General features: G+C 37.7%; 36 protein-coding genes, 5 long non-coding RNA genes, 3 other non-coding genes and 6 pseudogenes across 80 annotated transcripts; 17 read left to right on the forward strand and 33 right to left on the reverse strand.

Moving 5' to 3' along the window:
* Window positions 1-7,160: 7,160 nt before the first annotated feature.
* LOC104742982 (putative LRR receptor-like serine/threonine-protein kinase At1g56140) lies at window positions 7,161-11,844 on the reverse strand. Of its 3 annotated transcripts, XM_087484028.1 has the most exons (8): window positions 11,638-11,844; window positions 11,346-11,532; window positions 11,158-11,229; window positions 11,005-11,076; window positions 9,230-10,903; window positions 8,969-9,154; window positions 8,348-8,889; window positions 7,161-8,255 (listed from the first exon to the last, which is right to left on the reverse strand). In XM_087484028.1, the coding sequence occupies exons 1-5, from the start codon at window positions 11,750-11,752 to the stop codon at window positions 10,840-10,842; spliced, it is 510 nt and encodes a 169-aa protein (XP_087340154.1). In that variant the 5' UTR covers window positions 11,753-11,844; the 3' UTR covers window positions 7,161-8,255; window positions 8,348-8,889; window positions 8,969-9,154; window positions 9,230-10,839. The 3 variants fall into 3 exon arrangements, with proteins under 3 accessions (XP_087340154.1, XP_087340153.1, XP_087340152.1); XM_087484027.1 differs by having other exon boundaries at window positions 11,005-11,229; XM_087484026.1 differs by lacking the exons at window positions 11,005-11,076; window positions 11,158-11,229; window positions 11,346-11,532; window positions 11,638-11,844 and having other exon boundaries at window positions 9,230-9,827.
* Window positions 11,845-19,548: 7,704 nt separating this feature from the next.
* On the reverse strand, window positions 19,549-19,655 carry LOC147928972 (small nucleolar RNA R71). The gene has a single exon (XR_015581054.1). It is a non-coding gene; the product is annotated as a small nucleolar RNA R71 (small nucleolar RNA).
* Window positions 19,656-28,959: 9,304 nt separating this feature from the next.
* LOC147928973 (uncharacterized) lies at window positions 28,960-30,029 on the reverse strand (annotated as a pseudogene).
* A 2,200-nt stretch (window positions 30,030-32,229) lies between these two features.
* LOC104742983 (uncharacterized) lies at window positions 32,230-34,523 on the reverse strand. The gene has a single exon (XM_010464090.3). The coding sequence runs from the start codon at window positions 34,398-34,400 to the stop codon at window positions 32,346-32,348; it is 2,055 nt and encodes a 684-aa protein (XP_010462392.1). The 5' UTR covers window positions 34,401-34,523; the 3' UTR covers window positions 32,230-32,345.
* A 3,725-nt stretch (window positions 34,524-38,248) lies between these two features.
* LOC104742985 (KIN17-like protein) lies at window positions 38,249-39,946 on the forward strand. Its single transcript, XM_010464092.3, has one exon. The coding sequence runs from the start codon at window positions 38,489-38,491 to the stop codon at window positions 39,734-39,736; it is 1,248 nt and encodes a 415-aa protein (XP_010462394.1). The 5' UTR covers window positions 38,249-38,488; the 3' UTR covers window positions 39,737-39,946.
* Window positions 39,947-40,209: 263 nt separating this feature from the next.
* Window positions 40,210-43,156, forward strand: LOC104742984 (uncharacterized). 2 transcript variants are annotated; one of them, XR_015579863.1, is made up of 4 exons: window positions 40,383-40,972; window positions 41,075-41,330; window positions 41,476-41,620; window positions 42,517-43,156. XR_015579863.1 is itself a non-coding variant. In XM_010464091.3 (3 exons), the coding sequence occupies exons 1-3, from the start codon at window positions 40,921-40,923 to the stop codon at window positions 41,531-41,533; spliced, it is 366 nt and encodes a 121-aa protein (XP_010462393.1). In that variant the 5' UTR covers window positions 40,210-40,920; the 3' UTR covers window positions 41,534-41,808. The 2 variants fall into 2 exon arrangements, 1 of the variants encoding a protein (XP_010462393.1); XM_010464091.3 differs by lacking the exon at window positions 42,517-43,156 and having other exon boundaries at window positions 40,210-40,972; window positions 41,476-41,808.
* Window positions 42,517-44,489, forward strand: LOC104742986 (protein MET1, chloroplastic). The gene is made up of 7 exons (XM_010464096.3): window positions 42,517-43,254; window positions 43,343-43,449; window positions 43,563-43,657; window positions 43,756-43,832; window positions 43,909-44,029; window positions 44,098-44,157; window positions 44,254-44,489. Exons 1-7 carry the CDS (start codon window positions 42,839-42,841, stop codon window positions 44,392-44,394), a joined length of 1,017 nt encoding a protein of 338 aa, XP_010462398.1. The 5' UTR covers window positions 42,517-42,838; the 3' UTR covers window positions 44,395-44,489.
* Window positions 44,490-44,626: 137 nt separating this feature from the next.
* On the reverse strand, window positions 44,627-49,185 carry LOC104742987 (chaperonin 60 subunit beta 1, chloroplastic). Of its 2 annotated transcripts, XM_010464097.2 has the most exons (15): window positions 48,092-49,185; window positions 47,511-47,733; window positions 47,271-47,396; window positions 47,053-47,190; window positions 46,872-46,967; window positions 46,541-46,783; window positions 46,209-46,443; window positions 45,946-46,115; window positions 45,773-45,850; window positions 45,614-45,685; window positions 45,427-45,531; window positions 45,254-45,346; window positions 45,074-45,166; window positions 44,857-44,980; window positions 44,627-44,765 (listed from the first exon to the last, which is right to left on the reverse strand). In XM_010464097.2, exons 2-15 carry the CDS (start codon window positions 47,724-47,726, stop codon window positions 44,752-44,754), a joined length of 1,803 nt encoding a protein of 600 aa, XP_010462399.1. In that variant the 5' UTR covers window positions 47,727-47,733; window positions 48,092-49,185; the 3' UTR covers window positions 44,627-44,751. The 2 variants fall into 2 exon arrangements, 1 of the variants encoding a protein (XP_010462399.1); XR_015579862.1 differs by lacking the exon at window positions 45,773-45,850 and having other exon boundaries at window positions 45,614-45,722; window positions 45,925-46,115; window positions 48,092-48,227.
* A 4,399-nt stretch (window positions 49,186-53,584) lies between these two features.
* On the forward strand, window positions 53,585-56,010 carry LOC104742988 (2-oxoisovalerate dehydrogenase subunit beta 1, mitochondrial). Its single transcript, XM_087484030.1, has 12 exons — window positions 53,585-54,002; window positions 54,100-54,211; window positions 54,301-54,336; window positions 54,422-54,481; window positions 54,561-54,618; window positions 54,697-54,884; window positions 54,964-55,032; window positions 55,123-55,209; window positions 55,282-55,377; window positions 55,464-55,541; window positions 55,623-55,709; window positions 55,789-56,010. Exons 1-12 carry the CDS (start codon window positions 53,848-53,850, stop codon window positions 55,822-55,824), a joined length of 1,062 nt encoding a protein of 353 aa, XP_087340156.1. The 5' UTR covers window positions 53,585-53,847; the 3' UTR covers window positions 55,825-56,010.
* Window positions 56,011-56,146: 136 nt separating this feature from the next.
* LOC104742989 (TATA-box-binding protein 2) lies at window positions 56,147-58,621 on the reverse strand. Of its 3 annotated transcripts, none has more exons than XM_010464100.2 (10): window positions 58,290-58,621; window positions 57,919-57,998; window positions 57,744-57,831; window positions 57,472-57,543; window positions 57,320-57,370; window positions 57,153-57,197; window positions 56,915-57,007; window positions 56,721-56,822; window positions 56,551-56,631; window positions 56,147-56,459 (listed from the first exon to the last, which is right to left on the reverse strand). In XM_010464100.2, exons 2-9 carry the CDS (start codon window positions 57,993-57,995, stop codon window positions 56,557-56,559), a joined length of 603 nt encoding a protein of 200 aa, XP_010462402.1. In that variant the 5' UTR covers window positions 57,996-57,998; window positions 58,290-58,621; the 3' UTR covers window positions 56,147-56,459; window positions 56,551-56,556. The 3 variants fall into 3 exon arrangements, with proteins under 3 accessions (XP_010462402.1, XP_010462404.1, XP_010462403.1); XM_010464102.2 differs by having other exon boundaries at window positions 56,147-56,404; window positions 58,290-58,609; XM_010464101.2 differs by having other exon boundaries at window positions 56,147-56,413; window positions 58,290-58,609.
* A 1,637-nt stretch (window positions 58,622-60,258) lies between these two features.
* On the forward strand, window positions 60,259-63,098 carry LOC109128825 (uncharacterized). Its single transcript, XR_015580761.1, has 9 exons — window positions 60,259-60,839; window positions 61,082-61,150; window positions 61,294-61,467; window positions 61,600-61,645; window positions 61,860-61,896; window positions 62,005-62,310; window positions 62,444-62,509; window positions 62,602-62,670; window positions 62,761-63,098. It is a non-coding gene; the product is annotated as an uncharacterized LOC109128825 (long non-coding RNA).
* A 12,012-nt stretch (window positions 63,099-75,110) lies between these two features.
* Window positions 75,111-75,735, reverse strand: LOC104742991 (uncharacterized). The gene is made up of 2 exons (XR_760593.2): window positions 75,512-75,735; window positions 75,111-75,393 (listed from the first exon to the last, which is right to left on the reverse strand). It is a non-coding gene; the product is annotated as an uncharacterized LOC104742991 (long non-coding RNA).
* Window positions 75,736-75,974: 239 nt separating this feature from the next.
* On the reverse strand, window positions 75,975-76,712 carry LOC104742992 (uncharacterized). Its single transcript, XR_760594.3, has 2 exons — window positions 76,405-76,712; window positions 75,975-76,280 (listed from the first exon to the last, which is right to left on the reverse strand). It is a non-coding gene; the product is annotated as an uncharacterized LOC104742992 (long non-coding RNA).
* Window positions 76,713-76,966: 254 nt separating this feature from the next.
* Window positions 76,967-79,064, reverse strand: LOC104742993 (E3 ubiquitin-protein ligase SIRP1). The gene is made up of 2 exons (XM_010464104.3): window positions 78,733-79,064; window positions 76,967-78,322 (listed from the first exon to the last, which is right to left on the reverse strand). The coding sequence occupies exon 2, from the start codon at window positions 78,304-78,306 to the stop codon at window positions 77,254-77,256; it is 1,053 nt and encodes a 350-aa protein (XP_010462406.1). The 5' UTR covers window positions 78,307-78,322; window positions 78,733-79,064; the 3' UTR covers window positions 76,967-77,253.
* Window positions 79,065-79,349: 285 nt separating this feature from the next.
* LOC104742994 (uncharacterized) lies at window positions 79,350-81,756 on the reverse strand. Of its 2 annotated transcripts, XM_010464105.3 has the most exons (6): window positions 81,230-81,756; window positions 80,924-81,117; window positions 80,490-80,820; window positions 80,029-80,124; window positions 79,895-79,918; window positions 79,350-79,785 (listed from the first exon to the last, which is right to left on the reverse strand). In XM_010464105.3, exons 1-6 carry the CDS (start codon window positions 81,323-81,325, stop codon window positions 79,756-79,758), a joined length of 771 nt encoding a protein of 256 aa, XP_010462407.1. In that variant the 5' UTR covers window positions 81,326-81,756; the 3' UTR covers window positions 79,350-79,755. The 2 variants fall into 2 exon arrangements, with proteins under 2 accessions (XP_010462407.1, XP_087340157.1); XM_087484031.1 differs by lacking the exon at window positions 79,350-79,785 and having other exon boundaries at window positions 79,851-79,918; window positions 81,230-81,710.
* Window positions 81,757-81,911: 155 nt separating this feature from the next.
* LOC104744174 (nuclear pore complex protein NUP214-like) lies at window positions 81,912-90,350 on the reverse strand (annotated as a pseudogene). The gene is made up of 18 exons (XR_015579864.1): window positions 89,969-90,350; window positions 89,682-89,890; window positions 89,398-89,572; window positions 89,155-89,301; window positions 88,690-88,811; window positions 88,447-88,559; window positions 87,932-88,071; window positions 87,683-87,848; window positions 86,655-87,600; window positions 86,337-86,488; window positions 86,123-86,180; window positions 85,664-85,797; window positions 85,449-85,573; window positions 84,987-85,329; window positions 84,633-84,816; window positions 83,877-84,509; window positions 82,261-83,766; window positions 81,912-82,173 (listed from the first exon to the last, which is right to left on the reverse strand). The product of XR_015579864.1 is annotated as a nuclear pore complex protein NUP214-like (transcript).
* A 120-nt stretch (window positions 90,351-90,470) lies between these two features.
* Window positions 90,471-92,925, forward strand: LOC104742995 (uncharacterized). Of its 2 annotated transcripts, none has more exons than XM_010464106.2 (9): window positions 90,471-90,581; window positions 90,760-90,875; window positions 91,095-91,191; window positions 91,293-91,355; window positions 91,591-91,653; window positions 91,756-91,956; window positions 92,073-92,184; window positions 92,276-92,487; window positions 92,592-92,925. In XM_010464106.2, the coding sequence occupies exons 2-9, from the start codon at window positions 90,760-90,762 to the stop codon at window positions 92,682-92,684; spliced, it is 957 nt and encodes a 318-aa protein (XP_010462408.2). In that variant the 5' UTR covers window positions 90,471-90,581; the 3' UTR covers window positions 92,685-92,925. The 2 variants fall into 2 exon arrangements, with proteins under 2 accessions (XP_010462408.2, XP_010462409.2); XM_010464107.3 differs by having other exon boundaries at window positions 90,479-90,660.
* Window positions 92,926-96,956: 4,031 nt separating this feature from the next.
* On the forward strand, window positions 96,957-101,691 carry LOC104742996 (kinesin-like protein KIN-14T). Its single transcript, XM_010464108.3, has 11 exons — window positions 96,957-97,663; window positions 98,235-98,318; window positions 98,410-98,568; window positions 98,689-98,795; window positions 98,884-99,062; window positions 99,173-99,334; window positions 99,423-99,638; window positions 99,716-99,753; window positions 99,837-99,964; window positions 100,060-101,254; window positions 101,350-101,691. The coding sequence occupies exons 1-11, from the start codon at window positions 97,453-97,455 to the stop codon at window positions 101,463-101,465; spliced, it is 2,595 nt and encodes an 864-aa protein (XP_010462410.2). The 5' UTR covers window positions 96,957-97,452; the 3' UTR covers window positions 101,466-101,691.
* Window positions 99,211-100,140, reverse strand: LOC147928974 (uncharacterized). Its single transcript, XR_015579865.1, has 2 exons — window positions 100,004-100,140; window positions 99,211-99,889 (listed from the first exon to the last, which is right to left on the reverse strand). It is a non-coding gene; the product is annotated as an uncharacterized LOC147928974 (long non-coding RNA).
* A 2,527-nt stretch (window positions 101,692-104,218) lies between the features above and the next one.
* On the forward strand, window positions 104,219-105,367 carry LOC147928975 (uncharacterized). 3 transcript variants are annotated; one of them, XR_015580430.1, is made up of 5 exons: window positions 104,219-104,358; window positions 104,454-104,546; window positions 104,649-104,697; window positions 104,843-104,993; window positions 105,099-105,367. It is a non-coding gene; the product is annotated as an uncharacterized LOC147928975 (long non-coding RNA). The 3 variants fall into 3 exon arrangements; XR_015580429.1 differs by lacking the exon at window positions 105,099-105,367 and having other exon boundaries at window positions 104,656-104,697; window positions 104,843-105,021; XR_015580428.1 differs by lacking the exons at window positions 104,843-104,993; window positions 105,099-105,367 and having other exon boundaries at window positions 104,656-104,790.
* A 57-nt stretch (window positions 105,368-105,424) lies between these two features.
* On the reverse strand, window positions 105,425-107,753 carry LOC104742997 (protein SKU5 SIMILAR 14-like). Its single transcript, XM_010464109.3, has 3 exons — window positions 107,247-107,753; window positions 105,954-107,060; window positions 105,425-105,852 (listed from the first exon to the last, which is right to left on the reverse strand). Exons 1-3 carry the CDS (start codon window positions 107,489-107,491, stop codon window positions 105,555-105,557), a joined length of 1,650 nt encoding a protein of 549 aa, XP_010462411.1. The 5' UTR covers window positions 107,492-107,753; the 3' UTR covers window positions 105,425-105,554.
* Window positions 107,754-108,692: 939 nt separating this feature from the next.
* On the forward strand, window positions 108,693-110,914 carry LOC104742998 (L-ascorbate oxidase homolog). The gene is made up of 3 exons (XM_010464110.2): window positions 108,693-109,122; window positions 109,249-110,358; window positions 110,452-110,914. The coding sequence occupies exons 1-3, from the start codon at window positions 108,869-108,871 to the stop codon at window positions 110,753-110,755; spliced, it is 1,668 nt and encodes a 555-aa protein (XP_010462412.2). The 5' UTR covers window positions 108,693-108,868; the 3' UTR covers window positions 110,756-110,914.
* A 3,752-nt stretch (window positions 110,915-114,666) lies between these two features.
* Window positions 114,667-116,579, forward strand: LOC147928976 (scarecrow-like protein 18). The gene has a single exon (XM_087483449.1). The coding sequence runs from the start codon at window positions 114,777-114,779 to the stop codon at window positions 116,136-116,138; it is 1,362 nt and encodes a 453-aa protein (XP_087339575.1). The 5' UTR covers window positions 114,667-114,776; the 3' UTR covers window positions 116,139-116,579.
* Window positions 116,580-137,756: 21,177 nt separating this feature from the next.
* On the reverse strand, window positions 137,757-139,063 carry LOC104744178 (uncharacterized). The gene is made up of 4 exons (XM_087486346.1): window positions 138,989-139,063; window positions 138,777-138,884; window positions 138,231-138,725; window positions 137,757-138,119 (listed from the first exon to the last, which is right to left on the reverse strand). The coding sequence occupies exons 1-4, from the start codon at window positions 139,061-139,063 to the stop codon at window positions 137,757-137,759; spliced, it is 1,041 nt and encodes a 346-aa protein (XP_087342472.1).
* A 341-nt stretch (window positions 139,064-139,404) lies between these two features.
* On the forward strand, window positions 139,405-139,511 carry LOC147928977 (small nucleolar RNA R71). Its single transcript, XR_015581176.1, has one exon. It is a non-coding gene; the product is annotated as a small nucleolar RNA R71 (small nucleolar RNA).
* A 2,304-nt stretch (window positions 139,512-141,815) lies between these two features.
* LOC104742999 (F-box protein At-B-like) lies at window positions 141,816-144,406 on the reverse strand. Of its 6 annotated transcripts, none has more exons than XM_087485879.1 (4): window positions 144,097-144,401; window positions 143,803-144,008; window positions 143,459-143,549; window positions 141,816-143,093 (listed from the first exon to the last, which is right to left on the reverse strand). In XM_087485879.1, exon 4 carries the CDS (start codon window positions 142,912-142,914, stop codon window positions 141,991-141,993), a length of 924 nt encoding a protein of 307 aa, XP_087342005.1. In that variant the 5' UTR covers window positions 142,915-143,093; window positions 143,459-143,549; window positions 143,803-144,008; window positions 144,097-144,401; the 3' UTR covers window positions 141,816-141,990. The 6 variants fall into 5 exon arrangements, with proteins under 6 accessions (XP_087342007.1, XP_087342005.1, XP_087342008.1 ...); XM_087485881.1 differs by having other exon boundaries at window positions 141,816-143,364; window positions 144,097-144,406; XM_087485877.1 differs by having other exon boundaries at window positions 141,816-143,364.
* A 2,383-nt stretch (window positions 144,407-146,789) lies between these two features.
* On the reverse strand, window positions 146,790-149,522 carry LOC104744179 (putative WRKY transcription factor 10). The gene is made up of 6 exons (XM_087486613.1): window positions 149,468-149,522; window positions 148,967-149,347; window positions 148,311-148,449; window positions 147,813-148,218; window positions 147,571-147,726; window positions 146,790-147,358 (listed from the first exon to the last, which is right to left on the reverse strand). The coding sequence occupies exons 2-6, from the start codon at window positions 149,333-149,335 to the stop codon at window positions 146,899-146,901; spliced, it is 1,530 nt and encodes a 509-aa protein (XP_087342739.1). The 5' UTR covers window positions 149,336-149,347; window positions 149,468-149,522; the 3' UTR covers window positions 146,790-146,898.
* Window positions 149,523-154,580: 5,058 nt separating this feature from the next.
* LOC104743000 (serine/threonine-protein kinase BRI1-like 1) lies at window positions 154,581-159,078 on the reverse strand. The gene is made up of 2 exons (XM_010464112.2): window positions 158,686-159,078; window positions 154,581-158,579 (listed from the first exon to the last, which is right to left on the reverse strand). Exon 2 carries the CDS (start codon window positions 158,433-158,435, stop codon window positions 154,926-154,928), a length of 3,510 nt encoding a protein of 1,169 aa, XP_010462414.1. The 5' UTR covers window positions 158,436-158,579; window positions 158,686-159,078; the 3' UTR covers window positions 154,581-154,925.
* Window positions 159,079-162,114: 3,036 nt separating this feature from the next.
* On the reverse strand, window positions 162,115-166,355 carry LOC104743001 (chloride channel protein CLC-f). 3 transcript variants are annotated; one of them, XR_015579686.1, is made up of 8 exons: window positions 165,631-166,311; window positions 165,123-165,525; window positions 164,393-164,587; window positions 163,761-164,177; window positions 163,493-163,597; window positions 162,762-163,187; window positions 162,438-162,670; window positions 162,115-162,327 (listed from the first exon to the last, which is right to left on the reverse strand). XR_015579686.1 is itself a non-coding variant. In XM_010464113.2 (8 exons), exons 1-8 carry the CDS (start codon window positions 166,090-166,092, stop codon window positions 162,255-162,257), a joined length of 2,352 nt encoding a protein of 783 aa, XP_010462415.1. In that variant the 5' UTR covers window positions 166,093-166,355; the 3' UTR covers window positions 162,115-162,254. The 3 variants fall into 3 exon arrangements, 2 of the variants coding, with proteins under 2 accessions (XP_010462415.1, XP_010462416.1); XM_010464113.2 differs by having other exon boundaries at window positions 163,723-164,177; window positions 165,631-166,355; XM_010464114.2 differs by having other exon boundaries at window positions 163,723-164,177; window positions 165,123-165,538; window positions 165,631-166,347.
* A 49-nt stretch (window positions 166,356-166,404) lies between these two features.
* On the forward strand, window positions 166,405-166,486 carry TRNAS-UGA (transfer RNA serine (anticodon UGA)). Its single transcript has one exon. It is a non-coding gene; the product is annotated as a tRNA-Ser (tRNA).
* A 127-nt stretch (window positions 166,487-166,613) lies between these two features.
* On the reverse strand, window positions 166,614-168,566 carry LOC104743002 (pentatricopeptide repeat-containing protein At1g55630). Its single transcript, XM_010464115.3, has 2 exons — window positions 168,454-168,566; window positions 166,614-168,361 (listed from the first exon to the last, which is right to left on the reverse strand). The coding sequence occupies exon 2, from the start codon at window positions 168,211-168,213 to the stop codon at window positions 166,771-166,773; it is 1,443 nt and encodes a 480-aa protein (XP_010462417.1). The 5' UTR covers window positions 168,214-168,361; window positions 168,454-168,566; the 3' UTR covers window positions 166,614-166,770.
* A 561-nt stretch (window positions 168,567-169,127) lies between these two features.
* Window positions 169,128-169,954, forward strand: LOC104743003 (PRA1 family protein G1 pseudogene; annotated as a pseudogene).
* A 4,062-nt stretch (window positions 169,955-174,016) lies between these two features.
* On the forward strand, window positions 174,017-176,637 carry LOC104743004 (putative high mobility group B protein 11). Of its 2 annotated transcripts, none has more exons than XM_010464116.3 (6): window positions 174,017-174,352; window positions 175,157-175,235; window positions 175,332-175,485; window positions 175,575-175,628; window positions 175,762-176,075; window positions 176,209-176,637. In XM_010464116.3, the coding sequence occupies exons 1-6, from the start codon at window positions 174,183-174,185 to the stop codon at window positions 176,482-176,484; spliced, it is 1,047 nt and encodes a 348-aa protein (XP_010462418.1). In that variant the 5' UTR covers window positions 174,017-174,182; the 3' UTR covers window positions 176,485-176,637. The 2 variants fall into 2 exon arrangements, with proteins under 2 accessions (XP_010462418.1, XP_087339522.1); XM_087483396.1 differs by lacking the exon at window positions 174,017-174,352 and adding an exon at window positions 174,752-174,845.
* A 691-nt stretch (window positions 176,638-177,328) lies between these two features.
* On the forward strand, window positions 177,329-180,131 carry LOC104760039 (putative F-box/FBD/LRR-repeat protein At4g00315). The gene is made up of 4 exons (XM_087483685.1): window positions 177,329-177,747; window positions 178,309-179,292; window positions 179,393-179,533; window positions 179,626-180,131. The coding sequence occupies exons 2-4, from the start codon at window positions 178,399-178,401 to the stop codon at window positions 179,911-179,913; spliced, it is 1,323 nt and encodes a 440-aa protein (XP_087339811.1). The 5' UTR covers window positions 177,329-177,747; window positions 178,309-178,398; the 3' UTR covers window positions 179,914-180,131.
* Window positions 180,132-180,284: 153 nt separating this feature from the next.
* Window positions 180,285-181,400, reverse strand: LOC104743006 (photosystem I reaction center subunit V, chloroplastic pseudogene; annotated as a pseudogene). Its single transcript, XR_015579687.1, has one exon. The product of XR_015579687.1 is annotated as a photosystem I reaction center subunit V, chloroplastic pseudogene (transcript).
* A 6,206-nt stretch (window positions 181,401-187,606) lies between these two features.
* Window positions 187,607-191,040, reverse strand: LOC104743008 (putative WD repeat-containing protein C2A9.03). Of its 2 annotated transcripts, none has more exons than XM_087483681.1 (10): window positions 190,706-191,040; window positions 190,148-190,323; window positions 189,884-190,051; window positions 189,722-189,808; window positions 189,369-189,503; window positions 189,161-189,271; window positions 188,972-189,063; window positions 188,776-188,881; window positions 188,504-188,590; window positions 187,607-188,428 (listed from the first exon to the last, which is right to left on the reverse strand). In XM_087483681.1, exons 2-10 carry the CDS (start codon window positions 190,289-190,291, stop codon window positions 188,015-188,017), a joined length of 1,344 nt encoding a protein of 447 aa, XP_087339807.1. In that variant the 5' UTR covers window positions 190,292-190,323; window positions 190,706-191,040; the 3' UTR covers window positions 187,607-188,014. The 2 variants fall into 2 exon arrangements, with proteins under 2 accessions (XP_087339807.1, XP_087339808.1); XM_087483682.1 differs by having other exon boundaries at window positions 190,687-190,961.
* A 487-nt stretch (window positions 191,041-191,527) lies between these two features.
* LOC104743009 (phosphatidylinositol/phosphatidylcholine transfer protein SFH13) lies at window positions 191,528-196,642 on the reverse strand. 3 transcript variants are annotated; one of them, XM_087483676.1, is made up of 16 exons: window positions 196,060-196,642; window positions 195,619-195,733; window positions 195,217-195,327; window positions 194,742-195,045; window positions 194,504-194,603; window positions 194,022-194,288; window positions 193,824-193,901; window positions 193,635-193,739; window positions 193,510-193,559; window positions 193,317-193,419; window positions 193,084-193,182; window positions 192,886-192,999; window positions 192,646-192,805; window positions 192,166-192,554; window positions 192,010-192,084; window positions 191,528-191,934 (listed from the first exon to the last, which is right to left on the reverse strand). In XM_087483676.1, the coding sequence occupies exons 3-16, from the start codon at window positions 195,221-195,223 to the stop codon at window positions 191,911-191,913; spliced, it is 1,875 nt and encodes a 624-aa protein (XP_087339802.1). In that variant the 5' UTR covers window positions 195,224-195,327; window positions 195,619-195,733; window positions 196,060-196,642; the 3' UTR covers window positions 191,528-191,910. The 3 variants fall into 3 exon arrangements, with proteins under 3 accessions (XP_087339802.1, XP_087339803.1, XP_010462424.2); XM_087483677.1 differs by having other exon boundaries at window positions 195,614-195,733; window positions 196,060-196,602; XM_010464122.2 differs by lacking the exon at window positions 195,217-195,327 and having other exon boundaries at window positions 196,060-196,415.
* Window positions 196,643-203,627: 6,985 nt separating this feature from the next.
* On the forward strand, window positions 203,628-207,550 carry LOC109128852 (uncharacterized; annotated as a pseudogene).
* Window positions 207,551-207,789: 239 nt separating this feature from the next.
* On the reverse strand, window positions 207,790-210,490 carry LOC104743010 (putative vacuolar cation/proton exchanger 6). 3 transcript variants are annotated; one of them, XM_087483680.1, is made up of 11 exons: window positions 210,277-210,490; window positions 209,959-210,192; window positions 209,800-209,867; window positions 209,698-209,726; window positions 209,543-209,619; window positions 209,132-209,335; window positions 208,775-208,909; window positions 208,487-208,603; window positions 208,353-208,406; window positions 208,153-208,269; window positions 207,790-208,038 (listed from the first exon to the last, which is right to left on the reverse strand). In XM_087483680.1, exons 1-11 carry the CDS (start codon window positions 210,379-210,381, stop codon window positions 207,940-207,942), a joined length of 1,239 nt encoding a protein of 412 aa, XP_087339806.1. In that variant the 5' UTR covers window positions 210,382-210,490; the 3' UTR covers window positions 207,790-207,939. The 3 variants fall into 3 exon arrangements, with proteins under 3 accessions (XP_087339806.1, XP_019091356.1, XP_087339805.1); XM_019235811.2 differs by having other exon boundaries at window positions 209,423-209,619; window positions 210,277-210,431; XM_087483679.1 differs by having other exon boundaries at window positions 209,132-209,619; window positions 210,277-210,431.
* Window positions 210,491-210,804: 314 nt separating this feature from the next.
* LOC104743012 (vacuolar cation/proton exchanger 5) lies at window positions 210,805-214,489 on the reverse strand. 2 transcript variants are annotated; one of them, XM_087483683.1, is made up of 13 exons: window positions 213,976-214,489; window positions 213,644-213,761; window positions 213,305-213,550; window positions 213,150-213,217; window positions 213,034-213,062; window positions 212,752-212,948; window positions 212,443-212,655; window positions 212,042-212,176; window positions 211,753-211,869; window positions 211,621-211,674; window positions 211,428-211,544; window positions 211,246-211,339; window positions 210,805-211,134 (listed from the first exon to the last, which is right to left on the reverse strand). In XM_087483683.1, the coding sequence occupies exons 2-13, from the start codon at window positions 213,686-213,688 to the stop codon at window positions 211,124-211,126; spliced, it is 1,326 nt and encodes a 441-aa protein (XP_087339809.1). In that variant the 5' UTR covers window positions 213,689-213,761; window positions 213,976-214,489; the 3' UTR covers window positions 210,805-211,123. The 2 variants fall into 2 exon arrangements, with proteins under 2 accessions (XP_087339809.1, XP_087339810.1); XM_087483684.1 differs by lacking the exon at window positions 210,805-211,134 and having other exon boundaries at window positions 211,241-211,339; window positions 213,976-214,375.
* Window positions 214,490-214,763: 274 nt separating this feature from the next.
* Window positions 214,764-218,739, reverse strand: LOC104743014 (putative galactinol--sucrose galactosyltransferase 1). Its single transcript, XM_010464131.3, has 12 exons — window positions 218,214-218,739; window positions 217,844-218,097; window positions 217,646-217,736; window positions 217,502-217,550; window positions 217,322-217,413; window positions 217,088-217,195; window positions 216,427-216,972; window positions 216,188-216,329; window positions 216,038-216,105; window positions 215,813-215,947; window positions 215,511-215,728; window positions 214,764-215,422 (listed from the first exon to the last, which is right to left on the reverse strand). The coding sequence occupies exons 1-12, from the start codon at window positions 218,402-218,404 to the stop codon at window positions 215,031-215,033; spliced, it is 2,286 nt and encodes a 761-aa protein (XP_010462433.1). The 5' UTR covers window positions 218,405-218,739; the 3' UTR covers window positions 214,764-215,030.
* A 5,205-nt stretch (window positions 218,740-223,944) lies between these two features.
* On the reverse strand, window positions 223,945-229,604 carry LOC104744181 (general transcription and DNA repair factor IIH subunit TFB1-1-like). Of its 7 annotated transcripts, none has more exons than XM_087483690.1 (20): window positions 228,783-229,604; window positions 228,612-228,687; window positions 228,407-228,468; window positions 228,241-228,310; window positions 228,013-228,124; window positions 227,832-227,907; window positions 227,660-227,755; window positions 227,423-227,467; window positions 226,995-227,051; window positions 226,741-226,912; window positions 226,580-226,645; window positions 225,933-226,056; window positions 225,719-225,775; window positions 225,482-225,609; window positions 225,223-225,396; window positions 225,008-225,121; window positions 224,817-224,894; window positions 224,606-224,653; window positions 224,336-224,404; window positions 223,945-224,184 (listed from the first exon to the last, which is right to left on the reverse strand). In XM_087483690.1, exons 10-20 carry the CDS (start codon window positions 226,894-226,896, stop codon window positions 224,092-224,094), a joined length of 1,107 nt encoding a protein of 368 aa, XP_087339816.1. In that variant the 5' UTR covers window positions 226,897-226,912; window positions 226,995-227,051; window positions 227,423-227,467; window positions 227,660-227,755; window positions 227,832-227,907; window positions 228,013-228,124; window positions 228,241-228,310; window positions 228,407-228,468; window positions 228,612-228,687; window positions 228,783-229,604; the 3' UTR covers window positions 223,945-224,091. The 7 variants fall into 7 exon arrangements, with proteins under 7 accessions (XP_087339816.1, XP_087339814.1, XP_087339813.1 ...); XM_087483688.1 differs by having other exon boundaries at window positions 226,741-226,896; window positions 228,241-228,304; window positions 228,783-228,990; XM_087483687.1 differs by having other exon boundaries at window positions 226,741-226,896; window positions 228,783-228,990.
* Window positions 229,605-235,857: 6,253 nt separating this feature from the next.
* On the forward strand, window positions 235,858-236,430 carry LOC147928978 (uncharacterized). The gene has a single exon (XM_087486347.1). It carries the CDS (start codon window positions 235,912-235,914, stop codon window positions 236,428-236,430), a length of 519 nt encoding a protein of 172 aa, XP_087342473.1. The 5' UTR covers window positions 235,858-235,911.
* Window positions 236,431-239,946: 3,516 nt separating this feature from the next.
* Window positions 239,947-242,117, reverse strand: LOC104743015 (BTB/POZ domain-containing protein At1g55760). Its single transcript, XM_010464133.3, has 5 exons — window positions 241,409-242,117; window positions 241,077-241,225; window positions 240,824-240,942; window positions 240,133-240,750; window positions 239,947-240,031 (listed from the first exon to the last, which is right to left on the reverse strand). Exons 1-4 carry the CDS (start codon window positions 241,525-241,527, stop codon window positions 240,148-240,150), a joined length of 990 nt encoding a protein of 329 aa, XP_010462435.1. The 5' UTR covers window positions 241,528-242,117; the 3' UTR covers window positions 239,947-240,031; window positions 240,133-240,147.
* A 6,529-nt stretch (window positions 242,118-248,646) lies between these two features.
* On the reverse strand, window positions 248,647-249,447 carry LOC104743016 (pectinesterase inhibitor-like). Its single transcript, XM_010464134.3, has one exon. It carries the CDS (start codon window positions 249,237-249,239, stop codon window positions 248,712-248,714), a length of 528 nt encoding a protein of 175 aa, XP_010462436.1. The 5' UTR covers window positions 249,240-249,447; the 3' UTR covers window positions 248,647-248,711.
* Window positions 249,448-250,356: 909 nt separating this feature from the next.
* On the reverse strand, window positions 250,357-251,652 carry LOC109128818 (heavy metal-associated isoprenylated plant protein 41-like). The gene is made up of 3 exons (XM_019235883.2): window positions 251,228-251,652; window positions 251,031-251,112; window positions 250,357-250,919 (listed from the first exon to the last, which is right to left on the reverse strand). The coding sequence occupies exons 1-3, from the start codon at window positions 251,234-251,236 to the stop codon at window positions 250,576-250,578; spliced, it is 435 nt and encodes a 144-aa protein (XP_019091428.1). The 5' UTR covers window positions 251,237-251,652; the 3' UTR covers window positions 250,357-250,575.
* Window positions 251,653-251,917: 265 nt separating this feature from the next.
* On the reverse strand, window positions 251,918-254,270 carry LOC104743017 (heavy metal-associated isoprenylated plant protein 41-like). 5 transcript variants are annotated; one of them, XM_010464137.3, is made up of 5 exons: window positions 253,962-254,101; window positions 253,735-253,861; window positions 253,448-253,646; window positions 252,310-253,332; window positions 251,918-252,234 (listed from the first exon to the last, which is right to left on the reverse strand). In XM_010464137.3, the coding sequence occupies exons 2-5, from the start codon at window positions 253,760-253,762 to the stop codon at window positions 252,225-252,227; spliced, it is 1,260 nt and encodes a 419-aa protein (XP_010462439.2). In that variant the 5' UTR covers window positions 253,763-253,861; window positions 253,962-254,101; the 3' UTR covers window positions 251,918-252,224. The 5 variants fall into 5 exon arrangements, with proteins under 5 accessions (XP_010462439.2, XP_010462437.2, XP_019091334.2 ...); XM_010464135.3 differs by lacking the exon at window positions 253,735-253,861 and having other exon boundaries at window positions 253,962-254,270; XM_019235789.2 differs by lacking the exon at window positions 253,735-253,861 and having other exon boundaries at window positions 252,310-253,348; window positions 253,962-254,264.
* A 315-nt stretch (window positions 254,271-254,585) lies between these two features.
* Window positions 254,586-255,784, reverse strand: LOC147928979 (uncharacterized; annotated as a pseudogene).
* A 130-nt stretch (window positions 255,785-255,914) lies between these two features.
* On the reverse strand, window positions 255,915-257,012 carry LOC104758869 (heavy metal-associated isoprenylated plant protein 41). The gene is made up of 2 exons (XM_087486627.1): window positions 256,326-257,012; window positions 255,915-256,117 (listed from the first exon to the last, which is right to left on the reverse strand). The coding sequence occupies exons 1-2, from the start codon at window positions 256,504-256,506 to the stop codon at window positions 255,915-255,917; spliced, it is 384 nt and encodes a 127-aa protein (XP_087342753.1). The 5' UTR covers window positions 256,507-257,012.
* Window positions 257,013-257,165: 153 nt separating this feature from the next.
* On the reverse strand, window positions 257,166-257,901 carry LOC104743019 (protein BOLA1, chloroplastic). Its single transcript, XM_010464139.2, has one exon. The coding sequence runs from the start codon at window positions 257,820-257,822 to the stop codon at window positions 257,340-257,342; it is 483 nt and encodes a 160-aa protein (XP_010462441.1). The 5' UTR covers window positions 257,823-257,901; the 3' UTR covers window positions 257,166-257,339.
* Window positions 257,902-263,444: the final 5,543 nt, after the last annotated feature.

Genomic DNA, 263,444 nt, shown 5'->3' on the forward strand with positions numbered 1-263,444 from the left:
TTGCTCAACTCAAATCTTTTACTAGACATGTAAACTTTGAAAACACATCCCCCTCCTTAAGACTTTCTACCCTTTACTTTTCTGCACAAATCCATACCCAATACCTAAAATCGAGTTCTCACCTAGTCCTACTAGTCCGGATAACGCGAACTAGAACTACACAGGATCCTACTCTTGTCGGTTATAACCTAACACTTTCTAACAAGCTCAACTCGGAGAAGGCCTAACACTCAAAAAATACAATTGGCTTGAAAGAACGGTTGGTTAAAGGTGCGGGGAACTGTTCCAAAAATGGGAATCAGCTACTTGGATTAACAAGGGTGGTAAAAATGTGAAATACAATCTAAGTATGTATATGGTATCCATGAGTTCAACTTCAATGCATAACAAGATAATTGCAAGTCAGGATTAGGTTCAGATAGATAGGGAATAACGTCAATTCAAAACATGCTTCAATCAAGACTAGGATGCAATTTCGAGAATTCAAAATCTGGTTCAGTCTTACATTACAAGTTCAATCAATAAGCATCAAAGAACTAATAACAAGATAAAATGCAGGAAATGGAAGCAATGTTCCAAAGAGCAATGAGCAAAGCACCAGAGGTAGACCTCATGCTGGAAGCGACACAACGAACACCATTCTCCAAAAGGCTGGCGACGACGCCGGTACGGCTATTATGATGGTACCGCCAACCCGCGAGACTTTTTGCGCACTTTTGGGGTATCCCTCGGCCCTCTGCAATTTAGCCCGGAAGAGTACGACACCGGAGCATGTCAGAACTTTGCCGAGCACCTAACTGGCACCGCCCTCAGTTGGTTTTCGCGGCTCCCGTCTGGGTCAACTGATAGCATAAAGGACCTAATAACCGAATTTCTGAAGCAGTTCTCGGTTTTGATGGAAAACAAGAACTTTCACGCCAACCTTTATGCCATGACACAGGAACGTCAGGAATCGCTTCGGTCTTTCATAGGACGGTTCAAAGAGGTCATCAACAACGTTTCGATCCCGTATGCCGCGGCAATCATCACGTTCCGAAATGCCCTATGGTACGAGTCCCGTTTTAAGGAAGAACTATCCTTGACACACGTAGAAACCATAGCCGACGCATTGCTCCGAGCAGCGAAGCATATTGAGCTCAAAGAGGAAAAGGTTGTCAACGCTAAGAAGCACGCAGCGACGAAAACAGCCGCGACTAAGGAGCCAACGATCGTAGCTCCAAAAGTTGAACACACTGAGCCTCGGCAACATTTCACTCGGAATAAAGATCGGACCTGCTGAACCTTCGCGATCGGCGACAACGTCAAACAGAAACAACCATGGAACGTTTACGTCAGAAGAGAAGGAGGGGAAAGCAGTACGACCAAGAACTGCGATTACCACCAAAGCTCCACTCACGCGACCGAGGAGTGCCGCTATCTCCAAATGATCTTGATGGAACAATATAAAAAGGGCGCAATAGTCATGGACTCTGGCAGAAACAAGACGCCCCGGCCCGGGAGAAACAATCCTAAGCGAGGAGAAATTGCTACCCAGAAGTTCGAAAGCAAAGATTCCAAGATTCTTGACGACCAGAGTGAGGACGAACTAGGGATACCAAACGACGTCATCCACGAGAAGCGACCTCGCACCAATCGAAAGCTCGATCAAAACCCACCACAACCCAGGCGATGGATAAATATGATTATGGGTGGGTTAGCCGGATGCAACGACTCGGTTAGGTCAATTAGGGATTACACCAAGAAAGCCGAGATGAACAAGTCTTGGCCATCAAGAGTTGATTCCCCGAATATGTTGATAACCTTCGACAATAGCGATCTAGAAGGGTTAGATCTGCTGCACAACGACCCACTGGTTGTCGAGCTCCTCATAAGCGAAAGCCAAGTCACAAGAATCCTGATCAACACCGGCAGCTCGGTGAACGTCATCATCAGAAACGTCTTGGCTCAAATGGAAGTAAGTGAAAGCGACATCATACCGGAGTGCCACTCGTTGACAGGATTCGATGGGGATTCCCTTATGACAATCGGCAACATAAGCATGCCGATCTTTGTTGGGGGGACAGCTCGGTATTTTCGGTTTGCCGTCATTGATAAGCCCACCATCTATAACGTAATCCTGGGAACCCCGTGGTTCCACAAGATGCGCGCAGTTCCATCGACGTACCATCAGTGCGTCAAGTTCCCAACCCCAAAGGGCGTATATACACTGCATGGTAACCAACAGAGCGCAAGGGCGTGCTTTCTGATTGAACACAAGATGCGCACGGCGAAAAAAATTATGGCAATCAAAGCAGCAGGTCGGCGATGATAGCCCGTCACCGACCGATGGAAAGCCGACTCTGATCCAACAGGGCATCGCTGCAACAGAAGAAATAAACCTCGCTGAAACCGGTACAAAGCACTGCGTTAATTTCGGGACGGAGATAACTTCGGCCATGCGAGACAAACTGATCCTTTTCCTCAAAACCAACATTGCAACGTTCGCATGGAAAATGGCCGATATGAAGGGAATCGACCCAACTATTATGACTCACGAGCTCAACGTCGACCTAACGCACAAACCGATCAAGCAGAAACGACGCAGGCTAGGACCAGAGAGGTCACAAGCGGTAAACGACGAAGTAGATAAGCTCCTCGGTGCCGGATCCATAACAGAAGTAAAATATCCAGAATGGCTAGCCAACCCATTGGTCGTCAAAAAGAAAAACGGAAAGTGGCGAGTTTGCGTGGACTTTACCGACCTAAACAAAGCCTGCCCAAATGACAGCTTTCCATTACCACAGATCGATTAACTCGTTGAAGCAACTGCGGGCAACGAACTGCTAACTTTCATGGACGCCTTTTCGAGGTATAACCAAATCCTGATGCACAAGGATGACCGAGAAAAAACGTCGTTTATCACTGACAGGGGAACCTATTGCTATAAGGTTATGCCCTTCGGCTTAAAGATCGCAGGAGCAACTTACCAGCGGCTGGTCAACAAGATGTTCACCGAGAAACTCGGTAGAACCATGGAGGTATACATAGACGACATGCTCGTCAAGTCGCAACGTGCCAGGGATCACATAACCCATCTCCGACAATGCTTCGACACCTTGAACAAGTACGGAATGAAGTTAAACCCGGCAAAATGCACCTTCGCAGTCAAGTCAGGAGAATTTCTCGGATACCTAGTAACTCGCGAGGAATTGAGGCAAATCCGAAAAAAAATCAAGGCGATCATAGACCTACCGACACCAAGAAATGCAAGGGAAGTACAGCGGCTGACTAGACGCATCGCCGCTCTAAACCGCTTTATATCCAGGTCGACGGACAAGTGTCTCCCGTTTTACAATCTCCTCAAGGCCAAAGGAAAGTTCGAGTGGAACGAAGCTTTCCACGACGCGTTCAACCAATTGAAAAGTTACTTGTCAACACCCCCGATACTCGCCAAACCGGAACTCGGCGAGGTCTTACTCCTATACATCGCGGTCTCAGCATCAGCCATTAGCGGAGTACTCGTCAAAGACGACCGCGGAGAACAATGAACTATCTTCTATATAAGCAAATCACTTGACGACGCCGAGACTCGCTACCCGACGGTCGAGATGGTCGCCCTAGCAGTCGTCACCGCGGCAAGAAAACTCCGACCGTACTTCCAATCACACACCATTGTCGTCCTGTCCAACCAACCTTTACGGTCTATCCTGCATAGTCTGAGCCAGTCTGGAAGATTAACCAAGGGGGCGATCAAACTCAGCGAGTATGGTAACGAATTCCGCACCTGCCCAGCAGCTAAGTCCCAAGTGTTGGCCGACTTCCTAATCCAACTACCATTGGAAGGAACTGACCCTGCACATACCAATCCAGCATACGGGCAGTGGACCCTGCACGTCGACGGAGCATCCTCTCATCTAGGCTCCGGAGTAGGAATTCGACTAACGTCCCCAACTGGGGAAATCCTGGAACAGTCCTTTCGTCTCCGTTTCTAGGCAACCAATAAGTTGCCGAATATGAGGCTCTCATCGTCGGGCTCAAAATCGCCAGCGGAATGCAAATCAAGCGCATTCGAGCTTTCTGTGACTCTCAACCCGTCGCCAACAAGTTTAGCGGTGAATACGAAGCTAAAAGCGAGCCAATGGCTGCCTACCTCGACGTTGTAAGGATATTGTCCAAACAATTCGACGAGTTCAAACTCGTCAAAATACCCATAGGAGACAACGCTCTGGCCGACGCTCTTGCAGCACTCGCATCAACATCAGACCCAGACCTACGCCGAATTATCCCAGTGGAGAGTATCGATGCGCCTAGCATCAAAGGAACTCATACAGAAGCCTGCCTCGCCCTTCATCAGCCAAACAAAATCAGGACTACTTGGAAAGCCGCAACCTCGCGACGACAGTTCGAGCCTCCTTCGCCCAACGACGAGACAGACTGGCGAGTCGAGATTCGCTCATACCTCACTGACGGCAATGTCCCAACGGATAAGTGGGCTAAGCGACGATTAAAAACAAAAGCTTCCCATTACTCTCTGATGAAGGAGCACTTGCTGTTGTGTCTGCACGGCAACGATACGGAGCGGGTCATGATGGAAACCCACGAAGGGGCCGGAGGCAACCATTCAGGTGGATGAGCCTTAGCACCACGAATCAAGAAGCACGGACATTACTGGCCAACAATGATCTCTGACTGCGAAAGATTCGTGGCCAAATGCGAGAAGTGTCAACGTCACGCGCCCATTATCCATCAACCGACCGAACTTCTACGAGCCGGCATAGCTCCATACCCATTCATGCGCTGGGCAACGGACATTATCGGCCCGCTACCCGCGTCGAGACAGAAACGTTATATTCTCGTCCTCACCGACTACTTTACTAAGTGGGTCGAAGCCGAGTCCTACGCCAACATTAGAGCCAAAGACTTCCAGTTTTTCGTATGGAAATATATCATATGCCGCCATGGCCTACCTTATGAAATAGTCACCAATAACGTCTCGCAATTCATTTCCTTGCAATTAAAAGACTTCTGTGCAAAGTGGAGAATCAAATTAAGGAAATCAACGCCGAGATACCCGCAAGAAAATGGGCAAGCAGAAGCGACGAACAAAACCATACTCGACGGCCTAAAAAAGAGGATGGACGCCAAGAAGGGTGCAAGGGCCGACGAACTCGACGGGGTGCTTTGGTCCTATCGTACAACACCACGACAAGCTACGAACCAAACCCCGTTCTCCCTAGCCTATGGAATGGAAGCAATGGCACCAGCTGAGGTCGGCAGCACAAACCTTCGTCGAACAATGCTCGTCCAAGATACAGCACTCAACAGCCAGATGATCCTGGATAGGCTAGACGAGCTGGAGGAAGAATGCGACAAGGCGCTTCTACGAATTCAGAACTACAAACTCGCCGCGGCCAAGTACTACAACAAGAAAGTCCACAATCGGCACTTCGACGAGGGAGATCTTGTCTTACGAAAGGTCTTCGAAAACACTGCCGAGCCCAATGCCGGAAAAATGGGAGCTAATTGGGAAGGTCCATATCAAGTATCCAAAGTCGTCCACCCTGGAGTTTACGAGCTCCTAACAATGAGCGGAGAGCCAGTACCCCGCTCTTGGAACGCCATGCATCTAAAGCGCTACTATTACTATAAAAAAAACAAAGAGGGGCGACAGTCGACCGCACCTAGCCCGTCCTCTACAGTTTTAATTAATATGTAATGTGAACTACGAGCGGCTTGATCCCTCCTGATCGGGGGGTACGTAGGCAGTCTCGTTTACGAGACACAACTGCCAATAATATAACTTTCTTATGCTTGTCAGCAATTTATGTCGGTAACGACCCGTCGACGATTTTTTGACATTTTAATTAAGCCGAGTCGCAACTCGCGAATCAAGGGTAAGCCGGTCCGCGAATCGCACCCGAATTAAAAGGACAATTTGCCGAGTCATTAATGACTTGACATCCAGCGTTTCACTTAAGCCGAGTCGCAACTCGCGAATCAGGGATAAGCCGATCCGCGAATCGCACCCGATTTAAATGGACAATTCGCCGAGTCATTAATGACTCGACGTCCAGAGTTTCACTTAAGCCGAGTCCCAACTCGCAAATCAGGGGTAAGCCGATCCTCACGAGTCGCACTTGATCAATAAAAAAAAGAGAAGAGAAAAGAGAGATCGCGTCGAGTCAAGTTGTAAGCCGACCATCGCGCGTTGCACCAAAGTAACAACAAAAACATAAATATAAAAGCTGGTTTAAAACATAAAAAAAGGAGGGGGAGCCGATCCCCAACCCGGCTAGGTTTAAAACGGGAGCCGACCCCAATACGGCACAAACCAAAAACAAAAAAGAGAGGGGGGAGTAAAGAGAGATTAAAATCACTACTATCAAGAACTCCGCACAAGGCTCCACTACTCAATCCCCAGGTCAGCGTTCGAGGGTTCGTCAAACTCCAGTCCACCGATGGTCATCTGCAAGAAACGGCACGAATCCTTCAATTCTTTTTGCTTGTCCATTTGTACGATAGTACCCCTGGAGACCATCCTCTCGAGGTAGGAGCAAGCCCCCTCAACACGACTACTCTCGCAGAAGTAATGATCTGTACTTTCAAGCTGATTAATGTATCGCTGCAACACGTCGACCCGAGTTCGACACGCGTCGAGTTCCACATGGTCTTCGTACGGCCTCCTACCAATAGGTCCAAGGTCGTCCTCTTCAAGATCGGGAACCCCCGCCTCGGCCAATAACGCCTCGTAGCGAGAACGCTCCTTGAGCAGTCGATCCCATCTCCATTTAGGGACGAACAGCCCGTCGTTGATTAAAAGTTCGAGATGCTCCACAGTCCCATCTACACGGAAAAATTGGAAACGACGCTCGAACTGTCGACGCATTGCCATGATATAATCCCGCAGCCGCTGAATCCGAGCATGGTAGTACTCTAGCTCCGAACGAATCACGTCATCAGGTCGAACAACGAGCCGTTCCCGTGCCCTCCTCAGCCACGCCGACCTCGTTGTTACAGGCATCGCAACGTGCTCTCTCGAAACAAACAGAGGAAAATAAAAGGAGGTGGAGATCAGATGGGCAATTTATAGATTGCAAAGTGCGTTTCCCGAGGGGAGAAATAAATTAAGTCTCGAAAAATGCATCCATTAAATGACCAGTGCGTTTCATAGGCCAAAAGCATTGACTAACAACCATCATCAATTAAGAGAGTCAAAAAACACAACAAGGACGGGGGAATCCCAAGGGTTCAAAAAGGGGCGCCGACCCCCAAAAAAAAAAAACAACGACGACATACATAAATTAAAAGGAAGGGAGCCGACCCCAGAACACGGCAGTTCATGATTCACAACAATTCAGTGATCTAGGGAGCCGACCCCCAACACGGCTACGATCTTCTCACATCAAACCGGCAACCGGAGAGTCTCCTTGCTCCTGGGCAGCGACTTGCTCTGTCTGCTCCTCACCCGCCTGCTCTGGATTAGCAACGACCACCACGTTCTCCTCCTGGTCGCCAACTTCCTGCACGTCCACTCGTTCACTCGCTGGAGCTCCCATCGCCAAGGTAGACGCTTGTGGCCCAGTCGACTGCTCTTCTTCTTCGCACTCGTGCCGACCTTCTTCGTAGCCCGGTGCCCTAACCCATTCTACTTCTGGGAAGGGTGAAGCAAAACACGACGACATATTGAAGTCATTTTCCCTGATATCTGGAATGAAGAACTGCTCAACTTCTTCCTTAAGCTGAGTGACCATGTTATTAACCCTCTCCATAACCCCATCAGTGAGAAGAGCAATCTGACCATCAGCGACGAGTGCCTCCAGCATATGCTTATTCCCGACGGCCTAGTTGAACTCTAGAAACTTCAAACGAGAACCCTCGTACGCATCCGCGTAACTCTTATGTTTCGACAGGAGCCTCTGAGCACGACCGACAAGATGGTGATAGGCAGCAATCTTCATGTAGTTGCCGTACTCGTCTAGCCGATCCCGCAATTGTTAAGTCTCCGACTCCAGCGCTACCTTCAGCTCTTCGTGCGACGACTCAGGGATCTCAAGTTTGGTGCAAAGATCATCCCTCTCGGCTGCCAGCACGCTGTAACTGCGCTCAAAATTCATAGCCTATTCCTTCAGCTTTTGATTCGAGCTTAGGACCGCTGCCAGTTGCTCTGTGAGCCAATTAACTTTGTCAGCAGAAGAATCGGGACGCTTAGTCGCAGCCTCCAGCTCGCGGATGTCGCGCTTATAACGAGAAACCTCCCAATTCATTGTTGCAATAAGCTGCCAAACAAAAAAAAAGAGGGAGGGGGATCAAATGACCAAACAGCTGAGGTCGTATGATAACCTGATAACCAAGGAACAAATAAGCAAACCTCAAAGAACGTCCTCGGAACGTCAATGACCGAGTCCTTCTCCTTCAGTCGATCAACCGGCATAAGACTCCCAGTACCAAAGTGAATTTTGCGAAATAGCTCGGTACAGGAGGCGGAGTTGGTTGGGAAAGCACGAGTTGCGGTGGAGTAGCAGAAATCCCACTCGTAGCCTCCCTGTTTCTGCCTCTTCGCCGACTCTGGAGCAGACGACCTTGTCACACCCATCCTTTTCTGAGTACTCGCTCCAGCCCGTTCCACCGCATCTGGACGACCAGAAATTTCCCGTCCTTTCTCAGTTTCAATTGGTTCAACCTAATGTTTCGACAACGGAGACGGGACTACGGCTTTCTTCCCCGCGCGTGCCTTGGCAAGACGGGCGTCCTGCGACGAACCAGCCTTATTCCCTGCCAAAGGTTCGGGCAATGGATCATCAGAGCGCTCGTGCAGAGGTTGAGGGACGGAAGGCGGAGTGGACGATGCCCCGGCAGGTCATCGCAGACGAGCAGAAACGTCGAGAACTTCCAAGTTTAAACGTCCCATCCCTGTTAGTCATGCAGATCGTCAAAAGAAAAAAGAAAAAAAAAAAGAGATCGGCCACTCATAGCTCGATCAAATACTTACTCGTCGGCACTGAATTTTTCACTCTAGGTTTTGAAACTTTTGCGTTGGACAACGAAGTGCCCCTCGCTGATATCTTCCTAGTCTCCTGACTCGACCCCGGCCAAACGTAAGGACCAACCGACCTGATCTTATCTATCTCGGCACGAAAAGCAGGAGGGTATGGAAGTAGACACCTCGGCACAGAAACTGCAAAAAGAAAGAAAGGTTAAGTACCAAACTAAAGAAACCGAAGACAAGGGAGCTACAGAACAGGTCGGATACCGGGTGAAAGATTCCAGCCAGAGTGTAAGGGAATTGAAGGGTCTTCGACGACCCCCGGAACTTTCTTCATGATGAAGTACGAGCCGGCCCAGTTGTAAGTCTTTCCCTTTGTCCCCTCGACGAGTATCGGCCTCCTCGAACCAACGTAATAGATACCCGACGATTTTTGCTTATTCGTGGGAATAAACCGAGTAAGCTCCTCGAAGTGTTCCACCGAAAGATTGATCCCCAGTACCTCGACCAAGATAGAGATACCGACTATATTCCGGAAGGTCACCATTGCGAACTGGGATATCGCCATCTCGCGATTCGCTAAGTACGACATCAAAAAGGCAGGGAGGGGAAAGGTGATCACGCACTCGGTGAAAAGCTTCTCCGAGAGACAGATATAACCGTCTGGAACATCCCAGGGACGCTGTTTCTCATCCGGAATAATGATGGGCGGAAGAGGATGCATAAGAGAGAATATGCCTCCTAGAGCCGTGAGTAATAACCGGCAACAAACCACGAACGACGATATGATCCTCGGGAACGGTCGAATCGTCTAAGTTCTCGTCAATTAGAGAGGGGATCGCACAAGGAAGGCGAGACAAATTCGTAGTCGTCGCATGAGAAAAAGCTTGACGTTGAAGATCAACGAGCGAGGTAGAGTCGGAAGATGTGTCGGAGAGAGAACTCGTCGACGATCTCCGACCACCGCTATTCGATCTATTAACGTCATCAGAATCTGAAGAGGTCGCTTGCCTGATATGACTTGCGGCAGAGGAATCGGAGGAGACAGATCCGAGGGAAGACATCGAAGACGAGTAAAAGAGAACAACGACCTTAAGAAAGGGGAGAGAAATATACCTGATGACTCGGAAGCAGGAGATGACTCATAGATAAGATGAAGAAAATGAAAGGGAAGGCAAGTATTTATAGGAGTGGAGGGGAGTCCCCCAAAGCGTAATCATTACAGTACACATTTGGTGATAGTACGACTTTCGGATTTCACGCTCTGGGAAACCGCTCGCAGCGATTCGACCTCCAGCGTCGAAAACCAAAAAATCCCACGCGCGACCTTTCGTTTCTTCCTCAGATCTCATCCGAGGTTATCGCCCCAATAACCGGTTCAAGATCTAAAGAACCCACGGACGAGTTAAACTCCAACGCCGAACCACCAAGAAGAAGACGACTTCTTCAGACAGTTCTCCACCTAAAGACTACGAACTGAGGGTGAGGGGGGAATACTGTTAGGGGTAGATCCATACTCCTTACCAAAGAGCTCGGCCCATTAAAGGCCCAAATAAACCTCCAAGGAAAAAGGGTATTTTGGTCTTCTCAAGAGGACGAACCGACACAGTTCCCCATAAATACGGACGTACAATGTCCGTAAATGGGGTGGGCAGAAATTAGGAAGAGAGAAGAGTCATAAGTATTAATCCCTTCACTCAAAAACCTTGAATCGATGAGCTCGCAGCTCGTCCTTCACTCGAAACCTTGAATCGACGAGCTTGCAGCTCGTCCTTCATCTTACCTTTCACTATCTTAGCTCGTCTTGTTCACTTTGTAGTCTGTCTTTTTTGTGCCCCGACACCGATTAATAAAGAGCTTTTCCACCCCCATTTTGCCTAACTAAACATTCTAATTGTGACCGATCCTAGCATCAACAACAAGGCATTGATCCCAAAAGTCCTACAGTAGTTGAGAGAACAGTTGGAGCGTGAGAGACAAGAAAGAGAGATTAATAAAAGCTAAGGAAGAAGAAGAGAAGAAATGGAGCCTTATATAATTACATCCATTCCATTTGAGTCAAGTTTCCAATTGCAGGAGAAATGGAGCCTGTGAGATAATTTCGACCCAGGTTCCTCAAAGAAAAATGCATTATTATTATTTTTTTTTGACGATGATAAGAATTCAAGAAAACGCTAAAGTGTATGTCAATATACAGATTTTTGAGGTGTATCAAAGTCCAAAGCTGTGAAGGTATAGGTCCTCTAACATCTTTCTCAGAAACCTTGCTGTGAAAGCAGTGAAACAACAATTAATATGGCAACATCGATCCAGTGGGTAAATGCACAAAGATTAACAAAAAAATAATAATAAATAAAGAGAAAGATATGTAAACTGTACGTACAGGGCTGTGATGCGGCAGACTGTGGAGCTGTCGAAATTGTAGTCGCATTTGATAAAAGGGTTGTAGTTTTCGTCGTCGATGGTGATACTATCCTCGATTGCGGTGCCGGAGCAAAGTTCGCCGCTGATGTTCCATTCCTTCGGAGCCTGGATCTTCCAAGTCGCGAAGATGGAGTTCAAAGTTCGCGCTGTTTGCAGTTTATCCCACAACAAACCGTCAGTCTTTTTTATATTTATTTTAAACCAAAAAAGTTGTAATTTAATGATTTCAAAGTACGTAGCATATATATCACCTTCGTCCGGATGAGTAGTGGGAGTGGCTCCGGTTCGGGTTTGAGCTCGAACTAGGTGAACCGAACCGGAGATACGCAAGAGGAACCAGACGGTGAGTAGCAGACACGTGTGCATCGTCGTCGATCGGAGGTTTGTTTACTCTCTTTTTTGGTTCACAACAACGGTTTTTTTTTGGTATGTGTCAATCGTCTCCTTTTATATATGTTGTCTTAAAATTTATTATCATTATTATGAAATTAGTTTTATTGACTTGTATACATTGACTTATTGACTTATATATGTACCAATCAAAACATGATAAGATTATTATGATGATGGTCCAATTACAATTCATCCGAAATTTACCGTCGGCCACTGTTTCGTTGATGTTTGTCATTTTCCGTCGCTCTTTCCTCCAGGCAGATCGATGATAAGTTTGGGAATATCCACTTAATTATCAAGATAGAGACATGTGAATATGCACAAATTGTTTTTGTAGGGAAGAAAAGACTTTTGATGTAAAGACTTTTGACAACTTGTTATTCGTTTTATCTCCGAAAGTTCCTTCCCTTCACCCATGTTTACTGTAAAAAAAAAAAAAAAAAATTGTCAGTCAGGATCTTCTTTTTATTTTACGGTTCACAGACAAACAAAAAAGCGTTTATGATTTAGTATGTTTGTATTTCTATTTTTTGTATTAGGGCCTATTTGTAAAATGCATACATAGTATTCTTTTTTTCGTTCACCAAGTTACATAGTTATAACGTACGATACATTTCCAAGTCTTTTCGTTTTCAAACGAGGGCTAAAGAGAAGGTGAAAACATCATCTTAAAACGTAAAAAGGTTAATTTGAACCTTTGTGGGTGTTTCATGTTTTGTGTAAGAGATGGTTTCCGCGAGGTGAACAAATTCTCATATCGTATTCTACTTTTTCTTTATTGAATGGTAGTCTCTGTTTTGAATTCATCAACACAAAGTCAAAGACAAGGATTTGCAAAACCTATGCATATTCAATAGACAAAAGTAGAATACGATGATTTTAAAACCACCATAGTGATAGTGTCATAAACTTCGGTTTCCCTACTAACTTCCATGTTTCCCACATTTTTTTTTTTGGGTCGGAAAAAGGGGTTATCCCCCTGAATTTATTAGACTAAGAAAGAAAACAAACAATTTATACTCGCAACAAACATGGGAACGCAGTCCCGCGAGCATCATCAAAAAGCACAGAAGAAACCACATCAACTGGGGACTCAAACAAATGAAAGCCCGAAGATAATGTGAACGCATAGTTAGCCAAACCATCCGTCAAACGGTTCGCTTCCCTATACACATGAGAAACGCGGACTATCCAGTCACGCGACAGCAAGCCATAGCACAAACGTACTAGGAAGGACAGGGGATGTGAATCATTAATTCCTGTTGTTAAAAAGCCCACCACTATCTTGGAGTCTATCTCCAGTTCCACCCTCAAACACCGTCTCTCCCAAGCCACATACAACCCATAATACGCCCCCCATAGCTCTGCTAGTGGTGCTGAGCAGATTCCGATGTTCAAGGAGAAACCCACACACCAAGTCCCATCTTTATCCCGTACAACCCCGCCTGCCGCAGCTAACCCCGGGTTCCCACGAGACGCACCATCCGTATTCAGCTTTACCCAACCCTCCCCAGGTGGTATCTACTTAATCAATCTCTCTTCCCTCCCAACTGGATTCTGATTGCCCAACAACGCTACATGTGCTCGAGTAACCTCATGACCCAAGTCTGTTAAAAACGTCACTTTGTCCCGGCACCCCCTGGCGTGTCAAAAATTGTAGCACAGCGCCACTTCCATCCCCACCAAATACTTAATGCAAACATCGTCGACCATGAGCAGACAGCAGGCCCTGTAGTCTGGCTTAAGTTATCATACAACCATTCAAGAATTGATTGAGAACTAAACCGCTGAAACCTTCCCGGGGGCACCAATCTAGACCAAACCCCCATCATTACTGGACAATCACGGAGGATGTGTAACAAAGACCCCTCACTACCACGACAAACCGAACATAACCTTGTCTCGCTTATATGGCGCCTACACCTCTCCACATTGGTCAGGACTACTTGATGTGCGACCAACCAAAGAAACACTCGAACTCTCTCAGGAGCTACCACTGTCCACACACGAGTGAAGAAAGTCTCCATCTGCGGTCGGGGTGCCTCATTCCTAGTAAGGATCCAATATGCGGATTTTACTGTAAAGTTGCCATTTGCACTCGGTCCCCATGAGATTCTATCCTTAGCACCTATGACATCATCTAAGACCACTGCTGTCATTCTCATCTTTATATCTTCTGGCACAAACTGATCCACATAAACCCAGTTCCATCCTGCACCATTCACCCAAACATCACGTACTGTAACAGATCCATACCCATCCGGCAAACCATTCGAAACCAGTTCACATAAGGTGTCCCTAACAACCACTTATCCTCCCAAAACTTGATCATTCGACCATCCCCAATCACCCAACTCAACCCTGGGATCACACCCTCACGCAACCCAACGCCCACACTTCTCCAGGTAGAGGACCAGTTGCTCTTTACCACCAGCCAGGACGGGTCATGGATGTCACCAACCCGGTACTTACTTCGCAACACTTGTGCCCATAAACTTTTCGTGTCATGTAATATTCTCCACCCTATCTTTGCAAGTAGAGCTTTATTCATATTCTTTGACTGCCTGATCCCCAGCCCTCTGTCCAATTTAGGGAGACAAACCCGATCCCAAGAGAGCAAGTGAATTCTCCGTTTTTCAATTGTACTTCCCCACAAAAAAGATCGTGAAAGACTATCTAATTTTGCGAGAGTACTTGCTGGCAACAAGATCGTGCTCATGGAGTGGACAGGAATCGATGATAGCACTGCCTTGGTGAGGGTAATTCTTCCTGCCATGCTAAGAAAGCGACTTCTCCAGCATGATAATCGGGACGATACTCTTTCCACAACATCACTAAATGTCTCTTTATTAATACGTTTATGAAGTATTAGCATCCCTAAGTACTTCCCAAGCTCTTTAGTAGCTTTTATCCCACTCCTTGCTAATACGGTGAACCAGGTCTCGATGAACATTGTCTGAAAAATAAATTTTAGACTTCTCCAAACTAACCTTCTGTCCAGACGCAGAACAAAACCTCTCCAAGACCTTTCTTATCACTCGCACCTGAGCCAGGGACGCCTCCGCAAAGAGAATAAGGTCGTCAGCAAAACATATGTGAGACAAAGCTGGTCCTCCACGGGACATATGGATCGGTTTCCATTCTTTAGAAGCGATAGACAACTCAATCATATGGCATAATCTCTCCAGGCAAAGTACAAAAAGATAAGGGGACAAAGGGTCCCCCTGTCTTAGTCCCCGCGAAGGCTTAAAAGGCTCTGTTTTTTCTCCATTCCACAGCAAAGTCATTGATGGACCAGTAACACACTGCATTATATATCTGATCCAAACCTCTGGGAGCTTCGCTGCATATAAGGTGTCCTCCAGGAAGTCCCAGCGGATACGATCATATGCCTTCTCCCAATCGAGCTTGAGTAACATCCAACCTTTCTTCCCTTTCTTTCGTCTCATCGAGTGCACAGCCTCTTGGACCACAATGATGTTATCCGTACTCAACCTTCCCATAATGAAACTGGCTTGAGCAGGTCCAATCAATTGTGGCATCACCGCCTTAAGTCGCATAACCATAGTTTTGGTAATTATCTTGAATAAGACATTACACAAACTAATGGGACGAAACTGCATAATCCTCTCCGGTTGAACTACTTTTGCTATTAAAACAAGCAGTGCATCATTTGTACCTACCGGCAAACAACCCGTCTCGAAAAACTCTAGTGCAAAGCGGTTCACTGATTCCCCAACGGTCTCCCAACATTGTTGGTAGAATATTGGCTGGTATCCGTCTAACCCAGGAGCTTTTTAACTCCCCATAGTTCTAACCGACTTCTCTATCTCCAATGGCACAACAGCTTGATTCAACTGAGTCAACTCCTCCCTCGTTAAAGCTATGAAACCAAGCTGTGGCAATTTCGGGGCTACTGATTCAACATCATCCATAGAGTACAATCTCTTGTAGTAAGCCACAGCTAAGTCTTCTAACTCCTGTTTATCTGTGATCCAGACACCCTCATCATTCTTCAACATCTCAATTCTATTTCTCCGCCTTCTAATGATGGTAGAGGTATGGAAGTATGTCGTATTCCGGTCCCCCAGAGCTATCCACTTCTCTCTTGATTTCTGAAACCAAAGCAATTCCTCCTGCTCCATCACCATCTCTAACTCTTTGACCAGTACATCCTCCTGTTGTAAAAGAGCATATGTCTGATGAGTATCTAACAAATCTTGGACTACTTTAATTTCTGCCACAAGATTGTCTTTTCTCATTTGGACATCACTAAAAACCTCTTTGTTCCATTTTTTTAACTTCCTCTGCAGTTCAAACAATGCTTCCGGGGTCCGCAACGCACCATTCCAAGACGTCAGGACCAACTCTTTAAAACCCGCGTGTTTGAGCCAGGCAGCCTGAAAACGGAACGATCGCCTACCTGGTTCGTAATCCATTCCAGGAGATAACTGTAAGTAGATGGGTGCATGATCAGACGCTAAAACCGGCAAATGAGTCACCACCGCCTCTTGCCACTTCAGACGTACGTGAGCACAACACAATATCATGTCCAAACGCTTAGCAACATACGTATTCTCAGCCCGACCCCGACTCCACGTGAACAGGTTTCCCTTGAATCCCATATCCACTAACGACAACTCGTTAATCCATTCTCCAAATGCCAGTGAGTCAGGAGATAAACGGCCGCTTCCACCAGTTCGCTCATCAATACGCAAGATAGTGTTAAAATCCCCTCCGATGATAAGTGGTCCCTGCACATCGGCTATTACATCTTTCAAGCCACCCCATAACCCACTTCTCTGTGAGACAAGCGGGGCTGCATACACAACAATGACATTAACTTTCTCAACTCCATCATCAACCAGGGCGTGAATAAATTGATCCGAAGATGCAACTATAGTCACCAGCTCTATCTCCACCAGCATGAGTCTCAAACAAAGCGAGAATGTCCGTTTTGAATTTCTTCAGTAGATATCGAATTGATCTCCAAAAATTGGGTTTATTCGCCCCCCCCCCCCTCCCGGCAATTCCAGAATAAGCAATTCATCTTAAATCGATAATCAATGATAAGAATTATCGGGGCATCCCATTACGCCACCATCACTGCCGCCTCCTCCCCCGGCGGACTAAGCTGCACAGCAGTATCTTGAGTCGGTTCACTTGTCGCCAAGACATTCTGGGGGATGATGTTCATATATTTTACCTTGTTTTCTCTTAGTTTATTTATAATTTTTATATTTTTTGTTATTTATTTAGGCCATTATTGTGTAGCTTTAGGACTAATCATACATTAGAGTATAGTTGCATTGCATTTGCATCTTTTCATGCATAAACAGGTGATTTTGGAGCTTAAGGAGCATGGAAGCAATGCTGAGGAGAAGTGAAGCAATCCTGAGGAGAAAACAAGAGAGTTAAGGCTGTAGAATCAAGGTCCGGAGTCCAACTCGACCGCACCACTCGACCGTGTGCTGAGAAGGACTCGACCGAGTGGAGAATGCACGAGAGAAGCCAGCTCGACCAGCCACTCGACCGAGCACTGGTCGAGTTGACCGAGCCGTTAACTACTTTGACTTTTTGCATTTTTAGGGCTTCCACCTCACCTCCTATATAAGGCCCTTGTACCTGCAGCCACCAAAGAGTCCAGCTTTTTAGAGAGTCTAAAACCTAGTTTTTACCTTTTTAGATTTTATTCCTTTTGCACTTTCTTTTATTTTAGATTTTGTACTTGTTTAAGAAAGAAAGACTAGATCCTTGCATTTTGTTTGTTTCATAACTTTCAAAATATTAAGATTTCGAGTTTTATTTCTTCATCAACATTGTAGATCTCTGTTTCATCTTTCTAATGATGCAAGTTTCATTATTTTCTGGGTTTTTGACTTATTTCACCATGTGTTCTTGTGAGTAGTTTGTTTAGGACCATGAGGATGGGTTAGGCTGGGTTGATCTTGTGGTTTATTTGATTTGGTCAAGCTTGATTGTTGTAGATCTCTTCTAGGCTAGATTATCTTAATGCTGATCCTATATCTGAGAAGGTAGGGTTTGATTTCAAGCATCTTAGCATCACACCAATGTTTAAGGAGCATAGATAAGGCTAGATCTAGAGCTTACCATTAGACTTGCTAAGAGATTAGAGGTCTTGTTTGGTTTGAGATGTATTGCTTAATGCCTGCTTGTGTAGATTCTTTACTTTGTGAGAACAAGTCTAGAAATGCATAGGTTTGATTGTTTCTTGCCATGAGAGTGGATTAAACATGTCTTAGAATAGTATGTCTAGAGATCAGCTCAAAGTTTGCTTGAGATTTGTTGACCAAGTTAGATAACCACAATGATTAGCTCAGCCCATGAATCCCTCCTCAAGGCCTTCTTTGTTTATTGAAATCCTAGCCTAAATATCATTGCTTGCTTGTTGTTTGATTAGTTTTTGCATTGCTCTGTTTTTCTTGTGTTACTCTGTTTTCACATTTAGGCTAGCTCGACCACGTACTCGACCTACACTCGGTCGAGTGCTGCTCGAGTTCATCCCCAGAACTTGTGTTTATGATTTGTGATTGTCTTGTTTCATTCCTGTTTCATTTCCATTGCATTCACTTAGTTTTCTGTTCATTACTTGTCTTGCATTAGTTCATTAGCATAGAGTCTATCTCTGTTCTAGTTTCATTATAGCTTTAATTTGTCTGTTCTGTTTGCATTTAGTATCCTGTTCTAGTTGTTTTTACTTTCTGCATTTCATATCTCATTTTAGGATTGTTAGTGACAAACAATCTTTACAATTGGCTTGACTTAGACTCATATGCACATCTTAATTGTTCACAATTACTCAGATAGGATTGACACCTCTTATACTGCAACTGCATAAGGGGAATTGAAACACCCTGACTTCTATTCATTCCATACATCATCATTCCATACATCATTCATTCACCACACCACAAAGAAAGTCAGTTTCAATTTGGCGCTGTTGCCCATTTGAGTGTGTTTTGTGACATTTAGGATCAGTATTAGTCTAAGATTAAGTTGGTTTAAACACTTGTGAAGTTACTGAACTCGAATCTTCCTTTGCTTGGCTGTTTTGTGTTTCAGGTACCCACTCGACCACCTACTCGACCACCACTCGACCAAGCTGTGATCGAGCACTTGATCGAGCTAGAAGCCGGATCCACTTAGCCATTACTTCCCAGTCGACTCGACCACCCACTCGAGCCTGCACTCGACCGTGTACCTGTTCGAGTCTGTAGTAGAGTTTGTTGATGCACACAAGGTCCAAAGGCAAAGACAGTCTTCAACAGCCTATTGACAACATTCACAGGCTACAAAAGGGTTTTAGACATAAGCAAGGAGGAGTAGTTCAACAACAACAAGGTCAAGACATCATGGAGCAACAAGCTATCCATGAGCAAAGACCAATGCACATTGGTGCAGGAGATGCACCCAATACCCACAACCAAAGGACTGGAATTGTGCCACCTTCAGTAGCAAACAATAACTTTGAGATCAAGAGTGGATTGATCTCAATGATACAAGCCAACAAATTTCATGGGTTGCCAATGGAGGATCCACTAGATCACCTTGATGAGTTTGACAGAATATGTGGACTCACAAAGATCAATGGAGTGAGTGAAGATGGATTCAAATTAAGGCTCTTCCCATTTTCTCTTGGAGACAAAGCTCACCTTTGGGAGAAGACTCTTCCTACTGGAGCTATCACCACATGGGATGCATGCAAGAAAGCTTTTCTGGCCAAGTTCTTCTCCAATGCAAGGACTGCTAGGTTGAGGAATGAAATTTCTGGGTTTGCTCAAAGGAATAATGAGAGCTTTTGTGAAGCTTGGGAGAGGTTTAAAGGATTCCAAACTCAGTGTCCTCACCATGGCTTCAGCAATGAGTCACTTCTAAGCACCTTGTATAGAGGAGTGCTTCCCAAGATAAGAGTGCTTCTTGCTACAGCATCTAATGGCAACTTCCTCAACAAGAATGTGGAAGAAGGATGGGAATTAGTTGAGAATCTTGCTCAATCTGATGGCAATTATAATGAGGACTATGATAGGACCATAAGGGGCTCCTCAACTGATCAAGAGGACAAGTATAAGAAGGATTTGAAGATGGTCAATGAGAAGCTTGACAAGATACTCCTAAGCCAGTCCAAGTCCATTCACTTCATTGGTGAAGAAGAAGCTCCAGTTCAAGAGGGGGAGCCTGAGTTTGCTGAGTTGTGCTACATGCAAAACCAGGGAGGATTCAAAGGCTACAACCAAGGAGGTTTCAAAAACAACAATCTCTCTTATAGGAGCACCAATGTGGCCAACCCTCAAGACCAAGTCTATCCACCTCAACAACCTCAACAGCAACAAAACTACATCCCCAAGCAACAACACCAAGTGTTCCAGCCCCAATTGTGTCCTCCACCAGGGTTTCAGACTAACCAAGGCCAGGAACAAGACTTAAGAGCAATGATGCAACAGTTGTTGATTGGGCAAACACAAGGCAAGATTGAGACAACAAACAGGATTGCTGAGCTGAACAAGAGGATAGATGATATTTACAGTGAACTTCATGCCAAGTTTGACACACTAACATCCAGGATTGTGACTATGGAGAACCACCAAGCTTCTGCCTCAAAGAATGACCATCACAAGGGCACAGCCATTGTACAAACTACTGAATTTGCCAATGCTATCAATCTTCGCAGTGGAAGAGTCTTACCAACAAGGCTAGGAGCACATCCCAACACTGAGGACAGTGGAATTCAGGAAGGGGAGGGTTTCCAACAAGAAGAAACTCAGGATGAACACACCATTGAATTCGACGTACCACTCGACCACTCACTCGACCGAGTACGTGGTCGAGTACCCGATCGAGCTGATTCTCAGGAGAAAATCAATCCAGTTACCTCTAAAGAAAAAGAAGTCTGGTTCATTCCTCCTCCTTACAAGCCTCCACTACCTTTCCCAGGAAGATTTAAGAAACAGATGGTTGAAAAATACAAGGCATTGTTTAACAAACAAGTTAGAGAGATTGAGCTTAGGATGCCTCTAATAGATGCCTTTGTGATGATTCCTCCTTACCAAAAATTCTTGAAAGATGCTGTGATGGAAAGGATCAAGGAAGTTCAAGGGATGGTGATTCTCAGCCATGAGTGTAGTGCCATAATCCAAAAGCAAGTGAACCCTCAAAAGCTAAGATATCTTGGTTCCTTTACTCTACCTTGCTCTATAGGGCCCTTAACCTTCACTAGGTGCCTTTGTGATTTGGGAGCCTCAGTAAGCCTAATGCCTCTATCAGTTGCTAAGCACCTAGGGTTTACAAGGTATAAGCCATGCAACATCTCCCTAATCCTAGCTGATAGATCAATAAGATTACCACATGGTGTTTTGGAAGATCTACCAGTTAGAGTTGGAGCAGTGGAAGTCCCAACAGACTTTGTAGTCTTGGAAATGGATGAAGAACCAAAAGATCCTTTGATCTTGGGGAGACCTTTCCTAGCTACAGCAGGACCAATAATTGATGTGAGACAAGGGAAGATTGATCTCAACTTGGGAGAAGACCTCAAAATGACATTTGACATTGTAGAGGCTATGAAGAAACCAACAATTGGAGGACAAGTCTTTTGGGTTGAAGAGTTGGACAACTTATCAGGAGAATTGATGGAAGAGCTAGCAGAACAAGATCACCTTAGAACTGTTTTGACCAAAAGTGGAGAAGAAGGGTTTATCCATGAAGAAACTAAGGCCTATGAAGATATATTGGACTCCTGTGAAGAATCACACCATCCAGAGGTTTTTGAGGGGTTACCAGCATTAAGAGAGGAAGTTTGGGCAGTTCAAACAGCAGATACGGATAGCTCGACCACCCACTCGAGCACACACTCGGCCGAGCGCCAACACTACTCGACCGAGTGCACTGCCGAATCCCACACAGACGACTGGTCTGAACTGAACGCACCAAAAGTAGAGCTAAAACCTCTCCCTTCTGGGCTAAGGTACGTCTTTTTAGGTGAGAACTCTACTTATCCTGTGATAGTAAATGCTAACTTGAGTAGGAAAGAGCTTGATTTGCTAGTTGTTGAGCTAAGGAAGTTTAGAAAAGCTATTGGTTATACTTTGGATGACATTAAAGGAATTTCACCTAGTCTCTAATTGCATAGAATCCACCTTGAAAATGAATCCTACTCTAGTATTGAACCTCAAAGAAGGCTTAATCCCAACCTAAAGGAAGTAGTCAAAAAGGAGATTCTAAAATTGCTTGGAGCTGGTGTGATCTATCCTATTTCTGATAGTACTTGGGTCTCACCAGTCCACTGTGTCCCTAAAAAAGGAGGAATCATTGTAGTAAAGAATGATCATGATGAGTTAATTCCCACTAGAACCATAACAGGACATAGAATGTGCATTGACTATAGGAAGCTTAATTCTGCTACTAGGAAAGATCATTTTCCTCTTCCATTTATTGATCAAATGTTGGAAAGATTAGCCAATCATACTCATTACTGTTTCTTGGATGGATATTCTGGATTTTTCCAAATTCCTATTCATCCCAATGATCAAGAGAAGACAACATTCACATGTCCATATGGTACCTTTGCATATAGGAGGATGTCATTTGGATTATGTAATGCTCTAGCTACCTTTCAAAGGTGCATGATGTCAATCTTCTCTGATCTTATTGAGGATGTGGTTGAAGTTTTTATGGATGACTTCTCTGTCTATGGGGATTCCTTTTCTTCTTTTCTTACTAATCTATGTAGAGTTTTAAAGAGATGTGAGGAGACAAATCTAGTCTTAAATTGGGAAAAATGTCACTTCATGGTTGAAGAAGGGATAGTTCTTGGTCATAAGATTTCAGAGAAGGGTATTGAGGTTGACAAAGCAAAAATTGAAGTCATGGTTCAACTTCAACCACCAAAAACAGTTAAGGACATAAGAAGCTTTCTTGGTCATGCTGGATTTTATAGAAGGTTCATCAAGGATTTCTCAAAGATAGCTAGGCCATTGACAAGGTTGCTTTGCAAGGAGACTGAGTTCAACTTTGATGAAGACTGCTTGAAGGCTTTCAAGGAGATCAAGGCTGCTTTGATATCAGCCCCAATAGTCCAAGCTCCAAACTGGGATCTTCCATTTGAGATTATGTGTGATGCTTCAGATTTTGCAGTAGGAGCAGTTCTGGGACAGAAGAAAGATAAGAAGCTGCATGTTATTCACTATGCAAGCAGGACCTTGGATGAAACTCAAGGAAGATATTCAACAATAGAGAAAGAGCTTCTAGCAGTGGTCTTTGCCTTTGAAAAATTCAGAAGCTACTTAGTAGGGTCCAAAGTAATTGTGTACACCGATCATGCTGCTTTGAGGCACATCTACTCAAAGAAGGACACAAAACCAAGGTTGTTAAGATGGATTCTGCTTCTCCAAGAGTTTGACATGGAAATAGTTGATAAAAAAGGGATAGAGAATGGAGTAGCTGATCATTTGTCCAGAATGAGAATAGAGGAGGAGATTCCAATCGATGATTCAATGCCTGAGGAGAAGCTGATGCAGATAGGGACAACTCGGCCTCCAACTCGACCGCCTACTCGAGCATGCACTCGATCGAGTATGTTTGGGCACACGATCGAGCAGGATGAGATGGAGGAGTGGATGGCACTTGAAAGTGAAGATCTACCTTGGTATGCTGACATAGTCAATTACAAGGTGTGTGAAGAAGTCCCAGCAGATATGGACCCTTATAAGAAGAAAAAGCTCCTCAAGAACATCAATAGGTACTATTGGGATGAACCTTACTTATACAAAAAGGGATCAGATGGGTTGTTTAGAAGGTGCATAGCAGAAAATGAAGTTGAAGGAGTGCTAGGGCATTGTCATGGTTCTACTTATGGAGGCCATTTTGCAACTTTCAAGACTGTCCAGAAAGTCTTACAAGCTGGTCTATGGTGGCCTACACTATTCAAAGACACTCACAAGTTCATCACAAGGTGTGATGCTTGCCAAAGAATGGGAAATATCACAAGAAGGAATGAAATGCCCCAAAACCCAATTCTGGAAGTTGAGATATTTGATGTGTGGGGAATTGATTTCATGGGACCTTTTAATCCTCCTTCAAATGGGAATGTCTACATATTAGTGGCAGTGGATTATGTCTCCAAGTGGGTAGAGGCTATTGCCAGCCCTACTAATGATCACAAAGTGGTACTTAAACTTTTTAAGACCATAATCTTCCCAAGGTATGGGATTCCAAGAGCTGTGATTAGTGATGGAGGAACACACTTCATCAACAAGATCTTTGAAGGAATGCTAAGGAAGTATGGAGTCAAACACAAAATGTCTACAGCCTACCACCCCCAAACAAGTGGACAAGTTGAAGTGTCAAACAAACAAATCAAGGCCATTCTATCAAGAATAGTAGGAGCAACAAGAAAGGATTGGTCTAGTAAACTTGATGAAACACTTTGGGCCTATAGAACAGCTTTCAAGACACCTATAGGAAGAACCCCATTCCAACTGGTCTATGGCAAGTCTTGCCATCTCCCAGTTGAAGTTGAGTACAAAGCCCTATGGGCAATCAAACTTTTGAACTTGGATCTAGAAACAGCACAAGCTAAGAGAAGCCTTGAATTGCATGAGCTTGAGGAAATCAGATTGGAAGCTTATGAAAACTCCAAAATCTACAAGGAAAGAACTAAAGCCTTCCATGATAAGAAGATTCTCATCAAAGACTTACAGGCTGGAGACCAAGCTTTGCTTTACAATTCAAGACTCAAGTTATTCCCTGGGAAGTTGAAAAGTAGATGGGGAGGCCCTTTTAAGATAAAGGAGATCTTACCATATGGGGCTGTCACACTTCTCAACAAGGATGGTAGTGAGTTCATAGTCAATGGTCAGAGAGTTAAGAAGTATTTGGGAGAAAAGGAAACACCTGAGAAGTTCACAATGCTTCTCCAAGATGCTCCACAAGCCTAAAAAGGACACAAAAGTCAAGCTTAGTGACTTTAAACAAGCTCACTAGGGAGGAAGTCCCTAAGGTATCCATGTACATATTGTTTAAGGTTTTTGGTATTTTGATTTTGTTTTGGTATTTTCACGATCAGGGAAGCAAGAGAGACCAGATAGAAGAGGTAAAGAAGACTCGTGGTCCAGCTCGACCCCCCCACTCGAGCACGTACTCGACCGAGTCCCGGTCGATTCCCATCGTCGAGCTGCCCCAATCTCCACCTCCAAGCCATCAACAAGACCCCAACTACTCCTATGACAGCATGCAGATGGATGTGGACAACTACTTCCACAATCCCTAAGGTACCACTATCACCTTCACTTGTAGATATCATTGTATTTGACATTGTGTTTTGTTTTTTGTTTTTCATCTTGAATCCTCAATCAAATTTCTTTCACGCAGGGACTGTGTGATTTAAGTTTGGGGGAGGGTTTGAGATAGCATTTGACATTGTGTTTTGTGATTCTTATTTCAAATTTTTAGCATCATCATGTTAATACTTGCATAGCATCTAAGGCATAGAAAAACCCTAAAAATTTGAAATTTTTTACAAAAATCTTTATAAAAAAAGAGTGTTCATGTAGTTTGCACTGCACATAAGGATCTTGTTTAGCATGTTTCATGTAGGATTGTATAGTATTTGCATTAGGGATCTATGATGAGTATTCCCTTGTTAGCTTGTTTATTCACTAGACTAGGATCAATGCCCAAGTTAATAGTACTTTGATGCTAGTTGAGTGGTTAGAAGCATAAGATTGAACCAAGCCTTGAATTCCTACATTGCATTTGGTCTAAATTGAAGCATGTTGAGATTTGAAACCATTTCCTATTTATAAGAACCTAATATTGACTTTCAATTATCAATGTGTGCATTGTTTTAAACTCATGGATAGCATATACATATTTGGATCATCTTCTTCCTTTTTACCACTCTTGTTGATCCAAGTAGCTGATTTCCTCATTAAGAATCAGTTCCCCTACCCCTAAACCAAACCTTCTTTCAAGCCATGTTTATTCTTGTGTGTGTGAGGCCTATTTTTGGGATTGAGTTTGGTAGAAAGTGTTAGGTTTGAACTGACAAGAGTAAAGCCTTGTGTAGTTCTGGTTTGCATTTTTCAAACTAGATAGGACTAGGTGGTTCACTTGTTGGGTTTGGGACTTGGCTGTTATGAAAAGAAAAGAGGAAAAAGAGAAAGAAAAGGTTAGAGTCTTTAGGAGGGGAATGTGTTTAAGAAAATTTAAAGTCTAGTGAAAGAATGGGAAGAATAAGGTTGTTTAAAGATGGTTCTAGTTAAAGAAAAGAAAGAAAGAAAAGAGAAGTCTAGCAAAATGCTTATATGTCTTAAGAATAAGAAGAAAAGAGAACCATAGCAAATAAGTAAGAATCCCCCATTCCACTAGAAAGATCAAATAAGAAACCTCTCCTAAGATTTTAAAATCAAAAGAGAAAAGGGTGAAAGAGAAGAGAAGAAGTTAAAGGGTAGCACTAGGATGAATTGGATTTAGATTGATAGGATAAACACTTTGGGTGCCTTTGGGTAGACAAGGTTTTGTTCTTGTATGTGTCTAACTGTTCTTACCTTTAGCATTCTTCTAAAGCTAAATCCATTTTTTATGAGAGAACCTTGATATTGATAAACCCCACTCTAAAGAAAGACCATCATTGTCTCTAAACCTTTTACTGCCAAGCCAAATGAGTTTAAGCATTGCATAGAATTGATTCATGTTCTTGATTAATGAATGTTAAAGGAAATGGTTGATTTGAATGCATGTGGACATCTAAGGCTCAAATCAGTAAAGGTTGTGATATGCTTGTCTAAAGTCTTTAAGTATAGCTCATTCAATTTGCATCATAGTACTAGTAACTTGGACATTGATTCTAGATAGTCTATTTGCAAGCTTTAGGAGCTGAGATCCCACTTTTAAACCTCACCTACCTTCTTTTGTCTTGATTATTTGCTTGAGGGCAAGCAAAGACTAAGTTTGGGGGTGTTGATGTTCATATATTTTACCTTGTTTTCCCTTAGTTTATTTATAATTTTTATATTTTTTGTTATTTATTTAGGCCATTATTGCGTAGCTTTAGGACTAATCATGCATTAGAGTATAGTTGCATTGCATTTGCATCTTTTCATGCATAAACAGGTGATTTTGGAGTTTAAGGAGCATGTAAGCAATGCTGAGGAGAAGTGAAGCAATCCTGAGGAGAAAACAAGAGAGTTAAGGCTGTAGAATCAAGGTCCGGAGTCCAACTCGACCGCACCACTCGACCACCACTCGACCGTGTGCTGAGAAGGACTCGACCGAGTGGAGAATGCACGAGAGAAGCCAGCTCGACCAGCCACTCGACCGAGCACTGGTCGAGTTGACCGAGCCGTTGAGTGCTTTGACTTTTTGTATTTTTAGGGCTTCCACCTCATCTCCTATATAAAGCCCTTGTACCTGCAGCCACCAAAGAGTCCAGCTTTTTAGAGAGTCTAAAACCTAGTTTTTACCTTTTTTAGATTTTATTCCTTTTGCACTTTCTTTTATTTTAGATTTTGTACTTGTTTAAGAAAGAAAGACTAGATCCTTGTATTTTGTTTGTTTCATAACTTTCAAAATATTAAGATTTCAAGTTTTATTTCTTCATCAACATTGTAGATCTCTGTTTCATCTTTCTAATGATGCAAGTTTCAATATTTTCTGGATTTTTGACTTATTTCACCATGTGTTCTTGTGAGTAGTTTGTTTAGGACCTTGAGGATGGGTTAGGCTGGGTTGATCTTGTGGTTTATTTGATTTGGTCAAGCTTGATTGTTGTAGATCTCTTCTAGGCTAGATGATCTTCATGCTGATCCTATATCTGAGAAGGTAGGGTTTGATTTCAAGCATCTTAGCATCACACCAATGTTTAAGGAGCATAGATAAGGCTAGATCTAGAGGTTACCATTAGACTTGCTAAAAGATTAGAGGTCTTGTTTGGTTTGAGATGTATTGCTTAATGCGTGCTTGTGTAGATTCTTTACTTTGTGAGAACAAGTCTAGAAATGCATAGGTTTGATTGTTTCTTGCCATGAGAGTGGATTAAACATGTCTTAGAATAGTATGTCTAGAGATCAGCTCAAAGTTTGCTTGAGATTTGTTGACCAAGTTAGATAACCACAATGATTAGCTCAGCCCATGAATCCCTCCTCAAGGCCTTCTTTGTTTATTAATATCTTAGTCTAAATATCATTGCTTGCTTGTTGTTTGATTAGTTTTTGCATTGCTCTGTTTTTCTTGTGTTACTCTGTTTTCACGTTTAGGCTAGCTCGACCACGTACTCGACCTACACTCGGTCGAGTGCTGCTCGAGTTCATCCCTAGAACTTGTGTTTATGATTTGTGATTGTCTTGTTTCATTCCTGTTTCATTTCCATTGCATTCACTTAGTTTTCTGTTCATTACTTGTCTTGCATTAGTTCATTAGCATAGAGTCTATCTCTGTTCTAGTTTCATTATAGCTTTAATTTGTCTGTTCTGTTTGCATTTAGTATCCTGTTCTAGTTGTTTTTACTTTCTGCATTTCATATCTCATTTTAGGATTGTTAGTGACAAACAATCTTTACAATTGGCTTGACTTAGACTCATATGCACATCTTAATTGTTCACAATCACTCAGATAGGATTGACACCTCTTATACTGCAACTGCATAAGGGGAATTGAAACACCCTGACTTCTATTCATTCCATACATCATCATTCCATACATCATTCATTCACCACACCACAAAGAAAGTCAGTTTCAGGGGATTATTGACCCGCCGTCTGAACATCGGGAAACCGATGCAAGCTCCGCCTTCCCGTCAGTCCCCGTGGCAAAACACCCTTCTGACCGCCCGACTACCTCCGACTCCACTCTCAATCTCTTTCCCGAGTCTGACAATTCAATCACCTTCCTTATCGGGCCATACACTAACCCTCTCGTGGGCCGTGTAACTTTCGTAGCTTTAAATTCTGGCCCATTAATCATAATGGGCTTGCTTCCCCCTCATCGCCTAACATTTGTTCCCTCGTGGAACCTACCTTTCCCCTCCCCCACGTCATCTGCCAATACCAAACCCTTACCATTCTTCAAACCCACATCAACGATAGGAATATTCGAGGATATTGCATTTTCCTTATCCTCAGCCAATGATAGCACAACTTCCCTTAAATCTGTTGCCAACATCTCATTTTCTAGCCCCCCGAATCTATTAGATACCGCAATATCTCTAGATTCCTTCCGTGTTCCGCTTGCGACCCACCCGCCGTGGAATTAACCCTTCTCATCGGTGGTGACCCGGTCCGCCTTCCGGAACCCCTGGCCGGTGTAAACCCGTCCTCGGAAACGTTGCTCGCATTCATTTTGGCCGGAACACTTGATTCACTCCTACTAACCCTGCCATCAACAACATGCTTAGCCCGATTCTCAACCATCTTCTGAGGACATGCATGAACCATGTGCCCGTACAAACCACAAGCGGAACAAATCTCCGCTAGCCCTTCATAGGAGACAAATTACCGCTCCCCATTGACCAGTATAGTCCCTTTTAATGGTTTCCGCAGATTCACTTCAACACAGACCCTGGCAAACCGACCTCTTTCAAGATTTAGCGTAGTACCATCAACGCGAAGTGGTTTACCCAATCCTCCGGCTATCCCCATCAGAATCGCTTCATGGTAAAAATTAAAAGGTAGATTCGAGAACCTAATCCACACCGGAGTTGTCACAATCTCATCCCGTAAGGGATCAAGGTCTGGAGCCCAATCTCTTACCATAAGATTACTACCAAAAGCTCTCCACGGACCCTCTGTCAACGCCGCCATATATTCCTCCTCCAACTCAAAATGTATCATGAAAAACTGACGGGGAAGTTCCATCACATACATCGCCCCACTTGGTCTCCATAACTCCTTGAGCTTGCGAGTCAACACCGGAAGAGCAACATTCCGTCCCAGTACTTTCACGATCATACACCTTTTCCACAACCCATTCATCGCATCCAAGACTTCCTCCGCAATTGACACCATGGGCTCTCCATCCTCACCATCAGGAAAGTCCAATCGTACTCTCTCTGAAACAAACGAGTATTCCAGCACACTCTCCGGTTTCAACATCTCCCTGCGTTACTGCCTTTCACATTTTGTACCCACCGGCCAGGACCATCAGGAGGATCACCCGGTGGTTGCCCTCTGTCCCCCACATCGACCATCGTCACATCCGGTTCATCCTGAGTTAAAACCCTAGAATCGCCCATCCGGTTCATTATCGCCCTGAGTTTCCACCAAACAGTTAGGATCTCTATTTTGCTTATGTTTCCCACATTTTACCAACTGTATATATAGACTAATTTGCAATGAAACTGTAAGTTTTAATTAAATTTTCAACTACGCATTTCAAATTTGTGACTATTTTTGCCACTAAAGCTAGAGACTAAAAAAACAGAGTTTCTAAGACGTCACAATTTGCGACCAAAATGATATAGTCGTCTCGTCTATTGGTATCAAAACTATCGCGAATATGGAACATGGCTTTTATGATTTCAGTATTTGTTATCCTATTATATTAATTGGGAAGTACAAATATGAAACTAACCTTAAAATGTGTAAAAAATTACATTTAATTGCCATTAGAAAAAATTAATTAAGCTTAATTAACTAATTTAAATAAATATAATTAAGTAAAAATAAAAAAACACTCACAAATCAAATATTTAAAAAAATTTAAAAAAATCTAAAAAATCTTAAAAAAAATATTTTCTCTCTCTAATAAATTATGGACGAAATTATTAATTATTTTTTTAAAAATATATAAACCAATCACAATTTTTAAAAACTAAGATTTTATATCCAAATATACAATACAATTATTTTTAATAACTAAATTCGAAGATTTTGTTAAGATTTCAAATTATGATTCTTCTATCATCTTTATTTTATTTTATTTACAAATTGTTTGGAATTTTCATATATTACTTATAATAAATAAAATGCATATTTATTTTTTTCTGTATATGTTGTGATTTGAATTTTTTAAAACGAATATATATTATTCAATGTATGAAAATTTGTGTTTTAATTTCCACATTGGCGGGTTGGTAAAACTAAATTTATATAGATGATAAATTAATAATTTTTATTTGCTCACAATTATAATATTAAAATTACTATTTTATATTTCACAAAATAATTATGCAAATACAACAAACAAACAATATAAAACTGTAATAATACGTCAAAATAAAATACTATAATATTCTAAAATAATTAGTATTCAAATAGACTAATAGATTTACATAACAATTAAAAATATATATTATCTCAAATAAAATAACTTTTTAAAAAAAAAAACAATAATTTTTCTTATTATATTATAAATGTTTTTAAAAATGTTGATTTGTGCTTTAAGCACGGGATATCTCCTAGTTTACGGTTTATTTGCGAAATAGTTATGCAAAATAGTTATATATGGTTGACCAATTAATCATCCACCCTGTTATGTAACCGTAACCTTTGTTGAACAAAAGAAAAAACATTCGACAGAAAAAAAATTGTCATCTACAAACAAAAAGATGAGATATTGGGGACTAGTTGTAGACATCCTGATTCCAGTGATAAACTTATCAGCCTCCGTTTTCTTAATATTCACAATTAGCACCACTGTACACAAAATGGATAAAAAAGGATACAATGGATCACCTTGCCTGAGACCCCTCTTCGGTATGATTATCCTCTGGATTGAGCATTTAGTAACACCTTATAATTAATACACACCACATTATGCAGAAAATTCACGTCTCACAAAAATCCATCTTCCTAAACAAGTGTTCAATAAATGGACATTTAACCCGATCATATTCTTTACTCATATCTATTTTAATAACTATGACCCTTTACATGACGGATTCGTCCGAAGGTTGTCAAAAATTTTCTGTGCTATCAAAATATTCTCTGAAATTAGTCTCCCTTCCACAAACGCCGATTGTATTTATGAGATGAGCTTTGGCAAGAACATTTGTAACAGCTGACATAGCACCTTTGAAATAACCTTATACCCAATATTACAGAGACTGATAGGTCGTAATTCGGTCATGCAAGTCGGCCTACCAGTCTTTGGGATTAAAAAACTGTTAATCATATTTAACCATTTATTAAAAAAAAAAAAAAAACCCTTCCTCTAAGAAAGAATTTACCAACAAGACTAAATCACCTTTAATTGTACCCCACATCTTTTGGTAAAACAAAGCCGTCATACCATCATGATCCGGAGTCTTTTCCGCATGCATCATAAACAAAAGCTACATTAATTTCCTTCTATGTGGCTGGTTTGGACAAAAAACTGTTAGTATCAGCAAAGATAGAAGGTTAAACTTTTTCAGTGAGTCCTCAGTTATGAAAACTTATGCAATCTTATTTTAATTCTGGAATAGTTTTATTTTATTGTATTAGTAAACAAAAACTTGAACATAACCGAGAAACCAAAAGACTTTGATTAAATTCTAAAACATATGAAAATACACGAAATTGAAATTCTTTTTCAGTGCCTCATTTCATACTCAGACTTTGTATCATCCATCATCATTTTAATAGAATTCTAGCATAAGCCGATCTCCCAAACATTTAAGAGTACAATAACTTTGGTGTCTACCTATCCTCTTGTATAGTAAAGTCTGCATACAATGACGTTTACATTTAGTGCAAAACAGCCGAGAGTTACCATCATTGCGAGCAATTTCAACTTCACGACGACGATGACCTATTTTGAAGATGTATGGAAGCTTCATGTACATATCTTTCCCCATTAAACAGTCGACATGGAGAGTGATCCTACAACAGTCACATGTAAAAAACCATGTTTTTGGATCTAATTCTGATTCACATATCTCACACCAGTATTGGCCACTTGTTTTATCTTCTTCACCGCAGCAGAGAGTGAGTGGATGTCTATCGTGTTTGTAGTGTGCCTCACACGGCAAAGAGGCACATTTTATACCCAAAAAAGAGTTGCATTTAATACATTCTAGGAAAAAGGATGAACACTTATCAGAACCACACCCCATGCAATTACCTTTGGTCAAGTTGAAGAATAGATCATGTGGATGACAGCCATGACTTAAAGGATCTGGAAGGGAGGCGCACCTGACATCTAGTCGAAAACCACAAATTTTTTCACTGCATCTGTACATGAACCCACAACCTAGTCGGTGGCAACCATCACATTCAAATATGCCTTTGGCAGAAATATTATCCACGATCTTGGAGAACTCATGAGTAGGGAAGGGGCGGAGGGTAAGATTGTGTTTATGTAGTGGATGGTATACTTTGAGAGGAAGAGATGCACATGATTCGTCGAGAACAAAATCACACTCCATACAACCATAAAATCTCTGAGAGATTATAATTGGGATAGTACATGCCTCGCAAAGCTTATCTTTCTCGCAAATGGTATTCATTTCATGGAGCTTCAGATGATGCTCATGACTGAAATGTTTAATCGTCTCTTCATCAATCCTCACAAATGGCTCGACATCTTCATCGGGTTCTTCAGGCACTCCTTCAAGATCTTGTCCATCCCACACATCTTCCCTCGTTGCACATTTCGAGTGGACAGCATAGTTGCATCCCTTGTTACAAGAGTATTGCCCGTAGTTGATGTTGACGGTTTGGCGACAAACTCCGCAAGCGAAATCACCAGGTTGAAGGGAGGAAGTGAGGGAGAGACGGTGTCGGTGTCGGGTAATCTGAATGACACGAGGTAAATAGATACATGATCTGTGGACCATGTGGCTGCAAGGGAGACAAGCGTAGATGTGATCTTTGGTGTTGCTTAAAGACAAGCCACAAACATCACATGGCGAAGGGAGTCGTATAGGGAACAGGGTGAAAGTGTGCTCGTGACTTTTCAAGTGTGAGATAGCTGGAGGTGGTGGTCTCAACGAGCAACTCATGTTAAGATTGAACTTGCAGATAGAACAATGATAATGTACCTCTTTTAAAGGATCTTGACAACATTTGCATTTGCGGTCATCATTTCCGCCAGATAAAGAGACATAGGCAGCATTATAGTGATAATCATAATTATGACAATAATATCCAGCAACACGAGTATAACGATCAGGTCCAAAATCATAATCATCATCGTCATCACCATCATTGCCACCATCAATATAATCATTACCATCACTGTCACCATCGCCATCACCATTATTATCATTAGCAATAATAACATCATCCTCATTCAAATTGTTGTCGTCATCATCATGGCCACCGTCTTCAGAGTCAACATCAAATTCGTGTATCGATCCTTCTGAAGCCCTTGAGGAGCCGTCCCAGAAATTGGGGGGTACTTTAGAAACATCAAAATCAGGTGGTAAGGAGACGAGGGTGAGAGGGTGAGAGGGGTGAAAAGGGTGTCTTATCTCCGGCGGATAGAGGTGACAGCCTCTGTGAAACTCTAAATTGCAAGTAGCACAATAGTAATAGTACTTTCTACCCTCTATATGCTTGCCTTTGCACGTATAGCAGTTAGAAAGTGGACCATTAAATCGCCGTTGCCGTCGACAAAGCTTGTGCGGGTGAGCCGGATCCGACAGACGACATTGGGGTTTAGCTCTAGAATAATAACGAGGTGGTTCCATATGGGTTTCTTTGGAATGAAAAAAGAAGCAAATGAAAGATTATGTAAATAAAGGTTTCAGTTCATAAATTTTTCTGCCTCTATATTTGTCATTATATAAGATCTTTCCCAGACTAGTTTCGCTATTAAGTCTGACTTACTCAAGTCTTTTTTTTTTTCCCCCTCTCTTAATCCAGCTGTAGTTAGAACAAAACTAGTTCCAGCTATACTCGATGATGACGATGATGAGGATGATGACGATTTATGTAATCGTACTTTGGAAAACGTTCTTGCCAGCTCGTAGTAATACTATTATTAACATGACTTTTAATAATTTCAAAATCTGAAGCATACTAAAATATTAGCGACAGTTGGAAAATTTCTTACTATTCTTTTAATATAATGACGGCATGTGGTTTCTTTCAATAAGCATTTATTTGAGTCAACTAAAGTATACTAGTATTCAATAAGACCAGATCTCCCTTCAAGTATTTTTTTTTTTTTTTAACAAACATCTCTTTCAAGTCTATTTTGTGCTTTAATCGGGACCACGTTTAAACGAGGCGATTAGAAAATTTTGTGCGGTTAAAAAGAGAGCAGTTAAAAATAGCAAATAGAAAAGATGGTATGGTAGAAGAGAATGGTTGAGTATTTTGCTTGATTGGTAGCATTATAGCGGTTGAATAGTATATATTATATTAAATTATAAAAAATAAATTAATTTAGTTCAATAATAAAATGTGGAAGAACATATAAATATATAACATGAAAACTTAATAACCAATAAATTATCACTTCCAACCACTTACTCCTTCCATCGACTCCAACCGCTCATCCCAAACACCATCTCCAACCAACATGATGTTTGGTAGCCATTTGAACATTTCGTTTTCACGATTGAGTGCTACCAATCAAAGCCTGTATTTTCTCTAATACAAAGGGACGACGAACTACTTAATCATCTTTTTTTTTTTCAGTTAAACAAAGACAAGGAGGATTTTTCTTCTTTCTCCTTATCTCTAGTTTCACGAAATGCAAATGTAAGTGCGGATTCTTTAGCACGCCAAACGTATACATCTCCGCATAATGTTTTGTATGTAAACCGTTTTCCTTCTAATTGGTTCACATGAACTGATCTTTTTGTTGTAAAAAAAAAAAAGTTAAACCAAGACAATTTCATTAGCTTTTACTTTTTAGTAATATCTCACATCAGAAAGTGACTAGTATACAGTAAAAGATATGAACTAGTTCATTTACTCATTGTCATTTAATTTGGAATCGGAAATTCACAATCTAATATTAGAACTCGATCATTCGATGTCCAATCCAATATAAAATCAGTTCAACTTAAATTTGGTACGTCCATCTTTTTCCGAAAATAACTTAATTGATAGATAAGAACACCATTATACTAAAAATACATATTGGAAATAATAATATTTCTCACTGCAAAATGAGAAAAGTTTTGACTAATATATAAGAAACTAGATTTTAACCCGCAGTACACCGCGGGACAATTTTTTTAAAAATAATAACATTTTAATTTTTTTTGTTTTTTTATATTTAGTTTGTTTTGCTTACTTAAATAATAATTTTGTTTGGATTGTCAATTATTAGAACAATAATAGGAGAAATAAATACATAAATATGTAATTTATAAGCTATTGTCGGATTAAGTCACAATTTTATCAATGATTTAATTGTTTTACAAAATTTTAGTTAAATTACCCTGATTTAATATGTCTAATATTCTTATATTAGTGATATTGACCAAATAATTAAAGAAAGATTTAACCCGTGATTCAAAACCGAATTAATAATATTTTATATTTATATTAATGTTAATTCAAACCGTCATGTTAATAATATGTCCTGCTATATAACAACAAACCGTCATATTAGTGGTTTAACCCGTGTTTCAAAACCGTCATAGTGGTTTTGGTTGTATGTTGTGTTTCGTTTGTGAAGTTGATATTTATACATGGAAAATGCTTGATGAGCAAGGAGTTTACGATCCGTAGCAATAATAGAGAAATTTTAGTGTTTTCCTATTTGAGTTGATAACATTATCGCAGAATAATATTCAGTTTCTTAACACGGTATATATTATATTAAATATTTTTCTTGATGCTAAAATTAAATATACCTGGTTATTGAGTTTCTAAAGTTGGGTTCTCGTTTTTATGAACTTTATTAACGTTATAATAATTATTGCGATTGTAATCATTTGTTACTCAAACTCGGTTGTGTCATTTAAATTTAAGAGATCATACAATCTCTAAAGATCTATTAAAATAGGTTTAGAGATTTTTATGGGATTAAAAATTTAATGCGTAGAGTTGTTTTTGGAAAAATCAAAATGTATAGATGTTGTCAAACTATTTATGGCAATAAATGTATCAAATTAGGTCGATTTAAATAGTTCCATTAAATGAGTTTCCAGAAATTGTTATTTTTGGAAAATAGTTAGGGGTTAATGTTGTAAATAAAACAAATTAAATAACCAAAACTTCAAGGGTATAACACAAAATGTACTTCAAAAATAATAATATAGATATATATGGTATGGACATACAGTATTGATATGTTTATTGACATATGATATCCCCTTTATAATAAAACGGAAGTACACAACGTTGTTTTGTACACTATATAATTTTAATAAGTTGGTTAAAAATAAGTTATACATTAACTGATAGATTAATTGGTTAGAAATGGTTTATACCGAAAATCTTAAAGAGAATATTCTAAAGAATCATATCATCTAACTTACCATATTAATTTTCTTTATTAAATTATTCATCAAATAAAATCTTTTGATATCTAACTTAACATATTAATTTGTTAATTATCATTATACTTCACCTCTCACTTTTATATATGAGTCTATTTTGTGAAACAAATAAATTATCATATTATTTATTATAATTAAAAAATAGTTTTATTTCTGGATATACCATAAGTTGAATTTTAAAAACAAATATAAATTGTTCAATCTATAAAATATTCAAGCTCTAGTAATATTATTTTTGAGAAATAATATCTATTAAATTAAAAAATTTACTGAGTAACGGGTCAAAATTTGAATATTTAAATTTAAATTTACAAATATGTCTTATAATGACATTCAAGTCATGATGTAGAATATACATTGTTGAAATAACTTCACATATATAATATAATACAACATATTAAAATTTTATTTTAAAATAGAAAATATACAAAATTTTGTATAAAATAAAATTTAATCATTGTTATAGCACGGATACTTATCTAGAATCATTAACAATATAAAACTTACAAAATAAATGTCTTTTTTCAAGCCATCATAGCATATAATTTTATTGCATAATGTTTTATCTAAAAAAAAAATTAAAAACAATCACATAAATTATATTTTATATAAAAATTACAATATAAATAAAATAAATCTCTAGCACGGATCTTAATCTAGTTGTATAGTATTTGTGTTGTTTGAAATTTACTTTTATAGGCATTAATTTTTTTAAACTAATACGTGGTTTTTGGTGAATTGTATACTGTAAACTACGCCACTAGACGGCGAATTAAAATGCTGTGGACCTTAAAAAATTCAAATGAAAAACACAAACCCATAAATTTACCGTTGAAAACAATCGAGTATTTTATACATACCCATAGGTGCCAATTGCATTTAAACCAGCTTGCTAACTACTGTAATGGGGACTATTCTTAAAAATAATGAGAGTAATCTTCGTGTATTAATATCTTGCGATCTTGTTCATTGACATTCTAATATCTGATCGTATAGCTTCATAAATTGTGCATTAAAATATCTTACAAATCAAGTGTTATATGGGCTTTAATTTATGGGCCTTAATTAAAGGGCCTTATTTAGGATTTTATTTGATATGAGTTTCGCTTCTCGCCGACTCCTTCAACTTGAATCATCAAGAAAAGAAAAAAAAACTCATCTCAGAGACTCGATTTTTCTCGCGAACCTTCTTCAATCAATCCTTTCCGATTGAAGTCAGATCAGATCTCTGCTCTCCTGATCTGAATTGATCAGTTGCGTTACCTAAAACCCTAGATTTCAATTCCCCAAAAGACCGTAATTTTTTGTCCGAATCGATGGGTAAGAACGATTTCCTAACCCCGAAGGCGATTGCGAATCGAATCAAAGCCAAAGGTCTTCAAAAGCTTCGATGGTATTGTCAGATGTGTCAGAAGCAATGCCGAGACGAGAACGGATTCAAGTGTCATTGTATGAGCGAATCTCACCAGAGGCAGATGCAAGTCTTTGGCCAGAATCCGACTCGCGTCGTCGATGGTTACTCCGAGGAATTCGAGCAGACGTTTCTCGATCTGATGCGGCGGAGCCACCGTTTCTCTCGTATCGCAGCCACTGTTGTCTACAATGAGTATATCAACGATAGGCACCACGTTCATATGAATTCGACTGAGTGGGCGACGTTGACTGAGTTCATCAAGTATCTTGGCAAGACGGGTAAGTGTAAGGTTGAAGAGACTCCTAAAGGTTGGTTTATTACTTACATCGATAGAGACTCAGAGACTATGTTTAAGGAGAGGTTGAAGAACAAGAGAGTTAAGAGTGATTTAGCTGAGGAGGAGAAACAAGAGAGGGAGATTCAGAGGCAGATTGAGAGAGCTGCTGAGAAATTGAATGCTGCTGGTGGTAGTGAAGGTGAGAGCAGTGGTAAAGAAGTTGTTGAGGATAATGATGTTGATGATGAGAAGAAGAAGAAGAAAGATGAAGAATTGAAGCTAAAGAGTGGAGTTAAGGTTGGGTTTGCTCTTGGTGGAGTGGTTAAACAGGTTGCTACGGGTAAAGAGAGAGTGGAGAGCTCCAAAATCGTGTTTGAGGATGAAGAGAATGACAAGGTTGGGAGAGGGGATAAGAGGAAGAGAAGTGGGGACTCGGGAAGGAGCGAGAAGGAGAAGAGATCAGCTTTGGATGATTTGATGAAGGAGGAAGAGTATAAGAAGGAGAGGATGAATCGTAAAGATTACTGGTTGTTCGAAGGGATTATTGTGAAGGTGATGAGTAAAGCTTTGGCTAAGAAAGGGTACTATAAGCAAAAAGGTGTTGTGAAGAAAGTGATTGATAAGTATGTTGGTGAGATCGAAATGCTTGATTCTAAGCATGTGCTGAGAGTTGATCAGGAGGAGCTAGAGACGGTGATTCCGCAGATAGGAGGGACAGTGAAGATAGTGAATGGTGCATACCGTGGTTCCAATGCAAGGTTGTTGGGTTTGGATACTGAGAAGTTCTGTGCTAAAGTGCAGATCGAGAAAGGTGTTTACGATGGAAGAGTCATCAAGTCCATCGACTACGAGGACATATGCAAACTTGCTTAGTTATTATATCTTTAGACCATGTTGTGTTTAGCGCGATGCCTTGTATTTCTGGTTGAACCTTTTTTTTTTTAATCTGCAAGTGAAGCATTATGATCCATGATGGATAGCCTCATGACAGATGATTCCTTTTCAGACATGTTATGTTATTGACTGGATTATCTGGATTGGTCATTGGTCTACTACTTCAATATAGATGGTATCTTTGAAAAATCTTGTGATGTTTTGCTCAAAGCTAAAGGCATGAAGTTGACACATATATCTTTGAAGTATTGTATGTTCTTCCATGTTTCCATTCTCTTCTTCTTCTTCTCTGTTCTCTTCGTCCATGTCAAATGCATCATCATCCTTATCAAGTTATTATATACTCTTATATGTTGCATCCATCTTCAATATGATAAGAAGTGAATGTGAAAAACGTTTTAGTCAAATAAGTTCATAAATCTTGTATGGAGACTGCAAACAACAAAAATATTGAAACTTGAAAGTGGTAACTGGGGAAAGATTAACTGGGCAGGAGGAGGGTAATTTATCCACAAGTCTTTAAAAAAAAAAAGCAAACCTTTAGAAAGCACTGAAAAAGCAAACCTTTTCTTTTTCCTGGTTGGTCTACTGTAATATAATAATAAAGTTTGGGTTTATAGTTCTTGACTTTTTTGTCAAAATCCTGAATTCCCAAATATATTAAAGAGAGAAAAAGGGGAGAGAATATTAACGACACTAGTACGAGAGAGTCTACAAGTCCACGACTCTGATCAATTTGTTCTTCATCTATTTCCTTATTCTCAGGGAAATCGAGGGTTTTTAAATTCATAGTCTCTCTCTCTCTTTAGGTTCGTTGTCCCTCTCAAATCAGAAAAGTATCAACCTTTTTTAAATTCATTCCCCTTGGATCGTACTTTTTTTCATCGCTGATTTGTTCTCAAAAGGGAATCTCTACTTTTTCATTACCATTGCCTTTGGTCTTTCTCCGTTTCCTCAATCTATGCTTCTATTGATTCTCTTTAAGAGGATTTTGTATTACTTTTATTCTGAGGAAACCCTTTTCTCTGGAGTTTGTCTTTCTTATAATCCAGAAAGAAACCAAACTAGTTCTCTGCGCTCAAAGTTTGTAGCTTTTATCCCATCTGGGCACACACCAAATGGGATAAATCGAGACAAAGAGGTGTAAAGCAATTCTCCATTTGATGATCAACTGTTTCAAAGACTCAATACATGTTTTGATGACTGTTTTGCTATGTAAGATTTTAAGTGCTCTTTTTTATCTGTTTATGTATCCCCCCACATTATCTCACTTATACGTGGCAAGTTCGCTGAAGTTGAAAACTCTGTTGGTTTCAGCCACTAATGACGATGATGATGATCATGAAGAGGCTGATAATCATGTGGATGGTCATAGGAATCATGAGGTTAGAGAAGAAGTAGATGCAAAGGAATACGAAGGTCAAATTGGTGGTGTCACCACTCTCTCTCTGAAAAGTAGTCTTAGAAAGGCGGATTCAAATTCAACAGAAGCTGGGAAGAAGGTGAAGAAGAAGGTACAATGGTTGGATGTCACAGGGAAGGAACTCGCTGAGATTCGAGAATTCGAACCTAGGTTAGTCTTCTTTTCTTGAGAATTCAGATTCTCAAATTTAGAGACAATGCTTAGTTTGGTCGTAATGACTCTTTTTATGTACATGTTATTATGGAGAATTTGATTGATTTTGGAATGATGGTGTGATTCTTTCATTTTCTTGCAGTGAAGAAGATGATATTGATTCTGATCGGGGAAAAACCTGTGTTTGTGTAATCCTGTGATCCCTCCACTTTAGTTTAACTGGGAGATCTAAGGCAAAAAAAAGACAAAGTTGGTGGCTTCAGCATTAAAATTTCATATACATGGAGGTACATATAGAATCTGCATTTGTGTTCTGAAGCCAATCTTAAGTTTGTGCGGTTGAAGCCATATGATGATTCCTGATTTAACACGGACGGAAGCATTCTTTTTCTTCTTCTTCTGTAGAAGTGTTTAAAGTATAGGTCTTTAACTTCATTTGTTTCTTCAATCATTTAATGAAGTTCTTTCTCATTCATATTGTGGAGCAAGTAAATTTAACAATCGCTATGTGCATCCATATCTCGTTCTGTGGTTTAGTTCAAATGAATCTGACATCACTATGTTGGATCAATGTCTAAGTTACAACTTGCTTCAATCTGAGAGAAAACTGCGGCTTGTTGTCTTACACACAGCCCTTATTTGTACGTTCATTATAAGAATTTGTGCATAGATGTCGCTGGTGGTGTGTTAGCATTTTTTTATATCCAAGTCTCCTACTCATAACTTTGCAAGCTTGGATCAAATGTTACCATGGTTGGATGATAAACAACAAGTTTGATAGGTCTAGTTCCAGTATTGCAGAGTATATCTCAAGGCTTAGACTTTGGAGCTTCTGTTTCGGGTTTCTTCTAGCCTACCAAAAGCTCATTAAATTCCATACAGAATGTGAATATATTTGTGGTCCACAAGTAGGTTCTTGAAGGGAGTTTGTAACACCCGATAAATGTAACTCATATGTTGCAAAACTCGCCGCTCAATCTGTTAGACAAAAAACTCATAGGTGAGACATTCTTGATTTGGAGGATCTCTCAGTATCTTTCCTGAGTTATTGTTTGCAGCCAAGAAAAGAATCATGAGACTAGAGTCTCCTCTGTTTCTCCGGAAAGATTGTTTCTTTAGATAGTCAATGACACTTTCTCTGAACATTACCCCCTTGTGTCCATGTTGTCTTGTCTTGTTGCAGAATTGGTCATTGTTTAGAGTCAAAACTCAACTGTTTGTAATAAACGAATCCAAGTGAAGGGAGATGCGAATTTATGGAGAAGAAAAAGGATCAAACCAATCGTACCATTACAAGATGACACGTGGCGAAACACCAAGACTGAAGCATAGCCACTAAAATCATGCAAACTTTGTAATCCGAAACTTTGAAGTTTTTGAGAAGAAGAAACAGCCTCCGTCACATAATCGGGTCTTCCAACTGGCAAAATCCAAGTAAATCATCCTCTGTCTCTCTGGCTCTGGATTGTGTCTGAGCTCGAACCGATAGACTAAAGAATCTCACCATGTCTTTAGCTCCGAGCAGTTATCCATCTCTGTATTCTTCACCTTCACTGCCAAGAACCCAGCAAACCAAGCAAAACCCTAGTTTGATCACTCAATCCAGTTTCATTTCCGCCAAAAGCCTCTTCCTTTCAAGCAATTCGACTTCCTTATGCAATACCCATGTGGCCAAACGCCGGAATTTGGCTTTGAAGGCGTCGGAGACAGAGTCTACGGCGAAAACTGAAGCAGGAGATGGAGGAGAAGGAGAAGGAGAAGAAGAGAAGTATGAAACATATGAAATTGAAGTGGAGCAGCCTTATGGTTTGAAATTCAGGAAAGGAAGAGATGGTGGGACTTACATTGACGCTATCTTACCCGGTGGATCAGCTGACAAAACCGGAAAATTCACAGTTGGTGATAGGGTCATTGCCACAAGGTTTGTTCTTTCTCTATTCTTGTTCCAATGGGATTAGCTTTGAAAGGCTGAATTTTTTTGACTAGAGCTTTGAAAATTGAGAGTGCAGTGCAGTGTTTGGGACAGAGATTTGGCCTGCAGCTGAGTATGGTAGGACAATGTACACAATCCGTCAGAGAATTGGTCCGTTGCTTATGCAAATGGAGAAAAGAAATGGTTTGTTGAAATTCCTCTGTTTTGTGTTGTTGCCTATTCTCTCTGCAAGACTAAATTTGGGTTTGGTTATGTTCAATCACACTTTGTGTTGTGTCCATGTTCTTCTCTTGCAGGTAAAGTGGATGATTCTGGTGAGTTAACAGAGAAGGAAATCATAAGAGCTGAGAGGAACGCCGGATACATTAGCAGTAGATTGAGGGAAATTCAGGTGAGCTCATCTTGTTTAAAAGTATTGTTTATGCGACACCAAAAGTGATACATTTGGCTTGTGTGAGTGAGCTTTGGATTTGGGATTTAAAACTGTAGATGCAAAACTATTTGCGGAAGAAAGAACTGAAAGCTCAACGGGAGAAGGATCTTCGTGAAGGGCTTCAATTTTCCAAGTAAATCCTCAGTGAGTCACCAAAGGTTTTTATAGAAACCGGAGAGTGAGCATTGACATGTGTGTGATTGATGTAGGAATGGTAAATATGAGGAAGCATTGGAGAGGTTTGAGTCAGTGTTAGGTTCTAAACCAACACCAGAAGAATCATCAGTTGCAAGTTACAATGTTGCTTGTTGCTACTCAAAGCTTAATCAGGTAGAAAAGCTTATAAACTTTCAGATATTGCAGTTTGACTTGCAGAGCTAATAGAGTTATTTTGATAGGTTCAAGCTGGCCTCTCGGCTCTGGAAGAAGCGTTGAAGTCAGGATATGAAGATTTTAAGGTAAAGTCCTAGAAGTTGTGAATTGTGATGTTTCAGTTGAAAGAGTGAGACAGATGGTGTTGTTTGTTGAAGCTGTGAAATTTGTTTTGTTTGCAGAGAATCAGAACAGATCCAGATCTAGAAAATGTGAGGAAGTCGAAGGATTTCGATCCACTCCTGAAGCAATTCGATGAATCTTTCATCAACGAGAGTGCCATAAACGCGATCAAGTCCTTGTTTGGCTTTAACAAGAAATAGTTCTCCTAAAGTTTGTCTTTTGATGTGATCTGTTCATAGATTCGCTACTCTTCTTGGCTATACAGAGATTGATTCAAAAATTTATTTGATCTAAAGGTGTTATTTTTTTTTACTTGTAAGATTTTTTAACCGTTTCAGCCAATTTATACATCTTCATATGAAATGACCAAAACATCTTTAAATCTTTGGAACCAAAGTTTCTTGTTCGACGATTTCAGGATATTTCTAAACATTGAGGAATCATGATTTATTCATATGATTGGTTCAAAATTTCAGTTTCACATTACAAATTCTCTTGTTCAAAATCATTACACTCGCAAGCTAAAGTAATCCGTTTCAATTTTAGCCTATCTCCTCTCAGTATCCATATCCTGAAACAAGAGAGGCAAACAGATTCATTAATGAAACATGAATGCAGTGGATCTTTACCAAAGATTCAAGTATTTGAATGTCTAAACAAACCTGAGTTGTCCATTGGGTTGCCAACGGGAACTGGTTCAGGTTCCTTGATCTCAACAACAACACAGTCCGACATCAAGAAAGTCTTTGCAACCGAAGCTGCGTGTTCCAAGCAACATCTCACAACCTAAAAGCAAGATAAAGCCACTCAGGTTCATGGATCTTTGATAACCAATGTAGTTCGGAAAGACAATTTATGTACATCCAAAAAAAAACTGACCTTTGTTGGATCAATGATTCCTGCAGCCATTAAATCCTCGTACTTGCCGGTTGCAGCATTGTAACCGAATTTAACATTATCGTTCGAAAGCACCTGCCAATGAATAAAGACATCTCTTCAAGCATTTGACTTGAAAGCTAATGGTGAAAAAGTGAGGAAGTAGTTATCTGTGGTTATTACCTTCTCGCTAACTACGCTTCCATTAACACCAGCATTCTTGGCGATCAGTTTTAGGGGATAACTCAGTGCTCTTTTAACAATATCAGCTCCAACCTGAAGTAAAGCAATCATCAGCAAAAGTTAGAAAAACCAAAGGTTCAGGAGTGAAAAAACTGAATGCTTGATTAATTTACCTTTTCTTCATCATTGTCAAGAGTGGCCTTAATGGCATCGACCTTGGAAGCAAGACGAAGCAGAGTGCAACCACCACCAACAACAATACCTTCCTCGACAGCGGCCTGAAGAATCAAAAACCTGATTAGTTATAGTTCACGAGTATGCAAATAACACACTTCTAAAGCCTCAGAAAAACAAAATCACCTTTGTTGCATTAAGAGCATCTTCAACTCTCAACTTTTTCTCTTTGAGTTCTGTCTCAGTTTGTGCTCCAACCTTTAACCAAATACATAACGAGCTTAACTTAATATCTCTGGAACAAATCTTAATCAGACAAAGGAAACCAATGGGTTTGTAAATTACCTGAATCACAGCAACTCCACCAGAGAGCTTTGCAATTCTCTCATTCAGCTTCTCCTTCTCATAATCTTGCTCCGCTTGCTGCACAAAGTAATTACCATTTTACTGTAACTACACTCTTCATAAAATGTAATAGGATCCCATATTAGCTCAACTCTTCAACTCTTTTACTATACCTCAATAAGATTTTTAATCTGCGTAACACGCTTTAGCACTGCATCCTGTGTGCTCCCATCACCCACTATGGTAGAAGTCTCCTTTGTGAGGACGACCTTTGAGGCATTACCAAGAACTTCTTTTCCAGCTTTGTCAAGTGAAAGACCAACTTCCTCTCGGATCACAGTTGCTGCAAGCAAAGATAGAAAATTAGGACAAGATTAAATCTACAAAGATTTGCCTAAACATATGGGCTCATCAATGCAATGCACACAGAACTTACCTCCAGTTAGAATGGCAATATCATCAAGGTATTGGCTCTTGCGCTCTCCAAATCCTGGAGCTCTGAGAGCTGCAATCTTCAATGTACCTCTAAGCTTGTTTACAACAAGAGTCGCTAAAGCTTCTTGTTCAATGTCTTCTGCAATTATCAATATTGGGTATCCGCCTCTAATTGCGTCCTCCAAAACACCAACAAGATCCCTTGCGTTGGTAATTTTTTTGTCAACGAGAAGTAACTGCAATCATACAACACAGTAGATCCTTGTTATACTCTATCTTTAGAATTGTCTGCCCATAAAATTCATCTTATACTCAGATTCAAGAAACGTCTACCTTGCAATTGTCGAACTCGACGGACATTTTCTCGCTGTCCGTCACAAAGTAAGGGGAGATGTAACCACGATCAAATTGCATTCCTTCAACGACGTAGAGGTTGTTCTCGGCACTTTTACCCTCCTCAAGGGTCACCACACCTTTCCTGCCTACTTTGCTCATTGCTTCAGCAATCATATTTCCAATTTCTTCGTTGTTACCCGCACTAACAGCTGCAACATCTGCAAGTTCACTGTCTTCAACCTACATCGACATGACTTACTTTCAGAACCTTTTGATAAAGACTCTTCACATATTAAGATTGAGAGAGAGAATTCTATAAAGTTGTAACCTCCTTAGACATTTTCTGGAGCTCGGTAACCAAAGCTTTTGCTGTCTTCTCAATACCTCTGGTGATCAAAACAGGGTTTGCACCAGCAGCTACCACCTAAATGATATAATCTTAAAATTAGTTAAAACAATTTTTTGAAGTTTCACAAAAAGAAAGCTGAAAGAAAAAAAGTTACACAGACCTTGACACCCTCAGCAATAAAACCTTGTGCAAGAACAACAGATGTTGTTGTACCATCACCAGCCAAGTCATTGGTTTTGGCAGCTGCTTGCCTCACAAGCTTAGCGCCAATGTTCTCAACCGGGTCTTCCAGCTCAACCTACAGGAGAAAGATTGCAATTATAAGACACATCTGATTGAAAATAAAATATCATTATGAGAAGGGTAACATTTCCATACCTCTCTTGCAACAGTCACACCATCATTAACAATTCTTGGTGATCCATACTTGCTCTCAAGAACAACATTTCGTCCTTTGGGTCCAAGTGTAACACCGACAAGGTCTGCAAGCTTGTTGACACCAGCCTAACACAACACAAAAAGTAGAAACCAGAGAAAATGCAAACCTTTAGTGCCAGCGGTAAAAGTCTAGGAATAAATGTTTCCATTAAGAAGAGAACAAATAGAACAGGCACTCACTTGAAGTCTCCTTATGGTAGTCCCATCTTTGTTGAAATGCAATTCCTTGGCTGCACATACAATAGCAGAACTGGATCTCCTGGGTCTAGGACACACACTTTGTCTCCTTCCAAATGAGCTTGAAGACAACTTGCTGATAAGTTTCTTATCCGATTTGTGACCATTTGGAGCAACCATGGAACCAATGGAAGACGTGGCAGTGAATGTTGATGCCATTTTTTCACTTCAAACACAGACAAAATTCAACAGTTAGATAACAATTTCAAAGATACATAAATGGTCCACAAAATCACCATAGCCAAAGGAAACAACAACCCGGTAAAGCTAAACTAGTAAATTCTCTCACAACAAAACAGAAGAAAGGCGACAACTTTCAAAGCAGAGCTCAGTAAGAACACAATTGACAATCTAAAGAAACATTCACACATACATATTCATAAGAAAATACCCAAAAGAAAAACATCGGAGAAATGAATTATCACTTTCCAGAAAGAGTTTTAGACAAGACAGAGTAAACTGAGCCACTGAAAATGCAGAGGATGAACTGTGTCATTAAAAGAGATAAGGATTAAGGAACTAACAGAAGTAGCAGAGAGGAGGTGTTTTTTTCACCGGAAGAGGTTTTGTTTCCGGATAAGAAAAACTGGAGCTGAAAGCAGAAGGAAGGAAATAGGTTTATCTCCTTACTCTCTCGCTTGGAAGGCTGCTTTTAACGTTACCTCTTTGAAGCTCTTTGAGTTAATCTCGACCGTTGGATTCAACGCTCCCGATCCTGATCCGATTTCAATTGGGCCTATTTGGGCCTTACTCCCTTGCTCCATTTTTTTTAAAACAGATAGAACAACAATTTTAAAACAGATAGAACAACAACAGAAGGAAGGAAGGAAAACTCTTCCGGTGAAATCTCTTGGGACTTACTCCCTTGCTCTATTTCTAGCCGTTTCGCTTTAATTTGATTCATATATAGTTTAACAATGTCATTTCCATCTCTTGTGTTTGTTTGAATTTTGATTGTTCCTTCCTGCAGCTACCAAATTGATTGGAAAAATCATTTCTTTTTTAGTCTTGTTTCCTTAATTTACCTTGTTTTTTTCAGAAGCTGCTGATCTATTGCAGAATCTGTTTTTAGATTCAAAGGAAAGGGCTTTGGAGACCCCTGAGCCAACTAAGAAGGTAAAGAAACATTTTTGAACTTTTTGTGTTCAGCTTTTGATCGTTACACTCAATCCACTGTAAAGGACGAATCAATCAGATCTTGAGCTGTTACCGTTTAGAAAACATAAAGTTGTCATTTTAAAAAAAAATACAAACCTCTATGTCTCTCTAAGTAATTCATGTAAATTAAAACTTGAGATAGTAATATAATGATATCAAATTTGGTAACATCTTCACAACACGTCTTCCGCCAACTCTCGCTTGACAACCGTATTGTGCAAAAAAAAAACCCACACGAATGATTCGATCCCTGAATCCCTCGTCCCTGGAATTCAAACTCAGTCGTATTTGAGAGAGATGCGTGATTGGGTAAGGTTATAACAGAGAAAAGAAGGTGAGGAGAGAACTTTTAAAGAAAAATATTAACAGATGACATGTGAAGTGGTTAAAGAAGAAGAGATGCGTTACGAAGCAATTATGGGGGAAGAGCGAGCGACCGATCACAGATGGTTTTATGGTTAACTTATGCAACGTGGCCGAGTTTTTGAGTTTTCCTTTGTGAAGAAAAGAAAGATGACGTGTTATTTTCACATAGATTTGTAATTTTGCTGATGTGGATGGAGCCTCAAATTGTCCATTTTGTTACTAGTAATGTTGAAGACGGTAAATGTTGCTTCATTTTCTCTATTATCATCCTACAGCAAACTGCCTATTTCAGAGAGCATATTGGATCCGTTTCCATTGTTGATATTATTAGTCGAGCCAAGCATATTCTTCTGCTCTCAAAGTGAAATAATCAACACAATGAAAGACATCTACAAAAAAAAGTAATTAAAATGAATGAGTCTGGTTTAGATGAATTTTTTTGGGCTGAAGCAGCGGCTATAACTGTGTATATCATCAATAGATCTCCATCCTCGGCTATTGATTAATCACAATGTCCCTGAAGAACTATGGTTGAACAGAAAACCGGGTTACAAACATTTAAGAAAATTTGGATCGATAGCATACGTTCATCACGATCAAGGAAAGCTGAAGCCAAGAGCTTTAAAAGGTGTTTTCTTAGGTTATCCTACAGGCACCAAGGGTTACAAGATTTGGTTGTTGGATGAAGAAAAATGTGTGATTAGTAGGAACGTGGTGTTTCAGGAAGAAACAATGTTTAAGGACTTGAAGGAAAATTCATATGACAAAACTCAAGAAGTTACAGAAGCTCCAACTTCACATTCTGATATTATTACAAAATCAATCCAAGAACAAGGAAGTTCTAAGCAAGGTGGAGTTATCTCTGAACCTGAAGTTGTAAGCGAAGAATCTGATGAAAAATGTGGTGAAGAAACAGAGAAAGTTCAGTCACCAGAAAGAAGTGGGTTGACAAACTATCAATTAGTGAGAGACAGACCTTGCAGGCAGATAGTGGCTCCAGTCAAACTGAAGGATTGTACTCAATTTGCTTTTGCATTGATGGCATATGAGGTTCTGAATGCTGAAGAAGAACCTCAGTGTCTCCATGATGCTCAAAAGGATAAAGACTGGATTATGTGGAATGGTGCTATGGGAGAAGAGATGAACTCATTACTCAAGAATGGAACCTGGATTTTAGTAGATAGACCCACAGACAAGAAGGTAATAGGGTGTAGGTGGATATACAAGCTGAAGCCTAGAATACCTGGTGTTGAATCCAAAAGATACAAAGCTAGACTTGTTGTAAGAGGATTCACACAAAGAGAAGGAATAGACTACCAAGTGATCTTTGCTCTTGTGGTGAAGCTATATGGATTAAAAATCTGTTGGAGGATCTTGGTTTGAAGCAGAAAAAGGCACAAGTTTGGTGTGATTCTCAGTCTGCAGTTTGCTTGTCCAAGAACAGTGTTTATCACAAGAGGACCAAGCATATGGCAATCAAGAGATCTTTTCTCAGTGACGTTATTGAGAAAGGTGAAATAGAAGTGTCCAATACTCACACTTCAGAGAATCCTGCGGATATACTAACAAAAGGTATCCCTATTAACAAGTTTGATTCAGCTTTGGATGTTTTGAAGCTAATCAAATGGGAGTAAGTGTTAAAGCTTACAATGCTGGAGGTTAAACCCAAGTATGGCAGTTCACTATGGAGGAGAAGAATTGTATCAAGGTGGAGAATGTTATGGTGTGATCCAGTTCAACCGGTTAGCTTGATGTCGACTTGGTTAGCTGGTTTAATGATGGTTCATTATTCTTTGGCATCGGTTTTGGAAGTCCAAGAAGGAAAAGGATTTGGTTTCGAAGAAATCAAAATTGCAGAAGGATTAGGATTTATCCTTTTGTGTTGATATATATACACCTTTTTATTCTCTCCTATTGTATCTCTATTCATCTCTATCTTGTAATCTCTCTGAAGTTCTGTTCTTGAGCTTGAGAGAAACACTTGAAACATTATAGTGAATTGCTGAGTTGAATCCAGCTCCAGACGTAGATTCATCACATTGGTGAATCAAACTGGGTAAACAATTCCTTGTGTCCTTGCTTTCTTATTTCGATTTAACTTTTCTTTGATTTTAAGATTATGTGTTGGTTGAGCTAATTTGTGTTGAGTTCTTGAGAGGTTATCGCCGTTAAAACTCAACAACTATTGTTATTGTTTTGGATTTTTTTTTTAATGTCACGTAAGTTTTTTTTAGAAACCCACAAAACTTGGTTTTTGGATTCTATGAACAAATAAGAAAAATCACTTGAAATCTGGTTTTTCTAATTTTTAGGAAATCTATTTTTTTGGAATCATGAATGGCTAATTAACTAGTTTTTGCAAAATCAAAAACCAAAAACTGGTTCAAAATCTGCCAATCTAAAAACTACCAACCATTCATGACCTTTATCTGTATCATCCTTACGACTCAGGCAACAATTGTCTATAAGCTGGGTGAACCGTTAACCAAAGATGTCACACAAGCTCCAGTCTATATAAGCATTTTTCTCGCTGTAAAAACAAATGAATATCTCTAAAAAAACCTACCAGAAGTATTTCTCTCTATATTTAAATGGGGCGTTTGTCCATATGGGCCTTTGTGGCACCAAAAATTACAGATTGGGGCTTTATGTCCGTTCTTCTGGATATAGGCTTTTCATACCAGCGAAATGACGTATATACCCTCTTTCCTCTGAAAACTTGATCAACATCCTCTCTTTCGCTTCCGCCGACTCAAAAAAACATCTCCACCACCAACATCTCCTCTCATAAATCTAACAGATTCAATTGATTTTTTTTTGATTAAAGGAATCTAAACCCTAAGGAGATAGTGTATAGTGAACCCAAGGGCTCTAATTTTAGACATTGATTGAATCAATTAAGAACTATTTTTATCTCAAATTTTTTACACAAACTCAAATTTTTGATGTTATTGTTTACAAAGTAAATCAAAACCTCGAATTCACCTTCAAATCTAAACCAAATGTGAAAAATACAATGTTTGTGATTGACAATTCATCACCATTGTAGTTGTCGTTCATATGTAGACCAGAGATTGACAATCCATCTGGAATCGAGATTATTCGTCATCTCCTCATTGGAGAGAGAGAGAGAGAGAGTGAGAATTGCGAGAGAGAGAATTCCAAGAGAGAGAGAGAGAGAGTTGCAGTAGATAGAGAGAGAGATGCAGTAGAGAGAGAGAGTTGCACTAGAAACGAGTTATAGATAGAACAAAGGCTGGGAAAAAACTATATTCTGTAAAGATTTTTGGTGTGGGCAAAGCTACAAAAGATGATTTTCTTTCTCTATTAGCTCAAGATCTAAAATGTTTTGTTTGATGTTGGATGAGGCGAGAGAGACGAGATGACGAAGCGAGAGAGAAACATAATTTGCTTTTGTGAGCGGGGAAGTTTGGTTATTTCATTTTTTTAGAAAGCCTAAATCTATAATCATGGACAAAAAGTCCTAATTGAACAATACTCTTCAAAATAAATACTTATCTCATAAATAACTCATATTTAAACTCTATAAACTCCATGGAAAGGGATCGGTCCCAACGATACCAAGTTTTTTTTAATAAAGTGATCAAAACCGTATTTTTGAGGTGATACACTCCATCTTTCCCCTTTCGTTGTTGTAGTTTAAAGCGAGATTCATCTTCATGACCATGAAATATTCTAAAGGATTTTGAACCATAAACTCTTGTCAATTTTTATTCAAGATGTGGATTCCTTGTAAAGTCAGACCAAGAGTACAAGCAGAGGAAGCTTGTGCTTGCAGCCGTAAATGAGTTATATAATATTTCGGCCGATATTTTTGCAACAATGTCGTTAGTCTAGTGGTAAAGTTGTTGTGTACGTGGTCATATGGAATAGTATAGGGTTCGATGCATATATCCACTTTCTTTTTTATTTTTAAAACTAGCCTTAAATTTTTTAACCAGCCTTTTAAATCCAGAGTGTCGGCTCTGATTCCTTCGATCAGTTTCTAACAATGACCCCCACATAAGTATTTTTTGACGATTCACCAAGTTCGTTTGTCGAGTTAGTGTCGGCAAAAGTGAAGTAAGTGATTTCAACCTCACTCCCGCATAAGTACTTTAGAACCACTCTCCTTGCTTTTTCCTCTTCGACTTATTTTACAATCAACAGATTTACAAGATTAAGTTTGACTCTCAAGTAATACCCATTTCAATTCAAGACCTAAAATTGCAATTGCAATCTTGAAACACGAAGGGAGAAAATGTTCAAGAGACATTAAGGAGTATGTTGAATTCGTGATTTTCTTCAACATTTTGCTATCTTCTTTCCCCTCTTTATATTGACTGTTTTATCCTTAAACAAAACAAAAATGATCAAAAAGCTGATTGGATCAAATTGAGATGATCAAAGGGACAACAATCTTTGTTAATTCATAATAAGTAAATAAAAGAAAATCTTTGTTAATTCTTGTTTATAATAAACCTTAGAATTATGCTCACAACCTTTGTATTAAATAAAGTTGCAACTTGCAAGATAAAAAGATTGTGATAAACGTGTCGGATCCGACGTGGCAGGAGTATCATATTTTGTTGTAAACCCGTGATTATCCCAAAGTTGCAAAACTTGTGCCACCTAAAAACATCTTACCAACTGGGCAGGTATAGCCCAAAATAGAGAGTTACCTCCTCTCCTCGTTGTCGCAATCTTCTATTTTCTAGAGAGAGAGAGAGAGTGATTTGTTCGTGGGTTTGCGTAAATGGCCGCTCTTTTAGGAAGATCTTGCCGGAAATTGGGTTTTCTGAGCTCAGGTCACGGAGCTAGGAGGAGTGTATCGACGGAAACTGGGAAATCGTTGAATCTATACTCTGCTATTAACCAAGCGCTTCACATCGCTTTGGACTCCGATCCTCGGTGAGCTCGCTCGCTCGCAGTAGCAAAGTTTGTTTATTTTACTTGAAATCATTTGATCTAGGTTTTAAGAGTCTGACTTATTAAGTTGTTGTGGAAGCTCTTTTGTGTTTGGGGAAGATGTTGGCTTTGGTGGAGTCTTCCGCTGCACAACAGGTTTAGCTGAACGATTCGGTAAAAACCGCGTCTTCAATACTCCTCTTTGCGAGCAGGTATCAAATCCTTGACCACTGTTTTTCACTTCTTAAAGGTTAGTGTTGTTGTTGCTGTGTTTCTTGATGTAAGTTGTTGATGGATTCAGGGCATTGTTGGATTTGGCATTGGTCTTGCAGCAATGGTGAGTTCTTTTCTGCGTTTGTTTTGGCTTTCTGTTCTTGTTTTTGCACGGATTTTGACAATTTAACTGTGTTTGATTTTGACAGGGAAATCGAGCTATTGTTGAAATCCAGTTTGCGGATTATATATATCCTGCGTTTGATCAGGTAAAGGTTCTCTCTCTTTACACAACAAGCATATATATGATTTTCCCCACCGGATTCTCAAGGATTTTGTGATTCATAGATTGTTAATGAAGCCGCAAAGTTCAGATACCGAAGTGGTAACCAATTCAACTGTGGAGGTACATCTTTACATTTCTTCTTGACTTCACATCAGTAATCTCTTTGATTCATTAGGGATTTTATATGGATATTGGTAGGACTTACAATAAGAGCACCGTATGGAGCAGTTGGTCATGGTGGACATTACCATTCACAATCCCCTGAAGCTTTCTTTTGCCATGTTCCTGGTATTAAGGTTGTCATCCCTCGGAGTCCACGGGAAGCAAAGGGACTCTTGTTGTCATGCATCCGTGATCCAAATCCTGTTGTCTTCTTCGAACCAAAGGTACTTCCTTTTCTCTTACACCAACCAAATCAGCTTTTTAGCACCTCTTTGAAGTCTTGAAACTATCATCTTCATACAGTGGCTGTATCGTCAAGCAGTAGAAGAAGTCCCTGAGCATGACTATATGATACCTTTATCAGAAGCTGAGGTATATAATAAGTTCATTCTCACCGTATCTTTTAGAAGATGACGATGTCATAGTCGAGCGAGAGACTAACTAAGAGGAGTTTATGGTCAGGTTATAAGAGAAGGGAATGACATAACACTTGTTGGATGGGGAGCTCAGCTTACCATTATGGAACAAGCTTGTCTAGAGGCGGAAAAGGTTTTGTAGCTTATTTTTCAACTCAATGGTGATTGGTTCGCAGTTATTGATGCCGGTCATGAGTTTATGCAGGAAGGAATATCATGTGAACTGATAGATCTCAAGACTCTACTGCCTTGGGACAAAGAAACTGTTGAGGCCTCGGTTAAAAAGACTGGCAGACTTCTTGTAAGCTCTCTAACTTAAATCATAATGGCGGGTTTTGTTTTGTCTGGTCGATCTTATAAACTGTTTTGCTTTTGCTTGGATTGCAGATAAGCCATGAGGCTCCAATAACAGGAGGTTTTGGAGCAGAGATCTCTGCAACAATCCTTGAACGTTGTTTCTTGAAGGTAAGTAAATATTGCTCTTAATTAATTCACCTACATATTTACTCTTCATTGGTTTTTTTTAACTACCATTTCGTCTTGCAGTTAGAAGCTCCAGTAAGCAGAATTTGTGGTCTGGATACTCCGTTTCCACTTGTGTTTGAGCCATTCTACATGCCCACCAAGAACAAGGCAAGTTCCTTTTCTCTTATCACTTTGCTCCGACCCAAAGAGCAGTTTCTAACAAATCATGTGTTCTTGTTTGATACAGATATTGGACGCAATCAAAACAACTGTGAATTACTAGCTGTTCTATCTGTTTCTTTAGAAAACTAAGAACTGTGGTTTACTGTTTATACTAGGACTCTACCCCGCGGTGTGGGAGGAATATATAATCGCATGTCTTTCTTATCGATTCGTCAATGTAACCAATTCTACAAATGTAAACCCTTTCTACTTAAAATATTTAAATAAGTCCGTTAATTTTCCACCAGATTTTGTCTTTGAGATTCGGCCGTTGTTAACAGGACTCAATTGTATATGAAGAACAACAATACATAATCCAACTTTTCTTACAAGACAAGAGACAAAAGAAGACTTTTTAATAGGACTATATTTTTTCAGTCTGCTAATATGAACAAAAGATTATTATTAATAGAAACATGAAGCTGATAATTCAAACATTTGACAAACTAGAGCTACGAATTGCTTGAAAGAGTATATTGAAGGGAAAACAGACTTGGTGTCTTATTACAACTGTTAGTAAAGAACTAGTTAACTCTTTAATGTTGGGTATTGCTCATCTCCGTTCTATATTTACAATTTCTGGTTGAATCAAACCATGTTCTTGTCCAAAGATAATAACCTCACCAATCGCTTGCCACCACCTGAGATCCCTAGTTCAATCCAAATGTGAGCATGGTTATTTTGCATTTGTAGGCTCTGCTTGAATCGAAAGGCCATAATTAAACCATTGATTGATTAAGTGGTATGAAACTATGCAAATAGAGATAGAGAAAGTTGGGACACTTACATACTATTATTGCTGGACTTTCCGGAACTCTGTCAGAACTGGGTAGATATTCTCAAATGCAGTGTAAGTCTCTTCTCTCATCTGATAATGTAAACTCCGGATTTCATCAGAAGACATACATTTTCATGGAAAAATTTGTAATCATTTGAGAGAGAAAGCATAATTATTACCTTGGCTCCAGTTATAACAATCTTTCCGGACACAAAAATAAGCAGAACAATCTTTGGTTGTTTCATCCTATATATCAATCCTGGAAATAGCTCAGGCTCATACTGGACATCAATGATGAGAGAGGTACGAATCATCAGACCGATTTAAATCCATCTTACAAGTATATATGATCACAATGCTTGAGATCACTTACACTTGAGAAAGCACTATGAGAGTGTGAAAGACCTTCAAGCCTAATCGGGAATTTGACGTCACATGAGCCTACAATGTTCTGTATCTTGAAATCCTGCAAATTGAAATCAGCTAATGTTATTACTAGACTGTATACATAGTTTGTCCTTCCAATAAGAAACCAAACGAATTGCTGACTGAGATAGAAAAGTATAATACAGTGTATGTTGGATCAGGGACAGAAATAGACATATGAGTACCTTAAACCTTGCAGGAAAGCCAAGCTTCTGAACAATCCGAGCATACTGAACAACAAAAAGGAATTCTTTAGTATAACAGAGAAGAAACACCTACTAGAATAATATCAAGTTTCTAACTAACAGTGCTGCTAGAAGAACTTCAGACCGCACTGAGAGAAGCTAGTTACCTTTCTTGCAGCCAGCTTTGAAAGATGTTCACTTTTAGCTCCGGTACACACCTAAAATTGAACATAGATGCCCGTTAGAAAACAAAGAACATGGTAGATCAAGGCATATGAGAAAAAAGTGACGAAACAAGCTGTAAGTCCATAAAGCATACCATTTTCCCAGATGCAAAGATCAACGCTGTAGTCTTTGGCTCTCTAATCCTCATAATTACAGCAGCAAAACGCTGGAACACGAATCACTTAAGATTAAACCAAATCTGAGGATATAAACCAAACTAGTATAACTTGCAATAGCCAATCAGATTTCACAATCAATAAATAACTATTGGATAAGTGTAAACGTTATTGCATATCATTTACAAATGCAGACCTTCAATTCAGATTTACTAAAATAAAAAGTAACACAAAAGAAAAAGAACCAAACCTTAGGATTGTATTCAGCATTCCTCGCCTGCAAGGCAATGGCTTTAAGATCAAGCTTGCAGTCTAAGTTCACTGTTGAGACAATATTTCTGAAACAAACAAAAGATAAAATCTTGTCATTCACACAGAACCTAAAACGAGGAAATAAAGACAAGAGACACAAAAAGAGAACTCACTGAAGAGTTGGAACAATCCCAGAAGGATGCTTAGTAAGGTCAACTGGTTGGCTCCCTTCCATTCCTTGATCAGCCATTCTCTATCATAATCGTAAACACACATCAGCTAAATCACATCTTAAACAAGAACATGTCGATCTAAAACCCAACAAGCATCCACGATAAAGATTCTCTTTTTTTTTTAAGACAAAATCAGTGTTTTGATTATAGAATCCTAGAAACGTTGTCTCACAATCAAACAAGGAAAAAGCTACGAAACACAACTTGAGAACATGAGATCTCAAAATTCGAAACAAAGCGAACTCAAAATTCAAATCAAATCCGAGGAACCGAAACCAATTAGGAACAAAGGGTAAGAAGCAAATTCAAACCTTTCGCTAGTTAAATAATCCGGAATTTCAAAAGAAAAATCTAGGGTTTTCGTAACCCTATATAAAGATTGGATGAAATTCCCCAAAAAAATGGCGAAAGGAAGGTGAAAAGATTCAAAAGAACAAAAAAAGGCGAAGGGCTTTTTATACGAAGATGAAATAAAAATTTAGAGGGAAAGAGATTTGTAAATTTGGAGTTTATATAAAGGAGAGAGCTTTTGATTTTCAATATCGCTCTCTGGGGGAAGGGATGAGATTTGTGATCTGAGGGGAGAGAGAGAGAGAAAGAGGCTCACAATATCGGGTTTTGGGATCTCGAGGACCTTATGGTCAACATTATTACCTTTATATACTTTCCTTAACTACCCTTGGTCTCTCTTGTTGGGTGAGGGTAATTCGGGGAAATCAGCTTGTTAGATCTTAATGTTACGGTCTTTGTTGGAATCTTAAGAGAAGGTCCACTCTTTGTCTGCCACGTATTCGATATTACACGATGTGTTGTGCAAGTTTCGTTTTTTTTTGGTCTTTTATAATATACATACTTAAGTTACAACACAACGACGGCCTTTAGTTATTACAAACCAGTGGTAGACTAGAGACTGTCAAATTATTGCATGGTTTCATCATCATGAAGGTCCAAAACTTGTAAAAGATTATTCACGTCAGTCCCCTGGCCCTCTCTGACGAGTTCGTGGCGATTTACTTCGTGTGACACCAGCTTTTACATTTTCAAATTGTTGTGCTCCATTTCCTTCCCCTTCATAATTTTTATTTTTTAAAAAAAAGAGAAATAATATACAGATGAGATAAAGAAGAACTGAATATGAGTTTGATAATTATTGTATGATCAAGATTCTTGATTCAAGAAGACGGTCACACTTACTTGGCAAGGTTCGGCTCATAGCTGCGTTGTACGCGGAGAGTAATAAGAGAATAATCAAAGTGACTAGGAATATAACCTGACGATTCATTGCTTCTTTTTGTTTTGGGTTTAGACTACTAATCTCTGAGGTAATATGTAATAAGTTGATGTCCATGCTACAATACTTATATATATACAAGGAGGTTTGGTGGAAGCGTCAATATATACTGTATTAGTATATAGTATTAAAGTTAAGTTCGTTTTATACCGCATCTTGGTCGTAAGTCGTAACTTCGGTTATTATTACACTTGTGAACTCTAGCTTTTAAGAATTCTAACTAATTTCTCTGGACGCGTAAACAAAAGTTTATCATTAATTAAGACCAGGAATCGTTATTTCTGTAAGTAAAGTTAAGGAAAAGGTACATTATAAAGTTCAAACGAATCAACTCTATTTTGAATTTTTGGTGATGGATGATCCGCAAGATATTAGCTATGAATTCTAAACTATGTTCTTACAGCTTGGATTTCTAAACCGTTTAATGATAAAAGATGTTGGCAAACAACAAAATAGCGGTGATGAATTTTGTAAAAAATAATAATTTTCTTACCACTATTTATGTTATTTGGCCATTAACTTACCAATATTTAATCTTAACATATTAAATTGAAGCTACATATTAAATTCTGCAAAAGATAGATCCAAACAATAGCAACACACAAACTGAAATAAATCCTTTCAAAAAATGTGTAAAATTTATTCGAAAAAAATTATTTTTACATCAAAGTGCAGTTTATAACTTTGTCAAATCATTTGGTCATAAAACTCAAAGAAAGAAATAGTTTCGTTAGACCATCTCCACTGGAGATTGCTTTAGGGATTACTTAATATTTTATGGCTTAAAAATAGATTAAAAAAAAAACCCAAAATATGGATCATTTATCAGAAAATCGTTTCTAATAAAGGAATCGGAAACCATCTATAAGACATGATATGTGTCAATTGTTGATTTGGTAATGAGTAAATAGAAAAGACCATTTTTTATTCTTCTTATTTTTTTCTTTCCTTTCTCCCGAATTTATATCTCCCTTCTCTCGATGGAACCCAACATTCACACCTCAAATCCATCTTCTCTCTTTCTTTTCCGGTCATCGATTCTTATAGGCCTAGGCGTTCGGATATTCAGATCGGATATTTCGGATTCGGATTTTTCGAATTTATAATTCTAAAATCCATTTAGATATTTTCAAATTTTAGATTCGGATCGGATTTTTCAGGTTTGGATTCGGTTATCCAAAGTACTCAAAAATCTAAAATATTGTGTCCAAATCTATTCAAACTGTTTGAAAATAATCAAATATCTATAAATTACTTGTATTTTTTACCTAAATATACTCAAAAATAGTTGTAATACATGAAAATATTTAAAATATACAAAATTTAAACTTTTAGACACTTGTTATTACAACTTGTAAGCATTACTAAGATATCCATTCGGATTTCGGTTCGGATCGGGTTTGGATTCGGATTTTCGGATTTTGAAATTTAGAATCCGTTCGGATATTTCTAAATTTTCGGTTTGGATCGGATCAGATTTTAAAAATCTGATTCGGATTAGTTTTTTCGGATTCAGATATTATGCCCAGGTGTAGATTCTCATCTCCACATCTCGGCTTCTCCTCAAGAGGTCCTACTCTTACACTTGAATGTTATTCGAATCTTCCCAATCTTTTGTTCTTAGGCTATGCGGTTTATAGAATTTAGGTTATGTATTAAGCTCTCCAATTGTTGAAATTTGGATCACTAAGTTAAGCAATTGAAGCAATGAGGATACTTTTTTGGAACTGAAATTGATTATAGTGAGATGATTATGATTTGATTAAGTAATCTTATGAACGGTCCCCAAATTTTTTTTTCTTTTTTAAACAGGCAGCGACATATCCTTATTTTCCCGGCCAATAACCTACTTTGACTGGTGATGTCGATTTCTTGCTCAAGGTTTTTAAGCTCAGCTCTGGCAGTTACTCAAACTATGATGGGTTTTTGAGAAAAAAAAAATAGAAAAAGTTTCATTCTTTGATGCTTGTTATGCTATTCCTCCTCTGCTTACTGTTTTGATGTTGTTTGTTGTCTTAATTTAGAACATGGAATAAGCAAGAGTAGATGGAGCTCTCATTGTGCAACCCATCAATCACAAGTTTGATCATTCGAGAGAGAAGGAACGGCCCACTGCTGCAGATGTCTCTCTTCTCTCATTGTCACTTTGTTATTAGATACTTGTTTATTTCAAGAACAGTTTCGGACTATCACTACTGGTGAGTTTTATTTGATGAATCAGTACTTAGAGCATTCATTATCTTATTATGAATCAAGTTTGATAGATTCTCAAGGAGATGAACACCTATAACAATTCTTGAATAGCCACTTATATGTGATGTATCCTTCAGATTCCAAACAAAAGAGCCTGCAAAAAAAAAGAACGACCATGCATTGGTATGTATATGCTTGTTTGTGGTATTGTTCTTGGCTAAAAGCTTTGTCAAATTTGAAATGTTATATGGCTAATTTTATCCGTCAAACAACGGAAGCTTGCATATTAACCGAGTTGTTGTCTCATTCTCAGGTTTTCTTGACGAACTTGTAGTAAAAGTTTGCATTTTTCTCTTTTCTCTTGCTTGCTTCTTGATGGATTGTTTCCTTTATGCAGATTGACATATTCCTTCAGGTTCTACAAGCTGATGGAGGTAAGAGTAACTTACTAATTCTCTGTATTTCAGGAACAAGATCATGTTTTGTATTGCACCATAAGTTATTATTATCAGGTTAAGACCTTTTGGGGTTTTATTTAATAGGGTTTTGAGAAGTGATGTCAGGAATGTATCTGGGTGACATTGTTCGTCGAGTATTACCTACAACGTGCACTCCAAATGCAAAATTTAAATCTGGGAACAACATTGTTTGTTGGTGGATTGAATGTTTCCTACTCTCTCTCTCTCTCTCTCTCTCTCTCTCTCTCTCTCTCCTCTTTTTAATTTTGATTAAACTAAAGCGTTACTGTTGTTTGTTGGATTTTTGTTTTTTACAGGACGATGAAAAAACAAAATGTTTAGGCTAAGCAAAGACATTGATTCAGCATTTCAAGGTGTTGGAACCAAAAGGTATGACTTTGTTTTACTCGTTTATGAGAGAGATCTATGGACATTTTGTTTGTTTTTGTTTCTCTTTATGTTTAAACCTTGTTTGTTTGGGGGTTTTAGTGGCTTAGAGATTTGGTGTGTTTATAATAACCAGGTCGTTTCTATCCCAAAATCTTCTTTTGGAAAATTCCACTTTGGAAATGCATACCTTGTTCTCAGAGTGAGTACGCTGTTTCTCTCACTTTTGTGTGACAAATATAGCCCATTTTGAAGTAATGTGGTTAGTTTTAGCTCTTGCTCCATGATGTGTAGACTGTTTTGCCCAAGATCGGATCTCCCCAGTATGACATTCACTATTGGCCTTGAAATGACGCAAATGAGGTTTGTCTAATCACCTAGTGTTAATTTTATATGCTGACTATGAAATCTGGTAACATATTGAGTTTTTTTTCAACCCTTTTTTATCTGAAGGTGGACTCAGTTTTGGCATCTGACAAAGCTGAGAAGGTGCAATACCGTGAAGATAAGGTGCAGAACTTGGATGTTGTACGGTGCAATACCGTGAAGTTCAAGGTCAAGAGACTGAGAAGTTTCTCTCTTACTTTAAACCTTGTATTATACCTGTTGAAGGGAATTATTCACCAAAAAATGGATTGGCTGGCGATACATACCAAGTCACCTTGTTAAGCTGCAAAGGAGATCATGTTGTTCGTGTTAAAGAGGTAATATACTAATATGTGTTTGGAATAGGAATCTTTGAACATTGTCCAATTTATAATATATGATGTCGTATAATTTTCGTTGTCTAATTTGATCTCACCTCAAGTATCTTCGATTTTGTTCGTATTATTTTCCGATTTTGTAATATATGTTTAATATTTCCGAACTATGGAAAATATTTTTGTTTTCTTTTTAATATAAGATAAGTAATTGAAATAATTGTTTTGTCATTTTGGATTATTAAATAATTTACTAAAATTTGATAAATAATAAACAATTGTATAAAAATTATTATTTTAATCTATATTATTATTTTTGAAGTACATTTTGGTTTATGCTCTTCAAGTTTTGCTTATTTAATATGTTTTATTTACAACATTAACCCTTAACAATTTTTCTAACATAACATTTCGTAGAAAGTCAGTTAATGGAACTATTTAAATCTACCTAATTTGATACGTTTATTGCCATAAATAGCTGGACAACATCTATACATTTCAATTTTTCCATAAACAACTCTACACATTAAATTTTTAATCCCATAAAAATCTTCAAACCTGTTTTAATAGATTTTTAAAGAAAAAATATGTTAGTTTCCTTATATTATCTCGGCTTAATTAATAGTTTTCATTTAATATTTTATACATTTATTGAAGAAATATACATAATATTAGCTTAAAATCGAGAATAGAAACAAACAATATCTCCAATTTCCTAAACAAGGATAACAAAGAGAACTAGTAAATGCTAACAATAAAGCGTGCAATCAAAATCAAATCTTTATGTTAAAAACTTAAAATAGTTATACCAAAAAAAATTGTTCGACGAATGATTCTACAAATATGACTATCATATTTAAAATATATATATTTAGCACATTTTAGATTGCAAAAAGATTTGATTACCACAATACATATGTTAATTTTTATATACATTTAACACATAAAATAACTATTACTTTTCACATATCTCTATATCTATATATACATTTTTAAAAACATTTATGAAATAAATCCTGAAGTTCATACCTATTTACAAGGAATGCCATTGCCATTAAATTTTATAATTATTTTTTGCTTTAAATAATATTAAATTTGGAATCTAATTGAAGAAGATTTTCTCTTAATCAAATTTCCAAAAGTATTGGTCCAACACCCATTAGCATTAAATATTATATATTTAATTAATCTATTCTCTAAAAAAACTGTACTAAACATTAAACACAATTGATTTACCGTAGACAATAATAACAGCGGAGATTTCCGATTAAACTTCATGTAAACAATGAAAATTATACACTACATGTAGACATCGGAAATTATACACTACATAATATATTGATGTAAAACTATAGTAAATTTAAAAAATACAAAAGATATCATTTACATATATAGTTAATATAATAAATATTTTTTTTTTACCTTTCTAAACAAAAAATATAGCCCTGCGGTGTACCGCGGGTGAATATCTAGTTATTCTACATTAAAAGACACAATCAAGCGGTGTACCGCGGGTCAAAACTTAGATAACATAGTAACATCTATATTAAAAAGCAAGAAAAAAACTTAACCATTTTATTTAAAATCATATATGAACATTAAAATCATCTCGTAAATTCAATAAATAGTTATAAGTATATAATTTAAGAATTAATAAAACAACAGCAAAATAACAAACAAATATAATATACGTATTTTAAATATTTAAAAATTAAAAAATATAGTTCCGCAGTATACCGCAGATTAAAATCTTAGTAACTAAACAATGTTGATGGAGGTTAAGGGTGATTTTTCTAAAAGTTTAAGTGGTTTGCTTTCATTAGTTTAATATTAATTATATAATTAATTTAATTATGAGCTCTAGTGGATATGGTTTTAGTGTGTGGCAAACCAGACCTCCATGCATTTATCGTAGTCTCCATCTCCTTGCTCTCTTATGGAACATTTAACCAAGATAATTCTCTTATGTAGCTCAGGTAACATGTTTAAATTTCGAATTCGTTGATACATGCTATTGTGGGACGACGAGAACAAGGTGCTAAAAAGGCCACGTACGATATCAAGAAGCTGCTTCTGTTATACACTAAAACAATCCGATCCGTTTTTTTTAATAATAAATACTCTACAACTAACAGTCTCATACCCACTAGTCACCTAACCACAAACACAGCCAACAACGGAAATAACAATACCAATAAATATCCAATAATCAATAAATAATAACCAGTAATAATTCCAATCAATATAAACTAGAGAACCAGCAATCCTAAACAACATTCTAGGACTCAACTCTAGCAACCTAGCAAGCCAGACAACATCCAATCGAGTCCCTAAAACATCCTCCTCTTCATTGCCTTGATTCCACAATCACACTTTACTTTTACATGCACCACAAACACAAATTACAATGCACGAATATTTAATAAACACTCAGTAAGACAACCCTCTCATCCACTAGGCTATAAACACAAGCAATAGAGACATCTCTAACCATCAACCAACAATCAACAAACATCAACAACAAACCAGGACTCTGCATCGACCAACACCAACCATGCATCGACCGACACCTATTGGGGTTGCATCGACCGACACAAAGCTTGCATCGATCGTCACGCACACTGCATCGACGACGCATGCTTGACATAGCACGAAAACCCTAGGTTTAACGCGTCGTTCTCGTATTTGCATCGACCGACGCACAAAGTGCATCGACCGACGCACATGCCGAGCATCGTTTTTTCCCGAAACTTCTCGCTGGATCTTCGTTCCTATCCCAAGCCACAAGAAAGCCTCACAAAGTCCCAAACAACATTCTAATAAGCCACACAACACATAAACAAACAGATCAGAGAAATCTCCAGGTTAGATAAGCCATGGTTATGCACTTACCTTTGCCAAGACGATTCTGAACCTCAAACAAGCAAGAAAACACTTCCAGGAAGCTCCTACAACGATCCCAACTACAGATCTCTACAGGAACAGCTTCCAATCTCCCAAACTCCTCAGGAACACTCAAGAACACTTAGGAACACCTTTTCTCTCTTTTCTTTCTCTCAAAAGTGGCTAAACACGACTAATGAGACAGAAACTCGTGTTAAAGGTTTTTCCTAACCCAAAATGCAGCGTTTAACTTAAACTCGTCCGCTCATAACCGGCCTTGCATCGACCGATACACCCTCTAAACCGGGATTCTGGTTCGCGGATGTTACAATTCTCCCCCACCAACATAGATTCGTCATCGAATCTCGAACAACTATCAATCAAGGACTCCCGTGCAACCGTCTCCACGGCCCGCACTCCTCCGACCGATCTACGAAATATCACCTCTAGGCGATAGACTCACGTTCCAGACATTATTTGCTCTCGACTTTTGGACTTTCCTTTACTCATAGGCCTAAACCTTGAGTTTTTATTGGCTCCTCATCAGACCTAAGTCTGCATGCCATAATGTTGGCTCCTCATCGGGCCTAAGCCTGCATGTCCTATATATAAGGAAGTCCAATATTCGTTTCTCGGGTTGCCACCCTACAACGCGCCCCCGAATCGTCATCCGAAGTCGATATACCAATCATACTTCCAAGCCACAAAGTCTTCGAATATGGTAGTACTAGGAGAACTAAAGTCCTCCAAGAGTCGCGAGCAAACAATTCTGAGCACGTATCCAGGTTTCCTTCCCGTGGCTCGCGTAAAACAACACAATGTCCTACCAACCACATATCCCCTCACTAGAATACCTCATGACCACACATGGATCATCTCGCTGCCGCTAGGGCCGCCACAAAGGCCAAACAAATGTCCTAAATAGGACCGCCACTGTAACATCCGCGAACCGAAATCCCGGTTTAGGGATTTGCATCGCTCGATGCAAGGTTGTTTTCTGCGGACGAGTTTATGTGAAACGCTGCATTTTGGGCAAAGGAAAAGGGGAAAAACCCTGAAGCCGTTTCTTTTGTCTCATTAGTTGTTTTGGCCGCTTTTGAGAGAGGGAAAAGAGAGAAAGAGTGTTCTTGGTGTTCTTGGAGATTTTCTGGAGATTTGAGGCTGTTTCCTGTAGAGATCTGTAGCTGGGATCGTTGTAGGAGCTTCCTAGGAGCGTTGTTTTGCTTGTTTGAGGTTCAGATTCGTCTTGGCAAAGGTAAGTGCATGACCATGTCTTATCTAAGCTGGAGATTTCTCTGATCTGCTTGCTATGTGTTGTTAGACTTGTTAGATTGTTATTTGGGACGTTAGGAAGTTTTCTTGTGGCTTGGGATCAAGTTTTCTGGTTGTAGGAACAAAGATACGGCGAGAAGCTTCGGGGGAAAACGATGCTCGGCATTGCATCGGTCGATGCAAATGCGAGGACGGCGCGTAAACTCTAGGGTTTTCGTGTTATGTCGAGCATGCGTCGGTCGATGCAATGGGAGCATCGGTCGATGCAAGTTAACCTTGCAAAGGTCGATGCAGATCTTGCGTCGGTCGACACAACCTCCAACTGGTGTCGGCCGATACATGTTGGTGTCGGTCGATGCTGAGTCCTGGTTTGTTATTGTTGATTGTTTATTGATGGTTGGAGATGTCTATATTGCTTATGTGTATAGCCCAGAAGATGGGAGGATTGCCTTACTGAGTGTTTATAAAATACTCATTCATTGCAATATGTGTTTGTGGTGCAGGTAAAGGCAAAGTTTGATCGTGGAATCAAGTCAATGAAGAGGAGGATATTCTAGGGACTCGATTGGATGTTGTCTGGCATTGCTAGGTTGTTAGAGTTGGATCTTTAGAACTTGCTAGGTTGATGGTTCCTTTTTTCCTGTTGTTTGATATTGGAGTATTGTTATATTCGATTATTGGTTATTAGTTCTTGGATTATTGTTTGGATATTGGTATCTGTTATTTCCGCTGTTGGTTGTGCTTGTGGTTAGGTGGCTAGTGGGTATGGGACCACTAGTTGTAGTTTATTATTATTATTATTATTTACTATTTATTATTTAAAAAAAAAACGGGTCAGGTTGTTTCATCCACAAAGGCCAAACAAATGTCCTAAACAGGACCACCACCAAGGCCAAACAAATGTCCTAAACAAGACCGCCACCAAGGCCAAACAAATGTCATTAACAGGACCGTCACAAAGACCACTTGTCTCGAAGGACCGTTACGAATACCACCCGTCCCGAAGGACCGTCATAAAGACCACTTGTCTCAAAGGACCGTTACGAAGACCATACATCCTGAAGGATCGCCATAACAGGCCACACGTCCCGAAGGACCGCCTAAACAGGCACATTGGCTAAACAGCCTGCCACAAAGGCCACGCAATTGGCTAAACAGCCCGCCACAAAGGCCACACAATTAGCTAAACAGCCCGCCACAAAGGCCGCACAATGTCTCACAAGACCGCCACACACAGGCACAATGACTCAAAAGTCCGCCACGAAGGCCAAACAAGCCTCTCCAAGGCCCACAACCACTAAAAAAATGGTCAAATTCTAACTCACATAAAACTTACCATTTTTAGAACTTTCCACTTTTGGGAACTTTCCACTCTTGCAAATTCCATTTCAGGAAACTTTCTTTTTCCGATATCAGCTTCGCGGAACTTCATATCCCGAACACCACCTCATCTTGTTATTTAGTTGCACAACCAACCACCGCTAAGCGACCAAGTAAACAAGAGAGATGGGCTGGAATACTCCATACCCGCTCCAGCCACGGACTACAACTGGGACCAGGTTAGACAAGTTCAAGTCGCGACCTGCTTCTCGAACCACTTCTTAAACCTTGCCTTCATCCTCGCCACTGGCTCCCAAGTCTGCTCCTCAACACCATCACAGTCCCAAAGGACTCTCATCAAAGGAATCTTCTTCCTCTGAAGTTCCTTGATCTTCCTCTTGAGCATTCTCACTGGTCTCGCCTCCAAAGTCATGTTAGGCTGAAGATCCTCATGAATCTTAGCTAACAACTGATCATCCTCATGGAGACACTTCCGCAACATAGACACATGGAAAATCTTGTGGAAAGCACCCATAACCTCAGGTAACTCCTGTCTATATGCCGCCGATCCCACCCGCTCAATCACTCTGAACGGACCCATATACCTTGGACTCAACTTAGTCTCAGTCAATGACCTGTTCGGACCCCGCAATATGGCCATCTTGAGGTACACTCTGTCTCCTATCTGAAACTCAAGATCTCTCCTCCTCCTATCGGCATAACTCCTCTGCCGATCCTAAGCTTCCTTCATGTTCAGCTTGAGAACCCGAATCTTCTCTGAGGTCTCCTGAACTAAATCTGCATCGTAAATGCTCCTCTCTCCCACCTGAGTCCAGCATAACGGTGTATGACACGGCCGCCCATACAAAACCTCATAAGGAGCCATCCCAATACTCGCCTGGTAACTATTGTTGTAAGCAAACTCTACCAAACTCAAGTGGTCTGCCCAATGGCCTCCCCAATCCAACACACACATCCTCAGCAAATCCTCCAGCGTCTAGATAGTCCTCTCCGACTTTCCATCTGTTTGGGGATGATAAGTTGTACTCATATGCACCTTATTGCCCATCTCTGCCTGAAGCGCTCTCCAGAACACCAAAGTGAACTTAGAATACCTATCAGACGCAATGCTCGCTGGAACCCCATGCAACCTGACTATCTCCTTCACATACTTCTTAGCCAAGACCGCTGCTCCATCAGTCTTCTTAACGGCCAGAAAATATGCCGACTTAGTCACCCGGTCCACAATGACCCAAATAGCATCAAATGTCCTGGACACTGGCAAACCCACCATGAAGTCCATAGTAATCATATCCCACTTCCACTCTGGAATGGGAAGACTCTTCAGTAACCCTCATGGAACCTGATGCTCAACTTTCACTAGCTGACACACATCGAACCTCACGACCCAACTAGCTACATCCTTCTTCATCCTGACCCAGTGATAATACCTCTTTAGATCACGATATATCTTAGTCGCTCCTGGATGAATAGAGAACTTGCTCGCATGAGCCTCCCTCAAGATCTCCTGTCTCAGCTCCTCATCTTGGGCACACAAATCCGCTCATGCATCAAAATAGTACCATTAGCCGAAACCTGATACTCAAAACCAACATCCTTTAAGGCATCCACCAGCCCCAAATCCCCTTCCTGTGCTAACCGCACTCTACTCAGAAGATCTGCTCAGTCAGCCGCCTCCAAACCCAACGGCTCTTGCGACACCGCACACAAACTCAACGCACTGAACTCTCCTATGAGAGACTCCATCCTCCTCCTGAGCCTAAGCTACCCTCTTCCGAATCAGAGCATCAGCAACCGAGTTAGCCTTACCAGGGTGATAAACTATCTCCAAATCATAATCTGTCACAAGCTCCATCCACCGCCTCTGCCTCAAATTCAGCTGGGGCTGAGTGAATATATACTTCAGGCTCTTATGATCTGTAAACACCTGTACCTTTGCACCATAAAGATAAGATCTCCAAATCTACAGGGTAAAAACTACAGCAGCCATCTCCAAGTCATGAGTCGGATAGTTGCCCTCATGCTTCCGCAACTGCCGCGAAGCATAGGCAATCACCTTCCCATGCTGTATCAACACACACCCCAAACCGACTCTAGATGCATCAATATAAACCACATAGGGTTCTCCCTACTCAGGCAAAGCCAACACTGGCGTAGTAATCAACATCTCCTTCAGGCTTGCAAAGCCATCCTCACACTCTTGTGACTAAACAAAAGAAACATCCTTCCCTGTTAACTTATTCATAGGACGTGCTCTGCTCGCAAACCCCTACACAAACCTCCTGTAGTAACCTGCAAAACCGAAGAAACTCCTGATCTCTGTGGCATTCTGCGGTCTAGGCCAATCTCTGATAGTTTGAATCTTCTCCGGATCTACAGAAACCCCCTCTGCAGAAACAATATGACCTAGAAAACCCATCTCACGCTGCCAAAAACTGCACTTGCTCAACTTAGCAAACAATCTCTGCTTCTGCAGCTTCTCAAGAATTTCCTTCAAATGCACTGCATTTTCTTCAGGATTCTTAGAATATACCAGGATATCGTCGATGAAAATGATGACAGACACGTCCAGAAACTCCTGAAACACACTGTTCATCAATCTAATAAACGCTGCTGGCACGTTAGTCAAACCAAAAGGCATCACCACGAACTCAAAATGCCCATACCTAGTCCTGAATGCAGTCTTCCTCACATCTGCCTCATTTATCAAGATCTGATGATAACCCGACGCTAGAACTATCTTGGAGAACCAAGTAGCACCTCTCAACTGATCCAACAACTCATCGATCCTAGGAAGAGGGTAGTTGTTCTTCACAGTGACCCGGTTCATACCCCTGTAGCCAATACACAAGCAGAAACTTCCATCCTTCTTCTTAACGAATAACACCGGCGCTCCCCACGGTGATACACTAGGACGGATGAATCTCTTGTTCAACAGATCCTCTAACTGCTTCTTCAGCTCTGCCATCTCTGCTGGAGCCATTCTGTAAGGAGCCTTGGATAACGGTGTCGTTCCCGATTTCGGTTCAATCGTAAAAGGAACAGACCAAGAATGTGGTAACCCCTGCAACGACTAGAACATATCCTCAAACTCCTCCACAACCTGAATATCGCTAACCGTAGACTGCCCTACTAACTCTGGCATCGATATAGTAACCAAATAGGCCTCACGGCCCTTCTCGATCATCTTCCCAGCCTGCATGGCCGAGATCACGAGACTCCCCGAAGTCGGTCTAATACCCTGAAAAACCAACTACCCTCCTGGACGCTCAAACTCCACCCTACCCCAATGATAATCAAGATGGACCATATGCCGATGCAACCAATCCATCCCCAAGATAACGTCATACAACTCCACTGGACTGATAAGCAAATCTGCTGGCCACGACTCTCCTGCGACCTGAATATCAACTCTCCTAGCTCGTCCAATGACCCTCAGAAGCTTGCCTCCCGCAACTCTGACAACTCCTGTACGCTCTCCGGAATAATGAAGCTATGAGAAGCTCCAAAATCAAACATAACATGGGACTTAAACCCGCCCACCAAAAAGGTCCCTATACAAACCTCATGTGTTGAGAACCTAACACTTTATCACAGGCAAACATATAATCTGAACTTACTAAGAATTCACAAAGACAGAGTACCAGAAATTATACCTGTGATCGCCCGGGCACTGGTTCCACCAGGCTTTGCAGTTGTGTAAACCTGTGACGCCCGCTCAATCCGTGCCACCTGCTGCCCTTCCGGCTGCACCTGATGCAACGCTGCCACTGCCACCGGCTGCAACTTGGGGCACAAGTGTCTGATGTGCCCTGCCTCCCTACAATGATAGCATACACGAGCCGCTGCCGTCGGAGCACTCCTCTTGGGACAGCTATCAACCTTGTGATCCTTTCTCTCACAACCGAAGCAACTCGCACCACTCGGCCTCTGCATAGCCTCCCACATCCTCTTGGTTCCCTGCACAAGCTTGCTGCCCTTGTTAGAACCTCCATGATGTTGAGCCTTACTAGGCTGAACTGCTGGACTAACCGCCACTATCTGTGCTCGGATGTCCTCCTCGATCTCTACCGCAATCTCAACCAGCTCTGCACGCGTAACATAACTCCGCCCTCTACAGTGAACCCTCAAATCGTCACGTAGGGCCCTCAAAAACCTCCTGATCTAAGCCTCCTTAGACTCCATAGGCCGACCCCCATACCTCAGGAGTCGACTGAACTCCAAGTCAAGCTCCCGCACTGATCGAGTCCCTTGAGCTAGCTGAAAGAACTGCACCTCCAACCTATCTAGAGCCTCCCTAGGAAAATACTTGCGGTTGAACTCCAAGATGAAGTTAGCCTAAGATAACTCCCTCTGCATCCTCCTAGCAGCCACAGAAATCCACTACAACTGAGATTCCCCAGTAAGGTTGTGAACCGCTATATCAACCCAAAACTCCTCAGGACATCTGAGAGACTAGAAGTTACGTTCCACACTTGTCCTCCACGCATCAGCAACCGTAGGATCAATACCTCCTAAAAACCGCTCGGTACCAATATGGTTCATCTCTTTCAATATACTGACATAACGAGAGTGAACCCCTACATCCGCAGCCACTAGCTGTTGCACCCCTGCCGCAACTGGCGGCACTACCGGTGCCTGAGCCGGTACCACTCCCGGTAACCACTCTATCAACTGTGTTAACAAGCCCGCAAGATCGACACCAGGGACTCCACCCGCTGGAACTCCCACACCCGGGACCCTAGCATCACCGACCACTGGAGCATCAACACCGCCCCCTCCGACCACACTCATGGAATCCTCCTAGACACCCTGCGACTCGCCAACACCCTCAGCTGTCACACTCTGGTCCGCAGTCTCACTAACCGCTGGGACTCTGCCCCTACCACGACCACGTCCGCGTCCACGACCACGTCCACGTCCTCGACCACGACCAGCAACAGCACCCTCTCTAACCATCTGCACTACCATGAACAGAAGGCTAAGCACACAATTAACATAACACAAAAACATAAACTCACCGTGGAATCACACTGTAGGCTCGAAGAGGATGTTCTAGGACTCCATGCCACACACAATTGACTAACTCACATAATCAATCAAGACATGCAATCCCAAACATCTACAGAACAAAGTCTAGTGAACCCAAACCTAGAACCGTAAGGGCTCTGATACCAAACTGAAACGACCCGACCCGTTTTTTATTTTAATAATAATAATATTAAATACTCTACAACTAGTGGTCCCATACCCACTAGCCATCTAAACACAAACACACCCAACACCGGAAATAACAATACCAATAAATATCCAATAATCAATAAATAATAACCAGTAATAATTCCAATCAACATAAACTAGAGAACCAGCAATCCTAAACAACATTCTAGGACTCAACTCTAGAAACCTAGCAAGCCAGACAGCATCCAATCGAGTCCCTGGAACATCCTCCTCTTCATTGTCTTGATTCCACGATTACACTTTACTTTTACATGCACCACAAACACAAATTGCAATGCATGAGTTTTTAATAAACACTCAGTAAGGCAATCCTCCTATCCACTAGGCTATACACACAAGCAATAGAGACATCTCTAACCATCAACCAACAATCAACAAACATCAACAACAAACCAAGACTCTGCATCGACCGACACCAACCATGCATCGACCGACACCTATTGGGGTTGCATCGACCGACACAAAGCTTGCATCGACCGATGCAAGTTACACTTGCATCGATCGTCACGCACACTGCATCGACCGACGCATGCTCGACATAGCACAAAAATCCTAGGTTTAACGCGTCGTCCTTGCATTTGCATCGACCGACGCATATGCCGAACATCGTTTTTCCCCGAAGCTTCTCGCCGGATCTTCGTTCCTACAAGCAACAAACTCGATCCCAAGCCACAAGAAAGCCTCACAAAGTCCCAAACAACGTTCTGACAAGCCACACAACACATAAACAAACAGATCAGTGAAATCTCCAGCTTAGATAAGCCATGGTCATGCACTTACCTTTGCCAAGACGATTCTGAACCTCAAACAAGCAAGAAAACATTTCCAGGAAGCTCCTACAACGATCCCAGCTACAGATCTCTACAGGAAGAGCTTCCAATCTCCCAAACTCCTCAGGAACACTCAAGAACACTTACGAACACCTTTTCTCTCTTTTATTTCTCTCAAAAGCGGCTAAACACGACTAATGAGACAAAAACTCGTGTTAAGGGTTTTCCCTAATCCAAAGCGCATCGTTTAACTTAAACTCGTCCACTCATAATTGGCCTTGCATCGACGGATGCATCCTCACATATACCGTCGTTGTTCTCCAATCTCCGATCATCCTCTTCTTCTTCTTATTAATTCTGCGAGGTTTAATAAATATATATATATATAGTTTCTTAAAGTTACACACCTTAAGTCTTTATATCGGACAAGATAGTTCGGGGAAATCTTAACATTAATCTGATAATCTAATGTATACATCATACTGTGGATGTGCGTGTTTTATTTATTTTAAATGTAGCAACGCTGAGTTTTTGTTGTTTTCAACAACTCAGACACCTGTTTTCGGGTTTAAATTGGGGTTTTGCCATAACGATATAACCGGTACAAACTAGTACGATATAAATTTTGGTATACATCTCCATATTAGTTTTGAAAGAAAAAGTACACGCATGAGTAAAACTACAGATAGAGAGGAAAAAAAAAAATAGGCTGTTTCATGAATCGCTGCAATGTATTGATGAATAGTGATACAAATCATAAATGTTATCAATATTGGTTTCATGAAGGTCTCAAGGTCCATGCCCTTTCCCACGTTGCGATATACTTCCTGTAACACCAGCTTTTATATTTCCAAATTGTAATGCTCCATTCCCTTCGCCTTATAATGATTTTAAAAGCCAGGAGTACATATGAGATAAAGACTTCAATATGAACTTTGTTACGAGTGAAAGTGTGAAACTATATATATATATATAAGATCAAGATGGTCAACTTACTTGGCAACGTTCGTCCCATAGTTGTGTTGTACGCAGAGAGTAAGAGAATGATCGAAATGATTAAGGATAAAACCTGACGATTCATTTTTTTTTTTCTTTTTGTTTCTTTTGGTTAAGACTAATGTTATGTAAGAAGAGGTTGTGTAACTACTAACTTGTGTTATTAAGTTTGATGCAACACTACTTACTTATAAAGAAAAAGAGAGTTGGTGAAGCGTTAACATAGTACTATAAAATTTAAGTTCATTAATATCGCATCTTGTTTATTTTCACACATGTGAACACTTTGTTTGTTTTTTCTTTTCTTATTTTGTCAAAAAAAACTCTTTGATTTCTCTGGACGCATTTTACACATGTGATTATGAATTCCAACTAATCTTTACGCGTAAACAGATCGATTACGTAGTGATGCCATCAAGGATTAAGCAAGGAAAACGCATTTCTTTAAGTAAAGTTAAGAAAAAGACAACATATGTTTTTTTCCCTTGAAGAAGGCATATTTAACGACTCGGTCTGGGCAAATGACCTGCCTAGACCATAAATGTATAAATTCCTTGAATAAAACAATAAAAGGTTGTTTCATGAATCGCTGCACTGTAATGATGAATTGTGATACAAATCATAAATATTATCAATATTTGTTTCATGAACCAGCCCCTTTCCCACGTCCAGCCCCTTTCCCACGTCCAGCCCCTTTCCCACGTGGCGATGTACTTCGCGTAACACCAGCTTTTATATTTCCAAATTGTAATGCTCCATTTCCTTCACCCTAATGGTTTTAAAAGCCAGGAATTAATACATATGAGATAAAGACTTCAGTATGAACTTTGTTATGAGTGAAACTATATAATTATATGAACTTGATTACTATAAGATCGAGATGGTCAACTTACTTGGCAAGGTTCGGCCCATAGTTGTGTTGTACGCAGAGAGTAAGAGAATAATCAAAGTGATTAAGGATAAAACCTGACGATTCATTTTTTTCTTTTTGTTTCTTTTGGTAAACTAAGACTAATGTTATGTAAGAAGAGGTTGTGTAACTTGTGTTATTAAGTTTTTTTTTTTTTTTTTTTTTTCCACTTGTGTTATTAAGTTTGAGCTACGCTCACTACTTATATAGAAAAGGAGAGTTGGTGAAGCGTTAATATAGTATTATAAAAAATGAAGTTCCTTAATATCGCATCTTGTTTATTTTCCACACATGTGAACTCTTTGTTTTCTCTGGACGCATTTTATTTTATACATGTGAACCTTAGCTTTTATAAATCCCAACTAATCTTTACGCGTAACAAAAAGATTACGTAGTAATGCGAAGGAAAAAGCATTTCTTCAAGTAAAGTTTAGAAAAAGACAACAAAGACAACATATGTCTTGAAAAAGACATATTTAAACTACTCGGTCTTTATGATTACTGTTAAATTACTTTTTTTATGTTTTAAATTCTTAAAACCACCATTCAGTGTTAATTCACCATTAAGGCATTATTAACTTACCGATAACAAACTAAGTTTAAGATGTGCCTTAGTTGACAACAAAAAACACATCAACGGCTTACAGAATCCGACAAATATTTGTTCAAAACAACCAAAACGAACACCAAAATGAAAGATTTATGTTTTCCAAAGATGTAGCTTTCAACCAAATCTGAGAAACTTATGTACAGACAAAAGATCAGATTTAGGTTGAACCGAAGTTTCATGATCACACCAAAAAAAGCTTATGGTTGCTTCAGGGGACATACTTTAACGCGAGTCAGTTGATGCATTGCTATCTTGGGACGAGGAGAACAAGGTGCTAAACGGCCACGGGATAGAGAATCCGCTATCGTTATTATCCTCGCTCCCATCCTCCTCCTCTTCTTCTTCTCGGCGGTTTCCATCGCTGTTCCCAGCTCCATGGCTGCTGCTTGTAGCAGAAGCACTACTGCCTCCATTGTTATCACTTGTTGTTGTTGTTGCTGAATCAGGCTTTGGTTCATCTGCGGGTAACTGAAATCTACAAACAGGGCATGAACTGTGAAGCTCAAGCCATGGGAGCAAGCAGTCAGCATGAAACTTGTGCTTACACGGCATGAGCTTCGCCTCAGTACCAATCTCAAAATCATCTAAACAAACCGAACATTGCAGCGTCTCTTCAATTTTCACAGTGGACAAAGCCTCAACAGCTTCTTTTTTAGCAGGAGGTGTTCCATATCTGTTGGGATCATTCTCAGCTAGACGCTGAAGCAACATCTCGAATCCAGGACCGATGAAATAGTCGCCTAAAGAACCAGCAGGCACAGAATCCCTATCGGCAGAGGTTTGAACCGTGATCGTCTGATTGAAAGGATTGATCAAGATCACCCGTTCTGGATTGTTATTATCAAGAGTATTATTATTATGATCTCCATTACCAGTAGACTCAGATTCGAGTGACAAGCCAGCTCGTATCCCCTGAAGCAACTGCAAAACAGCAGCGGAATGTCTTCTCCTTCTCCTAAGAATCTCTTGAAGCTGCGAATCCAAATCGGTGTTGTTGTTGTTGTTCTCTCCAGTCTCGTTTTGAGTGTCTTCGACAGACTCAACACTCTGGTTCCTTCTGCGACGCACAGGATCAGTCATGAGTTCCATCAAGATAGGAGCCCAGAGAGAGTTGTTAGCTCTGGCATCAGAAGAATCGTCGTGAACATCGTCGTCTGCCATCTCTTCAACAAACCCACTATGACAAAAGGGGCATTTGATCTCAGCTTCCATAACTGGATCCACGGTTTGAGAACACATGTGACACCAATACCTCGTAGCAACTGCTTCTTCCATGGCCAATTCCTTCTACCTATTCATATCCAAAAAAAAAAAAAAAAAAAACCGATTTTTCACAGGGAATAAGAACATATAATTTGCCAAATGAGTAAATCTGGTAGGAAAACTAAATTTAATAAGAGACTTGAACAAAACCAAAACCCTAGAATCAGTTTCGATAAAACCCAAATCATCAACACAGAAAAAAAAAAGAAGAAATTTTGAAATCGCAATCGCAACAATAAATATACATACACCCAGCAGAAATAAATAAATAAATAAATAAAAAGACGAAATCGTTCGTTCGTTCGCGTAGCTGTATGAAATACATACAAAGGTCATCGATCATAGAATCTGTGATTCATTTTTGAAAACCCTAACCATAAATAAATAAATAAAATAACGAGAATCATTCCTAGGAGAAATTACAGAAAAATAGCAAACCTTTTCGGAGTCTTTGTTGTTCGACAGCTGAAAATGTAGCGATGAGGATGACGAATTGTTTCGAGTTTTGAAATTCGAACCAGAAGATGAAGATGAAGGAAAAAAAAAAAGGGTTTTTTTTTTTGTTTATATACGAAAGGATGAGAATTGTCGTCTGAGAGAGAAAATTAGAAAATAAAAGTTAAAAAAGAAAAGAAAGGATCGCTCTTCTGCTTCTTCTTGTTTCTTTCTTCCAGATCCTTCTGGGTTTGTCTCTCTGTGTGGGTCTTTTTATTTAATTTTGCTGCTCACAGTAGACTTTTCTACAAACATCAACCACGTGGATTTGATTTGGATTTTTTTTTTTTATTAAGCCCGTGGGCTTATATCTATTACACAGTTTACACTGGGCTCTTTGGATAATGGGGTTTCTATTTTATTTTTACGACTGATTTCACCCAAGCTTTTGTCAAACAATGTAGCGACCAGGATTTTGATACTAGTAGGTGGGCAATGTCGCGACGGTATCTCACTACAAACTAAACCATTTTGGCTACTTATTTGCATGGTCGTTTTTTTTTTATAGCAAGGACGAAACATAATACCCACGCTTGAATCTTCTTTTTTTACTATCTACATTTGCAAACCAAATTTTTTTAAATAAGAACGTATCTCCATTTACACACAAGTAATAAAAAAACTCGGAAAGAATCATATTGATGGATCCATCCACTCTAGTATAGATTTCTCACTCTACCATTCTAACCATGAAGATTCCCAAAAAATAACATATTTTCAGACGGATTAAATTATGAAAAATCAAAAGTAAAAAAAAAAAACAGAGCTTACTTGTCCTCAAACATATATAAATCTCATTGCTCTACTTTGTATGGACACTGCGACTCTTCGTGATTCCCCCTCGCTTACGGAAAAAAACTGGTGCATAACATTTTGTATCGGCTTCAAAACCCCCGATAACCAAACCTCAACAGATAACTCAGTTTGTTTAGATGCCCAAATAGCGGTTACTCTACCGTTCTTGAATCATATTGAAGCCATCCCCGTCTTCTCTTCCTACAAAATTAAGTTGATAACCAGATTTATCTTATTATTCGTGACTAACAGTGATCAGATATTGTGCAATACGACCCACGAACAAGTGTCAAAACTAATAGAGACTCACCGGTTGCTTCAATCCCTTCTCTTCCTACATGAAATTTGGAACCAGATTTTTCTTATTATTTGTGATAACATAACACAACAGTAAGTGTTAATTAATACCACCAAGAATAAATTGTCGAATCAATGGAGACTAACATCAATTGAATGCAAGGATCTAGACATGGGAGACTTAAAATGAGACGCTTCTCCAGCAGATGGTGATCCATTGTTCCCAGCTGAATAATGATTTACCTACAAGGATATGACAACATTTGCATCGCGTGAGTAACTTCTTCATTGCTGTTACATGAAACTTGCCATTATTATAACTATGTACTGTCTTACGTATATCCTAAAGTCGTAAAAAATCATTGCTAGGGGATCTTGTTCTTTGCCATCTACCATAAAAAAAAAATAAAGAGCTAAAAGGCAGAGAAGGATCATCCTAGTTTCCACCTAGCTAGTTTATCCCAGACTCAGTATCATTTCTTAGATGCTTGGTAGAGTAATGAGGAATCTTGAAAAACAGTCTCACTGATAAAGTCACAAAAACCCGATTGAAACATATAAACTGCAAACAAGCGGAAGGCAAAGCGAGTGGCAATTAGAAAAACAACCTGTGCTGCCTTAGGTGAACTTAAATTGGTTTGGCTCTCTTCAAATAGAGAGGTGTAGTAGGCTGGATCGTAGATAGAACCACCCAAGATTTCTTCAGCACCAGAACATTGTCTAGCTATAGCAGGAGTCGGTGGATTCAAGAAGCTATTTCGTAAATCCGAATCCGTTTCACGAGGAAGTGAAGTGTCGACGATAGAAGCCCCCAGTCTATAAATCTGAAACCATAAGAGAGAGGAAGACAGCCTCACAAAGAAGCCAATCATTTCCATGGCCATAGTCAGTTTCACTGAAAATATGAAAAAGGTTCCATACGTCTCAGCTGAAATGCTCCTGCAATCAACAATAATAATATGATCAAAATCAATTGAAGCAAAAGCTTAGTGCAGATTTAGAGAAACAAGGCTTAGAAGAGTTGATAAGAGAAATCAAATACCAAATCTCTTGGGTGAAGAGTATGAACCAAGAGATGTCAAGAAGAAGAGCGCAGAAAAGAAGAACGGCGTAGGTGCGGCCGAGACTTTGGCTATTGCTCTCGATTGCAACAAGCGCGAACAACGCAATCGCCAAATTTATCAACAAAACTCCATTGTATAATGCTCCTAATGATCCGATTAGAGCGCACCCAATCTGTATGATAAATCGACCAATTCAAATTGATGAAACCCTAGACCCCAAACAGATTTTTGATTAATCAGACGACGAGAGTGATTAAGAAGAAAAAATGGGGAAAAAACCAAACCTGAGCGTAAATAAGGAAGACGGCGAGAGATTGGAGCCTAACATAGTCGCGAAGCCAAGGCTGTATTCGATCTCGTAAAGAAGCACAAAGCATCATAAATCTCTGTGTCCCTTCATATAAAAAGAGAAAGAAATATTCACGAAGCTTCTTCTAATGTCGAGATTTTTCCGGCGACACCGGAGAGGAGAAGGAATCAACGGTGGAGAAGAAAAATTCGTGAGGAGGTGGAGAGAGTAAAGAGTCTTGTTTGGCGGGATCACATCGAATCCAAGATTGAGCCCAATTTTACATGAAAAAAATTATTAGTAATTTCTCCGCACAAATTAAAATTATAATCTCTTTAATCAAACAATTCAAAGACTGTCTGGAATCAACGCCTCCTCTGCTCTCTCTTCCAACTATGCCCACTCCTTTTTTCTCCTTTTTTTTTTTTTATAGTAACTCTCCAAATCGAAAGTAAACTTTTTAATAAGCAAGATGGGATTTATAAATTATTCACTAGTATACTATTAGTATTACAGTATTACATAAGAAAATATCTCTAAGGTTGTTTATAATAATGAAACCAAACTAGCTTTCTGAAAAAGCTCAACTGTATGACCACCATCAAGGCATAAGCCACGTGAGAGGATTAAGTCAGCAATTTACTTAACATTTTGGAGGTTAGTTGACTTTAAATCCATTTGAAGCCTAAAGCACACACAACATATATATATATATATAGAATGATAAGACTAGTGTAAAGGTGGTAAGACCAAAATTTCTAGACACAACAAGCGTAAGTCCTAGGCAACGATAATATTGAATATATTGGTTTCACTTTCTCATCTGTGTGAAGAGTTCCGATGGCTTTCCTGTTGCCCCTGAGTTGCCACCAAAGGCTGAGAACCCACCACCACCGCTTTGGCCTTGTCCTTGGCCGGCGAAACCACCAAAACCACCACCTGTTTATTAATACAACAAGACAATGGTCAAAATGAATGAACATGACCTTGATTGTGTATTTATTTATTTGTCAAACCAATATTTACCTCCTGCTGCACCCGCGAAACCTCCACTACTAGGAGGAGCAAAGCCTCCGAAACCTCCGGAGCCTGAACCAAGTCCACCAAATCCACCGCCTCCTCCTCCTGGAGCAGCACCAGCAAAGCCTCCACTACCTGAGGCTAAGGCCGCGAAGCCACCCGTGGGAGTAGAAGAAGCACCCGCAAAGCCTCTACCAGCTGAAGCCATGTCCGCGAACCCACCTGTGGCACTAGAACCAGCAGCAGCACAACCACCGGATGCTGGTGCATTTGGCAGACCACTTCCTGGGTTAGAGCCACCAAATCCAGTAGGAGAACCAAACGTAGCTCCTGGGAGACCAGCACCAATCTGTCTCGACTGCCCAAAGGAGCCAAGAACCGACCCTAGAGCTTGTTGTCCCCCACCAATCTGTGACGGTTGGCCAAATCCGCTCTGAGCAGGTGTCTGAGAAGGTGTTACAGAAAACGTACCAAAACCTGCCGGTTGAGATGGTTGAGGATTTTGAAAACTGAACGATGCAGGTTTGAATAGCTCGCCACTAGGGACTGTCATATTGAATGGATTACTTGTTGTTGTTGTAGCATTACCAAAGGGACCACCAAATGGATTTGCTTTGGGGGCAGCCGGGTTTGGAGTTGACCCAAGCCCGAAACCTCCAAAACTTCCCATACTAAGTTCAGTTGTCTGGCTAGCCTCTGAAGCTTCTTCGTCCATTTCATCTTCCTGTGTATCTACAGTATCTTTTTTCTCACCAAATGGACTTGCATAAGTTGGTGAGGACACAGGGAAAGGGACATGTGTAGATAGCTGTTGTGGCTGAGAACTACCTGGCCAACTGAATGAAGGAGGCGCCATGCTTGCAAGACTAGACTGTGTTCCTGATGAAAATCCAGACAAGAACCCAGATGAACTGCCAGGAATTTCTGTAGTCTCTGGTTTTGAATTCTCACTTTTCACCGGTAGCGGCTCAATCTGTGTTTTTGTTGCATTTGCTACAGAATCTACAGTACTTTCCGTACTTGGAATTGACGAACTTTGAGCCTCTGGTTTAGATTCTGAGACTGGCTCTGTAATGGATACGGCGGAAGACGGTGTGGAAACTTGAGGAGACTGCAACGCATCAGGAGCGGTTGAGGTACTAAGGGGAGTCAAAGATGAGGAAGTTGATGAAAGCAAACGATTACTATCCGTTTGGAAGCTGCGTGCAGAGACCAGATTAGATGACACTTGCGATGCTGTAGAAGATGGAGGAAATAATGAAGATTGGCCTGTTGAGGATGAGATTATTTCAGGGGACGATGGAGACAAAGCTGGTAAGTTAAGAGTGAAACCAGTTGTGGGGCCAGGTGATGAAGAAAGTGTTGCTGTAGCTGCTTGATTGAGATCTAAATTGGCACTGGTCAACGATTTACCAAATGGAACACTGAAACCAGTAGCTGAAAATGTAGATGTAGACGTGAGAGAAAACGTCTGTGGTGCTGGTTTTGAGCTGGTGGGAATAGATGCTGGAACTGAAACTCATAATAACGTTGAGCAGTGTCATTGACCAGATATTTAAAGGTTCCTATAGTTGACTATTATGTGAATCAAATAAAAAACACAGAGGTTAACGTAAACATACCTAAATCTTGTGTAGAGGATGACACTGGAGGTGATGATGGTGTAGATAAGGTGGAAACGGAATCAAGCAGTGTGCTAGGCAAAGGTGAAGAAGAAACTGATACCGTTTCAGCAGGAAAAGTAACTTTATCGCTAGGGATACTGCCACTGGTTTTGAAACCAAACAACGATTTTGAAGGGAAACTAGATGCACCAGCACCAGTAGACATTGGTGAAAGCTGAGCGCCAAAACCTTTGCTTGATTCAAAATCAGATCCGGATGATGAGGTAGAAAGCCGCTGCACACTTCCAGCAGCTGTTTCAACAAACGCATTGGCCTTAGCTTCAGAAGATTTGAATCCTCCAGCCTTTTTTTCTGTCTGTTCAAATACAGTCGAGGCCATTGGTAGTTTCAGAGGAAAATTTGATCCTCCTGGTTGTGAAACTGTCCTTGTATCCTTACTCTGTGGTGGGGCAGACTGCTCAGTATAAGAAGTTGTACTGCTAGAATTATTTCCGGACCAATTGAAACTTGGTTTTGATGCAGAGATTGGAGAGATGGTAAAGGGACTGTTGGATTGTGGCATAGGTGGCCTCGTTTTAAATGGGGTTGATTGAGCTTCCAATGTGTCTTGTTGAAATGACTCCATAATACCTGCACAAAGTAATTACACAATCAAATCCCAGAAGCGATAGATTACAAATAAAAAACAAATGAAACATAGAAGACATTCTTCCGAGAACAAATTAATGCACTCCACAGTATATCTTAGCTCACCCTTATTCGAGGAGACTACAGGCGATGCATGATCTTTCAGGCGAAGCAGTGATCGCTCTTGTAAATTATTCGCAGACCGTAGTTTCTCACTCAAGACTGTCTGTTGGTTCATACCTGTCTTCTGTTGCTCATGCAGAAGCATCCTTTTGACAGTTGTTTTTGGAGGCTCAAAAGCAGCCCAATTCTGTAAAAAGATCACAAAATATAGAGCCAGACGTCAGGATACTCCATATATTAAAGAGCGCATAGAAATTCTTCACAGTTCAAAATACTACAGCATCACAGAACATAATAAGTGCATATATCGTAACCGCTACTACTGTCTACTGAGTCAAATATTTCCAGCAAAATTACCCTGTCTAGTGATTCTCTTCTCCTCCTGGCAGTCTCAGGGTCAGAACTTTTCATAGCAGATGACTGACGTTGTCTTGACTGTGCATTTATACTTGCAGGAATAGACGAGAGTAATAAGTTTTTTGATGAAGATGCATTTTTAGCTTTTACCGCATCTGGTGAACTGAAAGAAGCGTCATAAGGGATCCCAATTGTCTCAAACAACTCCTGCTTCACATTCTTTTTGACAGGTGAATCGATTTTCAAAAGTGTCATTTGTTTTGAGAGACACTCAGAGAGTTGCTCAGCAGCTGCCAATTGGGAACTCATTGTATTATGAAGGCTGTGAAGGGATTGCACACGTCTGCACAAAGAATCACCCCAGTTTGAGTTACCAAAAAGAGGACATTATAACCAACTTAAAAAATTTCTTGTGATGTTTTTTTCTTCCTTAAAACTTTCACAACTAATCCACAAGAATACCTGGAAGGAGCAGATCTATTTGGCACGCCTCTTCGTGCCACAGGAAGTCCACCATCCTCATGGTAGCGATCGAGTTCAAGCCGATTAAAATATCTCTCTAGTTCAATTAGTTGATGGGTCAAATCCTAGAATGGGAAAAGTAGAAGATATATGACAACAGCGAGCTTAACGTAGTAACAGATAAAATTAGGGAGATATATCAACACATAAACAACCTTATTTAGTTTCATAATATGCTGCCGCTTGGCCTCAAGCTCAGGATTCAACTTCTGGCGGTTCCAAAGTTGCCAGTACTGGTTATCAGCAGTTTGCTTATACATACCTTCCATGTATGTCTTCTTTGCCAAAACTGAAATCCCCATATGAAACAATAATAAGAAAACAAGACAACAGCCTGTTAATTTGCAGCCTAGATTCCAGTGTAAGATATTAAACAATAACGAATATAATAGGAAGACGGAAAGAATGAGAACAAAGGGACTTCCAGAGAAACATGTTGCAAGTTAGACTTGCCTCAATTTCTAAATATCACTGAGCAATATAAATTGACTATATTCCTAGTTTGCCTACTGCGGGCCTCGCGGCTTTAAAATACCTTTTCAAGTAAAAACATAATTACACCTGCTAACTATTTTTTTCCGTTACATAGGGAGTTTATAAAATAAACAGATCACCTTGAATTGTTTTGTCAAGAAGATGTTGGATCTCTGCTTGCTGCTCGTGGATTGTGCTCTGAAGGCCACCAAACCAAATGAGTTTAGCAATATAGAAAAAAAGACCAGAGTCACTAACAGTATTTGTTTATTGGAAGGGGGTTTGGTCAAATATAAAAGAGGTAACCCAAAAATAACGACCCAATAACAAAACATATGAACTTTTTATACACACCTTCCATGTTTGGCACTTGCCAGCAAGATTTTCAAGTCCTTGCTCCAGTTCTTCAACATGACTTTTCAGTAAAAAAGCACAAGAATCCTTGAAACCACCCGGTCCTTCAATGGACTATAAAGCGTATCCATTTCTCTGGCCATCTCATTTATCTGGTACAGAAAGGAATGAGTCAGTTACACCAATGGTATAAGTCCAGTAAGTAAAATACTACAGGAAGGCATGGATGCGAAAGCATCAATGTAAGATGACCCTGTCGTAGAATACATATTCACATAAATAAAATCGTACAGAAATTAATATCATGAGTAATATTACATTACTGGGTTGCTTCATGCTATGGTCGAGTCTCAGAGGCCCAGTACTGAGCGGAGTTTTGTGCTGCTGATTACTAGCGGATTTTTCGAAGGAAGATTTCACCTGCTGTGACAATTGAGAGGCATGGATAGAAGGTATTGGCTCAATTTTCTCTACTTCGTCATTAGCGTTCCGGTTTTGGCCTAGCGGAGGACTTAAATTGCTCAGAGCTGATGCTCTACCAGTCTCAATGATTTGTACAGGTTTCTCTTTGATGCTCATAGGAGGATTCACAATACCAGTTCCAGACTGTACAGATTGCTTATGCTGAGAATCTTTCACAGAAGGAAAGGGACTGGATACAAAATCTGGCGGTGAGACGCCTTGCCCACTTGACCATGGCTGAGATGGTGTATTTTGTGGTGACTGAAAAAATGTGTTCTTCAGGCCAGGAGATCCAAATAAAGCTGGTGTACTCTTTGACTTAACATTGGCCTGTAAATGCATAGACTTAGACTGCGCAGATGTGTCATTTTGAAGCTTTTCGGGAACACGGACGACAGGACCGAATCCTGCAAATTTGTTGGTGTCATATCCTAAGGGCAAAGGTGGTTGCCCAAAACTTGTTCCGAACTGCTTAGAAATCATGTTTTGTTGACCATCTTCAACTTTCACTGGTGTTTCAGCATACGGTTCTTGCTTATGGTTGTCCCCAGACACTGAACTTTTTACAGACTCAAATTCCTTACTAAATATGTTATCGTTTGGGAACCTTTTTTCGATAGAGAAGTCCTCTGAGTTGAGGCGTTTCTGTTCATTTTGTACTGAAACACTCAACTTTTGATGTTGTTCAGGCTCTTCAGAAGATTGTTTAGAAAGATCATCTTCAACCGAAGAGGTATATGCATCTTCTATATCAGAAGAAGAGGCCAAATCAACGTCAGATGAAGCTGGGGGTCCTGCAACACTGTCGAGGAACACAATTTAATGGTTCAAGTAATGTTGTCAACATCAATGAGTTAAAACCATTGTGATGAAATGAAGCCTACCTAGCAACATTAAACATGATCAGTTTTCCTTCCAAAGTGAGGCACACAAGAACAAAATATGGCAGGAGTTCTTTAAGTTCATCATCAGCCGAACGGACACTAACAGTTCCCTCCACAGAAACCGTATCGATACAGAGTCCCATAATCATATTGTCATCGCCATTCTCTGAAAAAAATTATCTTCTTTAAATTGAACGTGCGACTGCAGGAAAACGTACACATACAATACAGCAACTTTAGACTGCGTACCTTGGAGCCCAATCCTTGGCAAAAAGGTCTCTCGATCAATATCAACAACAGATACTGCACTTTTGTTATCACCAGGTGACCAATCAAGTACAACAATATGCTCATCTATGCTCTTTCTGTTTGCTGTGATCGCCAGTTTGCTGTACGGTGAAAACACAGCAACAGTTACCATCTTCACATTGAAAATAATGGTAGTTTACATAGTCCACGATAATTAATTCAAAAAGAGGAAATGTCAGAAATAATTAAACTGACTTTTTTGCATCTCCAAACGAAAATGGTAAAATGGAAATGGTGGGAACATGTGTCGTAGTAAGTTGTAATTGAAAACCATTCTCATTAGAACATTCTTGGTGATTTATAGCTCTTCCAAGTTGGTTATGTCAAAACTTTAAGATAGATCCAGAGTGGGAAATATTGACAAAGGGCTTATAAAGAGCAAGAAAACTGGAGTATGAAAAAGTCCAAACAAAATAAAAAGAATAGAAAGAATGGTAAAATTAACTTAAAAGTACCATTGGTCTATGTAGCTAAAGAGCAAATGAGGTCCAACACCAACCGGAAGAAGATCATCCATAGAACACGGAAACAAATCGGAGAATGATAAAGCAGTTAGACTGGACGAACCCTACAAAAAAGTTCAAAAAACCACAAAATCAGATAAATATACAAGTAGAGTTACAGATCATATCGTTTCATACCCCTAAGTAGAAACTACGCCTTAGCACCAAAATCATTGCAAAAGAAATGATACTCACATCAGAAATCTTCCCATCAGGACTCCTGATAACCTGAACAAAGTAATTTTCTTCCCTGCCTTCAATCAGCTGAAAGCATCCAAGAAGAATACAGTTGTTGCGTACCCATCTGATAGAATCAACTGTTGCAGAGTATCGTAGGTTAACAGTCATTCACTGAGAGAATTTAACTTATGAGCCATCTATGAAACTTTGTAATGGAAGTCTGCACAGAACCAGGGAAGTTTCAACACTAATCTAAGAGATACAGAACGATAGGGATTTTACTTAGATATAGATGGGAGATAGCAAGAAACGAGAATTTTCAACAGGATCAGTTTGTATATATATATCATGTCCAAGCAGCAGAATAAAGTACGTCTCAGTCCATAAGAAAACATCTCAAACACCATAGAGAAACAAAGCAATATGAAACAAAACGGAAAATACTGATAAGATATAAGAAGGCCAAAACATGCAACATACCTTTGACTAAACAGTCTTCATCGGAATCACCAAACCAGGCGTCAAATGAGAGTGCTATGCACCGTTTCTCCTTGAATTTTGACGACAAAATCCGCAGGCTGTCATCTTGGGCTACAGCGATATAACTCCCTTTTGAACTCCATTCAACTGACAACAACAAAGTTTACAAGTAAATTCCTACAGAGTATTGCCAACAATAACATAGTTTATTGCTGAAGAAGTAGGAAAAGAAATGAAACAAACCGGCGTCAACACCATCCATGACATGTCTAGGGGGTGCATTGTCAACTCCATGAAAGAGCTTCCCAGAACTAGAAAGAACAAGATACGAATGCTTATCTTTCCTTGTCCATCGAAAATCCTTAACAAAGCCTCCTGACTCATCATCAGGTGAATGAGAAAAAGAAGGTTTTGCATCCTGCACCAAAGGAACAGATAAAGTAACTAAACTAGCAATCAACATAGACTCTACATCCTAGCAAAGGGATTATAGACAAAAGCAATCCAAGCTTCTAAGATGTATATACCTTCTTAAGAAGTGAATCCACAGAGAAGAAATGAATATCAGCAGCGACGGAGACAGCAAGAATCGAATCATCCGATGAGAGAGACAATATACGAACATCTCCAACAGGAACATCGACGAGGCTCAAATCCTCGATATAAACCTTTTCATCTTTCTCCTTACTGTTCTTCGATGCAGAGATTACATCCTTAGTCTTCCCAACGAAAAACCCTAATTTCCACACAAAACGGTCACAATACAGAGCAAAAACCTGAACCATGGTCGCCGATTATTAAAAAACAAACTAACCGGAGGAATGGGCGACGAAAACGACGCCGCGGCGTTCGGAGATAGCGAGAGGCTGTGACGGAGGGTTTTCGAGATCGAATTGAGCATCATCCTCTTTGATACTGATAGGTTCGCCGATTCTCTCGAAGTAGAAATCGTTCGTTGGGATACGATCTCCTTCCACATCTTCTTCAATCTCAAATTGACTCATCTTTCGAACTCAGGTTGTCTCAATGGCTGAATCCGAATAAGCTGAAGATTTTTGGGCGGGAATTAAAGAGGGGGCGAAGTACGACGAAACCAGCAGCGCTCGTCGAGAGTGTGATTGATTACAAGTGCCGGTGATATTTAGTCCGATGAATCGATCGATGACGGTTCAGGGTTCATCAATTTAAATTGGTGTGGGCCGTAATGTGTTAAAGGTCCAATCTCATTCACCAGACCGGTGCTCTTCGCTAAACCAATTTCAGATTTTGGGTTATCAATTAGAAACCGACCGTTAAATGCAGACCGGTTCTCCTCGCTTCAACCAGATTTAATTTGTCGGGTAATTTAATCGTTAAACGGCGTCGTGTTTACCTCTGCTCCAGTTTTGGCCGTCTTCGTGACCAGAGATTTGAGAAGAAGATCGGAGGTGATGAATCTGTTTTGTTGTTAGTTTCTTCTTGGAGAGAGTTGGTTTTGCGTTTTCGATTGAAATCTCGAATTTCTAGGTTTGCTGCGGTTGACCAGTTGTTTAAATTTCTTTTTTTGTTCGGCGCTTTTTGTGTTGTTGTTTGATCCCCCCCCCCCCCCCCCCCACAACTCTGAAGATGATGATGAGGATGCGAATGATTCAAGTGACGTTATTAGTAGTAGCTCTCGTCGATTTTGGATTGGCTTCTCCTCCTTCTACCGTTCCTGCTTTCCTCTGGTCTCCGCATCTCCAGTTAGGCCCCTCTCTCTCTGTTTGATCCTTGTCTTTATCGCTTTCGATGGTTACATGTGTAAATTTACCAACTTTATAATTGCTTTTGAATGTGTTTCTCCGATTTGTGTTCGGATTTTTCTTGTAAGATTTCAAATTTCTCGATTTGGGACTTAGATTTCGAGGTGTTATATTAATCGGCTGATACGGAGGATGTCCACATTTGGTGAATTTTTGCAGGTCTGACAATGGTGAAATGGATGTAAATTATCAGGTCATTTCTGCAAAAGATCTAGTAGATTCTGTTTTCACTCGAGGAGGCTGGTCTAACTTTTTGGTATGTTCGTCTTTAGTAGTCCTCAAGCGAAATGCTTTCGATTCTCCATTTGTCAACGATATAGTTTTCTCACTCTCATATATATTTCTCCTTTGGTTTAGTGCTCAGAGGAAAAGCTTCAGCAACCTGTTGTTGATGTCGCACTTGTGTTCATTGGCAGAGAGGTAAGAGTTTCTGTATCTATGAACTGGCTACTCTGTATGAGCTTTAACAAATACAAGAACTTTTTCTTTGGTTTAGATTAGTATTTAGGCTTTGAGTTTGTTGATTTTCTATTTTCGGATATGTTTAAGAAACTTTGTGCTCAAAGCATCGTTCTTTCTAATATTTACATGTCCTAAACATTGCCTGCTGTGATTTTTTACTGCTTCTTTGCTTAGTACTCTCTTTCGTTTACAGTTACGGTCTTCGGATGTTTCTTCACGTCGGAACTCGGATCCTGCCCTTGTTAACACTTTGAAGGTAAGGTAGTTTTACTTATATTGTGGAATCATGGGTGTGTTGCATATTGACGTTCTTTTGTCTGCACGATATTTAACATTCAATTCTTTGTTGTTTTATCAGAATCTGTATACAGCTTCCAATTTCTCATTGGCATTTCCGTATATTGCTGCACCAGAGGAGGAAAGGATGGAAAACTTGTTGCTTTCAGGGCTTAAAGAAGCTTGTACTCACAATGTAGGAGTCAGCAATATCGTGTTCTCAGATTCGTGTTTTGTTGAAGATGGAACAATTCAGAGGCTATCGAACGTGCAGGCTTTCAAAGTAAATCCGTTTATGCTTTCTTTAATCCGGGAATGCATTGGTCAATGATATTTCACATTCCTATTTACCCACTCTTTCTCTTGAACCTTCTAATGTTTCTTTTAAATAAACGACAGGATCATTTGGTTGCTAGAAAAGAAATGAGAAAAGAAGGAGAAACCGACTTGGTTGTGCTCTGCTCTGAGGGATCTGAATCATCAAGTCAATCTGACCAGTCACATTCAGACCGTAAGTGGACAGATCATGGTTACAAAAGAAGTGTAGCATTAAAATACTAAAGTTCTAAGTTAACTAAGTTTGCTTTGAACCACTGCTGCAGGTGAAATCATCTCTGAGATTGTTAGCTCAGTGGAGCAATCTGGAACTAAATACGCAGCTCTTTATGTTTCTGATCCTTATTGGTACACTTCATACCAAACTCTCCAAAGGTTTTTGGCTGAAACCGCAACAGGAAACGCCACAGTTAATGCTACTACAACCTGTGATGAACTCTGCAAATTTAAGTCATCACTCTTGGAGGGTATCTTAGTGGTAAAGTCATCATCAGCCTTTAAAGCTTAATTTCGCTAGCTTGCAGCTTGTGATTCCTTATATATATATATTGTCTTTGATAAGGACTGTTTCTTTTTTTTCAGGGAATCGTTTTTCTTCTCATCTTGATAAGTGGACTTTGTTGTATGGCGGGCATCGACACGCCGACTAGATTTGAGACTCCTCAAGATTCTTAAAACGCAAGACTTGAGCAATCACGCCTCTCTCTTATCTTTGCCTTCTTGTGCTGATTTTTGCATTTTGTGAAGGTTTCCAAATGTGGATTGTTACATTACTTGAATATATGTGTGTGCATGTGATAAAAATCTCCTTTTTGTATTATTTTCTCTATTCACTTATTTGTGTTTTGTATTTATCGAAAAGGTTTATAGTACTTCTAATAATTGAGAACGTTGAAGACGACCGAGAGTTTTACCAGATTTTTTTGTCTACTGGTGTTTTTAGACCTTCTCCCATCATGTTTTTTTACTTTTACCATTACTGTTTTTTTTTTGGTCATTGAATCAGGCATATACATCAAAAACCCCAATATGCAAATTATAATGAGCCCCACAAAAAATGTATTTATTGTTGCAGCGTCTTAATAACGAAGACCCATTATGTCTTGCGAGTTGCGACCCATCATCCATCACTCTTCCTCACCAACAATCCCAGGCAGTGAAACAACATAACAACACTTTTTGGATGTATGCACATATATGTGCCTCAAATTAGCTTCTTACCTATCTTGTTTCCCATGCTTGTTATAATTAATCAAATGTGGTCACATATTAATCTTGAACTCATCATGTTAACAAAGTAATTCGTTATTGGACCGAAACATGTAGAGACTGATTTTATTCAAAGGACAGTTGAGCCGGGTCTGTTCAATGTTTGGTTGTAGCAAATCTTATATTCAGTTAATAGTTTTAATAGATGTGTTCTTGTTGTTGTAAAAGCTAACGAATGAAGAGTCGCATGACGGCATGAGAGAGTTGTTTTTTTTTTGTGGTTGAGATACTTGATCTTGTAAAATAGTGAATATATACTACAGTTTTTTTTTTTTTTTCAAAAGACATACCTTGTTCCATTTATTTTGAACTGAAATACACGGTGCCTCCTATAATGAGATACACCTAAAAGGGAGAATACAAGAGTGGATTAGTCCTGAAATAAATCAAACCAAGTTCCTAAATAAGTGAGTTCTGGGAGCGTGATCTTCTGAGTTCTTGAGAGAGGATTAATCCTGAATATATACTACAATATACTCTTTCCGTCTCATAATATATGATGTTTTAGAGGTTTTTGCTTGTTTCATAATATAAGATGTTTTTAATTTTTGAGGCAACATTTAGACTAATTTTATATTTTTTTTATTATTTATTTTATGCAGTCTTGTTTCTGATTAGTTAAACTTTTTAAAAGTTAACATTTGTTATTATGCATGCTTTGGCTAAAACATCTTATATTTTGAAACGGAGGGAATATTATATCGTTGTAGAAGAACCAAAATGAGGCGTAAATCCTTCAAATGGATGGACCAAACTTGTAGAAGTCTTGGCATGCATTGTTATGTTTATGATCTACTTGCATCAAATGTGTAAAATGTTATACCATCCAAAAGACACGCAAATTATGATTTAGCTTGATAAAACAAACTATAATACATGACTTTTTTTTCTTCTTATCTTCTTTTCTGCTTTTCGATTTAAGTGTTCCTGATTAATCGAGATTTTGAGTTTAAACTTATAAGATTGTTGTGGATGTTCCCAACTTTAACAAGTAATATCAGCGTCATATGTGTTGGAACTGAATTTTCAAAAATAAATTTCAGAAAAATTGCGCTCCTAACTATATGTTGGTGCAATGTGCATGCAGTGTTGAACACATGCATCGCAGTAGAAAGATGCGACGGAGGTTTCTCATTATGGAAGGCATACATGCTCGCAAATTTTGGACTGTATAAGGATGTCTTGACCGATGAGATTCTGGTGATGAATTCTCGTTCACTGATTAGTTTTCTCTATGTATGGAAAATCATTCAAGGAAAAAAAAACATTTAATAACTGATAGAATATAAAACTGATTTCGAAACAAAACATCTAATAACTTAAACCTAATTAAGCCAATCAGAAAGTTTTTGGCAAGCCCTGCTGAATTTGAATTCAAAGGTCTGTTTGAAGAGAAATTTTTCTTCTACAAATTTCACTATGGTACTTTGGTCGGTTATACAAACCAAAAAAAACATATACTTGTTCCCCTACTGAAGATCAAATATATACACCTAGATTCTAAAACTATTAGTTTATCGGAGATGCTTAATTTCTGGTATAAAAATGTGTTCTTAGATTTTTCAATGTTAAGATAATCAATCGAGAGAATAAATAACTTGTATAAAGATGTTACAAAATGTATTTTTCGAATATATATGTATATTTATGGAAAGTAACACTATTCAATGTTCAAATATTCATTGGAAATAAAAATTATTTGACAGTACTAAGTCACATAGATGTTTGGGTCAACCTATATTGGGAAAAAATAACAAATCTTCTGTTCATCTATTGGTCTATGTAGGCGTATTTCTCCAAAACATGATAATATTGTTATAGCATTACTTTCTTTATTTTGCATTTCTCTCTCTCTCTTTTTTTTAATCTCTCTCTCTCTCTTTTTGGTAATGAAATTTTGATAGATTGTAAGAAAGAGACATTGAAGAGACTTTTACTCTAACCATAGACGATAGCAAGTGAGATTGCGTTATCCGTTGATGGATCCATCATGACAGGTGAACTCTTCATTGCATTTATACAATTTAAGCTGGAAAGTATTTTTTTTTTTTTTTTTTGACGATGTGGAAAGTATTTATTTCTTTGAAAAACATGTTGTGATATCATTTTGATTACGAAAAAAAAAACTCATTTTGATTGTGAAGGCATTTTTATAGTACGTAGCACAATGTTATTTATATTTGTTTTTTTTTTTTGTAAACATTTATATTTGAATCTAACAATAACATTTACATTATTTTCTCTAACTAATAAGTCAAAAACATTTTTCTAACCGTTAGTGTTATTTACGTTTTGGATGGAAATGATTCAAAAAAAAGATTGATCTTAAAATTTTCCAAATTATACTCTTGCATGTTAAAATAACTATCAAGAAAATTGCAATGTAAATTTGGAAGCGAAATTCCAAAAACAGAGAACATGCTAACTCGTAATTTATAATTATGCTTTAAAAAGTATAAGACAATGTATTATTATCATCATGAAGTGTTATGCTTCATGTTGTTGTCACATGGGAGTTTTGTCACGAGTGTTACATTTGATTGATTCTTTTGTATGTGCCAACAAAACTAAAGGAAAATTTAATCTAAAAATCTAGGAAACAGATTCTCTTCGGACCAATTTCGTTTTTTTTCCCCTCTCATTTTCGAGTTTACAACCATCACCTGATAGACGTTGTCTTCAGACCAATATAACTCCATTACCTTTGTTAGGGTATATTATATTTGGTTGATTTTTCTTCTAACAACATTAATTCAGTATGTGCGTTTAAATGCAGATAGTGACGAAACAACAAAACTAATACAAATCATCATGCTACATGTTAATGTCAATTATATTCATTGTTCAAACTATTTTTATTTGTGTTAATCTTGATATTTCATGCTTAGACTCATATATCAAAACCGAAATCAACTTTTTTAAAAATTCACCCTTCTAGTTATAGCAGAAATCCAATTCATGTCTTTTTAAATGCTTACATTTCAGTTTACATAGGTACAACCGCTATAGTCCAATCCCTTTTTTTTTTTTGAACTTTTAAAAAAAAAATCATATTATTGATAATTAGACAATTAGAACATAAATATGTTTGTGTCTTTCACTTTTCTTTTTTTCTCTTTCATTGAATTGAATCAAAAATCATATTTTTGACAGCATATATTTTGTTCTTATAATAATTTATGTAAATTATAATAATGTCTAATAATCAGTATTTTATTAAAAACATACATTTCTTTCTTTATAATAAATTTTGTAGACTATAATACAGAAAAATATTTGGTATCGTAATTAGTAACATACATTTCCTTTTGAATAATAATTTTTATAGATTATAATACAGACTATTAGTCGGTATTCGTCATTAATAGATATCTTTTATATAGTAAAATATAAAATAGTAAATAATATAAAATCACTACTTGTTTTTTTTTTGGTCAAACAAATCACTACTTTTTATCATTTTCCATTTGATAAATTTATTGATATCAAGACTAAAAGTTAAAGTTTTTAATATATGGATTAAAGCAAAAACTCTAAATTTAGCTCTAAGTAAATTATTTAAGAAATAAATAAAATACAAAACTGTAAATAACAAAATATTGGTAGTTTGGATGAACTCATCCACAGCCGTTAAACCTGATTTGGTTATATATATGAAAAAAAAAATAATAATCATATGAACACTTTACAAGTATGATTTTATTCTCAATATTGTTTTAGTATAAAAATGGGGAATAGTAATTATTATTATGCTAATAATAGTTTAGTTATATGTAATTATATTTCCATTTGGTGATATTGACCAGTGACAAGTGTTAAAAAGCAGCTACAATTATCTCTTCTTCAAGACAAATCATATTTTTGTATTTAAAGGCTCTCTCTCTCTACATCTTACATGTAAATGGGCACATCTTACATGTAAATGGGCACACCCTGCAGAGAGACTTTGATCTTGAAGAACATTCTCTTCAGTTTTTTTTTTTTTTTTCTCATCATCTTCACAAAAAAAAACTAATCTCTAACTTTTACTATTGATGAGCTCTGACTCCAATTTCACTAAATCCCTCTCTCTTTCTCCTTTCACTTTTCTCGGCAAAGGTTCAGTGAAATCACAATCCGATTCCTCTGTTTTTCTAACACCAAAGATTCAAGATTTGGTTAACAGAGAAAAGAAATGGAGAGAACAAGATCGAAACCGGTTCGTAATCTGCCGGATACAATTCATTCGTTGCTCGGTTTGAAATCTCGTCTGAATTCAGCTTGGGTTAAATCTGTATGCAACATCGTCAACAATGTTCCTTCTTCTTCTGAGATTTCTTCGACGCCAAAGAAAAAAGAAGATGACGATGACTCTGTTTCCTCTGCGGAATTACAGAGCATTAGAGGTACAACAACACTACCTTCGGATTCCTCTCTTTTTTTTTATTTCTGAGATTTTTGTGTTTCTTTGGAACTTTGTTCATAATTTTTTTTTCTTATTTCGTTCTGTATAAAAAAATTATTGTCTTCTTGTAAGAAATTAAAAACCTTTGGAGGAGAGATTACCTACTACATGCAAATCATATCAACCGTTGGATCAGCTGCTCTCGTACTGTATTGAATTACGTGTCAGTCATCCAACGGCTGTTCGGTTTTTATGTAGTCAGCTCATGGGATTGAAATTGTTTGCTACTGTATGTTGCTCTTGTCTTTTATGAACAAGTCTGCTTCTGTTACTGTTTTTTGGAGCGGTTTTATTTATATTTTTTTTGGGGTTTAACACTTAAAATATAGCAGTAGTCAACAGAGATTTACATATGTCAGGCTAGAATTTACTATATTAATATATAATTAAACATGAGAATCTATGTTTATTCAGATGATTTTTTTGTTAATATTTTTATTCCTTATTTATTTATATGCTATGTAACTTTAAGGTTCTTTTGCTCTGTTTCTTCTGTTATATATTGGTTGCAGATCAACTCTCTGCACTGACAGTTCATGTGAATGATCAGAACAAACGGAGAAGACAGATTCTTGATGAGTTCTTGGACCTTAAAGGTTAGTCTAATGCATTAAAACACTATGATTTTTCAACTGTATATTCCAATTTGATAGTGTAATATTCTTATCGATTGGAAAATTTTGTCAGGGAACATTCGTGTGTTTTGTCGAGTCAAACCCTTAGGAGCCTCCGACAAACGGAAACCACCAGTTGCTTCGGACACAAGAAATGTGATCATCAAGTTAACAGAAACCAAGAGAAAGACCTACAACTTCGACAGAGTTTTCCAACCTGATTCATCCCAAGGTAGCCTTGGCTGTGATCTCGTTTGAGAATTTTGCGTTACGAAGTCGTTTCATATTTCAGTTTCCTATTTAGATCATGCATACATGAAAGTGTTCTTGATATGTATTCAAAATTTTGCAGATGATGTTTTCTTGGAGATCGAACCTGTAATCAAATCGGTTATTGATGGCTACAACGCTTGCATTTTCGCATACGGGCAAACCGGTACTGGAAAGACTTACACAATGGTAAGAAAGATCAATCAAAACATCTCAGTGATTCCATTGTTGTTTCTTCTAAGTCGATATATCAAATATGGATGAATCATTTTTGTAGGAGGGTCTTCCGAACTCTCCAGGTATTGTTCCACGAGCAATCAAGGGATTGTTCAAACAAGTCGAGGAAAGTAATCATAGGTTTGAGATCACCTTTAGCATGCTTGAGATCTACATGGGGAATCTTAAAGACTTGCTTCTTTCTCAAGCAAATAAACCCATTTCTCCAATACCTCCAAGGTAATAATACTCATAACATATGCAGAGAATCTCTGCCAGAGATAGGTCTCCGCTGAAAGGATCAGACTATATATATCTCAATGAGTTTTTTTTTTCGTTGTGTGTTACAGCCTTTCGATTCATACTGATGGAAAGGGAGAGATAGAGATTGAGAACTTGGTGAATATAAAAGTGAATGACTTTAATGAAGTCTTCAAGTTATACAAAGCAGGTTGTCGGAACAGAGCTACTGCCTCCACAAACTCTAACTCTGTTTCCAGCAGATCTCACTGGTAAGAAGTGAAAATTTTGATCTCTTTTTTTGCTATTACATAATGTTATTTGATCTCTCATATATGGATGGGAAAACCAATGAAACAGTATGATCCGTGTATCCATCACTTGTCATGGAGCTCCTGAGAGACGGCGTGAAACAAACAAGATTTGGCTAGTGGATCTTGGAGGAAGTGAGCGTGTGTTGAAAACAAAAGCCATTGGTCGTCGTTTTGATGAAGGCAAAGCCATTAATCTCTCTTTATCTGCTCTTGGAGATGTAATCAACTCTCTTCAACATAAGAATTCTCACATTCCTTACAGGTAAACATATCTTCTTCTTTTTTGTAACCTTTGAGGTCTCAAATTCTGAAACTTTTGAGTTTCTTTCTGTGTTTCAGGAACAGCAAGCTCACACAGGTTCTGAAAGACTCTCTCGGTAAGTAAGATCTTCCAAAACTATCTTGGTTTTCACTGAAAAGATGTTTCTCTTTTATAAAAATGAAGTTCTTGATTATTCAGGGCAAGACTCAAAGACGTTGATGATGGTTCATATCAGCCCTAAAGAAGATGATCTGTGTGAAACAATATGTTCTTTAAACTTCGCAACAAGGGCAAAGAACATCCATTTAGGGCAGGATGAATCAACGGTAACTGAATTAATAACTAGCATAAAGTCATCAACTTACTTTAATGAGGTACACACTTTCTGATGGGTTAAAGATTCTTTTTGACGTACGTGTAGGAAGAACAAGTGAAAAAAGAGGCTCTGATGATGACCCTGCAGAAGAATATGGAAAAGATCGAACAAGAGCGTGAGATAGCATTAAGGGAGATGAGAAATCTAAACCAGACACTAGAGAAATTCTCTGGTAAGCCTCATGTTATTGAAGAAGAAGAAGAAGAAGAGGATGTGATTAGAGAAGAGATCCTAGTGACTCCAAAGAAACGAAAGAACAAATCAAGACGTGCTTCAGATGTTTTTCCTAGCTTCATGAGACCAACAGCTAATAGCAACAGAAGATTATCAGGAGCAGATTTTAGCGAAATCCCTAATGGTTCAGGCCTCAAGTCGAGAAGGGACTCGATGGTATCTGTCCGAGCTGAATCTGTGTGTCTTCCTCTGAGTAAGAGCGGATTTGGGTCTGCCTGTGACTCATCAGACAGGAGCGTTTCGAAATCGACTTGGGTAATGCGTCAAAATACAGCAGATGATGCAACAGTGTATAGTCAGGATATATCTGAGTGTGACATTAAGTTGGTTGTGTCTGAGCACAAGCCAAAAGTACTGCAGATGGGGACTGGATCTGGGACAAAACCCCGTTCCAGGATTGGTAACTTGGAGAAAGATGTGAGGCAGAAGATGGGTGGAAGAGAGTTTTCTAGGATTAACAGTTGGCTTGACAAGTCTCAACTTCCCAGGACTCCTTGCCCTGAACAACTAGACATATTGTTGGATAAGTCATCAACACAGAGTTTTACAACGGAGAAGATCACTGGAAATGAGTTCTTGGAAAAACTGGAAGATATAGGAGAGTCTAACGGAGGTGAGACGACAGTGGTTAAACCTACACCGATGCTTAAAAATCTGTTTGAGCTGCAGTGTCTCTGTTCTTCCGAAGAAGAGGATCAGATTTTGTCCAGATTCCCAAATCCTAGTGATGAAGATGATAACGAGTCTCTCTGTCCTCCAACTTTAGAAAACGATGGTTTTAGCCAACACATAGACAATGAATGGTTTGGAGTCAACAACAGAGCGGATTTGGAGCGAGATTCACCAGCCTCGGTCTCGCTGTTAGAACGTGAACGGGATCTGAAACAGCTCTTACCGCAATTGGGTTTGGATCGATCACTCAAACCGAACTCTCAGAGGGGTTTGGCGTTCGCGGATGATGTAGCTTCACCATTGCTTAGAGAACAAGAAACCCTGGGAGAAAAAGGTAAACAAAATTTTGGACCCACGTTTGTGTTCTGGCGAAGAATGTTTTGACAAACGCAAACGCTTTTCTAAGATTCTGTTTTTGGTTTGGTGCAGGATTCGCTCCAAGGTTCATGCAGAAACTTCAGGCTTTATGCTTCCGTATCCTTCTGGGATTAGGGTTTATCGATGTGGGATATGACAATGACTTCTTCAACGGGTTAATGAAGTAATAACAAGAAACAGATCATTGATTGAGATCCCCAAATTTTTCAGTAGAAATTTAAGTGTGGATTCTTTTTCTGGAAAAACTCTTAAGTTTTGTTTAGAGTTTAATGACTCAGTTTTTGAGTAGAAGCCAATTTATTTTAGTTTTTGTTTAAAAACCTGTCATGTCTTATTTTCTTTGTTAGACACAAAAAGGTCTTTTTAGAGTCTTTAAAGTCTTTTTAGATAAAATTTGTCTTTTTTTATTATAAGTTTTTATAAAACAAAACAAAAAAGAAAGAGGTGTTATTGGATTCTAATTAATAAAGTATTTTGAAGACTTTTAAGGATTGCTAGAGAGTATGATGTAGTTTTGCTGATTAATTTTTTAAAATCTTGTAAAGTAGTCCAAATAATCTCTGTATTTTTTTGATACTTTGCATGACTTGATATTGGATTATAATTTATGAAGATTTTTGAAGAGTTCAACAAAATCATTAAAAATGAATAAGTGAAAGATTGTTAAAGATTGATAGAGAGTTTTGTTGATTAGTTTTCTAAAATCTTGTAGAGTCCTCTAAACAATCCATGTATTTTTGTGATACTTTCCATGACTTTATTTTGTAAAAAAAATTGTCTAAAATCATGAACCAATAACATAATAATTGAACTCATAATAGTTGAAGTTGAGCCCAAAAAAATAAATAATAATAACATAATAATTGAACTCATTAACAATCATAGATTCTTTTGTTTTAATTGAATAACACAAAACTTTTAATGACTTTATAAAAGACTGAATCTAATAATCCAAATTTGTTAAGATTTTAAATGATTTTTTACAAATAACAAACTAATAACACTAAACTTTAACAGAGTTTAACAAAATCTTGATCTAATAACAACAGATTTTAAATGTATATCTAATAACAACAGATTTTACATAACATTTAAAATCTTTAAAACTCTATTCAAATCTCAAACCAATAACCCCCACTTATTTTGTGAAGAAAATGTATAAAATCATGAACCAATAACATAAGAATTGATTTCATTAAGAGTCTTTTGTTTTAACTAAATAACAAAAAACTTTTTTTAACTTTATATAAGTCTGAATCCAATAACCCAAATTTGTTAAGATTTTAAATGACTTTTTACAAATCCAAATTAATAACAGTATAAATTTTAACAGAGTTTAACAAAATCTTAATCTAAAATCAACATATTTTACAAAACATTTAAACTCTTTAAAATTCTATTGAAATCATAAATAGAGAAGATACAAAAATTTGGGGCTTAAAGACTCTAATGTAATTATACATATATCAGATCAGATTTTTTTTTCTCTCTCTCAGGCACAAATATCGAGAAGCTCCAAAGCGATTTCTGCTCCGACGCCGGCGAAGCTCCGGCTTGCCGGCGTCGGGTCCCTCGTTCTCTTTCCGTTGTTGTTACTTGTCTTGCTCATTTTTAGTCCTTTGGTGGTGCTTATCTCAATCAATCCAGATCGCTCAGAATCATCCTCTAACCCCTACTTCCCCGTTGGAAAGCTTTGTTGTCTGATCCTCTTCCAGAGACAATCGTCGAGGAAGCTCTCTATTGAACCTCCGCCCGACTCAATCCCTATCTCCAAGCCCCCTGATGAGTCAAGAAAACCCGACGCCTCTCCACATGCACAGATCTGAAATCCTCGCTCTGCCTGAATCACTCTGCCCGGTGTGTAAGACGACGATCCTTGGTGGTGTCGCTCTCTGGCTAAGAAATTCATGTCCGCGAGAAGTTGAGGTGACGAGGTTACCTATACATTCCTTCAAACCCCTTTCCGTCTTGAAGCCTTGGTATCCCAAATCTTCGCTGATCCTGTTCCTGCCGGGGTCTAATGGGTCCAGTCGGAATGGCTACTCGACAGTACACCGCCAGTCCGTCGCCACCCCCTGCTCAGCGGATGATTTCCTAGGGTTTCCGGTAATGGACCTGTCTCCATTTTTAGGCCCAGTAACCACCTTTCAGCCCATTACCAAAACCAATGATCCATGTCTTCATCTTTTGAGGCCCAGGTCTGTGTACTCATCTTCCTCACGAATGTTTTTCCTTGGGTTACATCCGTTCATATATCTTGAATTCCTGCCGCCGATTTCTGTTTGGTCATTGCTTTATGAGTATGTGAAGTTGCTGATCCATTGTCGACAATGCTTGTCTAGCGTTAGAACTTATCCACCTAGATCGTTTCTTAAGAGTTTTAAGTCAAGTTCAACTTCTTTAGTATCAATAACCTCTGCTTGGTCAAGTCGAGGAACCCTCGGTAGCAGAGTTTTGATGTCTTCAGAGTTACTTGATAATTATGTTTGTCGAGGTCAGCTTATTAGCTCTGTCCGGATGCTTGTTGTGAGTAACTATACTTATGAATTTGACCCGACAGCTTGCTTGAATACTTTGGTTAAACCCTTTGATCCCCTGTATCACCTAGTGCCATTAGATCGATAGCTTGGGTCTGCTGACACTTTCCAGGACCAAACTGATTTCAAGCTTTGTGTGGAATTCATTTACCTCCATTGCCATGTGAGGGATGACCCACCTGCTTCGTTACGGTTTGAAACCCTTTCCCTGCGATCCCCGATAATAGCTTCATCTACAACCATGAGGTTTGCCCTTAAAAGCTTTAAGTATCCCATGCTTTTGAACCCTCTCAGGTTGGCGAAAAAACCCACAAGCGTTTCCCCCATGGAACACCCTCTTACAAGCTCAAATGCGTCACCCGCTAGAGCCACTTATGATCACCCGTTGGTCGAGGATTTCGTGAAGTCTGACTTCAAATACGAATCCGCCTTGGTCCCAATAGACTTCTCAAAACTTTTTCAGTATGAAAATCCTTTTGTTAAGCTCATGGAGCCCCTATCTCTAGCTATTTATGTTTATCTTGTAAGAACTCCCCTCCTTGTGAGATTTAATTTGAATGAAAATTCATGGTTGTTTAAAAAAAAAAAAAAAAACTCTAATGTAATTAATGTAATTAGGGCTTATAGGCCCAATTTAGGGGAATAAAAAACATCAATTTGGTGAGAGGAGATAAGGAGAGGGCGAAGTTTACTGTGGTAGTGTGGACTTTGGTAAGCTATTCACTACCATCGTCTTCTCCTTTATAAACCCTAAATTCCGTAATTCCTTAATTTGTGGTTAAATATTCCGTGTTGATTACACTTTTATTCTAGTTTTCAGGGTTTTTTTTCCTCCGATAAGAAAAAAGATCGCTTATTGAAGGTATCAACTTTTTTAGTTATGTGAATTGAACGTTAAGGGGTTCTAAATTTACAAGCTTGAAAGATTTTAACATTTTCAAATTGTGTAGCATCAGAGATTTAACTCTGATAGTCTCTACTTTTTTTTTATTGGGTTGATCCATTAGAATAAACCCTCTGTTTCTTCCCTTGTCGTTATGATATCTTTTGGAGACCATCAACCCGGAATTCAGATTTCTTTGTTACTGGGGGAAAATGTAAGGGACAGTGTCTGAACTATGATCTGATGTAACTAAAAGTATCTTGAATCTTCATAAGGTGATCAAAAGCGATTCTTCCTACTTAACTCTTGGATATTTGGTTGGCATGTCTCATATATATTATATCTTCATGGTTTAACCTTTCTGAATACATGAACTATAGATCGCCGGTTCTGATAGGTTCTTCGCATCCGTACAAGCATTTTCACTTGGTCAATTTGTGCTCTATACTCAGTTGCTTTTGTTCTGGTTTGTTTCACTTCATCATGCCCCAATATCTTCTTGACTTTATATCTCAATTATATGCAGCTAGTCAGCTACTTGGCCATATTTGTTGGCAGCTATATGCGTTATATTTGTTTGTGCTAATTAATTCAAAAAATCAAAGTTGTGGTGCTCTAATCAACTTATTATAATACCCTGGTTTTAGAATGTTGTTGATTTTTTATTTTATTTTGCCACTGTTTGTGTGAGCAAAGGAAGCAAAACTTTGTTTTTGATTGTGGTTTAAGGATATAGTATATGAAAGAAGTGGATCCGGTAGTTTACAAATTACAGACTTAAATTAGGAAAGGGTTAATTAGTTAATTAATGATGCACCCCACTTTGTAGAGTTGATTTAGGTGTAGACTGTAGGCAATGGCAAGCCCTTGACGATGCCACAGAGGTTAGTGTTGAGGGGGATGTTGTACTCGTCCCTTAGCGACTTCTCGGGTGATTGAACGCTGACATACAATTGCTCGCCTAGGTATCTCCTCTCCCAGTTCTCAGCCCTGATGTTCCACATACCGGCGTTATCGAATGTCAATAGGATAGCTGACCAAGACTTGGGGTATACTTGCACGGTGTGTCTGCTAACCGCATCGAGCAAGTTGTAGTTCTTTCTGCTTTCAGGTGTCCACTTCCCTGGCTCAGAGCTGGCAATGTCCATGGAACAACACAAAGTTATTACAAGATATAATGATAAACGAAAGAAAGAAAAAGAAAGTGAAGAGAGAAAAGGGACCAAGGAGCTTACGCGACAGCGAAGAAGGAGTAACCATCCAAATGGAATGACTGCATGCTCTTCTCGTGGTTCTCGAAAATGATCTCCACAAAGGTACGGAAAGTGATGTTGAGAACATTAGGCTCTACGGTCAACGTTGTGATTTTGGCTGCAGGCTCGTCCTTGATCACATTGTACTTGAACACCTTCTCTGCCATCTGGAAGTACTCAGCGAGCTTCAAAGGAGTCTCGGGGTCAACGTGTGATACACCGTTTAAACCAAACCTGAGTTTACCGTCAACCATGCTCTTAGTGTTGACAAGCTTGATGCTACGAGTGATGTTGATCTTTCCGTAATGGTATGAGCCCTGTGGGTTAGGCCTGGCAGCACTAGCGGTGAGGTTCCACCTGAATGACCTAAACTGGTTTAAAGACCAAGCCCATCCAACGGGAGCCTTGGGGAGCTCAGTTGAAGCCTGAACGTTGCTTCCCTCATATCGGATCACACCTACGGTGCTCAACTCCTTCTTGAGGAACCTAGTCGATGCAACCATGTAGTAATCCTTAGCTGCCTGGTTAGCAGTCACGAGAACTGAAAAGCACTGGCCGACGTGGACATCGAGAGAGTCATAGTCGTTTTGAAGAACATGGGATCCTTCCATCTCCACGAGCTTCATCATGTGGTTCTGGATCCTGAAGTTAAGGGTAGACTTGAACCCCACATTGCAGAGCCTGTACTTGTAAGTCTTCCTAGGCTTCATGGTGAACAAAGGCTCGTTATTTCCTCCCACCTTTCCAGACTTTCCATTGATCAAAACACCATTGGGCAATCCAAGGGTGCGTCCACTGTCAAGGAGGTTCTTGAGAGCAGTGTGGCCAGTTGTGTACCAGTCACCGAGAAGGACAGTGTATTCATCCTCGGGATCAGCATAAGGAACGGGAATAAGGAGACGACTGTTGACGCGAAGACCACCAAAACCACCAGCAAAGCGGTGGAGAGAAGTGGTGGGGTAATAGAAGTAGGAACCGATCTGGTCCTTAGGTTGAAAATGGTAAGTAAAGTTCTGTCCAGCTGGGATGGGGCATGAAGTCCCAGCCACACCATCTTGCCAGCTGTTCTTCCTGTGCTGAATCCCGCTCCTGCATCCACAGTCCATCATTGATTAATACTCATATCACAAGAATGTTAAAATGCGTCAAACAAAAAATGTACACATTTTAAAAGAATGTTAAAGTCTTTGCATCCACAGTCAGGTCTATATGTACCCGTAACAACAAACCTTTTAATAGATTATCAAAAGATAAATAAACAATGTGGATTAGTACCAGGTCAAGAGGAAAGGCTCATCGAGGTTGTTGAAGACATTGATGACAACGTTGTTGTTAGAGGTTGAGTTAAGGTTAGGACCAGGGAATTGACCGTTGATGAGAATCACCTTTTGAGGAACACCGAGAGGTGAGGCAGTTCCGTATGTCACGTTCCATGTATAGAAGAAGTAAGGATCACCAGCGTTCACAATCGCCACCGTAGAGACGAGGCAGACCAACACCGTCAATAACTTCCCCTCCATTTTTTCTCTTTTTTCTTAGAGGAAAAAGAGAATAATTTTGGTTTCTGTGTTACGTCTAATTAACCCTTTCCTACCAAAAAAAAAAAAAAAAAATCAAAGCAAAACTATGTTTTTGGTTTATTCTCAGTTTTGCTCTTGGTGAATCAATCATCTGGTAACTTTGTGATATTTATGTAGGAGAAACATAACTTCTTCTGAAAGGTAACGTCACCAATTTTTACGCTATATCTCTAATTCATTTTCTTATGGTGATGTAACAAACAGATTTCTCTCTCTCTTTCTTTCTGGTTTTAAGATTCGAGAAACTTTGAATGAGTACAACTCAGATCGTATTCTAATATTGGAAATGCCCCTAACGATGTCAATAATTAAGTGGTTTCTACGTCAAAAGAATGTTTCCAGGAAAAAAATGTCATGACAAAACTATGACCAAGATAAAATGTATCAATTAACAAAATGTAAACCCAAGATAGAAGTAGCTGTAATATTTAGATTAACATTTTCTGAAAAAATCTGAGGCTATTTTTTTTCCTCTCGATAGCTTGGTTTCTTTGTAGCAACTTTTATCTTTCAAGTTCCGTACTTATCACGTCAAACTTAGTCACTATAGTACTATAGTACTAGAGATATAACTGACTTATATTTTTCATAATGTATACACAGCACAATGGTGATGAATTATGAATAACATATCACTTTTAACGTTTTTTTGTTATCGTTCTTTTATCATTCAACATCTCATGTCTTCATGTTTGTAACGAGTTACAATACAACAGTCAAAATATTAATAGAAGAAAGCTGAAACGTCGTCATTAATCTTCCAAACCCATACTTTTAGCGTTTTTATGACTATTTCTTTTTCCTATTCGATTATTTGACTATTATTTTACTATTAGTCATCTGATGTACGAGTCAAATTTGATTTGCCATCAAATCATAACCAAAATTGATTTACATAGGAAATACATTTTAGTCTCATAAGTTAGTAATAAACTAATAACTCATGTATATATAAATGAATAGGCTCACAAATATTGTCCAAAATTAGAATTATTCTGAAAGAACAAGCTTGGAAAAAAAAAACAAATTCTAAGAAAAATTTGAACCAAAAATAGCGAGAGGTCAAATTGAATATTCCTAATATGGACGACAGGAAGAGCGTAATGAAAGGGACCTAAAGAAACAAGGAAAATCGGAAACTGTATATTCGATTAAACTATAAAAACGTCATTTAACATTTGAAGGAAAAAAATCGAAATTTAAACCCTTACAAAAACATTATAAAACCAAAAAGAAAAAAAAAAACAACCCCATCTTTTTTTCCAACATTTGAAAAGAAAAAATCAGAAACTTTACTAGTAATAAAGTTTATTATTAATGAAGGGAGGGGTTAAACTCTTGACCGTGTGCCTTTGCGTGGCCACGGCGACCGTCATGATGGTCCAAGCCGAGGACCCTTACTTTCACCACGTGTGGAACGTGACGTACGGAACCGCATCTCCCCTCGGAGTTCCACAACAAGTCATCCTCATTAACGGTCAATTTCCTGGTCCTAACATCAACTCAACGACCAACAACAACATCATCATTAATGTCTTCAACAACCTCGACGAGCCTTTCCTCCTAACCTGGTACGTATAATATAGACCACGACCTTCACTTTCTGACCATTCTAATACTTGTATACTATTCATCATATAATCCGGTTCAATTAAAAACGCTACAAATAGCTTCTGATTGGCAAAATCTACATATAGGAACGGAATCCAGCATAGAAAGAACTCATGGCAAGATGGAACAGCTGGAACAATGTGTCCGATCCCTCCGGGTCAGAACTTCACATACCATTTCCAGCCAAAGGATCAGATCGGTAGCTACTTCTACTACCCGACCACAGCCATGCATCGTGCCGCTGGTGCCTTTGGTGGCCTTCGTGTTAACAGCCGTCTCTTGATCCCGGTCCCTTACGCTGACCCTGAAGATGATTACACTGTCCTTATCAACGACTGGTACACCAAAAGTCACACTCAGCTCAAGAAGTTCCTCGACAGTGGTCGCACTCTTGGTCGTCCAGATGGTATTCTCATCAACGGTAAATCCGGGAAAACCGATGGGTCTGACAAGCCTCTTTTCACCTTGAAGCCAGGAAAAACCTACAGAGTCCGGATCTGCAACGTGGGTCTCAAGGCATCTCTCAACTTCAGGATCCAGAACCACAAAATGAAGCTTGTCGAGATGGAAGGCTCACACGTTCTACAAAACGACTATGACTCACTTGACATCCATGTCGGTCAGTGCTTCGGTGTGATCGTCACAGCAAACCAGGAACCTAAAGATTACTACATGGTGGCTTCCACAAGGTTCTTAAAGAAGCCTTTGACAACCACAGGGTTGCTCCGCTACGAGGGAGGCAAAGGTCCTGCCTCTTCTCAGCTACCCGCAGCCCCCGTCGGCTGGGCTTGGTCTTTGAACCAGTTCCGTTCTTTCAGGTGGAATTTGACAGCCAGCGCCGCTAGACCTAACCCACAAGGCTCGTACCACTACGGAAAGATTAACATCACTCGCACCATCAAGCTCGTGAACACTCAGGGAAAGGTTGATGGCAAGCTTAGATACGCATTGAGCGGGGTCTCGCACACAGACCCCGAGACACCTCTCAAGCTTGCTGAGTACTTCGGCGTTACTGATAAGGTTTTCAAGTACGACAGCATCTCAGACAACCCTAATCCCGATCAGATCAAGACTATCAAGATTGAACCCAATGTTCTTAACATCACTCACCGCACCTTTATCGAAGTCGTGTTGGAGAACCACGAGAAGAGTGTCCAATCTTGGCACTTGGACGGTTATTCCTTCTTCGCTGTAGCGTAAGTAACACTTTACATACTCTTCTTGCATTACAAGCTAATTAAGTAAACATTCTCTAAACCCTAATTTTAATATCTTTCATCGTACGAAAGGGTTGAGCCAGGGACATGGACACCAGAGAAGAGAAAGAACTACAACCTTCTAGACGCAGTGAGCCGACACACAGTCCAGGTCTTCCCCAAGTGTTGGGCAGCAATTTTGCTCACATTTGACAATTGTGGAATGTGGAACATTAGATCGGAGAATTCAGAGAGACGTTACTTGGGACAGCAGCTCTATGCTAGCGTCTTGTCGCCAGAAAAATCTCTTCGGGACGAATACAACATGCCGGAGTCAAGCCTCCAATGTGGTCTCGTCAAGGGCAAACCTAAGATTAACCCTTACGCCGGAGCCTAATTTTTTCTTTCGGACTTTTAATTTATTTAACAAAACAGACAAACAAAAAAAGGAGTTTGGTTTTTCTTTTGTTGAGACCAATTTGTAACCGAACAGATTAACTTTATGTTTTTTTGGGTCTTTTAATTATTTAATTCAAGTTCTTAATTTGACTTAAAACAATATTGTTATTCATATATGTACATGATTTGAGATGTATGTATGTTAATTCCCTAAGGTTTTTTTCTTTTTCTAACCGATTGGTTAATTAATCCATGTTACTAGTATACATTTCACTTTTCTTTTCTTCTATTTCTTTTGATTAAGTAGTGTGTATAGAGGTTGATTTTTTTGGGTTTCACTCCGAACGTGATACCACGTAAAGGTCGATATTTGGAAACATCGGACCTCCTACAACGGCTCCACTATGCTGAAGAACGGCTCGGAGATCCGCAATTGCAGAGTCATATTTGGAAGCATCTATGGCTGGCATAGGTTCCTTTTTAGCGGTTAAATGCATGCTAGTAATGTTTCTCATGACAAACAAATTTAAAGTATGATGGTTAATTAACGAAAATGCTCATAAAATGGTATAAGTTTGACATTGATATCAAGAAGAAAAAAAAACAAATACGCGCCAATAATATATAGTAAAATATAGTATTTATAAAGATTATATATTATCATAACTAAAACATCATTTTTCCTTTACTAAAAGAACTAAAAACATGATTTTTATTACTTTTTTATCTTGACATAACTAAATTTTTCATTTTAAGCATGTGATTTCAGTTACTACAAAAAAAAAAAAAAAAAAAAATTGTAATTGACAAGAATTCGTAACTTCGTAATAGTTCTGGTGATTAAGACTTTCATTCTCTTATATTGTATGTTGTTGATGAAAAAATTAAAACAAAAATTTACACGTAATGATGATATCGGCCCGATATAAATTGGGCCTAGAGTATGATCACAAACTATATAACTAACACAAAAGCTGAAAACCTCGTAACATCATATTCACACTGATATAATTCAAGGGTCAATCATATTCATATATACAAAAATTGTTTGAAATTGAAGATGTGACAAGAGAAAGAGATAAAATTACACAGGAATTGCATGAGATTATCGTGTATGAAATAAATGGATATAAACATAATAGCGTGATCTGCTATAAAGAGAAAAACAAAAAGAAAGAAGAAGAAAAAAACAAATAATCTGCCGGGAAACTATATGCAAATAGCAAAATAGGCTAGGGACATATTGATTATGTAAGAGTTGAGAGTGGAGCTGACAAGGATCTTGACGTGTACGTGCCTTTCATGTGCTACACAGAGTCACGTATACTACTTCTACTGCTCGCCTTGATCTTATAACCATAGAGAGATATCACACACATATATATATATATATATACATATCTCAACTTCGAGCTAACACAAAAGAATTATTTCCGCATCTTTTACCTTTTTTATTGAATGATATGTTTTGTAAACTCATAGTAGCTAGATGTTCAAGGTTTTTGCCTTATAGTAAAATGGACTTTAGGGATGGTTTGTTGAGATACAAGCATCTTTCTCAACGCTAATTGTTTTAAGTCGAAAAAAAAAAAATCACTGATTAGGAACAGAAAGAATGTTCGTACGAGTGATAATAATTATAGAAATGGCAGAGGAGGGGGAGGGTAGGAAGGAAAGGTCTCATTCCAATATGTCCCATCCAACGTATCAGCAAAAAAAAATAAACACGAAATTATAACAAAACATTAAAATAAAATAATATAAGAGATATAATCGTATATGAAAAAAAAAAAAAAAATAAAGAGACCAAAGTGAGAAAGGCAAAAAAGTGTGTCAGCCTTTCGTCCAATCTTTTGGGTTAAACTTCCTGCCCTCTCCCTTCCTTCATTTATTTCGTTGCGTGCTTCTTCTCTTTTCTTTTCTTTCTTTCTTTCTTTTTATTAATTTCTTTATATATATTACTACATGTTACGTTTAAACAATTATTATTGATGGTTACAAATTGATTAACGTAGAATGATTTGATGGTTTTGTTTAGTCAAATTACAAATATCATAATCGATCGAAAGGACTTGTCAAAAAAGAAAAGTGCCTTAATTTTTAGTGCAAACAAATACGTATGGGATCGCTATGTGTTATCCAGGCTAAAAGGCACATCCATCTCCTTTGTCCTTTTCGATCGACGACTACTCTCTTCTACCGGCTCTCCTAATTATTATTCATTTTAATGTTGACACTTATTTATTTTCATTACTTATATAATTGTCGTCTTATAAGTTGATTTGACTTGGATCCAACTTGAGATTTCTCAAACCTTTATAATATATAATTCCCCAGCGAATTCAATGCACATAAACATACAACTTCAGAATTGATCTTGTGTTATAACTCGAGCTTTAATATGATAGTGTATATGTCGGCGAATGAGTTGTAAACGACAAAAAAATGATATACTACAAATTAAAAACTCGTGTATATAGCAAATTAGGGGAATGAAAATTTCATTGTAGAGCTATAAACATAATTTATCAATGGATAATAAATTCACGTACTTATTGGACAACTCACCAAACGGTTACATGAACCCCAAAGAAAGGACTCACCAAACGGTTTAAAATCTTGAAAATTGAAAGCATCTTTCTCGTTGATGGAAGTATGTATGTAAGATTTTATATTAAAAAGGTATGTAAATGCATTAATCATGCGATAAGATGCTTCGTATTTATAGCACAAGAAGAAACGAGAAACTGAGAGCAATAAAGAGTCTCCAATCCAATTAAAGATGCTCTAATTGTAGGCACTCCCATACACAATATAGTGAGTGCAAGAGAGAGAGAAAGATAGAGAATCCTTTCACTTGAAGGGTTCAAGTGAAGGAGAGATCTTTTTGCAGCATTACCACTTTGGTAAATTCAATAAGTGTAATAATTAGCAATTTCGGGGTTAGCTTTTTCGATTTTGCAAGCAAAGCTACTTCTCTTTCTTCTTTTTTTTTTTTTTTGTACATCCCGAGATTTTCAGATTCCTTCATCGAATACTCTACTAGTATTAGTTTGTCTTATTTTATTTGTTAAGCAAAATTATTGTCTAAAGATTTCTTTATAAATCTCGTAAATTGGCATCCTCGGCATCAGAATCTCAACGAGAATTCCCAATTTACGCATCTAATATTGGAACCTATGAGCATAATTCCTGCAAACCCCATATATAAATCAATAAGCATACTAGCATAGTGGGCCATCTCCCACGATCCACCGCACAAATTTATAAAATATATATATAATCATATCCTGTCGACGAAGACGTGTGAATGCAGAAATATGTATTATACGACTGATGTAGAACTGGTGAAATTTTTTCTTAAAATTTAATATCTACTGTTTGTGGGAAAATACAGTAACTGATTTGTTTTATTTATTAGTGCACGTCCACGAACAAATGAAAGATTCCTTGGCTGCAAATACATAAATAAAGAGAAGAGGATGCCTAAACATATTAACCGAATTGGAAACCAAAACGGTCTCAATTTAGATAGAACATGAGATGATAATATATTAGAATATTTATGCAATGATTTTTGTTTTTTGACTATGTAACCTTTTTATAAAAAACAGCTCAGATATCTTTACTGGAGAGTTTGTGAACCAAAATACAAAATTTTTCTAAAAGCTATTCATCAAATACAAAAAAAAATATTAAGCTACGTGGGATAGTAGTAAACATTTTTTAAAATATACTATAATTAACCCTAAAACGAGCTTGAGGATTCTCATGGACCCTTGAATTGCTTGGTCGGTCCATCTTCATCTCTATCCATAAATTATGTGTTATATATATATGTGTGTGTACACATGCGATAGCTAGTGTGGATTATATATAACATTAAAAAAATAAAAGCAATATACCTTCAGGTAAAGTGGAAATAATATTTATTATTACCATTGAAAAAGACTCATTTGATCGAGAGAGGAAACGAATCATTTGAGCCAAAAGCATCTTTTCTTTAGCTATCTTTTCAAATGCTTACTTCTTTCAAATCCTCTAGCTCCTCCTCCGAAGATGCCACCGCCACCACCACCACTGAGAATCCTCCTCCTTTTTGTCAGCTGGCCTCTTCCTCCTCCTCCGCCTCAACCTCCGCCTCCCATCACCTCCGTCGTCTACTTTTCACCGCTGCTGATTTCGTCTCCCAGTCAAACTTCACCGCCGCTCAGAACTTACTCTCAATCCTCTCCCTCAACTCTTCTCCTTACGGCGACTCTACCGAGCGGCTCGTCCATCTCTTCACGAAAGCCTTGTCCGTACGGATCAACCGTCTACAACAAGAACAAGATCCTACGGCTGAAACGGTTGCCACGTGTACAGCGAACGAAATGACGATGGGTAACAACAACTCCACGGTGTTCACGAGCAGTGTGTGCAAAGAACAGTTCTTGTTTCGGACCAAGAACAACAATTCTGATTTCGAGTCTTGTTACTATCTTTGGCTGAACCAACTAACGCCGTTTATCCGGTTCGGTCATTTAACGGCGAACCAAGCCATCCTCGACGCGACGGAGACAAACGATAACGGAGCTCTACATATTCTGGATTTAGATATATCACAAGGCCTTCAGTGGCCTCCATTGATGCAAGCCCTAGCAGAGAGGTCATCAAACCCTAACAGTCCACCTCCATCTCTCCGCATAACCGGATGCGGTCGGGACCTAACCGGATTAAACCGAACCGGAGACAGGTTAACCCGGTTTGCTAACTCTCTAGGTCTCCAATTCCAGTTTCACACGCTAGTGATCGTAGAAGAAGATATCGCTGGGCTCTTGCTACAGATCCGATTGTTAGCTCTCTCCTTCGTACAAGGAGAGACCATTGCCGTCAATTGTGTTCACTTCCTCCACAAGTTCTTCAACGACGAAGGAGACATGATCGGTCACTTTTTATCAGTGATCAAGAGCTTAAACCCTAAAATCGTGACAATGGCTGAGAGAGAAGCGAATCATGGAGATCACTCGTTCTTGAATAGATTCTCCGAGGCCGTGGATCATTACGTGGCGATCTTTGATTCGTTGGAAGCGACTTTGCCGCCAAATAGCCGAGAGAGACTAACCCTAGAGCAGCGGTGGTTCGGTAAGGAGATTTTTGATGTTGTGGCGGCGGAAGCGAGGGAGAGAAAGCAAAGACATCGGAGGTTTGAGATTTGGGAAGAGATGATGAAGAGATTTGGTTTCGTTAACGTTCCTATTGGAAGCTTTGCTTTGTCTCAAGCTAAGCTTCTTCTTAGGCTCCACTATCCTTCAGAAGGTTATAATCTTCAGTTCCTTAACAATTCTTTGTTTCTTGGGTGGCAAAATCGTCTCCTCTTCTCCGTTTCATCGTGGAAATGATCCAAAGAAGAGGGAAAAAACCTAAACTTTAAATATAATATATAGAGAAAAAGGATCGATATTTTTTGGTGTTAGGGCAAAAAATTTATGATTTAGCAGATGACGGAGGAGGACGATGGCTCCGGCGAAGATTGTCGACGACGGCGGAGGATTCTTGGGATGTGTGTCTCTTTGTTTCTTGGGAAGCTCAAACAAAGAGACAACCTAATCTTTTGTGTTTAACCTACTAATATCTATATTTTTTTTCCCAAACTCAAATCTTAGGTGTATCGTTTTGACATATATAATCCCATTCTGTCTCTTTTATTATATTTATTTTTATTTGATTCAAGTAGTCGATCCACTAGTATATTAAGATCTGATATCTATATGTATCCACTGATGATTCAAATGTATTTTAAATTTCGTGGAGGTTCTATATTATATATACGACATTTATGATAAGTTTTAATGTTAGGTGAGTTTTATTAACTAATAAATTGAAATCGCCCGATTAAATTAGTCACGTCATAGTTATAAAGAGAACTTAAAATTTGTGGAAATGGTCTTATTTGGACCCAAGCGGCTTAATAATATACTTTGGACGAGAGAGTTGTTAATCTATCTCTTCGACCTTTTGAGAGATTCCACTTTCTCAGCTCTCTTCTTTTTCTATTTATTTTAGTAATTAATTTATATATATAGTCCTAATGATAATATATATATATGAGACCGTCCTCTTTGTCTTACAAGCGTATGGTTTAGTCATCTTCTTTTATAAAGTTTCCGATTATTAACATGGAACATTGTAGCTTTTACCAGCCATTTAGTCAAAAATGAAAATAACTCATATTTCACTACAATATAAATAACCCCTAATGTATACGTATAATCTTACAAAAAATGAAAGTCAATTCAAGATGAATGAGAACAAAAAAAAACTTTTGAACTGAAGGTATATGTGTTTAGATTCGAGAAATGAAACAAATTAAGTCAACACTACTACATGAAAAAGTAGAGAAATTTATCAATTCACTCGAATCCAATTAATTGATGTTAATATAGTTGAAAACTTTATGGCGCATACACCCAAAAAAAAAAAAACATTGTTCCGTAAGCGTCCCAAAATTAAAAATCTCTAAACCAAATATGGATCAGCTGTTTACTTTAGAGTTGACTTTAATAATCGTTGTATATGGGATAATATATATAATCATGAAGATCGTCAACAACTCCCTAATCAAGTCACAAATGTGAAAAAACTAGTAATCTTAGTCTCAATAATGTTGAGCACTGAGTACGTATGACAGAAACACAGTACACTCAAATAGACTGAGCCATATCAAGTGTACAGATGATATAATTAGACGTTATTCACTTCACTTTACCGTACGTCAAACTAAATAAATGATGATTTCATTGATTAGGCAAACTAGAAGGAGTTTGTATTTAGCTGTACACTCGTCTATGGCTTAGGGAGAAGCTGGGAGATTGAAATAACCTTGGACAAACGATCTTGTTTCTCTCCAAACTTTCTTCTGTGGAAGTTTAGATTGTTTTGAGGTTTTTTCATGTGTTTTGTTAATAGATTAAGCAGCTACGTATACAATAAGAAAATATCATAAAATAAATAGTCCCAAATAAATATAATATGTATTTTTAAATTAATATTTAGAAAGACGAATATAACTTAAGACTTTTCTCTGTATAAATAATACGTATTCCCTTTTTCTTTATATGTATATATTCCTTATAAAATAAAGCCAACTCTCCGACCAAATTAAAGTTAAAAACTAATTAATCTCTACTTAGTATTAATTAGTATCATACATAGTTCTTACTTGGACAACACCATTTGGATGCCAAATAAAATAAAACATTTGTTTAATTGATAATTACGGTTAGTGTCGACAGATAAAATCTTTAGAGGAATAATCAAACAACCACTGGTTTCCTCTTGTTTCCCGAAAATTCTTTTTTCCTTGTCGAGTTAAAAAAAAAATGATGAGTTTTCGTTATTTCCAAGAAAGGTACTGATCGATTAGTTTATAATCAAAGTAATTAATATTTATATCGAGAGTTAGTAAAGTAATGGGGTGAAAAAAGGGATTTGTCTTTGGGGAAGAAACAGGTAATGAAAACCCTAAAAGGTGCCGATTTGTCGGGTGAAACAAAAGCATCAAAGTTGTCAAAAATAAAACAAAAGGTTGTGCTTATTTATACTTATGTTAGTAGTTTTTATCAAATGCAAAAGGCTGATCTTAAATTCTTAATACTAGGTATATTGTAGTTATGTAGTAATTTTTAATTAAGGAAACACAGACACACAAGTCGTGGTTCATAGGTATCTCTCTCGTCTCTCGTGTCTCGTTGCCTCCCCTCTCTACCCTTTTTTTCATACCCTTTTGTTCACTCTTTGCCCTAACACATTTATTGATTTATATAAATACATAAAAATAAGAAAACACAGCACACATATCAATCAATACACCTACACATATACGTACACACGCGTCTAGTTATATCTGAACAAATTATATTAGTTATCTTTTTTGTTTGTCAACATATTAAGTATTTCGTAAAGTCAACTATATGCTGATATAGGAGAAGACATTATAGTGATAATCTAATACCATAATTTGACATTCAAAAGAACCTGTCAGCTCTTTTATTAAAAAAAAAAAAAAAACTTATCGGCCCTATACTTTTTTTACTCATATATCAAACATCAAATAATTACTTTTGACAAGACGGTGAAATATGTAACAAAGATGGGAAGAAGGTGACGTACGTTGTCATGAGCTGAAAGACAATTTTGCGTGTAGGTGGAAACTTAAACTTCACCCAACAAATTAAGTTGGCATCTAAACTGAGAAAAAAAAAAGAATATAATTAAAAAAAAAAAGCATCCATGCCCTTGTGGAAAAATATACCTCGTGAAAAAGATAAAAAGAAGAGAAAATGAATTTAGGTTTTAGGTGAAATATAAATATTTGATATGCTTACTGACAGAAGCAAGCCCTCATGCTCTTCGACACACCCACTCTCTCTATTTACTTCCATCCATCAATCTCAATCTATTTTTTCTTGACTTTTTTAACTTTCGCTCTATATATACTTTACCAAAGTTTTGTGATCTACATTGGCTAAGGTCAAATAATTTTCTTTCCCAAATATTCTGGTTAGTTCTTCATATTAATTACGTTGAATGTCTGCTACAACCTTCTGATTACTTGATTATGTACAAAGAAGTCGAATATGGAAACTTTCTAAACTTTTGATTTACTTTTGATGAATATTAAAGAGAGATGACTGGGACTAAGTTTATATAAGAAAGACACTATGAATTGGCATCATGCCTGTTCCGGAGAGTAAGCGGGCAAAGAGCAACCGCGCTTAGGATCATCAAAATATATACAGATGACTAACAGAAAAATTAATGTTTTGAAAGGAACTCCACAAGAATTGTAAAGGAGAGAAGACAATGAAAGTGTGAGAACTTATGATCTGAACAATGAAACAATGATTTCTTTAAACTCTCTTTTGATTGATAGAAAATCTGTTTACAAGTTTGTTTTAAACAATTTTCTAATCTCTCAAAACTCTCTTAAAGAAACCTCAAGCTCTTTCTAAGTTCTTAGCTCTTCTCTTTTCTTAAAGACTAAAACTTATTAGCTAGGTTAACTTTCTCTTGTTTGTGCTAAGGCTTATAATCAGCCTTCGCACCCTATTTATAGAACTAGGCCTATGCCACACAATGGCAAACTACCTATTCTAATCCTAATAGGAATTTGGACAATTTCCTTTTTCTTTAACAATTAGGAAATTTCCCACTTTCTTCATGTTTACATTCCTATCGCAACATGAAGCTCTTTAATCTTCTAGAAGCTTCTTGGGCCTTCTAATCCTGTGTAAATCTTCCAGCTTTATAATTGCCGACATAAATAACTCGATACTCTGTTCTTGTACTAGTGTTGAGTCCTTCTGAAGTAGTTCATCCTCTTGTTCAAATGTTGCATCTTCAATCTCCCTCTTTTTAACTTTGAGCTTCTCAAGCATAAGAATTATGTTGTTGGTTTAGACTAAAAACAAATAACTTTAAACCATAGTTAACCGTTCAAAAACATAAGCCAAAATGATCACCGAACCATAGTCAAACATTCAAACACAACGAACCAAAATGATCGCCGAAAGTCGAAAGTTTTAATGAAAACAAATAACTCCCCCAGAGTCTCAGACCAGCTTACAAAAACAGAAAACTCCCCCAGAATCTCAAACCAACTCACAAAAACACTCCCCAGAGTCTCAGAACAGCTTCTTCTCTTTCTCCCCCTGCTTGAGAATACAACAGTTAAAAACATCTCAAATCATCTTGGAAAGTGGATGATTCTGTATGAGCCTCTGTACTACTTCCGTAAGTCTTTGGCAGAGCTTGTGCTGTATCGACCAATGCTTCATACGAAATATCAACATCCTCTTGACCAATGTGTGGCACACGAATGCTACCCAACTGAATAACCTCAGAAGTAGAAGAAAATCCCTCAGCAGGTTGCCTGCCAGCTGGAGTTACTGGTGTCGACTCTTTAGTCTCAGGAATCAGTTTATGCTTAACATCATAGATATGTCCTGTTCTGGCATCCTTTGTATAAAACTCAGCATATACATCTTCCTCTTCATCTGACCACTCAAGCGGACCTTCTTGAACCCTAAGAGTTTCAAAGATTGTTCTCGGAAACACCACATAGCGAGTAGGATCTTTCCAACTTATGTTCATAATCTGATTGTAAATCAACTGCCCAAAATCAAACCAGATGCCCTTGATAATCTTGTAAACTACCCGAGCTCGCTTAACCGAAAGATGATTCCTGTGTTTCGAGGGAACCCAATTGTACGCTGCTAACATTAAAAGAGCTGCACTTTCCTCAGGTAGATCCGCAACTTTTAAAGTAGCCCAAGTCGACTTGTCTTCACCACTTAAAAACTCTGCAAGTTCATCTTGACTCAACTTATCTACTGCTGCATCAGCTTTCATCTCAGCTCTAGTCAAAGGTGCCATATTAAAATCTTGATTAATTGCCTTAGGAGAAAATTCATACCAATGTTCTCTCACAAACACTTGAACAACATCCCTAGCCTTTCTATTTGGCAAATTTGCATAAAATTCATAGATAATTTCTTTGACATACACCGAAGGATCATGAATTGTAGGTCCAAGTCCTAACGACAATATCTTCTCAATGAACCCAAACTCATCCTTTTTAGACATATCCAATTGTCTCTCAGCCGTAAATTTCTGAGAAAAGAACTGAGAGTACCTTAATTTTGCTGCTTTGGAGACAAACACATCAGATTGAGACCCAGATTTAGCCCGAACATTTCTAGCACTTGGTTCTACAGATCTTGGTCGTTTCGACTTGCAAGCTGATTTCTTCTTGCTAGCGGATGCCACTTCTCTCTGTTTCTTGCTCCTCTGCTTCTCTGCATGTCTCTCAATCTGTTCTTGCACAGAGATTTCTTCAACCCCAACTTCGGTATCAGACACCGAAACAGGATCCTTCTTTTTCCGCTTCCCAACAAACTCCACCTCGTCATCAATTGGATTTTCTCCCTCGAGATCATCTACCCCTTGATCTACTTGATTCTTCACTGATACACTTTGAGATGAATCATCATCGCTGTCGGATCCATATGGCACAATTCTTGGTTGAACTTCTTCAACATCACTTGAATCATCAACCAACTGAGGTCGATTAGCATTACCAACACTTCGAGACATCTCCTGATTTCTTCCTCTTCGCACCAAACCACTTCGAGTCGCACCAACCATTATCACTAGGTTTTTTTTTTTGTTTTTTTGTTTTTTTTTTAAAAAAACTTTTCGATTAGGACGAAATTGTAGAAACTCTCGATATTTCTTCCTTGTTTTAATACCCAAATCTTAATAAAATATTTTATTTTTCAACTTTAGAAAGATAATATTTTCTCATATCTCGAGCAAAATTTTCACAATATCCCAGCCATCAACCCTCAGTTTTCAGTAAACAAACACCAGAACCTTCATGTCTAAAATCAAACTGTACCAACATTAACAACCTTATCTTCTCCGGTACCAGCTATTGACCCATCTTGTGAATGCTTCACATCTCACAAACACCAATTGCATTTCTCAAGGTAGAGAATCGACTAAAATCAAGAGCTTTTGTGAAAATATCAGCTAATTGTTCCTCAGTATCAATATGCTCAATTACAACTTGCTTTCTTTCAACCAGTTCTCTGATGAAGTGATGTCTCACATCAATGTGCTTTGTTCTTGAATGTTGAACTGGATTTTTAGAGATATCAATTGCACTCCTATTGTCACAATAAACTTGCAGCTCCCCTGAATCCATGCCATAATCTGCTGACATCTGCTTCATCCATAACAACTGAGTACAACAACTCCCCATTGCTATATATTCTGATTCAGCTGTAGACAAAGATAGTGAATTTTGTTTCTTACTTAACCAGGCTATTAAATTGTTGCCCAGAAAGAAACATCCCCCACTAGTGCTCTTTCGATCCATTACACTTCCTGCATAATCTGCATCACAGTAACCAACTAAACCCTTGTTTGAACCTTTAGAATACCAAATTCCAAGATCAACAGTTCCTCTGACGTACTTGATAATTCGCTTGACTGCTTCAAGATGAGACTGTTTAGGTTTTGACTGATACCTTGCACATATACCCACACCGTAACTCAAGTCTGGCCTACTAGCGGTAAGATATAACAAGCTCCCAATCATCCCTTTATATTGCTTGACATCTACATCCTTGCCATCAACATCTCTTGATAGTTTCAAAGTAGTACTCATAGGTATCACAACTTCTTTGCACTTATCCATCTGGAACTTTTTAAGAAGTTGTCTAGCATAGGTACTTTGTGAAATAAAAATACCTTGATTTGATTGTGTAATCTGCAACCCAAGAAAATACTTTAATTCTCCAACCAGACTCATCTCAAATTCTTGTGTCATACAACTCACAAACCTATCCACCAACTCCTTTGAAGTACTTCCAAAGATAATATCATCCACATAAATTTGAACCATCATGATATCATCACCTTGTTCCAAAATAAACAGAGTCTTGTCCACACTTCCTCTGTTATAGTTTTGTTCCATAAGAAAACTAGTCAACCTTTCATACCAAGCTCTTGGAGCCTGCTTCAATCCATAAAGAGCCTTTTTTAACTTGTACACATAGTCACGCTTAACTGAATCTTCAAAACCCTTGGGTTGTTCAACATATACTTCTTCTTGTAAGATCCCATTTTAAAAAAGCACTTTTGACATCCATCTGGTATACCTTGAAATTCAGGATACAAGCCATACCCAAAAATAATCAAATTGATTCAAGTCTTGCTACTGGAGCAAATGTCTCTTCAAAGTCCACTCCTTCGATCTGAGTATACCCTTGTGCAACCAACCTTGCTTTATTTTGAACCACAACTCCACTCTCATCAATCTTGTTTTTGAAAATCCATTTAGTCCCAATGATATTCACATCTACTGGTCTACGAACCAGCTCCCAAACATCAATACGCTCAAACTGTTCTAGTTCTTCCTCCATGGCAATTATCCAGAAATCATCTTGAACAACTTCTATGTGATTCTTTGGTTCAATCATTGACACAAAACACTCAAAGTAGACAGTTTCTAGTGCTGCATAATGACTAGTCATCTTTTTAAAATCAATCTGAACTCCTCTAGTCTTCATTCCTTCATTTATGTTTCCAATAACATCTGATGCAGAATGATTCTTGTGTACTTGTTTTGTTTCTTCAGATTTTGGAACACGATCAGAGATGTCTAGTCCAAAATCTTCATTTTGCCCTTCAGTAATACTTACTTGTTCTGCATCACTGTCTGAATCATCATTATCTCTTAAAGCAACAGACCGATCATCAAACACCACATTCACTGATTCCATAATAATCCATGTGCGTTTGTTAAATACCCTAAATGTTGTACTATTCTCAGCATAGCCAAGAAATATCCCTTCATCACTTCTTGAATCAAATTTCCCAAGATAATCCTTGTCATTCATAATATAGCATTTGCACCCAAAAACATGAAAGTAGCTCAAATTTGGTGTTTTTCCTTTCCACAATTCGTAAGGAGTCTTTGTTGTATCTCTTCTTACATAGACTCTGTTAACTATGTAGCATGCTGTGTTCAATGCTTCAGCCTAAAACTTCTCAGGAACCTCATTTCCATGGATCATTGCTCTTGCCATTTCTTGAAGAGTTCTATTCTTTCTTTCTACCACACCATTATGTTGAGGAGTTCTTGGAGCTGAAAACTGATGTGAAATCCCATGATGTTCACAAAATTCTTTCATAGACTCGTTTTGGAATTCTCCACCATGGTCACTTCGGATTCTCTTGATTCCACCCCTTTCATTGAGCAACTGTAAAGCCAAAATCTTAAAGCTATCAACTGTATTTGACTTCTCTCGAATAAAATGAACCCAAGTATATCTGGAAAAATCATCTACTAGCACAAATACATATTTCTTCCCAGCCAAACTTTCAACTTGCATTGGTCCCATCAAATCCATATGAACCAGATCTAGAACTGATTTTGATTGTACTTCCGGAACCTTCTTATGCTGAATGTTGACTTGCTTTCCTTGATTACAAGGTCCACATACCATATTCTCCTCTCCTTTAAGTTTAGGTACTCCTCGAATAATATCTTTATTGACAAGAGTGATTAAGTTCCTTATATTCATATGACCTAGTCGTTGATGCCAGAGATCTATACTGCCTTGAGCACTAAAACATTTAAACGAATTTCTCTGCCACATGTAGCAATTGTTCCCTGACCTTACACCATAAAGCTTGACATTGCCTGATTCATCAACCGCTTTGCAGTCTATTTTTGTAAACATAACTGTCAAGCCTTCATCACACAACTGACTGATACTTATCAAATTCGCTCGCAGTCTTTGTACCAGGTAGACATTTACTAGTTATGGAAGTTCTGTATCACGTGTTGTACCTTTACCTTGAATGTAACCATTACTTCCATCTCCAAAGGTTACTGTGCCTCCTTTCAGTTTCTTAATATTTTGCAAATTACTCTTAGTTCCTGTCAGATGCCTTGAACACCCACTATCAAAGAACCAAGGCTCAGAGTCTTCTTGTTCCTCAGTAATCATAGCCATGTTGCACCTAAATCCTGATGATATTGCTTATGTTTGATACAGATCATTCTTCTTCATCCAAACCTGTCTCTTAAATCCATTCCAGAAAAATCTCCCTTGTCGCTTTAAACTATAGACTCTTTCCCAAAATTTAGAGCAATAGTGTTTATAGTGTCCAAATTTTCCACAAAAATAGCAGCCTGAAGACTTCTCAGATGCGGATGTTGATGCTTTCAAATCACAGTGATGCACTCCAGCAATAACAAATTTAGTTGTTGTTTTCTTGTCTCCTTGGTTCTCAATAAAACCCAACCCTCTATGAGTTTTCTCAGTTCTTCCATAGCTTAAAATCTTATCAAGTTGCTTCGTTCCTGCAAACATGTGAATTTTTCTGTATTGCTGATCGAGTTCAGATTGAAGTTCTGTGGATTTCTTCTTCTCTTTAATTGAATCTTCCTCAAGCTTGTCTGCTTTTGCGGGTAACACCAACTTTTCTTTCATTAAATCCACAAATTCCTTAGCAATCTTTTTTTCGTCCACCAAATCATTCTGTAGTGATTTGATCACAGCTTCAAGATGAAGTTGTTCTTTGATTAAGTCTTGATTTTCCTTCCCTAAGGTAATGAGTGTTCCTCGGACTTCCTTGTAACTTTGAACAATATCAAGAACTTCCTCATCTTCTGATTCAGAATCTGTTACCTCTACTCCATTCTCAAAATCAGTAATCCCCACCATTGCTACTAGATTCATGAGTTCTTCTTCATTACTGCTACCATCATCTGAATCATCTTCAATATTTATCATAGACTTCTCTTTCTTGTGTTTAAGGTTACTCACACATCTCTCCTGTGTATGTCTTGTACCTCTGCAAATAGTGCACTTTGCATCTCGAAGCTTAATCGTTGGACACTCACGAATGAAATGTCCAAACCCTTTGCATTCATGACACTGCATATCAGCCTTCTTATCTTCACTGGTCTTTTTGAATACTCCAGTCTTTTTTTGTGAATTACTTTCTTCTATTCTTTTTAAAGCACGATCAAATCTTCTTACTAATAAACTCACAACATCTTCTTCTCCTTGATCTGATGTGTCTCTACTAACCGTTAAATCTATACCTTTTGGTTTCTTAATTCCATTAAGCTCCATCTCGTGAGCTTGCAGCATTCCAACCACTTCACCATAAATGAGACTGTCTAGATCATGAGAAACAGTTAGTGCAGTCTTGTATCCCATGAACCTTGAAGGAAGACACCTTAAAAATTTATTGACCAGCTTCTGATCCTTATAAGTCTTTCTAAGAGTTAATGCTTCCTGAGCTAACGCACTTAACTTTGAACTAAAGTCTGATATTGATTCGTGTTCTTCCATCCTTAGATTTTCGAACCGTGAAGCCAGCATGTCTTTTCTTGAGCTTTGCACTTTTGTGGTTCCTTCATATTGGATTTGTAAAATATCCCAAGCTTCTTTAGCAGTTTCACACCCCTGAATTAGATCGAACTGCTTCCTTCCTACACTGCAATGAATAGCACTCAATGCTCTTGAATTTTACTTGGATTTCTTCTGTTCTTCATCAGTCCAATCGGCTTCGGGTTTGGGAATTCTCTTGCCTGACTCGTCCTTGATCGTCAGTTCCTCCCACTTTTCCAGAACAGTCTTCCAAGCAAGACGATCAATACCTCCTATGATAGATTTTATCCTTGATTTCCAAAACCCATAGTTTCCATCATCCAAGACAACTTTGTTATTGTTGATCAGATCTCCGTAGCTCTCCATCTTGTTCGCAGAATCTCACTTGTAGTAATCCGAACAAGTGTCGCTCTGATACCAATTGAAAGTGTGAGAACTTATGATATGAACAATGAAACAATGATTTCTTTAAACTCTCTTTTAATTGATAGAAAATCTGTTTACAAGTTTGTTCTAAACAATTTTCTAATCTCTCAAAACTCTCTTAAAGAAACCTCAAGCTCTTTCTAAGTTCTTAGCTCTTCTCTTTTCTTAAAGACTAAAACTTAGTAGCTAGGTTAACTTTCTCTTGTTTGTGCTAAGGCTTACAATCAGCCTTCGCACCCTATTTATAGAACTAGGCCTATGCCACACAATGGCAAACTACCTATTCTAATCCTAATAGGAATTAGACAATTTCCTTTTTCTTTAACAATTAGGAAATTTCCCACTTTCTTCATGTTTACATTCCTATCGTAAACATGAAGCTCTTTAATCTTCTAGAAGCTTCTTGGGCCTTCTAATCCTGTGTAAATCTTCCAGCTTTATAATTGCCGACATAAATAACTCGATACTCTCTTCTTGTACTAGTGTTGAGTCCTTCTGAAGTAGTTCATCCTCTTGTTCAAATGTTGCATCTTCAGACAAAACTCTGGTTTTCGGGTGTTCGGTTCGTAAAACCGACACGTGATGTTTGTTCAGGTAAGTAGGTAACGTTTGTCGTTAATGTGTAAATATGTGAATGCCCATACTTAATTAAATAAATAAGAAAAAAATGGGTATCCTTTGTTTTTCATAGTGATCTAAGTATCTAACTAATCAATTTGACATAGTGATCTAAGTATCTAACTAATCAATTTGACTACTAACCAATCACAAGTCAAATCTTCAGCAATTGGTTTGGCTTTGGCTCAAGAGTTTAAGTGTATTGATATGCTCAAATCAAACCCTAGAGCTACTCTCTCAAATTAAGAGATCACTGTAATACTTAGGGGTCGAATTCTACAAGGACTCAAGTCTACACAATAAATTATAGAGTTTTATGATTACGCTAAACAAGTTGATTAAATTAAGAAAAGCGATGCAAAATATTAAAATAAAACTGTTGTAAATTCAAGAGATTAAAAAGCTAGGTCTAGGGAATTTCTCAGGAAATTATGAAATATTAAATCAATCAATAAATTAGGATTCAAGCAATTAAAATCAGATCTAGAACTCTAAACTCTTCTGTAAAATAAATCAGTTCTTACTGCAAATATTATCTAAATTTAAAACCAGAAAATCCAAATCTCTTTGTAAAATTCTAAGTTAAAAATCAGCTTTAAAAACAGGTTTTTAGATAACTTCACAAAATTATTAATTCAAATCTCTTTGTAAGAAATAATTTTGCTCATCAATGGTTTAATCAGGAAAATAATTATATTCTCATATCAATTTATTTCCCTAAGATAATAATTCTAGGTGATCAATCAAGAATTATTGTTAAGAACAACCAAGGATGAAAATCATAAAAGATTAAGAACCCTAAAAATCACAGATCTAATAAGTCATAAAAACCCTATGAAAAACCCTAAACCTAACAAGCAAATTACTCAGACATGTTTAATGAAGAACAAATCATAATTCTGAATAACATGCAATAGATTATTGAATAGTAAAAGAGGGAGTTCAGAAATCTTCTCTCTACAAAGAATTCAGATATTTTTCTCCAAAAAAAACTCTCAATAATCTCTCTCTCAAAAACTGCTGGAAAAAAATAACTTAAGGGTTTGTAAAACCTAAAAACACTATAAATAAGTCCTAAAACACGTCCAGAGACTTGTGTTGCAAATATGGAAAACTTTGGCTGAATTTGTGAAACTTCCAAAACTTGATTCTCTCGTTGGCTAAACACGGTGTCGATCGATGCTAAGTCAGTGTCGATCGACACTCCCTCTCTGTTCTGACTCCAAGTTCGTTTCTTCGGGATTAATGCTCCAAAATGATCCAAATTGCTCCACTTTGCTCCATCCATGCTAAAATCCTAGAAAACCTGTAAAGACTCAAAAACATCCTAGAAAACAAATCAAAAAACTCAAAAAGCACACTTATATCATGGTTAAAAACCACAAAAACCATGATATATCAACTCCCCCAGACTTAGCCTTTGCTTGCCCTCAAGCAAAACATAAGCTTAGACCTGTGAAAGAGGTTTGAAAACATGAAATTCACTCAACTGCAGGTAACTGTTTTTCGCACACTTCATCACCTTGATCTTCAGAACTTACTTCATATACTTTGTCAATTGAGAAGCATCAACATTCCTTACTCAAATCCCACAATCCTTAGGAATCTCTAGTCTCACCATTGTACTCTCATTACATAAATTAAAGCAAATACAGGTGAATTCTTACCTTGGTGTATCGATCAATGACATATGGATTCTCTTTAGGCCAAGACATTCTTCATACATCTCCTTTCCTCTCCCTTTTCTCACTTCCAATGGATTGATTTTTTTTTTTTTTTAGGCATTTTCTCTTCTTTTTTATCAAAGGTGTAAGCGAATACCGGGGTCATCGGTAATTTACCTACCCCTCGCTTCCAAGATTTGTGTGATCATTTGACTCAAGAGTAGAATAATGGGGTCGCAGGTAATTTACTTACCCCTCTAAACTGATCAAAATCATCTCATCTTTTATTCTTCTCTCTTTTCATTTTTTTTTAAGTACTGAAGGGAAGAGAGAGGGGATACATACTTTGAAAAATTGCACTGTCTTGTATGGCCTGAAGAAAAAGTCTAGTCCACTGATTTCCAACTCCAAAGTAAGAAATTAAGTCCGGTTAAAATTCTGATAGAAGTTTGAGACAACATTGGTTGAACTAGATATCCTTTGAATAAGGGCTTTCAGGATTGTTGATACAGCTCATAATCTTTTCCACACTTCAGTTCTGAGGTCAAGCTTAGTCTAGAATCATTAGAGTGTTAGCCAAAGAACATTAACCAATATTTAGAGATCATAATTCCCAAAATTTTAAAAAATTGACTCAGTAAAAACAAAATACGGTTTTGACACAAGTTAGTTGTTAGTACTAACCTCCCCCAGACTTAAACGACACTGTCCCCAGTGTTTTCAAGCAAGGGAAAGGTAAAGAAACAAAAATATGTCGAAAACTTGTAAAGAAAAAAAATGAACTGTTCTCGGGTTACCATCGGTGTCGACCGACACTATTGTAGTGTCGATCGACACGGCGAATGGTGAATATTGGCCGAAACTCCTTGTTAGTTGCAGTTAATTGTGTTGTTGGATCAATCCTTTGATGTTAATTCTGTTAAGAGAGCACTCAAACACAAACACAGGTTAAAAGCAACATGATAGATAGATAGTTCATAAGTTCAAACAAATGTCAAACATAAACTGACTCAATGCAAGAATAAAAATGACTCTATTCTAAAAAGGAAAAAAGATAAAGAAAACTATGATCAGAAGCTAGCAGAAACATCGTTGTCATCAGAGACGGAATCAGCAGGTGGTGAAGACGCGGAAGGTGATCTAGGCCTAGTAGGACGAATGCAGCAACTAGACATCCTGGCCATTCCGTTCCAGATAGAACGTAAAGCAGTAACCACATAGGCCTGATGAGCTCCCTGAGACATAGTGGCGGGATGCTCCGGTGGCTCTGGAAACTCAAGTAGAGCGGTACCAGAGGAGGAACCAATCTCAAAACCCCCAACAGGGTCAGGAGCAGGTACAAAATCAGTAGCGGAAGCAGCAGCAGACCGTGAAGCTCAATGACGACGGGTAGGAGGAGTAGTGACAAAGTCGGCATCGGATGGAAGAAAACGCAACTGCTCTGGATCCTCTCCAATAGTAGTGAGGTCTGGTCTAGGAAGGCGTATCAGATGCTCTCCAGTCTTATCCATGAATCTCCACAACAATCCTGGCTTCATCCAGGTTGTACTCCTCATATACTGCTTATCCATGAGTGCCCGCTGTGGCAGAACACTGTACCTGTCAGTCGGGATGTTCTTCAACTGAAGAATCACTGCGATAAGGCTCCCAACACGCTCAATTTTTTGGCAGTGACCCAAAAACAGCCTGGTCTGAAGGGAGACCAAGTGATGTGCAAAAACAGCCCCAAAGTTAGGCGATGAAGGGTCATGCTGCTCAATCAAATCCAGAAGCAATCGTCTAACTCCAATCCCCAATAGATAAAGCTCAACAGCTCTCATCTTGTTTGGTTCCATCTTACACTGAAAAGTGGTCCCAATAGCCCGAATAACATATCGAAGTACGGGATGGCAAACATCTGTCTGAAGACACGTCTTGGAGTCATAATCTCCATTCCCTATATAAGACCACAAAACACCAACATCTGAATAGGTTTGAGGCAAAGCAATACCTCTATAAAACCGTGGCCAATCAAAAATGTCACACAGATGAGGCAAAGTCACTGAATACGGTATCCCGCTAATAAAGAAATGTAACTCTTCCAGACGTGGTTCCGGTGCCTGTTCGTTGTCATACACAACCCGCACAGTAGCCATAAACTGTCTCACCAAATCGGGATAGCAATCATATTGTTTGGTGCAAATCGTCCCCAAATTAATCTTATCTAACAAATCTAAAACCTCATCCTGGATTCCCATCCTATGTAAAAGAGCAGGATCAACAAACTTAGTGGGTTCAATCTCTGCACCTAACCAAGCATTGTAAAGCATAGTTTCATAATCCCCCCAAACATCCAATTGTCTGTTGATAAACTCAGCTTTCTTAAGTTCTGCAATAGGTTTCTCCCATACCAATTGAGTTGGAATTGGTTCACCTTCTTCTTTTGGCCATGGGAAACGAGATTCAATGGGAAATGGAAGTGACAGGTCTGGGAGGTTGGAGGGAGCTCTCGCCGGAGCTCGCGGAGGCGAAGCAGCAGCGGTGGAAGCGGATGGAGGCAGACGGCGGTTGGATTGGCGAGTTGGGCGAGGAGATGAAGCTTCGCCGTCGTTGGTTCGTGCCTTCTTGTTGGGCTCCATCACTTGAAAACGCGAAATTGACACTGGATCCAGGTAGAGGAGAGAAAATCGATCAGGGTAGGGCTTGGAATCACTCAAAACGGATGAGAATTGAGAGAGTAATGAGGATTTGAAGATTCTCGTCGGTTTTTTATGTTTTATGGAACGAAGAAGACGACTCGGGAGTTAAATCGTGATTGCCTCGGTTTTAACGGTGTTGACCGACACCCATTAAGTGGTATCGGTCGATGCTGCTTCATGCGGACCTGGCCCAGTTACAATTTCAGGCCTAGTAATAAAACCCAATTATCTTAACTCGATGGCCCGTTTCCTCGTTTGCGATCCAACACGGGTGTCGACTGACACCCAGGTGGTGTCGGTCGATGCTTTGCCTTGATCAGTGATATCCGAGACTTTTTGTCTTTTTTTTTTTTTCTGAAACAAATAAAACTCAAAACCAAAAATCAATATGTTAGTAATCCTAAAAGAAAATTGAAAAATAAATAGTTCCTACCAGTGGGTTGCCTCCCACTCAGCGTTTGTTTTAAGTCATTAGCTTGACCTGGCAACGGATTAGGCGGAGGGTGCTTCGTCCAAACACACAATGTGTCTGTCTGGTATCTCGGCTTGAGCCCAATAATGTTTCACCCTTTGACCATTAACAGTGAACTTCTCTCCCTTGGAGTTTAGCAACACAATGGCTCCATATGGTCTAACTTCTTGGACAGTGAAAGGACCAGACCAACGGGAACAGAGTTTTCCTGGAAACAGCTTCAAACGAGAATTATAGAGGAGTACCTGGTCATTAGGCTCAAAGTGTCTAGAGATGATCTTCTTATCATGATAAGCCTTGGTTCTCTCCTTGTATAGCTTGGAATTCTCAAATGCATGAAATCTCAGCTCATCCAACTCATTCAACTGCACTAACCTTCTCTCTGAAGCTGTCTTAGCATCAAAATTCATCAACTGAACCGCCCAGGCTGCCTTGTATTCTAACTCCACTGGAAGATGACATGCTTTCCCATAAAGCAGATGGAAAGGTGTGTTGCCAAGTGGTGTTTTATAAGCAGTTCTATATGCCCAAAGTGCATCATCAAACTTCATAGCCCAATCCTTCCTTGTAACACTAACTGTCTTTTCAAGAATCTCCTTAATCTGCATGTTGGAAACCTCTACTTGACCACTAGTCTGAGGGTGATATGGAGTAGCCACTCTATGCTGAACCCCATACTTTTTCAGCAGCTTGTCAAACACTTTATTGATAAAGTGCTTATCTCCATCACTGATAAGAATTCGAGGCACTCCAAACCTTGGAAAGATGATGGTCTTAAACAGCTTAAGAACCACAGCAGAATCATTCTTCGGACATGCAATCGCTTCAACCCACTTGGAGACATAATCAACAACAACTAGGATGTATTGGTTCTTGTAAGAAGATGGAAACGGTCCCATAAAATCAATACCCCAACAATCAAACACTTCAACTTCAAGAATGAAGTTTTGTGGTATCTCATTCCGTTTACTGATTTGACCTTTTCTCTGACAAGCATTGCATCTTGAGACAAACTCATGAGCGTCTTTGAACATCGTTGGCCACCAAAAACCTGCTTGGAGAACCTTGGCCACTGTCTTGAATGTAGCAAAATGTCTTGCATAGTCAGATCCATGACAATGGAACAAAACGTCAGGTACCTCAGTCTCTGCTAAACATCTTCTGTAAACCCCATCACTGCAATGCTTATACAAGTAAGGTTCATCCCAATAGTATCTCCTAAGCTCTCTCAAGAACCTCTTCTTGTTATAGCCAGTGAAATTCTCTGGTTCTACCTCTACAGCAAGATAATTGGCAATATGAGCATACCAGGGTTGATTAGAGCTAGCCACAGCAGCTAAATCTTCATCATGTGACCAATCTGTCTCGGGAAAACATGGGTGTCGACCGATGCCAGTGTGGTGTCGATCGACACCATCTGCATCCGAGAACAGACACTTCAATTTATCAGTCTAAAACTCTGTATCCACAAAATAAACATGTTCTTCAGGCAAACAGTCTTGTATTGGGACATCATCATCAAATCTAATCCTAGACAAGTGATCAGCAACACCATTCTCAATTCTCTTCTAATCCCTTACTTCAATGTCAAACTCTTGTAGAAGAAGAATCCATCTCAAAAGTCTAGGCTTAGCATCCTTCTTCTGCATCAAATATTTTAATGCAGCATGATCAATATGAACAATGACTTTGGATCCAACTAGATAAGACCGAAATTTTTCAAAAGCAAACACAACTGCCAACAACTCTTTCTCTGTTGTTGCATAATTTCTTTGTGCATCATCAAGTGTTATGCTTGCATAGTAGATTGCATGAAGCTTCTTGTCTCTTCTCTGTCTGATGTTCACATATTTTACCCTGTTTTCCCTTAATATATTCACATCTTTTGCATCCTTTGCTATCCTTTTTGACCATTATTGCATAGTTTTAGGATTGTTCTTGCATTAGAGTGTAGTTGCATTGCATTTGCATCTTTTCTTGCATAAATAGGTGATTTTGGAGCCTAAGGAGTATGGAAGCAATGCTGAGGAGAAGTGAAGCAATCATGAGGAGAAAGCAAAGGAGTTAAGGCTGGAGAACCAAGGTCCGGAGTCCCACTCGACTGCCCACTCGACCAGACACTCGACCGTGTGCTGAGAGTGACTCAACCGAGTGGAAGGAGCACAAGAAAACCCAACTCGACCAGTCACTCGACCGAGCACCAGGTCGAGTTGGCCGAGCCGCCTGGCTATTTTGTCTTTTAGCATTTTTAGGGCTTCCTCTACTTTTTCTATTTAAAGGCCTTGTACCCTGCAACCACCAGGAGTCCAGCTTTTTAGATAGTCAAAAACCTAGTTTTTACCCTTTTGGGAATTATTCATTTTGCACATTTATTATTAGATCTTGTACCTCCTTGAAGGAGAAAAACATAAGATTCTTGGATTTTGTTGGTTCCATAACTTTCAAGATATTAAGAATTCGTGTTTGATTCCTTCTTCAATATTGTAGATCTTTCCTTTATCTTTCTAGTGATGCAAGTTTCGGTATTTTCTGGGTTTATTACTTTGTTGTTTATCATGTGTTCTTGTGAGTAGTTTCTTAGGATCTTGAGGATGGGTTAGGCTGGGTTGTGTTTGAGGTTTGTTTGATTTGGTCACGCTTGATTGTTGTAGATCTCTTCTAGGGTAGATTTTCTTAATGCTGGTCCTATAACCGAGAGGGTAGGATCTGATCTCAAGCATCTTAGCATCACACCAATGTCTAAGGAGCATAGATAAGGCTAGATCTAGAGACTATCATTAGGCTTGCTAAGAGATTAGAAGACTTGTTTGTTATTTGACATATTGCTTAATGCCTGCCTGTGTAGATTTTTTACTTTGTGAGAACAAGTCTAGAGATGCATGAGTTTGATTGTTTCTTGCCATGAGAGTGGATTAAACATGTCTTAGAAATATATGTCTAGAGATTAGCTCAAGTTGTTTGAGATTTATTGACCAAGTTAGATGACCACAATCATAGTCCAGCCCATGAATCCCTCCTCAAGACCTTCCTTGTTTATTGATTTCCTAGCTTAAATCTTGTTGTTTGATCGTTGTTTGATTTGCTTTTGTATTGCTCTGTTTTTCTTGCATTGCTCTGTTTTCCGGATTTGTCCAGCTCGACCCTGCACTCGATCTACACTCGATCGAGTGCTTGCTCGAGTTCATCCCCAGAATTCTTGTTTATGCTTTGTAGTTTTCCTGTCTTGTTTTCTGTTTCATTTTAGTTGCATTTCTGCTGCATTCACTTAGTGTCCTGTTCATTACTTGTCTTGCATTAGTTCATTACTTGCATTATCATAGTTCTATTTCTGTTCTTGGTTCATCATAGCTTTGATTAGTCTGTTCTCTTTACATTTAGCATCTATCTTAGTAGTTTTTACTTTCTGCATTTTACATTTCATCATAGGATTGTTAGTGACAAACATCCTTAATATTTGGCTTGACTTAGACATATATGCACATCCTGATTGCTTGCAAACACTCAGATTGGATTGACACCTCTTATACTACAACTGCATAAGGGGAATTGAAACACCTTGCTTTCACCATTGTTCATCATCATATCATTCATTCACATTCCATTTCACACACCAAGAAAGATATAAGTTTCACTGTCCCAGCACTGCTCCCACTGCATAGTCACTAGCATCACACATAACCTCAAATGGTAGATCCCAATCTGGTGGCTGAACAATAGGAGCACTCACAAGCTCTTGCTTAATCCTTTCAAAGGCTATCCTACACTCATCAGTGAATTCAAACTTGACATCTTTGCACAACAAAGCAGAAAGTGGTCTAGCTATCTTGCTGAAATCCTTGATGAATCTCCTATAGAACCCTGCATGCCCAAGAAAACTCCTCACTGCCTTCACATTCTCTTGCATTTGAAGACCTGTCATCACCTCTATCTTAGCGCGGTCAATCTCTATTCCAGCTTTTGAAACCCTGTGGCCAAGCACTATGCCATCTCTAACCATAAAATGACATTTTTCCCAATTAAGCACCAAATGCTTCTCTTCACACCTTGCCAACACCTTGCATAAATTGTCTAAACAGCTCTTGAAGGAAGACCCACAAACTGAAAAATCATCCATGAATACCTCCATAAAGTCTTCAATAATATCAGTGAAGATAGACATCATGCACCTCTGAAAAATTGCAGGAGCATTACAGAGACCAAAAGGCATTCTTCGGTAAGCAAAGGTACCATATGGGCAAGTGAAAGTGGTCTTCTCTTGATCATCAGGATGAATTGAAATTTGAAAGAACCCGGAATAGCCATCCAAAAAGCAGTAGTATGGATGATTAGCTAACATCTCCAACATCTGATCAATGAAAGGAAGCGGGAAGTGATTTTTTCGGGTTGCAGCATTCAGCTTCATGTAGTCTATGCACATCCGATGACCAGTAATTGTCCCTGTAGGGATCAGCTCATTCTTGTCATTCTTCACCACTGTTACTCCACCTTTCTTAGGAACAACATGTACCGGACTAACCCAATTGTTGTCAGATATCGGATAGATGATCCCATCATTCAGCAGCTTCATGATCTCTTTCTTGACAACATCTTGCAAATTCGGATTCAGCCTCCTCTGATGCTCAATAGATGTCTTAGCTCCTTCCTCAAGATGAATCCTATGCATACACAAGTCTAGAGAGATTCTTGCAATATCATCAAGAGAATAGCCAAGAGCTTTGCGAAACTTGCGCAACTTGCTTAGCAATAAAGTGAGCTCTGCATTGTTCAAGGAATCACTAACAATAACATGATAGGAAGAATTCTCACCTAGAAATGCATACCTTAAACCAGCAGGAAGTGGCTTGAGATCAAGCTTTGGAGCTTTCTCTAGACTCCAATCAGAAAAAATTTCAGCTTGTGAAGAAGTACTAACCAATTCCTCTTGTGCAACCAGCTTCTTCACTTGTTCATTAGAATCAAGTAGCTTGACATACCCAGCATCAATGTCATCTAGATGCTCAACCTCTTCAGCAGAAGCAACTAATGCTCTCTCTAGTGGATCCTCAGGATGCAGCTCCTGGAATATCTCTTCAGCAAGGTTAGACAATGTGTCCACATAGAATGTCTGTCCATCAATGGTTGGCCTCTTAACCAGCTTATCCATGTCAAAGCGCATTTGTAGATCACCCACATTAAGACCAATCTAACCCTTCTTGACATCAATAATAGCTCCAGCAGTGGCTAAAAATGATCTTCCCAGAATAAGAGGGTCCTTAGGTTCTTCTTCATACTTGAGTACTACAAAATCAGTTGGTATCAAGCATTCTCCAATCTTAATTGGAACATCCTCAAGAACACCATCAGGAATACGAATTGACCGATCCGCAAGGATTAGAGTGATCTTGGTAGGCTTGAAGTCTGTCATTCCCAAGCTGAGAGCTATTGATCTAGGCATTAAGTTGACACTAGAGCCAAGATCACACAAAGATCTAGCAAATCTGTCAGTGAAGATGGTACAGTCAAGAACAAAACTACCTGGATCAGGAAGTTTTTCTGGGATCTTGTTCTGAATAATAGCACTGACTTGAGCTGATATCATCATGACTCCTTGCTCAACATTCAAATCCTTGGTTACCATTCTCTTGACATATCTCCTTAGCATTGGAGAAGTCCTAACAGCATCAATCAAAGGTAGCTCAACAATAAGCTTATCCATCATTGCTTTGCATTTAGCATCATCTAGCTCTTGTTTGGACTTCTTTGGACTCTTGGGGAAAGGAACTTTGGGTTTGTAAACTCTTTCAGCAACTGGAGTGGGAGAAGTGGCATTCGGAGTTTCTGTTCGTAACGGGTGACGACCGACACCCAGGTGGTGTCGATCGATACCGTCTTCTGGTGTAGAAACCGTGGCTTCGGGTGGACATGGTGTCGACCGATGCTCATGTGTGTCGGTCGACACTGGCTCAGCCGAGACATTCTCATCTTCATCTATGTCAATCAACTCCTGTGTATCATCAGTGTGAATCTTCTGGGGGATAGGATGGAGTTGTTTACCACTTCTCAAAGTCACTGCATTGCATGAATGCTTGGGATTTGATTCAGTTCTCCTAGGGAGAAATCCCTCCTGCCTTTTGACGGATCCAACGGTTTGTGCAACCTGACTTTCTAGCTTCTTGACATGAATGTTCAATGCTTCAAACTTCCCATTAAGTTCAGTGTAGACATTGTCAAGCTTCCCATTGAAAGCCACTGTCATCTGCTCCTGACCTTGCAAAAGCTGCTCAAGCATAGCTTCCATCATACTACTTTCTGCTGTCTTCGGAGGAGGAGACTGATATGAATTTTTGCCATAAGTCCTTATGTATCCACTGCATTGTTGTTGCCTTTGATAGTCAGACTTGGGTGTGAAACCAGAAGAATTGCCCTAAAAGTTACTGCGCTGGTTGTTTCCATTGTAAGGTCTGCTGCCTTGCTGATTTCCAAACCGCTGTCCCTGATTCTCATAGACATAGTTCACATCCTCTTCCTCATGATTTCCTTGATCAGGTTCTGGCTCATATGTCTCAACTTCAGCAGCAATGTGAATAGATTTCTTACCCACAAGGAGATTGTGCACTGAATCCAGCTTAGCATTAACAGAAGCTAACTGGTTTGAATCAAATCCTCCATGTAATCTCTTTCTTTCAGCATTTGCTCTCTTAGTACTATTGCTAGAAGCCAAGTTTTCAATCAAACCTTCAGCATCTTCTGGAAATCTTGTCTTGAAATTCCCATGACTTGCAGCATCCAAAGCCAACTGATACTCCCAGTCACATCCTCTGAAGAAGATACTCAACAATTGAACTCTTGAGAAACCATGGTGTGGACAATCCCTTTGATAAGCCTTGAATCTCACCCAAGCTGCCTTGAAAGCTTCATCAGGTCTTTGCTTGAAAGAGGACAGCTTAACTCTCAAATCATCTGACATTGCATCATCATAAAAATAGTTGAGGAAGGCCACCTTGACGTCATGCCAATTTGTCAATGATCCAGCTGGCAACTATTTCAACCACTGAGATGCCTCTCCTGCAAGTGAGTAAGGGAAGAGTTTGCTGAAGATGTAGTCCTCAGTCACTCCATTAGCCTTGATACTAGTCACCAGATCCTCAAAATGCTCAATGTGGTCCAAAGGCTTCCCATTGGGCAGGTTAGAGAAAGGTCTCTGTCCAACTAGTTGAAAGTATGCAGGTTTCAACTCAAAATCATTCCTCTGGAATGGAGGAGGAACAATAGCAGACCGGTTCTCATACACAAGATCAGCCCGGTTGTAGTCAGCAATGGTCCTGATTAAGTCTCGGTTGTTCTCCTGTCTTCGAACCAGATTATTAACCTGGTTTGCAGCTCCACGTCCGTCTGCAGGAAGGGGGTGTCGATCGACACCATCGACAACAGCAGCTTGCTCGTCGACAACAGCAGCTTGCTCGTCGACAACAGCAGCTTGCTCGTCGCCAACAACAATTTCAGCAATAACATTCCCTTCTGCATCAAGCTTTTGGCCCTGCTCGTTGCGCAAGTGGCCCTCTTGATCCCTCAAAGCACCATCCTCATCACGCATCAGAATGACTGTGTTAACCATCTTCAAGGATTTGGCTGCTTTTCGGTTTTCACGCTCTAGCTTTCCCAACTCTTGGTTTGTAAGCTTCACAGTAGGACCAGTCTTGTTGCTCCTTGTGTTAGGCTTATTAGGCATATACCTGAAACACCAAAGAGAAGAAAAACAAAAACTTGTAAGTAGAAAATAAAAACAAAAATTTAGACGAAATTAAAAACTCAAATCTAATGGTAGATCAAAGAGACCCCGACAACGGCGCCAAAAATTGATATGCTCAAATTAAACCCTAGAGCTATTATCTCAAATTAAGAGATCATTGTAATAATTAGGGGTCGAATTCCACAAGAACTCAAGTCTACACAATAAATTATAGAGTTTTATGATTACGCTAAACATGTTGATTAAATTAAGAAAAGCAATGCAAAATATTAAAATAAAACTGTTGTAAATTCAAGGGATTTAAAAGTTAGGTCTAGGAAATTTCTCAGGAAATTATGAAATATTAAATCAACCAATAAATTAGGATTCAAGCAATTAAAATCAGATCTAGAACTCTAAACTCTTATGTAAAATAAATCAGTTTTCACTGCAAATATTATCTAAATTTAAAACCAGAAAATCCAAATCTCTTTGTAAAATTCTAAGTTAAAAATCAGCTTTAAGAATAGGTTTAGATAATTTCACAAAATTATTAATTCAAATCTCTTTGTAAGAAATAATTTTGCTCATCAATGGTTTAATCAAGAAAACAATTATATTCTCATATCCATTTATTTCCCTAAGATAATAATTCTAGATGATCAATCAAGAATTATTGTTAAGAACAACCAAGGATGAAAATCATAAAAGATTAAGAACCCTAAAAATCACAGATCTAATAAGTCATAAAAACCCTATGAAAAACCCTAAACCTAACAAGCAAATTACTCAGACATGTTTAATAAAGAACAAATCATAATTCTGAATAACATGCAATAGATTATTGAATAGTAAAAGAGGGTGTTCAGAAATATTCTCTCTACAAATAATTCAGATCCTTTTCTCCAAAAAAAACTCTCAATAATCTCTCTCTCAAAAACTGCTAGAAAAAATAACTTAAGGGTTTGTAAAACCTAAAAACAATATAAATATGTCCTAAAACCCGTCCAGGGACTTGTGTTGCAAATATGGAAAACTTTGGCTGAATTTGTAAAACTTCCAAAACTTGATTCTCTCGTTGGCTAAACACGGTGTCGATCGATGCTAAGGCAGTGTCGATCGACACTCCCTCTCTGTTCTGACTCCAAGTTCGTTTCTTCGGGATTAATGCTCTAAAATGATCCAAATTGCTCCACTTTGCTCCATCCATGCTAAAATCCTAGAAAACCTGTAAAGACTCAAAAACATCCTAGAAAACAAATCAAAAAACTCAAAAAAGCACACTTATATCATGGTTAAAAACCACAAAAACCATGATATATCATGTATGCTGCTGCCATCTGCTAAGGCTAATATATAGGCTTTTTAATCATCTTTCTTTCTACTAATTCTTTGGGTTAAAACAATTTATGAATCACATGGCTTTGTTACTTTGTGTGCCAATTATTATAGCATGCTGCAGTTAATGATGTTTTCAGTGATCAGTGATATATATACTTCATAAGTAATCATTAGTAGTGCAAAATATAAGAATTTATATAAATGAAAAGTCTATCTTCGTCATTATGAGTAGAGCTGGGATAAATTACTAAACTAGTTTACAAATTACAATCAAATTTTGAAAAAGTTCAAATAAATTACACATCCTACTGAATCATGTTTCTTAACGACTTTATACAATACATGAACTAGTGAGACAATGAATACTTCAGTGGCGTTGTGGCGTGTGGAATTCCCAACCATCATAGCATCCAAGCTCACACCCGTCGAAGCATAATGTGAGCCACGGCCTCTGCCCACAGATTGTAGCTGTGACCGCCTCCTTTCGACCAGCCATTCGTGTTTGTCCCAATCCGAGCCAATGCAGACCCGCGAAAGATGGCTTGCTGAGCCATCTCAGTGCTCCAGTCGTTAAGCTCACACAGTTATGGACATTGAGCTTCCTCAATTGTTTGCTTCCTCCCTCTGCTTGTCTTTCCCTTGTAGCCAGCGACTCTACCGAAGAATCTGTTACGTGAAAGCAACTTCTGATACTTAGCTCTGTTAAAGCCTTGCAATGACGCGTGATTGTATAGATGGCTCTGTCTGAGATTCCTGGCATGTGACCAAGATCAAGTGTTGATAATGTTTTGCTGATTGTTCCTTCACTGTTCAACAGATGGGATATTCCCCTGTCACTGACTCTCTTACAGCCGCGGAGAGACAGTTGCGTGATAGGGACATCTGACTTACCAAGTGCAAGCATGCCACTGTCGGTCACATCAGCTCCTGCGAGATTCAGAGAAGTTAACTTTCTGAGGGCGGAAACAGAGTTGAGGCAAGAATCTGATATACTTTTGCAGCTTCCAAAGTCGAGCACCTCAAGATTGCCACACAACCCCAGTTTCTTCACTGCTTCGCTGGTTATGAGAGGGCACGTCGAGAGTCTGACCTCTTGAAGAGAACAGGAAGACCCTGTGACATCATGGAATGCCAAATCAGACAACAGGAAGGCACCTCGTACTTCAAACTTTTTCAAGTTCCGACATGAGTGAAGGAGCGATGCAAAACCAGCGTCGCTGACTTTTGGGAACCCACCGAGTCTCACCGACTCTAAACCCTTGCAAGCCTCGGAAAGAAGAAATATACCCATATCGTTTATCCTCTTGAATGATATCTTGCGGTTGTAACAAGTTCGAACCAGAGAGAGGCTTGTGAGTTGTTGGCAATAACCCAGAGCCTGAAGCCCAGTATAAGTCAAGTCACTGTCAGGAAATGGCTCTTTTTCAGGACGGTCTTCAAGGTCCAGGTTGACAAGTTGAGGAAGAGATCCTGTGATAGCTATAATTAGCTTGTCAGATATCGAGTCCAGTACAAGAGACAGGCTTTACAAAGTAAAAGAAGGTGAAGAAGAAAGCAAGGCACTATAATTAGCCTGAGATAAACAAGTTCCAGTGACTTTGAATCTGTTCATGAGAAGAATGGCCTCAGACTCAAGCAGTGGTTGTAACCTTAGAACTTTGAGAGTTTCTGGCAAGGAGAATCTAACAGACTGGAAAGCTGTGGCATCTACTAGGATACCTCGGATATTAAGTTGCAGAGACTGCAAGCATCACAAGAATATAAAACCCAAATTCAATTTTCACACTTTCTCGCTTCTTCTGACCAATGGCCTCAGCAAGCTTTTAACAAATTACCTCCAGATAAGGACACCCGTTCAGCATCTGCGTCAAGTTAGACTGAAACACAGCGGGAGAATCCAAGTCTGCCATTTCCAGGGTAAGAACCCTGTCATAATAACCGAACCCAATAAACAAAAAACTCTTAATTACTCACTATCAAAACTTCAACTCTACAGCTCTACACTCAATGCTTCTGATCAAGAAAGAGTGATTAACAAAAGCCATAGCCAACCCCCAAATATGGAAACACAGAGGATTCGATTCTATTAATGAAGTGATAAGTAACATGGAGCAAAAGCACGAGAATTCTCATTGAGGCACCTTATTGAAAAGTTCATGGGGGAAGACGGAATCAATACCGGAGATTTGGGCAGAGGCTGCCAATGGAAGTGAGGACGGTGGAGGATAGAAGCGAACACCTGAGCAAGTGAAGTTCCCGGAGATGTGGGCCAAGAACCCCACGCACAGAAGCAGCGTTAAGGCGGAGACAATTCAGAGTTAAGCTACTAAGCCCGATACAACCACGCATCACGTGATTCAGAGTCTCTTCGTCCGGAGACAAAACCTAGAAACAGAATTCGATAAATTCAAAAATCTCTTTTCCGGAGAAAGACGATCTCCAACAAATTTCACTGAATCGGACGGAAACTCACAGAGAGATCGATAGAGGTAAGAGAAGGGAGGACGCCGGAGACAACGGCGGAGCGTAGGGTGGTGGAAACGCAGGCGACGGAACAGAGATTCTCCAGATCTAAACGCTTCAGAATCTCCTCCGCTAACACGGATCTAGTCACTTCCTCCATGAGTGAAATGGTGAATTCTCCTTTTCCTCTTCAATTCAATTTCGAGAATCTCTCCAATTGCTACGTTCTTCAATCTTTCTTCCCCTTTTGAGCCGTTGACACGAATCAGAAGACGAAAGGTTTGTTTGGACGCAGGATTATTCATATCCTTACCCGACTTGTCCGGGTCAGTCGCGATCGGTTTATATACCTTATACAGTAATCCGGGTCAGTTTGAACTTCGGTTCGGATTAATCATGGTTAGTTCGTTTCGGATTAATCATGGTTAGTTCTTTTTTTTCTTGTGGAAATTATTACAGCAGAAGACTTTATTCATAGATAACTCAAAAATGTTACCAATCATGAATAATTTTTTTTTTTTAAGTTGAAGTTGAATTAGAATTTGTTATGATGTACAACTTTGAGTTATACCCTTTGTAAAATTGTTAATTCAACAGATTATTCAACATCATTAAAAATTTCATGCATTAGAGTTGAGTTAGAAGTTTTTTTAAAAAATTTTTCTTTACATTTTTAACTAATTCCTACGATTTGTTTATTTTTTAAAAAAAAAATTTGTTTTCATTTTTAATAATGCTACACTCCTAGCATGGAACAATCTGGTCAACGATATTTTATTTTTTTAAAAGTTATGTTTGACTATTTCAAACAACATGAAATATATATAATTATATATATATATATATTTTTTTGTTAAAACATATATGGGTGCCTAAAACTATTACCAAATATACATATTAACTATTTTTATTTTAAAAGTAACATTTTATTTATTAAATTTATAAATGTCATTATTAAGAAAAATTTATATTTAATTTAGTTTTATAATATATACTGCAATTGATACATCATAAATGTTACCGGTCAGTTGTTTTTTTAAAATGCTAACTCATATTTTTACAGCAAATTTACTACATCAAACTGCCATTTTTACCACATATTTTTTACTGCAACTTACATCAAATTGTAACACTTACTGCAACTCAACTTTGATAACTCATGTTAATAAAACGGAAGTACACAATCTTGTTTTTTTTTTGTCAAACCGTACACAATCTTTTTTTGCATACTATATAATTTTTATAAGTTAGTTACAAAATATGTTATAGATTAAATATAGGTTTGTTACAAAAAAATGTTATAAATTAATTGGTCAATCTGTGGGCTACATGAATACAATAAAGAATATTCCAAAGAATCCTCTTAAAAAGAATATTCCAAAGAATCATCTTAAAAAGAATATTCCAAAGAATCATCTTAAAAAGAATATTCCAATGATTTATACAATTTACTAAATAAAATATTTTGTATTCCATGTATTGTTACAAAATAAAATCTTTACTATTAGGCATAAAATACTGTTACGCATAAAAAGAATAAAATCTTGTCAATTTATCATATTTAATCGTGATTTCTGAGATCTTATTGTGCAGTTGAAAATAAAATCTTACTTAAGCACATGTCATATTAAAAAAACTTTCACTAAACATGTTTAAAAAATAAAATAAAAACAAACAACAAACATAACATTTAGCATATTTAGCATATATAAAATTACAAAATTAACAATATAAAACTTATAAAATAGGTGTTTTTTCAAGTCATCACATTTAGCATATGATTCTATTGCATAATGTTTTATCCAAAACACATTTTTAAAAAATCATATAAATTATATTTTATTCTAAAATTATAATATAAATAAAAGGAGTTTCAACTTGTGCTCTAACACGGATCCTAATCTTGTAGAACAATATTTGGGTTCATTTCTAGTGGTGAACCTCTTCATTCACCTTCTTATAAAATAAGAAAATAACATATATATATATATATATATATATACATTATTATGAAATTAAAAACTTAAACTGCTCTTTTATAAACCCAAACTGACATATAATTTCATTCTAACTGTAAAATCTAAACCCTAACCATATCATTTGTAAACCCAAACTGATATATAGTTTCGTTCTAATTGTAAAATCTTAAACCCTAACCATCTCATTTGTAAACCCAAACGAACATATAATTTCGTTCTAATTGTAAAATCTAAACCCGAACAGTCTCATTTGTAAACCCAAACCGACATATAATTTTGTTCTAATTGTAAAATCTAAACCCTAACCATCTCATTTGTAAAATCAAACCAATATATCATTTCGTTTTAATTGTAAGATCTGAACCCTAACCACTTCATTTGTAAACTCAAACCGACATATAATTTTGTTTCAATTGTAAAATTTAAACTCTAACCACCTTATTTGTAAACCCAAACCGACAAATATATAATTTATTCTAATTGTAAAATCTAAACCAAGCTAATATTTAACTTTCCCTAACTAAAAGTATACATAATTTGTTTCTTTAATTTACTTTGCTTTTAAATTTTATTTTGATTTATTTTTAAATAAAATAATGTATACAAAATTCTGATTAGTTGAAAAAGAAAATGTGAACAAAAAAGTTCACCCCTAAACGTGAACCCAAGTATTTCTCCTCCAAATAATAACCATCTCTAACTGTTAGAAACTAATTCAGTCAAAAATTTAAAAGTATTTATTGATGGAAATTTAAAATTAAGCTGATGATGAGTACATAGTTTTTTTTTTTAATACGTTTTCACTGCAGATCAAAAAAAATAAAAAAAAGGGTTTACAAGTCAAAGTTCATACCAAAACCATTAAATAGACGATGCATGATTCCACCGTATATCCCTGAACCATCATGTGCCACATTCATCATCGGTTCCTCATTTCGGTACGTATAATCGGGATTCTGATCATAAGCTGGTATGTTCGGCAGTTTAGAGAGGCCGGTCTTATAAACCCGAGTCAGATCAACTTGTGGAGTAAACGAAGTGATAGGCATCATCTCCATAGATGTGATGTCTAAAGAAGAAGGAACAGGAGCCCGACTGGTTCGATTGCCATGATTTTGAGACATTGTTGGACCAGACCGATTTCTTGGACCGGAAGTGAGTCTACTACGTGTAGGTGGGGGAGGATGGTTGTGAATACCATCGTACGAAGTCACAAGTATCTTAAAATCGTCTGCTCCTCTCTCCACATGTTTCTTCACGTTGCATCCATTGACTGTGCATTTGAAGTAACTCCTGCGATTAACATATATATACCACATACAAAAAAGATAAACATATTAATTTGGTAAAACGTCTGACTAATCTTATATTAATATATATATATATATATATCAAACGTATATATATATATATATATATCAAACAAAGTCGTTACGAATAAAATAAAGAAGTCCAAGTGATCACTATAGACAAGAGACAAAGAAGATGGTGGGGGAAAGAACTACCTAGGATTAGGATTTCCTTTGACAACCTTTTGTCCGTATTTTCTCCAGCGAAAGCCGTCTTCAGGATTATCTTCATCGCTTTCCATTTGAAGTATGATCCTTTGTGACTTGCTTGTTCTTGTAGCTCCAATCATGTTTGAGGACACCTCAAATCGCCTGCAAGAGTTTATGCAATGGTTTAACTTATATAAGATGTTTAGTTATTATATATTACGATGTTAATTAATCACTTTTGTTGGAACCTTCTCTTCGGAGATGGAGGTGCATCATCAAAGTCAGCAAAGTCGTCAACATGATCAACCTCTTCCTGTTCCTGTTCCTCGTCCTCTTCCTGTTCCTGTTCCTCGTCCTCTTCCTCTTCCTCTTCCTCTTCCTCTGCCTCTTCATCTTCATCTTCATCTTCATCTTCATCTTCCTCTTCATCTTCTTCCTCATCTTCAACTTCAGCTTCATCTTCATCTTCGAAGTCTGTTTCATCTTCGTTTTCATCCTCGCTCTGACTCTCCAAAAGGGAGTTGAAGTTGACATTGGTATCGCCAACGAACTCAGGTTCAAAGGAAGGGACAAACGGAGCACCAATTGGGCGCTCAACATGAGATTCATAAGGTGACATATAAATTGACTCTTCCGTTAGGATGTCATCAAAAACTGTCTCACACGTAAAAAAACACAAACAAATTAATTAAAGATTCATAAAATAGAAAATGGAAGCACAGTTGAGATAAAAGAAAATCTATTACCGTCTAGAGGAGGCATATCAACATTTATAGATTGATAAGGAAGATTGTTGTTGAATATCATCGCCGTTGCATTGTCTTCACCGGAAGGTTTTACCATCTCTTCAGGTCTGTAATTTGTGGCTAAAGACTGAGGAATGATCTGGATATAAGAAGGTACAAAAGACAATTATAGTTAGGGTTTAGGATCGAGTCAAAGATTCCGATGATTTCAACCTTATTAATTATATATATATATGTAAATATGTAACAAAGATTAAAAAAAAAACATTTGAAACCTTCTTATATATGAAATGCTATAAAATTTTATATGGTCCATTTCAAAATTTATCCGAATAATATATATTCAGTCATAGCAATATAAACCAGTCTGGGACAACAAGATTCATGAACCAAACATTTCTTAGTTGTAAACGCAAATGGGTATGTAATATTTTTAAAAACGTAAACAAAAGGAAATAAAAGACTCTTTGTTTACCAATATATAGATAGTAATATATATATATATATATATAATACAATTGAAAATACGTAAACAAATTCTCAAATAATGGGAGATTGCATAAACAATTGAAATCACGGATTCGTTTAACTATTTTTATGATATAATTATATTCATTTAATTGTTTATCATAAACGCAAAAGACATTCCTACGTACCTGTGATGAATCAGTGACAATTTTGGGAGATTGCAATAGTATTGATGGGCTAAATCCTGGGGTGATTGCACCGACAGGAGGAGCAGCAGCCGAACTCCTGAAAAATGCATCCAAAGGACTTCTGTTTTCTATGTCGAGTCTGGGAAGATTAAGTCCTACTTTTGCAGCTAATCTCTCGCCGAGACCAGGTCTTTGTCCGGACTGATCAGCATGGTCTCTTGGTAAGTTGGTTTGAGGGAAGATCTCAGAGGTTGGATTCAGACCATCGTTGGTTTGACCCATCATCGCCAGTATCGTTCTTGGGCTAGGAGTGGACAGTGGAGCCCAACACGACGTCATTTCCACGAAGTTGCCATCAAAATCACTCATTTTTGGAGAAATCTATAAGATTTCAAGAAATACAGTGTTAATGTAAAACTGAAATTTTTGTGAAATTTAGAATAAAAAAAAAAGAAGGATTTGTAAATTAATGAAAAGGTTTTGGATGTAAAAAGGAGATACCTTTTCTTGAGAGGAAGCCGAATACTAAGAAGAAGAATACACAAGGGGATGCGTTGCACATAGGAGGAAGTTGGTGGTCTTATATAATAAACTTCGTAGCCATATTAGTTTGGCAACACTTTTAACTGGTCAAACTTTCGTCATCCAAGTATAACAATCCCTAATATGTTTTTTTATTTTTTCTATTTTCTCCCTCTTTTTTATTTTTTTCTGTTTTTGGATAGGTAATGGGTTTATCAACATCTGCTTAATAGACTAAACTAAATTTTATAATAAAACTAGATTTATAACCCGCGAGTTGCTCGAGACTATAATAAACCGTTGAATCAATTAATATTAAAATTATAAATCTATAATAATGCGATATATAATTGATCGATTTCTTAACATTTTTTCACAATTAATTTTTTCTTTATTTTCTGGTATACACTCGTCATCTCGTACATCTACTACTTTCTGGTATACATTTGTCATCTCGTAAAATGAAGACATACCATAACTATTTTTCATTTTTTTCATCTTCTAGTACTCTTTTTTGTTTTTATCGGTTGAGTGAACATTACTTACTAACGTAGACGTAAAATAATGTTAGAGAATATACCCACCCTTTATCGCGAAGTTCTTTATAATGTTATACTACACCTAAATTTTGTTTCTTAGTAATGAATCTCATAATTGGACTCGTTTCTAACCATAAACTTTATATTATAACATCAAATATTACATTTTATCTTACCTGTTTGATAAAAGAAAAATTATGTTCACATATATAATTTTTTTTACTTTAAAATATGTATAGTCTACTATATTTTTATATAGTGTTCTTTTATTTTGATTATCCTAAATCTACAAACTCATAAGATTACTCTAACTTTTGAATAGGTGTATTTCCAGAAATATAATTCTTTAAATTTTAATTAAAATTCTACAATCTACCACTACGATTATAATTGTTTTTACTACAAATACCTTTCTCAAATTTCTTCTTACTATTTTTCAGTATTACACAAATCTTATATGTTATGATAGAAGTATCTAATTTTATATTTATTTAATCTCTATTCATTTTTTTTTGTATTTTTTTCATTTCATTTTTTGTTTAAATTATTGTAAATTATTATTTTTAATGATAATAAAATTTTACAAAATGAGTGAATTAATTTATGAATTAAATTTATATTTTATGTTCTTTTAATGATGTACATCAATTTGTTAATATTAAAAATAAGAAGTGATGAGGTGGAGGAAGGAGAAGTGAGAAAAACTAACTTTATATATATAGATACTGAATTCTAATGTACATGGTCAATCTAAATCCTATTAACAATAAATCCTATTAACAATAACCGTTTCAAATAAAACTATCTATGTATCTGTAACTATAACATCAAACCAATCAATGTTATTTTATATAGCGGAGTTAAACTAAATTGAGTATCACCGTGATCATATATTTATTAAATCTAATAGTTCAGAAATTAACATAAATACACGTTTCATATGTATATTTTAATTCTTTAAGACCATATTAAAAAAATATCCATCTATCAGTTCTTATTAGTTTTGGTTTATATTAATATCGATGTATCTAAACATCATTCAGGTAATGTTATAAAAATCATTCAAGTAATGTTATTAATATAACAAGTTAAACTAGATTAAATATTACCATGGTCTTATATCTAGTAAATTAAAATTTCCAAAAAATAACAAAAATAAACTTTACTTAAATTTGAATCAGTTAAACTATACGCTTTAGAACGATTGCCGTTTTGATATAATTATTTATTTATATTATAAAATAGTGTTATAACCCTCATTGGATTCTATTAGTCCGGTCAATTTTTATATAAAATATAAAAGATACTACTAAATTTTTTAAAAAATATATATGAATTCATCTCCTCTTAATTAGTCAATCAAAATACAATAACATGCTATGTAATACTATATTTTCTATAAAAAAAATCAAAATCAAAATCATAAAAATAAAACAAATTAAGAAAACAAAATCTATAGACTTTTCATTAAATGAGTTTAACTATCAGTTTGAATTTATATAAGATAATTATAATTTCAATTTTCAATCAAACGAAATCATACGTCAGTTTTAGCTTGCAAATAAAAATTTAGGTTATAGATTTTACAATTAAACGAGATTCTATGTCGGTTTAAGTTTATAAATAAAGATTATGGTTTACAATCAACCGAGATTATGTGTCGATTTGAGTTTATAAAAAAATATTATAATTTTTATTTTACAATTAAACGAGATTATATGTCGGTTTGAGTTTATTGAGAAGAATTAGAGTTTAAATTTTATAATATTAAGCGAGTTTATATGTTAGTTTAGGTTTATAAAAAAGAGTTAATGTTTATATTTTATAATTGAACGAGATTATATGTCGATTTGGGTTCAACAAAATTAATATTTTTGTTAACAATTTTTGTTTTAATGTGTTCTATTTATTTAAATTTAAATTTTTATTTATATATAGTATGACATAGTGCATTTTCATTGGTTAAAACAAAAGAGGGTGAGCAAAAAGATCTAGAGTATTACTCATTTTTCAAAAGTGTTGCTTACTTGCTTAGTACTAAACTCTAGTTAGATTAAAACTAATAAGATCTAATTCATATGAATTAGTATTAGGGATTCGACCGATTTGATCATATTGTAAACAAAAACATTTTGGTTATTTTTGGTTCAGTTTCTATCTTAAGTCGGTACTACAAATATGGAAATAACATAAATATAATCCAAATGTTGACCAAGGAAAATGGAGAATGAATAAAATTTATAAGAAAGATTGATTTCTTTAAATAGCCATAAGCAAGTGCATGTCGGCATGACCTATCCTATGCATTGTCCATCCACCGTTGATCTATTAAAAAAATTACCCACAACGTAACTAAATAAGAAGAAGGATTTAGGAATAGATTCTTTTTCTTTAGGACCAATTTATATTATAAATCATTTTTTTGGCTATTATAAATTTGATGAATAGCTAAAGCAAATAATGTGTTTCTAGGTTAATTGATAGAAGTTTCTTCCTTTTTTTTTTTTTTTTTTTGATTTTATATAATTCGTAGAAGTTGTTCCATGCTAATCTTAAGGTCTTAGGTTTGATACATGTTTTAAATCAACTGAATCTATACTATTAAAGCAGAAGTACCCACTAGATTCAAATTGGACCATGACTTTGTTTTGGTACGTTTTTCATTAAAAATGATTAGAGAATAACTTAATTTAATTAAAGTACCCTATAGTTTCGATTTCAATAAATGACCATTATACCCCTTAATCGCCCACTTAATTACGACCGGGTCGGGACGTGGATCCTCTTTAACCCGGTAATAGAAGAAATAAAACTCGCGGATCCGTTTGTAATCCAGGATTATAATATTCGGATTGTGTATTTGGTTTGATACAAGAATAATTATTCACACAACCAGACAGAGGTATTATCCCTATAAATAAGGAAACTGGTATCCGATTATTTAATAACTTCAATAATATCAAATATTAACTACTATCATACTTAATCCCTATAATTATTACGAATAATAATAATAATGAGAAATCTTTAATACTTATATATTGTGACTTTGTTGCTTCCAAAATAATCAATAGATTAAATACGAAATTGTATATATATGTAAACTTATTTGATTTGCTTTTATATTGTGAGATATTTACGGAAACAACAAATCACCTTAATACAATTAAATAAAAACAAATCATCATTTAGTTTAGATTTTTTAAAATTTACTTAACAAAATTATAGTAATTAATTATGATTAGTTTAGATGGAAAGAATAAAAAACGCAGAAGTTATATATATGTAAAGTTGTAAAATAATTTACAGAAAATGTGTACTGTATATCCCACATCGACTAAATATTTTGGAATATGGTTCATAATCACTATAAATATATGACTAATATGTTTTGAGTACAAATGAGCAGGAAACTTGATTTATCAGGTATCCAAATTTAACAGTTTAATTTGGTTCTATATTTGAGCATATTTAAACTTTTAAAAAGTAAACATATTATAATATATTTACGTTTTTAAAAAAAATTTAAGAGATTATAAATATTTAAATTTTTATAGAATGTTTAAATTATTATAAGTAATTGAACTCCAAGGTTAAAATATTATAATATATTTAAGTCTATAAAATATTTAAGTAATATTCATATTTTTACTCTTAAAAATTTTAAAATATAAAAAAGTTTAAGTTAAACCCGTTAAAACAGGTGTTTTTATCCAACTGTAAATTAAATTAGTTTTTTACAATTTTGCTGAGATTTGATATATTAAATATTAACTTCTAAATGATAACCTAAATATACCTAATCTCACTATAATACAATGGTTTCCTAACTATTGAAAAATCTCGCACTAAAATTTAACAAGCAACTTCTCCTCTTTTGACCACAAACCAAAATAAAGAAAAATTTATCCTCTTACAAAACTACTATACGATATTGCGGAGTGTCTATTCTCTTACAAAACTACTATCCACTATTACGGTGTATCTGTTTCCGTGAAAAGCTAATTCTACAAACTACTTACTCTATTAAGATTTCCAATTTACTGTATAACCCCAAATATATAAATAAACACTATATAATCAAAGAAAATAAGTCAAAATAAAAAACTACATTACAAAAATACAAATTACAAAAAAAAGTAACTAACAAAATATTTAATCTCGTGTTGTAGCACGGGGATCACCTAGTATTGATTTATTCCCCATGTAAAAATATGCTTTGGAGCCGATGATCGATCTTCTAGTTCATTGGTTCGGCAAGAGAAGAGAAGCTAAAGCTAATATTGTATAGAAGTTCAAGGTTTCATATGTATGCTACGATCATTAGTAGTCAATGGCAGTGCTTCCTTTTCCTACAACTGCATCTGCAAAGTGCATATGACAGAATCTTATATTTGGGTGAGCCGGACCCTAAGCATGAGGCTCCCTCAGCCTCTCAATAACTGCATTATAATCTCGGCCCATAATAGAGACACACTATGATATCTATATGTTTGATAAGAGTGATATGATATTATGTTCAAATCAATGTACTAGCAGCTTGGACGATACGGTAAACGAAATAAGATATGAAAAATTCTTATAAATATTGAGCTAACTCTTACAAAATATAGTTCTGAAAGTAAACGTCATGATCAAATAATTTCTTAACTGGGAAACCTACAAAGGTTTACAAAGGTGAGGGAACTTCTATTACCGTGTTTGACAAGCAAGTTAACCAAAGGCAAAACCCTCCCAGCCAAATCAGAAGAGCTTAACAGTAACAGCTGCCGACAATAACTCTTCAATGTCTACCTCATCTTCCCAATCGTACCGTCTTTCTCAAGCTTCTTCGGTTATATACACTGGACAGTGGACACCAAAATTTGGAACAAGTAACAAAGCAATCTCAGTCCTCTCTAAGGCTCCTTATCCCGGGAGTCTTCCACCAACGGAGTCTCCTTAAGCGAAAACTCATCGAGACTTTCGTCTTCTTCTGTGTCAGCCTTAAGCTCTTTGAACATTGCCATCACTTGAATCATTGTCGGCCGCTTAAACGGTCGATCATCCAAGCATTGAGACGCTATCTTCAAGTAATTAAATAGCTCAACATCGCCTGATTTCTCGGTCACAAGCTCCGGATCTATAATCTCAGTTCCTCTTTTCTCTCTATAGAGCTGTTTTGCCCACCCGACTAGGTTATTATCTTCCCCAAACTCCCCTGGATCAATGGGTTTCTTACCAGATAGAAGCTCAAGAAGTATCACTCCGTAGCTGTAAACATCCCCTTTGGCTGTACACCGGAAACTCTGGTAGTATTCCGGTGGAACGTATCCTGGTGTACCCGCGAGCGTGCTCACGCTCAGATGAGTGTCTAGAGCGCTGACCAGCCTCGCCATCCCGAAGTCCGAGACACGTGCTTCGAAATCTTCATCTAGAAGAACATTGCTCGATTTCATGTCTCTGTGGATTATGTGAGGAATGCAGCTATGGTGAAGAAACGCTAGCCCTCTTGCAGCTCCAATCGCTATCTTCTTCCTTGCGGCCCAATTTAGAAATATTCCACCTTTCTTGGATGATTTCTCGTGAAGAACGGTTTCTAAGCTTCCCCATTTCATGTATTCGTAAACAAGAAGCCTCTCTTCACCAACCTTGCAATATCCCAAAAGCGGAACAAGGTTTCTGTGTTTGATTTTCCCAATTGTTTCCATCTCAGCCATGAACTCTCTATCGCCTTGTCCCGTGACACGAATCAACTTCTTGATTGCTACAACAGATCCGTCTCTGAGTTGAGCCTTGTAGACTTCTCCAAACCCACCAGATCCGATCATAGTCTCTGCGCTAAACCCGTTTGTAGCTTCAAGAAGATGCGCGAAAGTGAGCTTTCTCAGAGGCTTTTCGAACGTGGCAACGTTGATGCTAAGCGGTTCAGGAACGCTAGAGAGCTTCCAGCTGCAACTTCCGGAAGTTGGAAGGCTCTCAATGTATTTATCCCTCTTCTGTTCCTTTTTTTGAACTTTCCTCACCTTGTAAAGCGCCATGATTAGCATCACAAGACACATGAAAGAAAACGCGATTCCAGCAATCACAGCGGTTGCAACAGTTTGCTTCTTGGCATGGACACGGGAGGTAATGGGCCGACGAGGAGCTGAACCGCACGGACGCAAAGGAACACCACACAGGCCAGAGTTGTTTGCGTATCTTGTGACAGGGAATGTTGTAAGCTGACCTCCAAATGGGATTGGACCGGTGAGGTTGTTGTTAGAGACATCGAGATCACTGAGGAAAGAAAGCGAGCCCAGCGATCCAGGTAAGTAGCCTTGAAGATCGTTGTGAGATAGATCGAGAACACCAATCGCTTTCAATCCTCCAAGACTATCCGGGATGGTTCCGGTTATCCGGTTATGCCCCAGATTCAAAACCTGGAGATAGCCCATGTTACCATAACCAGGAGGTATAAAACCTGAAACCCCATTGTACGAGATGTCAAAGTAGATCATGCTTCCGTTAGCTGAGAACGTGTACATTGTCATGCCTGAGTATATTCTTGTCGCAGGACACGAATGAACCATTGGAAACCGCTCTAATCGCTCCGCGCGAATGCCTTCAAACTCTACTAAACCCCCTGCACCTCTGCAGTCTGTTCCGCCTTCATTCCTCACAAACGCAAACTGTTTACCTGAAACACTCCCTGGCATCACTAACCCGGCCTGGCTAGCCAGCTCACCCGGGAGGTCCCCAGTTAGACTGTTGCTGTTCAGATCAAGCCAAATCAAGCTCTTGCAGTTCCCTAGCTGGCGTGGAACGTTCCCGGACAAAGAATTGTTCCCGAGCTGCAAGATTGCTAACTTGGAAAGGTTACCGATTCCGCTAGGGATTGTCCCGGTGAGACGGTTGCTTGAAAGAGAGATCCAGATCATGTTGGTGCATCTCGAAATCGACTCAGGGATCGAACCGGTTAAGAGATTGTTGTTGAGGATGAGAGTTTCCAAATTTCCACCTTTAACACAAACACCTTCAGGGATACTTCCAGTGAGATTGTTCGCCCACATAACCAAATCCGACAGATTCGGCAACATCCATATCTCTTTCGGGATCGGACCAGTAAGCTCATTGAAGCTGAGATCAATCGTCTTCAAGCTCTTGCATTTACCAAGCTCCATAGGAACTGTTCCTGAGAGGTAATTGTTGGCTATGAGAATCTTTTCAAGAACCGGCGAGCTTTGCAGAGAGCAGAAACCAGACGGTACGTTTCCGGTGAAACCATTTGAGCTTAAATCAAGAACACGAAGATTCGAACAGTTGGTGAGTGATAACGGAACAGAGCCTGAGATGTTGTTGTAAGCAACGTATAGGTAAGTGATTCCGGTGATTTTACTCACGACGGTGGTTAAGAAATCGCCGGAGAGGTAGTTGTTTCCGAGGTTGAGGTTCTGTAACGAGACGCAGGCGGCGAACTGTGGAGGGAGCTCGCTGGAGAGAGCGTTTCCGGAGAGATCAAGAACCTCTAGTGTTTTGCAGAGTAGAGAAAGCTCCGGTGGGATTTCTCCGGAGAAACGGTTGTGAGCTAGAGAGAGCTGTTTCAGGTTCTGAAAACCTCCCCAGTATTCTCCGCCGGGGATTTTTCCGGCGAGATTGTTCCGGGAGATGTTCAACGTCTCGAGGTATACGCAGTTCGGTAGTGAAATGGGGAACTTATCGCCGGAGATATTGTTCTGTGATAGGCTCAAGAAGGTGAGATTCCCACAGATCCCGAAACTTAAATCGGAGAAATCGCCGGATAAGTTGTTGTGAGTGAGATCAAGATACTTCAACGACGCCGGAAAATCTGAGATGAAACTCTCCGCGATCTTCTCCGATAAGGTATTGTAAGAGAGATCAACGGTCGTCAAGCTCTTTAAAGACGACGACGGAGCAAACCCTAACTTTCCGGCGAGCTTGTTGTTTGAGAAATTCACAGAAACCAGATTCGAACATGTCGAGAAAACGTAATCCACCGTAGAATAGTCTGAGATGGAGTTGGAAGACAAATCCAGAGCTTGGAGATAACAATCAGAACGAGACCAATCTCCTACAGAGGAAGAGGAGAAATAGTTTCCTTGCAGGTAAAGATTCTGGAGATTAGGCAACGCAGTGAGGTTAACTAGGTTTAGGGTTCCGGTGATTCCACCGTTTCGGAGATCTAATCCGACGATACGACCGTCATCAGAGCAAGAAACGCCTCGCCAAGAACATGAACCACGACCGGACTCGTATTTCCAGTTACCAAGAACGTTACTGGGATCAGATTTCACAGAGAATTGCTTAAACGCCATTAGAAGAGCAGTTTCGTCGAAGTCGGAGTTGATTAGGTGTTTTCCATGAAAGCCCATCACAAGAGAAGTCGTGAAGAAACAGAGGATCAACACAAGCAGCCATTTTTGCTTCATTTGGCACACCCCAAGTGTTCGATTAAATTCCTTAAAGAGGTTGAGACTCCAAGGAGTTTGAATTGGATATCTCAAAGGAGTAAGGATCTTCTTTTACGGACATGAATGAACCCAAAAAAAAAGTTTAATCTTCTCCACTGTGCTCTGAAGAAAAAAGAAAAGGAAAAAACAGAGTAAGCTTTCTCAGAATAGCAACAAAAAAAGAAGAAGCAATCTTTATCAATGAAAAAGTCGATTCTGAATACGGAACCTTGTTCAAGAAGAAGATGAAGAAAGAGTAGAAACTAAGGTTGACGGTGACTGAAGGAGACAGAGTTTCGCTGATGAAGAAGACAACAAAGGTCGTTTTTTAGATACGGTTTCTGCTCAAGTACGATGTTGCAGAGATGGTCGGATTCATTTGTTAGATTTTTTTTTTAGTATCTTTCCAAAACCAGATGGGTTAAGATTTCGTAGCAAAGAGAGAACTCTCGTGAGCCTTACAACATAGAGAAGAAACTTTTTTTTAGCATGAACAACATCACTCTGAAAAAAGATTATGAAAAGGAAAAAAAAAATCTTTTTTATTTTTTTTATTTTTTATTTTATTTTTGTTCAAAAATCTTTTTTGTATCTTTTGCGTAATTGAAGAGTTTATAGCTCTGTTTACAAAGAAATATCAAAGGTCTAATTTGTAAAGCTAATTATTTCTTTTAGTTATTTTATTTTATTTTCTCTTTGTGGGGTAATTTGCAAAAGCAACAGAGAACAAAAATTAAAATATTAATAATAAGAAAAAATGGCAAAGAAGAAAACAAAAAAAAAGCAAGAAAAAGGAAAAGTAGATAAAATGAAGACATATTATCCTACAGAAAAGAAGAGAAAACATAATCATGATACTAAAGATTAATTTCCTCTTTATAATCTCTTTCTAATTATCAATTCTTCTATTAGCTTAACCTGAAATATACAGTATATGTTTAACTCACTAATGAATGTATATTTGGGTTGATTTACAAAGAAAAAGTTAGCTTAAGATTCTTAGTGTACATATTCTACTGAGTACTATAATAATGAGTTGTCCCAAATCAATTTACCATTCCACTGACCAAAAATGTGAGATATTATTTAGGATTTATTACCTACAATTACGAACACTCTTACTAATCTGCAAATGTTGTACAACAGCTATTATTTTTCTCTTTTGCCCGTTGGTGATAAATCTCAAATTGGACTTTTTGAAACACTTGGATTCGATTCAATAACGTTCCTAATAAATAATTATCTGCCTTTATCTTCACTTTTTTGGGGTTAGATGAATTAACCGGCACGTATAGGTGGTATAGCTATATATATATATAGCCATATAGGTCTCTCGTTCCCATATATAAATAGTAGTAACCCCCCTAACCTAATACAAAGAACATAAAATATGATAAGTTTGACGATTATTACGATAAAGGCCTACTTTTTCCTTAGTTCTCGTATGTTTCTACGCATTTATGCGACTTTCTAACCCTACACGGCACGAAGCACTATCACCCCTTATTAATATGATAAAGCATTCAACAAATATTGTTCTTTGTGGCCCGGTGTTTTATATTTATTTATGTAGTTGCCGCTTAACTTTTTGCTACCTTAGCATTTAATCCAATTTCTTACCTTAGCACATATATATAGCTCTGTTAGTTAGTCTTTCAAGGTGCATTTATAAACAATGAGAAGCCACCTAAATATCTCTTTATAATACACATTTGATTCAACTAGATAGAACAAGTTCAATAAGTGTTTGTTAAATCCAATTCGAATTTTATGTAAATAAATTGTTGAAAATTTTACTCTAAATGCCATAAAATCTATAATATATCAATACAGCTTCTTACACTACATACATAAACACAAAAAAATAGAAGCATGAATCATAAAAATGAGATTTTGACAAAAACAAAAAAAAGAATCATAAAAAATGAGCTATAAAGTATAAATTACCAGAAAAAGACAAACAAACTTCTTGAAATGTTAAAGAACATAGTTTATAGTTTATACGCATAGAAAATAGGGAAAAGGAAATAGCTTATGTTATTCAAATTATTTTAGCTTGTGTGATGTCCAATGTAAATGACAATAGGGTCGGAAAATTTTGGAAAAAAACTATAGGGAGGCGAGCAAATTAATAATAATAATAGGTTAGATAACAAAAGAAATAAAACAAGCAGGGGGTTTTATGAAAAGCTGGAAACATGTTTCGTCGCGCGTGGGCCGTAGGGTTGGGCCGGGTACCGATTTTGTCAGTATTCTCATCCGCACGAGCGCATATTATTTCTACTCTAAAAAGATTCTCCCCATGCCCACTAATTTTTGTATATACATATTTTATGTATAGTGTGATTATTATTCAATTACCAAAGGACTACAAATAGTGTTTTGAAAGAAAACATTTGTGCACTCTCCTAATTTCCTAAATCTAAAACATGAGACTTTTGTAGCTAAAACAATCATAAATCTATGACTCTTCTTCTTCGTTCTTTTTCCTTTAACAACTAAGTTTTTTGATAACTAGTTGTTAATTAAGAAGGAAATATAAAAAAAACAAAAACTCTTGATCAGTATTCTCATAAATTATATTTCAAACTATTTTCTAATTTTCAGTTGCATGTATAATATATATAACCATCCAGTAACCATCCTTAACCAAACTATGTAATTGGTTTTGTGTGTGTGTGTGTAATGAAAGGTGGATGATGACTTCATGAAAACGACTATAAATCTATTGATGACCCATATGCTAATCAATCCAGTATTATTCGTCTTATTTGTCTAAATTACAAATCACCTTTTTTATATGTATATATTTATGTTCTCTTTTTTTATTAATCCATAACTTGTAAAAGAAGAAATAAAAAAGGCGGAAAAGGACATTTTAATGGTCTCCAACGTATCATTATTAAAATTAGGTACAAGAAAATTTGACGAATTCATGCATGTCTGTTGACATCTTTCAAGCTTTCATATAAAAAAGGTTCACATATATATAGCTGTTTTAGATAACATATCCAAAATGATTACGCTTATACATTTTGATAATTTTGTTTGACATTAAGGACCGACCTAATAATGAAGAAAAGGCTAAGCAATTTTAATTTTTTTTCACACCCACTTACCAATATATGGCCAACAAAATCCAATCACATTCCAATCAATTAGTCAACTGTTTATTGATTTTTGCCCCTTTTTTTCTTAACAAAATTTAACTGTAAAAGCTCTTTTGAGTGCAAACCATGGGTCCATTATCAGTCATTACGCTATCTTTGTGGATCTTGTTCTGTAGATGATTTTTTTTTTTTTTTTTTTTTTTTTTCTGTAGATGATTTACTCATCAAGAATAAACATTTTAAAGATTTTTAAGTCCCAACTTTACTTTAACAGTTGTACATCACATTCATGCAAAAGAAACGTAATTTTCGAGAAATTTTTCAAACATGAGCTAGCAGATATTAGTAAATTAACGAAACAGTGAATAATTGCGATATAAAAAAATTCGATTATATAAATTGTCGTATCCAAAATTTAGTAACAAGAATTTTAAAAGTGGAGATTGCCCAACAAATGTAGCATCTATGATCTATTTCACTTGATTTCGTTTGATGGAGTATATGAATATGACTATATATGAGTGTCTTACTTTTGGTGGGAAGAATAATTTCAGAGCTAAGAAAGAGGTGTAATCAATATTATTTTTACGATCATGTTTTCCTCGTTGTAATAATCAATTGGACCTCAAAAATATAAAAAAGAAGAAGATAAAAAAAAAAAACCTATACCAAATGGGCACAAACCCAATCAATGCCCGTTTGCACCAACCTCTTTGTCTTTTCTCCGGTCGTTGATCGATCTCCTACGACTCATTTCATCTCTGCGTGATTAAACAAAAAAAAAAAAAACAACCCAAAAAAAATTAACTTTGGTTTTGGTCAAATTAGATTTTAAGTTAATAGTAAAAAGGAACATATTCTGTTTTTTTACCTGAGAAAAGTCCAAATAGAGTCATAATGAAGAAGGCCAAGCAGTTTCCTTCTTTTCCCTTTGTGAATTACTTCACCTCGTTTTACGACAGGTAATTGCTTCACACCTCTTGCCTCCATCAACTCTTTGGCTACACCAACCGTCGCGTCTGGATAACAAGTAAGCAAACCGCGTTCTTGGCCTCGGTATGTTATATTCTTAGTACACACTGAAGAAACCGGACATGTATTCTCCTGCCAAGGGACAAAGACTTATTTCAAGTCAACCGTGATTTAAAGAGCAGAGTGATGAGACTGAGGGAGTTTGTTTTGTTTCACTTCTTACATCTAAGATTGTAGAGACGTTATTGGACAAGTATCTTTTGATGTCGCCGTGAGTTAGGATCCCGGCTAGAAATTCATCTTCATCGACCACCATAAGGCAGTTTTGGTGGCTGTCCATAAGGATATTTCTTGCTTCTCTTAGAGTTGTTCCCGGAGAAACCTTCACGTAGTTCTTTGACATAACCCGCAAAACCTTTAAGTCTTCCAGAATAGTTTCTTCATCCAAAAAGGATTTATGGTCAGGGTTCTCCATGACGGTGAGCTCAAGGGAGTCAACATTATCCGTGTGTCTCCAGACACCTTCGGTTTTACGCTCCGAAGGTGAAAGAGAAGAGTATCCTCTTCCTGTGTTGCGACCTTCAGATGAATCACTCTCTTTGCCTTGGTTTGCCACAGAGGGAACCCATATAGCTAAACCAACCGCTCCCTGTTAATAGAGAAATCAACAGTGAGAGCAGATCCTGAACAACTTGATCAAAATATGAACCAGAATGCAGCATGTCAAGTGGAAACAGAATGTTTTTATCTACATGCAAACTAACTCTGGACCTCTAGTTAAAAACATAATATTACAGCGACATCTTAAGTGGTATATTTCACACTTTTAACAAGGGTTTTACTGCTTGATTGGCTAAACGGGCAAACTTAGGACTATCTTAATGAATCCCGCCCATCTTACGCGAATTTACAAGATACGCACCATTAAAACTGAGCGGGAAAGAGAAAATTTACCATGAGGGGAAGCAAAATTCTGTAATCTTTTGTTAGCTCGAACAGCAGTAATACTGATGTTAAGGGCACAGAGCACATGGAAGCTAGTGTCGCTGCCATTCCAACCTGCATCACATAAAACGACAGCATTTCAATGAGTCAGATTTCAAAAGAACAAAATTGAACAGTAATAAAATATATTTTAAAAAACTGCACTGAAGCAAGGGCCTGCGACAAAGGAAATACAATACCAGAGCATAAGCTTGTGGTTGAGCAACAGCAGCATTACCAGGAATAGCTCTGTTAATAATCTCAGCAGCCGAACCCCCAAACACAGCACCAACAGCAGCACCAATCATCAAACTTGGTGCATATAGACCGCCTACAAGCCCAGATCCTTTGCAAAGAGCTGTAGCCACAACTTTGGCTGCGGCTAACTGAGCTAATAACCAGATTCCGGGAGCTGAGGCACTCTTTCCAGTATGCAGGATTTCCTCAACATTTGTAAACCCCCAATACAAAATTCCAGGGTACTTGAGAGCAATGATTCCAGCTCCTAAACCACCCAGTGCAGGGCACACAATAGCGGGAAGACCAAATTTTTCTTTGATGAAGTCGAATGACTTGGTAAACCACGTGACAAGGCGAGAAAAAACAACGCTGACAGCACCGCAAAGCATGCCTAATATCAGGTACAGAGGGAGCTCTGGAGACAATTGAAAACATGTTTGTAAATTTAGAGACAAAATGCTCGATGAAGCAAATATATATTGACCTTCATTATTTAAAGCTACCAAGATTCTTTATGATAAATCACATTATCAAATATCCATCAGGACACTAAAGCATAAGTTCCAAAAAATCATACGGTAAGACTAACTGGAAGGTTTGCCATACAGATTAACAGTGAAAAAAACATACCTGCAGCGGACTTCAGATCGTATGAGGGAACTGTAAAAGCTGATTGAGTCCCAAGCAGTGCATTTGACACAGTCGAAGATATAACAGAGGCCAATATTATCATTGCAGTGGTAAAGGGAGGCGAGTTCTCGGCACGTAGAGGTCTTAAAACGGTCTCAATAGCAAAGAAACAACCTGCCACTGCTGCATTGAAACCTGTAACGAGAATAAAGATCGAATAAAATCAGATTTCTGACAATAAACAAGTGAAAGTATAGCGAACTGAGTTCCTGCCTTAAAAAAACAAAGAAACATAGAGCCTCTCTTACTGCTCTTATCTTTAGTAAGAAAACCATTACCCACGAATCATACTTTAAATAGCCATACGTATACTATTATTCAGAAGTTACTCCCAGCAAGATGATTTGTCTAGTAGTAGAACCTAAGATCCATAGGGGCACATTTTAAGCACATTTGCAGGCTATATAGTACATAAACATTTCTGGGACCAAGAGAGTGAGCGAAAATGAGGGGCCACAAATATTGCGATAAGTCAAAATGATACCAGGACCTAGTATAGAGTATAGACAATTATTGATAAAAGTCATCAGGTTAAAGCTAATGTTAAGTAGCAATATACTTGAGTTGAGTGAAGGAGCTATGTTTCTGTTTCCGTGCCTTGACAAACCAAGTATCCATCAAAACCAATTCATAAGGTGCATAAGAGAAGAGGTGGGGCGTAAAATTATACCAGATGCAATCCCAGAAGCCGCACCAGCTGCAGTGAGAGCAATTCTCCTTTCTCTGTTGTTTTCCATCATGAGTGCAAAACCATTGGCACAAGACTTTCCAATGTCGACACTAGGTCCCTCAGGACCCAGTGAACATCCTGTACCAAGGGTCACAGCAGCTTGGATGGCCTTAATCACTGGATAAATACCAGCAAGAAAATCTAGTCCCTGTCTCTGAGAAGAAGTGGATTGCCTGATTTGGTCTAAGATCTCGAGCAAACCGTGCATCATCCCTACTATAACACCCCCAGTGACCGGAATTAGAAGAATCCGGTGCCAAGTGTCAGCTAGTCTCTGTAGACGAAGCCATGCAGCACCTTCGTTGGGAGTACCAGCCCATGCCCACTCATGAATGACATGAACCTAGACAAATACACTACTCTATTGAATCAGCACTCAAAAAAAAAAAAGTATTAGCTTAATTCAAATCGAATCAATATAGATCGAGATCTGATAAAATGATCGTACCCCTTTGTTGAAGCCGGCGACACAAATCCCAGCGGCAACACCTATAAGACATCCGATGAGAAGCAGGGCCCACTCAGGTGGAGCACTATCTCCGAGCACTTCCTCATCAAACCCGTACTCGTCATTTCGATCATCGACGTTATGTAAATTGCTGATACCACCACCACCGCCATCTTCTTCTCCAGCCGAAAACGCGGAAGAAGAAGAAGAGGACGGATTGTGGCGCTCTCTATCGACTCTGTTATTCTCCATCCGTTTGAAGCTTAAACGACGCCCTGAGAGTGAAAATCTCCGATCTAGATGCTTAAACAGATCCCTAACTCCTCCAGCTCCACTTCTGACAGCCGGGGACTGAGATTCAACATCGATATCACCATCTTCTCCTCCAATGCCGTCTTCAACGCCGGTCGATCGCAACAGATGCCTGTCTTCGTTGTACTCCCCAGCACCTGCCGATGACATATCTTATTTCAATTGGCCGTTAACAACACATCATCTCCTCGCCGTGATAGTTCACGATGATATCAATTACGTTCTCCGGGAAGAAATCTTAGACTACAGCTCAGAGATTCGTCGCCGGTGTTGTTCAGATTTGATCGGATTCAGATTCCGAGAGGTTTTTTACCGTCTCGATAACGAAACACGCGGCAGGAGTCGTACGTAAAGAGAACCTTCAGTGTCAACTAGAAGATTCAAGTCAGATATTATGGGCCTTTACTGGGCTCAAGTTTTTACTTAATATAGATATAGTTTTAATTGATTTGTTTACCACAAGTCGATATGTCCGAGTGGTTAAGGAGACAGACTTGAAATCTGTTGGGCTTCGCCCGCGCAGGTTCGAACCCTGCTGTCGACGATATATTTTGCCTTTTTTTTTTCCCTGCGCTTAATTTTTGTTGGTTATTTCAGTTTCGCAAAACAGTTGTTATTATTAACTCATTCAAGTATACAACAGTCACTGGGGAAAAAGAAGAAACTTACAGTACAGAACAACCAAAATAAGAATTTTATTTGATTGTTTTGTAAGATCATCACTGTGTCGAAACATATCTGCGACAGGATAATGAACGTCAAAATTAAGAACAGCTACATTTTGTTTAATCAATATCACAAAATCGCCTTCGAAACAAAAACCAAAAACTAGGATCTTCTATATTTTTTCAGCTTTGAAATTAAATGAGCATAATGCCCTTTCTCCACCATGTCCTTGACTACCTCGTGAGCCTCTAAAAGCTTCCCTGCGTTTCTTAGGTTGTTCACCAGAGTACTATACACCACAAAATTAGGGTTACACCCTCTTGACTCCATTTCCTTGAGCAACGAGCACGCCTCTTTGAACTTTCCCGCCATACAAAACCCCCGGATGAGGGAATTGTATGTGAAAACATTCGGGAGTTGCCCCTTTTCCGTCATCTCTTTGAACATCTCCTCGGCTTTCCCGAGCTCCCCGCCTGAAATATATCCTGTAATCATAACAGTGTAGCAAACAACGTCCGGCGTGCACCCAACTTTCACCACTTCATCCATAAAGTACTGGCAAGCTTCTAACTTCCCAGCTCGGCTCAGCCCATCTATCAGAGTAGTGAAATGGATCACACCAGGCTCTACTCCTACTTCCCTCATATGATTTAGCAGGTTAAGAGCAGCGAGAGGCTTGTTCCCTGTTGCTAGATGGTGGAGGAGGATGTTGTATGTATACAAATCAGGAGAAAACCCGTCTTTAACCATTTCATCGAGCAATCTGTAAAGCCTATCTGTTTTCCCTAACCTAAAGTTTGCAAACATTACAGTATTGTAAGTGAGAACATCCGGGGAAAACCCGTCTTCTAACATCTGCTCGTAAACCCAATCAATCAGCTTGTACTGTTTCACCCCTAGCAAAGAATGCAAAATGGCGTTATAAGAGTGTTTGAAAGGTCGGTAGTTGAAAGTCTTCGACTTGATGAACTGCTCCACGACATCCCTAGCAAGGCCTGCTTCACCGCAAGTGCATATCAACAGATTAAACGTGCGTGCTGTAGTTGGATAACCATCTTTGATCATCTCATCAATCAGCCTGCACATGGCTTTATACTCACCACACTCTGCAAATATCTTCATAAGCAAATGATAACAATTCGCCGTGTGCCTGAAACTCTCTTGTCCACCACACCACAGAAAGAACTTGTAAGCTAGCTTAGCACACCTAGGCTTATTATCATAGCTCAGAGTCCTTAAGATCCCAACAAGAACCTCTCTCACCAAAAGCCCTGAGATTGTAACATTCAACTCATCTAAAGCTGATTTCGTATTGAACCCGGGACAATCTTGCTGTAAAGTATCGAGAACACGAGACGCACCGAGCTTAGCACTCTCCAAAAACCTTCTCCTAACAGAGATTTTCTCACCATGTTCCTCCTGAAAAACCCCACAATCCATCTCAGAAGATTCCCATGTTATCTTCATGGGCTCTTCGACACCATCATCGGTTACACCACCACCGATGCTACTACCATTGCAAAACTTCCTCGATGTGAAGAGAAAGCGAGAAGCTTTACGGACTACAACACTTGTGCCGGATTGAATAATAACACCGTTCATCATATTTGAGCTTAATCCAAAACTGAGGTCTCTTCATCATCTCTGCCACTTAAACGAACTAAGCAGCCTCGAGAAACCTAAATTTATATTCAAAGACGCAAATCTCACCACCGCGAGCCTCGGATTCCCAAAATCGCAAAAACCCATCAAACTATATGTTCCGGCGAGTAAAGCAAATTTGAAATTTAGGTTTCCATCTGAAATCGACGAGTTGAAGAGGGTAGAATGGTAAATAGAACGAACCTGAATCAATCAATCAAGTGTTCCTTCCACTCACTCAGAGTCGTCTTGTTGCCTCTCTTTTTGCTCTTTGTTTTTGAGGAGAAGAGAATGAAATCGCCGAAACCGAATCACACACTTCTGAAAGAGGATCCGACCCGAATTATATGGGCCCTTCAATCAAGCTGGCCCAGCCCATAACGTTGCCAACGTGGGAACCACTTTTTTTGTTTTTCTTTTTACTTTTTCTGCTTAAAGTAAATATGTATTAGGGGAGGTATTGGTTTAGGATTTAGAAAGAATTTTAATGACTTTAAAAGTTAGGTAAAATATGTTGTTATTCAATCAAGACTTTTAAAAACTCTTTAAAAATTTGGTGTTATTGGTTGTGGATTTGTAAAAAGTTATCTAAAATCTTGATAAATCTAGTGTTATTGGATTAAGAGTTTTATAAAGTCATTAAAAGTTTTATGTTATTCAAGTAAAACAAAAGAATCTTGTATTGTTAATGAATTCAAACTTTATGTTATTGGTTTAGGATTTTATATCATTTCCTTCATAACAAAAGTCATGAAAACTCTTTCATCAAATAGAAAGATTTCACAAGATTAGAAAAAACAAATCATCAAGATTTTAAAAAACTTCCTAAACAATCTCTTAGAATCCTTCATTTTTAACTTTCAATTTTCTATGATTCTAACAATCAGCAAGAACATAAAGTCATTAAAATTCTTTCTAAATCCTAAACCAATACCTCCCCTTAATCAATACTTGAAAACATTTTAATTTCGGTTTAAATTGGTTGACTAGAGAACTCAAAAAGTGACGTTAGGCAATGTTAGCACCGGTGGAGACTCTTCCAATCACGGTGGAGGGGACAAGTCTCTCTGCCGTTGATGTCATCTCCATGTCGATGCATAATCTAATAGCTTCTGTTTCTAGCTACCGTCCATGGTGGTCTGAATTCCTAGCATTAGGTTCCATCGACCGTCCAGCCTCTTTCTCCTCCGCTGTTTCGCTCGTTAAGCTCAACCTCCGGCATTTTGCGGTTAACTACTTTCTTTTAACTGCAGCTTCGGTCACACTCTACTTGATCAGTGATCCCACTTCTCTTCTCACCTTTGCCTCCTTTGCAATCATGTGGCTGCTCCTATATTTCTATCGAGACCATCCATTGGTCTTGTGCGGTTGACATATTAACGACCGTGTGATCACCCTCGGGTTGATCCTTGGCTCGATTTGGGCATTGTGGTTCGCAAACTGCATCCAAAGTCTGGTCCTTGGCATCGTTGCCAGTGTCCTGCTTTGTTTGGTCCACGCCGTCGTACGGAATTCAGACGACCTTTTTGTACAAGAAAAAGATGTTGTTCCTTCCAGTTTTCTTCATTGGAGCTGACAATGTTATGCTTATGTTTCAGACTTTAAGTACGTTATTCGTAGGGATGTTAACAATGGGTTAAAACCCGATGGGTACCCGAAACCCGTTTAAAATGTAGAGCTTTCAGACCTGTTTTTCAATCAGGAAAAAAATGGGTAAAAAACGGGCGGGTATCCGAAATCTTGTAATCTTACACGGGTTTACCCTATAAGACTATGGGTACCCATCAGGTTTTTTTTTAAAAAAAATCTTTTTACTAAAACGACACCGTTTCGCAATAACCCTAGTCTAATTGCTTCTATCGAATTGGTTCTGATCAGAGAGTGTTCACGTCGGCGAAGTTGTGTTCTTCATTGGTTTCAAATTCAATCTTCGGACAGAGCTTCTCGTGACCCTCTCATCACCTCCAAAGCAGGTACGAATCCTCTTTGATTTTCATTTTCTGGGTTGGTTTTAAATTACAGCCTTTGATTGTGGGTGGAATCAAGTTTCAATTTTGAATTAGCTTTAAGCTTTGATCTGTCTATATAATTTATGGGTTTGAAGCTTTGAACTGTCTATATAATTTCTGGGTTCGAAGCTTGTTTGATGTGTTTGATGTGTGAGTGGTTGATCCTTTTGGTGTTACATACTTGGAATAGGAACAAGTCTTATTCGTTTTTGTGTTTTTGTGTCTTATCGAGTCAGTCTTAGAGTTAAGGTTAGTGATCTTAAGAGTCACTTTAGAGCAGTATAAGTCACAACATCCTTCTTATGCATCATGATCTAAGTTTATCTTGTTCGGAAATTAGTTGGTTTGGTTGATGTGTTATAGAATGAGAAAAACTTGAAATGCTGAGCATTTTTTTCTTTTCTTTTCTTTATAGAATGGATTCACAATCATTGGAGACAATGACAGCTTTAAATGCTGAGCATGAATATCATGCAATGAATGAAGATGGCCAAGAGGCTGAAACTCAAGGAGAAGCACAAAGTGAAACGCAGCCTACTCAAGAGACTACTACAGACCAAACGGTATTTAACTCTAATAAACGCTTAAAGTCTGATGTTTGGTTTTGCTGAGTTAGAAGGTAAAAACATAGTCCAAATTTTTTTTAAAAAAAATTCCATTGTTTTGTTGATTTATATTTTCAAATTATAGGTGACATTGAAGACAACTTTGATGATAGATCTGAGTGTACTACATCAGTGGCAAGTAGCTCAGGAGTATGAACCTTTTATGTGTTTATGTTTGATTGTTGTTGCCTTGTGAGTTTCTAAACATTTTATGTATTTTAACATTGCAGAACTTTTTATGTATTTAACATTTGTTTTTAGTTTTTGCTTAATCTAATTAGAGTTTATAAACTTTTGAAAATTGTCACAGATATTATAAAATACACAAAATACATAATATAAATCATATTTGTTTTTGGTATAGAAAAGCTATAGACACAAAAATACACAATGTAAAATGCAAAATACATCACATGAGACAAAAAAATCGGATACCCACGGGTTTACCCACAAGAGTTAAAACCCGTTCGGGTTTACCCACCAGACCTAAAACCCGTTCGGGTTTTTTGAATTTGGGTTTTTTCTGAGCAGGTTTTTTTCGGGTTCGGGCCGGGCCGGGCCGGGTTTTTTCACTCACCACAACATCCCTAGTTATTCGTTATGTCCCGGTCATGCTTTCATTTTTAGCTATTTGTGCTTTGTCCTGTTTTCTTGTTTTCTATTCGTCTACCGAATCATGAGATGAACTAATGAAATATGATGACCTTACAACAATATTTCGGATACATTACAATAGTGAGTTTTTCTTGTATAAAATTTATCATGTAAAGAAACCATTATTTATACGAATAATAGTCTTTAGCATTCATATATTAGGTTTGTAATCCATTCGACATTTCAGTTTTCGGATCTTTTGAAGTTCGACTTTCAACTATTAAGGTTTTTTTTTTTGAAATTTCATTCGATATCAGTCAATATCCATTCGGTTCTCTTAAAATTGTGGTTCAGCTTTGATTTGGGTAATTTTGGTTTCGGTCCTTAAGTTTACTATCTATTCTAGTAGTATAGCCATTTTGGTTCGGTTTTGGTTTATCCCTATTTGGTTTGTTACATTCTGTTCAGTTTTTTTCCCATGTTTACGAATAAGAATAACACGTTATCCTTCTCGGGAGTTCAGTGTGACACGCTGTGTAAAAGATGAGATTTTGTAGTAGAAACTATTAATCTCACATCCTCATTTTCGTCAAATATGGGATTTGGTGTTCATTGGGTTGCCTCCAGGCAGTTTCCCATATGAGTCGGTATATTCAAATTTGAATTTTATTTTTGGGAATGAGAAATTCCCTTTGGCTCTTGGAGCCACTCATCATTCAATACCCTAGCTTGTTTGATTCTTATGAAAGGATAGGAATAAGAAGGTCTTTCAAGAGATATAGTCAAAGCCAATAGATATTATTAATCAGGCTTAGGTGAACAATTATTGTGGGAGGAGTTTCAATTAGTCTCAAGGGTTATCCTGGGTTCTCTGGAACCTTTGTATATCCTGGAGTCAATTATTCGATGTCAAGTTGATGGTTCTTGGAAATCATCAGAACCTAATTCAGGTCTAGGCTGGTGGTGTGGTAATTGTGAGGATCAGACTTTAGTATTGGGAGCAAGATGCCAAAGACGAAGTCTTTGCCCTATTCATTCGGAGCTAGAAGCTTTGTTATGGGCCATGAAGTGTATTATATCCAGAGGAGTTGATTGTCGAAGGTTTGAGAGGGATTCTGCAGAGCTAGTTGCGATAGTTTGTATATCATGGTTTGTGGTTTTTAACCATGATATAAAGAGTCTTTTAGAGTTTTTTTGATATGTTTTCAGGTTCTTTATGAGTCTTTACAGGTTTTATAGGATTTTGGCACAGATGAGCAAAATAGAGCAATTTGAAACGTTTTTGAGCAAATTGGTTGAGAGTACTTAGAGTCGATCAAAGGTGTGAGTGTCGATCGACACTGAGACATTGGCAAGAGAGAAATCAGATTTCTCAAGTTTTGAAGGTGGTTTTCAAAAAAGGCTTTTGGAGAGCTTTTGGAGAGAAGAATCAAGATTCATTCGGAGAGATTCAGAACTCTTTTTCTACTTATCTTAATTTCTTATGCAATTTATTCAGTCTATGATGTGTTCTTCATTGATTATGTCTGAGTAATCTGCTTGTTAGGCTTAGGGTTTTTCATTAGGAATTTCACGGTTTATTGAATTGATTATTAATTAGGATTCATTATCTTTATGTTTTTCATCTTTGGCTGATTTTCATATTAATTCTTGACTGATCACCTAGAATTAATAACCTAGAAATATAAATTGATATGAGTATATAATTAATTTTCCTGACAAAAATTTTTGATTAGCAAAATCACTTTTTACGAAGAGATTCGATTTTGTAATTTTGTGAAAAAACTAAACTTGTTTTCAAAGCTGGTTTTAACTTGAATTTTACAAAGAGATTTGAATTTTCTTGTTTAAAAACTTAGATAATATTTGCAGTGAGAAGTAATTTATTTTACAATTGACTTTAGAGTTCAAGAACGGTTTTAATTGATTGAATCCTAATTAATTGATTGATTTAATATTCTATGATTTCCTGAGAATATATCATACTTTGATATATATGATTTCCATACTTTCATATTTATGATTATTATTATTATTATTCTTTTTTTGACGCAAAAGATCAGCTCATATTAATTTAAACAAATTCAAAGGGAAGATATATAACCAAAAATTCAAGGAAATTTTGCAGAGTCTGATTTGTTTAGTGCATTTCATATATAATTGCTACTCAAATTATTCCTTGGCAAAATTTAATGTTTTAATTTAATGCTTTTATTGTCTATTTGTACAATGAAAAAGGTTTGACCAAAAAGTTTTTGACAATATTTTTATAGAAAAAACTATTTTAATTTAGAAACAAATTCAGTTACAAACTTTTTCATTGCAGTTTCTTTCTCCACAAATAAACTCCGATATAACCAAAAATCAATAATGGCCAATTTATTTTATTCGAATTCTAAAGCAAAAAATGTTCACTTTACTTAATATTACAATTCTAATAAAATCTTATCCTTTTAATATTACATTTAATACATTTTCCAAAAACCAATACAATTATTTCAATAATATGCTACAAGTTGTAAATTAAAATTAATTAACGTGTGGACTATGTAGAAAAGGAAAAAAAAAAGATGTAATGCATTTTTATGTGGTGGAGACAGAAGGAAAATTGTATATCCCCTTCCTAACTTCAGATAAGAAGAAAATTATAAAAAGTCATGCTTAAGTGTTCATTTTATCTCTGAAGGTTGAATACTTTTTTTTTTTAAACACCCGAAAGGAACTGATGTCGACGATAGGTAAATCACAAATTGAATTGGTTACAGCTAATGAATTTTCTACTGTAGAGAAAGGCAATTCCTCCCGTACATCTATGTATGAGGATCTTGTCCAAAATCCTGAACTTTTTTGGGACACGCTCCGAGATTTTTTCGAATTTTCTGGGCAACCTTTTAAGTGAGTTTTTCTTTTTCCTTATCTGAAATTTTTTGTTTAGATTATGTATTTTTTCATGAAATGACTGGTTTAAAAATTATGATTGTGAATGTTAAACCCATAGTCTACATTTCAAGCAATTTTGTTCGCAATCCCGTGTGTGGTGGCTTATAAATGACTTGTATACCAAGTGTTGCTTGGTCGAGTGGCGTAGGCATAGTCCTTCAAAAGAAATAGGAAGACGTGATTTCCTATGTTCGAAAACGCTTGTAGGATAGTGATTTTTCCTAAAAAAAATCTGGAAAGCGATAAACCTATCAAGACAAATTATAAATGGGCCTGGCCCAAAACTTAATTTTGAAAAGATAACTTGTATTTTTTTCTTGGTTAACAATTAGTCGTGTTGTAAAAAATTTATTTGGCGAGATGAAACAAAAATCATTAGGTTTGGGAATCTTTAAAGCAAGGAAGTGTGTGTGGCTTATTGACATTAGATCTAGTTTGTTCTTAATATGTTAGTCCAGATATCATTTTTTAATTTGGTTTTCACAAGATTCTGAAATGCTAATCCATGAATAGGTTTAAGAATATATATATATATATATATATATATATATATATATATATATATATATATATATATATATATATATTTTTGGGGTTACCGGTAATGCAATATTGTTTTAAAGGTGTTGGGAAATGGAAATTGCTTTTATCCTCTTTTGATATGTTCATTGAATCATTGTATATGCTTTAATTGATTTATTTTCTTGAATAAGATTTCAGTTCATGGAATATTTATGATATTTTTTGGCTTTTGTCAAGGAATCCTGTTGTGGGTGGAAACAACCTCGATCTGCATCGGCTGTTCATTGAGGTCACATCTCGTGGTGGTCTTGAAGAGGTAACAAATAATTCGTTTTGAAGCTATCGTTGTTTTATTAAAATAATTTATACAATTTGATTATATGTTTAATAATTATATCATATTTGATTCTAGGTGATCAACGATCGCAGATGCAAAGAAGTGATTGAAGTATTTAAGACAGTAATAACAAATCCAGCATATGTTTTAAAGACTAATTATCGTAAAACACTCCTTGAGTTTGAGCATGTGTACTTCCAAGCTCCGCGCTCTACATTTCAGGGGAATGGTCCGAAAATATACCAATTATATATATGTTTTCTTATATCCAGTTGATCTCCAAGATTAATTAACACATGTTCGTCTTTTTTTCCGCAGAGAAAGCACTGAAGCGCCCTGTCAAAGAATCTGCAAAGCATGGCAATGGCATGGGTACTTAAAATATTCAATGTTTTAATTTTGTATAATATATATATAGTCCAATATGTTTCTTTAGGTTCTCTTCTTTTATCTGAATTTGTGAGTGTTTGAGATTTGCTTTCTAAATTTCATTCATACAATCAAGAAATGAAACCTGGCGCCGTGGTTACTGGGAGCATTGATGAGAAGTTCGAAAGCGGTTACCTGGTAACCATGAAGATGGGCTCAGAAAAGTTCAAAGGAGTGCTTTTCCACACTTCTTCTCAGGATGATCCTAGAACTCGTAGGAATAAGAGAGCCAAGTCATCTCATGAACGACCTAAGTGCCCAAGAAGCAGTTACAACTTCTTCTTTGCTGAGCAACACGCGAGGCTTAAAGCTGAGGTCGGTGGAAAAAAGGGACCTTTCACCAAGGAAATTGCGGAAATGTGGAATAATCTCTCTCAATCTGATAAACAGGTAAACACATAAAAACTTATTTAAACTCTCTCTTAAGACTTAAAAATAAAAAATGATGATTCTAAACAATGTTTTTTAAGTTCCATTTTTCTCGAATGAGATTTAACGGGTTCGGGTTATTATTTTTATCCAGGTTTATCAACAGAAGCATCTTGAGGATAAGGAGAGGTACAAGGAGTTGTTACAACACAAAGCTTCAAAGGATTCTTATGCGTCAGATATTGTAGCTGCGACTGATGCAGTGGAAACTGTAGCTGAGACCAATGCAACAAAAGTTGTAGCTACCGTCAATGCAGCGGAAACTGTAGCTGCAACCAATGCAGCGGAAGTTGTAGCTGAGACCGATGCAACGGAAACTGTAGCTGCAAGTGCAAGTGCATCGGAGACTGTGGATGAGGCAAGTGAGTAGTGTTACTTTCTCTATTATTGTCTTATTTATTTGTTGGACTTTTATATTTCTGTTATGAGAACTTTCGTTTAATAATAAGTGGTAGAACTGGCCATAGGCAACTTTTCATTCAAACTATTTCTGTTATGAGAACTTTTGTTTTATTTTGTTCTATTTTTACCTTTATTACTATAATTCTGCAACCTAAAATGTCAAACATTATGCTTCAAGAGTTGAGTTAGCTCGTCCTAACAATATTGTTGATCCTCTATAAGTCTAGGCTCCAAATTTGAACACACCAATTACCTTGAGACATGCCGTTTCTCAAAGTAGCATTGCATGATTGATGATTTTATATAAACCAACCTTCTTGTGGGTTACGTAGGCATTAGGCTTCTATCTTTAAGCATAACCGCTTACTGGTTTATATACATATGACTAAATAATTCATACTAAATATATTCATAGTTTTGATTTTTTTTGTTACAAATTCTATTTTTTGATCGTATCTAAAAGTAGTTGAGTATCTTTAAATTTATTTACATCAAATATGTCTACTTTGACTATATCTTTGTTAATCAAATCATTATGTATTTTTAAAAAAGTCCCAAACTGTCATACAATGCTTATATTGATGCCATGTTATTAAAAAAAAAACAGTCTTATAGTATGTTTTAAATTTCTTTATTTCTCAAATCGACTTTGGGAAAATTAAACCTCCCCTAAAGTTAAAGAAAAATATGAAAAATTTTGTGGACAAAAGATAATATGTTGTGTTTTAATAAATTTCACATAATTAGAAGGCAAGCGAGATCTTTTTTTTGGTCAACCAAACATTAATTAGAAAAGAACTCCAAAAATTGGTAGCCCAAACCGGAGTAAAAGAGTTTACAAAATAAATTTAGCGATCTCAAAGATCGAGCGATATAAACGAGGGATTTTCGACAGGGTAAAGAGCAGAAAAGAATCACGAAGCAAGTAGAAGTCATCGAGAAGGTTGGAGAACATCCATCAATCTTCAAGGACCTACACCATCGCGACTAGTTCTGCACAATCTATCTCCTAACTCTGCCAATCAATACTTCTCGAAAGGATACTCTCCATCGCCAATAACAATGCTTCTAGGTCCGAATGAAGGAGGGAAGGACTGCGCCTAAGACATTTTTCTCCCAACAGTAAAATCTGGTCATCCTTGTTATAACACCACAATCCCAAACCTGAATTGACGTATGTTGCTTTCCAAGAGTATCTATCTGACCTATACCTTTTCGCGGAGAAATTGAGGTGAGCTTATGTATTTGATTATTTTTTAACACCAACACTCCATATATTAAGTACTAAATTAGGGAACGTGATTGCCAATAGTCTATAGAGGAAGCTAATATATCGGGCATAGATATGTTTACATAGAAATATAAAACAGTTCGTGTTCAAGAGTTTTTTACATGAAAAGTTTTAGCAATTTCATGTAGGCTTATAGAATATAGAGAACATGAACCCTTGTAGGTAAGATATGTATGTTTTTATTCAAGATTTACATGAATGGGACAGTACCAATTATCATGCACATTAAATGTTTTAGGGAGCATTTCTCAAGACATTTTTTGTTGATTGCACAGTTTTCTTAAAAAATAAAAAATAATAAAAAACTTCTTTAATTTTTTGAAAAAGAAAGCTAATGAAGAGAACAAACCTGTTCGTTTAATTTTCCCTAGACAAGGCAATTAATTATAGAGATCTTTTAGGGCTGGTCCTAGAGAAGTGTACTCGTTTCTTCTCTATTATTCCTTGTCTATACTCTTTCTTCTTGTGTTGACTGTTGTTCACTTGTTCTTGGTTAATCAGACAGATTCCAAGTTGGTGTTTGTGTCAAGAGGATAAATGAATTTTTAGTTATAATTAACCAAGGAAAAGAAAAGTGGAGATTGTGAAGATATGGACAAGATCAGTCAGTTGCCTGATGATGTGCTCGTGAAGGTACTATCATTTCTTCCAACAAAAGATGCTGCAAGCACAAGTATTTTATCGAAGCGGTGGGAGTTTCTTTGGATGTGGCTGCCTAAGCTGGACTACGATTATAGTGACTATTCAGTGTCTCAAGGCCGGAGTTTGCAGAGATTTATCGATCTGAATCTGCCGTTACATCAAGCTCCGATCATGGAAAGCTTACGTCTCAAGTTTAGCCATGGAGCAGTTGGATCAATCAAACCTGAAGATATCGAAAAATGGCTTTCAGTTGCATTTCACTTCTGCGTCCTTGAGTTAAGTCTTGAGCTTTCTTCTTTTGCGAGGCGTAAACCTAAATTGCCTAGTAGCTTGTATGTCAGCAAATCGCTTGTGATCTTGAAACTGGAGGACGAGGTTCTCGTGGAAGTTCATCGTATGGTATGTCTCCCCTGTCTCAAAACTTTGACCCTTCGACGTGTGACTTACTCTGCTGAAAATTCTCTTCACCGACTTCTTTCCAATTGCCCTGTCCTTGAGGATCTATTTGTGGAACGAGATAACACTGACAACTTGGGAAAACTGACAGTGATTGTCAAGTCATTGCAGAGACTAACCCTAAAGATGTCTAGTCCTTGTTATCTTGATGGGATTATGATTGATACACCTTCTCTGAAGTATCTGGAAGTCACTGATGAAAGACTAGAGAGTGATAGTGATGATGAGAGTGACAGTGATAGTCCTCGATTCTCCTACTCTTTTGGAGATATGCCTAAGTTGGAGGAGGCTGGTTTTGTATTGACATTCCAAAATATCAAAAAGTTTTTTACGAAAATCACATCTGTTAAGCGGCTTTCGTTATGCTTAGGAGTCTACACCGAAGAGGTAATCTGTCTCCATCCGTATCTCTATCAATCTTGTTTTTTGAACAATATATAAACCAGGTTTTCTTGAGGTTGAATCTTTTTGTTATCATGTGTTGCAGGCTTTTTATCATGAGGGTATTGTCTTCAACCAACTTGAACATTTGAAGATATGTTCATGTGATTCAAGTTGGTCAATTTTACTTGCTCGGTTACTCAAGGACTCTCCTAATTTACGAGAGATCGAGGCCAATCTGATATATGTAAGTTTTTTTTTTTTTCGTTAGAGACATATTCTGTTGGGTTTACTTTACTATATACTGTTAAAGCCAGATCTTCTCATGTTTGATCTCAGCATCATCCAGATAGGCTTGTGGATCTACCCAATAATTGGGACAGACAATTGAACAACTGTGTTCCTAGATGTTTGTTGTCGAGTGTGGAAACTTTCAAGTGGATTGATATGTATGGGTTGCGGAACCAGATGGATGTGGCGAAATATATCTTGAGAAATGCTCGCTGCTTGAAGACTGCCACAATCTTGTTTGCGCCATGCTATCATCAAGAAACATTGGATGAGATGATCCAGGACTTGTCACTTTCTTTTCGAGGTTCAGCAACATGCCAACTCCTATTTTCTTGAGGATGTGAATCATAAGGATTCAGACTTGCTTTTTTCTACACACACTACTACCCTCCCTCCGTATTACCATGGTTTTTGTTATTACCATGGTTTTTGTTTTGCAGCCGTAACTTAAGGTTTCTCTTTTTTTTTTTTTTTTTTTTTTTTTGCATACTTGAAGGGATCTTCTTCTCAGATTTTAACATTGGCTTTACCTTCTTTTGAGATCTCAACATCTAGACTCTTTAGGTGTCAAACTAGCTTCTGGAAATCACTTTAAGTTCTCATACGTACGGACAATTTGAAAACGATGACTAAATCGAAATCTTGAGTTGTATATGTTCTTTGTAAAACTTTGCAAACCCATCATTGTAAATGGCGAAATAAAACAGTTGCAAAAAGAGGGACAAGTCTTAGACAAGAGCAACAACAGAGGAATATGAAGAAACAGAGATGGGGAATAGATTAGATAGCTTGAGAAACAAGTCAAACATATACATATACGAGAGAAAGATAAAGAGAGATATCGAATGAAGAATCAGCCGAAGAAGCTAGGGTCGTATCCATTGCTGGAAGTAGCCAAGATGTAGTAAGCAACGATGTGTCCAATAGAACCCCAAGCAAGAACATCAACGATGTTGAATCCAATCGGATCGTTCGATTTCAAGAGGCTGACGTATTCCTTAGCACGATCATCTCCAGCTTCGAAGTGGGTCTTCCCGTTCTGCTCCGGTAAGCCCTGTTTCGCGACGTTCTCTCTCTGGAAGTTGAAGAAGACGAAACGGCCAAGGAAGAGGGAGAGACCTGTGCTGAGGCTTATGACGACGGAAGGGCTAAGCTCAGCTCTCACAACGGCGGAGGAGGACTTTCTTCCGGCTGTGGTTGATAGACTTGGTAAGGCGGAGGAGGAGCCACCGAGACGGAGAGGACGAAGGCCATGGAATGAGATGGAGTTAGGGTTCTTCTGAGCGATTGCAGTGGAGAATGTTGTTGGTGAGAACAAAGCAGATGCGCTTGTTGCCATTTTGCTGCTGTTTCTTCTCAGAGAAAATTTTGTGTGAAAGAGAAATGAGTGGTTTTGGATTTATGATCTTTTTGAGTGATCTGTTTTGGCTTCTGGGATGCAAAGGAGAAGAAGCAGATGCAGATTTTGTTTGTGAGGATACGATTACGGATGGATGATGTGGCATTTTCTCGTTGGTTCTTTCTGGATTATGAGATTTTCAGTCAAATAATTGCGTTCGACCCCCTGCTGTTTAAAAGGTTTTACTTAAAAGACCTTAGTGTTTTTATAGTGTCTGATTTAGTTGTTCACTGTTATAAACTATAACTATAATACACCTATATGTGTATATAATATTTTATAAAGTAAAACAAAAAATACTAAAGAGAGGGAGGAGAGGATACGAGAGTGGAGGAGAGTAAAAGCCTTGTATTATTATTGTCTCTCTTTCTCATGTTTGTACAACTCCTATTTATAGTGAAATAAAGAAGTTATGAGTCATACCGTTTATTAATTTGGTAATAACATATGTAAAGGTTTGATAACATGTGTTGATGGATTAATCACATTTGTTTTACAATACTCCCCCTTGATTATCCATCATCATTTACGAATTACGTATTGTCTTATTAAAAACTTTATCATAGAAAACTCCAATAGGATAAAAACCATGATGAGGAAAAAAGAGTACAATGACGTAAACTCCCCCTCAAAAAGACTTCAACGATCTTGTAGATGACGCATTCAATATTTTGAAGATGCTTTCTGATGTTCATATATTTTACCCTGTTTTCCCTTAATATATTCACATCTTTTGCATCTTTTGCTATCCATTTTGACCATTATTGCATAGCTTTAGGACTGTTCTTGCATTAGAGTTTAGTTGCATTGCATTTGCATCTTTTCATGCATAAACAGGTGATTTTGGAGCTTAAGGAGCATGGAAGCAATGCTGAGGAGAAGTGAAGCAATCATGAGGAGAAAGCAAGAGAGCTAAGGCTGAAGAACCAAGGTCCGGAGTCCAACTCGACTGCCCACTCGACCAGACACTCGACCGTGTGCTGAGAGGGACTCGACCGAGTGGGAGGAGCACAAGAGGAGCCAACTCGACCGAGCACCAGGTCGAGTTGGTCGAGCCGCTTGGCTATTTTGTCTTTTAGCGTTTTTAGGGCTTCCACTATATTTTCTATATAAGGGCTTGTACCTGCAGCCACCAAAGGAGTCCAGCTTTTTAGAGAGTCAAAAACCTAGTTTTTACCTTTTTTAGAATTATTCCTTTTGCACTTTTATTTTCTTAGATCTTGTACTTCTTTTAAAAGGAGAAAAAGATTAAATTCTTCAATATTGTTGGTTTCATAACTTTCTTAATATTGAGAATTTGAGTTTGGTTCTTTCTTCAATATTGTAGATCTTTGATTTATCTTTCTAATGATGCAAGTTTCAGTATTTTCTGGGTTTATGATTTTGATGTTCATCATGTATGCTTGTGAGTAGTTGCTTAGGATCTTGAGGATGGGTTAGGCTGGGTTGTGTTTGAGGTTTGTTTGATTTGGTCAAGCTTGATTGTTGTAGATCTCTTCTAGGCTAGATGTTCTTAATGTTGATCCTATATCTGAGAGGGTAGGATCTGATTTCAAGCCTCTTAGCATCACACCAATGTCTAAGGAGCATAGATAAGGCTAGATCTAGAGACTATCATTAGACTTGCTAAGAGATTAGAAGTCTTGTTTGATTTTTTGACATATTGCTTAATGCCTGCTTGTGTAGATTCTTTACTTTGTGAGAACAAGTCTAGAGATGCATGAGTTTGATTGTTTCTTGCCATGAGAGTGGATTAAACATGTCTTAGAAATATATGTCTAGAGATTAGCTCAAGTTGTTTGAGATTTGTTGACCAAGTTAGATGACCTCAACCATAGTCCAGCCCATGAATCCCTCCTCAAGACCTTCCTTGTTTATTGATTTCTTAGCTTAAATCCTGTTGTTTGATCGTTGTTTGATTCGTTTTGGTATTGCTCTGTTTTTCTTGTGTTACTCTGTTTTGCGTATTTGTCCAGCTCGACCCTGCACTCGATCAGCACTCGATCGAGTGCTTGCTCGAGTTCCAACCCAGAACTTGTGTTTATGATTTGTGTTTGTCCTGTTTCACCCTAGTTGCATTTCTGTTGCATTCATTTAGTATCCTGTTCATTACTTACCTTGCATTAGTTCAATTCTTGCATTTCCATAGTTTCTATTTCTGTTTGTCATAATCACTCTGTTCCATTTGCATTTAGCTCCTAGTTCTTGTAGTTTTACTTTCTGCACTTTCCATTTCATCATAGGATTGTTAGTGACAAACAACCTTACATCTGGCTTGACTTAGACTCATATGCACATCTTGATTGTTCACAAACACTCAGATTGGATTGACACCTCTTATACTACAATTGCATAAGGGGAATTGAAACACCCTGACATCCATTCATTCATAAGTCATCATTCCATACATCATTCACCACCACCTACAAAAATAGTCAGTTTCACTTTCTGAATGTTGAAGTAGAAAGCGCCTTTGTTAATATGCTTTGTAGTTTCCAACCAATAGTGATGCAATCTCCCCTTCATCATTGACATTCTCCATCGAGGTTGATCTTTTGTTTATTATTTACTACCTCGTTAAAAACCTTGTCATGGAAAACCCCAGTGGGATAAAAACCATGATAAGGGAAAAAGAGTGCATCCACGCAAAAATCATCATATTCTCTCCCTTTGTAAGTAACTCTACTACATTGTTACTTGAGTTGTTGGACTGTCTATCAACTTCTTTATCCTTCTCGAATTCTTGAGTGTAAAAGAGGAATATATCTTGTCTTGTCGTTCTTGGTGTAGCTTCCTTTGATTTGGGCGACATATGCAACAAAGTCTTCGAACAGAGTTGTTGCCTTTCGGTTGCTTCTTGTTAATGGGTCTCAACAAGCATTAACTAGTTGATGCTGATCGAACCCTCAGTTTGAAGTTCTTCACTAACATGTTACGAGGCTCCAATCTTAGGTAGATAACTATTTGTTGATGTTCGGGCATCATCTGAGCCATTAGGTATTCTCGATATGGCATATGAAGCACAACTATTTTGGCATGACTTGAATAAGCGACAGCCAAAAAGTCTACCACTGAAACGTCGCGAAGTCGTTGTTTTGCGATATATCTTTATACTGATCCGATATAAATCTTCCATCTGCAAAACCAACTAAACCAAACTCGGGGGTTCCAAAGCCCAAGTTAATCATACCTTTGCAGTAGAAGATACGTTTTAACTCATCTCAAAATCTACTCATAGAGAATGAGTTATATGCTGCAAAGAGATTAGTAGAAAATGCTATGCATAATACTCATAAAATATATAAATGTATCTTATATGACTATATCTATATATATATGACTTCCTTTAGAAGTGATTAGTATAACATCTATTTTGATAGATGTTTAGTTTGGAATATCTGGAGACATTTTTTTCTTTCCAAGATCTTTTATTCCAAATAACTCTTCAAGAGTTTTGATGATGTTCAAAATCATCACTATTATGAGTTCTCAAGAACATAATTATGATATCATATATATTTCGGGATAACCTATTCAAGCATCCCATGAGGCATATTTCAAGTCATTCATATAACATCAATTTTGTTTGATAGGGTATTTTAACAACACATGGCACGACACACCAATTTTGTTATATATCATTATACCCTTTTGATGTTTGGACCACTAGTCCAAAAATTACTCGTCTTTCATACGAGTTTAATATAGATTTGAATACCTCTTTATTGGCCAATATATATCTCTATACGCTCACAAAGCGGAGATTTATGATCCTCATTAATCACATTGCTGCTATACAATTTTATTGTCGACATGTATGTCTTTGGTTCCAAATTTCCCGTAATGACATGGTTAATCGAGATCTCTTTAATTATTATATAAATGATTTTATACAGGTACCTGATTTCGTTATTAACCATATCAATCGGTTTTCTACTCCTCTTGAGAAGTTCTTGCTCCTCTTTAGGAGTATTTGTGCTCCTCTTTGGGAGTCTATTAGCTCTTCTTAAAGAGTCTATCTACTCTTCTTTAAGAGTTCATTTGCCTCTCTTTTGAGAGTATAATCCTCTTTTTAATTTGCTTCTTTTTATTTTTGAGGATATTATTTATCTTAGGAACCAAAGTAGACTATCACATTTCTTATGTGACATAGACTTAGTATGTCATCCTCCAGAGACATATTTTTATTGGAGCATTTTTAGCTGGAATGTGAGATTTCTCATAACTACAAGTTTATATTCATTTATGTGAGGATCAATAATTATATAAAATCTCATCCATCAGCTTTTTGTATTTTATTTGCAATATATATTTTGAATAGTGATATGTTGAACTTTTAAATTCATATTCATTTGTTTAAAGATCCAAAACTATTCGACGATTCTCCCATAATGATGGAGAATTTTATCATCCAACATGATGATATGCAAATCTTGCAATAGGCGTATCTCTCATAGGATGGATTTAGAGTGGAGACTCATCTCCCGCATCTATATATTTTTATGCGGTGTGGAGGAGCATTTACGATATATATCAAACACCCATAAGATTCAAAATGAGAAATATTTAATCTCTTACCATGAATATATAACATGGAAGAAGTATTTCTTTATAAATTGTTGGTCTCATATATAATATTGACTACATGCAAAACTGCATGTTCCATATTAAAACATGGAGATTAAATCACAAAGAACCGTTTTGCAATCTCTTGGGGTTGCGCTATGAACGATTCATTATAGCTCATTTCAAGAGTGAACATCATGGATGTTCCACTTTATCACATGCGACATATATATGTGATAAACGATAGGATATGACTTCACCATAGTTATATCGCTATGGGGTGTCAAATTCACCAAATTTTATCGACTTATTGTCGATGTGGGATTCTTTTAATTCTCCCCCTTGAGATGATAACTCTTAGAGTTCATTCATCTCGTAATGAATCCCACATTAGGATCAACAACATGCCGATTTTGGTTATGTCTATTATCTTAGATCCTTAAAAGATGTGAGATTAGTATTACCCCCTCTCAAGATGATGACTTTTATGTCCATTCACCTTTGACCGAATCTTATTTTTAAATCGGTTGTATTTGGGGTATAATTTGGAGATTTATTAAAGAAATCAAACCATCATATATATACAATGAGCTTGTTAATCCAAAAGGATGGTGAATGAGCCAACATTATATGATTGTGGAGGCATAGCCTGAATTGAAGTGCAGTGCTTACAACCTCATGAAATGTGAACGGGGGCATGCAATACTTTTAAAAGAATTTTTGTTCCTCTAAGCAAATTCACAATGATTTTTATTATCACTGATTGACCGGGATGGCTTGACCGGTAACGTTATGCTTGAAGCATTAGGAAATTTCATATTTACTATCATTTTGCCATCTTTGTTTTTGCATGATATAATCATATACATGCATGTCTCCAATATGGCCGATCTTGCGATACCATATTTATTTATAGTCTGAACATAATAATTTTATTAAGACAAAATGTTTTGAAACTTCGGAGAATACTAGACATCGATAATTATGAATCTGATGTCTTTGAAAGTCGAGAGACTAACTCATCTAGACCTTCTAATTATGTTTGCACTGTTTATGATATACTGACATGTGCTTCATATATTCTCATAAGAGAAATATATTTTTGATTTTAAAGACATTTCGTTATCTTTAAATCTCATATAACACATATAGTTACTTTTTACAAATAAACAAACATATAAATGCAGAAAATAAAATAAGAGCTATAGCCTTATATATAAGAATTTAATAGAAGTAATTTTTTTTTTATCGTAAAGTAGGCAGAGCCTATCATATATAACGATCAATGCGGAAAAGACATAGCTCTTTGTTTGATCATGAATGAGGTAGAACCTGTATATGTATAACTATCAACCCGAAAATGACATAGCCTTATATTTGATCATATAGGAGGCATAGCCTGTCATATTTAACGATCTTATCAGAAAAGACATAGTCTTTTGTTAGATCTGGAAAGAGGCAAAGCCTACCATATATAACGATCTATCTATCCGAAAACGACATAGCTTTTATTTGATCGTGAAGGAGGCAGAGCCTACCATATATCTAACGATCTATCCGGATATGATTTAGCTATAGAGGAGGCAACGCCTATAACTTATGACGATCAATCCGAAAAAAGCATAATTTTACAATGTCTATAATATTTATATTCTATAAACATAAATGGAAATAATATAAATTTACTTATCTCGTAAAAGCTCCAGAGGTAAAGACATTGTGCTGATAACATATTATAAACTATAACTATAATACACTTATATGTGTATATAATATTCTATAAAGTAAAATAAAAAGTACTAAAGAGATGGAGGAGAGGATAGGAGAGTGGAGGAGAGTAAAAGCCTTGTATTATTATTGTCTCTCTTTCTCATGTTTGTACAACTCTTATTTCTCATGTTTGTAGAAGTTATGAGTCATACCACTTATTAACAGTGGAATAAAGAAGTTATGAGTCATACCACTTATTAACAACTTCTATTTACATGTTTTGATGGATTAATCACATTTGTTTTACAACATTCACAACCTACAATACGTACAAGTAAAGTATCATCAGACAAGAAAAGAAAATTATTCTGAAATATTATATAATTGACCCAACAAATGGCAGAATCAACTATGAAATTGAGTTCATACAAGTGACCGTAGCCAGATAAAGAGCAAGCCACAGACTCGACCCATGTTGTCTCTTGCCAAGAGTTGAGACTTGATGCATGCAAACTCGCCGAACCTCAACACTTACGTACACATACATGACCTTGAACACTCGAGATAAAATGAAAATCAACTAACTAAATCGGCTCTGTCCTAATACCACTTGCACAACACATCATTTACACCATTAGAGATCGACTTGAGTTTATGTTTTTTTCTTTTCCGTTCTCAGATTTCTCAGTTTAACAAAGCGACAGGAGAGTGCGCAGCACATATATGTATAGGCTCTATTTATTCCTCTGGTATGTCGGGTGATTATAGAAATGAATCAAGGAAGGAGTAGTTGTGGTGCCGGGCATACTCAATTAGACTTCCGTAAGTGCGGTCCCAAACGCCAATGAAGAGCGCTTCTGTGTCAGGGCTAAAGGATATTCCGGAGATCTCCCCAAAGAAGTCAATCTCTTGCTCCGTTTCATACCCTTTTGAGACATCGTACACATGGACAAAGTCCGCCGGCTCAGCCATGGCCATGTATTTCCCATCTGATGTGTAGCGGATGGATCGGATTGCTCCAAGGTTACCCCTCAAGACAGCAACAGATTTTGACAGGTTGCGAATGTCCCAAACCCGGCAGGTCTTGTCCTGGTTACCCGTGGAGAAAGTAACCCCATCTGGGTGCCATGCCGATGCAAAGGAAAAGTCCAAATGTCCTGATACCGTTCCCAGCGTCTGTCGGATATTCCAAACTGAGTTAGAGAAGCAAATTTATCCAGTGATACTTGAACACAGAGATTTTATCTCTACCTTTCCTGTGTTGGGGTCTACCAGAAGGCCTTCTGGGTTGTCTCCCACAATCGTCAATAATTTACCATCAGGACTTAAAGATGTGTGCTGTCAATAAACAAAAGAAAAACCCGTCGTCAAATGATTTCTGGGTTACAATTTCGTAATGTAAAAGAAGATAACAGATTCCATAAGTAACTGTAACTGGAACTTACTACCACAAGTGCTAAAGCCTACAGGTCAACTTATACCAAAGCTAAAACCAAAAGATCAAGAAACACGTAGGGACTTACATTCACCGGCCAAGGAAAGCGAAAATGGTTAACAAGCTGGTATCTCTCCATATCAAAATCTCTGACTCCACAATCATTATTTGAGGCAGTGAAATGAAGCGCCCCACTGCAACAGACAGGCGCCAAAAGGTCAGTTAGAAGCTGTAAGCTGCACAAGTTGGCAAAAAACAAACTCAAGCAAAAGGCATGCAAATACCTGGGTTTGTTATAAATCTCAATAGCATTGGTTATAGCATTGTCATCATAAGTTGTACGTGAACAAAAGCTCACACCAGGTCTATCAAGATGCTGCATAAAATCAATATGGAAACAGATGAAGATCCTTGATTAGATTGTGTGCAACTGTTGTGTGAAATCCATGATTCGTAGAAACCATAGAGCTTACCTTGCATATAAGTTCTCCTTGAAATCCACCTGCAACTAGAAATTTATCTCTCACTGCAAGTGTACTCACTTGAGTCTTTGTAAATCCCTCCAACAAACTTCCAGGATGTTTCTGCACCCACACAATAAAAAGAACAAAAGAACCAACCATTAACTGATTGATGTAGGTATTTAAAGAAGAACCTTTTATCATTCTGGAACAAACTAACCTCGGACGGGGAAACATGACCTTGAACATTGAGAACTTCATGCTTTCCGGATGTCAAAGTAGAATAGTGGCTCACCAAATATTGTGACATAAGGTAGACATCGTGCTTAGAAGTTGCCCAAACCAAATTCCTCAACTTACACAATACAAAGCAAAAACTTTTAATTAGACGTCCAGATAAAAGCTTTTTAGCAGAATAAACATTCTACGAATCCATATCTTTTAACTTAGGTAGACAGTTGTAGCAATTTGTACACCCTCATTACCAAAACACATGATATACGTATTCAATTACCAAAAAGAACATGGACAGAATAAAAAAGAGAAGATATGGATTCAATGAATGGTATGAACCTGGAAATGAAGAATGCTTGATTTGATAGATCTAGTATTCCGCCAGAAATCATAAAAAACAGCCCCTTTCTCTGTGACCATGCAATCCTGTGTTCAACAAACAAAAGGATTCTCATATATGTTTCTCTTTCAATACTAGTAGCTGGAAACGGAAGGACTTACTTTCCCGGAAGATTCACCAGAATGAGGGACATTTTCATAATTTTTATACTGTTCTAGTCTAGTTTGTCTGTATTTCTCTCTCGTAATACTAAGCCTGTCCCAAGGAATCCCCTGGATATCTTTCCCTTTCCGGGCTTGGTCAGCTGAAGTATCAGCGATTTTATTATTCTGAAACCAAAAGAAGGAAACACAACAGAGACATTATTATTCTTATTAATTAACCCATGATGATAGCTATCATTTACAATGGGGAAAACAACTTACAGAGTAGTCAAACTCGTCGACATCGGAATCGGATTCAGCCAAATCATCGCCACGAAAATCCTCATCGAAATCATCATCAACATCTTCCATTTCAGAATCTTCATCTTCCATGGACTCAGCATCGTCCCCTTGGTAATTAGACATTCTTCAGTTGATAAAATTAAAAGACAAGGCACCTGCATCATTAATATCCCGAAAAGCACAGTTTTATTAATGAAATCTGAAAGCCAATGGACCACCGAAGCTCCAACTGAAGAAACTCCAACTGAAGTATCTTTTAAGATTTTAGGACTCCATGAGATTATTAAAAAATATGCAAAATCCATCTCTGAACAAATAATGAATCAAAGTCCATGCCCAGAGAAACCTATAACTACCGACATAATCGCAGAGGGAGAAACGAAACGAATAACAAATAACTTCAAATCACAAACCCTAACAACCGTAAAATCGATTCCAAAAACTCAGGAACTTGTACAGATATTTAAAAAAAAAAAAAAAAAAAAAAAAAAAAAAAAAAAATCAAAGGCGGAGAAAACCTAGGATCGATAGATTCACCTGGCGAAGGCGAAGGCGAAGCAATTTGGTGCAATTGAAAACGGAATTATCAGCGGAATCCGGGGGGGGGATTATATGAATCCTAAATTAAGTTTCGAGTCTCATAAAATATCATCGGATCGATTGAGAGCGAGTTCAGAACACGAACGGAGAACGAGAGAGAGAGAGGAATAGCGAAATTTTTATTTATCTTTGGGGGGTTCACAGTGGAAAAGGACGGTCTCAATTTTTTCCTCTATTTTTTAAAAAAACATACATCTTACACTTAGTTGACGGTTTTACCCTTGTATAATTCCTAGACAGTGGTACTGATTACGAGGGCTGTTTTTGTCTTTATCTCATTGCTTTCGTAAGTGTCGCCATATATCATTCCATTATTATATTTATGCACCCTCGATGATTTATTTTTTATATACTCTCTCTAATCATATAATAATAACATTTTAACAACTGCAAATCCACTTGAAAGATCAGATTCTAAAAAATATAAAATCATATATAGTTTGCTTCAGAGACTCCTAAATGTTTCTCAATTATATTATCACACTATATATACCATCTCATCTCATCTTAATTTCAAGTGTTCATCATCTACATCTATCTCCTCATGAGTCTCCACACGAGATTTGTCAAAGAACCTCAACTTCTGTACCCCATTTATTATCATTCAAAAAAGTTTTTTTTGAGGCATTGTGTAGGGAAACATTTTCTATGTAGCTTTAGACAGTCTACTCACTACATTTTCCTGCTTTGCTTTTATCATCCCTTACCGTTCCATTTAATCTTAAACAAATTTACAGAGTTGCAAAAACCCACTTTGCGTTTCATGTTAAACAAATGGATTCTTCCGAGACTCCATTATCAAAATACCTTCAAAAGATTTACAAAATCTCATTTGTTTAGCTTATAGTGTAGTTTCTTAACTACACCAGATTACAACAAAAGGGTTTGGTACTTAAAACTCTGATCTCAATCTAAAATTATCAAAGACAGAATTGATCGATCAACAGAGGTGGTTTTCTCTGTCCTTATCTTCTTCTTTTTCTTCTTTTTATAACTTAAAAAGTAGAAGCAGAGGGACCTATTTATAAAAAAAAAAAAGATGATTTTTAACAGAACAATCTTCTTCTTCTCTGTCTCTCTTTCTCTCTCTCTGTATGTGCAGATTTGTATTTGTGCAAAACTCAGATGTTCCCTTATGGTTTTTAACAGAACAATCTTCTTCTTCTCTGCACAAAGAACAATTTCGAGTGTTAGTCATCCTCCCATCAACATGTTCATTGCTATACCGAGGCAATACTTACGTGAAGTTGGGAATCTCGTAAACTTTGCAGCATTTCAGTTATCTCCATCTGTTTCATCACCGTGGCGTGTAAAAGCTGCAACCAATGAAAAATGTTATCAGTCCATACTGAATATACAAGTTTGAAGGTTAAAAACATCTAGCAAAGGTACCGTACCCTCTTTGTTTTATCGAGATCAAACTCAACCGACTTAATTCTGTCTAAAGAATCCATCAACATTCTCTCCTTCCCTACAGGTATTGCAACGGGTTTGTTCCGGATATCGTCGTAACTTTTCTCCAGTTTCTGAATACGCTCCAAACATGGAAGAATCCGGTCTTTCATTGTAGGCTGTCTAGGGGTTGGGATGAGGCTGCACCTACTGTCATCTTCTGTTGGACTTGAAGTGCTAACTGTAGTCTGGCTTCTCAGAAGCTCAAACGGAGTACAACGGAAAACAGCAGCTAGTTTCAGCATCAAAGAAAGTAGCCTTTTCGCTAGGTTCTCACATTTTATCTTGTCAATTGTTCCCCTTAAACCATGAAGCCTACGGACTATGGGAGCACCTACGACATACCAGACGGAAAATGAAATTCAAAAGGTTAGAAAATTACACAGGAATTGTTTTAGCAGTAAAGCATGAATAAGAAGTATAACCTGGTGGAGATGTTTCACATTTTAAACCGAGAGGTGTTTGATTGAGTTCGAACATTTGGTAATGGGATTGCCTTTCTTGGCCTTTTCGGTTACCAGCTTTGTCAGGTACGGCAAACTTGTCATCGCAACTATAATAGCCGTTAGCATCTGATGCTCTAGACTGCATAGATCATATTGTTCCGGTTAGTGTTAAGAAACTAGAGTGGTCTGTGATACAAATGTACCAACACAATAACTCACTTCCTCATAAGCTGGATTCACATGAGCAGAGGCTGAGCACATTCTTCCAGTTGGAGAAGTAGGAACATCAGAACAAGATACCGACTCGGCCGCTGAAGTCTCAGCTTGCATAGCCTATAAATCCAAAGTTACACTGTCATATTACCGGGAAAAAAATTCTACAACAAACAGAGAAATTGGTTTGACAGAGCCATTTACCATCGATGGATGTATACTTATGTAGGAGGAAGAATTCTGTGGATCACTTAGCTTCCTGGTGATTTGCCCAAAGAGTGATGATTCTCCATGGTAAATGAGCTAATCAAGGAATAGATGTAAAATGAGCTTCATGTACAAAATCGGACTATAAGCTGACTCCCACTCAAAAGTTCCTTAAGAAAGAGCAGCATCCTCGAGAAGTAGAAGCAAATTTAATAAGATGTAGATTGTACCTTCATTATTTCAGGATCATTCCAGGGTCCTTTATTAGAACGAAGACAACCTCTTCCATCACCAAAGCAAGAGCATGACCCTCCAAGGAATTCTGGCAATTGACTAAAGCACAGAGCACCAGAGCTGGTAAGTATTGGCTAGACATGAGATCCAAAAAAATTCAGGTGGCGGTTTAAATGGAAAGAAGGCTACCTTGAATCAATGACTTCATGTAACTTAGATAAACATTTGGATTCTAGCACCTGCATTGACAGAGATAAGATAAACTACACAGAGTAAAAGTTGACCAAATAGAAAACAAGGCTGAAAAGCTGTACATGTATTTTTGCAATGGTCTTTGCATCAAGACACTTCTGAGCAGCAGGCCAAAGCATCTTTTTGAAACCTGTTCCAGCATTTACAACGTACATTCTATGCAACGTCTGCAAAATAAAGATATGACTTCAAACAACAGGGAATGCATGTGAAGAACATATGAGAGATGTAAAACTGAAAAAATCAAGTACCTCAGGGTAGTAATTGTTGTCAATCTTCGATATGGCAGCCACAAGATTTGCAGCTGTTGGTGTAAAGTTCTTAATTCCCTGTCATTAACATGACACTGCAAATATGAGAATCTAGAAGCACGAAAAGAGAAAAATCTGCTTCAAAGCATTACACAATACAGAAAGATTCCTAAGTTTGGTAAGAACTTAAATAATTACCAATCCTTGCACATCTAATATAGTAGTCGTGGAACAGATTCTACGCTTTGCCGCAATTGAGCATGCAGGAAATTTCTCCAGGAGAGCTCTCTCAAACTCCTGCACATGGTACTTTAAATATCTATCTATGGTGGTGATGCGCATAAGCTTAGAAGGATGAGCTTTTCCAAGTCTTTCAATGTAGACAGGTCGTCCTTCCTTATCAACTCCATGGTAGCCTTGAGGATAGTATTGCAAAACTTCTTCAAGCTCTTCGAAATCAAAGTCCTACCATCCACAAACAAGAATTAAAATAATAAGAGCTTGATATTGAATCCATCAAGTATAAGAAAATGAATAGATGTTTGCATCCAAATATCAAGAATATCGATATACTACGTTTTTATCAGTTTTCAACCATTGTCAACCCAACCGTGCACGAGAAATTACATGGTTTTTACATGACACAACAAACAAGCTGAACTAGAATCTTAACTCCTAACCTCTAGTATGGTATCTGTCCCATACTCTTTTCTCCATCTTAGCATTTCTTCCCACATCTGGATGGTTCTTTCAATGTTAAGATCCCTAGCTTTCAAAAACCTACATTTTTCAAAATGGATAGTTGGTTAGCTTGACAGCATTAGCAAGGGATCATCTTTTTATTAGCTTAAAAGATGATCTTTTAAATAATTACCAGAGTGTGTATGTAATGTAGCTACTAAAGAAGGACAGACAAACCTGAGAAGAGTATGGTATTCATCATGTCTAGGAGGTAACAAATCTCTCTGAAGGAGCTTACGTCGAAATTCAAGCACAACGCTCTCCTCTTTTTCATCCCTTACATCTTCAATGGAGACTGCTGGAATCCGATAGTCAATTTTCCTTTTACCCCTTTTCTTCAAAGAATGAGTGAACTTGGTTGAAGCATTAATGGCCTTCTTCTTCAAATTCCCTATTTTGGAGCGCCGTCTCTCATCTTCAGAGATTTCAAAGTCTGATCTTCTCTCCCTAAATTCGTCGAAGGTACCGATTTCTTCAATACCTTCAATAGAAAGAAACAAAAATCAAAAGTAAGTATCTGCAAAGTCTCAATATCTAATTTTGTCAAGATTGATCCCCATGGCAATCAAGAAGTTTCCTTGTTTCATCATCCACAGGGAAACCAAAGACGGAAACTTGAGAATATATCAAAACTAAACATCAAAAAATTTACCAGACATATCAACTCAAAGGGAAAGAAAGCTTTGTTGATGCTGAACAGATTCAGAGGAAATGCATGTGAGTCATCATACGACCATCACACTTATGAGACAAAAAAAAAAACCTGGAGAAAACAGAAGACAAAAACTGTCAAAAACAAAAATTAAAATCAAGAATCATCAAAATATTTCTTGGGTTCTGAATCAAAAGCATAAACATTAAGAATGAAAACCAATAAATCTTTTTTTGCTGTGATGGCATTAAATATATCTCTTTTACAAAGTTTGCCATAAACTCTTTCAAAGCTGAGATTAGGTCCTCGTGAACATAAGAAGTAAAGCAACCCGCAAGATATTTGCCTCAGCCATCCATTACCACACAAAAAAAAAAACAGTAACAGAAACAAAAACCGAACCTTTTGTTTGTTCTTCTGGATTAAGCTCTAGATCTGCAACTAAAGTGGGGAAGAAGAATCCATCAACACGGTTTCTCAGCATTAAAGATTTAAACTACACTTGTCTTCTTCTCTCCTAAAAAAAGAAAAAAAAACGCATTACTTAAAAGCTTGGCCATAAATGCAATCTGAAAACTTTAAATGAGACAGAAACAGAGAAACCGTTAAAAAACAAAAACAAAAAAAGATGAAACAGTATTAGTAGTAGTAGTATTAAATCTTCTATGTATTCCTTTCCCGCACGACGCTCGAAACACCCAAAAAGAGAAAACAAAGCAGTTCGAAATCGAAGCAATGCCGATTGAAGAAGAACAATACGGATCTAATTCTAACTAAACCCACCGACACAAAAAAAAAGAAAAAGAAACAGATAACAGAAACGAGAACAAACTCTGTTTTTACCTGAATGTGACAAGAGGATCTCTCCGATAAAAAAACTCAATGATCGGAAATCCAAATCCCAGGGAAGATAAGAGAGAGAGAGAGAGAGAGAGAGAGAGAGAGATTCTAAAACACGCAAAAATAAAAAATACGAGATTTTTCCAGAGAAAGTGAAAGTATCAAAAAGGGTTCTTCTTCTTCTAAGAATTACACAAAAAGGGTTGCGCAAAGGAGATGCGGAGAGAGAGAAGAAAGATCTGAAATTTCTCGCGTGTTTGTTGTTCTTCTTCTTCTGCTTCCTTTACTCTTTCGAGTTTTCTTTTTGCTTCTACTACTTAATAATTTAATTATATTCTTTCTCTTTTCTTTTTTCTTTTTTTTTTTAAAAAAAGGTGAAAAAGGTTTTAGGTTTGGTAATATAGCTAGCGTAGTAGTGTTGGGTCTAACTCCAACACAACACAATGGTCCCTTTGAGTAAAAACAATTAGAGAGTGTACGTACAGCAATGGGAGTGAATGAAAGAAATAAAGTGTTGTTCGTCAGTGAGCTTCCCTTTGGGTCTCTGCCTTCATTTTGCATGCGTGTCCTTTTCTTCTCCCCCCCCCCATATCACACTGTATTTTTTATTTATTGTGTTACTTACTGTAGTATATTGTGTACTAGTATATAATAAATTCACCCACTCAACAATTGAATATTCAATTATTTTATATATAGAATTTGTTTCCCCCAAACTGTTTAATGTATGTAAATACAATTATTCTTTGATCAAAATGTATAATATTTTTGTATTATAAAAAAAAAAACTTGTAGATGACAAATTGGACCACAGAATCAGACCTTTAAAATAGTGGTTCGTTCAAGCTTATGATCTTTCATTTCTTAATTATTCATCGATTTACTGGTTTAAGAAGGAAAAAAAATTACTAGTTGATATGCGGAAAATATCTAAATACCTTCGTTCTTAACGTAGAGAGTGTTTTTCGTACTTGGAGAGTATCATCCCAAATAACTACTATCTTTTCCATCTAATTTGTTTTGACGTTTTATCTAATTCTATAACTATATAGCAATTAAATAGGAGTATATTTTATCATTAGTCACTGAACTAACAGGAAAAGAATTAATAAGTCAATGAATTAATAAATTATAATGACATTTTAAATAAATGAAAAGATTGAATAATCGGTCAATAAACATTTGTAACGTATACGATATGACAACAATTAGTAAAGTTTTTTAGCGTAACGTTTTAAAAAGGGTGGTGGTAATTAAACTAGGAGTAAGTTGACTTTTTTGAATGGATATGGACACGTGTCAAGATTCCTCAAAGTCTAGTAGTTAATTAAATGCATGCATCCCATCATTTTAGATTCATACTAGGATTGTTGATTTCTTAAGCCATTAATGGAATATAACATTCTTATCATTTTTTTTTTTTTTAAGAAAATTATTGTGCTCTTCTCATAAATATACTCCACTTGTAGTAGTAGTACTGTAGTAGTACATACTAGTTTACATTACGCACCTCCATATATCAATATATGTTTTTTTTTTTTTGCGTAAAAAAAAATATATGTTTTTTTTTCTTCCCCAAACAATGTATTTATATCAATTGTCTTCACTCTATATATACTTTTAAAAATTTTGTTTCACTATTTTTTCAGTTGTTTGTATTTTGACAAAACAAAACGGGTCCAGCAATAAATGAGGAATGTCCCATCGAAACATAACACAGTACGTTCTACAAAATTGTACAGTTTAGAACAAAAGTATTTAATTCAGTCGGCAACCAAAAAAACAGTACATCATTATCAAATGATTTTTTACTTTTTTTACCGCACTATCGAATAAAACGATACTACAAGACATTGTCGTTTTTTTTGGTTTTCTCTGTCCAAAACGCATCATCAAACCATCATTCGCCATTAATAATTAAAATATATATATACATATATATATATTTCAGTTGGGTTCTTCAGTTCAATTGCGTGCCGACAAACTAAATCCGAGTTTAAATCATTTAATGCTCTGAAACTTTCACCAACAAATAACCACATTTACTTCTTTGTACTTCATTATTGGTGTAAGTTTCCCAAATTTTTTTTCCTTGCGGGAAGTCGAATACTGTATATAAAACACACTTTTTATATTTATATATGCATGACTGAAACTATTTTCAAAGATGATCCATCCATACTCCATGGTATATAGTAATAATAATTATAAATATTCAAAATAAAAAGTGGTATATATACATATATATATGTGAAAATATATACTAGGCAGAACGAGATAAAGAAAAAAAAAAGATATGGAGAGAATCCAAGAATTGAGAGCAACTTGACATCGTGACAAAGAAGATGGCGAAATCTCCGTTTTGCAGTGCCTGCTGCTGCTGACCCCAAAAGTCCTTTTTGAATAATAATAATAAAATTACAAAAACCAACAAATTAAAATAAAAATAAAAACAAAAGAATCAAGGAAATGTCACTTTCTTCACAGTGTAATTGACAGCCATAAAATAAGTAATAAGTATCTTTACCGTTCCAATGCCCCAAAAATTCTGCAGTTATTAGTCGTTTTCGTTTCCCTTGCACAATTTTTTCCTACTTGCATTTTTCTTACGTTAACGTAAGTACGTAGTCGCATTAATCTGGTTCTAATAAATCAATTATTCTAAATCTTTATACACATGCACAGTTTTAAAAATTGTTTCACGACGCAAAGATATATCCGATCACACTACATGAGTATTTTCGGAAATATATTATGGAATTATATATACTAACTACATATCAATCATAACATATATAGATGCTTATCAAAGAGAGACTATATGATTAAGAGTAAAAAATTCTCTCTAACAAAAAATATTTATCTATTTATTTTTAAAAAATATATTTCACTTGCAAAAAACTATTTATATTTTTTAAATTTTAAATTTTATTAAATTATTTTAAAACCTGAGCATCGTACGGATCCTAATCTAGTTTCTTTATAAAGGTTTGGCTACTGAAAAATACTCACTTTGTTTTTAATAGATTGTTGTTTTAGGATTTATTTTTGTTCATAAAAAATTGATTTTTTAAATTAAAAAACAAAAATAAAATTTTTACTTTATGCTTTTTCACATCTGACATTTATCTAGTAATTTTTTCTTTTCTTTCTTTACCCAAAATTAATTATAAATTAATTTACAAATAAAAATTAAATTTTTTTCATATGTGTAATAATGTCAAAACATAGATCTATTAATAACAGATGGAGTAAATGTTTACATGCTATGACTTTTGGTCATATATAGTCAAAATTTCTTTTGTAAGCTAATCAATAAAAAAAATTTGTATACGTAATTAGAATATATTTTTTTCAGAACTTGGGGTTACTACTTAATGGAAGAAACAGTCAAACTACTAATAATATAGTTTTTCACCATACTAGTTTTTTTGTCAGAATTTGTATTCTCAAAGACTTGCGTGATTTGCTTTTCCTGATTCACAAGTAATCTTCTTCTTTTTTTCTTTCTATATATTTCTCGAATTCCAATAACCTGTTAAGGTCAAATGCGCCACGCCAGTAGTCTTCTTTGTTTATAAAGAACAAAAAAAAGTGCAATCTCTCTCTCGAGATCTCTCTAAAATTAGGTGATACTGCAGGGTCCTACAACGTAACTTGATGTAACAATGATTCCAACAAATTTGGTGTTTTTAATTCAAACTATTCTTTGTGAAATATAGTTTTTAACTCTTAGTTCTTACTTCTTACTAATTTTTTTTTTTTTGAATTTATACTTCTTACTAAATTACTATCACTGTCTGTGTTTATGTACTTAGCATGAGATATTATTCAATAAGTATATAGTGTTATTTTTTAATACTGTATGCCACCATGTCTAGACTACATTCTTCGGTATATACATGCAAACGTTTATCTTTCTTTCTTTTTGTTGACAACTTTTTCCCTTTGTTTTTCTTTTTCCTATTTTTCATGCTATAAATGAAAGTTCTTAATTAACTTTTCTTAATTCTTATGATTTTCTTTCGCTAAACATAGATTGTATATCAATATACTCTATATGTAATGTCCTACACCAATTTTATATTAAAGATAATTTTTGAAAACATAGAAAATACGAAAAAATGTCCACTTTTGTTTTCTTTTTAGTTTATTTATAAGTAATTCTAAGTCAATTATAATAAATTAACATTCTAAAACTCTTCCAACCCCCTGTAAAACACTTTTGTGTTATTTTTAAGCAATTTACAAATAATTTTCAAGTTTGTGGTAGTTAAAAAAAAATAATACAAAATATACTATAGTATTTTAAAGAGACTTTTCTACAGAGTCATTATAATTAAGTAATAAATAGTATAAAATTATAATAATCAAGACATCCATGTTGGGGTTTTGAATCGCTTTATGAACAAGCCTGACACAGTCTCTTTAATCCATGGAGTCAACTCTATGGCCTTCTTTTTCATTTTCACCTTTTCAAGTTTTGAACTGTTGCGTTCTTCCCGTGAATGCTATAATCGATGAACATTTTTAAATAAAGTATTACACTCAATATATACCAATGGCACATGTACAGTACTAATCTATTACAATATGTGACTATTTACGACGATTGATAATGTAAAAATTATTAAAAACACACATATTCATTAGGAGATGGACTAGCAAGTCAAACTGTAACTAATCAAAAAATATTTTAAATAAATCCTTACAGTACTAGTAGTGAGTATCAGTAGACTAGGTTGGTAATGTGGTGGTAACTGTTAAAAGCGTATTATAACTATTCTTCAGACAAGATGAGATGGGACTCATACAAACGTGTCCCACGAAGTGAAAAAAGAGGATGTGAAATATTTCACTGTTTAACTTTTGGTTAAGTAACTGAATGGTACTACAGAATTTACATTTTTGACTGTTGGAACCAAAAGAGATTTTCAAGGACCAGACTATATAAAACGACAGGTGGTTTTAGTTCTTTCTGCCTATATATGGAGTATTATACATATGAGGCCCACTTCGTATACATTATAAGTTTTTGGAGGTATTGAAAACGATCGACATGCCACAGCTCATACCCTCGTTTTGCAATTGACGAGTTTAACTTCTCGTCGTTTTGCTTCGTCCCAAACCACGTGCATTTCTCTTTCTTACCATTCCCCTTTTTCAGTACAATTTGAATTGAATTAACACACTACAAAACAAGTTCTTTTTTTTTTTTGGTATTATTATGTTTTTGACGTTTCTAATTTCTATGTCATTTTACTATATTTGATTTCAGCAAGTGATTAAAATGTTTGTGGATTTGATGTTATTTACGAACATGAATGTTTTAGAAGAGGTTCCTTACTAGTAGATTTATGTGTAAATTTTACAATTGTTAATAAAAAATCTTCTACATCCAAATTTTTTTGGTGTATGCCACTAAACCACTTAAGACTTAAAAATAAAAATAAAAATTATATTTGATCAAATAATGTATATTTCTTACATGTTTTTTAGAAATTTTTGACTTATATGTCTTTTTTTTTTGTCAAATCACTTGCATTTCATTAATCAAAGGAGATAAAATTCATACAAGTATTGCTTAAACTACAAAAGAAAAAGGTATTCCCCAATGCCAAAACAACAAGAAAAACAGATAAAGATAGGATTAATCGACAAGAGGTTCTTAAGAGCTTTGAGCCAAATCTTTGAAGAAATTTGGTACATGTGAGATCAAGATTGCCGATAAGTTCTTCTATGATCAAATCAATGGATGAGAAAATAGCCACAGTCATAAGACAAGTTGGCGTTAGAAAGGAGGTCAAAGTTGAGATTATCGCCGGTTTGAAAACACGGAGAAGCAGTTTGACAATATGTTGAGCAAGGTTGAAACTGCTCAGAGGCTTGAAGATAGTTGCTATAGATACTGCAGGGTGGAGTCTGGTCTTGAACAAACCAAAGCTGTACTCAAAGAGGCCATTTGGATTCAGGATCCATATGCCAAAGAACTTCCAGCAAGAGGTTCAGAAGAAAATGCCAAACAGGATACTAAGACCATGATTCTCAGGGAATTAACGCCATAGCAACAATGATGCATTACTTCTCAAATGAAATCAATAGAGTACGTAATCTTGATCACACCATTGGCTAAAACATGGTTTCAACACATGGAACAAAGGATCATATATGGACTTACATGGATTTAGAATTATATGGACGTCATGGCCTGCTTGAGTTTCACGTTCGGCACAGCAGTACCATGATTCGTTTGGTGAACGGGATCCGTTGTGTGGCTTCGAACATCTTGTCGATCTTGGGGGCCGAGCTTACGGCGCGGTGAAGGAGTGATCCCATATCCCAAATTTTTGAATGGATCTCTTCTAACTCGAGATGGGGGCCCATAGTCAGATCGCCTTGAGAAGACTGCTCAACACAAGGCTGTGTTTCCGAGGCCACGATGGACGGTAAGTTCCCCGTGTTAGATCGTTCGGCCGACGGTGGAGGATCGTCGAACAGGTGTCGGTGAAGTGTGATGTTCCTCCTGACGGGCTGATGTGGCATAGCATTCTGCTGTAGAGGAAGGGACACACGTCGTTCAACCGCGTCCTTCCTTCGGTTCGTGTCGGAGATCATCAGGTAGAGATCTTTGGACATCTTTCCGAATACGATCTAGAGATCGTCAAGTGAGACGACCTGAGAGGGCTGCGCGATATGCGTGGCAAGGACTTGTTCGACGCCAGATCTGTCTCCAGGTCGCTATTCATCGGTATTGTCGGTCCCCTGTGTCGGGCCTCGGATGTCTTCGGTCTTGGTTTGAGGGGCGACTTGGCCATCAGAAATACTTTGATTGTGTCAGACATAGACTAGCGATGGAGGAGGCACGGTTGAGGCGGTGTCCAGATCTGAGGTGGTGCTCTGCGGGTTTGTGGCTCCAAGGCTTCCGGCGGTCGAAACGTCTTGCTGGGGAATAATCGTACCGGAGATACCGTTGTCAGGGGTTGGAACCATCGTTTCGGTTGTGAGAGAGGCTTTGAGACGTGAATCTATGAGAAAAGTTATTGAGAACTTTGCGTCCCCACAGACAATGTCAATTGTAGAAACTGGATTTCACACAATGAATTTGTTTGAAGGGGGAAACAAATTCACTTAAGAACTCTCTCAAAGAAACTCGATCAAAGCTAAAGAACAAAAAGGGGATTTAGATTTCTTGGAAAACAAGCTAGGGTTTTGCTCAAGAACAATGAAGAATTAGGGCTATTGTATTAATTGCTGGATGAATTACAAGGAGGGGATATCCCTCTATTTATATGCTTTCGTAGATTACAATCTATGTCCACTTTCCTAATATATCAAACTATAATTAGGAAAGTTTCTTCTTTTCTCCAGGTCGGTCAAGAGGCGATCTGGGAAGTCGGCTGTCTGTTCTTGGACTGGGCCTTTAGATCCTGTTGGACCTCTGCTTTGAAGGTTGGATTCGATGTAGGACCGAATTCCAGGGTTGAATAACCGGTTTGCTTTTTGGTTTAGACCGGTATGTCGGGGGTGCCAATTCCCGCACCAACATCTTAAAACTTCTTTCAATAAAAAAAATGGAAGAAAACACATTATTAAAGTTTAGTTCTCGTGCTAGACTCATTTGTCATCGGTCTGATCCATCTGAGCCGACACACTTCCTTTGTCAACGATATGGTCGACGAATGTCTAAATGCATCATATGCAGATACAAGAAACAACGCACTAAGTATCATCTCTATTGTGATAAATGCGATTACGATGTTCACAAGAACTGTTATCTCTTACCAAGATGTCGTTTATCGGATTTGACTAGGCCTCACTTTCTTCAAGAGAGATATCATTATTTCTCTAGTTGCCATACATGTGGAGGCGTGGGCTCCGAAGATGATCTGAGCTATTACTGTGCTACTTGTAAATTGTGTTTCCACAAGGTTTGCAACTTGTACCCGCCTGAGATCAGACATCCTTTTCATGCTCAACATCTTCTAAAACTCACCTTCTCCTCAGATTCCTCTTTTTCTGATTTGAAGCAGTTGCCCACTTCATGGCAACATGAACCCTCTGATTCTGAAATAGAGCATGATGATGTCTCTATCTCTATATCCGATTTGAGATGCAAATGTTGTCAGAGGCATCTCCAAGAGGTATACTATCACTGTTCTACTTGAAGCTTCATCCTAAACCTCACTTGTACTAGAAACCCACCACCTTTCACCATCTTTCATCTCAAGAGCCATGAGCATCCCCTCTCCATTTTTCCTAGATGAATCCCTTCCCCATGTGATGCTTGTGGCTTGTCTCTTGAAAACACACATGACCTCGTCTATGCTTGTCTTTCATGTAACTTCATGGTCCACAGGGCATGTATCTTGATATATCATGGTTTTTACGGCTTTTAACCATGATATAAGTGTGCTTTTTGAATCTTTTGATTTGTTCTCTAGGATGTTTTAGAGTCTCAACAGATTTTCTAGGATTTTGGCACGGAATGAGCAAAATGGAGCGATTTGGATCATTTTGGAGCATTTAACCGGAAGAAATCAATTTGGAGTCTGATCATGTGACCAGCGTCGACCGACACCAAAGGAGCATCGGTCAACACCAAGACAATCCGACTCAAGTCTTCATAATTGGAAGTTTTACAAATTTTGCCAGAAGTCTTCCATAATTGCAACACAAGTCCCTGACGTGTTTTAGAACATATATATATATATATATATATATATAATATATTTAGGTTTTAGAAACCCATAAGTTTTATTCTAGCAAGTTTTACTTTCTGCAACCCTGTGAGATTTTGAGAGCTTTTGGGAGAGAGAGATCTGAACTGCTTTGAGAGAAGAATTCATAAACTCCCTCTTTACTCTTTTAATTTCAATTGCTTATTATTCAGAATTATGTTTTGTTCTTCATTGAATATGTCTGAGTAGTTTGCTTGTTAGGTTCAGGGTTTTTCACAGAGATTTTATGATTTATTAAATCTGTTTATTTAGGATTCATTATCTTTCTAGATCTTCATCTTATGTTGTTCTTCATATTAATCCTTGATTGGCCATCTAGAATTAATAGTCTAGAAAAATAAATTGATACGAGAATATAATTGATTTTCCTGATAAAACCTTTTGATGAGCAAAATTACTTTTTATAAAGAGATTTGATTTAGTAATTTTGTGAACTTATCTAAACCTGTTTTTAAAAGCTGATTTTTAACCTAGAATTTTACAAAGAGATTTGGATTTTCTGGTTTTAAATTTAAATAATATTTGCAGTGAGAACTGATTTATTTTACAAAAGAGTTTAGAGTTCTAGATCTGATTTTTAATTGCTTGAATCTTAATTAATTTATTGATTTGATATTTCATAATTTCCTGAGAAATTCTCTAGGCCTAGCTCTTTGATCATCTGAATTTACATCAGCTTTTATTTAATATTTTGCATTGCTCTTCTTAATTTTAATACAACTTAATTTGTTTAGTGTAATCATAAAACTCTATAATTTATTGTGTAATCTAGAGTCCTTGTGGAATTCGACCCTAAGTATTACAATGACCTCTTAATTTGAGAGAGTATCTCTAGGGTTTAATTTGAGCATATCATATCTACTTACCCCGTGTAATTAAAATCACCCGTCATCCACACTGTTTATCTCTCTCTCCCTCTCTTCCTTCTGGATTATTCCGTTGTGAAGTCTGTCGCCGTACCATCGATGTCACCTACGGACAGTTTTCTTGCAATAAGGGATGTCACTATGATGTCCATTCCAGATGTGCGGTAAAAGAAAGAGTATGGGACGGAAAAGATCTTGAAGGAGTTCCATAAGAACCCGATGAAGACGTTGAACCATTCGAGAGGATCGATGACGAGACAATACAACATTTCAACCATGACCATCATCTAAGACTCCACATGAGCGATAGAGCTTGTGATGAGAACATGTTCTGTCAGGCATGCATCATACCAATCTTAGATAATATTTGCAGTGAGAACTGATTTATTTTACAAAAGAGTTTAGAGTTCTAGATCTGATTTTTAATTGCTTGAATCCTAATTAATTTATTGATTTGATATTTCATAATTTTCTGAGAAATTCTCTAGGCCTAGCTCTTTGATCATCTGAATTTACACAGCTTTTATTTAATATTTTGCATTGCTTTTCTTAATTTTAATACAACTTAATTTGTTTAGTGTAATCATAAAACTCTATAATTTATTGTGTAATCTAGAGTCCTTGTGGAATTCGACCCTAAGTATTACAATGACCTCTTAATTTGAGAGAGTATCTCTAGGGTTTAATTTGAGCATATCATATCTACTTACCCCGTGTAATTAAAATCACCCGTCATCCACACTGTTTATCTCTCTCTCCCTCTCTTCCTTCCGGATTATTCCGTTGTGAAGTCTGTCGCCGTACCATCGATGTCACCTACGGACAGTTTTCTTGCAATAAGGGATGTCACTATGATGTCCATTCCAGATGTGCGGTAAAAGAAAGAGTATGGGACAGAAAAGATCTTGAAGGAGTTCCAGAAGAACCCGATGAAGACGTTGAACCATTCGAGAGGATCGATGACGAGGCAATACAACATTTCAACCATGACCATCATCTAAGACTCCACATGAGCGATAGAGCTTGTGATGAGAACATGTTCTGTCATGCATGCATCATACCAATCTTAGTGTCCGAAACTTTTTATGGTTGTACGCTGTGCAACTTCCTTCTCCACGAAGCATGTGCCTCATTTCCTCGTAAAAAAGACCATCCCATACACAAACACCGGCTTATACTTTATCCAATCCCTCCTGAGCCACTCGAGGTTGTGCAGCTCCAGGGAGGGGGTGGCCTGTATTCTCGATATGTGGATGGCATGTTCAAATGCAGTGGTTGTGACCAATCAGGTTATGGTATCATGTACATATGCAGCGAGGAAGGCTGCCAATTCCAATTGGACGCATGTTGCGCTTACCTTCCGGATCCTTTCATCCATGGAAGCCATTCACATCATGATCTCTTCTTCAATCACACAAAGGGAGAATGCATGGGTTGTGGTAATCATTGTTCACCATTTTACCTAGAGTGTATGGAATGCAAGTCATTCTTGGGCCTAAAATGCGCTACTTTGCCAAATAAGACACACTAGAAGCACGATAAGCATCCACTCGCTCTTTGCTACGGGGAAGAAGATACAGCAAATGCTCAATACTGGTGTGAAATATGTGAGACAATATTAGTTGCAAAAGAGTGGGTTCTATACATGCCATGACTATTGCAATGTTTACAGTTCATGTTAGTTGCTTGCTGGGAAACCCAATCTTCTTGAAGCTCGCGTCCTTCCACATAAACGATGTTACGGTTTCAGTTATCCGTAACAATGATAACACTCGAGCAATTTGCCATAGGTGTGATGGTCGTTCCGTACAGCCCTTTTTATTTAAGTTCGCAAATGCGTTTTCGTGTTCTTTTAATTGTTTATGGAAAACAGTAATTAAAGTTATATAGCTAGCATGCCTAGCATTAAGGTTTCGATTGTTTTTTTTTTAAGTATGCATATAAAGTAATCTATATTTTTTTAAGTAAATTAATATTGAAAAAAAGTATTCTAACTTTAAATCTTTCTGATCTCTCTTTCTCAGCTCGACTTCTCGACTTTGTACCTCCGGTTCGGCTTTAAATCTTTCTGATCTCTCTTTTACATTTCAATGTACCCATGCTTATCAATGCAATTTTACAAACTGGTAACCCTAAGCCTCTTGAAAATTTAAGGAGAGGTAAACGTAAAATGGGACTATCAATTGTTATGAGACAAACTATAAAATCTCAAATGTACATGCATGTAGCAAATATTTTTTTTTTTTTAATACTTAAACATTTAGCAAATTCAACACTAATTAACCTTGACGAGGACCTTCGTGTACAAAGAAACTAGCAGCGACTATCAAATAACAAAGAATGAGCATCAATCCTTTGAAGTAGTTCGATGTTCCTTCCTGCATTACAACACACACAGCTTCATGCAAAATAAACTCAAGAATAGTTTAGTCATTAGCTTCATGAAGATAAAATCAACGTTGGTTTCATAATTAGCTCCAAGATTAACTCACATGGAGAAAGAAAGCTACAACAATAACAGTTATGAACAGAGTAGCCGTTTCATATAGCTGGAAATTTAGGTCCATTTGGACACCCATCATCCATCCGATCACCACACAGAAAGGTACCTAAATCCATGTCAAACTATCACACCAAGTCTTTCAAAGAATATGTTCTGTACTATACCCAAGTTTACATATCATATACATACCAAGAACATAGAAATCTGAATGGAGGATCCAATAGCCACTCCTAAAGACAGATCCTGTAGTGGAGAAATACAAAATTTAGACCAAATTAAAATAACCAGAGACGTCAAAATGCAAGATATACTTGTCTGCGTACCAGCTTGTCTTTCATAGCAAACATAACAGCACCTGCATGCTCGGCCGCATTCCCAACTATAGGAAGCAAGATGACACTGATAAAAGAGACTGGTATCTTCCATGAGACCGAAGCACCCTGTTACATATCGAAAAAAAAAAAAAAACACAAAACCATAAGAAAAAAAAGTCATAAAAGTTGCATTGCAATGTTGTACTGATCATTTGGAATTGAAGAAACAGAACAACTTAATAATGTAAGATTTTCATAAGAATGAAATACAGAAGAAACGTACAGGTCGTTAGTTACCTCTATGGCATCAACAAGATAGCCAGAAAGAATAGAGACCCAAGCCGTAAAGATTGAAAGCCAGATGATGGCTTCCCACTTGGAGATCTCAGGATCTTCATCATCTTCTGACATTTCTGTGTTATGGTTTCTTTCCTATAATTTACAGCAGAGATAAGTTAAAAGTACAAGATACAGGTGGCAACTCCCATTGTTTTTATAAAGAAGAAACTTGACAGAGCCCGTAACACTGGCAAGCATCATCTGTGGTTCTACTAGCTAATGAAAACTCCAAATTTAAAAAAATTAAACGAGGAAACTGGTTGTAACTAGTAAGAAACAATTTGATATTTGTAGTTAACTTAAAATACAAGGAACCTCGGTATAAACACTTGGCTGGCTCTTTAACTGGAAAAAGAGATAAGCTGCATAGGCAACGAGCATTATGCAACTGATAAATCTTGAGAGAGCAAGCACTGATGACCCAGCATGAACCTCACTCTGCGTGTAATGAAGAACTGTGGGGAAAAGTAGCCCCATGACTGCCATCAAAAGCATGCCCGAACTCACAACTGCATTTCCCTGTATTGCAGAAGAAATAAGCTCAGAAATAACAAGAACAAGATTGACCAAAAAAAAAGAAAAAAAAACAATGATACGCCTAGCTACTTTGTCGAAGACTTGATCTTTCCGGGAAAACACAAGGCCGCCGAAGAAAAAGGCACAGCCAAGTACAAGTAACATGTTAGAAAGAATTGAGCCTAGCAGCGTCAACTGTACCACGCGTACCATCCCGTTTTTAAGAGCGATAATCGATATGATCAGCTCTATCACGTTTCCAAATGTAGCATTCAGGAGGCCTCCAACTGTGTAAATTGTCTAGCACGTCAAAAAATAATATCAGGAGAAAATTAAAAGAGTGTAACGGAAGATACCAATCATACCGGTTGAACCTGTGTAGCAAGCCAATTGCCTGATACAAAACTAAACGGTCAGTGTTTGATAATATGGTAAGTAAAGAGTTACACATGCAGGCACCAACTTACTCTGTGGCATAGCCCAGACGTTCAGCCAATGGTGTGATGCCTACTAAGCTTAGTAAGAAGAACCATCCCTGAGCCACAGCAAGAATCATTTCTTGACACTTAACAAGAAGAAACAAAATGTTACGAATAGTACCTGAAACTACTACTACTACTACTCACCTTACTATCTGTCAAGTAATGGACTAGTATTGCCAAAGGACCGAAAGGCAACAAAAGATTGAGTTTATTCGATAAAATCACGATCTTGAAGCTCTGTACCACATTGTTCCTAGGTACTTTAGCTCTGCGTTCTCGATGCAATCCTTGCTCCATCAAAGAAGCTGCATTTGTTTGTCGGGAATCCGTTTCTTGTTCCAGAAGGCTTTTAAGCTCAACTTCATTACCCAACCCCATCTGTTTACAGTAATAATCTTTTTTCTTAAGCTGACAATGAGGAGCCAAATAACTAAGACATGACGTGATCATGAACTAACTTACTTCTACTTGCGCCTGCATAAGAGATGACACCTTACAACAGCCCATAGACTTGAACAAGTTGCTGAACATCAGATATAGTTCCCTACAAGAGATTTGTGATCTCATTGATCTGTTCTTTAGTATGATAAATAATGGCGAGATCTCAGAAAGTCAAGTCCTTGTTCACTCATAAGAGTGCATATACAATGTGACACTGACACATGATTACAAGCACGATAAGCAACCACTCGCTCGTTGCACGAGGAAGGAGTACTAAATTATTTAAAGGTATCCATTTCTTATATTTCTTTGTTCCTTAAAGATGCTACACCGAAGCACGCTTCCATATCTTGAAGCTCAAACTTGTTTTGCAGCTTATTTTATTATTTTTAATCCACATTTTTCAGTAAATCCATCTGGAACTCATCTTAGCTACTAATCGAACCATCCAAGAACCACGATACAATATTTGCAGAAGAATTTCTGCAATCTTACGCCAAATTGCTCACAAAATTGTTTGAGTAAGACTTAACTGTAGGTAGTGTCATCTTGTTTAAACCTTTTATGAATATCAAATTCAACATAAAATCGTCCATAACCTGTTCTAAGAAAAGAAGAGACCTTCCAATCTTCCCATCATAGTAGTTATCAAGGTGATTTTACAGATTAGTAAACCTAAGCCCCTAAGGGGAAGTACACAAATGTAAAGGAAGGTAAAAACCGTAAAATGGGGCTACTTTTCAAATGTTATGCAACAAACTCTAGAACCTCAAATGTACATGTAAGATGGTGTGTTCCTGAGATCATCAGGGTTTACTTTTATGACACAAACTGCTTCACATATTAGATTGTGTTCTTTCTGGTTGGTTTATATATCATCTGTCAAGAGATAAGAACACAAAAACACGTTTCAGCAGAGATATGATGACACAAAAGGTTTTCTTGATGGATATTATAGTGAAGAAGAGAAATAGCAAATTCAACACTAACCTTGATGAGGATCTTCGTGTACGAAGAAACTAGCAGCGACTATCAGATAGCAAAGTATAAGCATCAACCCTTTGAAGTAATTCGATGTCCCTTCCTGCATTAAAACAAACACACAAACCTTTAACAACTTTATGCTGATAAACTCAAGATTGGTTTGATAATTAGCTTCAAGATTAACCGACCTGGAGAAAGAATGCTACAACAATAACAGTAATAAACAGTGTAGCCGTCTCAAATAGCTGGAAATTTAGGTCCATTTGTGCACCCATCATCCATCCGATCACCACACAGAAAGGAACCTATATCCAATCGACAAAATCAAAACTATCAGAGAATGCTCGGTACTAGACCCAAGTTCGCAGTTCATATACATACCGCAAACATAGAAATCTGAATGGAGGATCCAATAGCCACTCCCAAAGACAGGTCCTGTAGAGGAGAATAAACAGTTAAGAACATAATGCAGAGAATCATAGAAATCAAAATGCAAGAGACTTGTATGCGTACCAGCTTGTCTTTCATGGCAAACATAATAGCTCCTGCATGCTCGGCCGCATTCCCAACAATAGGAAGCAAGATGACACTGATAAAAGAGATTGGTATCTTCCATGACACCGAAGCACCCTGTTACATATTGAAAAACAATAATTCAAAACCATAAGCCAAACTCATAATCTAGTATTGCAGTGTTGTCCTCATCGTCTGGAAATGAGTAACATGCCAATTGCCAAGTTCATGCTGTAAGATCTTCAAATAAGGAAATACAAAAAAAAAAAGGAAACAGGTCGCTATTTACCTCTATGGCATCAACAAGATAGCCGGAAAGAAGAGAGACCCAAGCCGTCAAGATTGAAAGCCAGATGATAGCTTCCCACTTGGAGATCTCAGGATCTTCGTCATCGTCTGAAGATTCTTCGTCCTGGCTTGTTTCCTATATAATTTACAGTGTTTACCAAACAACAGATTTAAGTCCAAGTAAAAGAAAGAGGTGTAAGCCACTAAGTTTAATGGCCATTGGTCTATAAAAAGAGATTGAAGAGACCCCGTTAAATTGGCAAGAATCATCTATGGTCATGACTCATGATCAAATGATGAAACTGGTTTAACTTGTAAGAACAATATTTGTATTTGTAGTTATCTTAATCTATCGTCTCCTGGCTTATAAGAAAAAGTCATCAAAGGTCAAAGACAACAAACCTCCGTAAGAGCAGTATAAGAACTCGGCTGGCTCTTCAACTGGAAAAAGAGGTAAGCAGCATAGGCAACGAGCATTACGCAACTGCTGAATCTTGAGAGAGCAAGCTCTGATGACCCAGCATGAACCTCACTGTGCGTGTAATGAAGAACTGTGGGGAAGAGTAACCCCATGACAGCCATCAAAAGCAATCCTGAATTCACAACGGCGTTTCCCTGGTGTTACAGAATAGATAAGCTCAGAAACATGGTAACACATTTTAGAACAAATACATTGAAGAAAAGAAGAGAACAAGTGAATGGTATGCCTACTTTATCAAAGACTTGCTCTTTCTGGGAATATACAAGCCCACCACAAAAAAAGGCGCAGCCAAGTACAAGCAACATGTTAGAAAGGATCGAGCCGAGCAGTGTCAGCTGTACAACGCGTATCATTCCAGTTTTAAGAGCGAAAATCGATATGATCAGCTCTGTCACGTTTCCAAATGTAGCGTTTAGCAGGCCTCCAACTGTTACATTTGTATACCACGTCAAAAAAATATCAGGAGAAATTGACGAGAACCCGAAATAGAATGGCTATCAGAAGAATCATACCAGTTGAACCCGTGTAACAAGCCAATTGCCTGTCACAAAATAAATGGTTACTTATATACATAAGCCTCGCCGATTGAATGATAACTAAAGAGTAACAAGTGCGAGCAACAGCTTACTCTGTGGCATATCCGAGACGTTCAGCTAATGGTGTGATGCCTACTAAGCTCAGTAAGAAGATCCATCCCTGAGCCACAGGAATCATGTCTTAAGGCATAATCAGAAGAAATGAAACTGCTATGATTAGTGGTACACGAAAAGTACAAATGCTCACCTTATTATCGGTCAAGTAATGAAGTAGTATAGCTAGAGGACCAAAAGGCAACAAAAGATTGAGCTTATTCGACAAAATAACAATCTTGAAGCTCTGGAGCACACTGTTGTTAGGTGTTTTAGGTGCACGTTCGCGAAAACTTGAAGAGAGTGATCCTTGTTCCATCAAAGAAGAAGCTTTTCTTTGTGGGGAATCAGTTTCACGTCTGAAAAGGCTTTTGTGCTCAACATCATTAACCAAACCCATCTGTTCAAAGTAGTAATCTTTCCATTAAGCTGACAATGAGGGAGCCATATAACATGAGTGAAGACGTGATAGATGGTGAAGTATAAAACTTACTTCAACCTGCGCCTGAATAAGAGCTGGCACCTTACAACAACCCATATAGAGACTCGTGCTAACAAAACATGAAAACAAGGATACACACTACTAGAACAACGTGGCCTTCTTCTAGAACCTGGAGATGGAGAAACATCTAAAAAGGTGAATCACAATGTAAAATTTGAAAGCCAAGGAGATCAATATATCAAAGATGATTGCTTTTACACATAGAATAAATCTAAAGAGGACCGAAAGCCTTAACATTTTCAATGAAATCAGTAAAATGTTGAAGATGTCAACTAAAGAAGATCGAAGGGACGATTAAAGAAGAGATCAGAAAGGGGTTTTACCTAGAAGTCAACCAAGGGTCAGAGGAGAAAGACTTGAACAAGTTGCAGAAATCAAATCAAAGGCATACTAATAACTCAACTAACTCCTAAAAAAAAAAAAAAGAAACTTTTGAGTTCTTCTTCTTCTTCTTCTTCTTCTTCTTCTTCTTTCGATCTACTGGAGATGGATGATATAATATGGATTCTCTAGGTTACAATTAATGATGGATCGTGGGGGGTAATGATTAGATTTGTGATCTGAGTGATAAAAAAAAAAGAATCTCTCAGAGATTGAGATGAGATGTCAGTAAAGAATGGTAATTCAGGAACTTTCCTTCTTTTTCTTCCTCAATTTTTCATCAGTTTGGAAAAAGACCAGTCCATCTCTCTCTCTCTCTCTATTTCTTTCGCTTTCTTTTTTATTCTTTTTCAAAAACTCTTTCCTTTATAAATACTACTAATTTTTTTCCCTTTCTAAAACAAAAAAAAAACTCAATATATAACTAAATGATTATTGAAAAATTGGACACTTCATCTAATTTCCGATATTTTTCTTTTCTTTTTGAGTGAATGTTTGTGAAGTTGTGTAAAATTACTGAATCAAGAAAAATAAAATAGGTGGATCCCCTAAAAACATGACGTGTTACCATAGTCAAGAATAAAATAAATTATTTCTCGACCTCATCACGTTATCCCCAATATTTTAATATTTTTGATTCGATTACAACAACATGGACTATATAAATATTTTTACAAGGAAGATAGTAGACCAGACGAGATTAGATTAGATTATGGATTATAATCTTTGATTACGTATCAAAAGGAACATTCATTAGATGCAAATCCCCCAATTAGGCAAATTACAACAACCCCTACGTACGTAATACGGACCAATCTGTGTTTAACTTTGTATCAGTCTGTGTGAATCATCACACCGTGTGTTTCGATTTTAAACCCATACTGAGGTGATTAACACAAATCAAATACAATCATACATGATTCAGATAGATAACCAATAATAATGAGAGAGAGAGAGAGAGCACGCACGCTACAATCTTGGGAAGGTCGTCCGGAAGTCACAGTTGGATGACCACGTCCCAAAGATACATTTCTTTCTCCGGAACTCCCAACGTAAACGTGACCAACCCCGATCCCGGTTCATACCTGTACTCCACATCGTCTGAATCCACCGTAACATTCCTTGGTCGTCGAACAGACGAGTAAACACCAACTAAACCACTGCCTCGAAGTTTCATCCTAACGACAAAGTTACTACTCCCATCATCATCATCATCGTATCTTAAACTCACTATGGCTCCTCCAGAGTTAAACATCTTCATAAGTCCCACCGGAGCAAACTTACTTCCATCGGTAAATTCCTTCACCGGAACCACTGTGAAGACATCGTATTCACGTGACTTCAATGTGACTGCTAGTGATGTATCCTTGGGGAGATACACTAACTCTCCTTGTAACGCAAATACACATTTTTTAATATATATATATAAAAAGAATTTTTGAAGTGAAATCAGAGTATTTCAGTTTTTGTGTACTACCTCTGAGATGGGAATAGACGATTGAATCGCCTGTCCACTCAAAGGCTGCTACTTTATGGATGTAATGGACATCATTGGTTCGGACATAACCAGAAATTGTCCCAGGTTCCTGGTCATGGATCAAGTATCTTTTCTCGTTCTTACACCATCCAGCGCCTTGGCAGTTAAAGACTCCCACAACACCGGTGAATTCGTTCAAGTTCCATATTTTCATAAGACTTGCAAAAGTTTATCAACAACAGTTTTAGTTAAAGATTAAAGCTTTTCTTTTCTTCCAGGGCAAGGGAAAGCTAGATAGATACCTTTTATTGTCTCTGACTGGATCACTGAAGAAGCAATCACGGGTTGGTCTTCCGGGAAGCTTTGCTCTGAGTATCGAACCATCTCCAAGTACTAGCTTTCTCAAAAGGTTGAAGTCATGTTGTCCTGGTTTGTCACTGTTTCACATGTTTTAATGTCTAGAGTTAATTACTTGCAGCTCATTTTACCTTATAATTCTTACAAATGCTACTAAACCTTATGATTACCTTACGTAAATGGCACATCCTCCAACCGCACGAGCTGCTGCATGATATTCAGCCATCGGATGCAGACTCTGCAGTGAGAAACAAATAGATTCATTCACAAGTTCAAAAAAGTTTTTGTTAACGTTAAAATGTAGAATCATTTCAACGTACATGAAACATGTCCCAATCCGGCTGCATAAACTCCCCAAGGAAAAGTGTGTTATACGCAACAGAAGCAATGTGGATCGTGTGTGAAGCCGGATCTCTAGGCCAAAAATCGTCTGATGCCCTTATAACAGCCGTCTTTTTTGAGCTATATGTACCATTATAAGAAGAAAAAATAAGGGATTGTAATGATTATGGATTAGATATTTAAATCAGTGTGAGAAGAACAATGTTGCAAGGCTCACCTATAGAGACCATCTGTGTTATGACTCATGCAAGAGATAATACCATTGTCAGGGAAGTTTCTTGAAATGGAAGCTTCCAAAGCCTGGTGATACTTCTTTGCAAGTTTGACCCGACCGCCATGCCCAGCTCCAAGAGTTTCCAGAATGTTTTGGACGTCTACTTTGACACCATCGATCCCAACGGATGCAAGATACGAGTGAAGGTCGTTATAGAAGCTAAAGACTTTCTCAGGATTCACCAAACCGAGTCCATTCTTAGTTATGCTTTCTAGACATCCACAGTTCTCGTTGGACATAACTCCTGGTGAAGAAACTGGATACGCAACCTTGGATTCGTAGTGTTCCATACCAGAAACGCCTGGTTTGACTCCTCCCCAGTATCCCGTTATTGCATGCCAAACATAAACATACTTGAGTGAGTTGTTACTCTTAATGTCTGTGATAACATGTCCAAGACTCAATGCAGGGTCATCCACCCGGTGGCCCTCTTTGCCATCTTTCTGAAACTTGTGGTTCTCCTTGATGTGAGTTAACCTGTTTGCAAAACTGATGAAAACACAAAAAGATAGAAACAGAGTGGCTATTAGCTAAAAGAAAGTATGAGATCATGACAAAACTATAATATAGGTTGTTTTCAATGAGAGCTTGGTTAATTACTTACTTGGCAGAATTATCAGCGTTAAATTCTACACTAGTCTCATCCATGCCAACAGATTGCCATCCATCATCAATTATGACAAATTTTGGTGTAACCCCACCAGATTTGAGGCTACAGACAATAATAATTGCAGGTTTGGTTAGGTTAATTCACAATATACATGTTAAATAAAGCCACCTGAAAAAGCATGAAGTGTGGTTTTGAGTCAAGAGTCAGAGACAGAGCAGTCATGAGTACCTCTCAAGACCTTCCTTGACGTCTTTGGCTGTGACATTGGTATAGAATGCATCCCAAGTGCACCAGCCAAACCAGTTCAACATATCTGGCATCTGAACACCACAAAACAGGGGAAATTTCAGAATTTTATTTTTGTTAAATAACCAAAGATCACATAAAAAGTCTAAGTATGTTTCTTACTTTCTTTCTCTCCCGGTGTGAAAATGTCTGAAGATGTTGTTCAACAGCCCTAGCAAAAAAATCATATAACCACAAAAATTCTAAACACTAATTTTTTGGATATAAAAGAAATCAAACAATTTTGAGTTAAGAAACGTTACATACTTGACAGATTTGGTAATGACATCAAAAGGGTCGGAACCAGCAGCCACAAAAACCAAATGATTCCCCTCAAATTGGTCAACAGTTGGATCACCTTTTGACCATACAAACCATATAAATCTCAGAGATAATTATACAAAAAAAAAATTCCAACTTAAAATCTGTGTGAACTACTAAAAGAACTAAGTGAATTATATTTACCGCTTTCAAGACAAATCTCAAGCTCATTAGCCTCGTTCCCTTGCAAAACAGCCCTGAAGTCTCCTTCGAGTATAGGCAAGAATACAACGTACAAGGAAGCTGACTGATCTCCTCCTCCTCCTCCTAAATCAGATCCTTGGTTTGCTTCTACGATTAGAAATTGAGTCTCGCAAGGAATCTCTTTCCCATTAGTCCCCATTCTTTGTGTCATCCACCATAATTTAAACCGGAAGACACACATAAACCTCAAGTCTCTGCCCAAGAAAAAAAAAAAAAAAAAAAAAAAAAACAAAAATTTATACCCTAAGCGTCGATGTTAAAATGTTGACATTATTAAGAAAGAAGTGTAGGAAAGGGATTGAAACAGTACTCGAGTTTGCCTAGGGAGAAGACACGGTGGCTTCCGGTTTGATCTGACGTAACGCCGATGAACGCGCCGTCGGTTAAGGCGTTTCCTGAAGCTGGAGTGACTAAAACATTCTCCGGCACTCCGTGAAGAACACGGTGACCTAGCACCACCAAATCGGAGTCGGTGACGCTGATTCCGGCACCAACGGTCATTGTTACTTCCTTTGTAAAAGTAAAATATAATGAAACCTCGAGACTCACGCTACTCTCGACTCGAGAGTGAGTTATTAAGTTGGACAAGAGAAGGGTACTTATTTATAGAACGTTATCGATGACGTTTTGATTCATATATCTAGCGGACACGAAAATGCAAAATAAAAATACTATAATAAGAAAGACGTTCATATGGTACATACATTTATTTTGAATAATAGAATTTGGAAATTTCGGTAATTTCTACATCTTGTAATCAATATTTTTTTTATTAGAGAATAACGTTAGTCAATTTGTATGGTATAAATCCGAAACATTTTAGCTTACGCGGACGTGATTAGATAATCAAAGTTTTGACATACTTATTGCATAACGGATATGATTCTTGACTGTGTAATGGTGCTCGAATATGTTTTTTATGTTTACATTATTTCTAGTCAATTTTTTTTTTATCCTACAATATTAATTGGGAAGTACAAATATGTAACTAACCTTAAAAATATGTAAAAAATTACATTCAATTGCCATTAGAAAAACTTAATTAAGCTTAGTTAATTAATTAAATAAAGATAATTAATTAAAAAATAAAAAATGCTGACAGATCAAATATAAAAAAATCTAAAAAAATAAAAAAATATATTTTCTCTCTCTAATAAATTATGGACGAAAATTACTAAATATATTTTAAAAAAATAGAAACCAATCATAATTTCAAAAACTAAGATTTATATCCAAGTCAGTGTTCAAGAAACCGCCTAGGCGCCGTCTAGGCGCTAGGCGCTCTGCAGACGCCTAGACGACCACTTAGACCGCCTCAAATCACATAATATTATTTTAATATATATATTTTATTTTTAACTGCATATATTTAAAATTTTAAGTATTATATTCATATACATATTTATAAATGTTCATATATTATTAATCTAAATTAAATAAATGTATTTGTTCTAAGTTTAGTTTATGATTTATTATTATTTATTTCTTCTAACATATATTTTTACATAATTTTATATATAATATCATATATAATGTTTTATATTGTAAACATCTAAATCGCCTAAAAACGCTTAAATCCCGACTAGGCGTTCTAGGCGCTAGGCGCTGGATCACCGCCCAGATACCGCCTAGCGCTTTCTTGAACACTGATCCAAGTACACAATATAATTATTTTTAATAACTATATTTCGAAGATTTTGTTAAGATTTCAAATTATGATTCTCCTATTATCTTTATTTTCTTTTATTTACAAATTGTTTGGAATTTTCATATAATATTTATGATTAGTAAAATGCAGAATTTTTTCTGCATATGTTGTGATTTGAATTTTTTAAAACGAATATATATTACTTAATCTTAAAAAATGTGTGTTTTAATTTCTACATTGACGGGTTGGTAAAACTAAATTTATATAGATGATAAATTAATAATTTTCTGTGTTCACAATTATAATATTAAAACTACTACTTAATATTTCACAAAATAATGATGCAAATACAACAAACAATATAAAACTGTAATATACATCAAAAAAATAAAATACTATAATATTCTAAAATAATTAGTATTCAAAAAGACTAATAGATTTACAGAACAATTAAAATAAATATTATCTCAAATAAAATAACTTTTAAAAAAAATATAATAATAATAATTATTATTATATTAGAAATTTTTTTAAAATATTGACCCGTACTTAAAGCACGAGATATCACCTAGTTAACCATTACAGTATCATGCCAACTCAAACACTCTTCTCATAGAAATCAAAATTTTCTTGTCAACAAAAATATTTGCAGATGACCAAAAATTATTGAAATCGCCGTTAAAAGAACTAAAAAGAAAGCATACAGAGTGAATATCTCAACTATTGATCCATTACTATTTGGAACTTTTTTTTTAATCAAGAGTATTAAAAAATATTATTTAACATGTTTTCCCAATTTGTATGAACTAATAAACAGTAGTTTTAATTTTATTTAAAACGCTTATCTTAAAATATTTTTTTTCAAACATAGTAAATCTAAATTTATATGATATAAACGATATACGAAACCTCACTACAAATGCTTGGAACTTGTTAAGTATAAAAGATTCTCCACCTTCACATATAAAAATCGAAAATGATATGAACCGAACATTTGGGGGTGTTTATTATCGATCATAATATGCGTTTTATAGTGAAAGTTAAAGGGGAAACAATAATTTACTCGTATGGATTAAGCAGTAGTATTAGAATATCTTTTAACGAAAGGAAACAAGTAAAATATATTTGCATGCGGAAAGATCTATTATTGAATTGTTGTCAGTGATCATTAATAGAGCGGCGCAGATCTGGAATGTGCTGAGCCCACCACATGCACGACCATTGGACGGTTTGTTCTAAAATAAGGTCACCCACATCTATTACCAATGCCAAAAACACTTGAACCAAGTGAATTTCGATCATCTGTCGGAAATAGTATGTATATAACTTCGACACAAAGAAAGCTTACTTCCCTACATTCATTACTCATTAGTAAAAGAACCTTTTGAAGGAGAAAAAGAAAAAACAAATAAAGAACCTCAAATGAGCCAAGTAAATAAAAGGCCTTTGGACCATAGTGCCTTTATGAAAACCCAATCCTCTAGTAGTTGTGTTTATGTAAAACTTGAATTATATATCTGTATAGTCTATATATTATATAGTGAGAGAGTCTGGTGGAGGAAATGTAACTGTCCTCTAGAATGAAAGTGATGATAGAATAGATAAAGAGCTTTTTTTTTTTAATTGAATGTAAAAATTCAACCAAAAAACGTTTTTACGTCGAGTGCCAGTGCCGGTTTAGATAGGGAGACAAGGGGTACGACCGTCCCGGGTTCATAGATTAAAGAGACAAATAATATAAGATAAAGGGACACAAAAAAAAATAATGCAAGATAAAGAAGCACAAAAAAAATAATGCAAGATAAAGAGGCACAAAAAATAATAATGCAAGATAAAGGGGCACAAAAAAATAATATAAGATAAAAGAGGCAAAAACAAAATTTGTAACATAAAAATAGTTCATTAAAATATGGTTTTAACGATTTATTTTTACGAATCAATAACCAAAAAAACTCTCTATTTTCTCTATAATTATCTCAACTGACTCTAACGTAGAACAAAAATAAATTTTTATAAAATGAAATTTATATTTTTTTAACATATACCAGAGGTTCAAAAAAAAAATTAGTCTTTCATTCAAAAAAAAAAAAAATTGCCCAGGGCCCCTAAAAACCTTGAGCCGGCACTGTCGAGTGCAACTTACATATACAAGTGTTCTTTTTCCCCTTCCTTTTGCTTGTAGAACTTGGATTTTGTATGTCAAGATTGACAAGCAATGAGTGAAGGTACTCATTGAAGTCAAATTATTACTAATTGGATTTTTCTTCTGAGTTCGAATTTTGATATGGCATCGCTATATATATACAACATTTTTTAATAATCGGTTGAGCACATGAATAAAAAAAAAGTATGATACAAGTTTATTCTATAGAAAAAATTACGATCTAGAAGAAAACTTACCTAGGCTATATATACCAAAAGTTAGTTGGATGTTTTTTTTTTGGTTAACTTTAAAGCAAGAAACAACAGAAAACGTCCACGCACCAATCTCTTTATTAATCCATCCACTTAAATTTTCCTCTCTTCGAGGTCTCCTCTCTCCCCACGTTTCTCTCCCAGTCTCCCACATTCCCACAACCAACAAACTATAACAAAAACCTTTATATAGCCTTAAACCTCAAACACTATCCAAATTTCCTCATCAGAAGTTAAAATGGAGAGAGGTAACGATCGGAGGTTGTGTTCGATCGCAGAAGAAGAAAGATGTGTTGTGGAAGGATTTGCATGCTATGCACGTGCCTTGCTTTGGTGGTGATCGCTATAGGTTTGGTCTTTGGTTTTGGGGTTTTTAAACACGAATTCCACAAGATCCATGAAACTATTCGTCTAGATTGTGATCCGAGAGTCGGCTGCACTGGCGGTAGCCGCCGCGCTTACGGTTGTATAGCTCCTCCAAACAGATTCTAGCTGAGAATGAAGACATAAGCTCAACTTATAATTTAGACGTTGTATTAATTATTCATTCTCATTGGTTATGTATTGGATATCGTCTTGTGTCTTTCTTTTTGTCTTTGTTTTTCTTCATGTTTAATTTCTAATTTCGAATGTTTGTTTATTTACTGATTAGATAATTATCATATCCCTTTGAAATTTATTTAAACGAAGTCTTTCTCTATTACGAGTCCACTGTAAACATACACGATCTATAACCTCCTAAATAAACAGTTAGAGCACCGGGAATTAGCAAAAGCAAACACCTTGAGTTGCTTATAAGATTTGAAAGATTTATAGCTTACATAAGTTTACCAACCTGCATATATAATTAAACATAATTTGGAATTGTTTGTTTTGACGATCTCCGATCATTATCCCATTGAAATCTATGTAATCGATCACACACACGTTCTACCTAACTAGAGGTTTTTTTCTTTTTTTTCTTTTTCTTTTGGAGTTGAGCAAAACCTACTAATGGCTTGTATAGCCGCCGGTCGAGCATCTTAACTAATCACATTACAAAACCAAAAATTCATCCCGTCACGCAGATGGAAGCCTTTCTCTATAATTGCCCCATGGTTACATTCTAACCTAACTAAACAATTAGAGCATTAAAGAGCTTTCTTGGAACTTAAGCAACTTTCCCAACTTCGAACCAAGCCCGTCGGCAATCTTATCTTTTGATCACATTACAAAGTTAAATGTTCAGCAGCTGGTAAGTTCAGATCGAGTATTCTGTCGAAGAAAATGTCTTTCTTCTCTCCCAGTACAAAATGCTAGGGCTGGGCACGAGACGGATACCCTTCAATTTTCTCATACCCTTTACCCAACCCGACTCTAACGGGTAATAGAAAAAAATTACTCGTACTCGATCCGTAAATAACGGGTACCCAGAAAAAAATAGTTAGACCCTTTAAATACCCGACCCTTTACCCTTACCCGGAAAAATGAATATCCGATAAAAAAAATTGTCAATAATCGCAATAATAATTTCATATTCCAAAATCCGAAAAGGAAAAATTCATAAATGTATACAACATATAGATCCAAAAATTAGAAAATTACAAACTTAAAAAATAAAAATAAAATATTAATTTAATTGAGCGTCGTGTATATCATTTCAATTGGACTAAATTGAACTTAAGCTTTAACTTTAACTCTATAATATATTTATAAATTAATAATAATACAAAATATTAAAGGGTATTTACGGGTCGGGTAACAAAACAGGTAAAAGGACGAGTAACGGGACGGATATTGAAAACTAAACTAATACCCTATACTCGTCCCTTACTCACGAGTAATATAATTATAATACCCTTTACTCGACCCTGAAGCTGCGGATACCCTTTTTTCGGGACGGGTACGAGCCGAGTAACGGGTCGAATACGGATAACAAGTATTAGTGCCCCGGCCTACAAAACGCCTCATTGACACCAAAGAGAAAGACAAAAAGAAGAAGAGAAAAACTTCTATATATATAAACGACTTTTTTTTTTCTGTATCTCAATGGTCGGACAAAAAGAGACAAATTAAAAAATCTCAAAAACACCAACAAAATGAAAAAAATTCAAAGATCTTGCACAGATTTTTATGTTTTTGTCTTCTATACGTACCCATTTGGTCTTTCGCCGCCGCTGCTCTTAGCTATTCTTCTCTGCAGATCTGCTTCGTAGTGTTGGAACGCAGCATCAAGAGCCTGGCAAAGAGAATCGATTAAGATCAATTTCAAACCGGACTCTTGGTTTGGCTATATAAACTGGATATAGATGGAATAAGAGTTGAAAATATAAACTTAACCGAGACATAATGTAATGCAACTCTTTCTGTATATATTGGAAGAAACTAACCTGTTGCATTGGACGAACCAGTAAAGAAACCTGATGCCGGAGATCAGATTGCACTGACTCTTTCATTGCCTGAGTTACATGGAGTTTAATATCAAGGAAACCGTACAGTATACCATATACAATAACATTCGACTTCAATCTAATTTACCCAAATTTCATTTTCTTAAACGCATTGGTACAAAGAGATTAGGATCTACTATTCTACTGTTCTAACAGATATACTCCCAGTTGTTTATTTTGTCAGAAAGACAGAAGAATATCGGAGCTTACATCGAGTTTTGAATAAGTATTGGACATTGCATCCTTCAGTTTACCAACCTGCATAATAACAAAACATCACAAGAACCCACAAAAGAGAATCGGTATAATAACTTGCTCTTGGTGTATAATAAGTAAGATTAAATGTTCATCGAGAAAGCCTAGGAATCAATGTATGTAGCAACCTTTGGGATAGGGAGATTTGAAAATTACAATAAATTACCTTGGTATGAAGATATGGGGTCGTTATCGGATAAGATGACCAAAAATGTCTTAGTAATTCTTGTATTGATGTCCAATGCTGTAGATGAAAGAAGAAAGTCCTCTTATCCATCGGCAGTACTACCCAATCTTCACTAATCAGTACATATAGAGCTTCTTGTCACTTAGGACACTGGAAAATGTCGGACTTACGTGTAGAACTTCATCCTTAGTGGACTTTGGTAATCTATCTAGAAAGCTCTCTCGTGGGTTCTTCCCAATTATATTTTTGGCAGTTGAGATAGTTCGGGTTAACGAACTGAAAACCTGAATAGAGTCAGCAATTTTTAGCTCAGGCAACAAAGCAATAAGTTATGGTTTCTTTAGTCAGCACTCAGCACACATTTTATTATGAGATAGAATAGCACCTCGAAGGAAACTTCAGGCTTAATCAACGGATCACTTAATCCTGTAGCTCTAATCTCCACAATGGATTCTTTTAGTAATCCATAAGCTTCATGGACATTTCTCTTAAATCCCTTTGCTCCTCTGGGTACATTGACGACGTTTCCTTGTTGAGATTCAAAGTAATCACGAGGATCCTGATTCCAAACAAGAAAGGGAAAGGGGATTAACGCAGCATCCATCATCAATTGTGAAAACCTTTATATTGGCAGAAATCCAAACCTTGATAGAAAGCGGGGCTAACGGGAAGTTTTGTGGTGCTTGAAGATCCTCCATTCCAGCTACACGGGACATTCTTTCCAATCTCTCCTGATTAGCGTCCTTGGTGGTCTCCCCATCAGCTTTGCTTACTAACAGGGGTAAAAATAGAGATGGATAGCAAGGTCAGATGAATATAAAATGTGGCATTGCCCATCGATTAGCACAGTAAAAAAAAGAAGCAAACGTGAAACATCAAACCTTGTTTAACCCGTGTGAGAGCCTCTGCAACAACCCTCGTATCTTCTGAATCAACATCTGCTTACCAATTGAGAGGAATATTATTGTATATTTACCAACATTTTATATTTATCGTATCTTCTGAATCAACATAAATGTTTACACTTCATGAACTGTCAACCGTTATAAAATGTTCATTAAGATGAATTCAAATGAGGTGCTTAGAGGTGTTTACCAATGCTTCTGCCTTCCAATACAACAGCAGCATGACGATTAAGATCTTGCAAAAGTGATCGTTTAAACTGGTCATTCTGTGGTTCAACAACATCCATGGTGCCATCACGCTGGATCCCGTGGTCCTGTGTTACAGGAATGTTAAATTAAGCACAATATAAGATAATTTAATACAGTATATTGTAAATAATCTTTCAACCGCATACAAAGAGCACAAAGTCAATGTTGAGATTAATGTTCTCTAGAGATCAGTTTTGAGCTACTTCTCACACATGCTAATATAAAAGTATCGGTCATGTGGATAAGCAAAAGCAGTAACTCAGAATTATCTGAAAGAAACTAAATTTCTTGATTTAACAACTCTGATCAGGTTCGCTAAGAATTCTAGAAAACAAAACATGTGACACACATGGTTACGAATTTGATTCTTAACAACGTTAGTATTGTCCCAGTTCTTGCCATACTATTTCTTTTAGGGATAGACAATACATAAACACCAACACTAAAAACATCGACGAAAGACATTTCTGTCTGAGTGAATCTGTACGGTATTAACTGAACATTGAAATCTTCTTTCAATAGAACCATTAACGCGCTATTTTGAAATTATCCAAACCTTTCACATACAGTGGTAGTTAAGTTACTTACCATAAGATGACTGTAGTCGTCTCCCTCGTCAGCCTCCATGTCAAGAGTTGGATCAACCCGTCTAATCTACAGAAATGACATTTAAATCAGATGGATATGCCACATATTTTCTTTTCAAGCAAAAGACATGGAAAATAATTAATTCATAAAAGAAAACTAACCTTTTGACGAGTTTCCCGAGCCAATATCTCATCAGGCTTCAGAAATACAGCGAGTTCCTCGTCCTCAGCAGCTTCTGCTGCAGCTACTGCCGTATTTTTGGTGCTGTAAAGATATTCTGCTCTAAAATATTTTGTCCAGAAGTCTTTTTCTGTCATCTACCGTAGGAAATAACTACCAAAGCCAGTTAAGATTCGTCTTATTTGAAGATTAAACCTATAAACAAAGATTGTCACGGTGTGCTAGTTTTGGTTACCTTACTCGGAACATAATTTATGAATGCCTGCCGTACAGCCGGCTTCTCAGCAAAAATCTGAAAGCGTAATGAAGAAAACATAAGTGAGAAAAGGACTGTAGCATGAATGAAGTAACATTTCAGTACACTTGCAATCAATGTACTGGCTATGCAAGCACAAAATATAAGGGGGGCTGAACGGCTGTTAAAAAAATTTCATATTCCTCACTTATAGTCTCACATTGGACTCTGTAAGTTCAAGCACATAAAGCAACCTGAACACCTATCAATGGATATCTGACCCAATATATGACCATCTGCGACTTCATCCCCATTAAATCGAAAAACTTATGATGACGACCTTTGAGGATCCAACTTGGATTCGGATTCAGAAACTTATAGAGCACTTATACTAATTAAAAAAAAACACAGTGAACCAAAGAGCTCACCTGAAAAATGATCTCAGGTGTCAAGTTAAACGTCACTCTATTAGTCTGAAAGAAGAAAAATGAAGAAAGTGGTTAGTAAACCAGCAGAGATTTCACATGATAATATGATATTATATCAACACATAAATGTAATTAATCCGAATACATCAGTGTAGGTGCATTGTTTCTTTCCTACAAAAGCACGTACACGAACATGGTACCATCTGCCAGGAAGGAGCTGAGAAAATGGAACCATACCCGTCCATCAGTAGATGGTTTGATGCCAGAAACCATCATGCTCTTAAGCCCGAGCTGCTGCTTTGACTTTCGGATGGAATCTTTACCAAGCAATTTCTACGATCAGAATAAAGTCAGTAACTACAACGACATTGAAGAGAACGAGAAGCAAGGGAAACAGAAAGGAAGTAACCTTCCTTGTAGCCCAGAATTCATCTTCCGTCAGGACTTTACTTTCCACAAACTGCTTATGCAATCTCTGCAGCTCACTTTATACCATGTATATATTACTCATATTAGAAGGAACTTGATGAGCCAATGAAACTTTAAACAAAAAAAGAAAAAGGCAACTCGATGTTCTGATTACGACGTACCTATTTTCTCTAAGAAGCTTGAATCGTAGCTCCAATTCTTTATTACTGAGTTGCTCGGTAGATGTCGAGACAGCTGCTTTCTTAGGCTCCTCGTCACTTTTACCAAGGGCCGCTGTTTATAGTTAAAAAAAAAAGAAAAGAAAGAAAAGGTTTACAGAAACACCACGAAAGAAACAAGAGAAATAGTTCCCAACCAATAAAAGCAAAACAAAGGCACATGGAGCTTACTGATGAAATCACGGCAAGCATGCATGTCAGGATAATTTTCAAACTCAAAGATATGATTCCTTCCCTGTAACTAAAGATGAGGAGGAAACTTCAATGAACACTGAGCTTAAAAAAATTCACATATCTTAATACTTTAAGCACAAAAATGCACAAGAGAAGAAGAGACCTGCTTGATAGTGAGATTGAGCCAAGGAGGTTTATTTGATCCTTCTTTGGTAAATTTTTGAGCTGAGAAATTGTAGAAGAAACACAATGGCAAAATTGACAACAAATCATAACGAAAACAAACTATAGGCAACATAGCACTGTGAGGAATGAGTCATGAATCATAGATTTTAACACACACAAAGAGAGAGAAGGGGGTAACATACTTATGTTCTGAGTCTGAACTTTGAGCTTTGAATCTGATTTGGGATCATTAGGGACGAAGAGCAACATCCCTTCACTCTGCGAATTTAAGAAACAGCAGTCAAACAGATATATAGATAATACAAACTCATGGGAAGGAAGGTCTTGCTTTGCTCTTGTATTGTAAAACATACAATTTTGAGAAATCCAGGAGTTCCTGGATCCTTGACAGAGCTCTTGTATTTGACTCGCTTCTCCACTTGCTCACCAGCCATCTCCAAATCGGTGGATCAAGCTATACTGGAATCTAGGTTTTATGCTCTCTATGAACGAGAACGAGAACGAGACGACGGAGAGAGAGGTGTGAGTTCGACTCCTCTGCTCTTGGGAAAGGGGCGTTTGTTTTTGGATTCGCCGAGCCCAACCAACACACCCTTTCAAAGGATCCGACCCGAATCCGGCCCATAACCACTTACTTTTTTTTTTTTTTTTTTTTTTAAATACGGTGACGTATTGAATAAATTTTGTTTCTTCCCCTCGTCCTCTGTTTTCCCTCTCGAGTCTCGATCATCTTCCTCTGATTTTTCTTGCTTCTTGCTCCATTATTCCCACCAAACTTTTCACTCTTCTACTTAAGAACCATGGCCGGAGTTCCTGCATTTCCTAGGGAACCCATTGCGTTGAATCTGAATCCCACTTCCATCATCACAAGAATTCATGCATACCATCCAAAGTTTCAGTCTTTGGCCTTTCTGATTGTTTCCGGGGGTTTGTTTATACCCTCAAACTATTTGAAAAACCATTTGGAAGAAGAAGGAAGTTACTATCTTGACATCTTTCTTGTTTGCCTGGTTTTGATCATCGGTCCAAGAGCAACGATTAGAACACGTCAAAGATTGATGGCGAGATTGGGTGATTGGGGTTTTGCTCTGATTAAGGGCGTTAGTGCTGTGGTTTCTTTCACCTTCTTCCACTGGCTAGGAAAAAAGTTAGTGGGTGACAAAGATTTGTACATTGCCATCGCCTCAGTTTCCTTCTTTCCCTATCTCTTGTCCCTCCGTGTTATCTACGAAATCACCGACGATCTTGGGATCGCACAGGGCTTTCTGATTTCAGGATGTAAGGAGTAATCCGGTCCAGAAAGAAATCAAGATGGGCTTTGAGGAGAGCAAGCCCACTGCAATTTTCCAACTGGCATTGGTCGTTAACGGTAACAAAGAGGAAAAGTCTTATGCTCCATGTTCTTTGTTCCGTACAGTCAAGAACCTGCATACAGCTCACACAACACTCCAAATGCATAACAGATATGCTCCTCTTGCGTCACCTATCTCGTGTGCTTGATGGCGACACATGTCAGAGATCAACCTTATCATTGTAATCATTAGGTTATCATGTGCTCTACTATATAAAGACACATTATGTAACTTGGGAAACAACAAGAATGAAGACATTGTTTTAAGCCGCTTACTCTGTTTCACATCTCTTGCTTTCATGGTATCAGAGCGTCAGTAGTACGATCTATGGCTCCTGATGACTCTTTCTCTTCTGCTTTGTCTATCTCTCAAGTTGTGACTCTCAAACTTACAGAGTCAAACTATCTTTTATGGAAAACTCAATTTGAGTCTTTTCTCTCACCTCAAATGCTTCTCGGCTATATCAATGGCACTATCACTCGTCCTTCAGCAACTCGGTCTGTCAGTACTACTGAACGTTCTTCTGAAGGTCCTTCTGAAGAACCAAATCCTGACTTTGCGAAGTGGGTTCGAAATGACCAGCTTGTCATGGCCTGGATCTTTGGTTCCTTGTCTGAACCAGCTCTCCGAGTAGTCTACGATATGCACTCTGCTCACGAGGTATGGATGGCTCTTGCCAAGAAATTTAATAGAGTCTCTACCACTAGGAAGTTCGAACTGCAGAACCGCTTGCGTGCTTGTGTTAAGATAGGTAGAACTATGGAGGAGTATCTTAGTGAGCTTAAGAAAATCTTTGATCAGCTAGATTCCATTGGTTTCCCTATGACTGATTTGGAGAAAATTCATGGTCTGTTGTCTGGTTTGGGAAAAGACTACGAATCTGTTATTACTGTGATAGAACACTCCATGGACTATGTTCCTGGACCTTGTTATGAAGATGTGGTGTTCAAAGTAATTGCCTTTGATGATAAACTCAATACGTATACTGCTACGTCCATGGTCACTCCTCACCTAGCATTTCAGGCTGAGAAAGGTTACTTTGATAGAGGAGGGTCAAGTAATCGAGGAGGACGTTCTGGTGGTGGATTCAGAGGTCGAGGAAATTACAACACCAAAGGTCGTGGTTTTCAACAACATAGCAGCAATCAGAATGGTCAGAACAGGCAGAACAAAACGGTGGGATCTACTCGACCGACTTGTCAGATATGTGGAAAATATGGTCATAGCGCTTTTGATTGCTACAATCGATACAATGAAGAGTATGTGCAACCAGAATTACCTACTGCTCTAGCTGCTATGCGAATCTCCGATGGTGAACAACACACCGGCAATGAATGGCTTCCTGATAGTGGTTCCACGGCTCATATCACAAACTCAACAGAGAATCTGCATCGTGCACAACCATATCAAGGTAATGATTTAGTTATGGTTGGAAATGGAGAATTCTTGCCAATCACACACATTGGATCAGTTCCTCTTCAGACCTTGTCAGGTAAATTTCTGCCACTAAAAGACGTTCTTGTTTGTCCTAATGTGACTAAGTCACTTCTCTCAGTCTCTAAACTTTGTGATGACTATCCTTGCTCTGTAAAATTTGATTCTGATGGTGTGCGTGTAAAGGACAAGCATACCAAGCAGCTCCTCACAACCGGAAACAGGAGTAAGGATCACTATGTGTTGGAAAATCCTGCAATCAGTGCCTTCTATTCAACGAGACAGCTTGCAACAAGTGATGATGTTTGGCATAACCGTTTGGGGCATCCAAGTGCAGAGATTCTTCAACACCTCTCCTCTACTGCAGCAATTTCAGTGAATAAACGCACCAACAAGCTTTGTGAGTCATGCAAGCTTGGAAAGAGTGCTCAACTACCTTTTTCTTCCTCTACCTTTGTAGCTACTAGACCACTTGAGAGATTGCACTGTGATTTGTGGGGTCCTTCTCCTGTCACTTCTACTCAAGGATTTAGATTCTATGTTATCTTTGTTGACAATCACTCAAGATATTGTTGGTTTTATCCTTTGAAGAATAAATCAGATTTCTACTCAGTTTTTCTACTTTTCCAAAGACTTGTTGAGAATCAGTTTAGTCAGAAAATCAAGATGTTTCAGTGTGATGGAGGAGGAGAGTTTGTCAGCACTCAATTTGTAACTCACCTTGAAAACAATGGAATCAAACAATTAATTTCATGTCCTCACACGCCACAACAGAATGATTTAGCAGAAAGAAAACATCGACATCTAACTGAACTGGGGCTCAGCATGATGTTTCAGAGTAAGGTTCCACAAAGTTACTGGGTTGAGGCATTCTTCACATCTAACTACCTCAGCAATCTATTACCAACCTCTATCATCAAGGTTCCTTAGAGTCTTTGGAAGTACTTGCTATCCCACACTGCGTGCTTATGGTTCTAACAAATTTGATCCTAAGTCACTGAAGTGTGTCTTTCTCGGCTACAATGAGAAATACAAAGGGTATAAATGTGTTTATCCTCCAACAGGTCGGGTTTACATAAGTCGTCATGTTCTTTTTGATGAGCAAGCCTATCCTTTTGAAGCTGAGTACTTCAATCTGATTCCCCAAGCAACAACATCGCTACTCTCTGCTTGGCAACAAAGTTTTTTGTCCCCACAAATCACAAACACTACAATTTGTCCTTCATCTCACAATCCTGTGACAGTAACTGACTCTGCAGTTTGTGTAATATCTGCTTATGTGCCAATCGCGACACAAGAGACTGTCAGCTCTGAAACAGAGTCGCCTGCTGTTCCTACCAATTCTGAATCTTCTCTCGTCAATACTGATATTGATGACTCTTCTTCCTCACATTCTCATAAGGCTCCACTGTTTACAGTTGATGATTTTCCTTCACTTCAAGCACCTACAGTCAACGATCATAGTATGGTCACAAGAGGCAAAGAAGGAGTGCGTAAGCCAAATCCAAAGTATGCCCTTCATGTCACTCATACAACAGAAAAAGAGCCAAAAACAGTTGCCTCTGCACTTAAACATCCCGGTTGGACAGCTGCTATGGGTGATGAAGTTGAGTCTTTTGTTGAAACAAACACGTTCACATCAGTCCCGCATCAGCCAGATATGAATGTTTTAGGCTGCAGGTGGGTCTTTCGAACGAAGCTTAAAGCTGATGGAAGTTTAGACAGACTTAAAGCTCGTCTGGTTGCCAAAGGCTACGATCAGGAGGAAGGAGTGGACTTTCTTGAGACATACAGTCCAGTAGTCAGAACTGCCACTGTTCTTTTGGTTCTTCATGCTGCTACAACTTATAACTGGGAGATAAAACAACTTGATGTTCAAAATGCCTTTCTCCATGGAGATTTAACAGAAACAGTTTATATGAAACAGCCCCCAGGTTTTGTTGATCCTGAAAATCCATCACATGTTTGGAAGTTAAAAAAAGTCGTCTATGGGTTGAAGCAGGCCCCCAGAGCCTGGTTTGACAAATTCAGCACCTTCTTACTAAACTTTGGCTTTGAATTCAGTTTCAAGGATCCGTCCTTGTTTGTGTATCTCAAGGACAACAACATCATCATCCTATTACTATATGTTGATGATATGGCTTTAACAGGCAACAACCCGAAGTTGATCAGTGACCTGCTCCAATCGCTGAACCAAGAGTTTCGCATGAAGGATTTGGGACGATTAAGTTATTTTCTCGGCATACAGGCTCACTATCATCCTGGAGGCTTGTTTCTCAACCAACATAAATATGCTGAAGATTTGCTTCTCGCTGCAGGCATGGCTGACTGTGCTCCTGCCAATACCCCTTTACCTCTTGAGCTACAAAATGTTCAAGGTCAAGAAGAAACGTTTGATCAACCTACGTTGTTTTGAAGTTTGGCTGGTAAACTCCAATATCTCACTCTTACTCGACCAGACATACATTTTGCTGTCAATCACATATGTCAACGAATGCACACACCTACTGTTGCTGACTTCAATCTGCTCAAGCGAATCATCCGGTACATAAAAGAAACTGCTGATTACGGCATCAACTTCTCTGCAAATGCAAACTTTACACTACGAGCCTACAGTGACAGTGATTATGCTGGCTGTCCAACTACTAGTCGTTCAACTGGTGGATTCTGCACGTTTTTAGGCACCAACCTCATCTCTTGGTCTGCTAAACGTCAGACCTCTGTTTCTCGTAGCTCAACAGAAGCCGAATACCGCTGTTTGTCAGACACTGCTGCTGAAGTGAACTGTTTAATGGATCTGCTGCAAAACATTGGAATGCCTGTTACTCACGCTCCAGAGTTATATTGTGACAATTTGTCTGCAGTCTACCTCTCTGCCAATCCAACTCTGCACAAGAAGACCAAACATTTCAAAGTTCATTACCATTATGTCCGAGAACAGGTTGCAGAAGGTTCATTGATTGTCTATCACATTCCTGCGAAGCATCAACTCGCAGATATATTCACCAATTCTTTGCCGCTTCAAGCATTCACGGATCTTCGCTACAAACTTGGTGTGGTTAGTCCTCCCACCCAAAGTTTGCGGGGGGGATGTAAGGAGTAATCTGGTCCAGAAAGAAATCAAGATGGGCTTTGAGGAAAGCAAGCCCACTGCAATTTGCCAACTGGCATTGGTTGTTAACGGTAACAAAGAGGAAAAGTCTTATGCTCCATGTCCTTTGTTCCGTACAGTCAAGAACCTGCATACAGCTCACACAACACTCCAAATGCAGAACAGATATGCTCCTCTTGCGTCACCTATCTCGTGTGCTTGATGGTGACACTTGTCAGAGATCAACCTTATCATTGTAATCATTAGGTTATCATGTGCTCTACTATATAAATACACATTATGTAACTTGGGAAACAACAAGAATGAAGACATTGTTTTAAGCCGCTTACTCTGTTTCACATCTCTTGCTTTCACAGGATACACCTTGTTGCTCCGAGACTACCCTGAACTTCCTAATACTATCTATATCAGTTCTGCGTTTACGCTTCTACTAGCCATCATGAACACGGCGCAGCCACCGCCGAACCAGCGTTACGACGAAATCCAACTGGATCCGACAGAGATGCCACCACTGGAAGATGATCATGAACAAGAATCCCAAGATTTACCAGCACTACTCATTGTGCGCATTAGCAATCCCGTCCCTGCGATTCAGCCAGTTCCGGCGCTTGCACCGTCCAACCACAAAGCTGGACATGGCGGTTGGGCCCTACCCGAGAGCTGGAGATGGCGTTTAGCCCGGCCCTATAGTACCAATTGGCGATTGAACCGGCCCAATAGTATGAGTTGGTGACTTGCTTTTGTTGGAGAAACTAGTTCATCATAGTACTATACATAGAAGAACATTTTTTTTTTTTTTGGCATTGGCTTCAAAGCCTTCAATTGTAGTTGAAAGAAATCTTTTACCAGGATCAATAGATTCAATACAATGTATGATAGAGTATTATATCGCTGATCGCATGTTACTTATGGAAAGAGTGGGAAACAATGTGATGGATATGCAATAAGGTAGTCCAGAAAGTTAGGTGTGAGACATTGTATCGTTTAATTCACATGTACTGCGCTACGTACAAAAAAAAAAGCAGTGGAGAGATCATCTGAGTTATGAAGAGTTTTTAAACAATGTAGAGAAGTCAAATGGTTTGTTTGCTCTAGAGCCTGAACCACATCTCACCCTTTCCGGAGGATTTATATGCTTCTATGTCTCCACAAATGACCATTGTTCTCTGCACAAGCACTACTTCGTGTCTTTTGACTTTTTTGGGGTTCAACATTGTTTAGTCAACGTAAGTTGGACGTTTATTTTATTTTATATCCATTCAAGAAATTGGATTTTTTTTTGTTTATAAACTTTTTGTATTGCTCTCTATTTTTTATTCTGGTTTAATTTTATAATTCAAAACATGTAAAAAGATAGAAAATTTTGAGGAAGTTCCGTTTTTTTCTGACTGATATCCTTTTTGTTATAAGTTTGTTAATATATAGATTTTATCTATGTGCCTATGTGGAAGAATATAGTTGGTCATGTGATAAATGAACAAAAATAATTATTAGGGGCTTCAAAATCAGAGTAAACCCTTTGTTAGTGCACACTGCATAGAAAGAAACCCTATTTCTCCTATCACAAAACAACCACAAAGAGAAATGATGATGACTCTTGAGAGGAGGACGTGGAAAGTAATAGCCCTGTTGTCTCTATTCACAATCTCCATATCACTCTACAGCCTCTGTCTTTTATCTTCGTGTTCGTTCTGGTACGCGGCCATGGGTGCCACAATCTTGTACGTGGCGTTGCTGCTCATCTCGCACTTGGGCACCAATATCCGCATCTACAAGGAAGAAGAGCCTCCTCTACCTGCTACACGAGCGACCTACTCTGTAATTCTTATTGCAGCCATGTTTTATTTCCCTTACTATTACTCCACCATCCATGTCTTGATGTACGTATGCTCCATGTTTGCCTTTGGTATCGCCATATTCCAGCTCAATTCCCCCATGGACACTAAACACGCTTTCTCCACCTTATTCTTTGGTTTCTACTTTGCTTTCGAGGGATTTGGGATTGGTAATTGGCCAGATTCACAGCGTTCCTTTTGGTGGGTTATTGTGTTTACTATTCTGTTTGCAAAGCTCATCTTCCCCATTAATGGCATCTATTTTTAGAGTATCAATCTGATTTGAATTGGTAATTTTGATGTATCCTCTACAATATCTTGCTCTGATTCTTTTTCCATTTCACTTCATTCAAGATTTTCTTTTTATACGTGATGGTTTTTAAGTATAGAGAGAAGACTAAAGAGGCCCCATGCTCTCTCTCTCTCTCTCTCTCTCTCTCTCTCTCTAGTGTGCCCGCTAGCTATATGGCGTAGAACAAGTTCTGGACAGGCTTAAGTCATCTCTCTAGCCTGTCAATTCTCTTTTGAGTCACTGATAATAGTTATCAGTGTTGTTGTGGTGATCACCATCTGCATCCAGAATCCAGACCACTCCTCTGAAGTAGTGCCACTATGGTTGAAAGTCCAAGTTATTGTTCTTCATCATCACAGCAAAGTTAGGGACCTAGGGTCCTGCAGCGCCTTGTCGTGTAATAAAAAACTAGTCAATTATCAACAGCTCGAGGTAAAACACAACATTGGTGAAAGGTTTCATTCACTATTTGCTCTCAACCAATTGTTGGGTGAGTAGGTATACAGAGGTCACTTCAACTACGGATGAAGAACATGCTAAATACTTGGAGAGGATCTTGGAAGAACAACACAAATCTCATAAAACTGATGGCATCCATATGATCCAATAAGAGAAATATATATACTGCCAAATTCCTTTAGTTATTTACAAAAGAATCAATCAACAAATTATTTTAGATGGAATTTTGCAGCCAATAATACAAAGAATGTTGAAAGTGAAGTTAAAGAAAAGATCCACCACGACCTACTACATGTTATATTTGGCATATATGTAAACCTTCCTAATCCTATCAACCACCTCTAATCCTAACTTATAGTAAGCAGCTGCTGAAGAGACGTAAAATATTAAACTCCTCCTTTTGCTTCATTATAGTCTTCCTTTAATTTACTCAAATAGTCTACAAATGAATCACTACTGATCGTAGCTCTCTGTTTCCACTCTGTTTTCGAAGGCATAGCAATTGGGATCTCAGAGACTTAACCAGATACTTGGAGAGCTCTATGGACAATAACACTCCACAAGATATTTGCAGCTATCGCCATGGGAATTGCTCTCCTCCGTATGATCCCTGACCGTCCTTTATTCTCCTCAGTCACATATTCTTTCGCATTCGCCATCTCGAGCCCAGTCCGTGTAGCGATCGGGATAGTCATCGATGCAACCACTCAAGGGTCGGTCGCTGATTGGATATTCACGGTTTCGATGAGCTTGGCGTGTGGGGTTTTTGTGTAGTGTCTGTGAACCATTTGTTGGCAAAAAGGTATACACCAAACAGGAAGGTTCACGTCGATGAGCCTTGTTATTAGTTTTTGGCTGTGTTGTTTGGAGTTATTGTCATCGCCATTGTAATGATATGGGACACTTGAAAGAAAGAAAAAAACACAAATTGTTTCAAAATATTATTGATAAATCGAACATACACAAATTTTTTCTGGTTTGTAATTTTGTAAAGAAAGGTTGTTTGGTTTTGGATCATTAATATGCATTTTTCACCATTCCTTTCTTTAGACTTAACTACTTCGGCCAATGATAAGAGTTGTATCCAAACGGTGCGGATAACCGTAATTATTTGAGATAACCGTAAGTATACAAAAGTACTTCATGGTGGAAATGTATGCGGTGAGACTTGAGAGGGGGAAAACAATAAAATAAAATGAACTGGTAAATTCTCTATTTATTGTTGCTGTTGAAAAGCTAATTTACTCTTTCCAACATCAACAATAAAGTAGAGAATTTTCCAATTAATTTTATTTTACTAAACTCAACTTCTCTATCCATTCTCTATCCATTCAAAAGCTGATGACAACAAAACCAAATCATTGAAGCTAAATGAACTTTGCCCAGAATATGTATTTGTGGTTTCAAATGCTTTGGCACCTAAGGTGATTGGTGTTATGGAATTATCTCGGTCATACCACATAATAATGTATAAAATGAAATCTAAGGTGAAATATTAGTTTCTAAAAACAATATAATACATAATTTTTAAAAAATAAAGAAAAATAAAATTTATGACTAAACTCAACTTAAATAATTTAAGATAAAGGTATTGTATAGGTCACACTTTCTCTTGTGAAATTATGTAAAAAAAATTGAAATTTTCAAAACATTACAATTCATTTTAATAAATAATTAAATAATCAATGATCACAATATTCATAAGTTTTACAACAAAATATACAAAAAGTGAAATGTAAGTCGTTAAAAAACTAATATGTATTATGTTAGTATATTTCAAGATAAATACCTATTTTCAAGTAGAACTACAACTTTATAAGAGCTCGGAAGCTTCTATCACAAGAGAAGCAGTACAAAATGATAACTGCTATATGACTCTCCAAATCCTCCTTTCTATTAATCGATCTAAGGACGATGTCTTCAATCTTCTTTAGTTGCATTATATAATTACTGAAATAATCACTAAGCAATACAAAAAAGTTTTTTTAGTTGAATCTTTTTTCTTTTAATAATAATAATTATCACAATTTATTGCATATTAATTCCTTAAAATGTAACTCCCATGATGTTTGACAAAAATTCAAAAAAAAAATCAACATATTAATACACTTTAATGTATTAATTTCATACAATTTATGTTATACGAAAAACAAGAAAAAAACACAAAGAAAATCTATGGCATATTTAGCTCCAATGATGTTTAACCAAAACAAAAAAAACCTGATAACCTCCCATGATCCTAATGATATATTGATATCACAACTTTCTCTATAAATAACAAGACAAATTCTTCATCAAACATTATATTCTACCTCTCACATAAATTTTTAAATTTAGTAATATAATTTTTTTATTGAACTAAAATATTTTTATTTTTTCTTTCGTTTATGTGACTTTTGTAGGTTTTGAAACATATAAGTAGAGTCAAAATTTTGGAGCATATATGAAAAGGCTAGAAGAAGAAGGTCTAAGGCGTATGACATATTCTCACTAATAGAAGAAGAGACACAAGGTCTTTCGTATCTTCTTCACTTTTTGTTTTTACTTTTTGTTCATGTTTTGAAATTAGTAAAAGTTGTTCATAATGCTTATTTTGTATATCAATATAGTATTTTGCTTCTTTTGATCTATTTGATATATTTTAAATATATAAATGTAATTATAGATAATAATTCATGAAATCTAATAAATTTTTAGTTTACAATTAATATATTTTAGTTCCTACCGCCTCATATCACTTGTGTAAACAATGTTCCTACAAAGAGCTAATATATATAAGTTGTTGACAAATAAATAAAATAATATATCTTACTTACAATATTAATGTTAACTATTATTGATTATAGTTTTTCCATGAAGAGCATTGGAAAAAATGTGGCGTTCGGAAGTCGAGAAATAGAGAGACTCATCAATAAAAAGGGCCAGCAGAAGATGCGCTGTGAGAGCCACTTGCCAGCACTGGATATGATCGCTGCTGCTAAGAACGGTCTTTTGGCCCGTCTGAAGACAAAGATACAAAAATAGTCGTGCAGCTTTTGGCAGATGAACTCCTCTTCTGATTTATCAAGCACCTCTAGATTACTTGTTTACATTTTCTTTGTTCTGTGATCTTTTACATCTATGTACATAAACGACCAACAAATCCCTTTAGCACAAAAAAATTAGTGTCCACAAATGTTCTTGTATAAATAATAATAACAATAGCACACATAATAATACCCATTCTGATTTCCCTTAAAATCCTTTCCAGGTACCGAGGACTTCGTGGAAGACTTCAGAAATCAAATCTCTGTCTGCACATTGCATGAATATGTTGAACTCATCTCGGATCTCAAATATCTTACCAAACTTCACAAGATACCTCATGCAGCTAGCCTTCAGTTCAGGTAACTGATATAGATATGCATTCTGTAGCCTCTCCAGCACATTCTTTGTGTCGATATCGTCTAGAAGACTCAAGTGGCACGCTTCTTTCAAATCAGCAATATCATACTTATCAGCTGCTTGGAGGAGTGCTAATCTGTGTATAAGAAAGTCTTCGTTCTGGATATTGCCGTAGATATAACTGAGAAAAGCTTGGCAAGCATCAAGTGGCATGTCCAGTATGTTTATTTCTGACAGCTCTTTCTCTTTCAGGTCATGTAAAAACATGCTGCGGAAAACAGGTGAACGAGCAGCAAGAACAGCTCGGTGAGCACCAATGCTTCCACCAGCTGCATTGATCATTATGTCTGTGTAAATGCTTTCTGTCAACATACGTCCTAGGGATGTTACCGCTGTTGCTTTCGATTGATTCTCAGTTGAACCGTCTGCCCAGATAGAGTAAAATTCTCCACTCTGCCAATTCAGGTAAAACATCAACAACTCAACACATATGTTCCTACAAATATCTCTTAAGACAGACACTTACATCTTGAGACAGAACCTTCAAGTCAAGGAACTCAACGTCGATGATGATTTTTCCAGTTAAGGGAACTTCAATCGTCCAAAGAAAATCTTCGTTTGTCTTAATCCGCTTATCAATTACTTCTGCATTCGAGTAAAATAATTAAAGAAACCAGAGTCAGCATTCTGATTTCATATTTTTATTTTTTGAAACAGAAACAAAAGGGAAATCATATAATCAAACTATTGGATGAAACAAACAAGTTCATCTCTACTACCTGGATGAGATAAAGCTTTCCTATCACCAGCAGAAGAGATAACACGAAGAGCAAAGGAAGCAAGTGGTGGATTGTCTCTGGTAAGGTTTGATACCTCTGGATACAACTTAACATTTAATAGCGTCTTGCTTTTCTCTACAGACAAGTGCCTTCAAATCAAAAAAAAAAAAAAAAAAAAAAAAAAAAAAACCCAAATTGTCAAAAATCTATCTTATTATCATTACCAAACACATCAATTACAAAGAAAAAGGTGTCCACTTTACTCATTCATCATGTCGGATCGTAATTGGTCAGGTGAAAAAAAAAGAGAGAAGGAGAGTGAAGAGAGATACCAATTCCAAAGACCCATCTTGAAAGGATCGGACTTGCGGTAAGTGGAGGAAGAAAGGTTGTGGATTCGCCATTGGGCGAGTCTAGAAATGGTGTCTACTCTGTAAGCAGAATCAGTCATCCTAGCGAAAGCCAAAGCCGCAGTGATGTCATGGATACAATCCAACAAACCCTCCAGCAGATTCTCCCCTGATTTTCCCAGGTTTGCTCTTTTCTTCGCTTCTTACCATATATATACAAAAGTTACCCTCTTCTTCTTCTCCTTACAGATCAAATAGTTTTAGAATCTATCTCTATGCGAGTGATCTTAGGTTATGGAGAGAGAGAGAGAGAGAGAGGGAGGATTTGGTTTGATGAGAGTTTTACATGAAGATTTGTGCATACACTCTCACATATACAAACCTATATGCATATGTGAGTGTGCAAGCGAACACAATCAAAGAGAGAAGGCTTGAGATTTGGGGTTAAGGAGAGGAAACCTCAATTGTTTAATGAAGGAATCATTAGCTTTTTTTCTTGGATTGGTAAAAATAACGGGGAAGCAAAGTCAGTGTTTTGGCTTTTACGTCATTCGAAGGGTTCGTTTGCTTTTGGTTGAGGGAGAGACAGAGAGAGTAAAGTGTTTGGTGTTATGTTCTTTTGCCTTATTATTTGTCTAGCTGGGACAGTCGTATGGGGCGTGTGTCTCATTTATTGGAGACTCTTGTCTCCAAACTAATTTCAGACTTTAGGTTCATAGATAGATACTTCAAATTTTCCTGGATTAGATATGGGTTTTAAATTACATAATTGACCCCATGCATTATCCTTTTCTTAAGAAAATTAGACCAGCTAGAGATTGATCTGATGGTTTATACATACATAGTCTTGGTGCTGATTAGAAAGATCTTGACTGATTAAAAAAACTAACTACTTTAATTATATAGATTGTGAGATTAGCTGATAGGAGTGTGATGGAAGCAATTGGAATTTTTTGTGCTTTCGGGGTACCTTTAAATAATTTATTTATGCATATAATTATGTAAAAACATATTTGCGTGACAAAGAAGAATTTGCATAGATTAATGTGTAAGTATTCTTTTCAGCTCACACTCATAGATTTGCGTGCATTCCTATGTCAACTTGGTTTTCTTTGCCTACTCTCTCTTATCAACTTATGGTTTTTTCTATTTTTACCTCTAAACTAAAGGAACTCTATATTTTCCCACACTAATGTAGAGTACTTGAAGATGTGGGGTTCAGACCATCGTCCTCTCCTTGCATCAATACTAACACGTCCAAAAAAGTATTTGAGAAGGTTTCTGTTTGACAAGAGGTGGATTGGTAAGCCAGGCCTCAAAGAGGCGGTGTTAGACGGATGGGGAGGTGATGAAATATACGTCGAACGATCCATTATGAAAAAAATCCAGAATTGCAAACGAGCTATCTCCTTTTGGAAGAAACATAATCAAACAAATTCAGAAAAATTGATTAAAGATCTCCAAAAAAAGATTGATGAGACCTATGAAGATGATCAAGCATCGTCGGAAACTCTCCTCAACCTAAAATGGCACTCTGTGAGGCCTATAGGGAAGAAGAAGCATACTGGCACCAAAAAAGCAGAGAACTTTGGCTTGCAGAAGGAGATAAAAATACAAAATTCTTCCACGCTTCCACAAAACAAAGAAGGGCAAGGAACAAGATCAGTGGTATCCTTAATCAACTTGGAGTTTCGGTTGACACAGAAGAAGGGATAGAAAAAGTAGCGGTGGCGTATTTTGACAATCTATTTTCTTCCTCGAATGCGAGCGACCCTACATTGGCCATAAAGGATGTACCTACATTGGTCACACCTGACATGAATGAGCATCTCACAAAAGAAATCTCAGAAGAGGAGGTCAAACGAGCTTTGTTCTCCCTGAATCCGGGAAAGGCTCCAGGACCGGATGGGATGACTGCTTTGTTCTTCCAAAATTTTTGGGAAACCATAAAAGACGATCTCACTAAGATGGTGAAGAACTTCTTTAGCTCAGGAATTTTTGATGGCAAGCTAAATGAGACAAATATATGTTTAATCCCGAAAGGAGAACGACCTCGTGAAATGTCAAGATTTCGCCCTATTAGCTTGTGTAATGTGAGCGATAAGGTCATCTCAAAAATTCTGAGCTTACGTCTCAAGAAGTTTTTGCCGGAACTTATATCCGAGACCCAATCTGCCTTTGTGTCAGGAAGATTAATCACAGATAATATCCTCATTGCTCAAGAAAACTTCCATGCCCTCCGTTCTAATCAGGCCAACCGGAAAAAATTTATGGAAATAAAAACGGACATGAGTAAAGCTTATGATAGGGTGGAATGGAATTTCTTAAGAGCTTTGATGGAAAAAAATGGGATTTGATCAAAAATGGGTGGGTTGGATAATGCAATGCATTACTTCCGTCTCCTACCGTATTTTGATCAATGGAGATCCCAAGGGACGAATTAGGCCAACACGTGGGATTCGTCAGGGGGACCCAATCTCTCCATACCTATTTATACTTTGTACTGAGGCCTTAATTGCTCAAATTAGGAACGCAGAAAGAGAGGGAAAGATCCAGGGTTTACGTATTTCGAACGCAAGCCCACGTGTTTCCCACTTACTTTTCGCAGACGACAGTTTATTCTTCTGCAGAGACGATCCTCAGCAATGCAAGGAAATTATCGATATAATCCGCTTTTATGGTGAAGCGTCTGGACAAGAAATTAACTTCTCCAAATCTTCTATCATGTTTGGAACCGAGGTCCCGTCCCATATACGTCAAGAGATCAAATCTATTGTTGGGATAGCACAAGAAGGAGGCATGGGTACATACTTGGGTCTCCCTGAGAAGATTCATGGGTCAAAGGCACAAGTCTTTGCATTCGTGAGGGATAGACTCCATAAGAAGGTAAACTTATGGACTTCGAAATTTCTATCCAAGGGAGGCAAGGAAATCCTGATCAAATCAGTGGCGCAAGCAATTCCGACATATGTAATGTCGTGTTTTCTCTTACCAAAAGCTATATGCTCAAAACTAACTAGCGCGATAGCCAATTTCTGGTGGAGCAATAAAGCAGACAGTAAAGGACTACACTGGATATCGTGGAAGCAATTGTGTACTCAACTTTCGGAAGGTGGGCTAGGCTTTAGAACACTACAAGAAATTAATCTTGCCCTTTTGGCAAAGCAACTATGGAGATTGCTGAGATATCCAGATTCCCTTCTTAGCCGAGTTCTAAAAGGGAGATACTTTCGATATTGTAGTCCATTAGAGATACAAGTATCAAATCGACCTTCGTATGGCTGGAGGAGCATGTTGGCAGCAAAGCAGGTTCTTTCGTACGGAATTCGTAAGACCATAAGCTCGGGTTTTAATACGTGCATCTGGACTGAACCATGGATCCCAGATACGCCAGCACGGCCACCCCAAAGTTTAACTAGTGAGAGAAATCCTTTGATTTGTGTTAACACCTTGATAGATTTCAACACAAAAAAGTGGAAAATTGAACGTCTTCGGGAACTCTTCCCCCCGAAAGAAATTACCCTTATTTTGGGGATTAAACCGAGCTTGAATGCCTCGAGGGACGGCTATTCTTGGACTCTGACAAAGTCTGGAAAATTATACCGTTAAATCGGGATACGAAGCCGCGAGAGCTATCTCTCGCCCTGCTTGCGACCTCCCTTCTCAGGGACCTAGTGTTACGACACTTAAGGCGCAAGCATGGAAGTTAAAAACATCACGGAAGCTTAAGCATTTCGTTTGGCAATGTGTGACTGGGTGCTTGGCAACATGTCAACGCCTGCATCATCGCCATATTGGTAGAGATAAAGATTGTCCTAGATGTGGAGCGGAGGAGGAAACTATAAACCATATGTTATTTGAATGCCCCCTAGCACGTCAAGTATGGGCTTTATCGACAATCCCTTCCCATCCTATGGTGTTCCCTTCATCTTCCCTATATAGCAACCTCGATTTTCTATATGGGCGTGGCAGAGACTCTGGTGCAACTGATCAAAACTTGAGAATGTTCCCGTGGATGATGTGGTACATTTGGAAGGTAAGAAATAAGAAAGTGTTTGAAAATATCTCTGAATCTCCGCAAGATACACTGGAGAAAGCTATCCAAGAAGAAGAAGTTTGGAGAAGAGCAAATAACAGAGACTTAGCACCAGCGGTAGTAGAAGCATGCATACATTCGATCCCAATTCCTCAAGAATCCCTTGTATGCTTTATAGATGGATCTTGGCATACAGAGGTGGATAGGAGTGGGCATGGCTGGATTGCGTCTATCGGTGATAGAATCCTGCACATGGGGCTAAAAGGATCGCGCAGAAGCTTATCCCCATTACATGCAGAGTTAGATACCCTTATTTGGACTATGGAGTGCTTATTAGCGTTGGACTTGGATAAAGCCCTTTTTGCTACGGATAGTTCAGACCTACTAAGGATGACGTCTAATATCGAGGATTGACCGACCTTTTCATCAGAATTGAAGGATTTTATTCATTTCAGAGATAGATTTGCTAATTTCAGGATTAGATATATTTCCCGAGAGGATAATATCCGTGCCGATAAACTTGCGAAATGTGCAAGAGCACAAGGTTTCTGTTTTTCCCATGTAAGCTCGTCGGTACCTAATTGGCTCTCTTTCGAAGAAAGCCATCTCCGATAACTTAATATATGGAGTTTGATCGTCAAAAAAAAAAACTAAAGGAACTCTATAATAGAGGTGATTTTTGCTCTAATGGATATTTCTATATTTTCTTCTAAAAAAGAATATTCTGTAGAGATTCCTTTTTTATTTTACTATTAATACCTTTTACTTATAAAAGTTGCAAACTAACCCATTTATTTTATAAAACTTTCATAAAATTATGATATTATTTAAATTTTTAACATTCATAAATATTATTTAAATATCACATTTATTAAAAAAAATACATTGCATAATATTATGGTATGAATAAAAACTAAAATATTTAAGTTATTTATATTTAATAAGATTTTATATAAATTTTCTTTTGCAAATAATAGTCTCAAATTTAAAAAATGTTTTTTCTATACAAAAACCTTTAAAAATTTTCTATACGAAAACCTTTAAAAATTTTAAACCAAAATATTAAAATTAGTCAAATTTAACTTATCAATTATCCTATTAATATACATATTAAATTATTATTAAAATATTTAAAATATTATTAAACTATTTAAATATATATTTTATTTATGGGTTTTGGTAGCTTCCAAGGATCCAATTGACTGATCCAATCGCAAGATACTTCGGACTAAAACGTGGGCAGGTCGTGAAGATCATTCGTCCGAGTGAAACCGGTGGTCGTTATGTTACCTATCGTTATGTTGTATAAGCAAATCTTAGCTTTTGCGGATTGGATTGTGAATTGAACGCTTATAGTTGTGAAACATAAGAGTAATGCTTTTGTACCAAACCAAATTTTGACTGTTATTTTTGTTTATCTGATATGAGAATTGAATCTTACGACAAACTTTCAGTATTGTGTTGTTCAATACAAAACTTCCACTTCATTAAATTATTATTAAACTATTTAAATATATATATTATTTATTTTGATCATAAATATAAAAGTGTTAAATTTCAAGAACCATTTTATAAATAAAAAAGTTCAACTCTATTATAGAGGAAAAAATAGAGTTCCTCTATATAGAGGAGGAAATAGAGATCTCTATTATATAAATAGAAATAGAGATTTGTTGGAGTAGATTTTACTCTAAAATATAGTTAAAAAACAAATATAGAGGTGTGTTGGAGATGCCGTTACAAGCCGGATTCTTCAACTTGAATCTTCCCATACACTTCAGTATTTCACATACGATACATATAATTTTTTTCATGCCCATCTTTTATAGAAGTGAAAATTAAATCCTTAACTAACCAACCAGTCGAATTAATCTTGATCATGTTTGGACGCTTTAAAAGAATGTCTTTAGTTACATATACTTCCTAGCTACTTTAATACTAGATAGAGAGTATGATTAGTATAATCTAGTTGGTTGATAAAAAATATACTAGTAACTTGATACGCAGATATTTCAAAAAGTGAAAGCAAGATTCTATCATTGTTGAGGAGGAAAGGCAACAAATGGTAGGGTCTTAGTGGAATCTATGAATACCTTTACAAGAGTGCAAGTTTTGTCTATTGATCTCATCTTGATGTGCAAGTTTTGTCTAATGATATCATCTTGATGTGCAAATTGTTCCAATTGACATACATATGTTTTCTTTTATATACAATATTCAAAACTAACTCTTATTTCAAGTTGGTATTATTATAAGCGCTTATAATAATACTATATTATTATAAACGCTTATAACAGTAATGTGAAAAAAAAAAATTTTGAGTGATGAATGGACTACCGAGTATTGAATTTTCATGGAAATTAAATGAATTAAAAGCATAGAACAAGTGTGAATATATAATTGGTACAAGTGGAGAAGAAAGGTATCTTCGTTTTGTCAGTTTGTGGGACAATATTGAATCTAGAATCTACCCAACACTAATCTTACAAGCAACCAATCTGATATGACGCTCATTTGATCGTGACCGTACATTTGCTACAAATATCAGTCTAGATTATCACCAGAATTTGACACTTGAATACTCTGATCACCTCAAAATATTTAGAATAATGAAATATATTTTTTTTATTGATGATGATCCCTAGTGAAGAATAATCAAAACATTGGTTACGTTGTAAATATGGTAGGTCAACGACTAATAAGTTGGAGTTTTGGTTTTGAGTAGAAAAAAGTTGCATGATGGACCGAGTAGATCTCCACCACTGGTTTCGTTTTCGTTGGATTTCCACCATTGTTTTTTGCTTTTTTCACATAAAAATTTCTACGCCGCCTAATCATAGTGTCCCCCAAGCCGTGAGACTTATTCAACGTACCGGCTTCATTTGTATAAACTATAAACCAAGTTGAATTGAACTGGAAAATCTCAACTAAAAATTTGTGTTGGACCACATAAACTTCTAAGCTTTTTGAACAGAAGAAATTGAGATTTTAGTATTGTTTGTTAAGCTCTATATACGGGCTTCAACAATTTGGACCTAAGAGAGAGTGTCAAGTTGGGCTGTTCTCTAACATTCTAACATTGTTAAGTTTATTCGATATTTAAGAAAAATTCTCATTGTTTTTGTTTTCTTTGAATATTTATCCAAACAATAAACAGTTAACCAAAAATAAAGAAACAAAGAAAGAGGAAGAATATAGTCTTATACATTACATGCAAATATATATAGGGGATTAATTAATGAATTTTGATCAAGTTAGCATTTTGTTAATCATCAAAGCGTTGTTGCAAAGCTTAAGAAACATATCGTTCCTCTGCGAAAGCTCCGCATCGTTCCCTGCGCGTGACTCCAACGCGTTTCCACATGACTCGATGGCGCTTATCGCCGCCTTCAGCCAGACGTCGACATCGGCGTGCGCGTCTGCGAGCATGGCTGAGATCGAATCGTCGAGCTGCTCAACGGCGTCTAGGTAATTCTTCTGACAGTCCTCGAGCGTGTCCTCAGTCGCCGGCTCAAGATCCTCGTTGCCGAGCTTATTCTTGATGTAGGCGGAAGTGGCTGAAGCGTTGGCCGACGCGGCGGAGATAGCTATGATCTCGATCTGATTGCTGGTGCCTGCGAACTCGCCTGACTCGGGACGTGAAATAATGCTGGATAGACAGAGTTTTGGATCGTCGGAGTGTTTGCATAGATCGGAGATCATACCGGAATCAGTATTTCCGAGGAAGGAGGAGAGGAGAACGATGCAGAGGAAGAGAACTCCGGCGAATTGATTCATCTTTGATTGAATTGGCTTTTGGAATCGAGGGCTGTGGTGTTTATGATTCAATTATGAGTAGAGATTTTATATTTGGAGGAAGAAACATGTAACGTCCAAAACAATATTTGAAGAAATGAGTTTTTATCGTTTTTTTTTTGTTGTTGTTGTTGAAGAAATCTGTTATATTATTGTTATTTTCCCTTCTAAATAAGCGGGAAAATAACAGAAACCAACTGATCTGTCTTGGGCTAATATGATAATGGGCCTATTGCTAGTCATTATTAAGCTTAGAAAATGTATAATTTTAGATTCTTTAGCCACTCCATTCACATCCTTCGTGAAGAACACCAACTTGAAGTCATCAAGAAATGCTTTAAATTGGATCCGAGAGCCATTGTGATTTATATAACCCATCTTAAAGCTTCGACCTCTATTTCTAGCATTGTTCTTTTGACCTTGGACTAACTCTGCCACTCATCCACAACACCTTTAATTTCCAAGCTGGTCTCTCAAGACCTAATCTAATCCACACTTATATCCAGCCTTTCACCAAACCCCATCAACATTACACTTCAGGGCTTCCGTTTAATATATTCCACGGCTCTACAAAGTTGATTTGAACACTTTCTTCAACTTATTCCTCAACACTTTCATATGCCTTCCTCATTATTATATCTTGGGGATCAGACTCAAACCCTTCGGAAAAAAGATCATTTATGTTCTTCCACAATGTTCAGATTGACAAAAATGAGTCGGATTACAATATTTTGATTTTGTAAGATTTTTTTTTTTTAATCAGTATTTAATTCAGTTAGTTGCATTTTGTTATAAATTTTTTCAGTTGATTTCATTCAGTTTATTCGTTATAGTTTGGTCTATAACATTATCTTAATTAATCTGAAAAGACGCATTAAATAATGGATATAATGACAATGACATTGTAACGCTTCCCGTGTTTGAGGGAAGAGAATATACGATAACCTCAAGGAATGTTTGGAATTTGGACATCTCTCTCAATCCAGGAACCAGTCCCCTCTCGTTGCACATATGTCATCAAAGCAAAGCCCTTTTAAATATGGTCGTCGTGGGTCGTGGACTTACTTCATCACATTAGACAAATTGAAATAAACACAACTTACAAATTTCTTATATATAAAAAAATAATGCACTGTCACAACATTTATATTATACATCAATTAGTCGAATACATAAACAAAACATTTACAGCACCACGAATTTAATTAGCCCTTTTTTTTACTACATCATATGAACCGAATAATAAGAATATCTTTTTTTTTGTTTTTAAGATAAAAACTCAACAAAAGAAAGAAAAAAACACACTCAAAGCGTCACATCACAAAATTCTGCAAACATCTGTCTCCTCACGACAATAGAGCACCGGAGGAGGATACTGGGATGGTACCATATGATAAGTAGTATGTTGCTGACTCATAGAACAACATAATCCGCAGAAACCTGAGTTTGGTATCTCACAAGTACATCTTCTCGCCGGAGGCATCTGGTTGTACTGGCCCATAGGCTGTGGCTGTTGCTGCGGCGGCGGTGCAGCCTGCACGGTGATGATACTCGTGTTACAAACTTTCTTCTTGAGCTCACGTGTTAGCTCTGCCAAGTCAATCCCTTCTCCCAATAAAACTAACTGATCGTTCTGTCCCTGAATCGAGACCGATCTCACACCTGCCAGACAGTGAAATAAATAAAGTTTTTGCTGAAACGGTTCACATGACCTAACTTCCTTTGCAAGTTACTTGCAAAATTAGTCAGAGAGTAGTAGAGATGTTTAATTACCAGATTTTGCAGATGCGATCTTCATAGCTTTCTTCATCGATTTCTCACCGTCACTCATATCCATCTTCAGAACTATTCGTTGCTGAAGAAAGCACAGATAAATAAACAAATATAAGTTTCGTGTTTCTCAAGAAACTAATTTACCTGATGATAAATTAATAAAAGGAACATATGTAGAAGGAGATAATGGCACTTACCTTCATCATATTGCCGGAATAATATCGTCGGAGATAATATTCCGATATCAGGTATTGGATTGAGGAGAGATACCAAGAGTTGCTTGAGTATTTTTCTTGATCTATTGAATTGTGATTGTATAACTACAAATACAGAACATGGATCATCTACTTAATTTATAGAACTGGCATATACCTATTATAACGACAAAAAAAAAGAGAGCATAAATTTAATTATAACGAAGTTTAATTATTTTAAATTCGAACGATAGAAACTATTTCGTAGTAAATTCAATCATCATAGATTTATGATTTACGCGGGACTATAGATAGACTCAGTCATCATAAGCAGATTCCTTGAAAGTTAAACAGTTCTATGTATTATATATTATTGTTGTTACTATTATTATATTTTTCACTATCAATTTCCATGTAATTTGCTTGACATTTCAATCTTCAATATTATAAAGTACTTATTTATTAATCTGATCTGATTAGTAGTTGAAATTGAAGAGTATTTTTGCTGCTAGGATTATTAGGATAGTGATTGTTGCCTTGTCGGCTAAGCTTACGTTTAAATTAGTCCACAAGAAATGATAAAATCATATTGTAAGTTGCTATATTTTACTATAAAACAAAATGGTTAAAGTGTCGTATCAAACCTTCCGGTCCAGATGGTGTCATAGAGTGAATCAGTAGTACGAGAGAGGCTGTTTAAAAAAAAGGTAAGTATTGAGAAATTATCTTGCAGCAGTGATAAAGATGAGTATCTCCTTAAGATAATGCAAGTCGCAAGACTCACAGTCACTACCATTTCTTGGATACATGCTTCAAAAACTAAATATACACACAAAATTACCCCCAAAATATCATCTCCACATCGAGATCATCACAGTTTCGAGTTGACACTTGTCAGTAGTTAACTTACTGCCATGCTAATAGATAGACACATAAGATAAATTACACACCATCCGTAGAGATTCTTGAGTGATCATCATCTTCAGTCACCTTGTTTCCATCAACGTATCCTGAGAAGTTCTTTAAGATTAGTTACCTAAAGAATTTTCATATCGATTATGCAAAAAAAAAAAACAATGATTTACCAGTGCTGTGGAGGATGAATGTTGTGGTTGCTCTGCCTAGTGAAGCTTCGTTCTTGTGATTCTCCAGTGTACGGATGGCGAAAGCTGGTATTTGTTGACATTCGTCGTACTTCCCAGTCATAAATTTCACGAAAAACTCCACTCGAGCGGTTAGAGCATTCGAATAGTGGTTCTTGACTAGCTTGAACTGGAAAGTCTTGACAAAGCAGGCGGTCTCTTTCTGGTGATCCTCCAGCGTACAGATGAGGAAACCTTGTCCGTTTTAGCATTCTTTGTATCATCCCCTCATAACTATCAAGCGCAACTCCATTGAGGCGGTTAAAGCTTTCATAGAATTGTTCTTGGCGAGGATGATTTGTTTGAAAAGGAGAGTCTTGGCAAAGCAGGCTGCTTCTTTTAGTGTATCTGTACTTGTCCAGCTCTATTAAGCTGTCATCAAACTGGGCATGGTTTCTTCCAAGAGAAAAGTGGGTATCCTCAAACAGCGAATATCTATGTTTTTGGTAATCCAATGGAGATGTTCTCTGTCTTGATTGAACACAAGGATCTTGGACTTGCCAAAAGTTATAGTCTCCTCCGCGATAGCTGAGATCAAACGGAACTGGTCTTTGGCTAACACCGTGAAATTCAATTTGTTGGGGATACCCATGATCAAATGACACTGCAGGCTGCATATTTATAAGACCTTGGGGAAGATTTGATGCTTGTTCCTTCCCTTTTACCTTCTCTGCATACAGCTCCTTAGCGACGCGAGAGAATCTGAATTTGAAAGTACTGCACTCTCCCAAAAGGAAAGGTTGGTCACATCTAGTCCCATCTCCTCTCTTATTCTCATAACCAGGGTAACTGCTCTTCTCGAACGCCACACGTTGAATTAACACAAGAAAGCATCTGCTAGCGAGCTCCTCAAGATTCCAGTTACAGAAAGGTGCTTTGTTCTTGTGCGAGACATGAACTTGTCCATTATCTCTTAGCAAACGGCTTGCACCATGGAAAAATCCAAACACCAGCTCTCTATGCTTCCTGCAACAAAGAACATCTACAAATTCCTCAAAAGTTGCAGCAGCTACCAGTCAGTCTACACGTTTCAACTGCAAGAAGAACGTATCTGTAACGCCAAAGAAACGTTGAAGCTCACCGTATAAGAGAGGAATCAGACTCTTTGCCGTGGAAACCAGCGTGGGGGAAGTTGAAAATGACACGATCAAATCTTCTATAACGAAAATCAGGATGAAATTGCAGTGTGGTTGCATCAACTCCATGTAAAAGTAATGCTCCAAGTCGCTTCAAAGCTTCAAGATTTGATCTTGCCTTCTTGTACTTTCTAACCAAAGTATCTGCTTCAATCACCATAAAGACATGAAGTAACAGAGGAAATCGAACTTAAAGCTACAACCTTTAATCAGTACAAAGAGGAAAAATCACATCTTTGATCTTTCAGAGGAAGCTCCATAATCAGTAGAGTTCACCCTATGAATTGATTTCGATTCTTCTCACAGACAAGTCCGAAACATACAGAGTCCTTCTCACAGACAAGTCTGAGAGTCTCTTGCTAAAAGTGGCATAAAAAAACCCTAAAACCTCAGACTTAAAAAAACTCAAACGAAATAAAAAAACCCTGAAAATCTCAGTGGAAGCAGAGGAAGTGTTACCGTATGAATCGAGAGAGGAAGCGCAGATATTGGAAGCAGAGCCGAAGAGAGTAGCTAAGCTGTGAGAGAATGAGAAATCTCCTTCGCCGACGAGAAGTATCTGGTGGTTCGATGAGTAGTGTTTGACCCATACTTCTTCTTCTTCATCCTCGCTATCTCTCTCAACCTCCGAGAGCTCTCTCATCGCCATTACAGCAATAAAAAATGAAACTTTAGAAAGTTTTTTTCTTTTTTTTTTTTTTCGAAAAATAAAAGTGACTTTATAACTTATACTAGAGACGGTTGAGTTTTCTCATCTATCAAAAAATGGAAATGAGAATGACGATTGGGATTTTACATCGATATTAACAAGAGACGATCATTGATTGGTTTTGTTTCTTGAGCCCATTTTGAGTACAAAAAGTAGTATCCCTGTTACTCATAAAGGGGTTTATTGTTGGAAATGAAATGATTGGAAAATGCGTTCTGTTTATAGCGTTAGCATCAAGAAAACACAAAACGCGGATTGGGGGTAAATTTGTGACTAAAATCGTTTAACAACACTTCAAAACGCGACTATTCGTATCCAAAATTCCGCCGTTCGGAACAGTGGCTAAAAGCTGAAGTGTGTAGTACAACATAGTATTGAATAAACAAGAGTACAACATAGTATTATCAAGTTACACAAAAACAAATTACTGTGCGTCCTACCAAATCTTCTGGCTAAGCGTTCCGCCTAGAGTCTTTTGATAGATGGGATATATCACAAGAGAATCAAAACATGAGACGTTTATGGGATTCTCTCCTCGAAGACAATGCACAAGTCGCACAGGACTCGCAATCACTTTCAATTACATATTCTCCAAAAAGGTCAAAAACCAGATAAATACACAAAATTATAACAAATTAAATATCATCTCCCATATAGAGATCATTGCATCAGCCTAATAAACATAAGAGAATATAGAATGCAGCTTTGTCGGTACGTCCAAGTTTCAGTCACCTTAGCTCCTTTGAAGTTATTTGTAGATGAGTCACCTACAAAAGTTCAATACTGATATACACTGACGCGTTTGTTTTCATAATATAAAGCAAATATCAAGGACATACCATATTTTGAGCTTGCTCTGCCTACTCATGCTTCCGTTTTCGTGATTCTCCCTGAGTGCTGTTTCGTATTAACATTTTTCGTACTCTCCCCTTATGAATTCCATGACAAACTCCTCTGAAGCGGAGTGAGCGTTCGGGGAACGGTTCTTGACTAGCTTGTACTCCGAAGTCTTGACTAGTGTACTGATGAGGAACGGTCCTCCGTGTTACCATCCTTTGTAATTTTCCATTATGCATTTCTAACGATACTCTATTGAAGCGGTTGTATTCAAGAAGTTGTTCTTTACGATGAGGTTTTCTTCTTTTATTGTATCTGGGCAGTTCAAGATGTATCGAGCTGTCTTCAACACGGACATGTTTGTTATCCATCGCCCGAGTTGGAAAAGCTTGGTCATACTTTGGTTCTCGTTCTTTCACTTCTCTCCATTTCACCTTCTCTGCATAAAGCTCCTTAGCGACACGAGAGAATCTGAATTTGAAAGTACTGCACTCTCCCAAAGGGAAAGGTTGGTCACATCTGGACCATCGCCTCTCTTATTCTCATAACCAGGGTAGTTGCTCTTATGGAACGCCACACACTGATCCAATACAAGAAAGCATCTGCTAGCAAGCTCCTCAAGATTCCAGTTACAGAAAGGTGCTTTGTTCTTGTGAGATACATGAACTTCTCCATTAGCTCTTAGCAAACGGCTTGCACCATGGAAAAATCCAAACACCAATTCCCTATGCTTCCTACAGACAAAGAAAGAACTTGTAATAATCGTTACAACCCCCCCCCCCCCCCCCCCCCCAAAAGTTGCAGCAGCTGGTCAACACATTCACCTAGAAGAAGAAAGTATCTGCAACACCAAAACGTTGATGATCTTACCGTATTTGACAGGGGTCAGACTCTCTACTGTGGAAACCGGTATGCGGGAAGTTGAAGATGACACAATCAAATCTTCGGAAATGAAGATCAGGATGGAGTTGCAGCTTGGTTGCATCAACTCCATGTAAAAGGAAAGCTCCAAGTCTCTTCAAAGTTTCAAGGTTTGATCTTGCCTTCTTGTACTTTCTAACCACAGTGTCTGCTTCAATTACCCACAAACACACATGAAACAACAGAGGAAATCAAGCTAAAAGCTACAACCTTTTTAACTGGTTTATAAAGCTATGAACATGAACAGAGAAGAACAATGCAAATGTTGGAAAATCAACCATTCACCGGAACCTCAATAAAACAGTGTGTTCACCATAAAAATCCTCACAATGTAAGCAACGCAAGTAAGTGGTTACCGTATGAATCGAGAGAGGAAGCGTAGATATTGGAAGCAGAGCCGAAGCGAGTGGCTAAGCTACAAGAGAATGAGAAATCTCCTTCGCCAAGGAGAAGTATCTTATGCTTGGATGAATAGTGTTCGACCCACTTTTCTTCATCATCGTCTCTATCTCCTCTAAGCTCCAAAAACTCTCTCATGTTTTGTGAAGTTTTGTTTTATCCGCAGAGTTCAAGACATATATTAACGTATCTATTTCCGCTCTGTTGATGTATAAAAAAACTGAAAGAAGAGGGACGATTTAGTTTCCTTTATAAAATGGAAATGACGATTCGCTTTACCCACAAAATAAAAAGGTGATCACTGATTTGAAGCCATAAAATATGTTTTTGTTGCTAATAAAGGTGACATGGCGTTCGCGATTAGAAAACGCAAACGCTGTATATGACAATCGCTGAATTTGAAGAAGAACGAGACTGAAACATAAGAAAAACAACAACTTATTTTGCCTCCAAGCTAACAAAATACATGGCACAAACGGCTTCATTCATAAATAATAAATGTGCTTCAATAGCTACCACCCTAAACCAGAGCTTAAGGTTTCATAAGTCATTGGTTTTGTGTTTAGTATACAGTTTGATTGAGGAATCAAACTGGGGTTTCTTTGTTCGATTGGGCAGTCTCAAGTCTCCACGCAATTTCTCGGTATCCACTGTTAGGGCGTTGAGTAAGCAGTTGCTCCACTGTCCATTATTCCCCTCCTCCAGTGGCTTGTACTCAGTGCCCAAACAATGAATAAAGAGAAAATTGCGGGAAACTGCCCAATCGAACAACGAAAACTAGGTTGACAGAACTCGAATTGAACTAAAAGCAAGTGTCTTTGTTTGAAGTTGAAACACATACCATCCAAAAGCAAACTCAAATCCAGAAACAACAACACACACCATCAAATCTAAAACAGAGGCCTTTGATGGGGAAAAAAAAAATCCAATCTTTGAATAAAAAAGAAGAGTTGGTTATAAGCATCAATGAATTAAGGAGGAGGAGGAGACTCAGACGGGGTCTTAGAGACGATAGAAAGAGCGTGTAATCCAGTATCCAGCTCTTCCCTGAGCAAATCGTAGACCAACCTATGCCTCTTCACCAGATTCATACCTTGGAACCCTTCTGAAACGATCTTCACGTTGAAATGCGTCTCTCCGTCGGTTCTTCCTTTCATCCCGGCGTGACCGGCGTGCTGATACGAAACGTCTTCGATCACTAACTCCACTGGTTCGAGCTCTTTCTGAAGCTTCTCTCTCATCCTGCCCGCTCGACTCTCGATTGCTCCCGAACCCGACCCGGTTTTCTCAACGCTGCTCATCGCGACGGGTCTTGAACCAGTTCCCGTCGAATTCCACTCGGAGTTGAAGAATTTAGGTGCGGAGACGAAGACGCTCGGAGGATTTAACGGCGATTTTAGGGTTTGAGTCCGGTGGAATCCAGATACGATTAACCTAATCGAAGATGAAAACATTGTCGAAAACTCAGAAAACTATATGAAAAACGACGTAGTTTATTTGGCTTTTACTCATCTTCACGAATCTACCAATTAAAAGGCATTAACGTCCAGTAACTTGTAAATATAATAACACCCCCTCCCCCACATTTATGAGAACTTTACAAAAAGGATCCAAACTCTATAATGTGTTTCGAAACATCCCCTTTACTTCCACGTTTTTGTGAGAAATAAAATGAAAAGTATAGTACATTAAAACCTCGATAAATTAAAAATTTTAGGACCATGAAAATCTATTAATATATAGTAGTAAGTTTTAACTTAATCATTAATTTATAAAGAAAATTTCTTATTTTCGTAAAATTTTTCAAAAAAATATTTTAAAATAAAATTTAATTATTATAACTAATATTTTTTTGTCAACCACACCTTAAATTATTATAACTAATATTTTTAAAGGGAACACTAAAAGTTTTTGATATAGTGAAAATATTATAAATGAATTCTAACAAAAATTAATGTGTATTTTTTTTGCGCAAAGATATTTATATTGAATTAACCAAAGTTTGTACAAAGAGATTCAATTAGCCAATCTGGCTTCAATACAGACTCAACATAAAAATCCATTGTTTGGCAGCCTAGTTTAGCAAGAGGTATGGTGATCAGTAGGGTTGTAAGTTGCATCAAAATTACATTTTAGCACATGGAAAGCAGGTGATGACCATGATGGGGTGTTATTTATTGTAGATGGACTGCAATTTCTTTCTGTCTATTTCACATTATATATCCAATCATTTATTTCAGCAAGTGCTTTCAAACTAGTAATTGTGGCTCCCTCTCGAACTCCATCAAAGACTAATCTGTTTCTAGCTTTCCAAATTCGCCAAACCAGCCAAAGAGGGGATAAAACATCTTTGATATTGTTATGTTGATGAGAGAGATCAATCAATGATGCAATTACCGACACTACATCAGTACTAGACTGGACAAAATTTGAAGGCAGAGTGTTTGACATTCTCCAAACCATTTTAAAGAAAGGGCAGGTAAAAAGTGCATGTAAAATTGTTTCATCATCTTGATTGCATCTTGAGCATGTGGAACTAATGTTCATGCCCCGAGTTCGTAATCTTGTCGTTGTTGGCAGTGCTCTCGAAACCACTCTCCATAGAAAATGTTTTATTTTTGGAAGAATGTTCAGCCTCCAAATTTTATTTTTCAATGTTACCGATCCATGAAGCATATTTGGGACAAGATTTGTGTCCAAAGGATTATGTGTGAGGAACAATTACCCTGATTTGACAGAGTATTCACCTGAGGTTGTGTAATGCCATATAAGAGAGTCTTCAGTTTCCACCTGTGATATGTATAGGTTTTTAATAGCTGAGTTGTCGTCCAGATTGGTAATAATATCGAATTGCTGAGTGTCCTATGTTTGTGTTTCGCCTGATTTCTTTATCAAACTCTCTATTGTAGAATCACTTTGTGGAGTTACCGGGAGTATAGGTCTCGGTGGATGCTCTGCAAACACATTATCCACTCCCAAACGTATTGTTTTGCCATTCCCAACTAGATATCTAGATCCCTTCTTGATCAAATCTATTCCTGAAAGTAAAGATGCCCACCCGTATGATTCATTTTTGTGTTCCTTCGCATCTATGAGTCTGTCATCACGATAGTACCTTGCTTTCATGACTTTGGCAAATAGAGAGTTTGGATACGTAATAAGTCTCCATGCCTGTTTTGCAAGGAGGGCATCATTAAATTTTTCAAGATCTCTATATCCCAATCCACCCTCTTTCTTGGATTTCTGAAGTTTGGTCCAAGCAATCCATGGGATTCCTCTGTGTTGGTTATCTCTTTCCCACCAAAAGTTCATCAACAGAGTTTCAATGTCTGATATGATTCCTTTTGGTAATTTAAAGCAAGACATTGCGTATATCGGCATTGAGACTGCTACTGATTTTAACATAATATCCTTTCCTGCAGGCGATAGTGTTCGAGTGCTCCAATGGGAAGTACAGTTTCTAACCCGATCAATGATGTAGCTAAACATCTCTTTTTTTTTTACGACCGAATTGTTCTGGGAGACCGAGATACTTACAGCCACCACCATGATTTGGTATATTTAAAATCCTTTTCAGATTATCCTGAGTCACACCATAAACTCTATAGCCAAAAGTTATCATTGATTTTGATGTGTTTATTTTTTGCCACGAATAGTATTCATAGATATCAAACACATCCTTTAAAGCTTGGCAGTTTCGTTTATTTGCTTGGCAGAAAAATAGAGAGTCATCAGCAAACTGTAGGCGGGTGATCCTTCGAACTCCATTACCTATCTTGATTCCCCTAATATCACCATCCTTAACTCGAGAGACTATTAAGTGGCTTAAAATGTCATAGCACAAGATGAATAGGTAGGGTGATAGGGGATCTCCCTGTCTGATTCCATGCTCTGGTTTGATATTACCATGCGGTACTCCATTAACCAACACAGAGTAATTAACCATTGACACAACTGACATTATCCAAGTAATCCACTGATCGCATAAGCCAAACAATTTAAGTGTTGTCTCAAGAAAGTTCTACTCTACTCGGTCGTATGTCTTACTTACATTAGTTTTAACCACCATATAAGTTTGAGAAACACGTTTTCTAACCTTCAAAGAATGCATCAACTCATGTGCAATCATAACATTATCTTGTATAATTTGACATGGGATAAATGTAGCTTGAGCCTCAGAAACTATTCCATTCAGATGTGGCTTCAGTCAGCACTTTGAAACTATCTTGTAAAGCACATTACATAGGGCTATTGGACGATAATCAGAAAGAGTTGTTGGATCATCAATCTTCGGGATCATACAAATGTTAGTATGGTTAATGATCACTTTCATGACTGATGTTTGGAAAAATGATTTTACTTCTTGAACCACATGTGCGCCGACTGTGTTCCAACATTGTTTGTAGAAACGGGCCGTCAATCCATCAGGTCCAGGTGCTCTATCATCGCCTATGAGGCATAATGCATTGTAAATTTCTTGTTCTGTGAACTCTCTCGTTAAGCTATTATTCACCTCAGACGATACAGTTGGAATGAAATCCACGAATTCCAATGGAGTGACATGATAACCACTTGAGGTGTAGATCCCTGTGAAAAATTCTTGTGCATGCATTCCTATATCCTGGTCTCCTTGGAACAAGTTTCCATTCTCATCAAGGATAGATATGATCCTATTCTTCGCATATCTAGACTTTGCTGAGGCATGGAAAAAACTTGTGTTACGATCTCCTTCTGTCATCCACTCATTTCGACTTTTTTGTTTCTAGTGTATTTCTTCATCTGCGAAAGCCCTTGTGAGTTCACTCTGTAAGTGTGGAATTTGCCTTCGAAGTAGTCTGTCCTAGCTCTCCATCGTTGTGTTTCAAGTTTGCCATAGCCAATCTACAGCTTGATATTCGTTGATTTACTGGAATATATGTACTCTCATTATTCAAAGACCATCCTTGTTTTACTACTCTATCAAAGTTTAGAACTCCACACAGTCTTTTGTCAAACTGAAAAGTTCTGCGTCGATATCTTTGCTGATCATTAAAATGCAGAAGGATGTGCTTATGGTCCGAACCTGCAAAGTCTAAAAACTCAAGTTCTGTATTCGGGAAGGATGCACAACATGAGGAATTGGTCATTGCTCTATCTAGACAGTACTGCACAGTGTGTGTGTGTGTCGTTCTCCTACCCATGAAAATTGATTGCCTCTTGAGCGAATACCAATCAAATCACAAACTAAGATCATTGTCCTGAAATCTCGGAAATTCCATTCATATCGGGGAGGACCTCCAAGTTTTTCTTGATTCGAAATTATCTCATTAAAGTCACCGATGAGTATCCATGAAGATTGTCTAGCCAAAGAAAGCAACTTTAAGCGATCCCAAAGGTGGTACCTTTTACTTTGTGTCGGATGACCATACACACACGACAAATAGAAATTTCTATTATTAAGAGTCACAGTGAGGTCAATGAGTCTCTCATCCTTTGAAATCAAGGAGAGAGATACATGCCTCTTCCACATCACAGCTAGACCACCAATCCTTCCTTGAGGGGGTACAGTAAATAAGTTTGAGAATCCTAAATCATACATAAGTTTAGATAATACATCACACTGATTGAGAGTTTCATAGAGGAAGAGAATATCACACTTCGTAATTATACATAAACGACTTAGTCTAGATTTAGTCAGCGGCGAGCCAATGCCCTGACAGTTCCAAGAGAGTACTCTCATATTGGATCTGGGGGTACCGGGCCCCCCGCACCTCCGTCATGGTCGTTGTTAACAGAAAAAGATCCAACTGAGATAGCTGACTTGACTTTCTTACGGAGGTGGCACATGACCGCCATCTCTTCCGCTGCTTCAGCCTTCTTGAAGTCACACTCAAAACGAACTCTTTTGCGTTTCAGGAGAGCCAAGTCTTGTGACGCGTTAGTGTTACCTTTCTCCGAAGTAACATCATTTTCCATGCCCTCGGATATCTTGGGCACATACTTAGCATGCAGGTAACGCATTCGCTCAGCGGTTAGTTCAGTGTCCTCGAAGAGATTAGGCATGGAAGAAGAGGATGTGAGTGAGTCATTCAAAAGTGCTTTTGCTGATTCCATAGGTGCCTGTGTAAAGACTGGTGAGGTCCGTTGTAAACCAGGAATAAGCGTCACCGGGTCAACAGTCATGAGTGTTGGTGTTGTAGACACGTCATCTCCTCCATCCTGATCATCTCTATCATTCTCATATCCACCATGATCATCAGGATCCGAGTTCTCAGGATCATCGAAAGAAAGAGGACACTCCTTAACATCATGCTTCAAGGATCCACATTTCTTACTAAAATTCCTAAGTTTCTCAAAGAGTAACTTGACTAATGTGTTGTCACCCACAATAAATTGAATGTTCTTTTTGAAACGCAATGGATTATCTATATTCCAATCAATCCTAACCATCACAGCCCCAACTTGATTAACATTCTCATCGTAATCTACTTCCGTGACAAAGCCCAATCTATTACCAACCCATCAAGCCATTGCATTTGTCAAGTAGAGAATAGGGATACCTTGGATTTGGACCCAAAATGGAATGATCTTCATCGTTGCTTCTGTAATGTTTGGATACCACCGATGAGTAGATAGCATCCAATTGTTGAATGACAAGGGTCCGCGTCGAAGGACCAAGTTCATCGTTCTTGAGTTTGGAAACAGAACTGAACTTTCCCTCCATCGAGAATCCTACCAACACATTCATCCGTGAAACCCCAGACCCTCGGCATTTGTCGTATAAGAGCACGAAGATTCTGCTTCCTTGGGTTTACCGGAGTGACAACAATAGAAAATCGATTAACAGATGCAGCCCGTGAAAGAAATTCGGGAGGGAGAGCAGCGGGAAAGTCATCAATTCCCAAATTTAGATCTTGTACCGATTTTCGTAGGAAATCACTCATTTTTAAACAATTCATAGTAGAATCAAGAGGAAATGTTTGAGAGAGGGAAGACAATGGAGGGAAGAAGGCCAATATATAGGAGGGCCATGGCGGTTTTCCCCTTAAAAAGAGGAGACAAGTAACTGTCATTCGAAATTGACAAAAAAAACAACC

This window comes from Camelina sativa, chromosome 14 (genome assembly GCF_030686135.1).
Source record: "Camelina sativa cultivar CO46 ecotype springtype chromosome 14, ASM3068613v1".
In the NCBI taxonomy this organism is placed as follows: domain Eukaryota; kingdom Viridiplantae; phylum Streptophyta; class Magnoliopsida; order Brassicales; family Brassicaceae; genus Camelina; species Camelina sativa.

Bases quoted from the DNA above. Each gene is read 5' to 3' on its own strand.
- LOC104742995 (XM_010464106.2), top strand. From the start codon at position 90,760: ATGATGATGAGGATGCGAATGATTCAAGTGACGTTATTAGTAGTAGCT. The intron at 90,876-91,094 runs GTTAGGCCCCTC...GAATTTTTGCAG, and splicing joins CTCTGGTCTCCGCATCTCCA to GTCTGACAATGGTGAAATGG. The intron at 91,356-91,590 runs GTAAGAGTTTCT...TTTCGTTTACAG, and splicing joins TTGTGTTCATTGGCAGAGAG to TTACGGTCTTCGGATGTTTC.
- LOC104743004 (XM_010464116.3), top strand. From the start codon at position 174,183: ATGTCGACGATAGGTAAATCACAAATTGAATTGGTTACAGCTAATGAA. The intron at 175,236-175,331 runs GTAACAAATAAT...ATTTGATTCTAG, and splicing joins CTCGTGGTGGTCTTGAAGAG to GTGATCAACGATCGCAGATG. The intron at 176,076-176,208 runs GTAAACACATAA...ATTTTTATCCAG, and splicing joins TCTCTCAATCTGATAAACAG to GTTTATCAACAGAAGCATCT.
- LOC104760039 (XM_087483685.1), top strand. From the start codon at position 178,399: ATGGACAAGATCAGTCAGTTGCCTGATGATGTGCTCGTGAAGGTACTA. The intron at 179,293-179,392 runs GTAATCTGTCTC...CATGTGTTGCAG, and splicing joins TAGGAGTCTACACCGAAGAG to GCTTTTTATCATGAGGGTAT. The intron at 179,534-179,625 runs GTAAGTTTTTTT...GTTTGATCTCAG, and splicing joins TCGAGGCCAATCTGATATAT to CATCATCCAGATAGGCTTGT.
- LOC104743017 (XM_010464135.3), bottom strand. From the start codon at position 254,151: ATGGCGATGAGAGAGCTCTCGGAGGTTGAGAGAGATAGCGAGGATGAA. The intron at 253,647-253,961 runs GTAACACTTCCT...TGATTGAAGCAG, and splicing joins TTCCTCTCTCGATTCATACG to ATACTTTGGTTAGAAAGTAC. The intron at 253,333-253,447 runs GTGAGCTTCAAC...TCTTTGTTGCAG, and splicing joins TCTGATTCCTCTCTTATACG to GAAGCATAGAGAGCTGGTGT.
- LOC104742993 (XM_010464104.3), bottom strand. From the start codon at position 78,306: ATGGAAGAAGCAGTTGCTACGAGGTATTGGTGTCACATGTGTTCTCAA.
- LOC104743010 (XM_087483679.1), bottom strand. From the start codon at position 210,381: ATGAGATCACAAATCTCTTGTAGGGAACTATATCTGATGTTCAGCAAC. The intron at 209,727-209,799 runs GTAAGTTGGTGC...GTTTTGTATCAG, and splicing joins CGTCTGGGCTATGCCACAGA to GCAATTGGCTTGCTACACAG. The intron at 208,910-209,131 runs GTTCCTTGTATT...TGTAAATTATAG, and splicing joins AGCCAAGTGTTTATACCGAG to GAAAGAAACCATAACACAGA.
- LOC104743009 (XM_010464122.2), bottom strand. From the start codon at position 195,700: ATGCTGAGAAACCGTGTTGATGGATTCTTCTTCCCCACTTTAGTTGCA. The intron at 194,604-194,741 runs GTTTGTCTGTCC...TGAAAAATGTAG, and splicing joins GAATACCATACTCTTCTCAG to GTTTTTGAAAGCTAGGGATC. The intron at 193,000-193,083 runs GTAAATGGCTCT...TTGGATTTATAG, and splicing joins TAAGTATACATCCATCGATG to GCTATGCAAGCTGAGACTTC.
- LOC104742997 (XM_010464109.3), bottom strand. From the start codon at position 107,491: ATGGAGGGGAAGTTATTGACGGTGTTGGTCTGCCTCGTCTCTACGGTG. The intron at 107,061-107,246 runs GTACTAATCCAC...CTGTGGATGCAG, and splicing joins GAGCCTTTCCTCTTGACCTG to GAGCGGGATTCAGCACAGGA. The intron at 105,853-105,953 runs GTAAGCTCCTTG...GGACATTGCCAG, and splicing joins TACTCCTTCTTCGCTGTCGC to CTCTGAGCCAGGGAAGTGGA.
- LOC104742999 (XM_087485879.1), bottom strand. From the start codon at position 142,914: ATGGGTATATTTCTTCTTTCCGAGGCTTGCAAGGGTTTAGAGTCGGTG.
- LOC104743014 (XM_010464131.3), bottom strand. From the start codon at position 218,404: ATGACCGTTGGTGCCGGAATCAGCGTCACCGACTCCGATTTGGTGGTG. The intron at 217,414-217,501 runs GTAAGAAACATA...TGTGGTGTTCAG, and splicing joins CACACCGGGAGAGAAAGAAA to ATGCCAGATATGTTGAACTG. The intron at 217,196-217,321 runs GTACTCATGACT...TATTGTCTGTAG, and splicing joins GTCAAGGAAGGTCTTGAGAG to CCTCAAATCTGGTGGGGTTA.
- LOC104742984 (XM_010464091.3), top strand. From the start codon at position 40,921: ATGATCAACTGTTTCAAAGACTCAATACATGTTTTGATGACTGTTTTG. The intron at 40,973-41,074 runs GTAAGATTTTAA...TGTTGGTTTCAG, and splicing joins TTTGATGACTGTTTTGCTAT to CCACTAATGACGATGATGAT. The intron at 41,331-41,475 runs GTTAGTCTTCTT...ATTTTCTTGCAG, and splicing joins ATTCGAGAATTCGAACCTAG to TGAAGAAGATGATATTGATT.
- LOC104743008 (XM_087483681.1), bottom strand. From the start codon at position 190,291: ATGTCTAATTACCAAGGGGACGATGCTGAGTCCATGGAAGATGAAGAT. The intron at 190,052-190,147 runs GTAAGTTGTTTT...TTTTGGTTTCAG, and splicing joins TCGACGAGTTTGACTACTCT to AATAATAAAATCGCTGATAC. The intron at 188,591-188,775 runs GTAAGTCCCTAC...GTTTATTGACAG, and splicing joins GCTTTCCTTGGCCGGTGAAT to CACACATCTTTAAGTCCTGA.
- LOC104742989 (XM_010464100.2), bottom strand. From the start codon at position 57,995: ATGGCTGATCAAGGAATGGAAGGGAGCCAACCAGTTGACCTTACTAAG. The intron at 57,832-57,918 runs GTGAGTTCTCTT...TGTTTGTTTCAG, and splicing joins GGGATTGTTCCAACTCTTCA to AAATATTGTCTCAACAGTGA. The intron at 56,632-56,720 runs GTAATAATTATG...TTACATTATCAG, and splicing joins TTGTTATAACTGGAGCCAAG to ATGAGAGAAGAGACTTACAC.
- LOC104743015 (XM_010464133.3), bottom strand. From the start codon at position 241,527: ATGACTGATTCTGCTTACAGAGTAGACACCATTTCTAGACTCGCCCAA. The intron at 241,226-241,408 runs GTATCTCTCTTC...TTTGATTTGAAG, and splicing joins AAGATGGGTCTTTGGAATTG to GCACTTGTCTGTAGAGAAAA. The intron at 240,943-241,076 runs GTAGTAGAGATG...ACTCGAATGCAG, and splicing joins GAAAGCTTTATCTCATCCAG to AAGTAATTGATAAGCGGATT.
- LOC104742987 (XM_010464097.2), bottom strand. From the start codon at position 47,726: ATGGCATCAACATTCACTGCCACGTCTTCCATTGGTTCCATGGTTGCT. The intron at 47,191-47,270 runs GTATGGAAATGT...TTTCTCCTGTAG, and splicing joins GTGTGACTGTTGCAAGAGAG to GTTGAGCTGGAAGACCCGGT. The intron at 46,116-46,208 runs GTAAGTTCTGTG...CTTTGCTTGCAG, and splicing joins TATTGCCATTCTAACTGGAG to CAACTGTGATCCGAGAGGAA.
- LOC104742982 (XM_087484026.1), bottom strand. From the start codon at position 9,686: ATGCATCCTCTTCCGCCCATCATTATTCCGGATGAGAAACAGCGTCCC. The intron at 9,155-9,229 runs GTATCCGACCTG...TTCTTTTTGCAG, and splicing joins TGGCTGGAATCTTTCACCCG to TTTCTGTGCCGAGGTGTCTA. The intron at 8,890-8,968 runs GTAAGTATTTGA...CATGACTAACAG, and splicing joins GAAAAATTCAGTGCCGACGA to GGATGGGACGTTTAAACTTG.
- LOC104742994 (XM_010464105.3), bottom strand. From the start codon at position 81,325: ATGATGCTTTGTGCTTCTTTACGAGATCGAATACAGCCTTGGCTTCGC. The intron at 81,118-81,229 runs GTTTGGTTTTTT...TTTATCATACAG, and splicing joins TCTTCCTTATTTACGCTCAG to ATTGGGTGCGCTCTAATCGG. The intron at 79,786-79,894 runs GTGAGTCTCTAT...TTAATTTTGTAG, and splicing joins AGAAGGGATTGAAGCAACCG to GAAGAGAAGACGGGGATGGC.
- LOC104742998 (XM_010464110.2), top strand. From the start codon at position 108,869: ATGAAGGGAGGGGTTAAACTCTTGACCGTGTGCCTTTGCGTGGCCACG. The intron at 109,123-109,248 runs GTACGTATAATA...ATCTACATATAG, and splicing joins GAGCCTTTCCTCCTAACCTG to GAACGGAATCCAGCATAGAA. The intron at 110,359-110,451 runs GTAAGTAACACT...ATCGTACGAAAG, and splicing joins TATTCCTTCTTCGCTGTAGC to GGTTGAGCCAGGGACATGGA.
- LOC104742988 (XM_087484030.1), top strand. From the start codon at position 53,848: ATGGCCGCTCTTTTAGGAAGATCTTGCCGGAAATTGGGTTTTCTGAGC. The intron at 55,210-55,281 runs GTTTTGTAGCTT...GAGTTTATGCAG, and splicing joins CTTGTCTAGAGGCGGAAAAG to GAAGGAATATCATGTGAACT. The intron at 55,542-55,622 runs GTAAGTAAATAT...TTCGTCTTGCAG, and splicing joins TTGAACGTTGTTTCTTGAAG to TTAGAAGCTCCAGTAAGCAG.
- LOC104742996 (XM_010464108.3), top strand. From the start codon at position 97,453: ATGGAGAGAACAAGATCGAAACCGGTTCGTAATCTGCCGGATACAATT. The intron at 97,664-98,234 runs GTACAACAACAC...TATTGGTTGCAG, and splicing joins GGAATTACAGAGCATTAGAG to ATCAACTCTCTGCACTGACA. The intron at 101,255-101,349 runs GTAAACAAAATT...GGTTTGGTGCAG, and splicing joins AGAAACCCTGGGAGAAAAAG to GATTCGCTCCAAGGTTCATG.
- LOC147928976 (XM_087483449.1), top strand. From the start codon at position 114,777: ATGCTTACTTCTTTCAAATCCTCTAGCTCCTCCTCCGAAGATGCCACC.
- LOC104743012 (XM_087483683.1), bottom strand. From the start codon at position 213,688: ATGGGTTGTTGTAAGGTGCCAGCTCTTATTCAGGCGCAGGTTGAA. The intron at 212,177-212,442 runs GTTTGTTGTCTT...TAAATTATATAG, and splicing joins CTTATACTGCTCTTACGGAG to GAAACAAGCCAGGACGAAGA. The intron at 211,340-211,427 runs GTCGGTTAATCT...GTTTTAATGCAG, and splicing joins TTGTAGCATTCTTTCTCCAG to GAAGGGACATCGAATTACTT.
- LOC104744181 (XM_087483687.1), bottom strand. From the start codon at position 228,863: ATGGCTGGTGAGCAAGTGGAGAAGCGAGTCAAATACAAGAGCTCTGTC. The intron at 227,908-228,012 runs GTACGTCGTAAT...CATGGTATAAAG, and splicing joins AAGCTTCTTAGAGAAAATAG to TGAGCTGCAGAGATTGCATA. The intron at 225,397-225,481 runs GTTTGGATTTCT...GTTTGGAATCAG, and splicing joins TAGCCCCGCTTTCTATCAAG to GATCCTCGTGATTACTTTGA.
- LOC104744179 (XM_087486613.1), bottom strand. From the start codon at position 149,335: ATGAGTGATTTTGATGGCAACTTCGTGGAAATGACGTCGTGTTGGGCT. The intron at 148,219-148,310 runs GTAATAGATTTT...CGTGTGAGACAG, and splicing joins TGATATGCCTCCTCTAGACG to TTTTTGATGACATCCTAACG. The intron at 147,359-147,570 runs GTAGTTCTTTCC...TGTTAATCGCAG, and splicing joins AAAGGAAATCCTAATCCTAG to GAGTTACTTCAAATGCACAG.
- LOC104744178 (XM_087486346.1), bottom strand. From the start codon at position 139,063: ATGTCTATGAGAATCAGGGACAGCGGTTTGGAAATCAGCAAGGCAGCA. The intron at 138,726-138,776 runs GTCTACACTGAA...ATTCATGTCAAG, and splicing joins TCAATGGGAAGCTTGACAAT to AAGCTAGAAAGTCAGGTTGC. The intron at 138,120-138,230 runs GTTAGGACTTCT...GCTATTATTCAG, and splicing joins AGCTACCTTTGATTGATGCT to AACAAGATCCCAGAAAAACT.
- LOC104742985 (XM_010464092.3), top strand. From the start codon at position 38,489: ATGGGTAAGAACGATTTCCTAACCCCGAAGGCGATTGCGAATCGAATC.
- LOC104743019 (XM_010464139.2), bottom strand. From the start codon at position 257,822: ATGTTTTCATCTTCGATTAGGTTAATCGTATCTGGATTCCACCGGACT.
- LOC104758869 (XM_087486627.1), bottom strand. From the start codon at position 256,506: ATGAGAGAGTTTTTGGAGCTTAGAGGAGATAGAGACGATGATGAAGAA. The intron at 256,118-256,325 runs GTAACCACTTAC...TAATTGAAGCAG, and splicing joins TTCCTCTCTCGATTCATACG to ACACTGTGGTTAGAAAGTAC.
- LOC104742983 (XM_010464090.3), bottom strand. From the start codon at position 34,400: ATGGAACCACCTCGTTATTATTCTAGAGCTAAACCCCAATGTCGTCTG.
- LOC104743000 (XM_010464112.2), bottom strand. From the start codon at position 158,435: ATGAAGCAAAAATGGCTGCTTGTGTTGATCCTCTGTTTCTTCACGACT.
- LOC147928978 (XM_087486347.1), top strand. From the start codon at position 235,912: ATGATGATGACTCTTGAGAGGAGGACGTGGAAAGTAATAGCCCTGTTG.
- LOC104743016 (XM_010464134.3), bottom strand. From the start codon at position 249,239: ATGAATCAATTCGCCGGAGTTCTCTTCCTCTGCATCGTTCTCCTCTCC.
- LOC104742986 (XM_010464096.3), top strand. From the start codon at position 42,839: ATGTCTTTAGCTCCGAGCAGTTATCCATCTCTGTATTCTTCACCTTCA. The intron at 43,450-43,562 runs GTTTGTTGAAAT...CTTCTCTTGCAG, and splicing joins GCAAATGGAGAAAAGAAATG to GTAAAGTGGATGATTCTGGT. The intron at 44,030-44,097 runs GTAGAAAAGCTT...TTATTTTGATAG, and splicing joins GCTACTCAAAGCTTAATCAG to GTTCAAGCTGGCCTCTCGGC.
- LOC109128818 (XM_019235883.2), bottom strand. The intron at 250,920-251,030 runs GTAATTAAACAT...ACTGTCTGGCAG, and splicing joins GATCGCATCTGCAAAATCTG to GTGTGAGATCGGTCTCGATT.
- LOC104743002 (XM_010464115.3), bottom strand. From the start codon at position 168,213: ATGATGAACGGTGTTATTATTCAATCCGGCACAAGTGTTGTAGTCCGT.
- LOC104743001 (XM_010464113.2), bottom strand. From the start codon at position 166,092: ATGTCATCGGCAGGTGCTGGGGAGTACAACGAAGACAGGCATCTGTTG. The intron at 163,188-163,492 runs GTAAATTTTCTC...CTCTATTAACAG, and splicing joins GAATTTTGCTTCCCCTCATG to GGAGCGGTTGGTTTAGCTAT. The intron at 162,328-162,437 runs GTAAAAAAACAG...TTAATCACGCAG, and splicing joins TCTATTTGGACTTTTCTCAG to AGATGAAATGAGTCGTAGGA.